The 281,334-nt window shown below is 49.7% G+C and overlaps 10 protein-coding genes across 17 annotated transcripts; 5 read left to right on the forward strand and 5 right to left on the reverse strand.

Annotated features, from left to right (window-relative positions):
* The first annotated feature begins 582 nt into the window (after window positions 1-582).
* On the forward strand, window positions 583-7,516 carry LOC143834406 (vesicle-trafficking protein SEC22b-like). The gene is made up of 5 exons (XM_077331233.1): window positions 583-858; window positions 2,093-2,202; window positions 4,050-4,210; window positions 5,155-5,301; window positions 6,499-7,516. The coding sequence occupies exons 1-5, from the start codon at window positions 784-786 to the stop codon at window positions 6,654-6,656; spliced, it is 651 nt and encodes a 216-aa protein (XP_077187348.1). The 5' UTR covers window positions 583-783; the 3' UTR covers window positions 6,657-7,516.
* Window positions 7,517-8,289: 773 nt separating this feature from the next.
* NOTCH4 (notch receptor 4) lies at window positions 8,290-44,196 on the reverse strand. Its single transcript, XM_077330798.1, has 26 exons — window positions 43,938-44,196; window positions 41,338-41,413; window positions 40,031-40,299; window positions 39,122-39,460; window positions 37,261-37,383; window positions 35,642-35,869; window positions 34,197-34,352; window positions 32,733-32,918; window positions 31,496-31,609; window positions 30,826-31,027; window positions 29,386-29,531; window positions 29,092-29,244; window positions 27,735-27,883; window positions 26,786-26,873; window positions 26,449-26,682; window positions 25,384-25,496; window positions 22,304-22,716; window positions 20,569-20,892; window positions 19,207-19,370; window positions 17,470-17,692; window positions 16,396-16,471; window positions 14,476-14,605; window positions 13,730-13,971; window positions 12,177-12,324; window positions 10,610-10,707; window positions 8,290-9,762 (listed from the first exon to the last, which is right to left on the reverse strand). Exons 1-26 carry the CDS (start codon window positions 44,005-44,007, stop codon window positions 9,385-9,387), a joined length of 4,842 nt encoding a protein of 1,613 aa, XP_077186913.1. The 5' UTR covers window positions 44,008-44,196; the 3' UTR covers window positions 8,290-9,384.
* A 7,999-nt stretch (window positions 44,197-52,195) lies between these two features.
* Window positions 52,196-64,495, reverse strand: LOC143834291 (uncharacterized). 4 transcript variants are annotated; one of them, XM_077330992.1, is made up of 10 exons: window positions 64,344-64,495; window positions 62,711-62,834; window positions 62,317-62,388; window positions 61,942-62,049; window positions 57,678-57,758; window positions 57,092-57,214; window positions 55,275-55,763; window positions 55,084-55,176; window positions 53,057-53,125; window positions 52,196-52,931 (listed from the first exon to the last, which is right to left on the reverse strand). In XM_077330992.1, exons 3-10 carry the CDS (start codon window positions 62,363-62,365, stop codon window positions 52,378-52,380), a joined length of 1,566 nt encoding a protein of 521 aa, XP_077187107.1. In that variant the 5' UTR covers window positions 62,366-62,388; window positions 62,711-62,834; window positions 64,344-64,495; the 3' UTR covers window positions 52,196-52,377. The 4 variants fall into 4 exon arrangements, with proteins under 4 accessions (XP_077187107.1, XP_077187106.1, XP_077187109.1 ...); XM_077330991.1 differs by lacking the exon at window positions 62,317-62,388; XM_077330994.1 differs by lacking the exon at window positions 57,678-57,758.
* A 2,580-nt stretch (window positions 64,496-67,075) lies between these two features.
* On the reverse strand, window positions 67,076-75,762 carry LOC143834268 (uncharacterized). Its single transcript, XM_077330935.1, has 3 exons — window positions 75,553-75,762; window positions 70,555-72,537; window positions 67,076-68,703 (listed from the first exon to the last, which is right to left on the reverse strand). Exon 2 carries the CDS (start codon window positions 72,485-72,487, stop codon window positions 70,556-70,558), a length of 1,932 nt encoding a protein of 643 aa, XP_077187050.1. The 5' UTR covers window positions 72,488-72,537; window positions 75,553-75,762; the 3' UTR covers window positions 67,076-68,703; window position 70,555.
* A 2,667-nt stretch (window positions 75,763-78,429) lies between these two features.
* LOC143834264 (uncharacterized) lies at window positions 78,430-88,937 on the reverse strand. The gene is made up of 3 exons (XM_077330932.1): window positions 88,760-88,937; window positions 81,262-83,255; window positions 78,430-79,605 (listed from the first exon to the last, which is right to left on the reverse strand). The coding sequence occupies exon 2, from the start codon at window positions 83,216-83,218 to the stop codon at window positions 81,269-81,271; it is 1,950 nt and encodes a 649-aa protein (XP_077187047.1). The 5' UTR covers window positions 83,219-83,255; window positions 88,760-88,937; the 3' UTR covers window positions 78,430-79,605; window positions 81,262-81,268.
* Window positions 88,938-89,145: 208 nt separating this feature from the next.
* LOC143834467 (uncharacterized) lies at window positions 89,146-90,292 on the forward strand. Its single transcript, XM_077331292.1, has 2 exons — window positions 89,146-90,073; window positions 90,281-90,292. Exons 1-2 carry the CDS (start codon window positions 89,351-89,353, stop codon window positions 90,290-90,292), a joined length of 735 nt encoding a protein of 244 aa, XP_077187407.1. The 5' UTR covers window positions 89,146-89,350.
* A 140-nt stretch (window positions 90,293-90,432) lies between these two features.
* Window positions 90,433-102,221, forward strand: LOC143834468 (uncharacterized). Its single transcript, XM_077331293.1, has 5 exons — window positions 90,433-90,543; window positions 91,395-92,492; window positions 97,514-98,259; window positions 99,182-99,284; window positions 100,280-102,221. The coding sequence occupies exons 1-5, from the start codon at window positions 90,450-90,452 to the stop codon at window positions 101,530-101,532; spliced, it is 3,294 nt and encodes a 1,097-aa protein (XP_077187408.1). The 5' UTR covers window positions 90,433-90,449; the 3' UTR covers window positions 101,533-102,221.
* Window positions 102,222-104,018: 1,797 nt separating this feature from the next.
* Window positions 104,019-115,125, forward strand: CENPA (centromere protein A). Its single transcript, XM_077331247.1, has 5 exons — window positions 104,019-104,172; window positions 107,668-107,824; window positions 109,297-109,400; window positions 113,167-113,244; window positions 114,177-115,125. The coding sequence occupies exons 2-5, from the start codon at window positions 107,677-107,679 to the stop codon at window positions 114,309-114,311; spliced, it is 465 nt and encodes a 154-aa protein (XP_077187362.1). The 5' UTR covers window positions 104,019-104,172; window positions 107,668-107,676; the 3' UTR covers window positions 114,312-115,125.
* A 1,682-nt stretch (window positions 115,126-116,807) lies between these two features.
* Window positions 116,808-123,942, forward strand: LOC143834309 (steroid 21-hydroxylase-like). The gene is made up of 10 exons (XM_077331026.1): window positions 116,808-117,033; window positions 118,854-118,943; window positions 119,654-119,808; window positions 120,695-120,790; window positions 121,289-121,390; window positions 121,833-121,919; window positions 122,262-122,465; window positions 122,570-122,739; window positions 123,404-123,507; window positions 123,677-123,942. Exons 1-10 carry the CDS (start codon window positions 116,808-116,810, stop codon window positions 123,937-123,939), a joined length of 1,497 nt encoding a protein of 498 aa, XP_077187141.1. The 3' UTR covers window positions 123,940-123,942.
* Window positions 123,943-126,428: 2,486 nt separating this feature from the next.
* Window positions 126,429-237,403, reverse strand: TNXB (tenascin XB). Of its 5 annotated transcripts, XM_077330787.1 has the most exons (45): window positions 237,203-237,403; window positions 222,142-222,240; window positions 209,852-210,310; window positions 207,542-208,216; window positions 202,656-202,768; window positions 200,962-201,115; window positions 199,126-199,407; window positions 196,570-197,265; window positions 192,206-192,532; window positions 191,044-191,334; window positions 189,421-189,720; window positions 187,419-187,712; window positions 186,007-186,318; window positions 183,608-183,907; window positions 181,642-181,950; window positions 179,866-180,165; window positions 178,150-178,437; window positions 175,378-175,665; window positions 172,157-172,444; window positions 170,970-171,257; window positions 168,799-169,086; window positions 167,664-167,951; window positions 166,822-167,109; window positions 166,128-166,415; window positions 164,485-164,772; window positions 163,606-163,935; window positions 161,621-161,965; window positions 158,508-158,834; window positions 155,358-155,681; window positions 154,696-154,989; window positions 153,116-153,403; window positions 151,285-151,578; window positions 149,765-150,049; window positions 145,149-145,466; window positions 140,669-140,791; window positions 140,265-140,408; window positions 139,783-139,902; window positions 139,515-139,658; window positions 139,185-139,315; window positions 135,245-135,377; window positions 131,734-131,885; window positions 131,093-131,189; window positions 130,289-130,450; window positions 129,729-129,892; window positions 126,429-128,845 (listed from the first exon to the last, which is right to left on the reverse strand). In XM_077330787.1, exons 3-45 carry the CDS (start codon window positions 210,297-210,299, stop codon window positions 128,747-128,749), a joined length of 11,667 nt encoding a protein of 3,888 aa, XP_077186902.1. In that variant the 5' UTR covers window positions 210,300-210,310; window positions 222,142-222,240; window positions 237,203-237,403; the 3' UTR covers window positions 126,429-128,746. The 5 variants fall into 5 exon arrangements, with proteins under 5 accessions (XP_077186902.1, XP_077186903.1, XP_077186906.1 ...); XM_077330788.1 differs by lacking the exon at window positions 187,419-187,712; XM_077330789.1 differs by lacking the exon at window positions 196,570-197,265 and having other exon boundaries at window positions 126,432-128,845.
* Between the last annotated feature and the right edge of the window lie 43,931 nt (window positions 237,404-281,334).

The raw sequence follows: 281,334 nt of genomic DNA on the forward strand, positions 1-281,334 counted from the left end.
AAGAGGACGGGGACTCTATAATATAATAAATAGGCTCGGTAATGCTGGAGAGTCCAGCTTCCAAAGCAGCCAGGGGAACTGATCTCTCTTGCCTGGAGATCACAGCGGGAGATCTCCCGCCACCCCCTGGAAGCCGACCCCTCTGACGTCAGCCAGGGAGCTTGAGGGCCCAGGCAGAATTTGAACCCAGCTCTGGGACCTGGGATTCCAGCTCATCTCCAGGCGCCAGAGATCAGCTCCCCGGGAGAAAAAGCCAGCTTGGGAAGGGTGTTCTCCATCGCCTTACACGCCACGCAGCCCCCCTTCCCACTCACCAAACCTCCAGCTACTTCCCAACCCAGAGTTGGCAACCCCGCAACCTTCCCCCCTCCCCTTTCGCGCTGACTCCTCGAGCAGCGGAGAAGAAGTTTGACGCCCCTTTGAAAGTCGCGGCGTCTGCAAGGGGGGGGGGGTGCATTGATCTGGCTCAGAGGCGGGGGGGGGACACAAAAGGGGCGGGGCTCCAAGCAGGGAGGAGGAGCCTTTTCCGCGAGGGGGCGGGGAGGAGAGGGGGCGCCCGCCCTGCTGCCCTCCTCTTGGGCAAAAGTGGCTCCGCGCAGTCCCGCCCCGCGGCCGGGCTTTCCCTCCCGCCGCCCCTCGGCCACGTCAGCCGGGGCCCAGATCCAGCGCAGCAGGGCTTGGAGTGGTGGTAGGGGGGGAGGGAAAGGGGCTGAGCCTCCCCCCGAGATCCAGATCCCCCCCGAGATCCAGATCCCCCCCCCCAGGATCCAGATCCCCCCCAGGATGGTGCTGCTCACCATGATCAGCCGCGTCCAAGACGGGCTCCTCTTAGCGGCGTCCATGCAAGAAACCGAGCAGGTAAGGGGACAGGGAGGCGTCCGGCACCGGCAGCTCCTCTCTTGTGCCGGGTGGGGCTTCCTTCTCCCCCCCCCCCTTTCCTTGTTCGGACCAGCCTCTCTCGTGCGTTCTTCCAAGCAGCTCACGCAATTCTCCCTGTGATGCTCCCAACGACAACCCCGCGAGGTAGGCTAGGGGCACAAAGTCATCGCGGAAGGTGGATTTCAAGCTCGGGTCTCCCAAGCCTAGGCCAAGGGCTTCCGCAGCACGGCCACCCCTGCCCTCAGCACCTGTTTTGGGCAGGTGCAATTTTTCAATGATGTTTATTGAGCATGGATTTACGGATCGTTTATTTATATTTTTTTTAGAAAGGGAGCAAGCTAAGTTAAATAGGGCTCACGGCCTGTTCGATAAGAGGGCTGCCAACCTCTGGGAGACAAAATGTCCTGTCCAGCTAATGCAGGTGTTACCGGCTCTCATTGATCGCTGCACCCGTTTCCTGTGAACAAGGGAAGGGTGGTTTTTCGCCAGTCCTCTTGACCAGGGGTAGTCAACCTGTGGTCCTCCAGTCCAGATGTCTATGGACTACAATTCCCATGAGCCCCTGCCAGCATTTGCTGGCAGGGGCTCATGGGAATTGTAGTCCATGGACATCTGGAGGACCACAGGTTGACTACCCCTGCTCTTGACAACCTGAGTTGGTTGCACCTGTTGTAGGTGGCTACATATAGATGGAAGCAGGTTTTCTTTCACAGGCACAAGGGAGCAGTGAGGATGGCACAGTGGCTAAGAGCAGGCCTCCAATTGGCAGACCCTGGTTCGATTCCCCAGTCCTCCTCCACATGCAGCCTGCTGGGCAACCTTGGGCCATTAACAGTTCTCTTAGAGCTGTTCTCTGTCAGCAGTTCTCTCAGAGCTCTCAGCCCCCACCTACCTCACGGGGTAGTGACCAGCTTTGGGACTCCTTCGGTTAGTGAAAAGCGAGATATAACGCCGCCCCCCAGCCAGCTCATCTGGCTTCATAGCAGGCCAAAGGGCTAAGAATGTGGGCCAGAAAGTCATGGTGGTCGCTCAATGGAACCTCCATGTTCAGAGGCAGCCTATCTTCGAGGCCCAGTTGCCAAGGGGAGGGGTAAATAGCACATGAAAGCTGTTGCCTTTACGGGCGGACGTCCCAGAAGTCTCCCGCGGAATTGTAATATAATAATAATAATTCTGATAATAAAGCGGCTTCAATCTCCTCTCTTCTCCGCAGTCAAACCGGAACTTCCAGGAATACCACAACCAAGCCAAGCAGCTTTTCCGGAAACTTGGGGAACATTCCCCAACACGATGCTCCCTAGAAGCCGGACCAATGACTTTCCAGTGAGTGTCTGGGGTGGGAAGGGGGGGGTGAGACCCCGATGCTAGATCTCATTCCGGCTGCTGTAGGCACAAAGTTTAAGGCACGTGAGTCTGAAAAGGCAGAACCCCCAAATGCCATGAATCATTACATTATTAATAGGATGTCATATGGCACCTAGAGCCTCTTGTGGCGCAGAGTGGTAAGGCAGCAGACATGCTGTCTGAAAGCTTTGCCCATGAGGCTGGGAGTTCGATCCCAGCAGCCGGCTCAAGGTCAACTCAGCCTTCCCTCCTTCCGAGGTCGGTAAAATGAGTACCCAGCTTGCTGGGGGGTAAACGATGATGACTGGGGAAGGCACTGGCAAACCACCCCGTATTGAGTCTGCCATGAAAACGCTGGAGGGCGTCACCCCAAGGGTCAGACATGACCCGGTGCTTGCACAGGGGATACCTTTACCTTTACCTTTTTAGAATGTCATAATTATACATTTTAAGCCTTTACAAAAGGTTCGCAAATCATCCGGGGGGGGGGGAAGTGTTACCGAGTCACAGCCCTGTAGGGCTTCCAAAGGCTGGAGAATAGCAGGGGTGGGAGGCTGTGGGCTTCCTTGGTGGGATTTATCACTGGGCCAGCCTCCCCCTCTGTCCTCGTACCTTTGAATACATTTGCCAAAGTGCTGGAAAGAGATCGCCTTCTCACTGAGCGCTTGGTCACAGGAGTCACCTGCTAAACTTAGCTCTTAAAAAATATATATATATCTGAAAATTTGGGCAGAAGAGAGTCGGGTTTGAATCCACTGGAAAGTGTGTGTGGATGAAATAATTTCCATGGAGAATCATAGAGTTTGGAAGGGCCTTTTGGGTCATCTAGTCCAACCCCCTGCACTATGCAGGACACTCACAAACCTATCGCTCATCCACTGTCACCTGCCACCCCCTTGAGCCTTCACAGAATCAGCTTCTCCGTCAGATATCTATCCAGTGCCTGTTTAATGGAGATGGAGAACCCACCACCTCCTGAGGAAGCCTGTTCCACTGAGGAACCGCTCTGACTCTCAGGAACTTCTTCCGGATATTTAAACTAAATTTCTTTTGCATTAATTTCATCCCATTGGTTCTGGTCTGTCCCTCTGGGGCAAGAGAGAACAACTCTGCTCCATCCTCTACTTGGCAGCCTTTTAAATACTTGAAGATGGTGATCAGATCCCCTCTCAGTCGTCTCCTCTCCAGGCTAAATAGACCAAACTCCTATCTTTTGAACTGTTGCTGTGTAGGACTGTCGGGTTTCCTCCATTTGTCTGGGTTTGGCAGAATCAAAGCTTTCCTGGGCTTTCAAAGGAAGAGATTACAGAGGGAATGGCTCCAGCGCAAAACAGGGAGCTGCCAGACCTGTCCAGTATTGACTGGGATCAGGGGCAGTAATTCTTGGGATAATGTTCCCTTCTCTGTGGTTTGAGACACCTCTTGAGAGCCAGCTTGGTGTCGCGGTCAAGAGCAGCGGCTTCTAATCCGGAGAGCCGGGTTTGATTCCTTGCTCCTCCACGTGCAGCCAGCTGGGTGACCTTGGGCTAGCCACAGCCCTGTTAGAGCTGTTCTCACAGAGCAGTTCTCTCAGAGCTCTCAGCCACAACTACCTCACTGGGTGTCTGTTGTGGGGAGAGGGAGAGAAGGCGATTGTAAGCCACTTTGAGACTCCTTCGGGGAGAGAAAAGCGGCATATAAGTACCAAGTCTTCTTCTTTCTCAGCCTCACCTCCCTTGCAGGGGGTCTGTTGTGGGGAGAGGAAAGGGAAGGCGATCGTAAGCCGCTTTGAGACTCCTTCGGACAGTGAAATGCGGGGTATGACTCCCAACTCTTCTTCCCCGCAGTTACTTGATCAGCCAAGGTGTGTGCTACCTGACGCTCTGCGAAGCTGGGCAGCCCAAGAAGCTGGCATTCTCCTACCTGGAGGAGCTGCAGGCGGAGTTCTGGGAGCTGTACGGAAAGAAGGTGCCCTTTGTATCGAGGCCTTACGCCTTCATTGAATTCGGTACGTCCCGAGAAAGACGTGTCCAGCTGAGGCCTTCCCACACCCTCTTGAGAGAGCCAGCGGGGTGTGGTGGTTAAGGGCGGCAGACTCCAGTCCGGAGAACTGGGCAGGGGGAGGGTGTTGATTCCCCCCTCCTCCTCTACGCAGGGGCCTGTGGGTGGCCCTGGGGCACTCCCTGGGCGTTGCCTCCTGGCTCTCGTGTGGAGAGGTTTACTGTTTCCAAACCTATACTTCCTGCAGTCCCTTATTTGCAGTCCCACTTTCTGGCTGGGACAGGCGTTCTCAGAGATCTCCGCTCTGCCTGGCATCCGATGTAGGGAGGGTTGATTCTCAAACGCTTCTCTCCCGAAAAACTCTACGATGCTACTGGACTCAAATTTATCTCCTTCACTTCTGCAGAGTGACCGCAGTACGCTGCCAAGACGCCCGGGGGGCTCTCAGGTGTGAGGCTGCTGGACCCAAAGGGGGAAAATCCAAGGGGGCTCCTTGAATGGGACAGGAAACCCCCGAGGGGGTTCTGGCAGCTCTGGATCGGTTCCACTGACCGGCAGTGATGAGCTGAGCAGCTGCCCTCAGCTGGGTCTCCGAAATGGACTTTCTCTCGGCTTGGGTCTCACTTCCTGCTAGGGATGCCAGCCTCCAGGTGGGGCCTGGGGATCCCCTGGAACGACGGCTCAATTCCAGGCTGCAGAGCTCAGTTCCCCTGGAGAAAACAGCTGCTTTGTCAGGCGGCCTTTCTGGCACTGGACCCTACTGAGGTCTTTCTCCAACCCCAGATCCCCAGAAATTTCCCAGCCTTAATTTAAGGGATGCACCTTAACGAGTATCGAGGCCCCTTAGTATGTGCTAGGAACGGCGACAGGCTTGGGAACTCTAGGCGAGCGTATCGATTTGGCTAGACTGCGGATCGTGACGGACGTTAACCGTGGAACCCCTTCTTGTAGACACTTACATCCAGAAGCTGAAGAAGTCGTACCTGGACACCTGGTCCAAGCGCCACCTGAGCAGCATCAACCTGGAGCTGCAGGACGTCCAGAAGATCATGGTGACCAACATCGAGGAGGTCCTCCAGAGGGGAGAGGCCTTGTCAGGTAGGGAGGGAGCCCTCGAGGGTGCAGAGAGAACGCGAATGGAGGGAGGGCTGGAAACGGGCCTGAGGCCCCCCCTCCCCCCGGACTGGGATTTTATTCCGTTCTCTGGCGACCATGAGGAGGCTGAAGCCCTGGAAGTCCAAGTTACTTCCCTACGAGCCTCAATGGACTGATTGGGACCTGGAATTCTCTTGGAGTTAAGACTTTTCCAGGTAGGGTTGCCAAGCTCTGGGTAGGGCAGATTTTGGGAGCCTGCAGATTTTGGGAGCGTATGGGATTTGGGGCCTCAGTGGAGTACAATCACACAGAGTCCAGCCTCCAAGCAGCCACTCTGCCCCCTGATCTCTGTCCCCTGGAGATGAGCTGTAGAACTGGAGGTGCCCCAAGATTCACCTGGGGACTAGCATCCCTCTTTTTGGACCATAGACATCCCCCAGCACGACATCCCCCAGCACGACAGCTTCAGAGGCTGTATCATAGAGCAGGGGTAGTCAAGCTGCGGCCCTCCATGGACTACAAATCCCATGAGTCCCTGCCAGCGTTTGCTGGCAGGGGCTCACGGGAATTGTAGTCCATGGACATCTGGAGGGCCGCGGTTTGACTACCCCTGCCATAGAGTCTAGGAAGATGGTAGTTATAGAGTGCCACCCTATCCCTGCCGAACTCTTTGCCCTCCTGAGGCCCTACCTCCAATCTCCAGGAAGTTCCCAAACCAAAGTTGGCAACCTGATCCCTCAACTCTTCTTCGTGCCTGATGCCAGGTCTCTACAGGACTATTAGAACGGACAGTTCTGTGGAAGATTTTCAGCATCTAGCGGTTGACAACTGGGAATGGTCAGGGAGGGAAATTTTGGGATGGGGCGGGGCTAGGGTGGCCAGGTCCCTCGTAGCTGTCAGTGGGGGATGGGGGGCGGGGAGGAGTGTCAAAACTTAACACTATGTGCTGACGTCACCTGGAAGCGATATCAGCACAGTAACATGTCTTTGGGTGACGCTCTGGCTTTTGGGCAAAAACTCTATGGGAGAATTAGCTTCTTGCCATAGAGTTTTGCCCAAAAACCAGAGTGTCACCTCCTCCCCTTGACATCACTGAGGTGCCTGCGTCGCTTCCGGGCAATGTCAGCAAGTTGCGTTTGCTTCCTGTTTGCTTCCTCTTGGAGGACAGAGTTAGGCCCTCCTTGTCTCTCTCCTTTCCAGCTCTGGATTCCAAGGCCAGCAGCCTGTCGACTCTCTCCAAGAAATACCGCCACGACGCCAAGCTTCTCAACAGCCGCTCGGCCTACGCCAAAGCCGCCGCCACCAGCCTGGTCTTCGTGGTGGTCATGCTCTACATCCGCTTCTGGTGGCTGGTTTGACGGCTCCTCCTCTCTCCTCCCCGCCTCTCCCAGACCTCTCTTCAGGCCTGCCTTCGAGGGAGGGAGGGGTGAAGAAAAAGGGGACTTTCTCCCTCCTGTCTGTTCCAAGACCAAACCAGGGCCTGTAGCCGGAGAAACCGAAACTTCCAGAGGATCCTGGGCTGTTCCTCTTGTTGCAAAGAGATTTTTTTTATAAAATTGACATGGCATTTTTCGCCCCTTGGTGGCCAAAACCGGAAGTTAGAAAATGCAGAATGCTATTTATAAATGTTAACAACATTTCTCATTTTGCTTTTAGTAAAAAAGTATCTTGCACTTTTCACTGCCAGCAGTAAAACAGAGGTGAGGTTGTATAAGAAGGAAGGGAACACATTTATTGATAAACAGCAAGGACGATCTTCCGGTTATCGGGATGTGTGCTTTTGGTTCTGATAACAGAAATTCAGCGGGTAACACTCCTGTTCTTTTAGCTCCGTGTCCAAACAAGTTGCACCTGTTGAATTTCTGCCTGCCTGCCAGGTGCCATAGACAGAGTCAAAAAGAATAAAGCAAAGTCCAGGTTTGCCCTGAGGTATCATCTGTTCTAACAGGTCTGAGGCAGCTGCTTAAGGCGGAACTATAAGGTCTTTTGATCAATCTGGTTTTTCTGCCCTCTGGGAGCAGCTAGAAACAAGGGGGTCTGCATCGGTTGAACATCTGCCTTCCGGGCAGGAGTTTGGCACATGCCTTTCAGACCTGTCTAAAGAAAGCCCGCAAGTATGGGACAGAGAGAAGCTCCGGCCTCACCAACACACTAAAACGGTGAGTTGATGTTTACAATAGAGGTGGATAGTTCAGCAATAAATTTGATTGTTCAGAAAGCTGCCCCCTTGTGGATGAATGGGTGTGGAAAACAAACCTTTCAAGATGTTTCATTTTAGGCAAGCGTTGGTGGCCAGGGGATAAGCAGAAGATTGTTTCTGCTTTATAGTTTCAAATGTGCAGGGCCCAGGGACTGGGAATCTTAATCCCAGGACATTAAAAAGGGGGAAACTTCTTTGAGCACATGCAAAGTGCCAGAGAAGTGACTTGTCTTTTTCTTCACTTCCTCTGGTGACGTCAGCAGCAGGCTGTCTAATTCTTGTGTCTTTATTCACTTGAGTTGTACCCTGCCTTCTCCCCAAGGGGGACCCAAAGAGCTTTCCATCGTTCCCCCTTCCTCCTTCCCCTCTTCACAAGAACGCCGTGGACTGGCCTGAGGTCCCCCTGAGAGATTCCGTGGCGGACTGGGGATTCGAACCCGGTTCCCCCAGATCCTTGCCTGGCGTTTTAACCCCACGCCCCATCTTCGAGCCACAATCTCAGCAGCTGGCAAAATCGTGGCCACTGGTGCAGAGCGCTTTCCCTTCGTCATTAAATAATATAATTTTTATTGAATCTCTTCTGTGGTCGGCCTGGGCCAAAGGTGCAGGAGAGGGCAGCCCAAGAGTCCTGAATTTTTGAGGAAAAGGTCCAGACCAGGGGTAGCCAAACTGCGGCCCTCCAGATGTCCGTGGACTACAATTCCCAGGAGCCCCTGCCAGCATTCGCTGGCAGGGGCTCCTGGGAATTGTAGTCCACGGACATCTGGAGGGCCGCAGTTTGACTACCCCTGGTCCAGACGGATGGGGAATGACTACAAGAGGTTGGGAGAGGGGATGATAAAGACGCTTGCAGTTTTAACATAACACGAGAAAGCAGAGAGACAGACTAGCAGGGCCGCCCATCCGGACCCCTCTCCGACCCAGGGCTGGCCGCCGGAAGCAGCCTCGTCTCTCCTGCTTCCAAAGAAAGTCCTCGCTTAGGTGTCCTGTCATTACCTTGTGGAATTTGACGCCTCGAGGTCTGGCAGTGGCCATGACGTTCTTCAAAGACAGCTTGGGTGAATTCTTGGGGGCCGGCTCTTGTGGCGTCTACAGGCGGGAGCGGTGCACCTCTGCAGACCAGTTTCTGGGGAAGGCCATGCCCGTGGGCTTCCCGTTGGCCGCCGCAGGAAACAAAATGCTGCATCCGGCCTGATCCAGCAGAGCTCTTCTTATCTGGAATAGTGGCCGGAGGATCTGGCCGAGTCCGTTTTATCCCTTGTGGGATCCCCCAGACCCACACTCCTCCGGTCTTTCTCCGTTGGAAGACTTTGCTTTTGAGGAGGGCTTCAGGTTTGGAGAGGCATCATGACTCATAGAGTCACAGAGTTGGAAGGGATCTCCTGGGTCATCCAGCCCAACCCCTTGCATTATGCAGGACACTCACATCCCTATTGCTCATCCACTGTCACCTGCCACCCCCTTGAGCCTTCACAGAATCAGCCTCTCCGTCAGATGGCTATCTAGCCTCTGTTTAAAAATTCCCAAAGATGGAGAACCCACCACCTCCTGAGGAAGCCTGTTCCACTGAGGAACTGCTCTAACTGTCAGGAACTTCTTCCGGATGTTTAGACGGAATTTAGACCAGAGTCTCTCCTGTTGTGCGACATCGTGTGGGACATCAGATTTCTCCTCTAGCATGCCATGCTCATTCTTCCACGTAGGGCACAGGCGCGCCTCCCCTCCATTCCAAGGAAGCTGCCATTTTGGGGGCTCTTCCTGCAATGGCTGCCCTCCTTCCCTGTGTGAGCTCACAGGGCAACGTCCGGTCCTAGCTTGGCCAGCAGCTGCTGTGCCCCACAGCACCAGCCCCCATCCAGCCCGCCCTACCCCTCGAGAGGGTGGAGTCACTCAGGGGACAGCCCCACGGCCTCTTCTGATGAGCTTGCAGGCAGCGTGGAAGGAGGAAGAACCTTCAGAGGGATTTCATTCTCTGGGACTGGGGGAAGCAGCGGCCTGCCGGCCTGCCAGGAAAACTTGCGTGGGATGGGAGCTGAGCGGTGGAGGTGTGGCCGGGGCCTGTGTGTTGGGAGCGGGCCAGCAGTGGGAGAGGGGCGGGGAGAGTCCAAGAGGGACAGGATGTCGTGGTGGAGGCGCTCCTGGGCCACGTCCCGCGCGAGGCGGCCCACGTGGTCCGGGATGTTCTGCTTGGCGCCGTGTTGAAGGAGGAGGCAGGCCACTTTGCAGCTCCCTTCTTGGGCGGCGAGGAAGAGCGGCGTCTGTGCCTTTGGGGGGCAAAAACAGAGAGCAAGATTCAAATCCAGCAGCACCCGAAAGGACAACACCCTATCTGGGCTGTAAGCTTGTGAGAGTCAAAACTCCCTTGGTTAGGTCCAAGCTACGGAGACAAAAGGAGCTTTGACTCTCAAAAGTTTAAAGGTGAAGGTAAAGGTGTTCCCTGTGCAAACACTGAGACATGTCTGACCCTTGGGGTGACGCCCTCTAGCATTTTCATGGCAGACTCAATACGGGGCGGTTTGCCAGTGCCTTCCCCAGTCATTACCGTTTACCCCCCAGCAGCAAGCTGGGTACTCATTTTACTGACCTCGGAAGGATGGAAGGCTAAGTCAACCTTGAGCCGGCTGCTGGGATCGAACTCCCAGCCTCATGAGCAGACAGCTTCAGACAGCATGTCTGCTGCCTTACCACTCTGCGCCACAAGAGGCTCTCTCGAAAGTTTAGGCTAGCCTTTATCAAGTTTTTTTACCACGGAGAACCCCCTGAAACATTCTTTAGGCTACGAGAAACCCCCGAAGTGGCACAATCATACAGAATATGATTGGGAAGCAGAGCTGTGTACAAGCCCACCCAGGATACCTCCCTTCCCAACCCCCTACAGGCCCTTCACTGGCCATTTTTGGGAGGGGGCGGTGGGTCGATGTGACCATAGAAAGTCATATCGCCTGATGAATGTTGTGCCAATTTTTAGAAACATGTAAAAAAGTTAATTAACTCCCACCCCTTCAGGAAACCCTTCCAGGCCCATCCAGAAACCCCAGGGTTTCACGAAATCTTGGTTGGGGAAGCCTGGGTTAGCTGCACTGCATCCTTTCTGAGAAGGGCTCAGCCTACCCGATTGTCCTGGGCGTCCTTATCGGCTCCGTTTCGGAGCAGGACGAAGGCGGCACCTTCGTTGTTGACCGCTGCGGCCCAGTGGAGGGCGGTCTTCCCTGCAGAATGTCAAAAACAAGATTGTTGCGGCAGGAGGGCCAGAGGCCTAGTCAGTTAACGACAACAAACAAGGGCCGAACAGCCTAGCGTTCCTCTCGGGGTTTGGTACGAACTTGTGACAGAAACACACCCACTCGCAGTCCCCCTTGCAAGTCACGACAGACACCTTTCCTGTTTTATTTCTGAACTGCTGTAAAGGCTGCATCCACCTGTTGCAGGTCATTGTGCCTTCCCTGCCCTACAGCAATCATTCGTGAAAGGAAATTCCGGTGCACGTGAGCCAAATCGGCTGCCAGTTGGCATCACGGCAACAGGACTGTGAGCCTGAAGTAATAGAATGAAATTTGGGTCCGGTGGCACCTTTAAGAGCAACAAAGTTTAATTCTGTGTAGAAGCTTCTACGTGCAGGCAGACAAAATGTACCTAGAAAAGAATAAGAATGTTTTATCACTACCCAAAGGGGTCTCAAAGTGGCTTACAACGGCCCTCCTTTCCTCTCCCCACAATAGACACCCTGTGAGGCAGGTAAAGCTGAGAGAGCCCTGATATTACTGAAGAAGAAGAAGAGTTGGTTCTTATATGAGGCTTTTCTCTACCCAAAGGAGTCTCAAAGCGGCTTCCAATTGCCTTCCCTTTCCTCTCCCCACAACAGACACCCTGTGAGGAAGGTGAACCTGGGAGAGTTCTGAGAGAAAGTGCTTTGAGAGAACAGCTCTAACAGAACTGTGACTAGCTCAGTCTCACCCAGCTGGCTACATGTGGAGGACAAGTGGTGAATCGAACTCAGGCCTCCAGATTAGAGGCTGCTGTTCTTCAGCATACGAAGCTGGTTCACAATGTGCATGTACATGAAATCTTCTACCCAGCATGGTCTTAAAGGTGCCACTGGACTCAGACTTGGTTCTAGACTTTAGTCTGGTAATCTGACCACTATATCACACTGTCTGGCAAAACACTAGTTGATAGTCCATAATATAGGGATTCCAGCTCCAGATTGGGAGATACCTGGAGATTTTTGGGGTGGAGCCTAAGTTGTGTGGGGTTTAGGAAGGGGAGGGGCTTCAGTTGAGACATAATGCCAGAAAATCCCCCCTCCCGAGGAACTAATCTTCTTGCCTGGAGATGAGCTATAATTCCAGGGGATCTCCAGGCCCCACTTTGAGGCTGGCATCCCCAGGTCTGCCTGGCAAGAAGAGAGAGCAACTGCAACAGGAAACACAGATCACAGAGTCCAAACTAGGCTTCGGCATTCAACACAGACCCCTTGTGTTTGCAGGATCCCTGGCTGGCTGCCCCCTGCATTCTAACCCCCTCTCCCCACACACACACACACACACAACAGCTGGCGGCGTCTTCAGGCAGAGCGATCTGCTTCCGACTCACGGAAGCCGACGCTGGAATAAATTGGGTCAGTCCTTCAGGTGCCTCCGAGCTCCTGTTTCAGCCACCGACTCTCCGAGGCTTTTACCTCTCTTGTCTGTGGCCCCGACGTCTACCCGATTGGCCACCAGCTCCTCCACCATGTTTTCGACCCCAAGACGCGTGGCCAGAATTAGTGGGGTGGAGCCGTCGTGGGCCGAGGCGTCCAGGTCTGTCTGCCGGTGCCGGAGAAGGATCTGTGGGGGAGGACCTGGTGGTCAGTACCTGGCTGGCTGGGTTCTTTTCTAAAGAAGTCATAGATTCCTAGAGTTGGAAGGGACCTCCAAGGTCATCTAGTCCAACCCACTGCACAATGCAGGGAACTCACAACTACCTGCCCACCCACAATGACCCCAATTTCATGCCCAAGTGATCCCTGCACCAAAAATCTCCAGAATCCAGCCTGGCCTGGAGGAAATTCACCTCCCATTCCAATTTAGAAGTGAGGGAAAATAAGTCTTGTGAGGGAATGACAACCAGGAACTGATGCCCTGACCAATCAGCGACAGACTGTTTTGTTATGTCAGCGTTGGAGGAGCGGAGGAGGGGGAAGGAGTTAATCTGCAAAACGCAGAGATCTACACTGAATACTGGGGCTTTGGGAGGAGTTTCTCAAATGTAGCGAGTTATATCCACTCCTGGATATCGTGGGGGAAAGTTAGTGTAACTGTGGAGCAAGCATAAACATTGCACAGGAAAAATTTAAAGTGCTAAATATCCAAATGGAAATAGAATAATTTTAATTTAATTCGGGGTTACCAAGGATTAAAATCCCAGTGCAGATTCAGCCCTGGTCTCTGAACCCACGGATCTAACACTGAAATGACTGCTGGATTCCGCTTGTCACCACTTTTCTTGTTTTGCTTTGCTTGTGCAGTTTCGTTTCTAATTTCCATTTGGGAGAATGGCCTCGTGGGAGGAGGGGAGCTTGGACATGATCAGGTGAGCCTGGCCTTGGTCGCCTTGGCACAAATGATGTCATATGCACCTGGGCACAAAGCTACTGTACACTTTCCATGAGAATGGAGGAGCCTGCCTTTTCCGTGAGAAAAAGGGGAGTCTTGCCTTCTTTGGTGGGGCGTGTTTAGGTGGGTCAGGGGTGGGGACTCGGGTTAGGGTTAGACTCAGGCAAGAGACCTTCGGAGTTGGCTTGCCATGGCCTGCCTCTATTTAGTGAACCTGTACTCCCTTGGAGGTCTCCCATCCAAATACGAACCAGAGCTCATCCTGCTTAGCTCCTGAGATCTGATGAGTAGAACAATGGGAAGGTTGGCCCCTAGCTGGACGAGGGGGTGAGACACTTAGATTTTCTTTTTTCTTTCACCTGCCACCAAGTAGATGCAATAATATTTATTAAGGGATGTTGTAGGATTTTATGGTGTTTTATCTTTTTATTATTGTAAACCACCGTGAGCCCACCAGAACAAAGAAAGAAAGAAAGAAAGAAAGAAAGAAAGAAAGAAAGAAAGAAAGAAAGAAAGAAAGAAAGAAAGAAAGAAAGAAAGAAAGAGATGGGCTAACCTGAGCCATCCAGGCCTGAGCATCCGTGACTTAGAACAGTGTAACAGAACTTCTGCCCTCCCTCTCCCCCTTGGTTGATACCTGGAATACTCCCAGTGCGTCTGCTGCTATAGCACTGTGCAAAGGGGTCCTCCCCCACTGATCACGGGCGTTGGCGTTGGCCCCAGATGCTAGGAGTCTTCGGGCGGCATCAGCGCGGGAGTATCGGGCCGCAAGGTGAAGGGGCGTCTCTCCAGAGCTTTCCTCTTGTCTGTCTGCCCACAACTCTTCCACTTTCGAGATAGGGGTGTGGGCCAAGGGCATCAGTGGTGTCAGGCCACAAACTGAAAGGGTAGAAGGCAGGGGAGTGAGAGGGATGATTGATTGATTGATTGATTGATTGATTGATTGATTGATTGATTGATTGATTGGTTGGTTGATTGATTGATTGATTGATTGATTGATTGATTGATTGATACCCCATTCCTCCCAGCGTGCTGGCCTGGGGCGGATTCCAATATAATCATGAAATATATACAATAAATTTGTTAAACATTTATTGGGTGAGTCCATCCTCCAAAATGGCCATTTTCTCCAGAGCGGCAGATGACCAGTTGCAATTCTAGGAGATCTCCAGGTGGGGATGCCAGCCTCCAGGTGAGAACTGGGGGAGTCCCCTGGAATTACAGCTCCTCTCCATGCAACAGAGATCAATTCCCCTGGAGAAAATGGCCGCTCAGAAGCTGGACTTTATACCCCCTTGAAGCCCCTCCCCTCCCCAAACCCCGCCCTCCGGAGGCTCCACCCCCAACGGTACATTTGCCAGGAAAGCAGACGTCTTAATTTACCTGAGCCTGGAGGTTTGACGGCTTTCAGCTTGGAATTCTTTTCCTGGTCTGGGGTCAGCATGTTGAACGGCACCTGCTTCTTGGCCCTAGACTGGCCTTCGTTTTGGTGCGAAATAGATTCAGGATCCTCCTTAAAAAAAGAAGAGGTTGTCAGACCTGCTCTGGCGCCCCCCATCGTGCACAGACAGAACTGCAGCCTGTCCTTTTGTCTATTCCAGGGGTAGTCAAACTGCGGCCCTCCAGATGTCCATGGACTACAATTCCCAGGAGCCCCTGCCAGCGAATGCTGGCAGGGGCTCCTGGGAATTGTAGTCCATGGACATCTGGAGGGCCGCAGTTTGACTACCCCTGGCTTGCTTCTTTTTGCATTGAAGCGATGCTGGGAAATATTAACCTTGTTGCTGGCAGGGCTGTGGTTGTGTTTTTTAGTTGTGCGGCTTGTGGCAGAAGCTGTGCACACCGAAGCTGACACCCTGAACGCAGCTTTTGTTGCTCTTCAAGCTGCCACTGAACTCAAATTTGGCCCTGCTGCTTCAGAACAATATGGCCACCCACCTGGGTCCACCTGACACCTTTCCCAATGGGTCGAGACTGAATCCGAAATACCTCGACAGGGCCAGTTCCAGGTTTTGCGGGGCCCTGGGTAGTAGTGGCGTATTCAGGGCAGGGCGGTCATACCCTGAATACACTACCACTGCATGCCCCTTTCTCCTTCCTTGTAAGTTTTTAAGCAGAGCAAATTTGGAAAACTCAACACCGGTCAGTCCTAGAGGAGATCAGCCCTGACTGCTCTTTAGAAGGCCAGATCCTGAAGATGAAACTCAAATACTTTGGCCACCTCTCTGAAGGAAGGACTCCCTGGAGAAGAGCCTAATACTGGGAGCGATCGAGGGCAAAAGAAGAAGGGGGCGACAGAGAACGAGGTGGATGGATGGAGTCACTGAAGCAGTAGGTGCAAACTTAAATGGACTCCGGGGAATGGTAGAGGACAGGAAGGCCTGGAGGATCATTGTCCACGGGGTCGCGATGGGTCGGACACGACTTCGCACATAACAACAACAAAGATAGCCCCTCACAGAGATGCCGATTCTGTGAACTTCAGCAGATGGTGAGTGGGTGGGCAGAAGGGATTGTGTCCGTGCTTGGCTCTTGTGGCTCTTTCTTGCATGCCCTGGGAAATGCCAAACACCACTTTGGGGTCAGGAAGCTAATTTCCTCCAAGCCAGACTGGCCAGGGAGTCTTGGTTTACTGGGGGTGGGGGGAGCGGAGAGTCATCTGGGCATAGATTTGGGGCCGCTGTGGGCAGGCAGGTAGTTGTGAATTTACTGCATTATGTGGGGGGTTGGAGTAGATGACCCTGATGGTCCTTTCCGACTCTATGATTCTGTTCTGGGCGCTGGTTCCAGGAGAGGGCAGGAGGACCTGAGCTTCTTCCTACCTACTCTGCTCGAGGGCACAGCAGAGGTGATACCCAGCAAGTCTGTTTTTCTCCCAGCAGGGATGGGGAAGTGAGTGACCATGGTCGAGGCAGTGCCAAGGGCTGCTGCTGGGGAGGCCTGCCTAAGTTTTCCCCAGCCACCCAGGTGAGATGCCCCAGCCCAACCCTCACTGCCCACACCCTCCCTGCGGCCCTGTTTGCCGCCAGCCACAACACTCGTGGGCCGCTTTCAGCCCCTTTCCTTCCACGGTGCCAGTGAGCATCAGCAGCCAGCCGCCCTAGGGGTGGTTGGGCCTGGGCACTGAAGTGGCAGAAAGGGTTGCTCCAGATTCATGGTCGTCCTCGGGAAGCCTGTGTGCCAAAGGGCAGGGCTGGCTGGCCGCATCCTGCCATCTCTGATGGGGAGGCCGAACCGGGCAACGGCCAGTCCAGGGCCTTGGCAACTGCCCCACCTAAGGGCATGCTGATGCCAGCCACAAACCTTGATATCCTTGAGGTTCAGTGGCCCATCGAAGTCCTCAGAATCCTCTACAAATTCGGTCCCCGACTTCCTTGGCCTGTGTTGAAACAGCAGGGGGATTAAAAGAGAAAAGAAAATAAACCCAAAAGATAGTCATATATGTACAATATGCAGGGGGCGTTGGAGGAAGTATGTTTTTAGCATAGCATAGCAACAGCCTGATGATTTTCAAATTATCTCCTCCAGTGCCCTGATTGGCTCAATGGGAGACTTCCTGCACCTTTGAGCAGACTTCCTCCCTGCTTGCCTCCAGAGCAGCAGCAGAGCAGAAGACTGACTGCAGACAGCAGTTAGAACAGTTATGTGGGCCTCTCATCTCCTCTTTCTATACATAGTTGTTGCTCTTCATCGATAAAAAACTGTTTTATTCTTTAAGCAGCCTTGTGCTCTGCTCCTTCGCATATTTAGTAACTCGGTAATTTAAAATTATTTATATCTTTTGTTGCTTTTAATACAATGTAACTTCCACAATGTTGTACACTGTCCTGAGATGACCGGCTCATGAGGGGTGGCTTATACATTCAATGAATGAATGAATGAATGAATGAATGAATGAATGAATGAAATGTTTAAATTCTGCCAACGCTACACAGGATGCTAGAATCTCGGGAGAGGTCATCTGCAGTGGACATATAAGATTAAGATTGGTAATTTCAAATTATTTATATCTTTTTTTGCTTTTAATACAATGTATCTTCCATAGTGTTGTACAATGCCCTGAAATGACAGGCTTGTGATGGGTGGCTTATACATTCAATGAATGAATGAATGAATGAATGAATGAATGAATGAATGAAATGTTTAAATTCTGCCAATGATACACAGGATGCTAGAATCTCTGGAGAGGTCATCTCCCTCTTTATTTACTGCACTCAGTATTACTCTTCTATGACGGGCCAAAACTCTGCAATATTAACCAAAAATCCCAAATTCCCAATAGGAAATTGGATGAGTCTTGACAGCATTTTCCATCATGACATCTGCCTATGGGCCTGCTGTAAGGAAGGCCACCCTCGTGTCTTTCCCCCCACTCACTTCAGTCCGATGGCATCTTCGCCCACGGGCTCCCTGCGGCACCGCCGTTTCTTGCCCTGCCGCGGAGCAAATCCAGGGGGGAGCCAGAGCAAGCCCTGCTCCCGACGTTGGGGCCGGCGGATCCTCCACACCCCCAAAAAGATGCCCAGCACGACTGCCACGACTCCGGCCACCGCACAGTAAACAAGAGGCCCGGGGAAATGGGAAACCACGGCCTGAGGATCTGCCATGGGAAGAAGAGACTGTGAAATGCAAGTCCCGGTCCGTGTCCGTGACGTAAATAACGGAAGCCGACATTAGGGTTGCCAGCTCTGGGTTAGGAAATACCTGGAGGGTTTGGGATTGGAGCCTAGGGAAGGGGAGGGGTTGGGGAGGGATCTCTGCATGATATAATGCTGTCATGTCCACCCTCCAACGAAGCCGTTTTCTCCAGGAGAACTGATGTTGGTTATAATACCGGAAGATCTCCAGATGCCAAATGGAGGTTGGAAACCCTAGTCTACACGTCCCAGGGTTCTCTAGGGCAGGGGTAGTCAACCTGTGGTCCTCCAGATGTTCATGGACCACAATTCCCATGAGCCCCTGCCAGCAAACGCTGGCAGGGGCTCGTGGGAATTGTAGTCCATGAACATCTGGAGGACCACAGGTTGACTACCCCTGCTCTAGGGTGTTAAGCTGGTTCAAGATTGTGATTGGGAGGCAGGAGGAGAATAATAAAAGAAGGCTCAGTGATTCTCGGGATGCCCTTGTAGAGCTGGGGGAAAGTTCGCAATATTTAAAATGCTTCTGATTTCTTTTCCAGATGTAAATACTACAACTGTCATTGCCATTCCTCCAATTTTTAAATCATGTCTCTAGAAAAACCTGAATGTTAGGGCTTGTGGAGGAATGTTAAGGCGCTAATGCTAAATGTTAAGCTACTTTCTAGAAAAACCTGAATGTTAGGGCCCCGAATATTAGGGCTTGCGGAGAAATGTTAAGGCACTAATGGTAAACATTAAGCTACTTTCCGCACGTCCCTTGTTTTTCTAACAGCTTCCAATTCAGCACAGATTTTATCAGCTCCCAAGGAAAAAAAAGCGTATCTATCCGTGGCTATTCCCTCGAGCTTTTAACAGAAGCTGCAGCTGCAGAATTCTTGATGCTTTTCACAGCCCGAAGATTGGCATGTTTCTGTCTGCAGCGAACTGAGTGGCTGCTAAAAGCATAACAGCAGAGGTTGACCAAAACAGCTCAACTGGAAAGAGTCGGCCAAATTTACCTCCTTAATTGGAGAAAAGACTACTGCTGTTATCTGTTGCTAACTGGAAACCTCTTATAGGATTTGTACGGGATATGAACAAAAATGAAATGATGGTCTACATCATGGGTAGTCAAACTGCGGCCCTCCAGATGTCCATGGACTACAATTCCCATGAGCCCCTGCCAGCATTCGCTGGCAGGGGCTCATGGGAATTGTAGTCCACGGACATCTGGAGGGCCGCAATTTGACTACCCCAGGTCTACGTCATGGGTGGCCAACCTGCGGCTCTCCAGGTGTCTATGCTGGCAAGGGCTCATGGGAGTTGTAGGCCACGGACATCCGGAAAGCCACAGTTTGGCCACCACGGAACTAGACAGCGGTCCAACCTTTTCCATCGGAGGCCCTACAAACAACCCCAAGACCTGTTTCTTGGGTCCCAGCCCTGCAGTCTTGGTTTTCTCTCAGATCACACCAGCGTTCCAGGCCCCACCTACCCTTTTTTGCAGACTCGACCCACGCAGCTACCACCGTGTATGGCACAAGGGATTCAAGGGTCCTTTTGGCGGCTAAGGCCCCCAGGAAATTCAGTGCAGATCTGGGGGATGTGGGGCACAGCCCTGAGCACCGGTTCCTATCCACGGCCAGGAAAATGGTATGCCTGTGAGAAATCAGACCAAGAGGGAAAACTGGCGTCAGAGGAAGAATCGCGAGCAACGTGGGTCAGGCGGAAATCAATGGGTGGAAGGCTCTAGAATATTCCGTTCCCACTTTTATTTTTGGGTCTGTGTTTCTGTGCTTCCTATAGCTGCACAACGGGCATATTCAAGAGGGCTTTCCTAACAAGGAGAATTTGGGGGGGGGGACTGTTAATTGGGGGAAATGCAGCATTCATAGAATCATAGAATCATGGAGTTGGAAGGGTCCTCCGGGTTCATCTAGTCTAAACCCCTGCACTGTGCAGGACACTCACAACCCTATCCTCATCCAGTGTCACCTGCCACTCACTTGAACCTTCACAGAATCAGCCTCTCCATCAGATGGCTCTCCAGCCTCTGCTTAAAAATCTCCAAAGATGGAGAACCCACCACCTCCCGAGGAAGCCTGTTCCACTGAGGAAGCGCTCTAACTGTCAGGAACTTCTCCCGGATGTTGAGACGGAATTTCCTTTGAATTAATTTCATCCCATTGGTTCTGGTCCGTCCCTCCGGGGCAAAAGAGAACTCCTCCATCCTCTATCTGTCCCTCTATATCTAAGACTCTGGAGAAAGATAAGACATATATTCATATTAGGGTTGTCCTGTGTGGAAACAGGCCAGGGATTGCCAACCAGAGTTTTGGGAAACCCGGGTTCACAGGAGAGCTCCCTAGGGATCACTGAGGCCCATATCCCCTGTTGCTCTACAGGCCTCGTCTCTTTCTCCGCAATGTCGACACAAAAAGATCGATCAATTAACTGGCTGACGGCCTCCTGCATCTTTCTTCCGCACCTACTTCTCTAAAGGGGCAGGTCCCTATTTCTGGGTTTCCTCGGAGCCTGAAAAATATTTCAAAGGTTCCACCATGGTCAAAAGGTTGAAAGAGGCTACTTAGGGCCAAGACTGTGTGCTCTAAGCCAGGGGTAGTCAACCAGTGGTCCTCCAGATGTCCATGGACTACAATTCCCATGAGCCCCTGCCAGCAAACGCTGGCAGGGGCTCATGGGAATTGTAGTCCATGGACATCTGGAGGACCACAGGTTGACTACCCCTGCTCTAAGCTACGAGCCAAGAGCCCTTTGGTCCACAGGTGCCTCTGGCAAAGGTTATGCAGGGCAGCCAACCTGAGCTGTCCGCGCAGAGGAAAGGCCTCTCTCTTACCCAATGGCCTCTGCGGCGGCCTTCTCCTCAGCCCCGGTCCAATTGCTGCTGCTCCCGAGCTCTTCCTTTCCCGTATAGGGGTAGATCCTCTCTCTGCCCCGAAGGTCCTGATGAAGCCGTAGGGCCCCGCGCAGAGCGGCAGCCAAGGAACGCAGGAACTGGGGCAGCCCTTCCTGGGGCAGCAGGATAACCAGGCCCAAGGCTGGGCCCTCCGTGGAGGCGGAACAGCAGTCCCCGCCATCCCAGCCGCAGAGGGCCGTGTCGCAGCCGCCATCGCAGTAGCCGTCGGAGAAGTGGTCCCGGCAGTATCGCTCGTAGAGGGGGCTGAGGGGAAGAGCAGGCGCAAAGAGGGATGAAGGGCAGGCCCCAGGGAGGGAACCCCTGTCAGCCCCTCAGGAAACGTTCTCCAGGCAGGTCGGGAGGGAATGTATAAGTGAGCCAGTTTGGTGTACTGGTTAGGAGTGTGGACTTCTAATCTGGCATGCCAGGTTCGATCCTGCGCTCCCCCACATGCAGCCAGCTGGGTGACCTTGGGCTCGCCACGGCACTGATAAAACTGTTCTGACCGGGCAGTGATATCAGGGCTCTCTCAGCCCCACCTCCCTCACAGGGTGTCTGTTGTGGGGAGAGGAAAGGGAAGGCGACTGTAAGCCGCTTTGAGCCTCCTTCAGGTAGAGAAAAGCGGCATATAAGAACCAACTCTTCTTCTTCTTCTGATGTGTACGTAAGCAGAGATTGATGTAGCCAAGGCCTGCAGGGCACGATGGCAGCTTGGATACCTAACCAGGAAAAGCTTTTCTGTATTTCTCTTTTCTCTGAGGAGTCTCAAGGCGTCTTACGATCGCCTTCCCTTTCCTCTCCCCACAACAGACACCCTGCGAGGCGGGTGAGGCTGAGAAAGCCCTGATATTACTGAAGAAGAAGAAGAGTTGGTTCTTATATGCCACTTTTTCCTACCAGGAGGAGGCACAAAGCGGCTTACATTCGCCTTCCCTTCCTCTCCCCTTGTGAAGTAGGAGGGGCTGAGGGAGTTGTCTCGCCACTGGAACGATAGAGGGCGGATGGGGGCACGCCTTTTGGGTGCCCATGGAATCAGACCCCACAGCTACGCTGCAAATTTGGTACCTCTACTTCAGATCCCCCCCCTCATACCACAGAAAAAAGAAAATTTGAGCCCCTTTGAACTGCCTGCTCTCCCCATGGTTGAATAGCACCTGAATTGTGGTTTGGCGATTCAGCCAAAGCTAATTTGGTCACTTAAGAAGAAGGGTGATTCAGACCGGATTTCTCCAACAAGTGTCGGAATCCACATTGACTGGGGTACTTTTGGACTATCTGAAGCGAATCCCACATGCCTAGTGGTTAAAAGTCACGCAAGGATCTCTGCTGGGGGGCAACCGTGGCGGGGCTTCTGGGGTTCTGGCCCTGCTGGTGGACTTCCTGATGCCACCTGGCCACGGTGTGACACAGAGTGCTGGACTGAACGAGCCATGGGCCTGATCCAACATGGCTTCTCTTAGGTTCGTACGGCCCTGCTGGTGGTCCTTCTGATGGCACCTGAGTTTGGGCCGCTGTGTGCCACAGAGTGTGGGATTGGATGGGCCACTGATCTGACCCAAGATGACCCAAGTTCTTATGTCTATGAAAAGCTTCGCCCACCCATATTAGGCCTCTCCTTAAGAGCCGGGACAGTTTCCTCTGGGCCTCTTGGGGAACCCCACGGGTGGCAACTCACTTGCACTGCATCGGCTGGGCGCAGTCGTAGCCGTCGAACAAGCAGTCCTCGTTATCGCAATGACGGTGGCACTGTCCGTCCCGGAAAGCCACCCCACACAGGTCCCGCCTGGGGCAGCTTTCCCAGGGGTCCAGCACCCCCAGGGAACAGTCCCCCCCATCCCAGTGGGTCTCCGGGGAACTGCAGGCTGAGTCGCAACGCCCGTCTCCTGCCACCTGCTGGCAATCGGCGGTAGTGTTGGGAGCCGGGCAGGATCCAGAAGAGCACCGAGGCAGACGGCAGTCCAGTCCGGAGAAACCTCCCGAGCAGAGGCATCGGGGTCCGGAGGGATGGGAAATGCAGACCCCTCCGTTATGGCAATAGAGGGCCCCACACGGAGGAGCGTGCAGGTCACAGGTGGCTCCGTCATAGCCCTAGGGAGGGAAAGAAGACAGGCCCTTTTTTGCCTCAATGGTTTACTTTTGAGTTGACAGCACAATCTAAAGTTCCACCTAGCTTTTCTCTGAATTAAAAAGCACATACATCCTAGCCCTGTTATTATCTCCCAGATAATAATCAGCAAAGAAGAATAAGAATCCAGGAGCACTTTAAAGGCTAAAAGTTATTGTGGCAGGCTATGAGCACTCATGACTCACATCTATTTGTCAGAAAAAACAAAGAAAAGGGGAGAGAAAACTTAACCCCCAAAGTGAATTAAGAAACAAAAGACTAAAGAGCTCCATCTAAAAGCCCAGTAATGCTATATCTGTATAAGAAACATGTTAAAATAATCTAGGAAAATACATGTAATTATTACAATAGAATTAAAAAAATAGTTTTTTTATAATAGCCTCAAATCAGAATAAAGGTAAAGGTATCCCCTGTGCAAGCACCGAGTCATGTCTGACCCTTGGGGTGACGCCCTCCAGCGTTTTCATGGCAGACTCAATACGGGGTGGTTTGCCAGTGCCTTCCCCAGTCGTTACCGTTTACCCCCCAGCAAGCTGGGTCCTCATTTTACCGACCTCGGAAGGATGGAAGGCTGAGTCAACCTTGAGCCGGCTGCTGGGATCGAACTCCCAGCCTCATGGGCAGAGCTTTCAGACAGCTGCTTTACCACTCTGCGCCACAAGAGGCTCTTCAAATCAGAATAAAATCATATAATTTGTGTCACATATAGACCTAACACAACCCTGATTGTACGTGTTTGGGCCAGACGGCCTTCTTAAGTGGTCGAGCGTAGGATTTACCCAGTGGCTCCAGACGTTGCGATAATACAATCATTTCTAAAATCGGACCAATTTAAAAATGCTGCAAAGGAAAAGGAAGGGGGGGAGATGTTTCATAAATTGGCATGTTGCTATGCATTTAAAAAAATCTGTTTTGTCCTTGATTCAGTCCTTTGCCTCTTCAGAGAGAAGGTATCAAGAGCTGGGACTGACCTTTCCCCGCCTGAGACTCGGGAAGGCCACCACCTGTCAGAGGAGGCAAGACTGAGTGAAGAGAATTGAAACTCTGTCAGAAGAAGATGAAGAGTTGGTTTCTGTACCCTACTTTTCTCTCCCCGAAGGAGTCTGAAAGTGGTTTATTCACCTTCCCTTTCCTCTCCCCACAACAGACACCCTGTGAGGGAGGGGAGGCTGAGAGAGCCCTGATATTCCTGCCTGGTCAGAACAGCTTTATCAGTGCTGTGTCAAGCCCAAGGTCACCCAGCTGGCTGCATGTGGGGGAGCCAGATTAGAAGCTGCTGCTCTTAACAATTACTCCACACATCAGTAGCCCCCGCCCCCGCATGGGGCATATAATACCCCCTGGTGCTGCTTCAGGTCAGGGGGGAAACAGTGCCTGCATGCCCATGCCATAGCCTGCAAGCTTGGAGAATTAGTCCCCTGAACATCTATCCCAGAGGGCTAGACCAGAACCAATGGGATGAAATTAGTTCAATAGAATTTTTGGATAAACATCCGGAAGAAGTTCCTGACAGGTAGAGCGGTTCCTCAGTGGAACAGGCTTCCTCGGGAGGTGGTGGGTTTTCCTTCCTTGGAAGTTTTTAAGCAGAGAGTAGGTAGCTGTTTGACAGAAATGCTGATTTTGTGAATTTAGGCAGAAGGTGAGTGGCTGGGAAGATGGGATTGTGTTTTTGCCTTGGCTCTTAGGGTCAGGAGGCGAATTTCCTCCAGGCCTGAGTGGCCAGAGATTCTCGTGTTTTTTTTGGGGGGGGGGCATCATCTAGGCATGGAATTGGGGTCACTGTGGGTGAGCAGGTAGTTGTGAATTTCCTGCATTCTGCACGGGGTTGGATCCGATGTCCCTGGAGACCTTGGTGTAAACGGCACGGAGCTTTTATTCCAATCCCAGGTCGATTCAGTCCCTGCCGTCTACACAGAATGCGATTTCCGTTTGGATTTGGGGCGATTTAAATTTTCCTTCTGCAGCAAGAAGGATTGATCCGGAGTGACCCTACCTTTATTGTGCGATACCTTAGAGTTCTTTTAACCCTCAATGTTTTTCAAATCCGGATTGGGAAAGCAAGCTCTGTGGTAGAGAACCTCTGATAGGCCACACCTGCTCATGTGATAAGCTTGCCTTAAAGGAGAAGCCCCTAATTTCTCTCAACTTCTGTCAGTCCTGGATTTTTTCTCCCTTCTCTGCCTTTTTCAATCCTCTTCCCCCCCCACCCTCCAAGAAAACAAAGAGGCTCCCTGCTTGGCTCCTCTCCCCCCCCCTTCAAGAAAAGAAAGAAAGAGGCTTGCCCCCCCCCCCTTTTGAACTACCCTAACCACCTGCAGAAGACTTTCCTGTTTCAATGGGGAGGAGGGGAAAAGGAAGACCCGAGTTCAAAGCGATCTGAATTCAACAGGATTGACAATGGAATAAACAAAGTAAGTGCAGACTCCCCCCTTCTTCCAACTCCATGATTCCATCTGTTATCTGCCTGTCTGAGTCAAATCAGGACACGGTAACCCAGCCGCTGCATCATTGGACCCGAATAAAATCGCTTGGAATGCCTGCCACCTATTTTAGAAATCCATTTCTTGTTCTTACTCCCACTGGGGCAGCTGCTTCCCCCTCCAGGTGTATTTGGCTATCTCCGTTCTCACCTGGGGGCAGTGGCAGGTGAATGCCAGAGGGCTGTCGGGCGCCGTGTGGCAGCTCCCGCCGTTGAGGCACGGGTTTGGCTGACAACTGTCCATCACCGACTCACACAGGATCCCTGGGGGCGAGGAAGGATGACAAAGTGAGAGGGACGGACGCTTTTTCTTAGGTGCTCACTTATCCCCTCCATACATTCCATCATAATATCTTCGGGACCGCCTCTTCCGTTATTCCCCCAAAAAGCGCTAAGACTAAAATCTGCTCATGGTCCCTGGCTCCAAAGAGGTCTCACCCGGGGCTTAGTGGAAGAGTCTGCCAAATGAGATCAGGGCCCTACAGGACCTTAATCAGTTTATTTCGTTTATTTATTTATTAAACTTATAGACTGCCACTCTCGGCCCGGCCTGCTCGTTGCGGTTTGCATAAAAAGCAGAAAAACATTAAAAAAAAACAGTATGTTCATATAATTGACACAACTAATCCCGTTGATGGCGGCAACAATTTATACCCTACTCAGCCCCCCAGCACCTCAACTCTTCTGTTCGCAGTTTTAATGTCTCTAGGCAATGTTGGCCAGGGGGACCCGATCTTATAACTACCTCTCATAGAATCACAGAATCCTAGAGTTGGAAGGGGCCATACAGGCCATCTAGTCCAACCCCCTGCTCAACGCAGGATCAGCCCTCAGCATCCTAAAGCATCCAAGAAAAGTGTGACTCCAACCTTTGCTTGAAGACTGCCAGTGAGGGGGAGCTCACCACCTCCTTAGGCAGCCTATTCCACTGCTGAACTGCTCTGACTGTGAAAATTTCCCCCCCTGATATCTAGCCTATATCGTTGTAGTTTAAACCCAAACTCTCTCTCTCTGTGTCAAGGAAGGGAGGGACCCGATCTTATAACCACCTCTCTCTCTCTATGTTAAGGAAGTTGTCCGAAAATGTGTGCCTGCTCACAAAAGCCAGTGCCCAGAATTAAACACTGCCCCTGGACTTGCTTTCTTGAGTCCTTCTTAAGTGACTTCCATAATAAAGCATGCACCTCTCCCCCACCCCCCGCCACCTGTGTCTTACCTGTATACCCCGGCAGGCATAAGCACTGGAAGCCGTGGGCATGAGATTGGCAGCTGTGGGCCCCGGATGGGTGGCACGGCTGGGAGAAGCAAGGGTCCACCACCCCTTCGCACTGGTCGCCAACGTACCCGGGAGGGCAGAGGCAAGAGACGCCTTCCGGACGAGCCACGCAGGTCCCCCCGTGATAGCAGTGGACGGCCGGGAGGGAACACAGGTCCACGTCACAGTTCGGACCTAGAAGTAGGATGGGATGAGCAGGGGCTCATGGGAATTGTAGTCCGTGGACATCTGGAGAGCCACAGATTGGCCACCCTGTAACACCCTTCCCCCTACGTACCTTTGGTTCCTGGGGGGCAGAGGCAGTGGGGTCCGTTCAGTGTCTCAGTACAAGCTCTTTCATTGGAGCACTTCTTCCCAGGCAGGCACTGAAAGGGAGAAAAATCAGGCTATCTGGACTCCATCTATTCCTGATGACGGATTGTTCCCCGCCTTTTTTTAAAAAGAAGGGACTCTTTGCTTCCAGAACCTTCTGCGCTGTGTCAGGACTCCAGTAAAAGGTATCTTGTTAGCTTCCTTGTCCTCTCTGTGCATTTTACTGCCACTGAGCTATACGCCTTGTTTCTGAAACCTTTTTTTTTAAATCCCTTCAATAAAGCTCTCTTTTGATTTATTGCCTGTTTTACACCGGGAGTTGCTGGAACTGGGAAACTCTTTTTCTGTGTCTGAGTGGAGTTCATTAGCAAGTCCATTACGAAGTGATTTTCGTGTGTCTAGATAGAGTTCATTAGCTAGTCCCCTATGAAGAATTTTTCCCATTTCTGGGTGTCTGCCCCTCCACATTTTGGCATGGAGAGATTTCCAACTTGCTGTGTCCTGCCTCTGAAGATGCCAGCCTCAGTTACAGGCAAAATGTCAGGGACTAAAGCTACCAGACCCTGACCACACAGCCTGGAAAACTCACAACAACCAAGGATAGGAAGACTGAGAAATTTTACAGTCTCTAGGTGTGCAGAGGGACTAGGGCTGAAAATGATTCAACTGGCTGGCGTAGCTGTACCCTTTTAACAAGAGCTTCTTGGACACAGGCTGAACTGGGGGATGTTGACTTCATCTTGCGTAAAGTGACACCTGCTGGTGATACTTCTCCTAGATCAAGCCATTGTTCCAGGTATAGAAGCAAACCTGAATGGTGTGTTGTTGTTGTTGTTTTGGCCAATCGGCAGCCCTAATCGCAAGAGGATGGGATCAAGGCAGAAAACCAAACCAGCTGCACCTCCCAAACGCACCTGACAATCGTTCCCTCCGGACGGATCTGGGCAAAGCTCTCCCTGCAGGGCGGCCTTCTGCTGGCAACGAGAGCCTCCCCAGCCAGGAGGGCAGAGACAAAAGGGGGCAGAAGCCTTCAGGATGCACTGGCCTCCGTTTTGACAGGGACCTGTAGCAACAGGTGGGAAGAAACGGACGGGGAGAACAGAACAAGAGCTCTCAGCAGCTTTCTTTTTCACTGAACGGCAGTGAGGAGGATTTCCATCTCAGAGTCTTTCCACTGATACGGAAATACCTTCACTCATTACTTTTCAGACTGTCAGGAAGGGGTTAAAGATAACAGAAGCCATGCTGCCCAAAAAGCTGCCCATCTCCCGTCCTTCATGTTGGAATAAAGATCCCGGTGGGGAGCCTTGTTGGTCCGAAGCAACAGAACCAGGGGAACCTTAAAGACCGACATAATTTAATTCTGGGTATGTGCATGCCCCCCGAAAGCTTATACCCAACCTTAAACTTTGTTGGTCTCAGAGGTTTCACTGGACTCAAACTTGGTTCTCTTGGAATAAAGCCGGCTTGACCAGGATGACCTTGAAAACCCTACCATGGGGGTCCCCAGATTTTTTGGGCCCCAGGGTAACCTTCAGATTACTGAGACAGGGTGGAGGGTGCCACAAAATGGCTGCCAAAAGAGGCGGAGTCATACACACACAAGGGGGAAGCTCAAATGAAGAGTGATTTTAAGAAGACAAGAAGAGTAATTTTAAAATATGTTCTGAGAGGGAAGAGCGGGAGAAAATAAAACCAAGACCACGGTGGCAACTGCTCCCAAAAATGTTACCTGTGTAGTAAATCAGATCTTCAGTGGCCAGTCAGAAACCCTGCTGAGCCTTACCCACTTCTTAAAATTATTTGCCAGGAAAAGAGTTGGTGGATATATGGTGCCCAGAGGCACCATGTTGGGGACATCAGCCTTACAAGGTTGCCGTAAGTCGCCGCCATCATGTTTAATGTGGCTTACTTCCCAAAAGCACATATGGGGCCGCCATCTTAAATCTTGACATTGTTGAAGAGGCATTAATCAAGGCATTGGATACTGCTTAATTGGGACTTAATCAGAACAGTGGTTTTCTTTCCTGCTACCATTAAAGTGACATAGATGGAGGGCCACACTGCAGCCAGCATGAGATAGTTTCCTGAAAATTTCAATCCAAGTGTAGATTCGGCAGGGGGAGGAAATTAGATTGAACTGAAAGTGCAATTACAGGGTCACTCTTTGCTTTTGCATATTCCAAAGTGTAATCTCATGTGTTTTCAGCAACTTGCCAAAATACCGAGGGAGTTCTCGAGGGTTTGCATGGGCTGCTCCTGTATACTCACTGGGAGAGCAAAGGTCAAGGGTCAGATGACATTTCGGGCCTGTGTATCCTTCGGGGCAGACACAGTGGAAGCTTCCCGGTCTATTGAGGCACGATCCGGAATTGAGGCAGGGACTCGAACCACATTCGTCCACGTCCTCTTCACACGTGGCGCCTGAAGGGTGGAGAAGGGAACTGTGTGGGAGGGTGGGAGGCAGGGCGCGACAGGGGTTGTGAGGCCTTGACAAAACATGGTAGAACGAAACCTGGAGAAGCGCACGGGAGGGCTGGCATTTGGCATTCAGGGGCGTGTTACCTACGTAGCCGCTGGGGCAGATGCAGTGGGAGGTGCCTCCGTGGCTCTGACAAGTGGCCCCCTGGTGGCAGGGGCTGGGATCACAGGGATCGACCTCCACGCCACAGTCCTGGCCAGTCCAACCCACCAGGCAAGTGCAGCTCGGCCTGTTGTGCAAGAGGAATAGGGGGGTTGGAGAGGAAGAAGACAAGGACAAAGATGATGAACTGTTTTTTGTGTCCCGATTTTCTGCACACCATAAATTTAGCATCATGCTTGTCTGGTGAAGCATCTTATATGCCGCTTTTCTCTACCCGAAGGAGTCTCAAAGCGGCTTACAGTCGCCTTCCCTTTCCTCTCCCCACAACAGACCCCCTGTGAGGGAGGTGAGGCTGAGAGAGAACTGATATAACCGAAGAAGAAGAGTTGGTTCTTATATGCCGCTTTTCTCTACCTGAAGGAGTCTCAAAGTGGCTTACAGTCGCCTTCCCTTTCCTCTCCCCACAACAGACACCCTGTGAGGGAGGTGAGGCTGAGAGAGCTCCAAGAGAACTGAGATTAGCCCAAGGTCACCCAGCTGGCTACATGTGGAGGAAGAGTGGGGGATCATTTGGGGGGGGAGGAAGACCCGGGGTCAAATCGATCTGAATTCAACAGAATCGACAACGGAAAAAAACAAAGTTAAGTGCAGAATCAGCCCTGGTCAGCATATTTCTGGTCTAGTTAATTTCACTCCAAAAAAAGGAAGTCTTTTTTCTTTTTTAGGGTCACATTTGCAGAAATCCCAGTGTCTGCATGAAAGCGAATCCTTCTGAGACCGGGGTGTAAACGGCACGGAGCTTTTATTCCAACCCCAGATCGATTCAATCCCTGCCCTCTACACAGAATGCGATTTCCGTTTGAATTTTGGGCGATTTAAATTTTCCTTCTGCAGCAAGAAGGATTGATCCGGAGTGACCCTACCTTTATTGTGCGATATCTCAGAGTGCTTTTAATCCTCAATGTCCATTTGGGAAAGAAAGCTCCGTGGTAGAGAACCTCTGATAGGCTACACCTGGTCATGTGACATGCTTGCCTTAAAGGAGAAGCCCCTAATTTCTCTCAATTTCTGTCGGTCCTGGATTTTGCCTCCCTCCTCTGCCTTTTTCGATCTTCTCCCCCCCCCCTCCAAGAAAAGAAAGAGGCTCCCTGCCTGGCTCCTCTCCCCCCACCCTTCAAGAAAAGAAAGAAAGAGGCTCGGCTCCCCCCTCCGCTTCTGAACTACCTTAACCACTTGCAGAAGACTTTCCTGTTTCAATGGGGTGGGGAGAAGAAGACCCGAGTTAAAAGCGATCTGAATTCAACAGATTCTTTATTCAATGGAATAAAGAAAGTAAGTGCAGACTCTGCCCTGGTTCGTACCGAGCCCTTGGAAGTGAGGCTAAGGAAATAGCCCCTTCCACCCCTGACACCCTCGCTTACCCAGATTCAGTCCCTTGACAACTGCCCCCGTTGAGGCACCGCCAGTGGAGGCAGGGGTCATCCATCTCCATGCAGTGGGGTCCCGTGTAGCCCGGGGAGCAAAGGCACGTAAAGGAGCCGGGCGTGTTGACGCAGCTTCCGTACCCACAGGGGGCGCTGTGGCATCGGTCTGTGTCTCTTTCGCACTGGGATCCCTCGAAACCTGCAGAAGGGGAAACCTTGACACTGTCATTAGCCTCCGGCAGGGACACCCTTGCGTGTCCTGCTGCTGTTTCATCCGTCCACAATCGCCAACCCACAATTCCAGAGGATGGGCAGGAAACAGGATGTCCAGTCCCTGGACATGGAATCCTTCACGGACAAGTCAACATTTTCCATTAGTGGGAAAAGAGAGAAGAAAGCGGGGTGAATTCAGGGGGTCCTCCTGAAGCACACAGATTGGTTTCTGTTTCCTCTGAGGCAGGGGTAGTCAACCTGTGGTCCTCCAGATGTCCATGGACTACAATTCCCATGAGCCCCTGCCAGCATTCGCTGGCAGGGGCTCATGGGAATTGTAGTCCATGGACATCTGGAGGACCACAGGTTGACTACCCTTGCTCTAAGGAACTCGTTGAGGGGTCCCCCCCCCAAATCCTGGTTCTGGACACACCCCTGCAACCCGACTGCTCACCTTGGGGGCAGAGGCAACGGAAGACCCCCGCAGAATTCTGACACCGGCCCCCGTTTCTGCAGGGAGAGCTTGTGCAGCCGTCCACCTCCAGCTGGCACTGAGGCCCCTCAAAACCTATCCGAGGAAGGAAAAACGTTCAAGGTCAACGAGCCCCGAATCTCCGGTGTGGGGGGAATCAGAAAACACGGCTGCGTCCCAGAGGCTAAACCAATTTATTGCTGGTTCCGCGGGGGGGCTTTCTCAGCCTCAGGAAACGGGCTAAGACGGGAGTGGGTTTATTTATTTAGTGCATTTTTCATCTAGCCATTCCTCCAAGGATCTCAGAGTGGCATGCAAGCCTCTCTTCTCTTCCGCTGTAGCTCCAGGGATGTGACATAAGCTCACAAAATCAGTCTTGAACTGAGTGGAGAGGGGAAAATCTGGCAGACTCCCCCCTTCAATAACATTAGAAGCTGAGATTGCTTTAGATCGGAGAAAACCAGACCCAAGTATATCCTCAGGGGGGCAGCCGAGTTGGTCTGCAGCAATTTCGTGCATTCCCACGAAAGCTGATGCCCAGAATTAAACTTTGTTGGTCTTAAAGGTACCGCTGGACTCAAAACTTTGTTCCAAGTTATGGCGACAAGAAATGCGTCCGATAGCACCTTTAAGACCAACCAGATCTATTCAAGGCCTTAAAGGTGCTATTGGACTCGATTTGTGTTGTGCTACTTCAGACCAACATGGGTAGCTACTGGAATCTTTGTCCCAAGTATGTAACTGTTAAGACTAAAATTTAGTAGAGGTGGGTTCAAGCCCCCACTCTGCCATCATGTTCTGAACTTATCTTATCTCAAAGGATTGGTGTCGGGGTAAGATAAGGAGAGCAATATATGCCAGTTTTTTTTTTTAAGCGGGGGGGGGGGGGGAAACACACACACACACAACATCATCCACTGTACCAGTATGCCACTTCTAGGTGACAACAGAGTTTCTGGGATTCCTAGAGCTACCGACTGCTGTGTTGTCCCCGGAAGTGACGTAGTAACAGCAGCAGTGTAGGATGTAGGATATTCCCACCCCTTAACCCTAAATATTCAACAGATAGATAATATAGCTCCAAGCGGGATCGAAGGCTTCCAGTTGTTCTTTTTTCAGGGGGATCTTCTCCATCATTGTACCTGCAGGATAAGATGCCTGGTGCGCTAAATCGCTGACCACCTCCCACAGGTGTTCCAAAGGGCACAGGGCTCCTTACCCAAGGGGCAGAGACACTGGAACTGGTCCAGCAGGTCCAGGCAGGAGGCTCCGTTCTGGCACGGCTGGCTGAGGCATTCGTTGAGGTCTGATTCGCAGCGGGAGCCCGTGTAGCCATTGAGGCAGTGACAGGCAAAGGAGCCGGGCGTGTTGTGGCAGCTCCCTCCGTGTTCACATGGGTTTGCTCCTGGAACAGCAGCAGGTATGCATGAGGGAGCACATCCTTACAAGAATGATGGATGGATGGATGGATGGATGGATGGATGAGTGAATGAATGCATGGATGGATGGATGGATGGATGGATGGATGGATGGATGGATGGATGGATAAATGAATGAATGAATGAATGAATGAATGGAATGATGGATGAATGGGTGGGTGAGTGAGTGAATTGATGGATGGATAAATGAATGAATGATGGATGAATTGATGGATGGATAGTGGATGTGTGAATTAATGGATGAATGAATGAATGAATAGATGGATGGATGGGTGGGTGAGTGAGTGAATTAATGGATGGATAAAGGAATGAACGGATGGATGAATTGATGGATGGATAAATGAATGAATGATGGATTAATTGATGGATGGATGGTGGATGTGTGAATTAATGGATGGATGGATGGATGGATGGATGGATGGATGGATGGATGGATGGATGGATGGATGGATGAATGAATAGATGGATGGATGGATGGATGGATGGATGGATGGATGGATGGATGGATGGGTGGGTGGGTGGGTGAGTGAGTGAGTGAGTGAGTGAGTGAGTGAGTGAATGAATGAATGAATGAATGAATGAATGAACCAACTACAGGCTCCTGCCAACCCAAAAGCCCCCATCTACAGAAAAGGATGCCTACAGCATCCCACCCAATCCCTTTTTCTGACCAACCTCTTTCTAATTGGGCTCAACGTATATGTTTACTTCATTTATACCCTGCTTTTCTCCCCAATGGAGACCTGAGGTGGCTTACAAGATTCTCTCCTTTTCCATTTTATCCTCACAACAACTCTGTGGGGTACATTAGTCTGAGAATATATGGTTGGCCACCGGTCCCCTAGCAAACTTCCACGGCAAAGCAAGGCTTCGAACCCGGGACTTCCAGATCTTCGTCCAACACTGTAACTATTCCACCATGCTTAGAAGCAGGAGAAGTTGCTGCATCTCTGGGAATTCATGTAGCCCAAGCCTCTGACCAGTTATTGACAGCTACATAGAACTCTGAGGGGGATGGGCAGAGGACAAGCCATAGGGGAGGGCTGTTTCCTTCATGGCCTCTCTGTGGGTTTATTCCAGGAAACATCTGGCTGTGCTTTTTGTGAATCAACCCTAAGAAATTTCTGCACGTAGATGGAGAAACTCTACGCACGTCTTATTCAGATGGGGTGTGCATGATTTGCTTGTGATTGGATATAACCATGCGGATGGTGGGCTGCCACCATTCTCTGCCACCATCTTACCCATCTGGCACTCATCGATGTCCTGATAGCATGCGGGTCCAGTATAACCTTGCTGGCATACGCAGGTGGCGTGGCCAGTCCGGAGGTCAGTGTCACAGTGGGCATCAGGGTGGCATGGGCTGCTGAGACAGGCATCGTGCAGGTGGCAAAGAAGGCCTATAGGAGAAGATGTGGGTGGTTAGCAGAACAGCCTTTAACCGCATGGGAAAGCATGGAATTCTCCCATATTCTATTGCCTGACGCTCTCTGACCCACCCACCCCCACCTCCTGCAGTTGGAATGTTTATAAACATTCTGCGATGGTGCTACAACTCTGCCAAGAAATGATATAAGCTGAGAAGACTCTTGCGAGTCCCTTGGACTGCAAGGCGAACAAACCGGTCAGTCCTAGAGGAGATCTGGGCCTAGTCTGCACACAAGAGATAATGCACTTTCAATGCACTTTAGAAGTAGATTTTCCTGTTCCGCACAGGAAAATCCAGCCGCGAAAGCACATTGAAAGTGCATTATCTATTGTATGCAGACTAGGCCCAGCCCTGACTGCTCCTTAGAAGGCCAGATCCTGAAGATGAAACTCAAATACTTTGGCCACCTCATGAGAAGGAAGGACTCCCTGGAGAAGAGCCTAATGCTGGGAGCGATCGAGGGCAAAAGAAGAAGGGGACGACAGAGAATGAGGTGGCTGGATGGAGTCACTGAAGCAGTCGGTGCAAACTTAAATGGACTCCGGGGAATGGTAGAGGACAGGAAGGCCTGGAGGATCGTTGTCCATGGGGTCGCGATGGGTCGGACATGACTTCGCACCTAACAACGACAACAACAACAGCATGACAGGCCTCTATACGGTAGCCCCAGCCCACTGCCTCTCATTCATTGGCAGATTCGCAGTGCTATTGATTGATTGATTGATTGATTGATTGATTGATTGATTGATTTTATATACGGCCCTACTTCGAAGGCTCAGGGCAGTTTACACGGAACAAGAAAACAATACAGGTGACATCATTTCTAGAACAAGATGAATAACAACAATATTAACATAATAACAATAACAACATTAAGGAATGGTGGAACTAAAAGGGACCTCAGCTCAACTCTTACTGAGACCCAGTATGTTGGATGGATTCGTAGCAGTCGTAGTGTGTGGGGAGGGGGCTAGGGGGCCAATTGGAAGTAATGGTCGACCTCAACCAAATGCCTGGCGGAGGAGCTCCCTTTTGCAGGCCCTGCGGAACTGTTCGGGTTCCGTCATGTTGCAGCATGTTCATAACAATTCCAATTGCTCAGGGTGAGGGACCGTATATGAAATATTGAAAATTGTCAAGACATAATTTACATAAAACCAACAGGTTTTTTAAAAAAAATCTAGGCATCTCAAGGGACTCTTTCACCCTGGGCAGTTTGCAAGCCTACAACCCACCCACGAAGACGGCTGCACCTCCTACCTGTGCGCCCGGGAGGGCATTTGCACAAGAAGGATCCCACGCGGTCGACGCAGGTGGACCCAGGATAGCAGGTGGCCAAGAGGCAGTCGTCCACGTTGTCGCTGCAGGTCTCACCAGCCCAGCCATTGCTGCAAATACAGTGGAAGCCCCCCGGTGTGTTGTGGCAGGTCCCCCCATTCTGACACGACTGCAAGTGGCACTCGTCAACGTCACTGGAGCAATCCCAGCCTGGAGGGGAAAAGAAGAAAGGTTGGCTCTTATGCTTGGAGAGCCAGAGCTGCAAAGAAACGGGCGGTATAGAAATCTAAATAAGTAAATAAAATACAGGTAAAGAAAATACAAGAAAGAAATTACAAGTAAATAAAATACAGCAACGGTGTCTAATCTGGCGAGCTGAGTTTGATTCCACCACATGCAGCCAGCTGGGTGATCTTGGGCTAGTCACAGTCTTGTTCTCACAGAGCAGTTTCTCTCAGAGCTCTCTCAGCCTAACCTATGTCACAGGGTATCTATTGTGGGGAAAGGGGACTGTAAGCCTCTTTGAGACTCCTTTGGTTGGTGAAAAGCGGAGAACAGCGAGGTATAAAAACTTCTTCTGCTGCTTCTTTTCTGTGCCTTAAGGAGACTCAAAGCGTCTCACTGTTTCCTCCTTCTTCCCACAACAGGCACCTTGTGAAAGTAGGTGGGGCTGCGAAAGAGAACTAAGACTGGCCCAAGGCTTTATGTGGAGGAGGAGCGGGGAATCAAACCTAGCTCTCCAGGTTAGGGTCTGCTGCTCTTAACCCCAACATTACACTGGAAGGGGGAAAGGAGGGGTCAAAACTCTACAGTCCTTTAGTGCAGGGGTAGTCAACCTGTGGTCCTCCAGAGGTTCATGGACTACAATTCCCAGGAGCCCCTGCCAGCAAACACTGGCAGGGGCTCATGGGAATTGTAGTCCATTAACCTCTGGAGGGCCACAGGTTGACTACCCCTGCTTTAGTGGGCCTTGGCCTTTGTGTCCTATTGTTGGCCTTCCAGAGGCATTGTTTGGCCAGCGTGTGAGGCAGGATGCTGGACTAGATGGACCACTGGCCTGATCCAGCACGGTTCTTCTCATGTTCTTATAAAAGGGGATTAGATAGATTCATGGAGGATAAATCTATCCGTAGCTACTAGCCACAGTGACTAAGGGGAACCTCCGCATTCAGAGGCACTAAGCCTTTGAAACCCAGAGGAGGGAGGCGACACCAGGGAAAGGACTTGGCCTTCGTGTCCTGTTGTTGGCCCTCCAGAGGAACAGGTTGGCAGGATGCTGGACTAGATGGACCAGTGGGCTCATCAGGGCTTTTCTTAAATTTTTATCTGATGAGCCAGTAAAGGAGTGATTTTTATCAAGGGGCTTTTGCTATGAAGTCACAGCTGCTATAAGTAAGGTGTATTCAAGAAAACCAGAGGTAGTTGTTTATCATCATCATCATCATCATCATCATCATTATCATTATTATTATTATTTACTATTAGTGGCCTCTTCAGAGTCTTCCTTGGTTGTCTCCCTTCCAAGAACCAACCCTGCTTAACTTCTAAGATCTGATGAGATCAAGAAAGTATATATATATATGAACAAACTAGTTCTTTACCTGTCCACCCTGGAGGGCAGTGGCAGGAATAGGATCCCACGCCATCCTCACAGGTCCCCCCATTGTGGCACTGATGTTGGATGCAGTCATCTGGGTTCACCTCGCAGTACTGCCCTGTGTAACCTGTAGGGGGAGACAATGAGGCAAGGTCAGATCCAGTCTCTCTGCTTGGCAGCCATCTTAGTTGGTCATGATGGCCACCCCCGGCGTTGAGTTTTCACTTTATGGAAATAGCTATCTTGAATCTTTACTTTTAAGCTCAGCCACCATCACTCCCACCCTCACCACTGCCCGTTCCCCAGTGCTAGGCTCCGGTCAGCTTTAAAATACCTTTTGCAGGTTTTTGTTCTAATAAACGTCGGATATATTTTTATAAAGTCTGTTCCTCGTGTATGCCAAACCTGGAGATCCGCAGACTTTAGATCCGGACTCCTTGACATGCAAGGAGGGATTTTAATCATTCAATCTCCACAGCAATTTAGCCCCCTTATTGCAGGGTAGTCCTAAGTACACTCTTCTAAGCCAAGCTTAGATGAGTTGGGTGTAACTTTAGCTAAGGATCACCCTGTTTGTATTGGGAGTAAAAGAGAGGCATTTGTTTCCTTCCGAGGCTAATAATAGCACAAGGGACAGAGTAGTCAAGTAGTGAAATCATTAGGGACAGAAAAAGCCACATGAACCATCCTGATCCAAAGTGGGGCTTTGTACAGAGGTCATTTCTATGGAAAACCGGCTGCAGAGAGTCCATCGGGCATGTTCTGTATAGTTTCCTGTTGTTCAGGGTAGGGATGCCAGCCTCCAGGTGAGACGAGAAACACCAACTTCACTACCTAATACATTCAGGAGGTGCATGAGATGGCGCATTCCTGTAGTCGTGAAATAGCAGTCCTCAGCTCAAGCATTCTCTACCATTCTGTCTGTTCACAAACAGGCATTAAACAATGCACACCGAGCTGTTTTGCACAGAACACAGGATCAGCGCATTCTCTAAGGCTTCCTCGGAAGGGAATTTTTAAACAGAGGCTGGATAGACATCTGACGGAGAGGCTGATTCTGTGAAGGCTCAAGGGGGTGGCAGGTGACAGTGGATGAGCGAGAGGGTTGGGAGTGTCCTGCATAGTGCAGGGGGTTGGACTAGATGACCCAGGAGGTCCCTTCCAACTCTATGATTCTATGACTCAAACAACCGAGGTAAACGAAGCACTGTCAGAATGGCTGAGGCCAACAGCCCGAGAGAAAGTATAGCTCATACCCACCTTTGCCCCTGAGCATCGCATAGCAATCTGACTTCCTTGGTGCTCTCTCGTCTAAATATTAACCAGAGACCACCTTTTGTAGCTTCCAAGATCTGACGAGTTTAGGCTAGCCTGGGCCATCTAGTCCAGGGGTAGTCAAACTGCGGCCCTCCAGATGCCCATGGACTACAATTCCCAGGAGCCCCCTGCCAGCGAATGCTGGCAGGGGGCTCCTGGGAATTGTAGTCCATGGGCATCTGGAGGGCCGCAGTTTGACTACCCCTGATCTAGTCAGTGAGAAGAAGAGGAGGAGGAGGAAGAGTTTGTTTTTATACCCTGCCTTTCACTATCTGAAGGAGTCTCAAAGCGACTTGCAAGCACCTTTCCCTTCCTCTCCCTTCAACAGACACCCTGTGAGGTAGGTGGCACTGAGAGAGCCCCGGAAGAACTGCTCTATGAGAATAGCTCTAATAGAACTGTGACTAGCCCAAGGTCACCCATCTGGAGAAAAAGTTAACTGCTCTTAACCACACTACACCACACTGGCTTTCACAAATCCTAGTCCAGCACTCTAACTACGACACCACGAACCCAGTTCTTGGGCCATATCGTATCCAGCTGCTTACCTGGGGGACACAGGCAGCCGTGGTATCCTCCCCCAACCTCTTGGCAGGTGCCCTCATGGAGGCAGACCTCAGGGCCACAGGGCCCCAGATGGTACTGGCAGAGGGGTCCAGTGGAGCTGGCCGGGCACAGGCAGCGGAAGGAGCCGATGTTGTTGAGACAACGGCCTCCGTTCAGGCAGGGACTCGGATTCCGGAAGCATTCGTTGATGTCGAGCTGGCAGGTGTGGCCCTCGAACCCCGGCCGGCACTGGCAGATGATGTACGGGTAGGTGTTGAGGCAGGTGCCCCCGTTGGCACAGGGGTAAGCTTGGCAGAAGTCTCTGAGCTGGCAGTTCTTTCCTGGAAAGAAACCGAACCTGGAGACCGTGGAGTGGATCCTAGCAGAGGTAGTCAACCTGTGGTCCTCCAGATGTCCATGGACTACAATTCCCATGAGCCCCTGCCAGCAAACGCTGGCAGGGGCTCATGGGAATTGCAGTCCATGGACATCTGGAGGGCCACAGGTTGACTATTCCTGCCCTACACAGCCTTTTCACAAATGGCCAAGAGGGCTCATGGGAATTGTAGTCCATGGACATCTGGAGGGCCACAGGTTGACTACCCCTGCCCTACACGGCCCTTTCACAAATGGCCAAGAGGGCTCATGGGAATTGTAGTCCATGGACATCTGGAGGACCTCAGGTTGACTACCCCTGCCCTACACAACCCTTTCACAATGACATGCGCTTGGCCCACAGAAGATCCCAGGTTCAATCCCCGGCATCTCCAGTTAAATGGGCCAGGTAGTAGGGGATGTCAAAGACCCCGGAGAGCCTCTGGCAGCCTTGTTGGGCTGAAGGCCTGATTCAGGATAAGGCGGCTTCAATGTGTTCATATTAGCCAGGGATTTGTTCTTCTCTCCTGGCCTACCTGTCCATCCAGCCGGGCACCTGCAGTGGTACTGGTTTCCAGAGAGTGGCTGGCAACTCCCTCCGTGTTGGCAGGGTGGAGGGAAGCACGGGTCTCCTACCACCCCCTGGCACTCCTCCCCGGTGAACCCAGGAGGGCACAAGCAAGTGTGGGCCGGGGGGCTGGAGGCTTGCAGGCTCTTGAGGGAGCAGGTGCCCTTGTTCTGGCAGCGCCCAGGGGTGCAGGGGTCCACAAACTGGCACAGGTCTCCCACGTAGCCAGGAAGGCACCTGGCAAGGCAAAAACCAAAAATCAATGACAACAACAACAACAGGAACAGGAAAGGGTGAGAAACATGGCTGGACGCAACAAGAACTGAGCCCTGAAAAGAGAAACGTCAGACGGACACGGCAGGGCCGCCACTGAGGTAATAGTCTGTCTTCACCTCATTGTTTAAAACAATGCCGTTTCCTGGAAGTCTCGGGGTCCCTGGTGCGAATGCCTGGCTCACTTCTCATGGCTATGTGGGATCCACTCAGCAGGGTGATGGGCAGACGTTCAACAGGTGCAGCCAGAAGATGCCGCAATGGAGGAGCTGTACCAGTGGAATCCCTGGAACGGTCTCCCACCCCAATTGAACAATTGAGTGCAAATTCAGGAGGTGCCCTCCTTAACGACCTGGGACTCATGTATTTGAAGGGCCATTCTCTTCCGTGTGACACTGTATGCCCCCTCCCACCATGGATGTCCATCTCCCATTGACCAGGGTCTCGTTTTTTCCCATCATGGCTCCAGTTCTGTGGCTCTGAAGAGGTGAAGTAGAATCTCCTTTTTGGAGATCTTCCAGAGGGTCAGGAAGGGCTGCCCATTTGCCAGGGCTTTCAAGGGGGTGGCATCTCCTAAGGGGGGGGGGCAGGGAGAGATATTGGGGTCTGCTGTTTCAAAGCTGTTTGGCTTCGACCGAAAATATTTTAAACTATTATTATAAGCCACCGTGAGCAGCGAGGATAGGCAAGGTAGAAATGTTTTCATCCATCAATAATCAAGCAGCTTTACTCAGCACCGTGTGTGTGTGTGTGTGTGTGTGTGTGTGTGTGTGTGTGTGTGTGCAATTTTAAATGAAAATCTTTTTACGATGGAATCTACATCTGGAACTGTTTGAAATTTCTGCTTTACACTTTGCAATTTCATGCCAATAAAGGTATTCCGGTTCAAGGAAGGAGGGGGAAAAACTGCCCCTGTTGGTTATCTGCCTGTTCTAGCAGGCCTGTCCCAAACTGAAAGAGTCGTAAGGCTAAGGAAGGATTGGGACCCTGTCGCAGGCTTACAGGCAGGAGAAGTTCCCGCTGGGGTGGCTCAAACAGCTTCCTCCGTTCTTGCAGGGATCTCGTGAGCAAGAAAGTCCTGGAAGAGAGAGAGAGAAAAGTTGGAAGCTTCCACACCCACTGAATAATGCACTTTCAGTCCATTTGGCAACTGGGCTTTGCTGTGAAGTCGATTGGAACAGGAATATTTAGCACGTGTCAGAGTAGCTCAGTCTGTAATGCCTGGCTCTGGCAAAACATCCGTACCAAGCAAGGAGGAGTCCCCACCAGGGATGCCAGCCTTCAAATGAGACCTGGGAATCCCCCTGGAATTACAGCTGATCTCCAGACTAGAAAGACAGATCAGTTACCCTGGAGAAAATGACTGCCCTGGGGCACAGTATCCCATAGCAGTCCCTGAAGAAGAAGAAGAGTTGGTTCTTATATGCTGCTTTTCATTGCCCAAAGGAGTCTCTAAGCAGCGTACAATAGCCTTCCCTTTCCTCTCCCCACAACAGACCCCCTGTGAGGTTGTTGAGGCTGGGAGAGCTCTGACAGGACTGCTCTGTGAGAACAGCTCTAATAGGACTGTGATTAGCACAAAACCATCTGGTTGTATGTGGAGGAGTAGGGAATAAAACCCAGTTCTGATTTGTCGCTGTACTGATTGACAAGAGCCTCTTGTGGCGCAGAGTGGTAAGGCAGCAGAAATGCAGTCTGAAAGCTCTGCCCATGAGGCTGGGAGTTCAATCCCAGCAGCCGGCTCAAGGTTGACTCAGCCTTCCATCCTTCCGAGGTTGGTAAAATGAGTACCCAGCTTGCTGGGGGGTAAACGGTAATGACTGGGGAAGGCACTGGCAAAGCACCCCGTATTGAGTCTGCCATGAAAACGCTGGAGGGCGTCACCCCAAGGGTCAGCCATGACTCGGTGCTTGCACAGGGGATACCTTTACCTTTACCTTCTTACTGATTGACAACATTTGCAACCCGCCTTCCAAGGGCCGCCCGCCGGCTAACCATTTAAAACGCACATGATAAAATCAAACACTAGAACCTTTAAAACCAGCCCCCCAAAACACACACACACACACATCATTAAAACAATCTCACCAGATTATTTCTCATTGTCTCATGGTCTATATCTCATTGTCAATATGCAGGGATATTTGAGTGAATAGGAACGCTCATTTGGTCTTGTGGCCTCCTGGGCTTCCACATTATATAGCCCAGAAACTGACCACCATCCTTGCTGTCTTGTCTGGGAAGCCAAAAATATATCAACACATGATCTTCTTAGCTTTTTAAAAAGGGCAAGAGTAGCCCGGAAGGGCCCTGATTCGGCTCAGACCTGTTGTACATGGCAGAGTGAGGATTGAACATCCCGGCAAAGTTTTGATGATCAAAAGCTACCTTCCTGGGTTGTTGTTGTTCTAAGGGAAAAGGGGAGGAAGGCAGGTGCCCTCTCTTTGACCCACCCCCACCCCACCCAGTGCTGATAACCAACCAGGAAGTCTGCAGTTTCCCATTTCAAAGGACCAAGGAGGTCCATTCACAGATCTCCTGATGTTTGTTTTGGCCCTGGCTGAGCAGTGTAAGGGACTCAGCTCAGGAGCAGAGAACATCTGCTTTGCGTATCAAAGGTCCCAGGCTAAATCTCATGCGTCCACCGCTCAAAGAACAGCATAAACAAACGAACCTCCCTTACACAGAATTGATCCACCAAGGTCAGTCCTGAGAGCCAGCATAGTGTAGCGGTTAAGAGCGGCAGCTTCTGATCTAAGAAAGCCGGGTTTGATTCCACATGCAGCCCGCTGGATGACCTTGGGCCAGTCACAGTCCTGATAGAGCTGTTCTCACAGAGTCTTTCTCTCTGAGCTCTCTCAGCCCCACAGGGTGTCTGTTGTGGGGAGAGGAAGGGAGAGGTATTTGTAAGCCGCTTTGAGTAGTAAAAAAGTAGCGTATAAAACCCATCTCTTCTTCCTCTCCTCAGACTGGCAGAGGTCTTCCCCATCACCTTCTGCTTGGTCCTTTTGACTGGAGAAGCCGGAGATTGCACCTGGGACATCGGCACGCTATGCAGTTGCTCCTCCACTGACCCACGGCCCCTCCTGATAACCTCCGGCAGTGGGGCAAGGAAGAAGCTGGAAGATGTGGTTCCATTCACATGCAAACCAACACCTGCCTTCTTTCTCACGTCTGACCCCTCTCAGCATCCATGCAGTATTAAACATAATTAATCCATTGTATTGTTCCACTGCTGCCCATTCCTGATTTTGTTAGTTCCTCCGCCACCCCTTCCCAAGTGCACATAGTTACGCCGAACCCTCTGGCAAACACCCGTGGCTTTTCGGCAAGTCCGGACAGCCACTGCAACAGGTGCATTCCCCCAAAGACGCCAAGGAAGGCTGCCAGTTTCCCAGCTGGCAGCTTGATGCAAACCAAGCTGAAGGTGGCAACATTCTCTGGCACTTGGGGGCTATGCCAGGTTTTTCCTTGGGTGATTCCCGCAGCTCGCCCCTCTGTGACAAGACACGGCTGTAGAAGCCGGCTCCAAAAGTTGGCCTGGTTCACCTGCAGCCACAAAGGATCCACACCGTCTCACCTGTCGTCCCACCTATACTTACCTCGAGCGAACGGAACCAAAACCAGCATCAGCAGATGTTTCATCCTGGTTTGGAAACCTTCCTGGTCCATCCCCCTCCCTTCTTCCAGTGCCGGGGGGGGGGGGGGTCCCTCCTGTCTGTAGCAGGCTGCAGATCCCAAGGTCGGCGGTCAGGAAGAGCCGGCTGAAGGAACGGCCCCTGGGTGCCCCCCACCCACGGAACCCCCCATATCGGTGCCACAGACGAGGCTGAAGTCCTGAAGGAATTCTTCTCCTTCGCGGCACCCACCCCCCGCTTCAAGAACAAGGCACATCCTGCTGACTCCATTGTGGCAGGTTTCCTGCCCCACACAATACATGGGAGGAGAAAGATTTCCTGTTACCCAGGGCCCTGTTGTCGACATGCAAAAAAGAAAAAAAAAAGATGGAGAATCCAAGGGAGGAGGTCCCAGAAATCCAGGGAGGCAGAGAGACCTAAAAAAGAGAGCCAGTTTGGTGTAGGGGTTAAGAGTGGCAGCCTCTAATCTGGAGTGCCGGGTTTGATTCCCCGCTCCTCTACAGACAGGCAGCTGGGTGACCTTGGGCTAGTCACAGTCCTTCCAGAGCTGTTCTCACAGAGCGTTTCTGTCAGAGCTCTCTCTGCACCACCCCCCTCCCAGGGTGTTTGTTGTGGGGAGGGGAAGGGAAGGCGACTGTAAGCTGCTTTGAAAAGCAGGATATGAAACCCAACTCTTCTTCTTCTTCTTCTTCTTCTTCTTCTGCTGCTGCTGCCGCTGCTGCTGCTGCTGCTGCTGCTCCTATTTCTATTTCTACTTCATCATAAAAGAAAACAGGAATAGCCCAGAGAACAACTGAAGCCACAAAAGAGCAGCAATTTGCAGAGTCTCTGTGTATACAGAGAGGATCAGCACCAGGCTGCACCAAGGGAAATGATCACTGTTGAGAGCCAGCTTGGTGTAGTGGTTAGGAGTGCAGACTTCTAATCTGGTGATCTGGGTTTGATTCCTCGCTCCTCCTCCACATGCAGCCATCTGGGTGACCTTGGGCTCGCCACAGCACTGAGAAAGCTGTTCTGACCGAGCAGTGATATCAGGGCTCTCTCAGCCTCACCCACCCCACAGGGGGTCTATTGTGTGGAGAGGAAGGGCAAATCCCCCCCCCCATTGCATGGGCGCAATTTTCGGCCGAAAATAAAGGGAACTTGCAAACGGGGCTGTGTTGTGCTTGGTGACTTGAGGCGAGCTTTAAAGCAGCTCTGTGGAGGGACTGCAGCCAGAGAAGCCTCGCTGGGTGAATGAAGGCTCACCGGTTCGTTGCTCTCCGCTCACTCCGAGAAAAAAAAATGGCGATCGCTTCGCCGGAAGTTCAGAGGAGAGAACCAGGGGGAGGGACTTTGCTGAAACCACAACAATATTAACGCACAGGTCTTTTTTGCTAGTGTTGCAGATTGCTTGCAAGAGGGTAGCGCTTTTCGGAGTGTGAATCCACTTTTTGGGATTTCCCTAGAAGTGCTTCAACGAATCGCTTTTAGCGGGACTGTTTCAGGAGTGTGGCAGGTTGTGTACGACGTCGTGCATAACTGCATATTAGTAGCGATTACAATTTGCCACACTCCTGCAATATTGAACTTGTGCGGAATGGACCATGGTGTCTGCAGAAGGTAAGCATTACACTATATTTATCGGGTGCGGAATGGCCCTGAATGTTGATTCCTTCACCTCCAGTATCTTGCCAAGACCTGAGTTTCCCGTGAGCATTTACTATATTGCCGTGATCTGCATCCTAACAACACTTTATGCTCACATACCATGCTCAGGTTCCTCCCCTCTCCAACCCCTGTCATCTCAAGAATCCGCCCCCAAATTTGCAGGGATTTCTCAACCCATAGCTGGTAACCCTTACTGGCTTGTTTCACTGTCCTTGGATACATTTCCATCCAAATTTCCCCCTTGAGATTTCAGTAACGAAAACACAGGCTGACATCTGCACTTGCCAACCTGGCTCGCTGCTTTTGCTCTGTTAACCTTCTCTGCCCCTGGGCAGATCCAGGTCTTTTGCAAACAACGTTTATCTAGTAACGCTGCCAGTCACTTCCCAAGCACTTCCTGTTGATCTATTAGAGCCACTGAACTGGGAGAAGCCCAATTTGCTCTGGTTCCAAACTCTGAAACAGGATATCCACTAGCGATACAATCTCTGACTCTTGTCAGCCCCACCTTCCCCAGCATTTCGATGCGCGTTGATCCATAGCCAAGCCAGTGCTGCAAAGAGGAACCGCATGACCTTAGACAGTTGCTAGAGGGATTTCCCTGTCTGCATAGAGCTCCCTCTTCAAAGAGTGACGCTAGTAGCGTTATCCACAAATTGCACCTAAAATTAAATTTAGATTTGCTACTAAGGAAGTAAGTATATTCGGAAAGTGCATTCAAAGTCCGTGTTGCTTTTTTGAGATCTGCCCAACGTTAATCCACGTCCCACCTGATCCCTTTTGTACCTAATAAAAGTGGGAGAGAGATTCATTATCTTGGCCTTTTGATTTCGTTTTTGGATTAACCTAGAGACTTCATGGCTGGCTTTGGCTCTCAAAACCAGGGACCAATTAGCAGGGGGGCAGAGAAACTAGGCCTAGTCCAGTGACACAGCGAGGGCCCCCTTTGAACAGCCTATGCAATGCATTTTTAGTAGCAGGTTGCTAATGGGTTTTCTGTGTCATTTCAGACACACCCGTGTTAGCAACTGGGTGCTAATGGATTTTACTTATCTGTTCATTCAAAGCCTCTTGCGTCCAGCAAGCAGTGTGTTTGAGCGGTTTTTTGAGGGGGGGAATCGTTTTCTTCCATTTTTGCCTCTTCGTGGAGCTTCTGAATCACTGGGCTCTTTAAAAGGTCCGTAGTGCTTCCAATGATGCTGCTTTTTCCTCTTAACCCTTTTCGTAGTGTGGCCTTCCTCATACCCCACCCCCAAAAATGTTCTAACTTGAGCACTGTAGCATTACTTCAGTATTACAGTAGCAGATGCCTTTTCAAGATAAATAGAGATAATCACCAGCCAATCGTGTTTGGGCAGTCATGCGCTGTATGGAGAGGCAAACATCATGACATTTGTTAAAGACACCCTAGGTCAGAGCACCAGTTTGGTGTAGCGGTTAGGAGTACGGACTTTTAATATGGCGACCTGGGTTCAATTCTGGACTCCCCCATATGCAGCCAGCTGAGGGACCTTGGGCTCCCCACAGCACGGACCGAGCAGGAATCTCAGGGCTCTCTCAGCCTCACCCACCTCACAGGGGGTCTGTTGTGGGGAGAGGGAAGGGAAGGTGATTGGAAACCCATGCAGACTACAAGCTGGTGTTACCAGTATGGAGGTGCAAAAGCATCTCTGTGGTACCACAGTAGCCCTGAAACATGGGTTTAGCACTATAGCGCTCAACTCAGAACGTTGAAAAACGGTGGTGGTTGGGGAAGCAAACTGTGTGTGAACGAGACCTTGGGGTACTTGTGGATTGTAAACTAAATATGAGCAGGCAGTGTGATGCAGCGGTAAAAAAGGCAAATGCCATTTTGGGCTGTATCAACAGAGGCATCACATCAAAATCACAAGATGTCATAGTCCCATTGTATACGGCACTGGTCAGACCACACCTGGAATACTGTGTGCAGTTCTGGAGGCCTCACTTCAAGAAGGACGTAGATAAAATTGAAAGGGTACAGAGGAGAGCAACGAAGATGATCTGGGGCCAAGGGACCAAGCCCTATGAAGATAGGTTGAGGGACTTGGGAATGTTCAGACTGGAGAAAAGGAGGCTGAGAGGGGACATGATAGCCCTCTTTAAGTATTTGAAAGGTTGTCATGTGAAGGAGGGCAGGATGCTGTTCCCATTGGCTGCAGAGGAAAGGACACGCAGTAATGGGTTTAAACTTCAAGTACAACGATTTAGGCTAGATATCAGGAAAAAGTTTTTCACAGTCAGAGTAGTTCAGCAGTGGAATAGGCTGCCTAAGGAGGTGGTGAGCTCCCCCTCACTGGCAGTCTTCAAGCAAAGGTTGGATACACACTTTTCTTGGATGCTTTAGGATGCTTAGGGCTGATCCTGCGTTGAGCAGGGGGTTGGACTAGATGGCCTGTATGGCCCCTTCCAACTCTATGATTCTATGATTCTATGATTCTATGATTCTATAAGAAGGGCTCCAGACATTTTAAACAGCACACCACAGCGATTCAGAAGCACAACAAAGAAGCGACAATGGAAGAAAGCCGTTTCCCTCAAAAACGGCTCAACCACGCCTTGCTTGCCGGGCCGCAAATGGCCTTGTGCAAAAAGGTAAATAAAATCCTTTGGCAGCCAGTTGCTAAAACAGGTCGGTCTGAAACAACAATGAAAAAAAACCCATTAGCAACCAGCTACTAAAACTGAATACAAAGGCGCCATAGTTCTGAAATGTTTTCAGAAATTTTCATATGCTGTCAAAATTACCAAAGGTTGGACAAGATGAGTTCTGGGCCATTTGCAGCCCTGGAGCTGTGACATTCAGCTATGGCCCTGGCGCCCGAAATGGGAATTCTTTTCTCTTGTCGTTGGCCGCATGCAGACTTACAGTGGAATAGTTGGTAGATGGTACATAGACCCTGCCACTTGAGGCTGGGAACAGAGACGGTGTCCCTGAATGTTCTTCTGCACCACCAGCAGCAACCCCTCCCCCTCCCTGGACAGTGACAAGTCTAGGGGATTTTCTGCACACCATAAATTTAGCATCATGCTTGCCTTGTGAAGCATCTTATATGCCGCTTTTCTCAACCCGAAGGAGTCTCAAAGCGGCTGACATTCATCTTCTCCCCATAACAGACACCCTGTGAGGGAGGTGAGGCTGAGAGAGCCCTGATATTGCTGAAGAAGAAGAGTTGGTTCTTATATGCCGCTTTTCTCAACCCGAAGGAGTCTCAAAGCGGCTTACAGTTGCCTTCCCCTTCCTTTCCCCACAACACTCTGTTGTGAGGGAGATGGGGCTGAGGGATCCCTGACAGGACTGCTCTGTGAAAACAGCACTATCAGGGCTGTGAGGAGCCCAAGGTCACACAGCTGGCTGCATATCCGCTTTCCTGTGCACACACACAGATACCAGAGAACAGAGTGAGGGAAAGGAACACTGCAGAAAGCTGCTCTTGGCCCAGAGGCTGCCCCAAAGGCTCTTTTGGGAGAATTATGTGGTCAAAGAATGCACCTACGGTACCAAAACACTTTAACTGCAGAATATTCATTCATTCATTCATTCATTCATTCATTCATTCATTCATTCATTCATTCATTCATTCATTCATTCATTCATTCATTCATATTAATTGAACAAGGTACAAAAAGAGCCTCGCCTCTCTTCAGCTGGAGATTTCTCAGCAGCAATAGGTTCCAGGGAAGCCCCACCCCAACTGCAGTTTCCTCTCCGTGTTTGTAGAGCCTGCTTAGGTACAGCTTTCCTACACAAGCATCACCTGGCAGGCATGCCAAGGCAGGTTCCAGTACCTGCACCCAGCCCCCACCGGGATAGGAGAGCCAAGGCAAGCCTGATCCCATCCAATCTCAGCCGCTAAGCAGGTCAGGCCTAGAAGGTGACCTCCAAGGTATATCAAGGTCGTTATGCAAGGACAGGCCACCTCCGAACACCTCTTGCCCGGCAACCAGGCAATCTGCGGACCTCCTGGCTCCCTCACACACACGCCAGACGATACATAAGCAAGTGTCTGCCCCTGACGTTCCCTTATGACAGCGGGAATTGACTCTGCAGTGACTGGAAGCCCGGATCAGGTTCCCTGAGGACACCATTTCCGACCCCTCCTTGAGGGTTTCTCCCACACTGGCGCTGCAGCCTGAAGAACTTGTTTGTCAGAAGCAAACGGTGAGAAACGGGCACGTCTCGAGCAACACTTCCTCTTTTAACGGGTGTTCAGCCCTCTGATGTTTAGGGCAGGATGCAACAATCACGGTTAGTTCGTGGAGCTGTGAAGTCACAGAGGAGTGTAACAGTTCTGGGCTTGCCTCAGCAGATGCTGCCTCCCTCCCCTTCGGCCTCGTTCCCCGGGGCTTGGGAACAAGCCGGGATTTCGGCATTCCTGCGTGGAGGCAAACTTTGGGCGATGAGCCTACTTCAAGCCATGATTTGAGATTCTAGGTTGTCAGACACAAGTTCATCCCACTTAATGGAGTGGCTCACGTGTCAGCCATTGCAGTAGCAATAATGATGCTGATTACACATCCGGCCAAGCGTGGAAGGCTAGGCGCTTTTCCACACGTGCAAAAATAGCTGGACAGCCTCCAAATGTTGGCGGCATAGTCAGGCCAAAACCAAAAAGAGGAACACAACCCAACCTTAACAGGTAGGGACTCAGAAGTTGAGCTGTACAATAAAATAATGTAAAAATGTGGATTATTTATTGTAGTGCACAATTAAAAACAGAATAAAACTTGATAAAAACTATACAGCAGGGATAGTCAATCTGTGGTCCTCCAGATGTCCATGGACTACAATTCCCATGAGCCCCTGCCAGCGTTTGCTGGCAGGGGCTCATGGGAATTGTAGTCCATGGACATCTGGAGGGCCACAGGTTGACTACCCCTGCTATACAGAACTAACAGCACATATGACCAAATGCGTTTCGACCCTACTGGGTCTTCCTCAGTGGTCAGAACTGTGATAACGCACCCTATATAAAATATTTATATTACACTCATTATAAAGTGTAGGTGAGCTTTTTTCCTGATGCACATGAGATACGCTCTCAGCACAAAATTATATAATAGCGAAGGATCCCATTCAACCACTCAGCTTCTCTTTATAATGAGTGTAATACAAATATTTTATATAGGGCATAGTCAGGCCCCTCCACGTGATGTCGCCAACGCCCCGAGGCTGCCCAGTAGCCAGCTTGCGATTTCATCATTTTAATCTCACGATTTCAGTAATCGAGAAAAGTAGATTTACCCACCTAAAATGCATGAGCCACCGATGAGCAACCAGTGAAAAGAATGCACAATAGTCTGGGCATCTTTGTCCCACCCTCACACCCGCCTCTCTCTCCACTGCATCCCTCAATTGCATCCCTTTTCCACAGGAAGGGAAATCCGAATGTGTGAAATGGTCTCAGAGTGCGACAGGGTTGGCAGGTCTCTCGTTAGGATGGTTCTAACCATAGAGATTCGGGCCGTTCCTAGAGTGACATGACATCACTTCTGGTTTTATGCAGAAGAGACGTCAGGTCGCTTGCAACTCCAGTGTCCCTGCATTTCCCCCCCGGGTGCCACACCCCACCCATGGCCATTTCTCCAACAACGGTAGGCGTGCAGGCGTATGTCACCCATGACAAGGGGAGACTACAAACCCAGTCAAATGCTGTGGGCAGTAGGGACTTACAGACTCTAAGCCCACCCACCCCCCCCACCCCCGTGCCATAAGCAGGTTGCAGTAATTATTTCTGCTCCACCTTTCTTTTGTAGCTCAAGGAAGTTTACAGTTCTAAGATTAAAGGTCATACAATAAGACCACATTAACCCACCCCCTTCAGAAAAATGCCTTTAGCTTAAACACTATCAAAAGCCCCTCTCTTGCTTTTGTTCCCCACATCCTCTCTTTCCCCATTAGGGAAATAGTTGTTGAGGGGACACAGTTCTCAGCCCTCCCTTTGGGGCTTCGGGAGGGCAGTGGCTGAGTGGAAAAGCCTCTGCTTGGCCTTCAGAAGGTCCCAGGATCAATCCCCAGCATCACCCATTAAAAGGATCAAGTCACAGGTGATGTGAGAGACCTCTGCCTGAAACCCAGCCAGCCAATACGAGCCAGCTGGGTGACCTTGGGCTCACCACAGCACTGATAAAGCTGTTCTGACCGAGCAGGAATATCAGGGCTCTCTCAGCCTCACCTGCCTCACAGGGTGTCTGTTGTGGGGAGAGGAAAGGGAAGGCGAATATAAGTTGCTTTGAGCCTCCTTTGGGTAGAGAAAAATGGCATATAAGAACCAACTCTTCTTCTTCTTCTTCAGTAATCTCAGGGCTCTCTCAGCCTCACCCTCCTCACAGGGTGTCTGTTGTGGGGAAAGGAAAGGGAAGGCGATTGTAAGCCGCTTTGAGACCCCTTCGGGTAGAGAAAAGCAGCATATAAGAAACAGCTCTTCTTCAGTAAAAGCAAAAGACGCTGACCTCAATTTCTTCCCAAGCAGTTTCACAGCATCAAGTTTGTCTGAAACTTCCAAATTTCCGTAAGGCTACATGTTACACGAAAACAGCTTTGCCTGAAAAAATTATAAAGAAAGAGACCTGAGCTTTTATTTATAGAAGCCATCAACGTAGGAATCCAGATATGGACTGGGCTGCGGGGGAGGGGGGACAACCACCGGCAAAAGTGAGATTTTAAGTTTGGGGGTGAGATTTTTAACACTGGGGTGGGCTTTACCGTTAAAAGTGCTCCAGCGGTGGGGGCACGCTATATATCAGGGGAGTACTTGGCCCTGGGGCGCACCACCCTGGGGGGCCGCAAGAGGAGTGTGTGGGAGGGCTGGCTTCCGCCCTGCGATGAGTGGGCAGTAGGGGGGTCCATCGCCATCTGCTGCGCGGGAGGAGCGTGGGAGTTTAAGGGCCCGGGGCACGAAGGCGGAGCGTGGCTCTGTTGCTGCTGCATAATCAGCTCCCCCAGTCTGTCCAAACTCTTCATGGCGGCCTCCATGATGCGGAAGTTGCGCTGCAGGGCTTCCTCCACGAGCCTCCGGTCCTCTCTCGCCTCTTCCCTGTCCGCCCGCATCTCCGCCATCATTTCCTCGTGCTGCCTGCGGCGCTCCGCCATGTCTTCCGCGTACCGCTTCTTCTCCGCGGCGTGCTCCCGGCGGCGCTCCTCCATCTCCTGGCTGTGCTCCCTGCTGGACTGCTCCATCATGCGCTCCGCCACGTTGTAGAGACCAGGGACACGGCGCTTCTTGGCCCGCGCGTTGGCCAGGCGTGTGGCAGGGGAGAGCTCTGCCGGATGGGGCTCCGCGTCCACGCCTGTGGGTGAGGAAGGAGAGCAGGGAGGAGCACTGTCAAGGGTGGAAAGTCTCCGGAATGAATAGAGGCATATGACCTACGGGCCCCCTGACCCAGAACCACGATGCATAGGCAAAGCCACGTACCTCCCCTAGCACTCCCTGTTGGACTTTCAGGGGTCCTGGCGCATTGCTCCTCATCCCCAGATGTGTGCGCTGGAAAGAGAAAGGGCGGTTTGTGAGGAGACAAAAGCAGCCTGCATTCAATGGGATTTGAGGTACTGGTGACAGAAGGGAAGAGAAGGGGGGATTGAGGGTTCCGCCATGTTTACTGCTGTGATTGTCTATTTTAATTGGGGTTGTAATGGGTTTTTAGTTGGACTCTTGCAAACCACCACGAGCCTCTTGGGAGTGGCGGTTAATACATTTAATAATAAATAATAAATAATAAATAATACATAATAAATAATACATAACAATAAACAATAAACAATAAACAATAAACAACAATAAGCAATAATAAATAATAAATAATAAATAATAATAATATTGTTTCATGTCGCCATGATTTCATGCACTGCCAGGTGTCTACCCCAGCTTTATCCCTGTGTAGTTCCCAATCATATGGTCATTCTTTACAGTGTTATTAGATCTGCCAAGAACAAGGACTCTGTGGGGCATCTACCTGCTCAGACTTTGCAATAAGTCACATGGCAAACACGACCACAGCTGAGACTTGGGAACTTTATTTCTCTAGACTGTATAGTGAACATCAATTACATACAGTGTTCGGAATATATCCCAGGGAAAACATAATCCTTTCACAGGGAGTGCATGATTACTTTCCCACTACTGTCTCCCACATCCAGCTCACTTGCGCAGTGGCTACCTCAAGGAAGCAGAATAATTAGGAGAAGCCATGTAATCGGCATTATTCTTGGCGCAGGTTTTTAGAACCCCCCACAGATACAGAGTTAGAACCACAGAATCCTAGAGTTGGAAAGGGCCATACAGCCCATCTAATCCAACCCCCTGCTCAATGCAGGATCAGCCTCAAGCATCCAGGATAAGGATCTGTCCAGCTGCTGCTTGAAGACCACCAGTGAGGGGGGGAGCTCACCACCTCCTTAGGCAGCCCATTCCACTGCTGAACTACTCTATAATTTTTTTCCTGGTATCTAGCCAATATTATACTTTAAACCACAAACTTTAAACCTATATTGTTCTCCACGTAGTTTAAACCTATGACTGCAGGGCCTCTGCTGCCAACAGGAAGCTTTCTCTGCCCTCCTCTAAGTGACACCCTCTCAAATACTTAAAAGACAGCCATCCTGTCCCCTCTCAAGCTCAGTGTAGAATCATAGAACCATAGAGTTGGAAGGGGCCATACAGGCCATCTAGTCATAGAATCATAGAACCATAGAGTTGGAAGGGGCCATACAGGCCATCTAGTCATAGAATCATAGAATCATAGAGTTGGAAGGGGCCATACAGGCCATCTAGTCATAGAATCATAGAACCATAGAGTTGGAAGGGGCCATACAGGCCATCTAGTCATAGAATTATAGAACCATAGAGTTGGAAGGGGCCATACAGGCCATCTAGTCATAGAATCATAGAACCATAGAGTTGGAAGGGGCCATACAGGCCATCTAGTCATAGAATCATAGAATCATAGAGTTGGAAGGGGCCATACAGGCCATCTAGTCCAACCCCCTGCTCAACGCAGGATCAGTGTACAGTGACTCTGTTCCAGCCATTTTAAAGCTCCTCCCGTCCATTACTTTCAAAGCAATCCTGGAGAGTAAGGGGAAACTGGGAAGTCAGAGGTGAACCATATGGATGTGTGTACGAGAGAGAGAGAGAGAGAGAGAGAGAGAGAGAGAGAGAGAGAGAGAGAGAGAGCCTGCTGGCTGGCTGGTCACCATGTCCAGGCCCAAAGAACCTGGAGCGGGGGAAGAAGTTGGAGGAGGCATGGCATAAAAACAGGAAAAATGCATTAATGCAAACGATACATTGTTAAAACGCAAGATTTATACATTGTTACAATGCTCTATTGTAGCAGACTCACACCCAGAGCCCAAACCGAAGAAGGGCAAGGTAAAAATGGTGCCGGGGAGGGAGAACAAGCAGTGGGGCCCTCCTGGATCCCAAGGCCTACGCGCATGGCATACCTGGCGTGGCTGCCTCCTCTATCGGCATCTCGTCCGTCTCCTCCTTGGGGTGGGGGGTGGGTCGGCTGCCTGCAGGATCCATCATGGCGGTTCCTGGAAAGGGATGACGCTGATGAATAGGAAGGAGCGGGAGGAGCAGGCGAATAAGGAGGCAACGGGGCCCTGAGCGCTCTCGTGGTGGCTCATCTCACCTGACGTTGCAGGGGTGGAGCAGCGCATGTCCTCTATGCAATTCTCCACCTTGACCGTCGGCAGACCATAGGCGAGGAACTGCTCCGGCCCTTCCTGCAGCACGGGGCGGGGCCTCTGCGGCTCGGCCGGCTTGCGAAGGGCGTTCAGGCTGCGCGGCACCCGTTTCGGCTTCACGCTGGCGTCCCCTCGCAGGATGCGGTGGAGCTCTTCGAAATACGGGCAGGTGGCCCGGTTGCTGCCCGTCTGGCTGTTGAGGGTGACCACCCGCTTGTACTCCAGGCGCAGGGCTTTCGCCTTGGTCCGGCACTCCACCGCCGTGCGGCTGTGGCCCCGCTTGGCCATCTCCTTGGAGATCATCTCGAAGGAGTCAATGTTGCGGTGGCAGCTGCGGAGGGCCTCCTGCACGTTTTGCTCCCCCCAGAGGGCAAGCAGGTCCAGGGTCTCGTCGCGCCTCCATGACACCCCGCGGACACCGGACGGTTTGCTGGCTGCGGGCGTGAGATTTGAAAAGGGGAGAAATGAGGGAAGATTGGCGGGGAGGGGAGAAGAAACGGCAGGGGAAAGCATACAGTAGGGTCTCCTTGAGCCTGCGGGTGCTGCGGTGGAAGGTTCTGGCAGAACAGCTATTAAAAACATCTGGGTAGCCAATCGGATCTCCACTGGCCAATCAGAAGCCAATTAAAAGGGCACATGATGGGTGCCGGGAAATGTATCAGTAGGCACCATTGCACACCTAGGGCCCTAATCTGGGCTTTACAAGAGTCACCTTAAAAAATGGATTTAAAATGCCCTAAAAATGAGTTGGGCAGAGGGTACAGGACCAAACAGGGGGATGAGTTTGCATGAGGACTGTTGCTTCACTTCTCAGCTCCCCTCCCATTTTGGGTTGATTGCTGTTTGGGCTATGGAACCTTTTGTGCATGTCATTCATTCATTCATTCATTCATTCATTCATTCATTCATTCATTCATTCATTCATTCATTCATTCATTCATTCCCTGCCACTCCTGGAACCAGCACGTGGCAGTTTGTCCATATAAAATTTGTCCATTTAAATATGTCCAAATAAAACCCCTATAAAACCCTATTAAAACACTCCAGACATAATCATACAATAAATCAAAAACCTAAGACACACGGTGGTATTCAACCCCCTAACCCCCCCCCCCCAAGAAAAACCATCTACACACCGGAGTGGGAAGAGGGAGCAGAGATGACAAATGCTACATAGCTTACACCTCAGTACCGGGGGGCCCAACAGATCTTTCTTGCTGTGAGAGCCTCAACCATAGACCTGCTGGAAGAGCTCCATTTTGCAGGCCCTGTAGAATGTCAGAAACTCCTGCAGGGCCTGCAGCTCCTCCGGGAGCTCATTCCACCAGGTGGGGGCCAGAACCGAAAAGGCCCTGGCCCTAGTTGAGGCCAGGCGTCCCTCCCTGGGGCTGGGGACAACCAGAAAGTTGGTACCCGCAGAACATAAAACTCTGCGAGGGGCATAGGGCGAGAGGCGGTCCCTCAGATATGTGGGTCCCAGACCACGAAGGTCATAAACAGAACCTTGAACTGGATCTGGGCAGCAACTAGCAGCCAATGACATTTAATGACATAATAACACCATATAATTTCAGAAGGAAACATCCCTGATAGAACACTATAGCGTTATTGCATTATAGCATGATAGCAGATATATATATATATTTAAGCCCTGGAAAAATCCTCCCAGGGGGGAAATGATGGGGGGAAATAATGGGGAGGGGGAAATGATGGGGGGGAAACCAAGGTGGGCGGGTCCTTTGCACAGCAGAAATGTCTTTACCTGGTTTCTTCACCAGGGATCTGTGAAACAGCCTCCTCGTCACATTCATTGGCTCCGAGAGTCTTATCTCCTCCGTCCCTGGCCAAAGCCCCTTGTCGTTCGTGCTTGCTTGACCATGGGCTCCTAGAACAAAGATTTCTTCAGGATTGAGAAACTCCTAGACCGAACCTGGGTGGGGCCGGAAAGCTCTCAGAAGGCCACGGAGTTAATCACTTGTTAATTTTGGGGGGGCACGTCTGAAGTTTTGCAACCTTGCGGCCCAGTATGTACGGTCGTTTTTAAATTTTCATTGAAGGCCTCCAAAGGTGGAAATGGCCCAGGCCTTTCCAGAACGCAGAGAAGACCAACTTCTCCTCACCACTTCTGTGAGGCACATCCCACAGGTAAGAAAACCTGCAGAAGAACTGAGCCAGCAGGGGTGCTGTCTTGGGGGCTGCTATCCTCTGACAAAAGCAGGCTGTCTTTTAAGGATCTGGCTGGGGAAGCACTGGGGGTTCTCACACTTCTTCTGTGAGGGTCAGATTATTAGAGGTTCCACAATCCTATTTTTTCCCCTGTGACTCTGTGATTTCAGCCAGTCCCTCACCTTTGTGGGAATCTGGGAGTCTCCTGTACTCCTCGGAAGGGTTTTCCTCTTCCTCCACTTTTATTATCACATCAGGGACCCCTAATCAGGAAAGAGATCCCAAAAATATCAAGAAAACCAAACCATGGTTCATGTTCAAACGGTAAATCCGTTGACAGGACTCGGTAATGTTCGATATAATTTGCTGTAAGTCATGCTAAACTGCTGACATCGTAACTAGAAAGCTTTGATACCTTAAAGTTACTTAATGCCGGTTGATACCTCGACTCTTGAGATGTGTACATTCGGTCGTTTCCCGGGCTAACAAATGCCCTGAATATTCTATTCATAATTTATTTGTTTGGGACATTTACATCCTGCTTCTACAAGAAATCTTGCCTAAGGAGGTTGTTCTGGTACTCCCGAGCCATTTAAAGGTGACCATCTGCACTTTGAATTGGACCCGAAGTGAACAAAAATGGGCAAACTGCATTTTTCAGCACAAGGTTGACGTGGTCCCTCTATCCATCCTCCTGAAGCAATCTGGCAGCCCAGCCCAATTTAGTACTCTGAAAGCACCTCGTAGAATCATAGAATCATAGAATTGGAAGGGGCCATACAGGCCATGTAGTCCAACCCCCTGCTCAACGCAGGATCAGCCCAAAGCATCCTAAAGCATCCAAGAAAAGTGTGTATCCAGCCTTTGCTTGAAGACTGCCAGTGAGGGGGAGTTCACCACCTCCTTAGGCAGCCTATTCCACTGCTGATCTACTCTGACTGTGAAAAAGTTTTTCCTGATATCTAGCCTATATCGTTGTACTTGAAGTTTAAACCCATTACTGCGTGTCCTCTTCTCCGCAGCCAACAGAAGCAGCATCCTGCCCTCCTCCAAATGACAACCTTTCAAATACTTAAAGAGGGCTATCATGTCCCCACTCAACCTCCTTTTCTCCAGGCTGAACATTCCCAAGTCCCTCAACCTATCATCATAGGGCTTGGTCCCTTGGCCCCAGATCATCTTCGTCGCTCTCCTCTGTACCCTTTCGATTTTATCTACGTCCTTCTTGAAGTGAGGCCTCCAGAACTGCACACAGTACTCCAGGTGTGGTCTGACCAGTGCCGTATACAATGGGACTATGACGTCTTGTGATTTTGATGTGATGCCCCTGTTGATACAGCCCAAAATGGCATTCGCCTTTTTTACTGCTGCATCACCTCTCCATCACCTTTACCCTGCTTCCTCTACAAGCAAGAAAAGCTGGGGGGGGGGCTTAGTGTTCATACAGCTCATCATCCCTGTGAGTCTCTCGCCCAACTGATGGGGAAAGTCTAAAGCAAATTGTTTCCTTTTAGCTGGTAACAGCTGCTAAGGAAGCTTCCATCCCTTAGCTTGAAAGTTTATGGGAGAAGCTTGCCTTCCTTGAATGTCCTTTTCATTCAGCTTTCAGTGTCAGAGTCCACGGTGGGTTTCAGATTCCACGGAGCTGTAGATTTTACTCCAGATTAATTCAGGAACCAGCTTAAATTCCTCTCATACCATTACAAAACATATTATCTGAAGAGGGCTGTCTTACTACTACACACAGTACAATGCATATTGTGACACAGTATATATTGCAATGTTCATGTAACATTTGAACTTGTGTGTAATTTACATATTTCTTAGTTCAATATCTATCTAAACCAGATCTTTGTATAGCGATCTGATTGTAAACTGCCTCAAGCCCATTATGGGAGAGAGGCAGTATAAAAATCCAATTGCTACATTACTACAGGTATGTTTCAGCATCTCAGTTTTTTAGCCAGCACAATGTTGTGGTTAAGAGCAGTGGACAGTATTCTGGAGAACCAGGTTTGATCCCTCACTCCTCCTTCACATGCAGCCAACTGGGTGACCTTGGGCCAGTCACAGTTCTTTCAGAGTTCTCTCAGCCCCACCTACCTCACAGGATCTCTATTGTGAGGAAAGGGAGGGAAGACGATTGTAAGATGCTTTGAGGCTCGGCTAGGGAGTAAAAAGCGGGGTACAAAACCCCTGGTGCTCCTCCTCCCCCTCCTTTCTCCTCCATAGGCTGTCCTAACAATGGGGTGTCTGTGGTGGGGAGAGGAAGGTGTTTGTAAACCGCTCTGGGACTCCTTCAGATCGTGAAAAGCAGGGTATAAAAAAAACAGCTCTTCTTCTTTAATATCCCAGTTGATGGCCTGGCCTGTTGACCTTTTGGAAGTTACTCTCTGATCTCATCAGTTGCCCATGGCAAAAATATCGCCCCTGCAGCGGTGAAGGCTTTCTCCTTCTGAGGTGGAGGGCATCTAGCTTGGTTTTTCCCCACTATTCTCTCAGGGAGGCAGGTCAAACTTTCAACTTCCTCTGTCCTTGAGGGGAAGAACCCTCCTACTTGCCAGTTCTCTTCTGCTCTCGCATGGGAGCGCACCTATATAATCACAGAATCATAGAGTTGGAAGGGGCCCTACAGGCCATCTAGTCCAACCCCCTGCTCAACGCAGGATCAGCCCTAAGCATCCTAAAGCACCCAAGAAAAGTGTGTATCCAACCTTTGCTTGAAGACTGCCAGTGAGGGGGAGCTCACCACCTCCTTAGGCAGCCTATTCCACTGCTGAACTACTCTGACTGTGAAAAATTTGTTCCTGATATCTAGCCTATATCGTTGTACTTGAAGTTTAAACCCATTACTGCATGTCCTCTCCTCTGCAGCCAGCAGAAACAGCATCCTGCCCTCCTCCAAGTGACAACCTTTCAAATACTTAAAGAGGGCTATCATGTCCCCTCTCAACCTCCTTTTCTCCAGGCTGAACATTTCCAAGTCCCTCAACCTATCTTCATAGGTCTTGGTCCTTGGCCCCAGATCATCCTCGTCGCTCTCCTCTGTACCCTTGCTCTTAAACGTTTGTCTGTCTTCTGTTATTCATCCTTTCCTGTTTTATCCTTATAACTTAAAAAAAAGAAAAGAAAAAAAACCCTTTCCCTTCTTCTATCCTATCTAATTAGTTTTAGTGTGAGTTAGTCACGACTGTGACAGAATTGTCGGTTGGCCTTCAGCAAACTGCCATTTTGGTGCCTTCTTCAAGCGCGCTTTTTAGCCGCTCCCCCCCCCCCCCCCAACATACTTCTCTGGAATGGCAAATCCGCGGACGATTTCCTCTCTGACAAAGCTTGAAACGACTCAGTGAACCCTTTTCCTTGCCTGAGTGGGTGCTTGGTTAGGTCTCAGATCCCTCCTATGCTCTTGCAGTTCTAATGTATTATTCAGAAAGCCTGACCTGGTTTAAAAAGTATCATTCCTAGAAGGCATAACTACCTATCTGTGAGATACTGAGGCATGAATTCATGAGAAGAGTCCATTTTTAGCAAGCCTGTAGCTCAAAATGGCACGTTGCTACATCTACTTATACCTGCTTCTAAAGTTAGGTGAACGGATTCATTGCTCCTTGAAATAGCAGACAGGGAGATCATAGAACCATAGAGTTGGAAGGGGCCACACAGGCCATCTAGTCCAACCCCCTGCTCAACGCAGGATCAGCCTCAAGCATCCATGAGAAGAATCATAGAACCATAGAGTTGGAAGGGGCCACACAAGCCATTTAGCCCAACCCCTGCTCAGTGCAGGATCAGCCTCAAGCATCCTGAGAAGAATCATAGAACCATAGAGTTGGAAGGGGCCACACAGGCCATTTAGCCCAACCCCCTGCTCAGTGCAGGATCAGCCTCAAGCATCCCTGAGAAGAATCATAGAACCATAGAGTTGGAAGGGGCCACACAGGCCATTTAGCCCAACCCCCTGCTCAGTGCAGGATCAGCCTCAAGCATCCATGAGAAGAATCATAGAACCATAGAGTTGGAAGGGGCCACACAGGCCATTTAGCCCAACCCCCTGCTCAGTGCAGGATCAGCCTCAAGCATCCATGAGAAGAATTATAGAACCATAGAGTTGGTAGGGTACACACAGGCCATCTAGTCCTACCCCCTGCTCAGTGCAGGATTGGCCTCAAGCATTTGAAGAAACAGTTTGGAAGATCTTGTTCTCCTAAGAGTCCTGAGGATCTGGAAGCCATGAATTTGCCCTGGGAAAGCTTATCGACCATATCAGAGATCTCTGTGGTACATCGAACACGTCCCAAGCAGTGAGGGTAAACTGGGACAGAGTGGATCTCAACAGATTTGTCTTCTTAATTATTTCCTTACCTAGAAGATTTCTAGGCTGCCTTTCCATTCAAGATATACCACAATCTGAGACCAACTGATCGCCTCTGATTTCCAATCCCTTACCTAAGTTAGCATCTGACGGCGTCTTCTTTTCCTCCAGGCTCTGAAGGCCAGGCCCAAGTGGATCTCCCCTCTGTCCCGGCTGAAACGTCAGCAAAGGAACTGGAAGACCTGTCCAGAGAGAGATGAACGGTGGCTGGCATTAAATGGTTAAGGTAAGTGAAAGGGGGGGGGGGTATGAATGTCAAGGGAGGAGGCCCACAATCCCATGTTTTCTCCATTAACCATGGCTGAAGGTTCCCTTAACCATGGCTGAAGGTTCAAGAGGATTAATGATGCTCTGTCATAATTCATCCTCAAGCCACCACTGTTGACAATCAGACCTTGCAGGTATCTCCCATGTGGCTACCTCCGTCTTTGGTCAGTTAGGGAAGTTACCTATATAGCTGTGATTTGCTGATGGGATGCAGCTTCCTCCTTCTCCCATATGTGGTGGTCATATAGATAAGCCTGGGTAAAAACAGATGTGTTGGCTTGAAGCCTAAAGGAAAGTAAGTAAGGTAGGCGCCAGGCAAGCCTCAGGGGGGAGGAGTTCCACAGGTGAGGTGCCGCCACTGAGAAAGCCCTGTTGCCTCTGATGTACACCTGCCTCGTTCGTGTCAGCAGGGCACACAGAACAGGGCCTGATCAACTCAGACATGCGCAAAGGTTGCAGAGATGTTCTCCATGTCACCTGTGAAAATGCCTTAGATAGTTTCTACCTAATCGTTCCCCAACCCCTTCACGGATCATTAGAAATTAACCTCTCCAAGCCGATGAAGGAAACGCTTACCTGGAGAGCCGACCGTCCTGCAATCCTCCTGCATGATCACCAGGTGCGAAATCCTTAGAACGAGATCAAAGGAAGACCCTCTTCCCATGGAACTTTACATTCACATCTCCAAGCTCAGGGGTGCCTGGAAGAGAGAAAAAGGGACTCCCAACTGGAATGCTAAAGATTTAATGACTTCTACCCCAAAGAAATGAGCCTCTTGTGGCGCAGGGTGGTAAGGCAGCAGAAATGTTGTCTGAAGCTCTGCCCATGAGGCTGGGAGGCACTGGCAAACCACCCCGTATTGAGTCTGCCATGAAAACGCTGGAGGGCGTCACCCCAAGGGTCAGACATGATTCAGTGCTTGCACAGGGGATACCTTTACCTTTTATCTTACCTCCAAAGAAAGGGGTTTAAGGGGTTTTACGGGTATCCTATTTCATTGTTTTATTGCAAGCTGCCCCAAGACGATGGTAAGCGGCAGTATATACATTCAAATATAAAATAACTAAATAAACAAAGCACAGACCAGATAGCCCCAACTGTGTAAGAAGTGTAAGGACAGCACGCTGCCGGCAGAAAGGCAAAGTTCTGCCAATTAAGCGTACACAGTGGCTCACTTTTCACAATTGAAAAGGCACAGTGGGAGATACCGTGGTGGGCCGGCCTTCCTCCAGCGACATATCTGGTCCCCAGGCTGCAAGCATACCTCCCGCGGTCTTAAGGGCTAGAAACTTGGCAGAGGCTGTTTCTAAGGGGTTGCTGATCCCAGGGACAGAGCCCAGCCCCTCTGGCATGTTCCCCCAAGGGAACCTCTTTTGCCTCCGGTCACCTGGGCCCAGTCCCCTCCAGACAAGGGCTGCTGCCTGCAGCCTCCGTCCCCCATCCTCCCCATTGCTCTGGCAGCGCTGGGCTCTTCTGCCGCCCAGCCCATCCTTCTTCATTTCAGGCGCTTTCCATCCGGAGCTGTCACTCCCCACCCCTCCCCGTCCCCCAACAGCCGCGGCTTTTATTCCGGATTTTTTGGGAGAGTGTGCAGCATCGGGGCGCTTTCGCGGACTTTCCGGGTATTTCCCCGGGCAGCGGCCGCACCTCGTCGGAGATTGCAAATGGCAAACCCTTTTCCCAGCCGCGGCCAAGCCAACCAGAGCGCCTTCGCGAACCACGCGCGGGGGCAAGAAGGGGGCTTCCCCAAACTTGCTTGCCGGCCGCCTTCCGACGGACAATCGGAGCCAAAGCGGATCCCCGCGTCTCTCCTCTCCTCCCCGACATCCGGCAGACCCCCCACCCGCCCTGGGCTTTTTATGCCCCTTTCTCCTCCGGCGGGGTCGTTCGGAGGGCTATTGCGATGCTCCGTCGTGCCTTTGCTACAGATCTAACCCGCCAGCCGGAGGAGGAGGAAGAGGCGGCGGCGGGGATGGCGGCGGGGAGGAAAAGCAGGCAGGAAGCCTCCATGCGGAGGCGCCGCTGCGAACGAGAGCGACCGGGAACTCGCCCCCGTGCGGAATCAACCCAAGTTCTGGCTCCGGCGCCGCTCCGCTTCGGCAATCGGGCGGCTGGCAGGAAGAGCCGCTCCTCGGTGGGAACGACCAAGCGGCGGGGGGGATTTCCCTTGCAAGCCCAGCCAGCCAGCCACCCACCCGGGCGATCGTACCTTTCGCGGCTCTTCGCCTGCTTCCCTGCACCAGCAGTTTTGGGGAGGTGCCTTCCCATCGCCCTTTCGCGGTTACCAAAAACTAGGGCCACCCATAGTGGGCGTGCCGGAGCGGGGAAATCGGTTCCCAAGCCGATGGGTGTGTGTGTGTGCAGAGAGAGACTCAAGCCTTCATGGGAGTTGTAGTCCATCCTCCAGCCTCTCCGCGCACAGACGAGGTTTGCGGTGGCTTCTGGGAGTTGTCACATTTTTTTTTTTTCGCTTTCCTCGGCCGCCCTCTGGAAGCCAAGCTCCCGCCCTGGAGCGCGGAATTACCGCCGCCGATGAGCGGGGACAGCCCTGCCGCTGCAGGCTGATCACGGACTTGCGAAGGCAAACCCTTCACCTAATGACGACATTAGATGCGGCGCTCAGACGGGGGTTTACTGTCCCTTCCGCCCCATGATAATTAGAGGGATAGATTTAGGGATGCCAACCTCCAGCGGGACCGGGGGATGCTTTGGCTGATGTCCCCGACTACAGAGATCAGTTCTTCTGGAGACGATGGGGGCTTTGGAGGGAGGGCTCCGTGGCACTGAGGTTCTCCCCAGGCTCCATCCCGAAGCGACATATAAGAAACAACTCACAAGGTGTCTGTTGTGGGGAGAGGAATGGAAGGCGACTGTAAGCCACTCTGAGACTCCTTTGGGTAGAGAAAAGCGGCATATAAGTACCAACTCTTCTTCTTCAGTAATATCAGGGCTCTCTCAGCCTCACCTCCCTCACAGGGTGTCTGTTGTGGGGAGAGGAATGGGAAGGCGACTGTAAGCCACTCTGAGACTCCTTTGGGTAGAGAAAAGCGGCATATAAGTACCAACTCTTCTTCTTCAGTAATATCAGGGCTCTCTCAGCCTCACCTCCCTCACAGGGTGTCTGTTGTGGGGGGAGGAAAGGGAAGCGACTGTAAGCCGCTTTGAGACTCCTTCGGGTAGAGAAAAGCAGCATATAAAAGAGCCAACTCTACTTCTTTAGTAATATCAGGGTTCTCTCAGCCTCACCCACATCATAGGGTATCTGCTGTGAGGAGAGGAATATAAGAACTAACACTTCTAAATTGGTTCCAGAAATTTCTGCAGTTAACACCAAAATTCCTTTTCATTCAGGAACAATCTATAAAAATTAAACAGTGTGTTGAAAAGAGTTTTATATTGTAAATAAAACTTATGAGAGTAGTCCTTGGTGTAATTCCTTGGCGTCAATACCACTAGAGTCGTGGATAACCACCCCCGGAATGTTAAATGACAACTTACAAGAGAGAGCCCACAAGCTCAAAAATAGATGACCAATAGTTTGTTACCTTGCCAAAATGATGTATTTATTTACAAAACCTTAGGATTGTGCATTTGGCAGGCGGCTCCAAACTATGTCCTCAACAAACAGGACAAGGATTTGCATAAACTCCGTATTTTGGACCTCTGTATGGACAACTTGGACTTTTACTTCTCCACACATCAATATAAGAGAAGTGTCCTGTCTGCTCAAAATGTTTTTTCACTCCAGGGGTACCTCTGATGTAGTTATAAAACACTTCAGCCAAAGGAAAGGGCACCTTTTATTACCTCTGGTATAAAAGTTCAAATATGCAGATGATACCACTCTAATGGCAGAAAGCGAAGTGGAACTAAAGAGCCTCTTGATGCGGGTGAAGGAGGAGAGTGCAAAAGTTGGCTTGAAACTCAACATCAAAAAAACAAGAATCATGGCATCCGACCCTCTCAATTCCTGGCAAATAGAGGGGGAAGAGATGGAGGTAGTGACAGATTTTATTTTCCTGGGCTCTAAGATCACTGCTCCTGGCAAATAGATGGGGAAGGAATTGAGGTAGTGACAGATTTTATTTTCCGGGGCTCCAAGATCACTGCAGATGGGGACTGCAGCAAAGAAATTAAAAGACGCTTGCTCCTGGGGAGGAAAGCTATGGGAAATCTAGACAGCATCCTAAAAAGCAGAGACATCACCCTGCCAACAAAAGTGTGTCTAGTCAAGGCTATGGTATTCCCAGTTGCAATGTATGGCTGTGAAAGTTGGACCATAAGGAAGGCTGAGAATCAAAGAATTGAGGCTTTTGAACTCTGGTGCTGGAAAAAGACTCTAGTGAGTCCCTTGGACTGCAAGGCGAACAAACCGGTCTGTCCTAGAGGAGATCAGCCCTGCCTGCTCCTTAGAAGGCCAGATCCTGAATACTTTGGCCACCTCATGAGAAGGAAGGACTCCCTGGAGAAGAGCCTAATGCTGGGAGCGATCGAGGGCAAAAGAAGAAGGGGATGACAGAGAATGAGGTGGCTGGATGGAGTCACTGAAGCAGTAGGTGCAAACTTAAATGGACTCCGGGGAATGGTAGAGGACAGGAAGGCCTGGAAGATCATTGTCCATGGGGTTGCGATGGGTTGGACACGACTTCGCAACGAACAACAACAACAATAAAAGTTCAACATTTTAAAACCCAGATTAAATATCCAAAAGAGAGCAGAGTATACCATTCCTTTATAAGCTCAAGTGATACTAGTTGGATGTGTTGAAGAGAAATACCTTCAAATTCAGAATACTTTATAAGTTTGCTATTAGTTGCTAAAATGCAAACAGTATTTTTTTTCCTGCACTCTTTTTCAAATGTAGATTGAAGCAAAAGCAAAGCCAAATTATACCTTACAAAGTATACCCAGAATTTTAAAATGACGCAAGCAACACCAGCGTTCTCTGTTTACGTACGTAAACTTTATTACCAACAGTTGTGCCATAATGATTCTCAGGGGGTTTCTATTATGATAACCAAGATGCATCTATGCACAGAATTTATTGTATTTACATCATCGTGTTGCTAAAAGTGACGTCAACTAACTTCTTGCGACAAATGTGGCTCATTTGTCCATGTAACCGGTGATTAACCTGCTAAAAAAAAAGTTTTAAAAATTAAAAAGGCATACTATGTATATATAATACATACAATGAAACAAAACTGGATTATAAAATTAGACGGTACACCAGTATGCCATACGCAATGAACAAATCAATGAAAACCTCTCGTTTCACAGACATTAAAACCCTTCTAACATGCGCGCACGGGGTGAGGGGGAACGGGGGGACGGACGGGACCACCTTACACATACCGTATCATGGGGGCATATTTCACCCCAAGCAAAGTATCAATTTGATGTGTTTTTGTTACCACAAGAACCTTCTGTAGTAAGGCAAACACGCTCCATGTCATCAATAGGGCATGTATCTCTACAAAAAAATATAAAAAGAGCAGCTTTTTCCTTGGGGGGGGGGAAACCTCATGGAGCATTTTTTTAAACCCTAAATGCATGCTTTCCCACTGTCTCAAATCGCCACGCCAGTCTAGATGTTTTCTTTCTGGCAAAAGGTTGTAAGGACTTATTTAGCCCTTCTCCCCACTTGGATAACTTTAAATCACACGGCTACGTCTCCACACACACCAGTACTGGGGGGGAATGGCTTGGACCACCCAGTAAATCTCAGCCATCGACATAGCAGGACCGCCATCATCTCCCCAACCCAAAACGATCCCTCAGATGCTGCTCCTGGGGTACTCGTCCACAAGAACCATCGGAGGAGGGAGATGGAAGTCAGAAATGATCCAAGCTGCCCTCCCTCCCTCCCTCCCTTCCATCAGTGGAAAGCTTTCCACGGGATTGAAGCCAGTCTGACGTTCCTTGATTTGTCAAAAGCCTCCCCCCATCCTGAGTCCTTTTTAAGAAAGCCAGATAAGCAGATGCACCTCCAGTCATCAGAGAGAATACTCACAATGATGTTTTAAAATGGCATCGAACAACAGTATAATAATAATAATAATAATATTAAAAAATAATAAAATAAAATCTCGGTACTTCTCTCCATTCGTGGAAATCAGTGGCCTGAAACAGGCCCGCATAAAGGATGGTAAGTGAAAGCAGTTTGCCCTCAGTTCCCTTCTTTAGTCCTGGCGATTGATGGCACGGGGGCCAGCAGCAAGGGAAGGCAGAAGGAAGGAGGCAGCCAACGGCTCCTCTCTGTCCTGTGGGCAGCAGGGCTCCTGACAGTCGGCCGCGAGGAAGGCCGCTTGGGCCGGCTAGTGTTGCAGTGCTAACATCGGAACTCCACGCACAAAGACGACCTCTGTGCTTCCAATGGATGTCCCCAACGGTAGCTGTCCACACTGAATTGGCCCGTTTCACAGTAGTCGGAACAGGAGAGGGCAAGAGAGGCTGCGTCCATACAGCGGCTGAGCTCCCCAACAATGCCTTCCAAAGCAGTTCGGAGTTGTCCACACAACGCTGTTTTCCAGCTGTTCCCTTTCCTTGGTTAGTTTGCCACGCTCTTTCTGGAAAGAAGAAGAAGAGTTAGTACTTATACGCCGCTTTTCTCTACCTGAAGGAGTCTCAAAGTGGCTTACCGTCGCCTTCCCTTCCCCTCCTCCCCACAACAGACACCCTGTGAGGGAGGTGACACTAAGAGAGCCCTGAGATTACTGAAGAAGAGTTAGTACTTATATGCCGCTTTTCTCTACTCGAAGGAGTCTCAGAGTGGCTTACAGTCGCCTTCCCATTCCTCTCCCCACAAGAGACACCTTGTGAGGTAGGTGAGGCTGAGAGAGCCCTGATATCATTGCCCGGTCACCCAGCTGGCTGCATGTGGAGGAGGAGCATGGAATCGAACCTGGCTCGCCAGATTAAAAATCAGCGCTCCTAACCACCACACCAAGCTGGCTCAGTTGAAGGGTCAGCACACCTGGTTAGCTGCTAATTTTCAGGCCTCTCCCCCCCCCCCCCAGGTACCAGTGACTACCATTGTCCCCTCACAGCTCCGGTTTACCACTCCATGACATTTTGCCAAATTTACAATAAAACAACCACCCCAAATTTCTATGGGGAACAAATTCCTATTGATATTTTTTCAGAAAGCCCTGCAGTGGCACGGTGGGTGGAGGGAAGCAGGGGCAAGGGGGTGACGGAGGGAAATGCCTACATCATCCCTGTGTCTGAAGCACATTTGCAGCTCCTTTGCTGCTTTCCAACGCCTCTGTGTTCAACGCGGTGATCAGAGAACAATCAGCATATGGTACAGCCAAAGATTACACCAGGGACGTCTGATTATGGCTGCTGTCCCTCTTTCCACCCCCTTTGCCTTCATCTCAGAATGCCAAGGGAGAAATCTGACTCCAGTTCAGTCTGCCACCCATCATGTGACCAATATGCTGGCTTCATACTGAATCGGACCGTGGGTCCACCAAGGTTAGTATTATTAACTCAGGCTGCCGGCAGTTCTCCAGGGTCCCAGGCTGAGTCCTTTACACTTTCAACTGGAGATGCCGTGGATCGAACCTGCAGCCTTTGGACACAGGCGGAAGGAAGCATAGCAGCTTCCCAGAGATAAAATTCACCCTGCTTGTATTGAAACAATGAAATAAATCTGCATCCCTATCAACTTTGCTAAAAACATTGTATTCCCACCGTGAGCATCAAGGGAAGAACCAGATTTTTCTGCCACCTACACCGTCTCCCAGCCTGGCATTTGACACTCATGGGTGTTCCTGACCTATAGTTTTCATCCCTTTTGATTGTTTGGCTTTTTCCTTTGTGTTCCGAGATCGCTAGTGAAGCTGTAGCACCTTCCTGAGCCCACTTGAAAGTGTCCCTCCCATCCCCCTCCCTTATCACCTCTTGCAAGGATGGCCTTGCTGGGAGCGCAGACTAAATACCAGATGGCTGGATGGGCTGTTTTGGCACCTTGTAGATCAGAAGAAACTGTATTGCCCTTCCTGTGTGAATTGGTGTTCCCCCTAAAAGCAGCCCCTGTGCCCCCCCTTTCCCCCTCCAAGGTATATAAGCTATGTAACCCCCTTCCTTAACGTCTCCGTCAAGAATTCTGTCTGTGAAGTGCTGGTCTATGTCCTGATTCCCCAAATAAAGACTTCTACTTAAAGTTTCAGCCTGAACCCTGAGAGTGATGACTGTTGTGTCAATCTGCTGGGTCTCAACCGCTTGGTTCTTGACAATGGGCGAACAGAGGAAAGAAGGCTTGGCACCTGGTGCCAGGAGCAAAGCCGGAGATCAGCAGGCAGGCAGGCAGTCTCTGGGGAGGGGCTTGGCAGACAGAGCCTGTATGCATTGCAGGCCTATTCCCGCATTAATCCATTAACCACTGAAAGAATTCAATATTATTCTGTTTTTACCTTAAAACTGGATTGCCAAGGGAAAGGCCGCGCCCTCCGGTTCTTCTTTCTTAAACCTGTATTTCTGCTGGCCCCTCGCCGCTCGGAGTAACTCCGGGTTCCTGTACAGGAACTCGTGGAAGTCGGCACAGGAAATATTGAAGTTCAGCTGCACCTGCAGCTCTGCCTTCACCACGCTGTCGCTCAGTCTGTTTCTGTCCTTGCTCCACAGCTGCGCCATGAGGCTGTAGATCTTCTCGCAGAAGGTGTTGGACACGGGGATGGACAGCACGAAAGAGACCAACTTGAGCAGCTGGCTGTCCGCACGCTCGGGGATCTGCCGGAAAACTTTCACCCACCGCTGGTCTATTTTCGTCTCCTTGGAGACAATCTCTTCCCTGAACTTCTGCAGAACACAATACTCGTTGTACAGCTGGTCGATGTCTATCTCGATGCGGAGGGCGGCCACCAGCGCCACCAAATCAGACCACTTGACTTCGTTGTTCAGGGAGAGCACGGACATGGGTTCAAAAACCGCCCCTTTGAAACTGTAGCAGTCCTCCAAGTACGCAATGCACCGTGTCAACATGTTCTCCACTTCCTCGGTGAATTTCTGGTTGTCGAAGACAGAGAGATTGCCCAAAATGACTTGGGCGGACCTCCCGTAGAACTTGTCCTCTCGCCTCCTCTTGAGCTTGCAGTGGAGGCCTTCCAGGACGCCGTGCAGTTCCGTGCTGGCGACGTGGTCGGACTCCAGTTTCTTCACCGCGTCGGAAAATATCCGCATCAGGTTGTGCACGAAGTGAACGTAGCAAAGCGGGAGAGACACGTGCTCCTCCACGCTGAACGCTTCCCACACGATCTTCACGCATTCTTCTTCCCCCTCCGACAAGAAGTAGGCCCTCAAGACGGACCAGTTTTCGAGGACCCGGTCGATGGCCGGCAGGAGAGCCAGCCAGCCCGTCGACACGTGCTGGAGCACGTCTTTGTACTCCGTTTCCACAAACTCAAAAAACGACGTGAGGGACTCCGTCTTCTTGGGCGAGGACGAAAACTCGCCGTAGATCTTGAAGATGAGCGTCTCCACGTCGAAACTCAGCACCCTCATCCCCTTTTTGAGGCAGTTGTGGATGATGCGGCCCATGCATCCCACTTGTATCAGTCCGTCGTTGAGCTGCTTGAGGTCCTGGAACACGGCCCAGTGTTTGGCGAAATCCACGGAGGCGTTGTCAATCATGTAAGAGGACACGCGGCTCACGTTGAGGCCGTTGTCCTGCAGGATGATGGCGATGCGCGTCGCGATGGAGTCGCTCGTCAACTCGTTGTAAAAATCCAGCAGGCCGTGCTTAATTCCCTCCGCCACGGAAAAGTAGCGCACGGTGACGGGGAAGAATTTCTTATTCCGCTTGTTGCACGCGTCGGATCCGATGGAGAAAAACGGCGCCACCTCCAGGTCCTTGAGCAAAAGCTCCCGAGACTTGGGGGCCAAGACGCTCTCCGCGATGCTGGTGGCTTTTGTCCGCCCGCAAGACATTTTCCTCGCGACTACCGAGTCCGGCAAAATCCGCGAGAGCGTTTTGTACGCGCAGGCTTGGCTCGCGTAGCTCAGATGGTGCACGATGCTGTGATAAACCTGTCCGACTTCCGCCGCCGTCACCATGTCTTCTTGGGAGAAGTTGGCTTTGTTGACAAAGCTCACGACTTCTGGCATTTCTTTGTGCTGTTTCTCCAGCTCTTTGTGCTTGGAGCTCTCCGAGTGGCCGGTCACTGCGCCTCGTCCTTCGTATTTTATGGAGAATCCTTGATGGCACAGGATGCACTCAGCGGTCATCATGTCCACTTTGCGAAGCCAGTCTTTGAAAGCGTCCTCCCGGCACCATTCGTCCTTAAAATAGCAATAATACTTTCTCTTCTTCACTGAGCTAGTGGTAGAATTCCCCTCGCTGGCATCCATGTTGCCCAAATCTTAATGTCCGATCTGTATTCTTGAACCAAGTCTGTCTCCTGCAAACAACAAAAGGTAAAAGGTAAAGGTATCCCCTGTGCAAGCACTGAGTCATGTCTGACCCTTGGGGTGACGCCCTCCAGCGTTTTCATGGCAGACTCAATACAGGGTGGTTTGCCAGTGCCTTCCCCAGTCTTTACCGTTTACCCCCCAGCAAGCTGAGTGCTCATTTTACCGACCTCGGAAGGATGGAAGGCTGAGTCAACCTTGAGCCGGCTGCTGGGATTGAACTCCCAACCTCGTGGGCAAAGCTTTCAGACGGCTGCCTTACCACTCTGCGCCACAAGAGGCTCATAAACAACAAAAACAACAACACAAATTGCCTCTCATTCCACAAGGGTCAGAGCCCACAAACACACCAATCGCCCCTGCCCCCAATCATACAACACCACAGCTGAAGGGTGTTGGAGGGTTTTAAGTTCCACACCATTCCTCTTTGGAGAAAATTAGACTTAAGAGCATGGGCAGATTCTATCACTTTTTTAAATGCTGGATTTCACAAATTTAAAGCATAACAATTACCCTACTATCTTATTAATGCAAAGGCTTGCAAAGGGATGGCAGGTGACAGTGGGTGAGCGATAGGGTTGTGAGTGTCCTGCATAGTGCAGGGGGTTGGACTAGATGACCCAGGAGGTCCTTTCCAACTCTATGATTCTTTGAAAGGCAACAGTTTGTAAATGTCTTGGAGTCAATGGATACAAACTGAAACAATGCAATCCCAAACAGAGTTACATTTTTTAAAGTCCACTGAGGCCTGTGGGTTTGGAATGGTATAACTTTCCTTAGGATTGCACTCTTAAAAGACACAGGGCAGTAAAAATCTCTGCCTCCCCATACTGGTACACCTGCTCCTGGAGTGACACATCCTAAGGGGGGAGCCCATTAGATCTTCCTGCACTGGCCTCAACCATAAAGGCGGGTCTTACAGGCCCTATGGAAACCTGACAATTCCCGCAGGGCCCACAGCTCTTCTGGGAGCTCAATCCACCAGGTAGGGGCCAGGACTGAAAAGGCCCTGGCCCTGGTCGAGGCCAGGCGACTCTTAATATGAGACAGAACATCCTCTAGTATCTCCTAGCTGCCTTTAACACAGCTAAGTACCAGCTCTCTCTGTTACGGGGTGAAAGGTCATAAAGCAGACAGCATTTCATATCACAAAGAACAAGAGAGCTCATTCTCCTGTACCAAAACTAAAGCCAATTTCCAGTAACTGAATGATCATTAGAAATTTGTTATCAACTCCTTCATTACCACCCCATCTGAATATGACTTTTGACTTTTCTGATCTTACTTTTTGGTGGGATGTTTTGCCTCCAGGATCACCACCCAATACAAGCTTATTAAGAAGGAACTCCGTAGCACATCACAAACCCCTTCTCCAAGAGTTGGGTCTCAAGATGGCAAACACATTTTTGTCGCTGTTCCACTCTCTAATTTCTCACTATCCCTGGCTGCAAGCAGAGACTCCAGAAAACACACCACTTCTACAGAATGAAGGCTGTCACTGCACAGAGCTATTCCATCTCTTGCTTAAACGCACTATGGCTGAACTACCACCTGACAAATTCACTACCCCTTGACACCTTTTCTTAGACTCTAGGATCTATCCGTTTTCATGGGCCACCTAACTACGGCAGTTTCTCAGTGGAACAGGATTCCTCGGGAGGTGGTGGGTGCTCCGTCTTTGGAGATTTTTAAACAGGGGCTGGAAAGCCATCTGATGTGGAGAGGCTGATTCTCTGAAGGGGGTTGGAGGTTACAGTGGAAGAGCAATTGGGATGTGAGTGTCCTGCATTGTGCAGGGGGTTGGGCTAGATGACCCAGGAGGTCCCTTCCAACTCTAGGGTTCTATGAAATAGGAAGAGAATATCAGTCACGTCTATGCTGGAAAAGAGCAGGTATAATTGTTCAGAGCATGGCAGAAACTTCACAAACCTTCTCGCTCTTACCACAAGGCATAAAGTACAGCTTGCACCATCAAGGATCATTCAATTAATTAAGAACTCCTTCTTGCTGCACTTGGGAAAGTAGCCTTACAGGAAAGTAGCCTTGCTTCGCTTTCATAGGCCACGTCCATAATTTGGTCCCTTACGTTGGTAGACCCCTCTGGGGCTGCGGGGCCCTACCCTGAACCGTTTGACTGGGTCTGCCACAGAGGGAACCATGCAGGCCATCTAATCCATGCAATGCAGGCTCAGCCTCCAACCCCCTAAAGCAGGGGTAGTCAAACCTGTGGTCCTCCAGATGTCCATGGACTACAATTCCCATGAGCCCCTGCCAGCAAGCGCTGGCAGGGGCTCATGGGAATTGTAGTCCATGGACATCTGGAGGACCACAGGTTGACTTCGCCTGAAAGCACGTGACGGTGCGCCCTGGTTTGAAAGCAGCCCTGGCAGAGCCCTGGGGAGCTAGATGTCAGGTGACAAGGAACAGCCGCCTTCCCACCTGGAACGTCAAAATGCACTTTCCGGCCCGGATCCGACCTCCAACTTCCACTGTCCTATGGGGGGTCTACCCAGGTGGGAGCATGCCGCCGCCTCCCCCAGCTGCAGCTCAACCCACGGCGCTGCTGGGGGAACTGGAGGGAGGCCGTGGAGGGGGGGGGGGGCGGATAAGAGGGAGCAAAGCTCGCCCGCCCCTTCCAGCCCGAGCGCACCCCGGTGCCTGCAGTGAGCGCAGCTTGCTGGAAAAGCAGGGATCCCTTAGCCCAGGGATCCTCAACCTGCGGTCCTCCAGATGTTCATGGACTACAATTCCCATGAGCCCCTGCCAGCATTCGCTGGCAGGGGCTCATGGGAATTGTAGTCCACGAACATCTGGAGGACCGCAGGTTGAGGATCCCTGCAGCCCTCGGGCGTGCACGGCTTGCAAGGGCCGGGGGTCGGCTCGGGGCCCCCCTAGGCGGGGGCTTTCTTCGGGTCCCGGCGGGCTCCACCCCCGCCCGCCTGCAGGATCCCGCCTCGCCGCCTCCGACCGGGCTGGGCAAGCCACGTGCTTCGAGCGCCGCTCACCTTCCCCTGCTCGGCCCTCGCGCGCCCGGCTCCCGGCGGCCCTTTTGGCGCGGGAAAAGGCCGGCCCGCTCCGAGCCCCCCGTGGCCAGCGAGAGAGGAGAAAGAGGCTCCCTCCCGGCCGCTCTAGGAATCCGCCGACATCCCCGCCCTCGCATCCCGGGCCGCGTTTCCTACCGGAGAGACGAGGCGGCCGCAGGGATTCCTAGAGGGGCGCCCCCCACTTCCGGTCGGACGCCTTCTTCCGGAAGTTGGCGACCGGTCTCGTGTTGCTCCTGGGAATTCGCCTTCCGCCGCGTGGAGCCTCTTCCCGGCGGCCTGCTGGAGACTCGTCCTAGCACCGCGGACGGGAGTTGGTCGCCAGCGCGGAGCGGACGCTATTCCTCAGCCGCGGCTCTCCCTTGCAACACGCGAGTCGGTTCCCAGCCTCCAGGTGGGGCTGGAGATCTCCCGGGATGGCAGCCGAGCGGCAGGCTGGAGAAAATGGCTGCTTCGAAGGGTGGCCGCGTGTTGCATTATGCCCCACTCAGGTCCTCCACCCCGAAATCTCCAGGAATGTCTCCCGCCCTCCACCCTCAAATCTCCAGGAATGTCTCCCGCCCGCCACCCTCAAATCTCCAGAAATGTCTCCCGCCCTCCCATCCTCAAATCTCCAGGAATGTCTCCCGCCCGCCACCCTCAAATCTCCAGGAATGTCTCCCGCCCTCCCACCCTCAAATCTCCAGGAAAGTCTCAAATCTCCAGGAATGTCTCCTGCCCTCCCATCCTCAAATCTCCAGGAATGTCTCCCATCCGCAAAAGGAATGTCTCCTTCCCTCCACCCTTAAATCTCCAGGAAAGTCTCCCGCCCTCCCTTCCTCAAATCTCTAGGAATGTCTCCATCCCTCCACCCTTAAATCTCCAGGAATGTCAACCCCCCCCCCCCCCGCAGTTAACCAGCCTAGCCCACCTCCTGAGTTAGCCTGTGCCTCACCCTGCTTGAAGAAGCTGTCAATTTCAGAAACAAAAGCCGTCTAACTTAAGAGCGGCCAGCAGAGCTGAAGAAAAATGACCTGCCCCTTTAGTAGAAGGATTGGTGTCTTGATGCCCCAAAGCGGCTTACAAACACACTTCCCTTCCTCTCCCCACAACAGACACCCTGTTATTGTTAGGACAGCCTATGGAGGAGCCTTTCTCGGCTGCTCCTTCCCACTGCAGCCCAAAAGTATTCCTGAAATGCTGCTCGTGGGAGACTGAGGCCCACCTGCCTGGAACAGCATAGCAAGCTGGAGAGGGGCAGGGTGAGAAGATAATCTTCAAAAATATCCCCCCTCCCTTGTTAGCTGAAATGTTCCTGGGGATCCAAGCCAACCTAGTTTTGGCCAAAGGTTCCTTATCAATCACTTCAAATAAAGCCACAGTAATATTGACCTATATGTTGGCCCAGGAATGTTGTTTTCTTCTTTTCTTGGAAGCCTTGAAGGCTTGGGTTCAGAGTGCCACTTTCCCTTGCACCAGCCGAGCCTTGGACTCATTCTTCTGCCATATAACTTACCTCGCAGGGCGAGGCCACTGTGCATCCCCACGACTGTCGTCCTGCAACCACCAACTCCATTCCATCCAAGGCAAGTGGATCCTAGCCCTCTATAGCAGATTTGCACACGTTTTCTGTGGCCTCAGGAGCCCCCAAATTAAGGAAGCCAGGCTCATCCAGACCAAATACAATTTTTGTGTTTCCTATAAAGGATCTTGGATGTTGCCTTTTAGTTTTAAATTGGGTTGCCAACTGGCCTGAAGCAAGATGCCCTGTCCTTGTAACAGGGTATTAATGAGACATTATCCAGTAGTGTTACTTACTTCCCTGTCACAAAAATGCTTTTAACAGTCCATTTCCACATGTTAAGGCAGGGGTAGTCAAACTGTGGCCCTCCAGAGGTCCATGGACCACAATTCCCATGAGCATTTGCTGGCAGGGGCTCATGGGAATTGTAGTCCATGGACATCTGGAGGGCCGCACTTTGACTACCCCCGTGTTAAGGCTTCTAGTAAAGGGACAGGGACAGTTTCTTCTCCACCAGCGGGTCAACCCTAAATTGAGCAGGCCAGAGAACATCTCTTAGCTGCGAAGAGCAGGGCCGTTACCGCCACTGGCCCAAGGCTCTGGAATGCCTTTCTGAGTAAGGTGCAGAATTGCTTCTTCCTAGTCTTTCCGATGGCGTGCCAAATCTTTTGTGTATGTGAGGATGTTTTCCTGAAGAGGCACAGCCCAGGAAAAAGGTGAAAACTTTCACACAACCTCTTTGTTCCCTTCCCCTACCCGGACTAAGCCCATGTGTGCATCAATGGGATGAAGACAAGATTCTTCCCCATCTCCTTATCACCTTCCTCATCTCAACTTTGTGATTGTAAGCTCCGTAGGGCACAGGCTTTCCTTGTCTCATCATGCACACTTGACTGTTCTGCCTAATAAAAACCGCTGTTTGATTCAGCTGAATGTAAATAAACTGGGCCTAAAGTCATCGGTTCCTGCAGTTTGTGCCGACACAAATAAGGACCCTGGAGTGATATCTGAGTGACCTTCTCCCCTGCCCCTTCCCCAATGATTCCTGCAGAGGCCCTTGGACCCAAATCTCTACATCTGCCGCTCCTTGGAGACAAGGGTGGGATGACAGTGGGACAGGAACATTTAGATTATGGCCAAAGCTTCAGTTTCTAGAAGGCATCAATCCAGTGAAGGGGGAAACCATGTTAAGCGGAAGTCCCATAAAGGCGAATCTCAAACTCTGTTGTTGTAGATCAGGAAGGTAAAACTATTGCCCTCTGCTTGGACTGTCCATTTGTCTAGTCAGGGGAAAAAAATAAGGTTTATTCGACTATCGGTCAAGTGATTTTTTTTAAAACTCCCTCCTAAACGTAAGTTTTATTAGAACAGCAACAAAAGGGAAGTCGGCCAATAGGCTTGATACTCTTCTTAATTAACAAATGGTCAACTGTTCCTGCAAAACATTTTTTTTTAAAAACCCCTATAATGAATCACTCTTAACTTTTAAACAATGTCAGGCAAGGTCCTAAAGATGAGAACTCACCGTCCCTTTGGCTTTCTTAGGGGGAAAAAAAAACCAAGGTCAGCCTGCAATTGCAATTTAAAAAAATTAAGACAGAAATAAAGCTAAGTAACAGCATCTTCCAAAAAACAAGAAAAGAGACAAAACAAACAAAAGTTAATTCATAGAGCCTGATTTTCTCCACTTAGCATTCTCTGCAGTTACAGCAGGTGGCCGATAGGAGGTGCTCTTGCTTTGCTGCTGGGCCCACCCATAACCGCTGCAGAGGAGGGGGACAAGCACTCCCCTCCCTTCTTGGCTATCCAAGGGCAGAACGAGCGTTAAAAAGGGTCAGCTGGCATCTGCACTCTGGCAGGGCTGGCTTGATGGCTCACAGTCACCTGCGAGGACAGGCCCGCTGAGCAACTGACCCATCTAGGCACTGCCAGTTGACTTTGATTGGAACGGCCCACGTTTTGATGGGTCAGCTGATGAGCGGTCGGTCAGTCCTAAAAATGCCTGGAGTCGATCGGGGGAGACTGCCAAGTACCTTGCGGTCCACATCAAAGAGTGTAGTTAAAGGTCATTAGAAACTATTCCTGACTAATTGTGTTTCAGATGGTGACCTGCTTTTTGAGGAAACAAATAAAGCTTGTAACAGTACGGCAATCGCATCCAACTTCATCTGTTCCCTCAAACTACTTGCCTTGCCCCTCCCAACCAATGAGAACAATTTGAGCATTCCGTGAGATCGCAGCAGCTCAGCCAATGGTGAAGGAGAAGAGGACGCGGCCCACGAATCTTGATGTCACCACTATAAGTGTACGCTTTCTCATATCCCATCGGCTACCGACTTAGCTGATTATTTCGAAGAAGGTATCCACAGTTCGCAAGGGCTTCAAGATGTTTGTGTTGTTTTTTTCCTCCCGCAGAGTTTTTGGTCCTCCAGCAAAGTTTCTTGAAGGTTATTATTCGCAACTATGATGTGCTGGTTTGTATGTATGAATTTCCTCACTAAAGGCAGGATGGACCCCTAAAATGAGAAAACAACATTCTTTTTTGTCCATTTCCTTCATGTCAAGTTTTCAAAATCTATTTTAGACACCACTGTTATTATTAAAAGAAGGCCTTGCCCCTACGAGTTTGCAATGGAAATGTAGATATATAGAAGCCAGAAGGCCATGTAGGGAGGAGGGGATGACAAAAAATAAACCGCACCGGGAAGAAGATAAGTCTGCACTGACTTCCAAACATGAGTGATCCCTCCCCCCAGCATCCATATGATACCATCTTCTATTGCAGTGGTTCTCATCAACCTTCCTAATGCCGCGACCCTTTAATACCCTCATGTTGTGGTAACCCCCAATATAAAATTATGCAAGGGTTCTTTCACAGAAATTAAACTAAAACTTACCAGTGGCGTGAAGATCCATGGTTCATGATTGGATATAAATTGGTTTTTTCCCATCCTGCTCCCACCCTGACTTTTTCCTAGAATGCCGAAGGGGTAGAACTTGGGCCAAGAGGATCCGACACCCATCCGTGGGACCCTGTCTGGCCTTCTACGCAGGGCTGGTGTGAACAAGGGGCCTCAAGACCACAGCCTAAAATCTGAATAATTACACTGTATTTGTTTATGCATAAGTGTATATTATAGATTTCTATGTCCACTTTCACACACACACACAGGTATGTGTATGTATATTATAGTACTGTAATAATTTTTATTATTTATATCCCGTCCTTCTCTGGTCAGCTCAGGCCAGGTAAACGCAGGTTTAAAACAATAAATACAAAAAGAAATTACATCTATAACACATTAATAAATGTATAAGTATAAACATTGATTAAAAAGCTGTCACCTCTCCAGAGAGAGAGGGAGAGAGGGAGGGAGGGGTAGGGGGTGGAGTGGGGCTTTTACTTATATAATGTAAAAATCAAAACACTGGGCCTGAAAGAGAGTTCTGGAGAACTTGAAAGCTCACATGTTTTGTCTCCTTTGGGCTGGTTGTACCGAAAGCATTTACATTTGGCCTTTGGAATTAAGGAGGACAGGAACCAGAGGTCACTGGCTTTTTAAGAGGTGCAGAGTGGACAAGGTCCTGATCCGGGACACAGGAGGAAGGTCACTCAGCAACATCACATTTCTTATTTATCACATTTCTTATTTCTTAAAAAAAAAAGCCAGCCATTAAGTACTCCTTTTAACGAATTAAATCTTTGCTGACCCAAACGGTTTCATCAAAGCGGCCAGGTTCCCTGCTTCTTTAAAATCTTGGAGAAGGGTCTACTCTTCTCCTGGTTGTAATTTTCAGGTCGGCGTTTCCAGCCTGAGGACTGCCGGGTGAAGCTGGCAAAGGGGGACTGGCAGCCAATTTGCTTTGGCCATTCTGGAGATTTGGGGACAGTGCCCTCCAGGGTGGCAGCGTTCAAAGAAAGTGGGGCCTTTGTGTGCTGCCAAACTGTTCCCATGTTGACTCAAAAAGTACTGTATATACTCGAATATAAGCAGACTTCTTCAGCACATTTTTAATGCTGAAAAAGCCCCCCCTTAGGCTTATACTAGAATGCGGGTCCCCACTTACCTGTTATTGTTGATATTGTGGTAAAACTAGGTGCCTTGGCTAGGATTCGGGTCAGCTTATGCTCGAGTATATACGAGGGTATTTAAATAATATTCTGCTCTTACCTTAAAGTCAGGGCGCCTGTGGAATGTCCTCATCTTCTGGTTCTTCCTTTTTGCACTTGTAGTTGGGCTCACCCCTCGCCGCTCGGAGTAGCTCCGGGTTCTTGTACAGGAACTCGTGGAAGTCGGCACAGGAAATATTGAAGTTCAGCTGCACCTGCAGCTCTGCCTTCACCACGCTGTCGCTGAGGGCGTTTCTGTCCTTGCTCCACAGCTGCGCCATGAGGCTGTAGATCTTCTCGCAGAAGGCGTTGGACACGGGGATGGAAAGCACAAAAGAGACCAACTTCAGCAGTTGGCTGTCCGCGTGCTCGGGGATCTGCCGGAAAACTTTCACCCACCGCTGGTCTACCTTCTGCTCCTTGGAGACGATCTCCTCTCTGAGTTTCTGCAAGACACAGTACTCGTTGTACAGCTGGTCGATGTCGATATCAATGCAGAGGGCCGTCACCAGGGTCACCAGATCGAACCATTTCACCTCACTGTTCAAGGAGAGCACTGCCATCTGCTCGAAAATCGACGTTTCAAAGTAGTACCACTGCTCCAGGTACGCGATGCACCGGGACAACGTCTTCTCCGCTTCCTCGGTGAACTTCCGGTTCTCAAACGGGCAGATGTTGCTCAAGATGACCTGGGATGATTTCCCGTAGAATTTGTCCTCTTTCCTTCGCTTGAGCTTGGCGTGGAGGTTTTCCAAGACGCTGTGCAATTCCGTGCAGGTGACGTGGTCGCATTCCAGTTTTTTCACCGCCTCGGAGAAAATCCTCATCAGGTTGTGGACAAAGTGAACGTAGCAAAGCGGGAGGGAGGCGTGCTCGTCCGCACTGAACGCCTCCCACAGGATCTTGAGGCACTCGTCCTCCCCGAGAGATAAGAAGTACGCCCTCAACACGGACCAGCTTTCGAGAACACGGTCAACCGCCGGGAGGAGGGACAACCACCTCGTGGTTACGTGCTGGAGCACGTCTTTGTATTCCGTTTCCACAAACTCGTAAAAGGACATAAGAGAGTCTATCTTTTTGGTGGAGGATGAAAATTCGCTGTACACCTTGAGGACAAACGTTTCCACGTCAAAACTCAGTGCTCTCATGGCCTTCCTGAGGCAGTTGTGGATCACGTGGCCCATACACCCCACTTGTATCAGTCCGCCATTTAGCTGCTTGAGGTCCTGGAAGACGGACCAGTGCTTCCCGAAATCCACAGAGGCACTGTCAATCATGTACGAGGCCATCCGGGTCACGCTCAGGCCGTTCTCCTGCAGGATGGTGGCGATCCGCGAGGCCACCGAATCGCTCGACAACTCGTTGTAGAAATCAAGCAAGCCGTGCTTGATCCCCTCCGTGGCCGAAAAGTAGCGGATGGTGATGGGGAAATACTGCCTGCTTCCCTTGTTGTAGGCGTCGGAGCCGACCGAGAAAAACGGCACTTCCTCCAGCTCCTTCAACAACAGCTCTTGAGATTTGGGGGCCAAGATAGTCTCCACGAGGGCGGTGGCTTTGGTCAGTCCACAGCACATTTTGGTCGCCACGACAGAATCGGGCAGGATCCTCGAGAGGGTTTTGTACGCGCAAGCTTGGCTCGCGTAACTCAGCTGGTGCACGATGTTGTGATAAATCTGTCCCAGTTCGGCCGCAGTCACCAGGTCTTCCTGGTAGACGTCCGGCTCGGGGATGAGCATGGGGATCTGTGGCAGGTCTTTCTGCTGCTTCTCGGATTCCCTGTGCTTTGAGCTGTCTGCGTGGCTGGTCACTGCTCTCCTCCCCTCGTATTTTATGGAGAACCCTTGGCGGCACAGAATGCATTCGGCCGTCATCCCGTCGATCTTCCGGAGCCAGTTTTTGAAGGCAGCCTCTTTGCACCAGTCGTCCTTAAAGCAGCAATAATACTTCCTCTTCTTCACCGAGCTGGCGATCGAATTCACCTCGGAGCCGGTGACCGAGTTCCCCTCACCGGCATCCATGCTTGCCTGATGACCTGTCGGTATTTTTCAGCCAAGCCTGTGAAGAAATAACAACAACACCAATGGGCCTCTCACGCCATATAGGGCAGAGAACCCCCTCAAATGTGCCCACTCGCCTAGAGGGGATCGATTTGATCATGCAAGAATGTTTGTGCGTATTCTGAAACAACCAAAAACGGAAGGATGGCTGCAGGGTGCCGTGTTTCACAGCAGTCCTCGTCGCAGAAAACAAATCTTTGAAGCATGCACTGTAATTACCTTCAACGGCCCTCTGTCAGGGCCCAGTGGACCTGAGGAACCGCCTCTCTAATTAATTATGCCCCCCAAAGAGCCCTATGCTCCGCCACCGCTAACCGGTTAACGACCCCTGGCCCTCAAGAAGCCTGCTTGGCTTCAACTAGGGGCAGAGCCTTCTGTCAGGAACTAGGCAGAAGACATCCTGCAGGAAACCTGTCAAGCCAAACCTCGAGACCACCGGCTGGTGAAATGCAACAGGAAGCTTTCTTCAAGATTTTACTGCAAAGGCACTACAGGCAGAGTTCATTGAAGCAAACATCTTGGCAGAGACAAGGGACAATAAATCCCAAAGGGTCTTTATACCCCAGAGCAGATGGCATAGGGGGATGATTGGGTACCTAGGCAGGAAGGTGCCAAGACGGGAAGGGCTGTTGGTTCCCAGGGGGTTCAGCTTTGAAGTAAGGAGTATAGAAGGGCTGGCACACTGCAGACACTACAAGGCCATTTGAGGCCGGATAAGAACAAGAAAAGATAATACACTCTATCAGCCAGACACTTTGGTATGCAAAAGGGGAGGAAAGAACCAGGAAGGATTTATAGTTTTACTTGGCCCCCACCTGGTGGAAAGAGCTCCCAGAGGAGGTCAGGGCCTTGATGGAACTAAAACAGTTCCGCAGGGCCTGCAAAAGGGAATTCTTCCGCCAGGCATTTGGTTGAGACCAACCGGAATCTGCAACACTGCTGGGCCCCTAAAACAAAAAATGGCCAGCTTGCGTTGCTACAGGACTGCAAAGCGACATGCCCTCAGTACAAATAAAATGTTCTCTTTGTTGTGCACAGTAATAGAAGGAGAGTTGGTTCTTATATGCTGCTTTTCTCTACCCAAAGGAGTCTCAAAGTGTCTTACAGTCGCCTCCCCTTTCCTCTCCCCACAACAGACACCCTGTGGGGTGGGTGAGGCTGAGAGAGCCCTGAGATCACTGCTCAGTCAGAACAGCTTTCTCAGTGCTGTGGCTAGCCCAAGGTCACCCAGCTGGCTGCTTGTGGGGGAGGAGCTTCTAATCAAACCTGATTAGAAGTCCGCGCTCCTAACTGCTACGTACATGGCCCTAGGGAAGCATGCTTGGCCTCGACCAGGGCCTTTTCAGTCCTGGCCCCTACCTGGAGGAATGAGCTCCCAGAAGAGCTACAGGCCCTGGTTGAGGCTGGCATGCTAAGGTAGTTCTGACCCCCCCTTGCTAAGCGGCTTCCAACCATTCCCATGTCCACCCCCCAGTTGGGGAAAATTAGGGATTTTTATGATTTTTGCATTGCATTACATATTGAATTGTGGTTAAGGGGATTTTACCTTAGTTTTTGAGGGGTATTTTATTAGGGGTTTTTAAGTTGTATTGTATATTGTATACTGTGTTGTTACCGCCTCAAGCCTCCGGGGAGGGGTGGGATATAAATCAAATAAATAAATACACCAAACTGGCTCTCTTGGAATTGGGCAGCTAAAACATAGACTCATAGAGTTGGAAGGGGCCATACAGGCCATCTAGTCCAACCCCCTGCTCAATGCAGGATCAGCCCTAAGCATCCTAAAGCACCCAAGAAAAGTGTGTATCCAACCTTTGCTTGAAGACTGCCAGTGAGGGGGAGCTCACCACCTCCTTAGGCAGCCTATTCCACTGCTGAACTACTCTGACTGTGAAAATATTTTTCCTGATATCTAGCCTATATCGTTGTACTTGTAGTTTAAACCCATTTCTGTTTGTGTTTTTCGGCGGTGGGGTATGAATGGGGAAAGAAGGGGTGCTTGTAATGAAGCATCTGTCTCCATTTTAGTTTGCTGTCTGTGATCTGTGTTTTAAATCTTTAGCATGAACACAGCAATCATTGGGGTCCAGTTACCATGGCCAGCCTATCACAAATTTACCCGAACATAAAGAGAGACTGTTATACAAAGTATCCTGAAAAGGGATCTAAGGAAATGTTTTACTGCGGCTGTGTGATCCTGTAGCAACGTGGTTGGGGTTTATTTTAAATGTTTTACTGTTGTGGTGTTTTCCCATATCAATGGGAAAATGTATTTTTTAAAAATTAATTTGGGGAGAGGGGGGAGGACAGAAATTTGAGTCCCCGAAACAACCGCTGTGAAGGGATTGGTAGCTTGCGTTGATTGACAACCCGAAGAGCGAAGGGGAGAAATGTGGGTTATCCACACTTTAGGCTTCTCCGCTGCCTCGTTGGGAAGGGAAAAGCCACAATGAGGTGGTGGGATAATGAGGAAGGGGTCTCCCATCAAGACAGTGTTTCTCAACCTGGGGGTCGGGACCCCTTTGGGGGTCGAATGACCCTTTCACAGCGGTCATGGCAGCACAAGCAACTTGGCCCGGGCGGGGGGGGGGCATCCACACAACAGCCTTGTGGGGTAGATCGAGATACAGCGTCTGTCTGGAGCAGCAGAAAAGAGCAAGATCGGCATGGTAGGACAAGAGGCAGAACTGAGAAACCCTGGAAAAAAACCAATTTATGTACAATCATGAACTGTGGATCTTCATGCCATTGGTCAATTTCGGCTTAATGTCTGTGAAAGAACACCTTGCATAATTTTAAGGCTGGGGGTCACCACAACATGAGGAACTGTATTGAAAGGTCGTGGCATTAGGAAAGTTGATAACCACTGCATCGGGAATTGTACAAGCACACGGTTTCCTATCATGCGTTTGCAAGCAGTAGACGGCGCATGATTTACACCTCCATGCGGAAATGGTCTTGGGACTACCTCCCCCTGCTTGAAGGAATTCTTTCCTTTTACAGCTTCCATTAATCATGCATGTCTTTTTGATACCTATTTGCACCTTTCCTAAACTCTGGTATCAATTTTATCTGAGCTTCCACAGCATGGCCGTTTTAAATGGTTTGCGAGCTTCCAGAAGGGCTTCGGCTCTCCTTAACTTTCTTTTTGGCCTCTCTTTCAAAAAGTCCCTTTCTTTGAGAGAGGCTGCCCCTTATAAAGCTAAATGTGGTTGTGGTGGTCTTCTGGAGCAACTCCCTATTTACGTAAATGCTAAACTTCAGAATGTTACGGAGTCATTTGGGGTCGTCCTCTTAGTCTGAAGTAATAGAACAAAATTGGATGCCCGTGATACCTTTAAGATCAACAGGTTTAAATCTGGGCATAAGCTTTCATGTGCACACAAAAGCATACGACCAGAATGAAACTTGTTGGTCTTAAAGGGGCCATTGCACTCTAACTGTGACACGTTTACATCCCACACCAGGTTTGAGCATTACTCTGGATCAAGTTCAGGCCTCCCCCCCAGACCATCTGCCCCATAGCACAGACATTGAGCATAGAATCATAGAGTTGGAAGGGGCCATACAGGCCATCTAGTCCAACCCCCTGCTCAATGCAGGATCAGCCCAAAGCATCCTAAAGCATGTCTAGAAACCCAATTGCTTACTCCTGTCTTGAACACATTTTGAACCGATCAATATTTGAGTAGTTAAAAACCCATTATGATCCAGTTATTTCATCTAGCTGCTTTCCTTAATTCCTTTGCCGTTTTTAATCATCGTCTAGCCTTTGATCTGGTGGGCAATAACAAACTCCCGGAGTTAAGCTGCCTTTTGGGCCCACCGTTTTCACCCATAGTGTTTTTGTAAGTGAATCTTTCTCTTAGTCTCTTCAATTTCTCTGGAGTTACATAGAGCCAACCACAAAATATTGAAGCTGTATCTCCCACAGCAGCCATGTTGTCATTCCGCCCACCACTCTGTGTCGGAATTCCAAACCCACAGGCTGAAAAAGGCCAGGGCCCCTGTTTCCAGTTACCTGTTTTATTAAGAAATCTTCAGGTTCATTAGTGAGTGAACCTGAGTGAAATTTGGCTAGCACATTCCAATTAGCAAATATTAGAACAAATTAAAAAAAAATACACCTATCATATTTCTTCCGGAGCAAAGTGGTTTTATAATTTCTAAAAGCATGCTGGCACATCTGTACAATTTTCATAGATCTTTGTGCTTTTCCTTCTAGGAACAAATCATAATTTGCATTGACAAATATCACCCGTGTAATTAAGAATTCCTGTTGCAAATGGGAAAAGCATGTCCCTCCCTCCTTTTCCATGCACATGTCTTTCATACGCCAAGTCTCTAATTTTGTCATTACACGGGCAAATCTCAGCTGCAGGTAGATTAGTGCTGTGGAGCCTGACTGAGCTCCAGCACACTCCTGCAAGTTACCCTTTGGAATGGGCCCTCACAAGATTCTGGGGCAGATCTCAGTTGGCCACAAAAACGTCTTCTGAGCGGAAAGATCACAAATCTGCCCGAAACGCACTTTGTACTTCTGCTTCTGTCTAACGCTTTCATCGATGGCCGGGAAGATTTCTATTCACGAGGCCACCTCCTCCCCCTTCTCCTGCTTTGTGTAACGGCTAAAAGCGGCAGCTTCTAACCTGGAGAACTAGATTTGATTCCCCACTCCTCCACCTGCAGCCAGTTGGGTGACCTTGGGCCAGCAACAGTTCTCTGAGAGCTGTCCTCACCCAGCAATCCTCATCGAACCGTTTCAGCCTCACCTCCCTCAGAGTAACCACTGCCAGGAGAGGAAACGAAAGCTGTTTGTAAGCCGCTGGGCGATCCCTTTGGGTAGTAAAAAGCGCAGTACAAAAAAACCCCGCAGCTCTTCTAATTCTCTCCCTAAAATGCAATCAAAGCTACCCTTCCCCCTTCAAATAATTAGGGGGGGGAATCAGAGGTCAGTTACAAGACGGGGGGGGGGGGGGGAAGAACAGCAAACACAACCCCCTCCCCCTTCCCGCCCTTGCAAGCGTTAACGCAGAGGTAGTCAAACTGCGGCCCTCCAGATGTCCATGGACTACAATTCCCATGAGCCCCTGCCAGCGAATGCTGGCAGGGGCTCATGGGAATTGTAGTCCACGGACATCTGGAGGGCCGCAGTTTGACTACCTCTGCGTTAACCTCTCCGGCATAGTTTAATTCTACAGGTGCCACTTTTTGGTTGGTTTTGTTTTGCGCTTCAACCAGAATTCCTGAGGCACTCCCAGGGCCGCTGCTTGCTCGACGGGACCAGCAATGGGGCTCGGATCAGGGCCCCAATGGCTTAATAAAAGGAGCCCCCCCGGGGTCTCAAACCCACCCCTGTCCCTGTTTTTTGAGCGCCGCCCTCTCCTCGGGGCAGCGAAGCGGGCTGGAGCTGGGAGGGAAGGCGGGAGGGTGGGTGGGATGGGGGTCGTCGTCCCCCCCCCCAACTAACTTTGGGGACGGGCTGCCGGACCGGGCGCTCACCTTTTCCTTCGCCGAGCTCGCTCCCCCTCCCGTCTCTTGGCGCGGGAAAATGCCGACCCTCCTCGACGGGCTCCGACGGCCAGGAAGAGGAGAGGAGGGGGAAGAAAGGGGGACAGAGAGCGCGAGGGGGGCCGCTCCGGGCCGCTCTAGGAACCTCACCTTCGCTTCCGGGGTCACGTCCGACCAAAGAGGCCCGAGCGGCTAAGGAGGCCTAGAGCGGCCCGAGCTACTTCCGGTTGGAATCCTCCGCGGCTGCGGAGGCGGGATTAGTGGGCGGGCGTTTTCCAGGCGAATGGATGGAAGGCTCAGGGTGACGCTTTCTTAGGGGCGGGGCTTGGGCGCCGGGAAATCTCCCGCAACCCTTTAGGCTCCACCCCCTCCTCAGCTACTGGATTTATATGATCTAGGCAGAGGGGGGAAATACATGGGTCATGTTGTCATGAGGTTTAAAAGGGGGGAAAGGAGAACAAGCCACACAATCCTGAGCTTCTCGGGTGAAGGGTAAAAGCATGCTAGATCGGAGAAGTATCAATATTGTCTGGCCCTTATTAAAATGAAATTTCTTTTCTGGTCCTTGAACTATAGCCAAGAATGAAAATGGAGGAGCCAACTTTGGCAGGATCCCCAATGAGCGAATGCCTGGATTTGGCGGGAAAGTTCCCTCACATTCTCCAAGTAGAAACCACGAGGGAGGTTCTGGCAGGGACAGCTCCGCAGCCCATCAAGAAAGAACTGGCCGAAGGGCTACAACAGCACAGGGAAGTCCAGCGACAGGAATTCCAAAAGACGGCACAGTCCCTGCATTGGGGATGGGGCAATCCGCAGCTGCCTCAACCCTGCTCAGAAGAGAACTCCAAGGAGCTGCAGGTCTCCTTCCTGGCAGCAGCTGGTGTGGCACAGTGGCCTGGAGGGGAACGCATGGCCCCGATTCCACCGGACCTTAGTGAAGAGACCCAAGAGGGCTCTGAGCCCTCCGCTGCTTCTGTCCGAGTGAAGGAAGAGGTGCCAGAGGAGGTCCTGGTTGGCTTGGAGACCTTCCGCCTGCCTTTCAGGCAGTTCTGCTATCAGGAGGCCGAGGGACCCCAAGAGGCTTTCCGCCAGCTACGGGATCTCTGCCATCAATGGCTGGAGCCGGAGAGACGCACCAAGGAGCAGATCCTGGAGCTGGTGATCCTGGAGCAGTTCTTGTTCATTCTGCCTCAGGAAATGCAGAGCTGGGTCAGGGAATATAGGCCCAAGTCCGGCAGCCAGGCTGTGGCCTTGGCAGAAGATTTCCTCCTCAGTCAAGCAGGGGCAGAAGGCGTTGTGCAAAAGGTGAGAGAACTCCACCCTATTCATCCATTTAAAAGCTTTGGCCCGGGAAGTGCTTTGCAATAAAACAGCTACTTTGAAGTCCCTCCTGAGTGGCCTGGGAGGCTGATACGTTCTCCTCCTACAGGTTCCTCAGTCTTGTGATCTTTGATGACAAATTTATGTCCATTTACCCTCGGGCTGAGGGTTTGGCCCCTTTGCTCTCTGTAGAGAACAGGATAGCATTGAATGGCATACACACTGTCCACAGACAACCGAGTGAATGAATCCGAGGTCACCCATTCACTCGCTCTTCTTCAACCATTTCCTCCTTCCCAAATCTCTGATTGTGAACCGCTGTTTGTATTTTCCGTTTCAGAGGCAGGGGCCCTCAGTGTACATGGCCCTTCATTCCCCCAAGTCCGAATATGAACAATCCAACTCTGTGAATCTGCAGTTCTCTGTGGAGGCAAAACACGAGGCCGGATTGCTGGGTAAGAATCAGGAGAACTCTGCTGCCTCTCTCTCCTTTGAAGGACTGTATATTATGTGGATGCATGAAACCGTTTTCTGTCAAGGCAGGCCATTGGTCCAATGAGGTCAGCATTGGACTCTCCAGGGGCTCAGAGGTCATTCCCATCAGTTTCTATTCGAACTTTTAAACTACAGAGGCCAAGGATTGGACCAGGGAGCTTCTTGGCGCAGCCAGCTTGGTGTAGAGCAGTAGCTTCTAATCTGGCGAGCTGGGTTTTATTCCCCCCTTCTCGACTTCCACTTGCAGCCTGCAGAGTGACATTGGGCTAGTCACAGTCCTGTCAGTGTTCTCATAGAGCATTTCTGGCAGAGCTCTCTCATCCCCACCTACTGCTCAGGGTGCCTGTTGTTGGGAGAGGAAGGGAAGGTGATTGTAAGCTGCTGAGACTCAGAGAAAACCAATTCCTCCTCCACGCCAAAGTAGATGGGTCCATGGCTGATCAACAGCCGCTCCCTGAGACGCATGCAAATTTTAATTTCTGGGAAGGAAGACTTTTAGTGTTGGTGTTTAAATTCTCTGCGAGAACAGCCCTAAGAGAACTGTGACTAGCCCAAGGTCACCCAGCCGGCTGCATGTGGAGGAGGAGGGGGCATCAAGCTCAGTTCTCCGGGTTAGAGTCTGCTGCTCTTTAGCCATCACACCACGCAGGCGCCATGATTTACCACCATGGCTTTATGATGGTTACGGTACTGTTGTTAGCTCCATTCTGGGGGAGGGGGCTGAATAAAAATCTAATAAAATAAATAAGTCCTCTGCCATGCTGTCCTGTAAGGTTTCACTCATATGGCGATTCCTTTCCCACCCCAATAGGCAAAGAGCAAATCCAGCCGAACGAGGAAACGATAACACGACCGGAGCAAGCGGGTGCCAGTGCAGCTTCGTTGGGGGAAGCAGAAGGGGTATTTTCTCAGGATCGTGACGGAAAAGAGGAACCCACAAGCCAGGGGGGGGCAGAAAGTCAACAGGAGAACGATCCAGGGAAGGCCGCAGACGTTGGTGAGGAACCAAGCACATCCTATAGATGTGCCTTCCAAGATGGAATCTGCAGGCTGGAGGGGGGGAAATCAGCTCCCTCTGCTAGTCAAAACTCCCCCCAGAACTCCGACCTCATTGGGAACCAGGAAACGCAGCCGGCAGAGAAACCGCATCGGTCCACGTACCGTGAGAGAATCTCCCGCAGGAGAGCACACCTGTTAAGCACCCCTGCGACAGTCTCCGCGTCATACGAATGCTCCGAGTGCGGGAAGAGGTTCAGCTGGAAGTCGCATCTCTTTAGGCACAAGCGGAGCCACACGGGAGAGAAGGCACACGAGTGCTCTGCGTGTGGGAAAGGCTTCGTCTTCAAAACCGACCTTTTCAGGCACAAGAGGATCCACACGGGAGAGAAGCCCTACGGATGCGCGGCGTGCGGGAAGCGCTTCAGCCGCAAGTCGAACCTCGTGATGCACGAGAGAACCCACACGGGGGAGAAGCCCCACCAGTGCGCCGAGTGTGGCAAATGCTTCAGCCGTAAGCCGACCCTCCTTACTCACAAGAGGACCCACACGAGGGAGAAGCCCTACGGGTGCCTGGAGTGCGGGAAAGGCTTCCTCTTCAAAATAGACCTTTTCCGGCACAAAAGGACCCACACGGGAGAGAAGCCTTACGCCTGCTCCGAGTGCGGGAAGTGCTTCAGCCGGAAGGCCAATCTCGTCACCCACCAAAGGACCCACACGGGCGAGAAGCCCTACGAATGCTCAGAGTGCGGGAAGAAGTTCAGCCGCAAGGGAAACCTCAGGACCCACACGCGGACCCACACGGGAGAGAAACCCTACGAATGCTCGGATTGTCGGAAAAGCTTCACCCAGCGGATACATTTTCTGAGACACGAATCGATCCACGCACGAGAGACAAACCCGGAAGCTGCGGGTGACACCTGATGCTTCCCGAATGCCGTGAAATTCACGGACGCGCAAGAGAAGCCCGAGAAAGCATGAAGGAAAACCTGGCTGACTCCACTTGGCTTGGTGGACATTTTGGAGCGTGAAGGGAAGGAACCTTTGGACTGTAGGCAGCCTCCTGCCCGCAGATGGGACAGAGTGTCGGGAAAAGCAGCATATAAATCTTATGATATGTTCTCTGTACAAAAAATATTGCACAGATAACTGCATGATGCTTTCTCACACACAGAAGAGAGACTGTTTTAGTGGTATTAGTGGAAAAGACACAGCATAAACAGTCTTCAGGTCCCTCCTCTAAAACCCACCCTTTAGTAAACCCTGGTGCTGTTACACATGATTGCCATGAGGTTGTTCCTCCATTTCTCTGGCTGAGCAGAGCTGGCCAGTGTGTGAGGTGCTGATGCTTATGACCAACTAGGGGCCAAGCCCCTTGCATTCAGGAATACAACCAGTGCTAGATTAAGGGGGGGGGGTGGAGTGGAAGAACTCTGCAGATGGCCTCCCCCTCCCTGCAGGACCTGGAAAGGCTACAGGCAGCTGTCAGGAAACTCACAGACAGGGGCAGCTTTCCTTTGTCAAAAAATAAATTTGTCAAAAAAATAAATAAAAGACAACTGTTCTTCTTCTATAGTTTAGGGGCTTTAATTACGTTTGTTATATTGTAAATGCTTTAACTTTTAAATTGAGTATGTTTCGCCGCTGTTACCCGCCTTGAGCAATGCGGCAGGGTGAGATACAAATACAAACGGATTATATTATTATAATAATTATAAATGTGCCAACTAGATGCAGTTGGGGTATGTGATTTACTGACTGGAATGGGGGGAAGGGTGTTATTCTGCCATCTGCTGGATTGTTAGATTGCAGTATTGTTACGTTATTGGGAATTAATTGAAAGGTTTTCTTTAATGGAAGCTGTATTGTTATATCTTACTGTTTTTATCTTCTTGTGAGCCGCCCTGGGCCGACTGTGTCGGGAGAGGCGGGGTATAAATTAACTTATAAATAAATAAATCTGTCCTTGAGTAATTTGAATTTGGGAAACCTCCCTGAAGAGACATTGAGAAGATGGACATGTGTTACCATTTCCACAGCACAGACTCTGGTCATGATACTTGTAGTGACAGGGACAGAGATGGGCAGGCCCCACAGTATGACGGGGATTCCTTCCCTGCATTGGGGTTGCCAGCTCCAGGCTGAGAAACTCCTGGAGAATTGAGACAGGGACCTGGGCGGGGTCCAACGCCCACCTCCAAAGCATCCCTTTCAACCAAGGAGGACCGATCTCTGTCGTCTGGAGCAGAGCTGCAATCCCAGGGGATCTCCAGGCCCCACCTGGAGAGTGGCATCCCTCTCCCATGCAGCCTGCAACACACAAAAAGGTAGGGATGCCAGCCTCCAGGTGGGACCCTCCTGGGATTGCATCTCACCTCCGGGCAACAGAGACCACCGGAGGAGATGGCTGCTTGGGACCCCCACAGCTTTCTACTCCACCCTGAGGCCCCTCCCTGCCCCAAATCCCGCCCGCTCCCAAAGCCTCCAGGTATCTCCCAAGCCAGAGCTGGCAACTCTGAAAGGAGGAGCCGTCCGGGCTTTCCCATTCTCGCCCTTCATCGGCCTCTCCGGTTTCCGCACCGGGCATAAGCCGGGTCTTCTTCGGGAGGGGAGGGGCTGCTCTCCCTTCGCCGCCGCCCCTCCCCGTGGCTTTTGGGTTGCTTCGTGGACGCGAGCAGCGCAATGGGTTAAGCGCACGGAGATCTCGCGCCTAGAGAGGAGAGCCCGCAAGGGCCGGGAAGAGCAGGAGGCCGTGCCCAAAAAACAAGGGAGGAGGCGGAGGAGGAAGAAGGGGGGGGGGGAGAAAGTGAGGTCACCTTCCTGCCCCACCCTCTCCCCTTCCCGGGGCGAAACTTCCTAGTGGGATCCTCCTGCATCCACCCCCCGCAGCCCGGGGCGCATCCTGCAGCAGCAGCAGCAGCAGCCGGGCTGGCGGGATCCTCGCGCGGGGCCAGGTGAGCTACGAGCAGGTGGGAGGGAGGAGGAGGAGGAGGAAGAAGAAGAAGGCGTGCCAGGGCTGGATCGGGGCCGTGCGGAGGAGGAGGGAAAGGGAGGGGGGGCTGCCGCGCGGACCCCGGGCCTGATCGACGCGGTTCTCTGGCGGGAGAGGCAGCTTCAGCCTCGGTTTGTGCGGTTGCTTTTTGCTGCTGATGGCGCTGGAGGAGCTGTCGACATTGCGGGGGTTTCTGGGTCCCCCCCCTCCATGTGACCTTTTGCTTGGGGGGATCCCCGCAGGCCCCCCACTTGGTCCCCGAAGTCTGCCGCGGGTGTTGCTAAAGGCGCGTTGCGGGTCATGGGCCCAGCCGGTGTGCAGGTGCAGAACAATGAGGCTGTCCATGTGCGCCCTGCGGCACACTCCCGACCAGGGGCTTGGAGGCATCGCCCTGCCACTGCCAAGGAGGGGGGGGGGGGTTGGCCGTGTGCCGCAGCGCCCCAAAAAAGAAAATCCAGGCATCTGAGGCGCAAGCGCTTCCTAGGACAGGGGAAGTGGGAGGGGGGTGGGTGGGCGCGTCTGATTGTCAAAAATCGGTCTGGCCAGGAAGCATTGCCTTGATGTGGGGTCAGGGATGCAGTGGGGTGGGGACATTCATGAGGGTCCCCCCCCCCCTACACACACACAAGTATTTGATAGAAGGCGTTTCTGTGGCTTGTGGCCATTCTGGCCAGGGATCCGAGTTTTTTGGGGGGAGGCAAGGAGCCTCTTAAGGCAGCCATCTGAAAGCTCTGCCCATGAGGCTGGGAGTTCAATCCCAGCAGCCGGCTCAAGGTTGACTCAGCCTTCCATCCTTCCGAGGTTGGTAAAATGAGTACCCAGCTTGCTGGGGGGTAAACGGTAATGACTGGGGAAGGCACTGGCAAACCACCCTGTATTGAGTCTGCCATGAAAACGCTGGAGGGCGTCACCCCAAAGGTCAGACATGACCCGGTGCTTGCACAGGGGATACCTTTACCTTTAATCATCTGGGTATATGATTGGGGTCACTTGGGTAGGCACATAGTTGTACGTTTTCTGCACTGAGCAGGGGGCTGGACTAGATGACCCTGGAGGTCCCTTCCAACTCTGGTTCTAATTTTTTCTTTTTTTGCGTAAGTGTTGAAATGGTATTGTTTTGAGGACCAGAGCGGCCTTTGCCGGCCACTGGCAAGCTCATGCCATCCCCTGGATAGCACAGGCCAGCCTGGTCTCATTAGATCATGGGAAGCTAAGCAGGGTTGGTGCTTGGATGGGAGGACCACTGAAGAGGTTGTGGGTTGCCCCACTGAGGTGGGCGATGGCCAAACTACCTCCATCGTTCTCTTGCCTTGAAACCTTGGCTGAAACCTGGCTTGGCAAATTGGCTGCGACTGGTCAGCAACGGTGGCGGACAGGCCTCCCACAGGAGCACTTCCATGCCCTGCTGAGGCACGTATCCACTGTCTGTGGAAGTTTTATTTCTCCCATGTTTGTGTGAATAACAACTGAATTTCAAGGGGATTGATTGTCTGTTTTGGCAAAGAATTCTCATGGGCTGTGCTTGGATGTGTGACACAGTTTACTAATGTCACAGAATTAATTTTTGCTATGTATTCCCACGGTCATGTAAGGAGTTCTTAGTCTGACGAAGAGTGCTTGCACTCGAAAGCTCACGCCCTGAATAAATCTTTGTTGGTCTGAAAGGTGCTCCTGGACTCTGATTCTATTGTGCTACTTCAGACCGACACGGCTGCCCGTTTGTATTGCTGCTGTCTCTCAAGGTTTGCTCCTGACTGGGTTGTTTCCAGCCCTTTTAATATATCGGGTGCTTTCACCCATGCTAAATCTACCTCGGTGATTGTTTGCAGGTAAAGACCAAGAAGCAGCAAGTTGTTTTGTGCCCTGCTTTTTACATTTTATGTCTGTTTTTATTATTATTTTATTATCGCTTTTATTGGCTGCAGAGGAGAGGGCATGCAGTAATGGGTTTAAACTTCAAGTACAACGATATAGGCTAGATATCAGGAAAAATGTTTCACAGTCAGAGTAGTTCAGCAGTGGAATAGGCTACCTAAGGAGGTGGTGAGCTCCCCCTCACTGGCAGTCTTCAAGCAAAGGTTGGATATACACTTTTTTTGGATGTTTTAGGATGGTTAGGGCTGATCCTGCGTTGAGCAGGGGGTTGGACTAGATGGCCTGTATGGCCCCTTCCAACTCTATGATTCTATGATGCTATGATTATATGATTATATCTTGCAAGGTCCACACATAGGCTTTCTGAGGTGTTAGGCCTTTGTCATTATAGTTCAAATACAGTATATTTTATCCCTGTCCTTTGGACATCTTTTCCCGTGCTGCTAGGCGACCCAAGTTAGCCTGCCTTCGGGCCTGTGCTGTCTCAGAACTCGCTGCTAATGGTTCTCCCTTCCAGCCCCACTGGGTTTCATTCCAGGTTTGATGCCTATGGCTGTCTTTTAGACTCTGAGTGCTTCCCACATCATTGGCTGAGTTGCTGTGATGTCACAGAGGCCTACCCAAAAGAGTCTCAAAAAGGGCTTACAATCACCTTCCCTTCCTCTCCTCACAACAGAAACCTGCAAGGCTGGTGGGGCTGGGGGATCCCTGAGAACTGGGACTGATTGGTGTTGGCTACATCCTGTTGCCCTTTTAGTTGATTATTTAAACAAACTGCCGATTTTACGTGGAGGCCGTGTCACAGGCCTTCAGCCGCGAGGCACTGGGTCGCTCTGTTAATTGGGGACCTTCCTCTGTCACTGTTAGGAGTTTGATTTGGTTGCCCGGCCTTTTAATTGGATGTATTTTACTGCTTGAATGTAATTTTATGTCGTATTAAATTACATTGTTAGCCGCCCCGAGACGTTGGGGAGGGACGGGATGCGAATCTAATAAATCATTATCGTCATAATGAATTGAACTAACCTCGTTAGCTTATTGGATTCTCCCTGCCTTTTTCATTCAAGAGCTGTCGCCGGCGAACAAAATGGAGGATCAGAATGCCGCAGGACCCAAAGCTGGGGAGAGACTGGCAGCAGCCGGCAGAGATCTTCATATTGTCCAAGTCGGGATGATGGGGGAGTTCCTGAGTGGGATGACGGCCCCCCAGATTAAACAGGAACCGGATGAGGGTCCACAGCCAAACTGGGGAGTCCAGAAACAGGAGTTCCTAAAGGCGTCCGGAGAGACCCCGTATCCCGGATGGTCAGGCCCTGCCTTCCCTCAGCCCCTGTCAGAGAGCCGGACGACAGACTTTTGGGGCTCTTCCAAGGGAGGCGGTGATGCCAACCGGTGGCCAAGAGGAGAAAGCCCAACTCAGCCCAGGCCTGGCCTGAGCGGTCGAGAAGGCCCTGAGGCCTACAAAACCCTGGACGCTTCCGCTGACGTGAAGGAAGAGATCCTGAAGAAAGTGGACTCCGGCAACCTGGAGCTCCGGTGTCAGCGCTTCAGGCAGTTCAGCTACCAGGAGTCGGAGGGCCCCCGGAAGATATTCTGCCAACTCTGGGAGCTTTGCCACCAGTGGCTGAAGCCGGAGAGGCACACCAAGGAGCAGATCCTGGAGCTCGTGATCCTCGAGCAGTTCCTGATGATCCTCCCTCTGGACATGCAGTGCTGGGTCCGGGAACGGGCGCCCGAGACCTGCGCCCAGGCGGTGACCCTGGCGGAGGATTTCCTGTGGCGGGCGCCAGAGGCCGACGGAACCGAGCAGAAGGTGAGAAGAGCCTTCCCCTATCCCCCTGATGGTCGCTAGGGTACCCCGAGGCAGGTTTGTTTTTCTCTGGTCAGGCCAAGCAGAGTTGGCGACTCTGCTGGAAAAGGAAATTATTTTTTGTGCTAGATGATGTTATGAGGGTATCGTTGTGCTCCAGGCAAGGGTAGGGGTGTATGGGATCCTCCCCCACACAGGTAAGGAACGCATGGTGGTCGCTGAAGCCACCTGATGTTTCTGGGGAGGAGATCCGTAGCTTTCATCGGATTTTCAAAGGGGTCCGTGACCCAGAAAAGGTTAAGAATCATTGCTACAGAAGTACCCCGCACACAATTGGCTGTGTTCTTTTCCTGTGCTATCGAAAGATGGGCCGAAATATTATCCTGCGTTTCTTTGTTAACCCGTAACCCCATTTTTTTTGGTCTGCTGTCCTAGGATAAGAGTTGGTTTTTACGCCCTGCTTTTCACTAGCAGAAGGAGTCTCAAAGCGGCTTACAATTACCTTCCCTTCCTCTGTGGTGTGGGGAAGAAATTCTACCTGAAGCAAAAACCAAAATTTTTGCAGATGTTGAATTAGATTATGCCTTAGAAGTTAAAATTTTGCAAGGACAGAAAGGGGGGGGGTTTCTGCTGATCCCCACCTCTTGTAACCTACCTCTGATTCCCACCCCCATGGGGGCTTCTTCAATTGAATTTTAGGAAGGAGAAAAAGAAGAGCTGGTGTTTTTGGCACCCCAAAACGGCTTACAAACACCTTTCCTTTCTTCCCAAAACAGACAACCCCTTGAGGGAGGTGAGGCTGAGAGAGCTCTGACTAATATTTGATGTATTGTTAATGGAGTGGATTGCAGAATCCCCCAAACTCTGATTTTTTTTTTTTGCACTGCTCCCAAACAGATTAACAGGATCTTGATTTCCATTTCAGATCCCGGAAGACGCGGACGAATTGGTAGCCGACTCTCCCAAATCGGAGCTGGACCCATCGGACATTGTCAAGATTGAGCTCTCGATGGAGAACTTGCAAGATGGTGAGGGGGTGGAGGAGGAAGAGGCATCAGGCTGGCCTGAACGGCTTTAGTCACTGGGACTGTCTGGGACGGTTGCAACGGAGATCCCTTTCTGCAGACTGGAACAGAGCAGAAAGCTGCTTTAAACTGAGTCAGATTAGTGGCCCAGCCAGTTCTGCTTGGACTGGCAGCATCTTTCCCAAAACCTTCCCCCTGACCACCACCCACGAGATCCTTTTAATTGGAAAGACCAGGAACGGAACCTGGGATTTTCTGTACGCAAATGGAATTCCGGAGGCAGGACTGACCTCTGAACCCTTGAATATGAAGCTCCTTTCCAAGGAGTTGGGCCTTGGATCTACTCTGCCCTGGCCAGCTTTGTCTGCCTTTGAATAGGAAATGGCAAGAAATGGGCTTGGGAAACAGCTGGTGGCTCAGTGGTAGAGCATCTGCTTGGCTTGCAGAAGGTCCCAGGTTCAATCCCTGGTTCTTTCAAAGGATCAGATGGGAAAGACCCTGGAAAACTTAAAAATTTGAGCTGCTTTCTGATCTGTGACCGTATAAATAAACTTGACTTGTCCCTGGAGAACAGCTGTAGGTCAGACTCGATCAGCCTTTTTTTGACCTTTTGACCATGTGGGAGTCCCTGAAATGATTTTTCTAGCTTTGAGGAGCTCCGGAAGTGATGCCAAGTGGCCACACCTCCTTTCCATGCCCACGGAAGTGATGTCACCAGAAGTGACATCACCACCCATGTTAACAAGCAGACCTGAGGAAGACTTTGGGGGAGGGGGGAGGATAGAGAAAGAAGAGATTAATTACCGTTACCCCTCTCAGTAACTTCCCTCTAGGCACTGGCTTCGGAGCGTTCCCAATTATTTGCATTGAGTCGGATTTATGTGCATTAAAGATCCATTTCTTTCAGTGAACTTTGAGAATCCTGAACCACAAAGGGCTCCTTGTTCACGCAGCCAGAATCTAGCAAATTGCTAACAGGTCGTTTTTGTTTGTTCCAGGAGGGGAGCAACAATATTTTCTTGGCGGTGTGGGTGAATTGCAGGAGGGAGCTTGCGGCCCCGCGAGAAAGAAGGCTTCTTATGATGGCAGGAAAGCCCTCCGTCCCGCTTCGGACCACCTCTCCAGGAACCAGAAGACGCCACTGAAAGAGAAACCGTATAAATGCTCGTACTGTGGGAAAATCTCCGACTGCAGGGCGCACCTGATCATCCACGAGAGAACCCACACGGGGGAGAAGCCACACAAATGCTCGGTCTGCGGTAAGAGTTTCACTCGCAAAGAGTCCCTCATTATCCACGAGAGGTTTCACACGGGGGAGAAGCCCTACAAATGCTCCATGTGCGGCAAAACCTTCAGTGACAAGATCGGCCGCCTCATCCACGAGAGGACCCACACGGGAGAAAAGCCCTATAAATGCACAGAGTGCGGGAAAAGCTTTGGCACGCGCTGTAACCTCCTAAGGCATCGGAGGGTGCACACGGGAGAGAAACCGTACCGATGCTCGGATTGTGGGCAGAGCTTCAGGTACAGAGCGCAACTGGTGATCCACGAAGGGACCCACCGGGGCGAGAAGCCGTATAAGTGCCCGGACTGCGGGGAGAGCTTCAACCAGAGTCGGCACCTCGTCATTCACAAGTGGACTCACACCGGGGAGAGGCCCCATAAATGCTCCGTCTGTGGCAAAAGCTTCAATCAGAAATCGGACCTCATTACCCACACGAGGACCCACACGGGAGAGAAACCGTACGTGTGCTCAGAGTGTGGGAAGAGCTTCATTTCGAGCTGCCAGCTCCGGAAGCACGAGAGGATCCACACGGGCGAGAAACCGTACCAGTGTTCGGAGTGCGGGAAATGCTTCACCTACAGCTCTCACCTGACCACCCACAAAAGGACACACACGGGAGAGAAACCTTACCAGTGCCCGGACTGCGGCAAATGTTTCATTTCCAGCTCTCACTTCACCGCGCACAGAAGGACGCATACAGGGGAGAAGCCCTACCAGTGCTCGTACTGCGGAAACAGCTTCATCCAGAGATCGCAGCTCGCCAAACACGAGCGATCGCACACGGGCGAGAAACCGTACATATGTTCCGAGTGCGGGCAAAGCTTCCGGTGGAGTCAAGGGCTGAAGAAGCACATGAGGACTCACACGGGAGAGAAGCCGTATAAATGCTCCCAGTGTGAGAAAATGTTCACTAGTTCTTCTAATCTTTCTCGGCATCATAAGATCCATGCTAGGGAGAAACTGTAAGGACCCTTGTCAAAGGAACTGCGAACTCCTGCCAGGGGTGGCCAAGCTGGGGCTTGTGGGAATTGTAGTCCATGGACATCCGGAGAGCCACAGTTTTGGCTACCCCTGAGATGGTGTATTGAACAGGCATCAGAAAACCACACCAAAGGGAAATCTTTCCATTGCACCAAAACATTCAAGGATATGGCCACACTTCACAGCCAATTCTCACTGTAAATAGAGTTTTGGGAAACCTTATCTGGGTGATTACTTCCTTTCCTGGCTCTCAGGACCCTAGTCCTCAGAGAAGCTGGTGCCATCACCAAGTGTCGATTCTGAAGAGCTGGCCACCCTAAATTGGGCACTGGCTATTAAAAAATGGACTTTAACTCTTGTGCAGTGGCACAATAAATCGAAATCGCATAAATCTTAAACGGTTGCTGCCATTTTCATTCGTATTATCCCACCTCCCTTGCTGAGGGTGTGCAGCCACAGAATCACCTCATTCCATTATCATGGGATAATTTCAGAATTTGGTGTTTGTATGTACCTGTTTTGCTTTCCACCACAGTTCCCTGCCCAGAGCTGACGGGATTCACATTGGCCGAGACTGTAAATTGTACAAGTGCAAGTTTTGGGGATGTGCCATTGACTGTAGGTTTTACGTTTAGAATGATTTCTCGTCCTCATTAAATTTAACGATGCCTTGTCGTGTGCAGTGTTTGTTCTTAGAATGGAATGGGAGTCCTTGTTGTTCCCTAATCTGCATTGGTTGTTATCATTAATTGTATTTATACCCTGCCCAGTGGGGAACCAAAGCAGTTCACATTGTTCTCCTCGCCTCCATTCTATCTTAATAACAACCCTGGGAAGGAGGCTAGGCTGTGTGACTGGCCTATAGTAACCTGTGAAAGAAGTGGGGATTGGCACCTGGGTCTCTGACAGTCTGAGCACTATACCAGCTGGATCGCTTTTATCCCATGATATGTTTTGTTTGTCTTTCAAGGTGCCAGCATTCTGTTTTTCTGCAATAAACAGACATTTACCACTCCGGAATTGCCCCAAAACTGCTTCTGTTCCTGGGGAGTGTTTATATGCAAAGACCCTTTTGCTTACCTGCAAGGGAGGGAAGCCTGCTCTTTAATTTGGTGAGGGTGTGGGCAGAATAAATAGTGCTTGTCCTCCAATATTTCCATAACTCCAAATGGTGTCCATTAAAAGCTACTTGCCAACGGTCAGTATATGGCAAGAATTAGCAAAATGGTAGAGAAAAAAGTTTCTTGAGTGTCCTGCATAGTGCAGGGGGTTGGGCTAGATGACCCAGGAGGTCCCTTCCAATTCTATGATTCTACGAATCCAATGGTACCTTTAAGGCCAACAAAGTTTTATTCTAGACATAAGCTTTCGTGTGGACACGGATGGCTTCAAATACATTGAAATAGGCATTTACTAGTTCACACATAGAGGATGAGCTGCAAATTAACATACTGTATAATGAAGGTGTTTAACAGGTTCAAAGTCCAAACAGGTAAGTTTAGTTTTTATGGGTACAATTTGATTGGGTTTCCGGAGTGGGTGAGACACATGGCGTAGTGAAGGAAAGTAATGCCAAAATTGGGAGATTGATGGGCAGCTGTAACCTTAATTGTGGGATTTATTTTCTACACTGCTTCTCCCTAAAAGGGGCTCGAGGTGGTTCACAACAATAAAAGCACATGCACAATAATAAAAATGCAACAATAAAACTCTCAAAACCCCAATCCTCACCCTCTTTACTCCCTTGGCTGCCTACCTGAACTGGAGATGGTATAGAATCCGAGAGTTGGAAGGGGCCATCCAGGCCACCTAGTCCAAACCCCTGCTCAATACAAGATTGGCACAAAGCATCCAGGGTATCTATCCCTCCACTGCTTGAAGACCGCCGCTACAAACAAACAGAGTAATTAACTGGGACCCTGTCATTAAGCTCCATCCCTCTCTCCTTAAGCAGGGAGAGACCTTACAGGATGGGCCGCTGGCTCTGTAGATAGATTCTGGTGGGGTGGTCGTTGTTGGTCTGAAGTAGCCAAACAACATGTGAGTCCAAAGGCACTTTTAAGACCAACAAAGTTTCATGCCAAGTGTGAGCCTTTGTGTGCACGCATACGAAAGCTCACACTTGACATGAAACTTGGTTTGTGCAGGTCTATCTTCCCCTGACCCCAGGCCAGAGGAAATTATTAATGAATGCATTGAACTGCAATCAGCTTTTCCTTGCAATGTGGAATGGTAGATCGGAACGAATAAAAGTAGCCGGCAGCGTTCCATTGCCGCGTTGTGATTGGCTCTCGCTTCCTCAAGAGGCATTCAAGCCAGCCAATCTACTCTTCCGTTTGAACGGAAGCCGTTGGGAGAGCAGCCTGGGGGTGGCGCTCCCCCTCCGCCTATCCCTGCCCGCGACACAGCTGACCAATCCCCAGCAGGACTGGCTGTAAATCACGTTTTCATTGGTCGCCAAGTCCTACACGCGCTTCCTGCGTTCCCGCCCCCGCGAATGTTTTTGAGTGAGCTGGAGCGGGATAGGTCGAGGGCCTAGCATGGAGGCGGGCTCTCCCGTGTGGCGCGTAATACGAATTTAGTCGGAGGCGGAGAGGCCGAGCTCTGTCGGAAGCGGGGCAGAAGGTGAGGACCGCCGAGCATTGTTACGTCACAGCCGCGTCAGGCGTGCGGGGGGTGTGTGTTGAAGGGGGGGGGCTTCTCTAGCCCTAACGTCGTTCTCACGTTCTGAGAGAGAGCGCGCGAGCGAAGAGGGAATGACGCCATTGGCTGCTGCGGTTCCTCTCGCGGCAGTGACGTCACCGGGCGGTTTGCCTGGTCGGAACGCGATTGCGTCATTCTTGACGCAGAAGGAGGAGGGGCCTTTCCCGTTCCTTGCCAAAACACGTGGTCCGAATTGAGACAATGATTTAGGTTAGGGGTGGCCAAGCTGTGGCTCTCCAGAGGTCCACGGACTACAATTCCCATGAGCCCCTGCCAGCATGGTGCTTGCAGGGGCTCATGGGAATTGTAGTCCGTGGACCTCTGGAGAGTCACAGCGTGGCCACCCCTGATGGTCTTAAAAACATAGACCGGGGGTAGTCAAACTGCGGCCCTCCAGATGTCCATGGACTACAATTCCCATGAGCCCCTGCCATAATGCAGTGTGCTTAGATCTTTAAAATGCCAATTTAAAACTGCATGGAATTTTTTTTTTTTTGCTTTTGTAAACAGGATGTGTGTGTATGGATGAATAATATTTTGTAGATGTTACTGGAATATATCTATATTTCATGTGTATGATACTCCATCTCTGTTGACTTAAGGCAGATAACATTTTAAAGCCATACATGGTAAGCAATAAAACACAGCAGCAAAGCCTTTATAAAAACCTAGTATTTGTCTCCCTGTGCAGGGGCTGACTGTAACTTTCCAGATGACCATGGACTACAATTCCCATGAGCCCCTCTCAGCATGGGCGGGAATTGTAGTCCTTGGATATCTGGAGAGCCACAGTCTAGCTACCCCTGCACTGCAGCCACCATAAGTTGAATGTGACTTGTGGTCACTTTCCTCCACCACCTGCACTGCCTGGCTGGCAGGGGAGGAGTGTAATGGGGAGCAGAGGTTGACTAGGACAGCGGTCCCCAACCTTCTTGTAGTTGCAGACCGCCTCCGAGGGTGAGAGAGAGCCGGCGGCCCGGCCGCTGCAGCTGCACGTAAACGTGCACGCGCATTTGCCGCGCATGCACGTTTTTGCCACTAGGTAGCGCTAATGCACGTGCGCGGCAGCTCCGCGCATGCGCGTTTGCATCGCTGGCATGCCGGCGGCTGTGCCTGCCTCTTCCCCCCCTCGCTGCGGCCCGGCACCATGGCCTTTGCGGCCCAGTGCCGGGCCGCGGACCGGGGGTTGAGGACCCCTGGACTAGGAGGCTAAGCACATTGCCCTGTTTTCTTCAGGATTCCTGGACTTGCTTCTGTACTATTAACCTTCTTTCCTCTATCCCCCCCCCCCCCCGGCTCCTTGCAATGGACTAAAAACTAGTGTTTGACAAGTTATGGGTGCTTGGGGCAGTTACAGCCTTCTTCTTTTCGCCCATTACTTAGATCCATCCAAAGCACAAACATTTGAACCTGTGAAGCCGTCTTGCACTGAGTCAAGCGTACCATTGATTTGCCTGACTTAGTGCTGTCTGCCCTAACTGGCAGTGACTCTGCCAAAGTCTGATGCCGAAAGCTCTTTCCAGAAACTGCAATCTGAGGCCTTGTAACTGGCCAAGTTTGGGATTTCACTTGGGGCCAGAGTGGTGTAGTGGTTAGGAGTGGTGGCCTGTAATGTGGCAAACTGGCTTTGAGTCTCGGCTCCTCCACATGCAGCCAGCTGGGTGACGTTGGGATAGCCGCAGCCCTGTTAGAGCTGTTCTCACAGAGCAGTCCTGTCAGAGCTCTCTCGCCCCCACCTAACTCACAGGGTGTCTGTTGCGGAGAGACGAAGGAAAGGCGATTGTAAGCTGCTTTGAGACTCCTTCGGGCAGTGAAAAGCAGGGTACATAAACCAACTCTTCTTCTTCTTCCTACCAGGCAAGGTGTTCTGTGCACTGAACGACAGACCTTTCCCAAATGCATTCTTTCATCTGCATCGCAGTCAGATGACTGGCCCCTCAGTCCTAATATTGCCCTGTGTGGCTCCTGCTTCTCCAGGGTCTGAGGTGGAGGGCACCGTCTCCTAACCTCTGCCACGGAGACCTTTCTCCTGGTTGTGAACCTGCATTCAAGGTTTCCACTCTGTCGGCAAGCTGATGCCAGGGTTGTCAGCTCTAGGTTGTGAAATACCTGGAGATTTTGGGGGTGAAGCCTAAGGGGTATTTGGGGAGGGGAGGGGAGGGACCTCCATTGGGTTGTAGTGGCAAAGAGCCACTACATCTTCCAAAGCGGCCATTTTTTTTCAAGGGAATTAATCCCTATAGGCTGAAGATCATTGGCACCTTAGTGGCCAACAAGATTTTCGAGGTAGGAGTTTTCCTGAATGGAGCTTTGATTCTCTTTGAATCTCTTTGATTCGCATTATTTTCTGTTGAGGTCCCTCCCTAGGCCCTGCCCTCTGAAGGCTCTACTCCCTCAAATCTCCAAGAATTTCACAACCTTGAGTTGACAACACTAAATGTGACTGTCCACTCTTGGACAGAGGATGCTGGACGAGATCGGTCAGATCCCGCAGGATCCTTGAATGTTCGCCTGCCTGCAGGTGGCTTGATCTTCAGTCTTTCATTTTCCCTGCTACGACTGATCCTGTTATTCACCCACATTGATTTCTGTTACTGGGTTTGCAAACATGCATCCCTAAGATGGCTCTGTTTTAATTGCATGCTTCCAAACATTAAGTCATCGTATTCCGTTCAAACTTTGTTTAAAAGTTGGTCTGGGAGCAGGGTGGGGAAGATGGGGAACAGAGCTTTTGGTAGGCGAGGAATCCTGTAACAGGAAACCGCAATAATTATTCATTGCATTTACATCTTTCAGCCCTGCCCCCTCTTGTATATATTTACAGTTGAAAAATGATATGAATTATGCGCTGTTATTATATCGACTTATTGCTACAGTGATATAATCAACATCTGCCGGACCATTCTCCCTCCCTTCCCCCCCATTCCTCCATTTTTAATATCTAAAATATTAAAATATTAAAATTTAAGATCTGTTATTAATTACTGTATGTTTTTAACGAAGACTGTTTCATGTATTGTTGATTAGTTTAATGTAAACCGCCCTGAGCCTTCGGGGAGGGCGGTATATAAATCTAAAAAATATATAAATCTAAAAAATAAAAATAAAATAAATAAAATAAAATAAAGAGGAGCACGGACCCATTTTGATGGGTTTTAAGCAGCAACATTGAGAAGAAACAATAAATGGGCTCAAAATATGAATATTTGGCAAGAAGTGTCTAAAGCACCATACTAGGAGAGGCCTGTGTTTGTATCTCCACTTGGCCCTGAGGCTTCTGGGGAACCGCCTAAGCGTGTCCTACCTCACAAGATTGTTGTCACAGAACCACATATTCCGTCTGAGCTTCTTTGAAAGAAGGGCAGGATGGAAATGGGAGAGAAATAAAGGGACACTCTCTCCCCTTTGTTCTCCTAGCCAGACACCATGCGGCGTCACCCACGAGCGGGGCCGAGCCCCAGGAGAGGCCACCCCACCTCACCTCGACGCCGCGGAACAGCATCTCCACGCCGAGGACAGCCCCGGACATCTCCGCGTGGCCACCCTCGGGAGGCACCAGCTCAAGAACGACCAGGTAAATGCTACCGAATGCCAGCTTTGGAAGCCAAAGCGAGTTGACAAGAAAGGAACCGGCAGTTCTTCATTGACTCGCCTGCCTCTTTGTACACACCGCTTTGTCTGTTGGCAGAGTCTAAATATGCATAGAAGCTGAGCACACGCTGATTAAGACCAAAATAGATTTGACGAGGAGAACAAACTGTACAGTGAGGAGGAGAGACAGAAGTTTGTTTGCTCTAACTGGAGAGAGAGAGAGAAAGAGAGAGAGAGAGAACTAACTAAGTGTTCTCAGAAGAACAGGGGGAAACCTGAACGAGCCAATCAGAAGCCAGAAGGGGATCTATTTAAATTGGGGGAGGTCCCTAAGTGTGCTTTTTCTAGATAGCCATCTGCCTTTGCTGCTCCTGCAGAATTTACCAGTAACTTCTTTGCATATATGCGTGGTAGATCTTCCATGTTCCAATGTTATCCTCACAACAGCCCTTAGAGGTAGTTCCAGGGGGGGGGGTGTTACTGGCCACCCAGCAAGCTATGAGGCTAAGGAGGGGATCTGAACACAAGCCTCCCTGGCCAAAATCTCGTTTTGAAGGAAGTCTCCCGGAGCAGCAGTTGGGGCCAAAGCTGATCCAACCCAGCAATAATTAGTTTATGTTGGACTAATGGTTGGGGAATACGTAACCAGTACATGGATAAAATTGTTAGGGCTGACCCTAAAAAATACCTCCGGGTGGTGCTCAGGGAATCTGAAGAACATGCCTCTGACTTTGATTAAAGGTCATCATCGGTCATCACAGAGGTTTCTCTGTCAGCATTTCGACCTTGATCTGTCACGAACCAAGAGCACAAACGGTGGTCTTCCTGCCAGCACTCTGATTCGGCTTTGGAGCACGCAGGCCTTGGCTGGGGGCCTAACAGAGCCAAAGGGGGGAACGCAGCCTGCGGCTAATTAGCAGCCTCGTTGTTTTCGTCGGGGCTCCGATAAACAGTCTTCAAAAAGCTCAGCTGGGAAACTGCCAGGGTTTGCAGAGAGCAGACTTTTCCCCTGCTCGTGAGGCATTTGTTGCCTTCGATCGAAGCCTCGGTCTCTGTATCCCAGCAGGGCCTCTTCAACCTACGATGGGCTTCACCGCTGTTACGATTGAAGGTCTGCACTCTCGCTCTTCCTCCAAAGAGTGTTGTACAAACTTCTAGGATTTCCCTCACAACAACCCTGTGAGGTGTTTTTAGAAAGGGGGGGGCGCTTTTGCCCAGCCAAGCCTCCAATTGGCTGTTGGCAGATGTCATTGGCCATGCAGCCAGCGAGGTGACCATGGGCCAGTCACAGCTCTCTCAGAGCTCTCCCAGCCCTACCTACCTCACAGGAAGGAAAGGCTTTTGTAAGCTGCTTCGAGACCCCTTTGGGGAGTAAAAATCAGGGTACCAAACCCCAGTTCTGTTTCCCGTCTTAGAACTCATGTTGCATGTTCTGGCAATCCTCTTTCTTCACAGTGCGGCGGCGAAGATACCGGCCTGGCCAGCGGGCCATGCTAGAAATCCGGAGGTACCAGAAGAGCACCAACCTGCTGATCCAGAAGCTTCCTTTTGCCCGCGTGGTGAGTCTACAACAAGAGTCTCCACCCTTTTTGAGCCCGCACTCCCCTTTGGAATTCTTACCCAGGGTGGTGGGCGCAACTACAAAATGGCGGCCGTGGGAGGCGGAGCCAGTCACTCACACAGAGGAAGCTCAAGTGCAGCAGAGGGTAATTTTACTGGGATAGAGGAAGACTGAGTGAGTATCATTAAACCAACATTGTGGTGGCAGTTGCCACTGATTTTTTTTTATATGCACAGCCGATCAGATCTCCAGTGGCCAGTGAGATGCCCCACTTTTTAGACAAGCCTGGTGGGCAGCAGGAAAGGTGTTGGTGTGTGCCATGGTGCCCAGGGGCTCTCTGTTGGAGACCCCTGGTCTACAAGTTGGCTCTGTGCTATCTCCTTTTGCAGTTTCAACATAAGGCAAAATCCTCTTGCAAACCATCACTAACGTGCACTAAAACCATCACTAAAGTGCACTAAAACCATCACTAATGTGCACTAAAACCATCACTAAAGTGCACTAAAACCATCACTAAAGTACCTAAACCATCACTAAAGTGCACTAAAACCATCACTAAAGTGCACTAAAACCATCACTAAAGTGCACTAAAACCATCACTAAAGTGCACCAAAACCATCACTAAAGTGCATCCAAAGTAGCTTGAACTTGCATTATTCAGCATGTGTGAAACTGCCAAGCAGCTTGAGCCAGTAGTCCACCTTTCTCGCCGAAAATAAATGAGATAACTCGGGCCAAGGGCTTCAGTGGAAAGGTGAGTAGAGAGGAAGACAGAAAGGAGGCAGCATGCCGATATTCTGGGACCCGGTTAGAGTGGGAAATCCCGGGGATAAAGGGTATCAAGGGAGGAAGGGTGAAGTGCTTTGTGGAAGCCAGAAAGAGACCTTCAGAGGGGAAAAGCCTGGGTAAGGATTTGTCAAACAAGGACTGAGAGAAATAGAGAGTCACAAGACCATAGAATACTTTGTCCTGGGTCCAGCTGACCAGAATTGAATGTAGGGTTTTTAAGGAGGGGCATCCCACAGCTGGGAAAATGAAAGGAGTGGATGATTTGGGCAGTGGACTGCTGGAGAAGAGGGAAAGCACCAAAGCACGATAAGTGGAAACCGGAGAAGAGAATATTGTGGGCCATTTCGCACGGGGATCTTTGTTGCAAATTGGTCACTGAATGAAAAATCGCCATTTAAAATAGTGGAATTCGTCGTTTTGCATACCTGGCTTTGTAGTGGAATCAGTTGCGTTTTTTAGCGTTTCCCACAGGCTTCCGGTCTCGGCAGAAATCGCTAGAAAGGAAGCGCTATTGCCAAGCTCGTCCCGCCCCTGGCCGTCAAGCAGCCAATGGGCAGCCGTTAGCATGCTCCCAAACAGCCCCTTTCCCTTTAAGAAAGGTTTTTTTAAAAAAAAAACACACCCATTGTAACGAATCTGAGTAGATTCGTTGCAATGGAGAGACCCATCCAGCTGCCTGGGGTGTTTTAGCTGTCGTTTGATTGTTTGATCGTTAACACGCTGGCTCCGAGTGAAAAAAAAAAAATCCCCCCCCCTCTCACGGCCCGATTTTCGGCTGAATGGAATGTGTGAAACTGAAGGTCACTTAGTGACTGAAGGGGAGGGACTGAAGCCGGGGAAGCCTCTGTTTGAGCTGTCATTTGATCGTGGCCATGCTGCCTCCGAGTGGAAAAAAAAAATCCCCCCTCCCCCCCCCTCACGGGCGCGATTTTCAGCCGAAACAGTGTGAAAAATAAAGGGAAAATACATCAGCAAACGGGCTTCTGCGGGCTTCTTGTGCTTAGTGACTAAACTGCTCTGAGGAGGGACTGCAGCCTGGGAAGCCTCACTGGCTAAACGGAGGCTCGCCGGTGCGTTGATCTCCACTCGCTCGGGGAAAAAAAAATGGCGATCGCTTCGCCGGAAGTTTGGAGGACAGGCTCAGGAGGAGGGACTTTGAAGAACCCGCAACAATGGTAACGCACAGGTCTTTATCGCTATTGTTGCAGATTGGTTGCAGGAGTGTATCGCTTTCCGGAGGGTGAATCCACTTTTTGGGATTCCCCTGAAAGTGCTAAAACGAAGCGCTTTTTGCTGATCGGTTTCAGGAGTGTTGCAGATTGTCTACGACGTCGTGGGTTATGCCAAATTAGTAGCGTTTTCAATTAGCAACCATTGTGCTATTTTTAAGCCGTGCGAAATGGCCCTGTGTTTGTCCAGATGATGGACAACCAAGAGCTCTGTGGGTCAAAGTGAAAGGGACACAGTTTGGGACACAGTCTAGAGCCCCTTTGCATAGGGGGGGTTTTATTGCATGTAGCTTGTTCACGCAGTCTTGATTTGTGCTTGCTGTACAAATGTGATCTATTGGGCCCTACCTCTCTCCAGGCATGTCCACAAGGTGGGGCTCTTAGTCTGGTTGGAACTAGGCAGCAAGCTCTCCTTTCCACTTGAGAGAAGGACCTTTTTAAAGGAACACAATCTCTTTGAAAAGCAGTTCAGCAATCGAGTTAAATGTTTCAGCCTAAATCTATCCCACTCTAGGACAGGGGTGGGCAAACTGTGGCCCTCCAGTTGTCCCTGGACTACAGTTCCCATGAGCCCCTGGGACCTCTGGATCAGCAGAAATGTATATTTCTGCCATAGAAGCCTCAATAGCCCAGGCGATTAGTACTTAAGAGGGCAGAGTCTGGGAATATTTATAATATAGTTGCTGACTTCGCCAGGCTGTTATGGTTGAGGCCAGGAAAGATGATCAACAGATGCTGGCCTCCCTCCCTACCTGAAAGCTCTCCCTGGCAACCCATCCGCCAAAAAAAGGAAAATCTCTTCAGCAAGGGGACACCCTCGGGATATACATTTTAACTGTAGATAAGCAGCTTTTAAAGTTTTGAACTGAGTGCCAGCTTGGTATGGTGGTTAAGATGGCTTCTCATCTGGCAAGCTGGGTTTGATTCCCTGCTCTCCCACATGCAGCCAGCTGGGTGACCTTGGGCTAGCCACAGACTTGACAGAACAGTCCAGTGAGAGTTCTCTCAGCCCCACCTCCCTCACAGGGTGTCTGTTGGGAGAGGAAGGAAAGGCGATTGTAAGCTGCTTCGAAACACCTTCCGGTAGTGAAAAGTGGGGTATAAAACCAACTTCTCCTCCTCCTCCTCTTCCTCCTCCTCCTTCTATTTCAACTTGAACTGATTGTTTTAACCTGTAGTCTACTGCAGTGGTCCGCAACCTTTTTTTAGGCTGCGGACCGGTGGGGGGGAGGGCAATCCGGCCGCCGCACATGCGCGGCACCCCATGCGCAAACGCATGCCCGTTTGCGCTGGTGGCCGTGCTTCCCTCTCCCTCCCACTCCCGCAAAAATAAGCTTGCTGGGTCACAAGCTAATCGGCCGCTTTGGTGTCCGATTTGCGTGCGGCCTGGGAAGTTCCTCACTGCGGGGGGGGGGGTGGCGGGGAGAGGGGGCCGCGGCCCGGTGATTGGGGACCCCTGGTCTACTGGATTGTTTTAAGACTTGTTACCCGCCCTGGGTTGCACAGGGAAGAACACGGTTTTCTTCTTTCAATCTACTTCAGCACAAAGCACACTGAAATTGCATTATTTCGTGTGTGTCCAAGTGGAAGCACTCCCTGAAAGTCTCTTTAAGTGTCATCTTGTGGCGTGGGTGTCCATCTGTCGTCGTCATTTCCGGGGGTGGAGACGAGGCTGTCCCAAGCGTGGCCCTGGGCGTGGACCTTCTGGGGCTGTGGGTCTGACCTTTGCCTCTTCCCACTCTGCAGGTGCGCGAGATCTGTCTGGAATACACTCGGGGGGTTGACATGAGCTGGCAGGCGATGGCTTTGCTTGCTTTGCAGGAGGTAAGTGTGGGCATGGGAAGGGAACTGGGTCTGGTTCTGTATGTCCTCGGGCCCAGCGTGGCCCATTGGACACCTTGCATATGGCAGGGTTTGAAGATGCAGAGAATGCAGGGCTCCAGGCTGCTTAAAAGAATCAAGTAGATTTATTACGAAGGAAAAAAGCTTAGTATAGAGAGGAGAGAGAGACGCACCTCACTGTTCCATCTGTTCAGTTGTTCTGTCTCTTGGATCCAGAGGCAATCAGGGAGAAACAGGAAGTCTCCGGTTGAGTGAATCAGGACCCTGGAGGAGATGATTTGAAAACTACCAAGAAGGTCCTGTTTTAACTATGCTGAAGTACACATCTCCTCCAACGCTCCCTGCAGGACACTCTTTATATTCTGCTGCATCATGCACACTGCAGATCTTGCATATTCCAACAGGGGGAGGGGAGCACTGCCAAGGGAACCTGGAGGCGGAGGTTATAGCCCTGCTATGGAGAAATACAAAATTAAAATAGAAAGATAAATGCTCTTCTCAAGCAGGGGAGGGGTTTGCAGCTCAAGAGGACTTCCTCCAAGGCCTTACCAGAAATATATTATGTGGAACAGATGAGCTTTCGTGTTCATACACGCTTCCTCAGATACAAAATTGGGCTCACGTAAGGACGGGAAATAGATGCAGGACAGGCAAAAATGAAGTATTTCTTTAATTAGCCACTCGTCTCTTTTGTATAAAACATTTATTGGCTTGATTCTCTGGCTGAGGGAATATCCTGATGTACTTCCTTTCCCCTCCCCTCTCACTACGGGGCTATGTCAGAGACTTTAATTGTCCTCAGTTTTTCCACATGCCCTGTCAGGTCGGTGAAGTGGCAGCTTTCCCCCACGTCGTGGTGCTTGGATTTTCCACCTTGATCGACCCTTTGTCTCCATTTCCCCCTCCTTCCACAGGCTGCTGAAGCGTTTCTCGTGCACCTGATGGAGGACGCCTACCTCTGTGCCATTCACGCCAAACGGGTCACCCTCTTCCCCAAGGACATCCAGCTGGCCCGACGGATACGCGGCTTCCACGAAGGCTTGGGCTAGGGACCCTTCTCCTTCCCCTGAGCTGGAGGATCTCTCTCCCAAGACCGAAAGCTGAGGATTCACCCCGGTGGGTGAGAGGAAGCTGTTCCGGAGGGGAAATCCCTAATTTGGGCTTAAGGCTTTCTTCGGACAGAGGACTAAATTGTCCCACTTGGGAATCAAGGTCATTTTGGAGGACCTGATCCAGCCAAGAATTCTGCCTCAATATTTTAAGTGGAAGTGTTTTTTTTAATCTTTCCCACTTTTTTGGTAAAAAAAAGAAAAAAGGAAAAGGAAGACACAAGACTTAGCTGGGTTATTCTCATCATGTTTTTAATTTTCTTTTAAACCTGTTGTAATAAGAGATTTTTATACTGGCCTCTGATAGATTCCCGTATTCTGCGCTGTCTCCTTTCTGTGGACACACGTTTAAAAATTGCCCCTTTGTTCGTTTCTGACCCTTTTTACAGGGTCCTCCATTCCCGCCTTCGTATTTTTTTTACCTCGGCAATGAGACAGAAACAGGTGAGGACACGCTCCTACCAGGTTGGAGAGGGTGAGGGAGGGGGTGAAATCTCTATCAAAGCTTGATCCTTGCCTGGAGATACAGGGGTACAGACCCAGCCGGAAACATAGCCGGCGAAAGGCTGTGTGGAGATGAGGGGACCTAAAAAATCTCCTCCCACAAGCTCCTTCCCCAATGCCACGTTCATGCCTGGGAGAGAGGACTCTTGGGTGGAATAAGATGTACGTGGAACGGGACGACGATAAAGGAGCCGTTCCGGTCTAATTTTATTATACAGAATGTTGAATAAAGTGGGTTTCATTATCGTGATGTCTCGTCTGTCCTTGGTTGGCCTCCTGTGCTTGATTTGCTGACTTTGTGAGTGTCCACAGGGCCATCGGAATCTCTGCCTTTGCCCCAGCATGCCAAAAATGGTCATCAGGTAGGCCATGTGTCAGCTATCTCACTGCTTAGGGATGCCTCTCTGGCATGGACCGGAAGCTGGGCCTTTTCCATCACGGCTTCAGTTCTTTGGGATGGGCTCCCTGAAGAAGAAGAGTTGGGTTTTATACCCCGCTTTTCACTACCCAAGAGAGCCTCAAAACAGTTTACGGTTGCCTTCCCTTCTGCTCCTCCACCACAGACATCCTGTGAGGGAGGTGGAGCTGAGAGAACCCTGACAGAATTCCTCTGTGAGAACAGCACGATCAGGACTGTGACTGGCCCAAAATCACCCAGCTGGCTGCACGTGGAGGAGGAGAAGTGGGGAATCAAACCCGGCTCACCAGATTAGAGGTTGCCACTCTTAACCACTGCAGTCAGCTGGCTCTCTAGATGAGGGGACCTCCTCCCTGGAGAGCCTTCCTTGGCCCTGGCTATTTTGCCTACGCCTTTGATGGGGTTTCAATGGCAGATCTTGTTAACCAGGGGAGAGATTTGGACTAGTTTGCTATTTTATTTTTGGTTTTAACTAGACTTTTTTTTTTTTGCTATTATGCTGCCTTGAACCATAAGGAAAGGTGGAGTATAAATATTTTAATTCATTCATTGAGCAACAAAATAACATCTGTTGATCTCGAGCACAGCACTGGAAGCAGCAGTGTATAGAGACACCGTCTTTAGGGTTCTTTCCTTCGTGATGGCCGCAGGGACTTTCATTCTGCTCTTTTCTGTCGATGGCACTCCCAGCGCATGTCTTCCACCACTTGCGCATTGTATGCCAAAATATCAATTAAAGATGTGTACTTTTAACGGGGAATTAGAGGTGAGGAAATAAGAAAGCACCAGAATGAAGATTCTGGGGTTCTCTTTGCGCCCAGGAGAAACAAAACAAGCGTTTTTTCATTGCCACCCCTCAAGTTAAAGTAGCAGAGATGGAAAAACTCCCCCAGTGTGTGAGCAAATTCTGGGGCACGTCCTATTATAAATGCCTGATGCTCACATGCCAAATATTAAGCTTCAGGTTACCCCTGCTTCCCTTGTTTGCGTGTCCTAGAATATCTTCTGTGCCTGCACACTGCAGAAGAAGAAACCTGTCTCCCATTACTGACCTCATGAGGGACCCTATGTTTCCTGTACTTGAAACCCAGCAGGTAGAGGGAGAATTAGATTTTGACACACACGTATTTTGATCCTGCACTGAGCCTAGATGGCCTGTCTGGCCCCTTCCAACTCTTATTCTAAGCCAGGCTTTGAGTTCTTTATTTCTTTAAAGCAAGAGCCTGAAAAAGGAAGGGAAAAAAAAAAACCTTGGCATGATTTATGGCACCTTCAGATGACATTCTACAACCCACCCACCCATTTCCAGGGCAGCCAGAGACTGGCGTCAAGGAGAGGGGGCCATATTTCAAAAGGATAAACTTGTCACCGGGCCAAGGCTGGCTTATATTTTTAATTACGGGAGGAAGGAGGCTTGTTTATGGAGGGCAACTCAGATGATGTGAAGGTTACCCCCACCCCCAGTGGATTTATATCCCTGCAGAGCCCCCGCCCCACCTTGTGCCTGCTTAGCGATGTTCAGTGTGGCTCTTTTCTTCCTGGTGTTTCTGGCTGTGGCCCTGTTCAGCCGGTGGCTCACCCGGCTTCTACGGCCCAAGGCGTGCGGGCCCCTGCCTGGCCCTCGGGCCCTGCCCCTCATTGGAAACCTCTCCCACCTGTTCCGCCCCAACCTGCCCGTCCACCTCCTCCAGTTGAGCGAGCAGTATGGACCCATCTACCGCCTTCGCTTCGGCAATAAAGGTGAGTTCAGATGCAGGAGGGGGGATCCTCGTTACGGAGGGATCTGTTTTGCCCTCAGGTGCCAAAGAGCTTCCTTTTGTCCTTACAAAAGCCCTGTGAGGCGGGCTACACGGCAAGAGTGTGGGAAGATCAGCCATTGAGGCTTGTAGCTAGAGTTCTAATCTAGCCCTTCAAGGAAAAGAAGAGGAGCTGGGGGGTTTTGTACCCTGCTTTTTAGAAGAAGAAGAGCTGGTTTTTATAGCCTGCTTTTCCCCTCCCGAAGGAGTCTCATGCAAATCACCTTCCCAGCTCGGTTAGGAGTGCGGACTTCTAATCTGGCGAGCCGGGTTCGAATCTGTACTCCAACACATGCAGCCAGCTGGGTGACCTTGGGCTAGTCACAGCACTGAGAAAATTGCTCTGACCGAGCAGTGATAGCAGGGCTCCCTCAGCCTCATCCACCTCACAGGGGGTCTGTTGTGGGGAGAGGAAAGGGAAGGTGAATATAAGCAGCTTTGAGCCTCCTTCAGGTAGAGAAAAGCGGCATATAGGAACCAACTCTTCTTCTTCAGTAATCTCAGGGCTCTCTCAGCCTCACCTCCCTCACAGGGTGTCTGTTGTGGGGAGAGGAAGGGGAAGGTGAATATAAGCTGCTTTGAGACTCCTTCAGGTAGAGAAAAGCTGCATATAAGAACCAACTCTTCTTCTTCAGTAATCTCAGGGCTCTCTCAGCCTCTCCCACCTCACAGGGTGTCTGTTGTGGGGAGAGGAAGGGGAAGGTGAATATAAGCTGCTTTGAGACTCCTTCAGGTAGAGAAAAGCGGCATAGAAGAACCAGCTTTACTGCCACTGAGGTATCCACTCCACCCTCATGATCTTTGAACCATCCCAGGGCCCACTATCATACAATTTAAAGCAAAGGATTTTTCACTCTAGTCTGAATCATTTGTCACTCATGTTCAACTTGGCTTTTGTCTTGCTTTTAGTCATCCTGTTTGGGACGAACCACTTTTGACCACGGACCGGGGTTAGAATCACAGAATCATAGAGTTGGAAGGGACCTCCAGTGTTGACCTCCAAGTTGTCACAGGCCAGAATGCTCTTCCACACAAAAACTTATAATTAAAAGATATATGACCTCCTTAGGCCACCCCACAGGGCATTCCACTCTGTGGGTATGAGTTTGCGTACGGTCCTGGGAGGCATGCCTGGCCTCAACCAGGGCCTGGGCTTTTTCGGTCCTGGCCCCAACCTGGTGGAATGAGCTCCCAGGTGAGCTGCAGGCCCTGACGGAACGTTCTGCAGGGCTCCAAAATGGAGCTCTTCCGCCAGGAGTTTGGTTGAGGCTGGATGGAGGCCCTGGGATATAAGATTGGGTCTCCCCACCCCAGTTCCTGGGCCCGGTATTAGACCAGGCCTGGATGATGGACATCTGTTCCCTATATTCCTCCCCTACATCTAACTGTATGGTGCTTGTATCCCCTCTGATTTCTTAGCTATGAATATATAGGGGAGTTGTTTATGACCACCATCTTAATTGCTTCATTGTTAATTGTTGTTGTTTGTGGAGATTATTGCAAGGGTATGAATATTATGGGGATTTTATTGTATGTTGGGTATGTCATAAGATGTTTTAGAAGGTTTTTTAAAATGATTTTTATATTATGTGAACAGCCGCAAGCCAGCTTGCTGGGAGTGGCAGTATACAAGCCAAATAAACAAACAAACAAATAAATCCAGCCATGGGTACAACTGATATGTCTGAGCATTGTTTGGGGTCGTGTGACTTTAAAAATGCACAACTCATTTCTTCTCACCGTTTTCTCTTTCTTCCTGGCTAGACGTGGTCGTGCTGAACAGTTCAGACCTCATCCGGGAGGCGCTGACGAGGAAATGGACCGACTTTGCAGGACGTCCTTACAGCTTTGTCGGTAATCTTGATCCCTTCTCTTTCCCCATGTCTGAAGTTGATCAGGAGCTGAAATCCCTAATAGCAGGAGAGCTCATGGCTGAGGACATGATCAATAGGCTCTCTAGGGTCTCCTCTTTTTCTGAATCCAACCTAAACATCTGTCATTTCTCATGCCCTATATGCGAACAGCCTTTGTGGTCAGGCTTTGATTATCACTTAACTTGTGTGATGATCTCATACTTGCTGTGATCTTTGGCACGGATGGCCTTCCGCCAACAGAAAAAAACTGAGTGTCATGGCCATACTGATGACACCATAGCCCGAAATTCCAGATTTTCCATATTTATTGGCAAATTCTTGTTAAGATTTGGATGGACTCTGTTTCTGGGGCTTGGAATAGTGCTAAGATAAGCTCAACTGTGGTTAAAGCTGGAGGAGAATAAAGGCGTGAGATTTCGAGTGCAAGAAGAGTGCTTGCACTCGAAAGCTCACGCCTTGAATAAATCTTTGTTGGTCTTAAAGGTGACACTGGACTCTGATTTTATTGTGCTACTTCAGACCAACACGGCTACCCATTTGAATCTATCCTTGTCAAAGCTGGAGGAGGCAAGGAAGCCTCCTCTTGCACCATTAACCATGGTTAAGAGTTCCCCAGTGTTACTTCTGTGCAGGGACTCTCTGGTATTTGGGTGAAAGGGGCTTTTCTTGATCTCTCTCCTTTCTTTGCAGCAAATCTTATTTCCTTTGGAGGCAGGGACCTGTCCTTGGGCGACTATTCCCCAGCCTGGCGGCTGCAAAGGAAACTCACTCACACGGCCTTCCAGCGCTGCCTGAGGGGAGACATGGAGCAGATTGTTAGTGGCCAAGCTCAGCTTCTCTGCCAGGTGAGCCTTCGGAAGGGACCGCTTGTTGTGCCCCTGTGAAATGTCTTCTCTTTCTTCCCACCGGTCCCCGCCAACATCTTGCATAAACCAAGCATCTGCTCTAGAATCTTACCCAGAATCCTTTGCAACAAAGACCAATTCTACATCATATGCCTGCCATTTTGTTGACTGTCAGGTTTGATCCCTAAAGATAGAAACGTTCAGAAACCATGGGTCCAAATGAAAGACTATTATTTTGTTACTGTGCATGCTCGCCAGACGGGAGGCTGGGAGTAGGACCCCCAGAAGCCCAGGTTCAAATCCTCACTTCTACCATGGAAGCTTGCAGCGTCACCTTGAACCCGTTACAGACTCCCAGCCTGGCCTGCCTCATTTCTGAAATATTCATGATTTATATACTGAGTACGCTGGATTCCAGGATTATCTGGCACCCTATTTATAATTTCAGCATGTTCTCCGGGGGAACTGATCTCTCTCGGTGTAGTGGTTAAAAGCGTCAGCTTCTAATCTGGTGAGCTGGGTTCGATTCCCCACTCCTCCACTTGCAGCCAGCTGGGTGACCTTGGGCTAGTCACAGCTCTGACAACGCTGTTCTCACAGAGCACGCCTGTCAGAGTTCTCTTGGCCCTGCCTACCTCACAGGGTGTCTGTTGTGGGGAGAGGAAGGGAAGGCAATTGTAAGCCACTTTGAGATGTCTTTGGGAGACCAGTTGTAATCCCAGGAGATCTCCACATTACATCACAGGATCCTCACACTAAGGTCTCTAGGGACTAGAAATTTGCTTTAGAAACCAAAGATTTCTCCTGGAGCATTCAGCAGGCAGCCTACACACTGGACTCCAGCGGTGTCCTCCCACCTGACTGGCCGGCGTTTTCTTCTCCCCAGGTTTTCCGTGGTTATGGGGGGCAACCGGTAGATGTGGCCCATGATTTTTCCTTGCATGCCTGCCGGGTCATCTCTACCATGATGTTTGGGCCTTTGGTGAGTCCTGGGTGAAATCTGGCCAAGAGCCATGCATAATTTCTCTCTCTCTTTCCTCTTTCTCTATCCAAAGCACCTCCCAACCAGTGTGGTGTAGTGGTTAAGAGCGACGGTTTCTAATCTGGCTCTTCCACGTGCAGCCAGCTGGGCGACCTTGGGCTAGTCACAGTCCTGATAGTGCTGTTCTGACAGAGCCTGTTGTGGGGAGAGGAGGAGAAGGTGATTGAAAGCCATTTTGAGACTCCTTGAGATAGCGAACCAACTCTTCTTCTTCTTCTTCTTCTTCTTCTTCTTCTTCTTCTTCTTCTTCTTCTCCTTCTCCTTCTCCTTCTCCTTCTCCTTCTCCTCCTCCTCCTCCTCCTCCTCCTCCTCCTCCTTCTCCTCCTCCTCCTCCTCCTCCTCCTCCTCCTCCTCCTCCACAATTCTCTGGGATGCCCCCCCTGAAAACTGAGGCTGCCTCTTCCCCAGCTGGACTCTTTCTTTTTTCTTCTGCTGCAGGACGAATCTGCCGTTAAAGAAATTCATGGCTACACCATCGAGCTGGTTGAAAAATGGAGCGCTGTTTCCATCCAGGTTCTGGATTTCCTGCCCATCCTTCGGGTAAGGAGTGGTGCCGGTTTGATACCTCGATTGACTTTGCTGTGGGGTCAGTTTAATTCTCTCTGGGTTTTTTTTTTCATTTTAAAACTCCTTAACTCAGCGTTAGTGACTACCTGGCTGCCCAAGAGCCAAGCTCCCTTGCTCGAAGCATGATGCTTTGACTGGTGTGCAACTCAACCGACTAACCTTGCATAGCTCTCTGCTGCTCAGCCTGTGTCACGGCCCGGAATTTCGGCCCCTCATTCAAGGCTGAAATTTCTCCACTTTTTTTTACCATTGAGAAGCCCCTGAAACATTCCTCACGCTTTGAGAAACCCCAGAAGCAGTGTGATCGTGCAGAATATGGCTGGGAAACATAGCAGAATACACGCCCACCTGGGATGGGGAAACTCACTGGATATTTCGTTTGCAATGAGTTACATTCTGAGCATTGCCCCTGTAGGTCTTCCCCAACACCGCTTTACGGGAATTGCTTGCCTGTGTTGCAAAGCGTGACGCCTTCGTCCGGGACCTCCTGAAGCAGCACGAGGTGAGAAGGGAATGGGAGAGGAGAGGACAGGGAGGGGACATCTCTGTCCAGGGTGCCAGCGGCCTCCACACGGGAGTTCTGCAAAGCAGGATTCCTGGATTCTGAAGGCGACGGTCAATCATTTCGACCAGGGCTGCTCAAGACTCTTGTTGAATACCAAACCGAGTCAAGGGGCTCTGTTCGAGAGACTCTAATCTGGAGAGGAGCTGTCATTCCAGGGGGTCCCCAAGTCCCACCTGGAGTCTGGCACCCCTAACTGAGAAGCAGGCTTTGGGGTGGGTTCTCAGGACCACCAGTTGACATCTGCTCTTCCTGTCGGGCCGCCCGCCTTTTCCTTCCCAGGAGTCCTGGCGTCCCACGGAAAGACGGCACATGGTGGATCACATGCTGCAGTTCCTGCACGAGCATGCCGCTGACCGCCGGGAAGATCCGGCCCTCGTGCCCGAGCACATCCACATGGCCGTCGTCGACCTGTTTATCGGGGGGACGGAGACCACCGCTGCTTTGCTCACCTGGGCCGTGGCCTTCCTGCTACACCGCCCAGAGGTAGGCCCTCGGGACAGGGCCTCGTGGCCTTTCAGCAGAAGCAGATTCCTCGTGAAATATGGTTGCCAACTCTGGCCCTGTTCTGCCCTTTTCTCTCCCTACAGATTCAGGAGCAAATCCACCAGGAGGTCATGACTGTCATAGGTCTCGATCGTGACCCTACTTACAGTGACCGGGAACATTTGCCCTACCTGAGTGCCACCATCACAGAGTCCTTGCGGCTGCGTCCTTCGGCTCCTCTCGCGTTGCCCCATGCAGCCACTCGGAATACCAGGTACCCGGTTCTCCTCCTTTCCGCATTCCGGCTGAAAGTCTGCTCTTTCGGAACTGCTTAGGGTTAGGGTTAGGGTTAGCACCTGACGGGAAGATTTGTAATCAGAGTGCCCATCCGCCTCCATGATAATTGCAGTCCTCAGTCCCGTAAAATCAAAATTTCAAGGGGCATTTCCAACTGCTTCTGGGAGAGGGAGTCGGAGGAGCTGTGCTCCCGTGTGCAGAATTTAGATGGGCTCCCAAACCGCAATACAACCCCCTGGCCTCTGGGTTGAAGACTGCTGCTTGAAGCGTCAGGAAGATTAGAATGATCTGGATCCGGTCCGCCCTGAGCCAAGAGGCAATGCTATAGTATCAATCTGATTTGGCAGGGGCGCCATCCCACCAGTGATATAAACGCTTCTTCTCCCACAAAGATCTTCCTATTCTAAAAACAAGATTTTTTTCCCCCAAATGGAATTTGCTATGCCACAGGTTGTTTTTTTTTAAGTTCTGTTTTTAAAACCTTCTTAGGTGCAGCAAATCATGGCTGTTATACCTTCTGGCCCCTCCCTCGTTAGGACCTTGAGCCTGGGGGAGAAAGCTGCAGGCCGCCAATCCCAAGCCTCCAAGATGGGAAGCCGTTCATTCATTCTCTCTTTTCTCTTTCCCGTCTCCTCCCCAAGCCTTGCTGGTTTCCACATCCCAAAGGGCACAACCCTCATCCCCAACCTCTATGGGGCCCACCACGACGAAAGCCAATGGGATCGCCCCCTGGAGTTCAGACCAGGTATTGCCACCACGCGGGTGAGTTTGTGTCCATCAGAGCCGAAATTGGCTGCAGATGGAAAAATGGACTGTTTTGCAAGGCTCAAAACATTGAACCTGCTGGGGGGGTTCAGATCAAGTATCGGCCTCATGGCCTCTTTCTCTCTCTCTCTTTTGATTTTTTTGCTTAGAGCGATTCCTGGAGAGCGGTGCCTTTTCTCACGAGGCCCAGCGGCATCTGGTCCCCTTCAGCTGCGGGGCGCGGGGCTGCCTGGGGGAACCCTTGGCTCGCATGGAGTCGTTCCTCTTCCTCGCGCACATCTTGCGGGATTTCCGGATGTTGCCCCCAAGGAGCGGATGCCTCCCCAACCTCAGGGGGCAGTTTGGAACTGTTGTGCACTGCGAGCCGTTTATGGTTCGGCTGGTACCCAGAGGAGCTGACCCCGCACTGTGAGGGCCTCGGGGCGGGGAGGGGGGGGAGGCCCAAGGGCTCCTTTTTGGACCCTTGTTTTCATTTGCAGTATCCAAAGGGCAAATTGTGCACTGCTCGACTCAGCATCTACCTCTCTGCTAGGGCTGCCCATCTCCAGGGTGGGGTCGGGAGAACTCCCAGAATGACAACTGAAGAAGAGCTGGGGTTTTATACCCTGCTTTTCACTACCCAAAAGAATCCCAAAGCCGCTTACAAACCCCCTTTCCCTTCCTTTCTCTGTAACCCTGGGAGGTAGGTGGGGCTGAGAGAACTCTGAGAGAACTGCTCTGCGAGAACAGCCCTAAGAAAACTGTGACAAGCCCAAGGTCACCCAACTGGCTGCATGTGGAGGAGGAAATGGGGAATCCAACACGTTTCTCCAAATTAGCTTCTGTTGCTCTTTAACCACCATGCCAGATGGCAGAAATCACGCCAGACTGCAACCACTAGCTCTCCAGACAACATAAATCAGTTCCCCAGGAAGAAATCGGTCATTTCAGAGGGCAGAATATAATATTACACCCCAAACTTGTCTTTCCTAGCCTCCCCAACCCCCTCAAAATCCGCAAGAATTCTATAATCAGGAGTTAAATTCAAGTGGGCAGCCGTGTTGGTCTGAAGTAGCACAACAGAATTTGTGTCCAATGGCACCTTTAAGACCAGCAAAGATTTATTCAAGGCGTGAGCTTTTGAGTGCAGGCAGGGATGAGGAAGAGTGCTTGCACTCGAAAGCTCGCGCCTTGCATAAATCTTTGCTGGTCTTAACCCTACCCTTGACCTCCTCGGAATGCCTTAATGCAGGCTTCAAGAGCCTTCAAAAGGAAGATACCAAAATATTTTAATGGCATTTAGTTCTGTACTATTTGTTATGTTGTTGTTAGGTGCGAAGTCGTGTCCGACCCACTGCGACCCCATGGACAATGATCCTCCGGGCCTTCCTGTCCTCTACCATTCCCCGGAGTCCATTTAAGTTTGCACCTACTGCTTCAGTGACTCCATCCAGCCACCTCATTCTCTGTCGTCCCCTTCTTCTTTTGCCCTCGATCTGTACTATTAAAGAGATAAAATGGGGACTTCGTTTTCACCTGTTGGGAATGGCTTTTAAGAAATAAAGTGGTGTTTGGGCACAGAATGCTGGTGCTGCTGCCATTTTATGCAGCAAAACATCACTAGAGGGAGATCTTTCCTCATTTTTGCCACTTCATATCAACAGAATGCTCCACGTGGGAGAGCAAATACGGGGGAAATCATTAATAGTAAGTTAAAGTGAAATTTGTACATTCAAATCTAAAGTGGGAATAAATTTTCTGAAATAAAATTCGTAACGAAGTTGCTTGGAGAATCTTGTTATTTATTGGGAAAAGGAAAGAGCTACTAATCAAGAGGAGTAATCCCTGTCGAGTGAAAAGAGAAATAGCTCTAAAAAAAGAAGTGCATGCAGTCTGTGTATACAGAAGATTTGGGGATCTAGAAGGCAGGAACGTGCAACCAAGTTCCCTCTAAGTGTCAGTGAACTGCAGAAACCTCTGCTTGAATGTTTAAACAGAAACTGAAAAGATTCTTTCTTCAAAGGTTTCAAAGATCTTATTAAATAGCAGATAAACCTGTAGGGAACACTGTATTTGGAGTTAAGGGAATTAAAAAGTTACCTTATTTTATTATTGATTCACTTCATACATCCTTCCCCTGATTCCACCTGACCATTTCTCCTGTAAGTTACATTTTATTGTGTATTTTCAAAAGGCTTTCATGTGTCATTTCAGAAATAGGCTATAAGAAGGTGATTTTGTCTCTTCCCATAAGTCCCTGTGCTGGGCCAGGATCAATCAAAATTAATAATAAAGGCACAGGGTGGGGCAGTCGTAGACAAACAGATGAGAACAGATATAGGATCTGCTCAGCAAGGAAGATGGGAGATGAGTCAATCCCTCTCACATGAACACCTTATGCAGAAGAAGAAGAAGAGTTGGTTCTCCTATGCCACTTTTCTCTACCCGAAGGAGGCTCAAAGTGGCTTACAGTCGCCTTCCCTTCCTCTCCCCACAACAGACACCTTGTAAGGGAGGTGAGGCTGAAAGAGCCCTGAGATTACTGTTCAGTTAGAACAGCTTTATCAGGGCTGCAGCGAGCCCAAGGCCACCCAGATGGCTGCATGTGGAGGAACAGGGCATCAAACCCAGCTCACCAGATTAGAAGTCAGCAGTCCTAACCACTATACCAAGCTGGCTTTCAGAGCTTGATGTAGCTCTGATATATGTCTACTCAAGAGTGGTTTATGGATTTACAGAGCCCTAGAAGAGTACAATTGCAGTGGGAGCAGCTGGACTGGGAGCGGAGGGGTCCCCCACAGTGGATGGGGGATGTCACTCCAAGTATCCTTAAAGAGGGAAAAGGGAGAGGCTACGGGACTGATGCATGAGGGGAAGGCACTGCATGGGGCTCCAGGAAGTGCGAGGCCTGTAGCACGGATAAACTGACCCTGTGTCTATTTGCAGTGGCTGGCCCGGTTCTGAGGCAGAGGTCTTCCCCATCACCTGCTACCCGATCCTTTTCCCTGGAGATGCCAAGGCTTGAATCCAGGACCTCCTGCAGGCCAAGGTGATGCTCTCTCAACGATCCATGGCCTCTCATGTCTCGTCTTTGCCTTAACTCTCAGGCCTTGAACTTTCCCCAGCTTTATTGTCTTTTCCCGTGACTCTTCTCCGCTCAGGGCGCGACGGAGGAAACACGACCAAGTCCTCGTTTCCCACTCCGTTTTTCAAACTTTAGTTTTTATTTTTACACGGTTTCTCACAACGATCTAAAAAAAAAAACAAAAAAACAACCATCCCTCCCCCGAGAACTTCTTACATAAGAAACTTTAAACCCCACATCTAAAAAGGAACACTGTACAGCCTGCCCCTCCCCTCCGCCCGTGCAAAAATCCCGCCCTGCCTCAGAACTGCCCCCTCCGCCCCAAAACACCACCCCCAGCACCCCCGAGAAGAGAGACCCTCTCCAATAAACCCCGTGCTCCCCTCCCCCCGCACTGCTGCTGCCAGTATCAGGGGTCTGGGGCTGCTTCTTCGGAGGCTTGAGAAAAACAAAGGGGCTGTTGAAAAAGGGACATTTTTGTTCCTTGAAAGCCGAAGCGACTTGGGGTGGGGGGTCAGACAGGGACTAGGTAAGCAGCGAAAAAGGGTATTTCTCTGTTTGTGCTTTGATTGAAAGGACGGGACCAAGGAAGTAAAAAAACTAAGGACACTGGCAAGATCATCTTGACTTCCATCCATTTGTTTCCCGTGTGTGTGCGTAGGGAGCTGACCAGCTTTGGTCTTCTCCCATAACGGGGCTGGGGATGGACGGACAGGGAGACTGATTCATTTGTGTCCTGATTGGCCTCAGAAGAAGTAATCTACATCTACTAGCTTCGGGGAAAGAGAGTCACGGTTGCATACACATTCACGATTTTGCTCTTCTTGTTAATTTGTTGAAGGATCCCCATCCCAAAGGAGAGAAACTGGCCTCGTCCAAGAGAGACGAGGATCCTGTGGGACCCTAACCATTTCCACAGGGCCTGCAAGTCAGAGCTGCTCCGCCAGGGCTAGAGCTGGGCCCTGATGGACCACCAAGACATGCTGGCCTCCCTGCCGCAAACTGAGAACTTGCCCTCTAAAGAGCTGACCCCACCACACGCACACCTACCAAAACCGGAAGGTGAATGTTTTTATGATATCGATACATGATTTTAGAGTTTTAACGAGTGTTTAATCTGCGTTGTTTCCCGCCACGAGTGTTTAGGAAGGGCGGGTTACGAAAATAAAGATTTCTCTATTATTTATTTATTTACACCAAGCTGGCTCTCGAAACAAAGCCGATTTTCATGAAGAAGGAAATGGAGAAATCTTACATCTCTCTCTTGCACTCCGCATGTAAACTCACGGAAAGTGTGCGCTAGAGAGGACAGCCCAAATGGTGAATGGGAGCAGTCTAGGCTGTTTTCTGCACCGTCGATTTGTGGCTGGACTTTACCACTTCAGATGGATGGGCGGGGGGAGGGGGGGAGTAATGTGTGTGTGTGTGTGTGTGCGTGGAGGCAAAAAACATGCAAAGGGACCCAAAAAAAAGTGCTTTTCGGTCAATCTGCTCTCAGCCCCTGTCTTTCTTTACGAATCGTCTTCAGGGAAGATGAAAAGGAGGGCTGGGAAAGACAGGTGGCGACGTGGAACTACGGGACCGGGAACCCGTACATAAGGGGACAGGGGTTCAGCAACTAGAGGCCGGAAGTCCGACCTGGCCCTGTGAAGCCTATAAGCTGACCCAGGAAGTACATTGTGGGGGAATCGGCACAGGTGGACACAGGCCTCACTGCTGGTAAAGGTTTGGGGAGTGAGCATTGGGGAGGAGAGCGGCCCCTCTCCACTGTACCCCTCCTCCAGTAGCCCCTGCCAGGAGAATGACTTGCTAACCAGCAGGACGGCACCGCTATCTCGCAACCAAGATCCCCACCCATGCCCTTAACTCTGCCCCTTCAGCTCTCCTCTGTTCCTTCGGGTTCTTTGTGCCCCTGATGCTCACGGCTGGCCAGCGGCAGGAAAAAAAATAAATCTTAATACAAGGTGCTTTTGCGACGGTTCGCCGTTTCCATTCGTTGCTGTCTTCCGTCCGTTCGGGGTGGGGGGAGGTTAAGGCAAGACGTGAGGTATCTCAGCAAGGAGGGGGGGCGGTCGCTCGGGTTCCCCGCTTGCCTCTTCTGTGTCGTGTCGTTCCCCCCTCTCCCCAGGGTCCGTCACCGTTTCGGCCAGCTCGCTTATGCCCACCTCGGGGGTCGGAAGCCGCGGGGTCGGAGTTTCATCTCGGTGAAGGGGATGGAGTACTCAAAGCCTTTCCAGTTATACCAGTTGATGCCCTGGGACGGGATCGAGGGGGAGACAAAGACAGGGGGGTGGTAAGAGGGTGGTGCGCCAGTCGGAAGCGGCCTTGTATTCAGCCACCCGGCTCAGGATTCTCTGTTCGGATGGACGGCTGCCCTCTGAGGCTTACACTGGCAGTGGGCAAAGAGGAGATCTCTTGACATAGTGGGAGCCTCGGCTAGGACAGCCGACATCCACAAAAAGACAATACCCAGTGATCTGCAGGCCTATTTGCCACCATTTCCCTCTCTTCCCAATGGGTTCTTCTGCACTTTTAGGTTGCTCCTGCTTCTCTAAACAGATCTTGACTTTGCCCCTTGAAACACTGCAGGGCCAGTAGGAATGGGGGAATCTGTGCGTTCCCCATCATGCTGGGGATAGCATCGCCTGTTGGATTCCTGCCCGTCATTGCACTGAAAAGCACTCCAAGGTCTATCCAGTTAGGGTTGTGTCAGAGCTTGGCTCTTGTGGCCCTTTCTTGCATGTCCAGAGAAATGCCAATTAGCCACTTTGGGGTTAGGAGGCGAATTTCCACCAAACCAGACTGGCCTGGAAGTCTACGTTTTTTCGGGGGGGCGGGGGGAGCATCCAGGCATGAAATTGGGGTCACAGTGGGTGGGCAGGTAGTTGTGAGTTTCCTAAATTCTGCAGGGGGTTGGTCTAGATCAGGGGTAGTCAACCTGTGGTCCTCCAGATGTTCATGGACTACAATTCCCACGAGCCTCTGCCAGCAAATGCTGGCAGGGGCTCATGGGAATTGTAGTCCATGAACATCTGGAGGACCACAGGTCGACTACCCCTGATCCTGGAATTCCCTTCCAACTCTATGATTCTATGACTGGCAGGCCTTTCCTGCCCACTCCCTCGGTTGGCACGTACCTGGTGGTCCCGGTTGTTTGCATAGAGCCCGTTGAGGTTGGCGTAATGGCAGTTGTGGTACCACCACGCTCCACGGTAGGACACGGCGCAGGGAATGATGACCCGGTTGGGGTCCCGGTCGCGGGTGGAGAAGACACTGCCAGAGTGGTAGCTGAAAGCATCACCTGCAAAAGCAAAATCCGGGGCGTGAAAGCTGGAACGACTCTCCACTGTTCTTTCAAAGGCTGCAGCCCTTCCCCAAAGGGTTCTCTTGACCTCACCCTCAAATCCTGCACAGGAATTGCGCGCATGAAGAAGAACAGCTTTTTTTAATACTCCCCAAAGAAGTTCCAAAGTGGCTTGCAAGCAACTTTCCCTTCCTGTCCGCACAACGGACACCCTGTGAGGTAGGTGGGGTCAAGGGAGCTCTGAGAGAACTGCTCTGTGAGAACTGTGACTGGCCCAAATCACCCCGCTGGCTACGTGTGGAGGAGTGGGGAATCAAACCCAGTTCTAAAGATCAGAGGTCGCCTCTCTTCACCCCTGTGCCACGCTGGCTCTCCCAGAGGAGCAAGTCTTACCAGCTGTGCCGCTGTAGCCGCCCAGGTGCAGGCGGTAATAATCTGTTGGGGAGTCCACGCGGAAGCTGTCGTAGAGGGCGTAGACGGACTCGTTCACGGAGCGGAGGTCCACACGCACCTCGTAGTCTCCTGACGTGGTCAGCTGGTGCAGAGCGTCGTTCCCTGGGAGCAAGCAAAACTCGGGATGAGTCCTGTTTTTTTTGTCCCCTTCCTCCTCCTTGCAAAGGACGAAGCCCTGATTGGGCTTCAGTATGGCTGGGAGGGGAAGGGACAGGGCCTGGCGGTGATTTGTCAGGATCTCGGGCACCAAAGGGCCTTTCCCAACACTTTTGACTTGAGATCCTTACACTGGAGGTGCTAGGGCTTGAATCTGGGACCAGCTGCCATCACAGCAGATGTCTTCCCACAGGTTCCCCATGATCCCTCTCATCATCTGTTAAACGTGGCAACATAATCCGGCCCTTTATTCTGAGCATCATACCTGACTTGGGATGTCAGGCGTCTCTCTGCACCCAGCTCCTCCCTCGCCCTCCCTCCCCTTCTATAACTTTCCCGATAAATATGAGGAAAAAGGTTTTCTCTCCATTGTTTCTAAAGAAGCAAGCTGGGTCACAAAGCTCCAAAACAGCCGGAGAAGAGAGCAAGAGTCCAGTAGCATGCAGTTATTAAAGGTGCCACTGGAATTCAGTTTCCTTTTGTTCTGCCTGTGAACCGCAGTCATGCCTCAGTTGTGCTTCCCGATCTGTAGAATGGGTATAATGGCGAAGGTGTTTTAAGGCTGAAGGATGCCACCGAGGCCTGTACCTAGCCAAAATTCCTGGGAGCGGTTGCCGAAGCCAGTGGCGTAATCCTGCCAGTCACGCCAAAAGTCTGTTTTGCCGTTCATCCGGCGTTGAAAGACCTGGGGAGGACAAGACAAGGCCATGTATGAGTGAGCTGAAACGCGCTTGAGCCTTGGGAAGGTCATCTTGTCTGTTTCAAGGTGACTCAGAAGTCAGAGCCAAGTCTGGCTGGATTTGCAGGCCTCGAAATACCTGCATGCGTTTGTTTCACATCACTTATTCTGTTTCTTTTAGAGCAGGGGTAGTCAACCTGTGGTCCTCCAGATGTCCATGGACTACAATTCCCATGAGCCCCTGCCAGCAAACGCAGCACTCATTCAGCAGTGGAATAGGCTGGCAGTCTTCAAGCAAAGGTTGGATACACACTTTTCTTGGATGCTTTAGGATGCTTTGGGCTGATCCTGCATTGAACAGGGGGTTGGACTAGATGGCCTCTATGGCCCCTTCTAACTCTATCATTCTGTGATTCTGTGTGTTGGAATGGTTATCTGCCCAACAGAGGGCTCGGAAATGTTATTTGGTTCAGCAACAAAACCTGTAAAGCCACAGGCTGAATAAGGTAAAATGAGGCACACCTGTTCCATCCCTCCCCTTGGCTCTTACCAGCCAGCCTCCACCGTCGGTCTCCATGTCACAGTAGGCCTGAATGGGGCGGTTCCGGTCACCTCCCAGATAAATGGTCGTCTCTCGAGATGGCCTCGGTCCGTTCCAACTCTCCTCGCCGCAATCCCGAGGGAAAGGATATGTCAGGTGCCCTGCCGAGGAGAATTAGAGATGAGAACAGAACCGCTGCAATCAGGGCCAACATACCTTTGAATCCTGGGCCTATTCTGCACACAATAGATTATGCACTTTCAATGCACTTTAGAAGTAGATTTTCCTGTTCTGCACATTTGTGCATTATTCTGTGCTAGAGGAATGGCCCCTAGATGCTGGCTATAGGTAGAATTACCCACACTTTACTTAAAAAACCCATTAAAACACAACAATTCACAAAATATTTGTGAACAACACGACGGCAAACTAACCCCCCACCTACCTTTGCTGGGATCTAGGGGGAAACTACTGGTGGAATACTTTCCCTCCTTTGCTCCTCCTTTTGGGGGGCCCACAGATCTTCTCTTTGTCCTGGCCTCAACCATAGACCTAGAGTATGGAAGGGGCCATACAGGCCACCTAGTCCAACCACCTAGTCCAACCATGGCTATTGGGGGAGGTGGCCTCACTTGCCCACCTTTCTAAAAACACTTGATGTCAACACAGGATCTGCCTAAAGCATCCATGCTAAGTAGATGTCCAGCTGCTAGTTAAAGACTGCTCACCATCTCTTTAGGGCTACCAGTTTGCTTTCTACGTGATACAGATATTCATTTGACTTCCCCCTTGGGTGCAAAAGGATCAAGTGCAGATTTTTCCAGCCATAGAAGAAGAAGAAGAAGAAGAAGAAGAAGAAGAAGAAGAAGAAGAAGAAGAAGAAGAAGAAGAAGAGTTGGTTCTCATATGCCGCTTTTCTCTACCCCAAGGAGTCTCAAAGCAGCTTCCGATCTCCTTCCCTTTCCTTTCCCCACAACAGGCACCCTGTGAGGGAGGGGAGGCTGAGAGAGCCCTGATATTTCTGCTCGGTCAGAACAGCTGACCGAACCCAGCTGGTTGCATGTGGAGGAGGAGCAGGGAATCAAACCCGGCTCACCAGATTAGAAGTCCACACTCCTAACCACTGCACCAATCTAGGTCTCATAATGTCACAGGATCTGATGGAGATCTAGGCCAGTTCTTTGCACCTTGAAGGGCCGACTGAGTAGAAGGCAGCCTCATGTGTTCAACAGATGCACATTCAGCCTCCAGAACGAAAGCCTCTCTCCTGGCGGGGCAGGAAGCTGACTCCCCCCACCCCTTCCAGCATCTGGCTGATTTATTTACTTAAACATTTGTTTGGGGCATTGTTTCCCAATCTTTAAAACATGGTGGGTTTTCCCCCTGCCGTTTCTTTAAACTTTTAAAAGACTAACGTATTTATCAGAGCAGATGCCTCCCCGGCCTGAAGCCCCCGCCCTCAGATGCAAGAGGTGAGGCCTCAGGGGGTGGACGTCAATCTACAAGGGAATCCAGCAAAACCAAAACAGAAACGTCCAGCCTGGGCCAAAGGGCCTTGTCAGACACTCCATGCCTCTTGCATTTCATGGTCTTTTTGTGGCCCGCCCCCCTCGTCTCAGCTGATGTTGCCCGTATCCATTTGCATGTTTATGTATCTCAGCCAACTGAGGATAACAATCTGATGGAATGGGATAAACTCCATGGACACTTCTGCCTCGATACATCTCCTTGCTTATGAGGAGGGGGTGAAAGAGCTGGGTCTGTGTAGCTTGGCGAAGAGGGGGGCACGGAGAGATAGGATAGCTGTACTTAACTACATAAAAGGAACATATGTTGGAGAGGGGCCAGCGGATTTACTGTAGCTTTAGAGACAAAGTCTAGGGGCAGTGGGTTCAAATTACAGGAAAAGAGGCTTGGTGCCAGCTTGGTGTAGTGGTTAGGAGCATCGGCTTCCAATCTGGCGAGCCGAGTTTGATTCCTTGCCCCCCCATGTGCAGCCAGCTGGGTGACCTTGGGCGCGCCGCAGCACTGTAATCTCAGGGCTCTCTCAGCCTCACCTCCCTCACAGGGGGTCTGTTGTGGGGAGAGGAAATGGAAGGCGATTGTAAGCCGCTTTGAGACTTCTCTGGGTAGAGAAAAATGGCATATAAGAACCGACTCTTCTTCTCCTTCAGGGGTCTCTCAGCCGCACCTGCCTCACAGGGTGTCTGTTGTGGGAAGAGGAAAGGGAGGGCAAATGGAAGCCACTTTGAGCCTCCTTCAGGTAGAGAAAAGCGGCATATAAGAACCAACTCTTCTTCTTCTTCAGTAATCTCAGGGCTCTCTCAGCCTCACCCACCCCACAGGGTGTCTGTTGTGGGGAGAGGAAAGGGAAGGCGACTGTAAGCTGCTTTGAGCCTCCTTCGGGTAGAGAAAAGCGGCGTATAAGAACCAACTCTTCTTTTTCTTCAGTAATCTCAGGGCTCTCGCAGTCTCCCCTCCCTCACAGGGTGTCTGTTGAGGGGAGAGGAAGGGAAGGTAAATGTAAGCCACTTTGAGCCTCCTTTGGGTAGGGAAAAGCAGCATATAAGAACCTTCTTCTTCTTCTTCAGTAATCTCAGGGCTCTCTCAGCCTCACCCACTCCACAGGGTGTCTGTTGTGGGGAGAGGAAAGGGACTGTAAGCATCTTTGAGCCTCCTTTGGGTAGAGAAAAGTGGCATATAAGAACCAACTCTTCTTCTTCCGTAATATCAGGGCTCGCTTCTGAATGCAAACCAGAAAACGCCTCTTCCAGCCGGGGGCTTAAACTCCAAAAGACCTGACCGGAAACCATTTCACAGCCACGGACCCTTTCCAGAAAACTTGGAGCTCCTCATAACTTGTGTGTCCCACTGTGAGCAAGAGGGAGTTTAAGCTCTGTGATCATTTGGTTCCAGGTGGGGATCCAATCCGTTGGGTTGCAGGAGCACCGAGTAACTTAAGCACACGGCTCTCTCGTCTTCCAGAAAACCCAGCCGTGCGTCCCCTGCTTTAAATAACATTGTTCTCACAGATGTGGCTGAACCCCTCTTGGGCAGTTTAATACATAGTAGCGCAAGAGTGTCAATACGGGACTGAAAATGAGGAATTTGTTGCACAAGTGAGCATTCTGAGCCAGCACCAGCCAGTTTGGTGTAGTGGTTAGGAGTGCGGACTTCTAATCTGGCATGCTGGGTTCGATTCTGTGCTCCCCCACATGCAGCCAGCTGGGTGACCTTGGACTCGCCACGGCACTGATAAAACTGTTCTGACTCAGCAGGAATCTCAGGGCTCTCTCAGCCTCACCCGCCTCACAGGGTGTCTGTTGTGGGGAGAGGAAAGGGAAGGTGACTGTAAGCCGCTTTGAGACTCCTTCGGGTAGGGAAAAGCGGCATATAAGAACCAACTCTTCTTCTTCTTCTTCTTCTTACAAGCAGACGGAATCCTTGCGTATGAAAATGCCCTCAGACCTCACAGCTTGCTTGGGAACCGGAAAACCCAGGAAGCCAGTGAGTTTCTTACTGGTGGTGAAAGACGTGGAGGTGGGGGCTGTCGGCGTGCCTCTTCTCAGTGCCTGGACTTGAACCTGGTACCGGCTGGAGGGAAAGAGGTCCTGGAGTTCGTAGGAGGTGACGGAAGCATGCACGGTAATCTCCTGCAAAGAGGCAAACGAGAGAGGATGCAAATCAAGCCAACAACGATCTGGAGAAACATACTTATATATGCAAGTATGTAGGGCTGATCCTGCGTTGAGCAGGGGGTTGGACTAGATGGCCTGTATGGCCCCTTCCAACTCTATGATTCTATGATTCTATGATTCTAAGTGTCGTCCAGTAGCAGCAGACGTATGGTGGCTCAAGAAAGGGGCTTTAAAGGCCAGTAAGCGGAGGGGGTTTACCATTATCCTCCTCTTCTGAGTCGTCCCTGGTGGTCTCCAATCTAAGCACTGACCTGCTTCGCTTCTGAGATCCGACAAGATTTAGCTGTACCATGTTACCTTCTCTCCCCCAAGACATTCTTAGTTCTATTACGCATAGATAGTTTATTGCAGAGGAACTGAACAATCAGGCCTTTACGCTTGACTTTGGGTTTCTGGGCCTGCTGTATGCATCGCTCTTTTTTCTCCACTAACTTCCTCCTGTTATAAAAAGATCCAAAACTTGATAGGATGGGGAAAGTAAGCACCAACAAAGGGGGCAGGATGGTAGAAGGTGCAGTGTGTGTGTGTGTGTGTGTGTGTGTGTGTGTGTGTGTGTGGAGGGGACTCGAAGGGAAATCTGTATGCTTTTGAATTAATTGTGGCTTGGAAGTGAAGCAAGGGGGAAAACTGCCACAAAATCACTCTCAGAAAACATGGTGACGCAGAAGCCGGAAAGCAAACTCAGCACTAAAGAGAGGGTGTACAGAATGAAAAAGAAAACCCAACAGACACAAATGGTGAAAATGGGGGGATATGCAGCACAAAAAACAAAAACTCAATGGACATCTCCCCACAACAAGACACCCTGTGAGATGGGTGAGGCTGAGAGAGCCCTGATATTCCTGCTCAGTCAGAATAGCTTTCTCAGTGCTGTGGGGAGTCCAAGGTCACCCAGCTGGCTGCGTGTGGGGGAGCGCAGAATCAAACCCGGCTCACCAGACTCCTAACCATGACACCAAGCAGTAGGTGGTGGAAGAGTGGCCTCTGATGGGTGGGTAAGGGAGCAGGGGAGAATCCAAAGTAATCTGTATGCTTTTGAATTATTTTCAGCTTGGAAATGAAGCAAGGGGGTGGGGGGGAAATGCCAAAAAACCACACTCAGAAAATATGGGAAACAGCAGCCAGAAAGCAAACCGAGCACTGAAGAGAGAAAACTGAATGCAGAACTTAAAAAGAAAACTCAGCAGACATGCATGTTGAAAGCAGAGGGGAGATTCCGCACAAAAAGGAAAATTCAACAGACATACATGATGAAAGTGAGGGAAAACACACATCCACACCCTTCTTTCTACATGACAGATTTAAAAAATGCTAGGAACAGCAGGAGAGGGTTCTCTCACCAGATGAGGGATACGCCTAGAATATAATAATCATCCGTATTTTGATACTCCTATCCTATAAATTATCTTGCTGTAACCCTTGAAGGGCCACGGTCAGCCTGATTGCCATAGGTAAGCTGCCCTTGGCTAGTATATGGAGGGAAACCTCCAAAAAATACCAAGGCTGTAATGTGGAAACAGGCAATGTATAGCCACCTCTGCTCATATCTTGCTTTGAAAATCTTAGGAGTAAACTCAGGCTTTCTCAACAGGGCTTTTGTGAAACCCTGGGGTTTCTTAACAGCACCAGATTGGGTGGGAGTTAATTTAAAATATATTTTTAATTCTTTTTTAGAAATTCAGGTAATATGACCAAATCTGGTTATGTCAACCCACCCACCCCTTCCCAAAATAGCCAATGACGGGCCTGGAGGGGGTGGAAAGAGGAGGGGCCCCGGCCATAAAAATCCTTGCTGGCTGACGCTCATCACACAAAGTAGTGACTGGAGTTCAGAGGGGTGAATACTCTCGTTTTAACTGTGAGCGTTCCGTCAGGGCCCTCAGCTCTTCCGGGAGCTCGTTCCACCAGGTCGGGGCCAGGACTGAAAAGGCCCTGCCCCTGGTTGAGGCCAAGCATGCCTCCCCGGGCCCAGGGACCACCTGTCATGAACCCCGATTCATGACTTTTTCGTTTCCTGGGCTCTGGCAAGGCCAGCCGTCATAAACCTGTAAATCTGTCCTTTGGCTCCACGATTCTCCCTGCTTCCTTTCGCTTTATCAAATTCTTCCTGCGTCCTTGTGTAGACAACAAAGACTCAACAGAAGTGTATTATTATTATTATTATTATTATTAATATTATTATTCGATTTATTTCCCGCCACTCCCTACAGGCTCGTGGCGGGTAACAGTAGTCTTAAAATCCCCCATTAAAACCCCCACTAAAAGACTCTAAAAGTACCCAACATGGATGGGAAAAGTATAACTGTAGAGATTAGATTCTGGCCATCTGGCAGCCTGTGAACTCAGGCACCTTTGTTGCCCTCTACTCTCCCGCCGAAATGCCTATTCTCCCTCATCAAGAATAACCTATATCTGTTCTGAAGTGTCTATTGTTCTCCGTTACTGTCAAGCCCCTGGCTTAGGAGGTCTTGGCTTGCTCTAGCATTTCTGTAGCGTCTGTTCAATAAAGTTCTTTCTTGGCTTTTCAACAACCTGTTGGATCCCGGATGTGTTTTTATCACGGACTCTACTGGCTGGGCTCAGCCTGAATCCTGACACCACCAACAGATTCAAACCCGCAGAGCGAAGAGCTCTACGGGGGGCATAACCTGAGTCTCTGTAGCCCCACTTTTACCACAACACCCCACTAGAGTCTTTAGAGCTTATGCATTGGACCCCAACACTACATCAGCACAAAACCAGGAGGCCTGTAAACCTTCAATAGTCTATTCCACCTTTTCTACTGGTTCCAGAATATAAGGCTCTAGAGCAGGGTCCACCGCACTGAATTTGGTAATGAAATCACAGAAGATTTGGATAGGCCTCGCTCTGCATCTCTGTTTATTGTTAAGCCGCTTTAATAAAGCCAGACTTTGCCTCAGATACTTCTCTGCCTTTTCTTGAATTTCTGACAAAGGTTACAAAAAAAACCCCTCCTGTTTTATGAGACTTGGCTTTTCCCGCCCAAATTCCACCAAATCCTAAAAATTGCTGTATCTTCTGAAGTAGAGCCCAGAATGGCTTCTCACGCAAGGCCTCTTACGCCTGGCACAGGCCGAGTCGGTGGTCAGTCTTTCCATTCACTCCCAACGTGCCTCAGATAAAAATAGGCCCGTGCGTGAGCCTGCGATTCCTAACCCCCCCCCGTTCTCATGCCAAGGGTGAATAAGTGTCATATTGAGAGGGACTGCCCAGCTGCTCGACATCTAAGGCAACCAAACACTGTTATGGAGATTGGAAGATGATCCTTTCTTTGATGGATGGCCTACTGGTAGCGAAGAAGAAGAAGAAGAAGAAGAAGAAGAAGAAGAAGAAGAAGAAGAAGAAGAAGAAGAAGAAGAAGAAGAAGAGTTGTTCTTTATACCCCACTTTGCTCCACCAGAAGGAATCTCAAAGCGGATTCCAATTGCCTTCCCTTCCCGTTTTCCCGTTGAAAAGTGATGTTTTTCTGGGTTGGGGCGAGTTGTGGGGGGAAGTTATTTTGGGACAAGGTGTGTTCAGAAAGTGGAGGACCCCTGCCTAGACCACAGACCTGTCAATTCTGTCCCTGCTCAGAAGTGACGGTGCATCATTCCTGACGGAGGGAGCTCTGACTCTCAAAAGCTCACTTCCTGATATTCTTTTCGGTCTCTAAGTTGCTACTGGATTCAAATCTAGCTGTTTGACTGCAAACCAACAGGGCTACCTTCCAAACCAGCGCATTGTAATACCCTCATGAAATACCTTTGTTTCTCCATCTGGGGTTTCATAGCTCAGTAAGTACCCGCCCGGTGTGGCACGGGGTGGTAACCAGGTAAGACGAGCACTGCGGGCTGAGATCTCACTAGCCTGGAGGTTCCGTGGCCCATCAGCACCTGGAGAAAGAGAAGAATGAAAGAATTCAGCAAAGGAAGGACAACATTTGATTTAAGAGAGGATCACAACGCGGCATGCTTTCCCCTCCTTGAACACTGTAAACACATCAGGCGACTGTTCTTGAGTTCTGCTTCCCTTCACCTCCTTGCCAAGGGAGGACCTGGATGCCCCCCCACCTCTTCAGTCTCACCCACTTACCAGTGGTGAAAGTGGCACTGACTGGCGAGCTACGGTTTCCTTCCTTCTCCCCGTAGACGCTGGCCCGATATTCTGTGTCCAGCTGCAGCCCTGACAGCCGCAGCTCGGCCCGGTTCCCTGGTACGGATTCAGAGACCCTGGAGCCTGCAAGAGAAATGTACTGTGTAGAAATGTACTGTGTAGAAGTTTCCATTGCAGTGTCTGAACATGAGACAAGCCTCACTGGAACAGACCAAAGGTCCATCCAGTGCAGTATCCCCGCTCTTACCTCCCGCAGGCCCATAGGTGACAATGTAGTTGCTCATCTCGGCCACGCCAGGCTGCCAGACCAGCACAGCAGAGGAATCGGTCACGTTGACAGCTCGCAGGTCAGAAGGGCCGTCAGGAACTGTGTCGTGAGAAAAGCGTAGTCAACAGGGGGCCTTTCCCCTTCATCCTGGATCGTTTCCCCAGAGAACTTTGGGCCGTGGGGTGGGCTGGAGACCCGAGACTGGAGTAAGTGGGGTTGTGGCGACAAGAGCTAATTGCCCCATGGCTGTGACAGCCAAGGCATGGTCCTATCTGAGATAATGATACTGGGCAGGTTGTTGGTTCATCCAGCCCAAGGGCCACTTTTATGAACCTGAACCTGAACCTTAGGTTGGATGAACAAACAGCTTCATCTGAGATATGACACGTGGGTTCAAATGAGAGTCCTAGGCTAATTACATTTCCTGCTGAGTAAAGTGAAAGTGTTTTGTTCAGGATTACCTGTGGTGACATAGCCCAGCAAGGGCTCGCTCTCCTCGAAGCCCCGGATCGACATCACGCTGACCTCATAGCTGGTCCCGGGGGTCAGGCCTTTGATGATGGTTCTTAGCGTGGATCCATCCACAGAGATGCTTCTGGGCTCCCCTGCAACAAAAGATCTGAGCTCCAATCTTTTCTGGGACTCCCCACAGCTTTATATTATATCTCCTGAACTCCTTTTCTGTTTCCTCCAGTGTTTCCTCAGTCCCATCATCTCACATTTCCTTCCTTCCTTCCTTCCTTCCTTCCTTCCTTCCTTCCTTCCTTCCTTCCTTCCTTCCTTCCTTCCTTCCTTCCTTCCTTCCTTCTTCCCTTCCTCCTTCCCTTCCTTCCTTCCACCGGGGTAACAGGATCCAGAAACCTACCCCCATCCAATGGCTGGAAGGAAATTTTGTAGCCGTCAGCACGAGATGACGGCGCCCGCCAGTTCGTCATGACGGATGTCTCACGGATGTCACTAAACCACAAGTCCCGGGGACTGTCCAGCACTGGAAAAAAAGAAGACATGGGCTTGGATCAGGACCTTTGAGGCTCACTTGCTCACTGCATGTGGGGGAGTAACTGCCTTTACTCATCCGAACGGTTCCCTTGCCTTATCAGCTGCATTACAGGAGGACATGCAACAGTCAAAACATCCCCCATCTTGCACCGATGAGAAGAAATTTCACCTGGTGAATTAAAGGCACACAGTTGGCCTACTGGGAGAGAGAAAGGACAGCTGTAGACCTGAAGGTATGCAAGGCAAGTAGTTTTCATTTAATGGGAAAAGATGAAGCTACCCTGGCCTCATGTCAGTCAACCTTCTCTCCTTTCCTTGATTCTGTTCCTTTCGCATCATTCACTCTGGATCAGCTGTGAATTCTTAGAATAAAGTATTGCAAATTAGCCACCTCCCTCTCTCTCTCTTTCTCTCTCTCTCTCCGGCAGCCTTTTTACTGTTTTTTTACTGTTTTACTGTTTTTACTGTTGAGAAACTTCTGAATCATTCTTCAGACTTTGAGAAACCCTGGAAATGATGTCAGCAGGCCACACCTCCCTGACACCCCCCGGAAATCACATATCACCAGAAGTGACATCACCCTGACACTCCCACCGGATGTGACATCACACTCTGTTGCCCCTCCCCCCCATGCCCGAAATGGCCCAGCAGCCTACTTTGCTGGGCTGGGAACAGGTACTCTGTTGTCTCCTGCCACCCCCCAACCCAGTTAAGAAGAAGAAGAAGGAAGAAGGAAGAAGGAAGAAGGAAGAAGGAGGAAGAAGGAAGAAGGAAGAAGGAAGAAGGAGGAAGGAAGAAGGAGGAAGAAGAAGAGTTGGTTCTTATATGCTGCTTTTCTCTACCCAAAGGAGGCTCAAACCGGCTTACAGTCGCCTTCCCTTTCCTCTCCCCACAACAGGCAACTTGTGGGGTAAGTTAAAATGAGAGTACTTACCTTTCTGGACTCCACATGTGACAACCCTTGGCCAGCAAGGATTTTGATCCCTGGAGCCCCTCCCCTTTCCACCCCCTCCCGGCCCATCATTGTCCATTTTGGGAGGGAGAGGTGGATCGACATAAACCATATATGGTCATATCATCCAATAATTCTTAATTAAAAATATATTAGAAGTTAATTAGTCCCCACCCAATCAGGGATCTCCTGGCTATATTACACACATGCTATATGATGAATAAGAATAAATTAATAATACATTCAAAACAACAGTGGGAGGGCCCCTGGAGTCCTGGCCCTGCAAGTGGACCTCCTGAGGGCACCTGGGTTTTAACCACTGTCTGGCACAGTGTCTGACTGGAAGGGACCCTGGCCTGATCCAGCACGGCTTCTCAAACATGGGCCACAAAGCGGTCCTAAACCAGCGGCACATTATCTCCTCCTAAAGATGACATGTAGCATTCCAGGCTTCTGGAAGCTTCCACATGAGTCCCAACCAGAAACTCTTGCTGGGCCCATGCTGGCACCACCCATGTCCAGACTAGCATTGCATGAAAACGGGTAACATGATCTGCTGGGCTCCATGGGTCCAAGGGGGGCCAGGCCCCACAGACTTCCCCAAGATTTCTGCTCTTGATGGCCCTGCTGACTTCTCAAGCAGAGGAGGGGGGAACAGTGATGCTGGTCGCTTGACATCCTCCTCCCTTTCTCTAGGGAACGAATGTGGCCAGATTGGCCGACCACAAAGGAAACAGAGGAATGCCAGAGACTAATTCCTTGGGTCTCACAAAGGAAACCACAGCTGGAAGCAGGCCCAGCCCTGCAGGCCCAGCCAGCAGCACAGCTGTCCGATCGCTGCTTCCCCGAAGATCAGCCCAGATCCCTGAGGCGCATTGGCTTCTCGGTTCATCCCCGGATGGCCCCCTTAGTACAGGTTAACTGGTACAGTTGCACTGGATGGCCACAGCTGTCTGGGTGGTGTCTATGGGGGGATGGGTCCCAGGTGCTGCAAATTCTGAATGCATTTCGCCCAAAAAACAAATGAATTGCGTTCATTAGCATGGGGTTGGGATAGCTTTGCTTTTGCTATATGGATTTTTGCAGAGCAAATGTATTTTTAAACTTGGAAACCTGCGGCAGGGGCTCATGGGAATTGTAGTCCACGAACATCTGGAGGACCACAGGTTGACTACCCCTGACTTAATGTATACACAGAAATGATGACTAGACCTAGAAAAGCCAGAATTAGTGAATTTAAGAGTTGTATCAGATTAAAGACAATTCAGTGGTCAACCACTATCTCACTTTTGGCTGTACTGTATACGTAATGCATTTGTAACCACTGAGGAAGGCTGTAGAAGCCAAAACACATCTGGTATTATGTGGTTTGTAGGACATATTCATCTACCAGGAATGTGTGTAAATTGCATGATCTGCTAGTGTTTTTTTTATTTTATGTGCGCACTGTATATAATAAATGTTTTATTTTTTGTTATAGCCTGACGCTTTTAACACAAATTAAAAACAACAACAAATCTTTAACCTGCCACAAGACCACAGTGGCTTAGCTGGAACTGCGGTTGCCACCCTCCAGGTGGGCCCTGGAGATCTCCCAACATTACAACTACAAACTATCGGTTCCCTTGGAGTTCTCCAGACTAATTAAATCATTCCGTGAAGAAAATGGCAGCTGGGGAGGGGGGGGTTTGCTCCATGGTATTATACTCTGTAGCGGTCCCTCGTCTCCTCAAACCCGTCCTTTCCTAAGCTCCGCCCCCAAATATCCTGTTTTTTCCCCATCCTAGAGTGGGCAACCCCTGCTAGGAGTTGCTTTCTCCCACCAAAGCCTTGCTGAAACTCAGGCATATGCTGCACACAATAGATAATGTACTTTCAATGCACTTTGAATGCACAGGAATGCAGAGGAAAATCCAGCTGCCAAACCACATTGAAAGTGCATTATCCTCTGTGTGCGGAATGGGCTCAGTTTGGAGGGATCTTCTTTTCTCCAGCAACCGCAGGCTGATTCATACATTATACAGTAGTTTAGGACAGTCAGCCTGAATGGCTTCAATCCCCATCCATGTAATGCCCACTTCATGGTGTACATGGAGCAGGGGCTCCAGCCTTACTGCTTCCCCCACCTGAACTGGTCCCAGAGAGGCACTATTTGGCTCTTTGGCAAAACCTTCATGTCTCCCAGACAGTGCTGGCCCCAGGATTTGGTGGGTCCTGAGCAAAGAATTGCAAGGCAAACGAACCGGTCAGTCCTAGAGGAGATCAGCCCTGAGTGCTCCTTAGAAGGCCAGATCCTGTAGATGAAACTCAAATACTTTGGCCACCTCATGAGAAGGAAGGACTCCCTGGAGAAGAGCCTAATGCTGGGAGCGATCGAGGGCAAAAGAAGAAGGGGACGACAGAGAATGAGGTGGCTGGATGGAGTCACTGAAGCAGTCGGTGCAAACTTAAATGGACTCCGGGGAATGGTCGAGGACAGGAAGGCCTGGAGGATCATTGTCTGTGAGGTTGCGATGGGTCGGACACAACTTCGCACCTAACAACAACAAGAGCAAAGAATTCTCCTCCCCTGCCTACTACCAGTCACTCCTGCCCTCTCTCCCACCTACCCACATACATGCCTCTTTCCTGCTTTTGTGTCCCTCCCTTGCCTGCCTTGTCACAAGGACTCCCACTGCCTATGCTCTCAGCTGCCTCTGCAGCCCTTTCTCTAGAGGCACTGGTAGGGATGTGAGGCTCCAAGTGGGACCTGGGCATCCCCTGGATCCAGAAATGAGAGTGGCAGGCAATAAGCTCAAAAATCAAAAAATCAAAAAATCAAAAAATCAAAAAATCAAAAAATCAAAAAATCAAAAAATCAAAAAATCAAAAAATCAAAAAATCAAAAAATCAAAAAATCAAAAAATCAAAACATCAAAACATCAAAACATCAAAAAAATCAATAAACCTTAGGCACTGAGGCAATGCATGTAAGAGAGAGCATGGGGGCACAGAATGCCAGCAAGTGGTGCTGGCAGCAGGGGGCCCAGCCAGAAAGCCTGGTTCCTGGCAGCTGCATCCAACTTAGCTCACGCTGATGCCAGCCTTGGAACAGGTGGGTTCCCCCAACAGGCCAAACCTGGGCTGCTCCCAGTCAGGAAAATGGCCCTCTGGTCCATCCTGGATTCTCAACAATGGGTGAATTGGCCAGCAGAATCTCCTTGGACCTCTACTCCTCTTCTCCCAACAACCCACAACCTTCCCCGCCCCCAATTCCTGTGGGTCTTCTGCTTCTTTTGTGTGGAAGAATTTAATTTAGGCGACACACCGGCATCATGATAGTGTTTGGGCAGAGAGCACTATCCTCCTGCTTCAGAAAAACAAACAAATTGGCACTGAAGCGCAGGTGAATTACCTAGCCCGCTTGTCCGAGCTGCGGTGTTGATATTGGCCACCTCCAGTCCATTCTTGATGCCGTAGAGTGTGAGGCTGTACTCCTTGTTGGGAGCAAGGTCCCTGACCACGGCCGAGCGCTCGGTCCCTGGCACGTCAACCTCCTTCGGCGGTCGGGGGCTCTTCCCGCTGCCGACGAGGGAATCTTTGTACCGGATCCGAAAAGAATCACATTGACCCTCGGGGGCTTCCCACTTGAGCTGCAGCGAGGTGGGGGTCACGTCAAACACAACCAGGTTCCTGAGCAGATTGATTGGCTTGCTGATGGCTTCTGGGAAAGCTGCATGAGAGAGAGAATGGAAATGAGTGTGGTGAAAAAGGCAGGGGGAAAGGGAAGGGAAAGACGGCAAAGGAGAACTGTTAAATGAGGTGGTTCCGAAAAAGAAGAAGAGCTGGTTTTGATGCCCGCTTTTCACTACCCAAAGGAGTCTTACAAGCTCTCCCCACAACTGACACCCTGTGAGGTAGGTGAAGCTGAGAGAGCTCTGACAGAAGTGCTCTGTGAGAACAGCTCTAACCGGACTGCGACTAGCCCAACCAGGTCATCCAGCTGCCTGCATGTGAAGGAGAATCAAACCCAGCTTTCCAGATTAGAAGCCGCCACTGCTGTTAACCAAGCCAGCTCTCAGAAGGGCACAGGGTATAGTAAGGAGAAATTACACTTCTTTCTGCCTCGTAATATTGGGGAAATCTTAAGATTTCTGTCCTCTGGCAACAAAAAGTTCTCTATCAGCCCTGGTTCTAGGAGGCATTTGATTAGTCACTGTTGGAATCAGGATGCTAGACTAAGGCCTTTCACATGTGGCTTATTTGCCTCAGGCTCATTACTGCTGGGAGGTGGATTTTCCCCAGCTCTTCTCCGGTCTCCTCCAAGCTTTGCCTCAAAGTTTCACAAAATGCCACAGCAAAGCTTGGTTGGCTATTACATGAAAAGAAGAAAAGGGCCTCACCAACATCAACTAGAAAATAAATGTGTGTGTGGGGGGGGGGGGGGAGAGATCCGATTGGTGCTTGTCAGGAAAGAATCTCTAATATTTGAAGAAGAGTTGTTTTTTATACCCCGCTTTTCACTAAAGGTACAATCGCCTTCTTTCCTCTCCCTACAACAGACACCCTGTGAGGTGGGTGAGGCTGAGAGAGCTCTGAGAGAACAGCTCTTACAGGGCTGGGGCTAACCAAGGTCACCCAGCTGGCTGCATGTGGAGGAGTGGGGAATCAAACCGAGCTGGCCAGATTAGAAACCGCCACTCTTAACCGCTACACCAACCCCTCTTTTGCGAGGTTTCACAAAAACAGACTTCTGTCTGGTGCTTCTTTCCTGACAAGCACCAATTCCCACCCACCCCTCTTTTGTCCATTCTACTATGTGGGAAAGGAAAGGCCGGATTTTCCCAGGCCCCTCCTCCCCACACTGATCCAGCACTTATAACGAACGGCACATAATGAGCTCTACCATTTTACTGGAAACAGCCTTCTCCCATCCCGGTCCCCTTATTTTATGGTACATCCAGCCAAATTAAGAAGAACTCCAAAAACCCTGTGCTCATTATTCTCTAATATTTTTTCCATTCTTAATAATTTTAAAAGGGGTCTTGTTTCCAATAGCAGCAATAACTCAGCTGACAGAAAACCGTTTGCAGGCTGAAGTGAGGTAATCCGTGGATGAGGGGAGACAGTTCAATTTTCCTCACACTCTACACCAGGGGTAGTCAAAGTGCGGCCCTCCAGATGTCCATGGACTACAATTCCCAGGAGCCCCTGGCAGGGGCTTCTGGGAATTGTAGTCCATGGACATCTGGAGGGCCGCACTTTGACTACCCCTGCTCTACACTCACTTTGCACTGTACAAAAAAACTCTTTTGACATGCAATTGGGATTTCTCTGCATCCCGCTCAGACTGGCTGCCCTCCCCTCTTCTTTCGGCCCCTTCGGTCCTGCCTGAAACGTCGAAACGTCAAGCCGCGGCTGGTTCTCCAGCTGCACCTCACACCCCTTTGCTGTCTGCCTCTCACCGGCCTTGACACAGAGCAATGGATGCATGCAATGAGTCTTCCCCCACCCCCTCCATGCGGCTTTAGCAACTGCACGGGCCAGCACATTTTTCTCCACAAGCTGTTTACCAAACACAACCTTTCGCTGCTTGTCAGGTCATTAGTAAGTGGCCTGACTCCGGCCATTAATCTCACCACGCATTATCTACACTCGGAGGGGCCCTGATCCTTTTGACGAACGCGGGCTGCTGCTCCGAGCCAGCTCCTTCATGCCGAGCCAAGGCAGCCGAGGCTGGATCCAAAATCGGGCCTCATTGCTGAGTGAAATGAACAATTGTCAAGTGGGGATGATTCAACAGAGCCAGGCCTGCATTCAGTCCCCAGACGACAAGCCCATTTTGTCTGCCTGGGTTAGGGGTAGCAATTAGTCCAGATATTCGGTATCTGCCACCTTTTCAGGCTCCGACCAATAGAGGTAGATAGGGTTGCCGGCCTCCAGGTAAGATTGCCAGGTCCACTGGTCCAGGTGGAGTTCCCCCCCACACACACTTTCTGGACACATTTCTCCCCCATGGACTTCCCCCAAACTCCCTTGAAACCAGAAGAGCACTGCACATTAACATGGCATGCTGATATCAGGGTCCATGCTAAGGTGACCAGATTGTCCCACTTTTGGAGGGACATCTGTAGGTACCTGGCAAATTATACTTATGTTGAAATTAAAAAAAATATATATTACAATACTATTTTTGCGTTCTATACGTTCTACGAAATTTTTTGTTCCTCCATATAGACCAAAATTTTAATCAAGAACCCCCCCTGGTCAATGGTGTCCCGCTTTACCAACGTTAAAATCTGGTCACCTTAGTCCATGCCCATCAGAGTCATGGGGGGAGGAAGAGACACTCTGGTTTTGGGGCAAATTTCTATGGTTTGAAGCAAATTTTACCACAGAGTTTTGCCCCAAAGCCAGAGTGTCCCCCCGGATGACATCAGCACTTGTCCTTCCTCAAGACCATTCCCATTCCCTGCCAGCAGTGATGAAGAACCTGGAAACCCTACCTCCATGTTTGTCTTGGGGATCTCTTGGAATAACAAAGGATCTCCAGATTACAGAGATCAGCTCCTCTGCCCACAGTGGCAGCTTTGGAGGGTGGATTCTGTGGCATTGTACCCCACTGAGGTTTCTCGGCAGGCTCCAACCACCCAAATTCCCAGGAATTTCCCAACCCCCAGGATTTCCGTGGATGAGGCCTAGCTTAAAGAAGGAAGATCCAGGCATGGGTTTTTATTTTTTTTGGCTCTCCCCCATTCATTTAACGACCTTGTGATGATCTTGGGCTGTCTTACCAGGGAACAACCTTGCTTCATTCAAGTTCAAGGATGCCAGGAAACCACCAGGGACAGGATGATAAGGGATGGGGGTGGCTAGGTGTCAAAATGGAATTCCCTACAGTGGACATTAAGTGTGAGAGGAAAACAGGGCCTCAGAAAGGTTTCACTTCTCTTCAGTTTAAAACCTTGAACAGGATGGGGCCCACAACTGGCTAGGACAGGGGTGGCCAAACTGTGGCTCTCCAGATGTCCATGGTCCACAATTCCCATGAGCTCCTGCCATAGGGGTTCATGGGAATTGTAGTTCATGAACATCTGGAGGACCACAGGTTGACTATCCCTGCTCTGGAAGGTCAACAACAGGGCATAGAGGCTGAGGCCTTCCCCTGAAGTCGAAGCTGACTCCTGGCTCTGAGATTCACAAGTCTGCTCTCTCTTCTCAAAGACGGCAGCTAGCTGTAGTCAAAAAAATGGGAGTCCACGATGATAGGCAGTCAACAGAGACAAACCGTGTAGGCAAAGAAGACTGAATAGAAATCAGCCAAAGCAGTGTCTGTTTGCTCTTATTTTATTAAGCCGCAATCACTGAGCATACAGCTGTTTTGAAGTTTCTTTGTCAGTATTTATCTGGACAAATGAGGTTATACAGAATCAATTCTTCATGCCCCATGCCTCTGGGGGACATAACCACGTGAATTGTTACTTGTGTTCCCATTACAGATAAATACAGATGAAGAAACTTCAAAACAGCTGTATGCTCAGTGATTGTGATTTAACGAAGTAAGAACAAACAGAAAGACCGTACACTGCTTGGACCAATTTCTATTCAGTCTTCTTTGCCTACACAGTTTCTTTTGGCAGCTAGCAGCAGGCTGTGCCCCTACAACTTATTCAGCTCTGGTCACTTTTGTCCCAGGTAGATTTTTCAAGATCACCAAGACCAGGGCCTATTCTGCACACAATAGATAATGCACTTTCAATGCACTTTAGAAGTAGATTTTCCTGTTCCGCACAAGAAAATCCAGCTGCCAAAGCACATTGAAAGCATGCAGAATGGGCCCTGGTCACATATATGGTCTCTAAACATTTGACCCCCCTCCCATTAGACACTATTTGAATGAAAGAGTTCTTAATGAGTAAAGAGAAAACACATGCCAAGTAGAGTGAGGAGAAAAGTGAGGAATGGTCACTTCTGTAGAAATGGCAAAGGTGAAGCCCAAACAGGATTGTGGTGCTACTCCCATCTGCTCACCTGTGACAGCATCGGTTGAGATGGGTCCAATCTGCTTCCTCCCTGAGATGCCGTAGAGGTTGAACTTGTATTTCTGGGAAGGCAGAAGGCCAGACACGACGAATGTGCGGGAATCAGCCCCCACGGGCAACGACTGTGGCCTGCCCTCAGCGTCCTTGTACTGGATGAGGAAGGAGTCAAATTTCCCAAAGGCGATGGTCCATGAGAGGCGGACGGAGTCCTTGGTCACCTCGGAGATTGAGAGATCCCCCAGTTTGGGAGTCTTTTCTGGCTCCTCCATTCGAGCTAGGACAGAGAGGAAATGCAGAGATGCCCGTGAATCAAGCTGTCCTATGTAAGAAGAGCCCAACCCTTGACCTGGGAACTGTCCTGGTCATGAAAGGGGAAATGGGCAGCTGGTTTCTTCTCTGATCTCTTAAATTGCAACTCATGCTCACCAGCGGAGGGGGAGGAAGAAGGCAAAACTGCTTTGGTCAATCTTGAGGTTGGGAGGCAATACAAAAGGAGAGTGGAATAGTGTCAGTTTATGGATTTGGGCTGGCAAGAAACAGATTTGGGTTCTGGAGGCCACGGGAGGACAAGTCTAGCCGCAGTGACTAAAGGCAACAAAAGGAAAACTCCAGAGCCAGGAGGCAACATTAACGGAGGACCTCAACCTCCATGCTCTGTTGTTGGCCGTCAAGAGGAACAGGTTGGCCACTTGGTGAGCCAGGATGCTAGTCTAGATGGACCTCTGGTCTGATCTCCAGCAGGGCTCTTCTTCTGTTCTTATGGTGAATGAGGGAAACTTCCACATTCAGAATAGTTAAATTTAATTTCCTCACTTGTAATAGTCTGAATCTCAGGCAAGGAAAGAAGATGCTCATTGAGGCCTTGAAAGACATGGGCTAGAGAGGAAAGATGTTATGATGAGCTCTTTCACTGAGACAATCTGAGCAGAGGTTTCATTCATGCAGGAAAGGAAAGACTTTCTCCCCCTCTATCTTGGACTCACAACTTAGGCCTGAGTGCGTGAGTGACCCAAGGTCGCATGCTGTGTTTTGTGGTGGTGGTGGGGAATTGAACTGTGGTCACCTCAATCTTAGAAGAGGAAGAAGAGTTGGTTCTTATATGCTGCTTTTCTCTACCCAGAGGAGTCTCAAAGCAGCTTACAATCGCCTTCCCTTTCCTCTCCCCACAACAGACACCCTGTGAGGGAGGTGAGGCTGAGAGAGCCCTGATATTACAGAAGAAGAAGAATTAGTTCTTATATGCTTCTTTTCTCTACTCGAAGGAATCTCAAAGTGGCTTACATTCGCCTTCCCTTTCCTCTCCCCACAACAGACACCCTGTGAGGGAGGTAGGGCTGAGAGAGCTCAGAGAGAACTGTGACTGGCCCAAGATCACCCAACTGGCTGCATGCGGAGGAGGGAGCAGGGAATCAAACCCAGTTCTCCATAGAGTCTGCCGCTCTTAATCACTATACCAAACTGGCTCTTAGGAATGAAGGTTGGGCTTTGCACCTTCCCTGGGAAACTGACCTGTGATAGCTTCAGTGGCGATGGGGCCGGTGCGCTTCCGTCCAGCGAGGCCGTAAAGATTGAACTTGTATCTGCGGGAAGGCGCCAAGTTGGACACTGTGACATTGCGGGAGTTTCCGTCCACACGCAACGCCTGGGCTTTGCCCTCTGCGTCTCGGTACTGGAGAGTAAAGGAGTCGAAATTCCCTGATGCGACAGTCCAAGACAGGCGGACAGACGTCCCGGTGACATCCGAGGCGGAGATCTCGCCAAGACTGGGGTGTGGAGGGGAGACCAGGTCAGCAGCAGCAGGAGCTGGGGAAGAAAGAGGCAGGGGCTCAATCCACATTTAGGCAAAGCTTGGCGGACTGGGTGGGTCATGGAAAACAATGGCCAGCCTAAAGGAAATGTGTGTGCTGCAACATCTGATTATTCTGATGCACAACCCGTGCTCTGCACAAGAGTCCACTATTAAGATAAGACCTGGAGAGACAGAACGGTTTCCAATTGGCAAAGCTGTCAGACAAGGATTTGTTTTATCTCCCTGTCTCCTCCGTCTGCATGCAGAAGTTATCAGAAGGAAACCTGGATTAGATTTAGACCGAGGTGGGGTGAAAACTGGTGGAAGGAGCATTAACCATTTGAGAAATGCAGGTGACATGCACATGACTGGCAAAGACTTGAAGCAATTCCTGCTGAAGGTTAAACCAGAAAGCTTCAGCTTGTCAGGGGAATGTTCTTGACTGAGGCTTCAGGGAGGCTGCTTGGGGGAGTGGTTAAAAGCAGCAGCTTCTAATTTGGCCAGCTGGGTTTGATTCCCTCCTCCTCCTCCACATGGAGCCAGCTGGGTGACCGTGAGCCAGTCACAGTCCTGTTAGAACTGTTCTCACAGAGCAGTCCTGTCAGAAGCTTTCTCAGCCTCACCTACTTCACAGGGTGCCTGTTGTAGGGAGAGGAAGGGGAAGGCGAATGGAAGCCGCTTTGAGACTCCTTTGGGTGAAGAGAAGTGGGGTATAAAAACCAATTCTTCTGAGAAGAGTTGGTTTTTATGAGAACAGATATAGGATGAGAACAGATATAGGATCTGCTCAGCAAGGAAGATGGGAGATGAGTCAACCCCTCTCACATGAACACCTTATGCAGAAGAAGAAGAAGAAGAAGAAGAAGAAGAAGGAGTTGGATCTTATATGCCACTTTTCCCTACCCAAAGGAGGCTCAAAGCGGCTTACATTCACCTTCCTTTCCTCTCCCCACAACAGACACCCTGTGGGGTGGGTGAGGCTGAGAGAGCCCTGATATCACTGCTCGGTCAGAACAGTTTTATCAGTGCCGTGGGGAGCCCAAGGTCACCCAGCTGGTTCCATGTGGGGAGCACAGAATCGAACCTGGCATGCCAGATTAGAAGTCCGCACTCCTAACCATTACCCCAAACTGTAAGGAGTGACCTCAGTGAGATACAATCCCATATAGCCCCTCCCTCCCAACCAGCCCTTTTCTCCAGGGGAGCTGATCTCTGTAGTCTGGAGATCAGCCGTCATTCCGGGAATTCTCCAGGCCCCGCCTGGCAGTTGGGAACCATATCTGGAGGAGAAAATGTAACAGTGCAAGACTGAGGAACAGAGAGGGATGGGCCCATTCCTATGATGAGGGGAATGACGCCATGGTGCCTGAGCCCACTATCCCGTTGTGTGTTTTGACAGTCGCAACCTGAAACCAAAACAGAGAATAGCAACAGAGCGGCCCGGTCTCCCATTCTGGAGAGAGAGAAAGAAAAGGACAATCTCCTGGTCCAGGAAGAAAATCATTAATGGGAACGCGAAACGGGTCGTCCGACCACTGGGCCGCGGCTGACCTGTGACGGCCTCTGTCGAGATGGGGCCGAAGCGCCTGGGGCCGGAGACTCCGTAGAGGTTGAACCTGTATCTGCGAGAGGGGGTCATGTCATGAAGCCGCAGCGAGCGTAGTCCCCCGTCCACCGGCAAGGCGTGGGGCTTGCCCTCTGCATCGTAGTACTGGATGATAAAGGAATCAAAATTGCCGTCCTGGACGGTCCAGGAGAGGAGGACGGAGTCAGGAGTGACGTCGCTGGCTGACAGTTCTCCGAGCTGCTGGACGGCTTCTTCCGACTGGGTGTCTGAGTCTGGAACAGAGATGGGTGCTGTGTTAAAAGCATTACTGGGAAGGTGGAGAGGAGTTACGACAGCCAACACAGGATGGGATACTTCTCCCTTGCTGGCGCATAATGCTTTGCTCCTGACACCCCTTCTTGACCTCATGGGATAACCTAGGAAGGAATCACAGTGGCCCTGATTGGGTAATACAAACAGGGGGAAAAAAAGATTCAGGAGAGGGAAATATTTTCTTTGTCACACATTGCATGGCTAGTCTGCCCACCCTATTTTATTTGACAAGGTTCTTGTTGGCGTGAGTGACTTAATGTTCCTGGACACTGGGGGGCGCTACATCGCTCTAAGGTTGTATAGGTGTTATCTCCTTGAATGGGAACGCCTCTCTTTGTCATAACCGGGGCGCTGCCCTCTGAGGCTTCCTCTCTTTCTCACTTTGTCCTCTCACTCATACCACATGGCCTTCCACGGAGACACATGTCTCTGCAGGACTCTGCTGAAGATGCAACGCCCGCATACTCCTGCACATACGAGGCTGGACAAGCCAGCCATTTGCAATAGGGAAAAGTACTCTTTCGACTTCTTTCTTTTCTTCCGTCTACCTGAATGTGAACTGGATCTACTCGAATAAATGTAAGTTTACCTTTTTGGTAAGGCTGTGTGCTTCAGCTCGGTTCGGCCACCTAGGGCAGGGGTCATCAACCCCCGGTCCGCGGCCCAGTGGCGGGCCGCAAAGGCACGGCGGCGACGCAAATGCGCATGTGCGCAGTTGCCGTGCATGCGCATTATCACCCCCTAGTGGCGAAAACATGCACGCGCAGTTGTCGCACATGCGCGTTACCGCCACCTGGTGGCAAAAACACGCATGCGCGGCGACTGCGTGTGCGTGTTTTTGCAGCACCCGGGCCGTCGGCTCTCCCCTCACTCCGGAGGCGGTCCCTGACCTGAGAAAGGTCGGGGACCGCTAACCTAGGGGATCACTGCAGCCTGAGATGGCCAGTGGCATGGAGAGAAGGGACGGCGGCAGTGTGCCATCCGGCGGCCGCACACAGGTTCAGAGCTGTGTCTCTGCGTGTGGCTGCCAGCTGGTACGCTGCCGCCACCCCTCCTCGCTGGCTGCCTCGGGCAGCGGTGATCCTCGCTGGCTGCCTCAGGCAGCGGTGATCGCCGAGGCAGCCGAACCGAGCCGAAGCAGACACCCCGACTTTTCGGCAATATACTCCTTAGGAGATTTATTTACGGCGCTCAGTATCGTGTTTCTGGCCAATGCTCTGCTATAGTACCCAAATACCCCAACGGTTCTGACCTGTGACTGCATCGATGGAGAAGGGGCCAAGGCGCTTGTGGCCATAAATGCCGTAAAGGTTGAACTTGTACCGGCGAGAAGGAACCAGGTCGGGGACCGTCACGTTACGGGAATCGCCGTTTAAGGGCAGCCCCTGGGCCTTGCCCCTTGCATCTCTATACTGGACCAAGATAGAGTCCAGCTTCCCTGCAGGGACAGTCCAGGAGAGGCTGACGGAATCGCTAGTGACACCGGAGACAGACAGGTCTTCTAGGTGGGGCTGGACATCAGCCTCGCCTTGGGATTTCGATGGAGCTAGAAGGAAAAAGAAAACGGAACTGAAAAAAAAAAGAGAAGCAGGGTCTTGTCCTGAGCTGGAAACCTGAAACATGTACTTCTTTCTTTTTTAAAAAATTAAAAACTTCTCAACTGGACGTGGAGAGGAACTCCTGAAGAACCTGCTGGATAGAACGGAGAGTGAAGGACACAGGAACCGAGTTTAACGTATTGTCTCTTACGTTCCATGTGAACCACCCTAGGCCTCAGGGGAGGGAGGTCTACAAATGTAAATAATAAATAGTAAATAAATAAAAATAACGTGGCACATAATCAAACTAAACAAACTGCTCTCCGGCACCCTAAGAGAAGGAAGTTGCAGAAGTCCTTGGAAAACCACTGCTAACCTGTGACTGCATCAACTGAGACAGGCCCGAGACGCTCATCGACCGAGATCCCATAGATGCTGAATTCGTATCTCTGTGAAGGCGTGAGGTTGTAGAGGTGGAGAGAGCGCATGGCTCCGCCCACAGGCAGCACCTGGAGCTTTCTGGCGGCATCCTTATACTGGATGAGGAAAGAGTCAAATTGGCCTTCCTGGACGTTCCAGGAGAGGAGAAGGGAGTCGGGAGTGACCTCGGAGACAGTAACATCTCCGAGGCTGGGCCGAGCCCTCTGGCCTGCCACTTGCGCCGGCTCCTCGCCCACTTCCTGTTTGGGTGTTGCTGCAGCTGTAAAAATTAAGGAAAAGGACCCTGAGAGACAAATCAATAGGACACGGCTTTGGGGAGCAGGTTGTTCTCCCCCCTTCCCCAGCAGAGACATCCTGGAGATGCTGATTCAATTCCTCTCTGACAGAAGACCAAGAAAGGAAAGAATGTCTAGAAAACAGACATGCAAAGATCATGCACGTTTTAGCCGGGGCAGGCAAGCTCCGTCGGCAGGGCTGTGTGTTCCTGGCATGAAAAGGCAGCCTCTGTCCAGGACCTAGAGGTTTCATGCCAAAGAAAAGCTGGATTCTGCTACCTATATAAATCTTGCACAGGGATCAAAGGGGTACTGTTTTCTCTTCATCCGTCTGATTTATACTGTGCTTATCCCCCTACTTGTTCCTTCTGGCTCCTCTGGCCAATAGCTGGAGAGGTGTCGGAAACAGATTCATGATGCGATCCTAAGCAGAGTTACACCACTTGAAGTCATAGAATCATAGAGCCATAGAATCATAGAGTTGGAAGGGGCCATACAGGCCATCTAGTCATTGAATCATAGAATCATAGAGTTGGAAGGGGCCACACAGGCCATCTAGTCATAGAATCATAGAACCATAGAGTTGGAAGGGGCCATACAGGCCATCTAGTCATAGAATCATAGAACCATAGAGTTGGAAGGGGCCATACAGGCCATCTAGTCACAGAATCATAGAACCATAGAGTTGGAAGGGGCCACACAGGCCATCTAGTCACAGAATCATAGAATCATAGAGTTGGAAGGGGCCACACAGGCCATCTAGTCCAACCCCCTGCTCAACGCAGGATCAGCCCTGAGCATCCTAAAGCATCCAAGAAAAGTGTGTATCCAACCTTTCCTTGAAGACTGCCAGTCCATCGACTTCAATGGCACCAACTCTACTTAGGATTGTACCGTAAGCGGACAGGGGCAGCCTTTCCATTTAAAGTCTGGAAGGAGACTGAGAACCTTGCCTTCAACCCCTGGAAATGTATTTTTTGCCCAACTTCGGGTAGAAGCAGCTATTGTCGATGCACCTTTATTCAAAGCCTTCAGGTAGGCTTTCTCAACCAGGGTTTCATGAAACCCTGGGGTTTCCTGAAGGGCCTGGAAGGGTTTCCCAAATGGGTGGGAGTTAAGCAATTTTTATATATTTTTAAACTCTGTTAAACATTTATCAGTCGTGTTGACCTGCCTCCCCTCCATCCAAAATGACTCATGATAGGCCTGAAGGGGGGGGGGAGAGGGGGAGAGGCCCCATATCCTAACACTTCTGGGGGGTTCTCGAAGGCAGAACATTCCAGGAGTTTCTCAATGGCGAAAAAGTTGAGAAACGCTGCTTTAAGGGCTACTGCTTCCCTTTCTAATAAAACCCCCACCCACCCGCTGATTATCTTATTAAAACATCTCTCTGGTTTTTGGAGATTCAAGATGGTATTGAACATTTGACGCTGTCTTGTATGGAGTCAGACCCTCGGGCTATCAAGCCAGCCTGGAGAGAAATCACATGGGCTGATGCACCAATCAAAAAAAGGAAACAGTGTGGCTCAGCCATTACACAGATTCCAACAAAGTTGACTTCAACGGCACAAGAAGCAGTGCATCTCCACGGTCTAAAGCAGAATATGCAGTTGAAGTCAACTTTGTGATTGCGGTTTCCTTTGCTATTGTTACTCAAAGTTGCTTGCAAAGGCTTGCAGAGGCATTTAAAGGGTGCGGGGCACCAAACAGCTGATTATGATAGGCATGCCACGCCCCTTAAATGCCTCCCCAAGCCTTCGCACCAAACAGCTGATCACAACCGATCAGCTGTTTGGTGGACACTCTCTGCTGCCTGGGAAGCGGGGGGAGCATGTGCACAGATGAAAAAAGATACTTTTCAGATTTGGCTGAATCAATTCGGCCAAATCTGAAAAAGAGAAGGGTCATTTGTGTGATTTGGATTCACCTCAGGCCGAATCAGAAATGGTCTGAATTTTTGGGCCTGTGTGCGCAGGCCTGTCATTCAGGCTGGCAGCAGCTCTCCAAGGTTTCAGGTGGAAAGTCCTTAATGTCACCTGGTACTTTCAACTGGAGATTGCAGGGATTGAACCTGGGACCTTCTGTATGGCAAGCAGAAGTTCTACCACTGAGCCATGACCCAGCTGACTGCAAAGCACTCTTCCTATGCTTAAGAATGTCTCTTACTATGAATATTCCAGGGGAGATCCTGACTGAATCTTAGCCCCAAGTATAGTTAGGTCTGCCATATATTATTTCAAAATGTTCATCCCAGAACCTCATAGGAGCACTTCCTCCAGCGATAAAGTTCATCGGTCATAGCTGCCTTCCCTTCTGAAAACAAAAACTGACGTTTGTTGATTCCGAGCCAGAGTCCACTGCTCTCTTGGAGCTCCACTTCAGGATTTTGTTGAACGCAAGAGAGTTCTTCAATAAAAAGGCACTCACTTCCGCCACAACGTCAAACATAGCATTAAGGTATATGAAGCCCCAGTTACTGCAATTCAAATGTATTTTTGGAATCCTAAGGACTAGAAACTTGGATACGTTTAGACGAAAGCTGGAAATTTGAGGAAGAAGAACGCAGTTCCTCCCAAGTGAGGCTCTTTTTCTGCATTCCCACAGACCCGTATTATACACACAGCCCTGCCTTACAGGAGAAGGACAGCGGTAGGTCATGATGGAAACAGAGAACACAAATAGCGATTCTTCAAGCCAGTTTCAGAGACTAGAGGTTCACCTGAAAACTGTAAAAAGTGGAAAAGTTGTTAATGACAGACCAGGAAACAGAGATGAATTATGGTTTCCCTCTCGGAGCAGTCCGTGCTGACCTGTTACAGTGCTGACTGAAATGGGTCCCAGTCGTTGACGTCCGGAGATACCATAGAGATTGAATCTGTATTTACGAGAGGGAACCAAGCCGGGGACAATGGCCTCGCGGGATCCCCCTGCCACAGGAATAGCCTGGGGTCGTCCCTCGGCATCTTTGTATTGGATTGCGAAGGAATCAAAACTTCCTGAAGGGACGCTCCACGAGAGACGGGCCGTGCTATCGGTGACCTCAGAGACAGAGAGGTTGCCCAGTCGGGGCTCCGTTCCAGGGGTGCCCTCTTCTGTTCCCCCCTGTTGGTTAACTTCTGCCTCCTCCTGAGACCTTGCTGTTGGAATGAGAGTTAAATTAGAGAAGCTGAGTAAGTGACTCATTTTGGAAAACGGCATTGATATCAACAGATGATTGGAAGATGCCAACGGATCAGAGAGAGACACCGGGGATGCTGAGCTATAACGCGGGAGATGATGTGCGTTATAGCACGTTGAGCAGCCAGTTGTTTACGGACAGACCCGGCCAGGCCCCGTAGCCTGGGAAACGTGTGGAGGCTGTTGGCCTGCCCTATGCATTGTGGGAGGAGGTGGAGCCCAGAGGTGATTCTGAGAGGGACGGAACAGATTGTATGGCTTTTGGACTGCAGGTGGCAGATACCCTTTTTGAACATCTGCTCAGGGGAGAGAAGCCCTGCTATTAAGGATCAAGGACACTGGAGGAGTAATATTTTTAAATGAACAATTCAGTGGTGCAACCTGTTTGGGTACCCACCAGGGCAATAAGGACCTATGGGAGCAGGGGTCTCCAGCTTAAAGGGGCCAAGTTAACACTGTCATTCCCACCTCGTTTTGCTACATCTCAGGACCAGGCTGTTATCTAATCCAATCCTAAAAAACAAGAGCTTCCGAGGAAGAAGAAGAGTTGGTTTTTATACCCCCAAAGTGTCTGACAAATAACTTCCCCTTCCTCTCCCTGCAACAATCACCCTGTGAGAAAGCTGAGGCTGAGAGAGCTCTTAGAGAACTGCTCTGCAAGAACTCCAAGAGAACTGTGACCAGCCCCAGGTCACCCAGCTGGCTACATGGGGAAGAGTGGGGAATCAAACCCGGTTCTCCAGATTAGAGGCCACTGCACTTAACCACTACACCAGCGAATGCTGGCAGGGGCTCCTGGGAATTGTAGTCCATGGACATCTGGAGGGCCGCAGTTTGACTACCCCTGCACTACACCATGCTGGCTCTTGAAGAGGAGGGGCTCTTTGTGCAGTAAGCATCACTGATGCAGCCAGGACAACTCATCACGGAGGGGGGAAGCCAATTCGACCTCCCCCTCCTCTTGTGCGACTTCTGAAGATCATCAGGCCAGCTGTCTATGGAAGAAGTATGTGGCAGGTGTACCCCTGGCCCTATTCCCCGGTGGTTGCTGCCCAGATGTTGCTGTCCAGATGTTGCAAGCTGCCTAGAGGGTGGGAAGACAGGACAGAAACCTTTGAAGTGAGCAAATGGTGAAACCGTAAGCCAAATATCTTTAAATCAGCCTGTTTTGGCCAAAGAAACACGAGATTAGGGCGGACCTCTGACACTTTGCTCGTGCATGAGTACATCTGCACCAGCTGCTCTCTCTAGGATTCATCCCAGGATTGACCAGAAACAGCTGGCAGACTTGGCAACTTCTCAGGATGGTACCCCGAATGAAGTATCCGCTCGTAAATTTTGCCAAAGGGAAAGCTGAGATCTCAATCAAGAGGGATTAATGTGGCCACAATGCATGGATTTCACTAACTCTGAAACCACAACTGCTTTCAAAACACTCAGGTTTCTGAGAGTTCAATAAGTCTTTTTTTAAAGTATTCCTAAATTGCTATAAGGATTCAAATTACGCTAAAAATACATGGGTTTTCTATTTTCTCTGGTCAAATGGTTAAATTGCCTTTTCCCTTTTCCCCCCTTGATATCATATCAAACAGGTTGGCACAGCATCACATATGCTAAGAGGGACCCTTAAAACTTTGATCCAGCCCAATTAGCTGGCGTCACACAGTCAAAACTGCATTATCCTTTTCAAACAAAACAAGAGACAGTTCAGGGCTTGCTGTAAAAACGCTTGGGGCGAACATTCGGCAAATCCCCACAAATGACACACTGCCCTGGGCTGAATCTGCACAGAGCTTTTATTCCAATCCCAGGTCGATTCAATCCCTGCCATCTACACTGAATGAGATTTCCATTTTGATTTTGGGCAATTTAAATTTTGCTTCTGTAACAAGCATGACTGATCCGGAGTGACCCTACCTTTATCCTGCAATATCCTGGAGTGGTTTTAACCACCAATATTTGAAGAATCAGCATGAGTAAGCGTGCAGCTGTCTGCTTTCCCCAAAATAAATTGTTGCTGCCTCGTGGCTCCAACAAGGCACTCTGTCCCTGATTTTCTGGGTGCCATTTCAAAGAATTCCTAGTTCCTGGTTGCAAGATTTATTTTTTTTTAAGTTCAAGGTGACTGTGCTCCAGAATCCACACTTCTTGCAGCAGAGATTTGCCTCATTCTGTGAGAGGGTACTACTGTCTCAGCTCCACTTGTCTCAGCTCCCCCCCCCCGCTCGTTCACCTGCCCACCTGCTTGCAGATTTAGCCCCTGTGAGGTAGGAGAGGCTGAGAGCATGGGACAGCATGGAAGGCAGTTCTCTTAATTCTGGAGGATGAAATCAGGGGTCCTCGTCTTTACTCGTCTCAGCTCCCCCCCCCGCTCGTTCGCCCACTCACAGCCCCGTGTAAATGGGTTTGTGTTTCAAGTTGGGGGGGGGGAGCACAAAGACTTGGGTGCAAATCGATCTGAATTCAGCAGGATCAAAAGCGGGAGGAAAAAAGCTCCGTGCAGATTCAGCCCTGGATGAATCTAAGGACCCCTGGAGGATGCAAAGATCAGTCCAATCCCTGCAAAGCAATGCTGTCTGGATCCATCCTTGCACAGACCTGGCCCTAAAGAAAAGATTGGTCAAGGGGGTAAGAAAGACAGAACAGGAGAGAACCGCGGCCTGCGACCTAGGAGAGAAGTTCAGATTATAGAAAGAACTGCCCCACTCGTTCTTCTGAGCCCCCCAAATCGGGGTCATCCGCTGACCTGTGCTGACGGTGGCTGAGATGGGGCCGAAGCGCCTGTGCCCAGAGATGCCGTACAGGTTGAACGTGTATCTGTAGAAAGGCACCAGGTAGTATATCACAACAGAACTCTGCTCCTTGCCCACCGGCAGCGACTGGGGCTTGTCCTCAGCATCCTTGTACTGCACCAAGAAGGAGTCAAAGAGCGCAAACGGGATGTTCCAAGACAGGCGGATGGAGTTACTGGTGATGTCGGACACAGAGAGATCTCCCAGCTCAGGCTGTGGCTGAGGCTGAGGCTGTGGCTGTGGCTGAGGCTGAGGCGTGGCCGTCCTGTCCCCCATCTCTTGCTTTGATGCCAAGGGAGCTGTCGGAAAAGACCAATGGCAAGAGAAGTTGACGGGCTGGCTGACCGCTGAGTCCGTGATCAATGGGTTTCCTGGCTATGGGACATAGGGTGGGGAGGAAGGGAAAGGGAAAGGCAGCCTTGCCTGATCCCAGCAATGGTCTGTCTGTTCTAGGATCCTTTGCTAAACAGGACTTTGGCTCAACAGGTGCCCCTGCCATCAGGGGCATGGAGACCAAAGACGTCCTCCAGTGCTCCTCCCACCACCACCACCCGTATTCTGAGGGGTTCTGCTCTTGAGCATGGATGTTCCGTTAGTTACGGTGGCTCACAGCCAATGGTGGGCCTCTCCTCCATGAATTGTCCTCATCCTCTTTTAAAGCCAACTCATGTCCAGGAGGAACAGTGGTTTAAATGGTTAAGTTTAGACGGTGGCCTTTATGAACTTGTGTCCCCTTCCTTTAGATCAAAGGGACCGTTTCTCCCAATATGTCCCTGGAGAACACTTTGTTCTTCAAGTGCCAATCTGTCAGTAATACCTGGCCCCAGCCTCGTGGAATGAGTTGCCGTCTGAAATCAGGGCCCTGACGGAGCTACCACAGTTCCGCAGGGCCTGCAAGATGGCTCTCTTCCGCCAGGCCTAGCCTCCGGTTGAGGCTAGGTTGCTTGGACACCACAGGGGCCTCCTTCCTCTTCCCTCTGTTTCTCTCCTCTCCTTCCTCTGCTGGCACATGCTACTGACCCGGCAGGCCAGGTGAAAAATGGCTGGGGGAGGGGGGGGGGGGCTTTGTTGCAGATCATTAACTGTTAATTGTAGTATTTTTAATTGTTTAGTTGCTTTATCCTATTGTTGTGAACTACCCCTAGCCCGTTGGTGGAGAGGGGTGATATACAAACTGAATTTTAAATAAATAAGAAAGTAAGTAAGTAAAAACATAAAAATAAAATAAAATAATAATAATAAAATAGAATCATAGAATCATAGAATCATAGAGTTGGAAGGGGCCATACAGGCCATCTAGTCCAACCCCCTGCTCAACGCAGGATCAGCCCTAAGCATCCTAAAGCATCCAAGAAAAGTGCGTATCCAACCTTTGCTTGAAGACTGCCAGTGAGGGGGAGCTCACCACCTCCTTAGGCAGCCTATTCCACTGCTGAACTACTCTGACTGTGAAAATATTTTTCCTGATATCTAGCCTATATCGTTGTACTTGAAGTTTAAACCCATTACTGCGTGTCCTCTCCTCTGCAGCCAACAGAAACAGCATCCTGCCCTCCTCCAAATGACAACCTTTCAAATACTTAAAGAGGGCTATCATGTCCCCTCTCAACCTCCTTTTCTCCAGGCTGAACATTCCCAAGTCCCTCAACCTATCTTCATAGGGCTTGGTAACAATAATAATAATGATAATAATAAGATGATGGTGGTTATGGTGATGGTGATGATGATGATTATATATTGAATGGATTATAGATGGATTTGGGTTATTTTAGCCTCTGGCCTCAATGGACCTCTGCCCCTTCCTTTCTTTAGATGGCTGACGTATACATCCAGTGTGATTCGCATTATGTGGAGTGCAGAACGAGCCCTTCAGCAAGCTTCTCCCACCTCATCCCATGTGCGGCCCTCTCAACACATCAGACGCAGAAGCACTGCTGACCTGTGGAGGCGTCAACCGTTCTGGGGCCAAGCCGTTCCTGACCAAAAATGCCATAGAGCTCAAATCGGTATCTGTGGTGAGGAGTCAGGTTAGGGACTGTGGCCTTGAGAGAATCTCCCTCCACTGGCAGGTCCTGCAGGTTGTTCTCTGCATCTCTGTACTGAACCAAGAAGGAGTCGAAATTTCCGGTTGGGACGCTCCAGGAAAGGTGGACGGAATCGCTGGTGGCCTCCGAGACTGACAGTTCTCCCAAACTAGGCTGAGGTCTCTCTTCCTCCTCCTCTACCTCCTCCTCCTCCTCCTTCTCGTCTTCCTCCTGATTTATTGCAGCTAGAATGAAAAGGGGAGGAAATAAAAGGGAAAGAGATCTTGCATCCGTGAGCAACGGTCCACAGAGTTTGCTTTTGCTGTAAGGAGAGGGGAAGAAGGCACCAAAAGGCAAACATATCCCAGACTGAAGGGACAGGCAGTGGTGCTGCTCCAAATGTCAGCTGATTCTAAAATATAACACTTGGGGCACTGAAAGAAAAAAACGCACCCATGCAAAGCAGGAACCAAGTTTTTCTGCAAGCTTGAAACAGGAGCTTCATAAAGAGGCAGGTGGTTTCTTAAAAACAAACAGGCTGGGCAAAAAGAAAATGGTATAAACTGGAAAAAATGATAGGTTTCCTTCCCATCCATTCCCTCCCTTCCTCTTTTCCTACTCTTTGTCTCTCGTTCCTTTCTTTCCATAGTCTCCCTCCCTCCCTCCTTTCTTTCTTTTCTTCCTTTGTCCAACCCCTTCCTTTCTCTCTTCTTCTCTAAAAAGGTTAGGGATCGAGGTGTGCTGGAAGAGAAAAGGATGCTATTGGAGAGAATCCCTCACTGGCTTCCGCTGACCTGTAGTGGCTTCAGCAGAAATGGGGCCGAGACGCTTGCGGCCCAAGACTCCATAAAGGTTGAATTTGTATCTGCGGGAAGGAGACAGATTTGTGATGGTGACCTCGCGGGAACCGCCCTCCACGGGTAACGCCTGGGGTTTGCCATTGGCATCCTTGTACTGGATCTGGAAAGAGTCAAAGCTCCCAGTGGGGACGGTCCAGGTAAGATGAGACGAATCACTGGTGACGTCTGAGACCGAGAGTTCTCCCAGACTGGGCTTTACCACGTCTTCCCTCTCCAGTGCGGCTAAGAAGGAAACGGGGGGAAGAGAAAGTCAGACATGCGCCTGCAAAGAAGGAAGCTGTTTAGAGACTAGCAAATCAGACTTGAATTTCAGGATGCGGAATTCAAACTCAGTTTGTATACCGCCCTCCTCCGAGGCTCAGGGCGGTTCACATCGAACATAAAACTCGGTTTGGTGTCAAGTGAAATACAACAATAGTAATGTACCTTGAAAGAGAAAAGATGTAACGGGAGAATGAAAACAGTACCAAAAAATAAAGATGAATAGATAGGATTCCCTCAAAGGAGAAGCAAAATTGAAATGGATTTTTTTTTTATTGTTGTTGTTGAAACAACGGGGATGAGCAATCTGGAGGCATGCGCTGGGTGGGAAGAGAAACGGTGCAGAACTAGAGGGGAGGAGAAGAAGAAGAAGAAGAAGAAGAAGAAGAAGAAGAAGAGTTGGTTCTTATATGCCGCTTTTCCCTACCCGAAGGAGGCTCAAAGCGGCTTACAGTCGCCTTCCCATTCCTCTCCCCACAACAGACACCCTGTGGGGTGGGTGAGGCTGAGAGAGCGCTGATATCACTGCTCGGTCAGAACAGTTTTATTAGTGCCGTGGCGAACCCAAGATCACCCAGCTGTCTGCATGTGGAGGACCGCAGAATCGAACCTGGCATGCCAGATTAGAAGTCCGCACTCCTAACCACGACACCAAACTGGCTCTCATGTGCAACATGTGTTCTTGCAAGGTTCATCAACATTATGGCCTTCAGTAACCGTTGTCTAACAACAACGCAAGTTAAATGAGGAAGGAAGGATAGAAAATTAAATTGCATCAACATCAGCTTCATTCTGTATGACAGAAACCCTAAAGCTTTATTAGGGCTCAAGAGTGCCGCCTAGAGCAGCTGGAATCTTAGACCCCTTTTAGGGTTCACATAACCCATTCAATCCCATTCCACATGGGGCCATCCTGCCGAACGTCATGCTTTCTTGCACAAAGGACAAACCAGTTTTTGGGCCAGGCCACCTGTTTGTCAGGGAAGTCCAGGGCTATTACCAGATGCTGTGGGGCGGGGGTGGAGGTAGGGGAAGGAAGCAATAACTTTAATAATTCTCTGATTGGTAACAGTGGCCTCTGATGAAAGTGTTGGGGCTTAACTTGATACTGGCGAAACCCAGCTGGTGAATTTGACAGAGGGGCTGGGCCTCAGAGAGATTCCATTAACCGTAAATACATGGGGACCTGATTGTTATTGCCATTTGGAGCACCATGAAATTTATTTATTTTTAAAAACCCAAAATGGTGGGCAGGAGTTACAGAAGGGATTCCCAACCAGGGCTTCCTGGAGTCCCAACCAAAACATGAAACTGACCTGTGACGGCATCAGTGGAAATGGGGCCGAGCCTCTTGCGTCCGACCAGCCCGTATAGGTTGAACTTGTATCTGCGGGAAGGCGTGAGGTTCGGCACGGTGACATCCCGGGCAGCTCCCCCTGCTGGCAGGGCCTGAGGTTTGCCCTCTGCGTCCTTGTACTGGAGGACGAAGGAGTCAAAGCCCCCCGTGAGGACAGACCACGAGAGGCGTAGAGAGTTGCTGGTGATCTCCGAAGCGGACAGCTGCCCTAGCCTGGGGGGAACTGGAGGTTCTTGCGGAGGTGAGGCTAGAACAGAGGCAAGCAGAGACCGTTCAGCCAAGGGAACCAAGATCCCATTCTTAGAAGAAGAAGAAGAAGAGTTGGTTCTTATATGCCGCTTTCCCCTACCTGAAGGATGCTCAAAGTGGCTTACAGTCGCCTTCCCATTCCTCTCCCCACAACAGACACCCTGTGAGGTGGGTGAGGCTGAGAGAGCCCTGATATCACTGCCCGGTCAGAACAGTTTTATCAGTGCCGTGGTGAGCCCAAGGCCACCCAGCTGGCTGCACGTGGGGGGAGTGCAGAATCGAACCTGGCATGCCAGATTAGAAGTCCGCACTCCTAACCACTACACCAAACTGGCTCTCTTAGAAATGCATTTGGCCCTTGCCACTATTGTGGAGTCAGAAATCTCCCCCACCCCATTGCTGACCTGTGACGGCATCTGCAGAAACAGGACCGAGACGTTTCTGTCCGGAGACGCCGTAGAGGTTGAACTTGTATCTGCGGGAAGGCAGCAAGTTTGGGACAGTGGTCTCACGGGAACCTCCCTCTATGGGCATGGCTTGGGTTTTGCCATCTGCGTCCTTGTACTGGACCAGAAAAGAGTCAAAGGTTCCCGTGGGGACAGTCCAGGAGAGACGGGCAGAATTGGTGGTGACCTCAGTGACCGAGAGCTCTCCCAGACTGGGCTGGGGAGGCGGTGTTGTTGGTGGGGGGCCTGAAAAAGAGATAAGGAAGAAATTAATTATACTGACATTGATGAAGTGATGACTCACTGTGAAGAAGAAGAAAAAGAAGAAGAAGAAGAGTTGGTTCTTATATGCCACTTTTCTCTACCCGAAGGAGTCTCAAAGCGGCTTAGAGTCGCCTTCCCTTTCCTCTCCCTTTCCTCTGTGGTAATCGGGTTATTCCACCTTTTCCTTGATGAACAATAATCAAATGCCTAGTTCTACCTTTTGTGCCAAGTGGATCAGATTTAACTAAGTCTTAAGACTTCTGAGAAATGTTAGCCTATTAGTTATAAAGAGTGATCTTTTTATAAAGGTCACTTGTTAAGGCCTTTAAAAAGACCTGATAACCTCACTTTGCTCACCTTTTTATGAGGATCACTTATTAAGGCCTTCAAAAAGAGCTAAGAACCTCTCTTTGCTCACCTTTTGATGAGGGTCATTAAGGCCTTCAAAAAGACCTAAGCACCTCCCTTTGCTCACTTTTTTATGAGGGTCACTTGTCAAGGCCTTCAAAAAGACCTAAGAACCTTCCTTTGCTCACCTGTCATGGCATCAGCAGAAATGGGGCCAACTCGCTTGTGGCCAGAGACTCCATAGAGGTTGAACTTGTATCTGTGGGAAGGGGTCAGGTTGGGGACGGTGACCTCGCGGGATCCTCCATCAATGGGAAACGCCTGGGGCTGGCTGGCTGCATCCTTGTACTGGATCAAGAAGGAGTCAAAACTTCCTGTAGGGACAGTCCAGGAGAGACGGGCAGAGTCGCTGGTCACATCGGAGACTTTGAACTCCTCTAGGCTGGGCTGAGCTGGAGGTGCTGTTGGCAACGGGGCTGAAGAACCAACAAGGAACAAACCAAACCAAAGAGAGAGAGACATTACTGGATGGAAGAACCACAAAAAGAAGGAGAAAAGGCAGAATGAAAGAGCAGCAGTAACATGAGAAGAGTGATGAAAACAGTTCCGCACGGCCTGCAAAAGGGATCTCCTCCACCAGGAATTTGGTTGAGGTCGACCAGAACTGAACAACATCTACTGGGCCCGTGAACCTCCCTCCCTTGAACCTATGAGACAGATATGACCAACTATGGGCCTATGAGATTGTTCAATACGTTAGAATGTTATTTCTCTGTTTATTGTTACTGTTACTATTACCTTTCATTCATTTTAATCATTGTGTTTGATGTATTGTTCTGTTTAGTTCTGTGTGAACCACCCTGAGCCTTAGGGTAGCCAATTTAATAAATTGAATGAATGAATGAATAAATGAATGAATGAGTAAATAAACAAATAAATATTTTAATCCTGGTTTTCTCTAGGTAAATTGGACCTGAAGGTCTAATTCTGACCTTTTATTATTTATTTAATTTATTGGTTACATTCTACCCTTTCTCCTCCATTTTGTCCTCACAACAACCCTGTGAGGTAGGCTAGGCTGAGAACATGTGAAAGGTCACCCTTCATGCTTCTATGGCAGAATAAGGATTCGACCCTGGCTTTCCACAGATCCTAGTTGGACGCTTCAACCCCTACACCGCACTGTCTCATGGTGGCTAGCAGAAAACAAACTTAATGATCTGAGTCTTAAAACTACGAGGAATATTGACTCATTAATTCTAAAACTTGAGTTCCTCAAGAAGGCCCTGATAGAAAAGTTCCTCAGAGCCTCCCCTTGCTGACCTGTGACGGTGTCAGCAGAAATGGGGCCGAGCCGTTTGCGTCCCGACAGCCCGTAGAGGTTGAACTTGTATCTGCGGGAAGGAGCCAGGTTGGAGACGGTGACCTCACGAAAGACCCCTTCCACGGGCAAGGCCTGGGGCCGCCCGTCAGCGTCCTTGTACTGGATCGTGAAGGAGTCGAAGCTTCCCGTGGGGACGGTCCAGGAGAGGAGGGCAGAGTCACTGGTGACATCAGAGACGGACAGCTCCCCTAGGCTGGGCTGGGCTGGGGCGGCTGTTGGTGCAGGGGCTGGAAAACAGACAAGGAACAGATCAGAGACACATGCTGGTCTATGACCATAATAAAACTAACTGAACTGAACACAGAAAGGATTAGATAGAGGGATGAAAGAAGATGAGAGAAAAAGGAAGAAAATGGAGGAAAGTGGAAGTGGTCCCATATGGCCTCCAAGCCATCCTTAAGAACTCCCCAGGGGCTACGGGACCCTAAGATGCCCACAGTTGTTTCCCCCCAAAATCCAGTCTTTCATTTTAAAAAATCCCCCATGCAAAATTGTCATAAACAGGCAGGTTTTTTTTTTTTGCTCAGTGCCACAAACACATCTGTGAATGGCTCAAATTATGGACATAAATTTGCATAGATTTTTCTAGCTGACAAAGCGTCCTTCTGTGCCTCCATTCTGGCTGATGGGAAAGGAATGGTACAGAAAACCAAAGCCCCTATTTCGGATTGCCAGAGACGGGTGGATTGATTGATTTAGGCAAATGGATATGCTGCTTCTCCAGAGACCTGCTGGGCACATTCTGCACACACTGGATAACGCATTTTCAATATGCTTTGGCAGCTGGATTTTCCTGTGCGGAACAGGAAAATCTACTTCTAAAGTGCATTGAAAGTGCATTATCTACTGTGTGCAGAATTAGATGGCTTGTAACAGACACCCAACCTCTAATCTCTTTTTCCCCTCATTAGGCATTCCCTAATGGAATGAGCCTCTTGTGGCGCAGAGTGGTAAGGCAGCGATATGCTGTCTGAAGCTGTCTGTCCATGAGGTTGGGAGTTCGATCCCAGCAGCAGGCTCAAGGTTGACTCAGCCTTCCATCCTTCCGAGGTCGGTAAAAGTACCCAGCTTGCTGGGGGGTAAACGGTAATGACTGGGGAAGGCACTGGCAAACCACCCCGTATTGAGTCTGCCATGAAAACGCTAGAGGGCGTCACCCCAAGGGTCAGACATGACTCGGTGCTTGCACAGGGGATACCTTTACCTTTACCTTTAGGCATTTCCACTTGCAAGCCGTAATCAGGAAGGCCAGAGGCAATGTATGGCTGTGAAAGCTGGACCATAAGGAAGGTCGAGCGTCAAAGAATTGAGGCTTTTGAACTCTGGTGCTGGAGAAGACTCTTGCGAGTCCCTTGGACTGCAAGGCGAACAAACCGGTCAGTCCTAGAGGAGATCAGCCCTGACTGCTCTTTAGAAGGCCAGATCCTGAAGATGAAACTCAAATACTTTGGCCACCTCATGAGAAGGTGCTGGGAGCGATTGAGGGCAAAAGAAGAAGGGGACGACAGAGAATGAGATGGCTGGATGGAGTCACTGAAGCAGTCGGTGCAAATTTAAATGGACTCTGGGGAATGGTAGAGGACAGGAAGGCCTGGAAGATCATTGTCCATGGGGTTGCGATGGGTCGGACACGACTTCGCACCTAACAACAACAGTTTCTGGTGTAGTGCTTGGAATCCTTTTAATACAGGAGTTTAAGAAATGAATAACGCAAAGGGGAGGAGAGAAAAGCCAGAAATTGTAAAAAGACTTCATTGCCGCAACGGCTGAGGAAGGAGGCGGGGGGGGGGGAGACAATGGTGGCTCCCCTGCCCTTCTCAGTGGCGGCCAAAAATGTGATTGTGGGGGTGGACGCAATGAAGAAACATGATGACACGGCTTAAGCATGCCTGAATGCAATGAGGCAAGGGGGAGAACTTGACGAAGGGGAAGCCGTTTCCAAGATAAACACAGCGTTCAGTGCTGACCTCAGCGGCAGCCCTGACAAGTTCAACTTTTGATGCTTAAAATCTGCAGGGATATGGACTACACAGTCCCCGAATACATGTGTGCGTGTGGAAAGTCACATCGTAAGGCCAACCAAAGATTTACGGAGCCACCCCTTGCTGACCTGTAACTGCGTCAGTGGAAATAGGGCCGAGACGTTTACGGCCGGAGACTCCGTAAAGGTTGAATTTGTATCTGCGGGAAGCAGCCAAGTTGGGGACCGTGGCTTCACGGAAGACCCCCTCCACTGGCAAGGCCTGGGGTCTCCCGTCAGCGTCCTTGTACTGGATTGTGAAGGAGTCGAAGGTGCCTGTGGGGACGGTCCAGGAGAGGCGGAGAGAATCGCTGGTGACATCAGAGACGGACAGCTCCCCGAGGCTGGGCTGGGCTGGGGGTGCTGTTGGTAAAGGGGCTGAAAAACAGACAAGGAACAAATCAATGGGCTTGCCGACTCTGGATTCGTGGGAGGACTTTATTGCTTGGGGGGGGGCCACAGCAGGAGGGCTTCTGGAGTCCAGGCCCTGCTGGGCGACCTCTTGAGGCTTTTGGTCACCGTGTGACACAGAGTGTTGGACTGGATGGGCCATTGGCCTGACCCAACATGGCTTCTCTTATGTTCTTATGAAAGACCTCTGCTTGAGACCCTGAAGAGCTGCTGCCAGCCTGAGAGCACAAAACTGAGCTTGTTAGACCAAGAGTTTGGTTCAGTATAAGGCAGATTCTTCAGAGAGATTCAGTCTCTGAATCCCAGAGCCAGGAAGGCTGAATCCCAGAACCTACAGAGATACTGTTGGCCTTACAGAGACACTGGTTGACCACTGTGTGAGGGGATGGTGGACTGGATGGACCTCTGGAGGCAACCTCAGAGCAAGGCCTCGGTGCCCTTTTCCTGGCCCTCCAGAGAAACCGGTTGCTCACACTGTGAGACACGTTGCTGGACTAAAACTGGTCTGACTCAGCAGGGCTCTTGTTATGTTCCTGTAAGGGGATTAGATAGCAGAGGAGAAGTCCTTCATTGGAGAACTCTTCCATTAGGACTAAGCTTGAGGGGGAAGTCTCTGTGCCCTGTTGTTGGCAGTCCAGATGGAGTGGTTGGCCCCTGGGTGAGATAGGATGCTGGCCTGATCCAGAAGGACTCTTCTTATGTTCTTATTGTTTGTACAGTTGACATTTGCAACGTCATGCCCAGTATGTCAAACTAAGCAGAAAGGAGGGGTTGTTCTGACTGAACACTGTCAGTGAGCTGTGCTCATATGCATTTTTCTTCTAATGTTTAAGGGCCGTGATATGTCACAGCTTCCCCTCACTCACCTGTGACGGCATCAGCAGAAAGAGGGCCCACACGCTTGCGGCCGGAGAGTCCGTACAGGTTGAACTTGTATCTGCGGGAAGGAGCCAGGTTGGGAACGGTGACCTCACGAGATCCTCCATCCACGGGCAATGCCTGGGCTTGTCCCTCTGCATCTCTGTACTGGATTGTAAAGGAGTCGAAGGTTCCCGTGGGGACGGTCCAAGAGAGATGAATAGACTCGCTGGTGACATCAGAGACAGACAGCTCCCCTAGGCTGGGTTGGGCTGGAGCTTCTGTAGGCAAAGGGGCTGAAAAGCAGACAAGGAACAAACCAAAGATACAGCTATTAGTGGATGATAGAATCACACAAGAATGAGAAAAGGCAGAATGGAGGAGAGAGAGTTGCAGAAGGTCACGGACTGCCATCAACCCATCCTGAAGATCTCTCCAGTAACTTTGGAGGATCCTAGAGTTGGAAGGGGCCATACAGGCCATCAAGTCCAACTCCCTACTCAGTGCAGGGTCAGCCTAAAGTATCCACGATCTTGCTGGCCCTAAGAAGCATTTCGCATGAACACATATTGAGCTGGATTATACTTAATCGGCCCATGGGTCGATCAAGGTCAGTATTGGGGGTCTCAGTCGGAGGTCCTTCGCATCACCTATTGACAGATTCTTAACTCGAGATGATGGGGTTCGAACTTGGGATGTTCAAGTGGAGATGCCAGGATTTGAACTCAGAACTGTGGACTGGAGACGCTGGGGTACAAATCTGGAACAACTGGAGATGCCAAGGTTTGAGCTTGGAACCGTCAACTGGAGACACCGGGGTTCAAATCTGGAACCTTCAACTGGAGATTCCAAGGTTTGAGCTTGGAACCATCAACTGGAGATGCCAGGGCTCAAATCTGGAACCTTCAACTGGAGATGCCAGTGTTTGAACTTGGAACCTTCAACTGGAGATGCCAGTGTTCAAATCTGGAACCTTCAACTGGAGATGCCAGTGTTTGAACTTGGAACCTTCAACTGGAGATGCCAGTGTTCAAATCTGGAACCTTCAACTGGAGATGCCAGTGTTTGAACTTGGAACCTTCAACTGGAGATGCCAGTGTTCAAATCTGGAACCTTCAACTGGAGATGCCAGTGTTTGAACATGGAACCATCAACTGGAGATGCCAGTGTTCAAATCTGGAACCTTCAACTGGAGATGCCAGTGTTTGAACTTGGAACCTTCAACTGGAGATGCCAGTGTTCAAATCTGGAACCTTCAACTGGAGATGCCAGTGTTTGAACATGGAACCATCAACTGGAGATGCCAGTGTTCAAATCTGGAACCTTCAACTGGAGATGCCAGTATTCAAATCTAGAACCTTCAACTGAACAGTTGCTGCTGATCCAAACCCCAAGTCCTAACGAAAACAACCTCCATACAACATCTGTCCAGTAATTACAGACTGTTTTATGTATTGTTCTTTGTTATGATGTAAACCGTCCTGAGCCTCCGGGGAGGGAGGTATACAAGTATGATAAATAAAATAAATAAATAATGCCAAGCGCCAAGAAGAGCTCGGCAATCTACGTCAATTATTTATTTGGATTAATTTTGCCTACATTGTTTAATTTGGCAGAGTGTCTCCTCCCTTCCTCTCTGGCTCAGGGATGAGCAAGAAACGACCAAGGACACTAGAATCCCGTCCCCTTTTTGCATCATGAGAGTAGCACCAGACTAAGTGCATAAGAGAACTATTGCGTGATTGCGTCCAGAACCCGTCTATCTGTTGGCCGAGTCTGAATATGCAAAGTGGCACAGCACCAGGCTGCTTGACAAATAAAATCGCTTTCATCATGAAGAGAAACAGCCGTGTATAGAATGAAGAGAGAAGAGAGCCCTAACTGTCGAGCTGCCGAACGGCTCTCTGCAGTCATTCTACTGTTCAGGAGGCAAGCAGGGAGGAAGCATGCTGAAAGGAACAGGAAGTCTCCCACTGAGCTAATCAGGATACTAGAGGAATCTGAAAAATATCAGGAAGCTCTTGAGCCAAATATGCTAAATACATACCTCCTCTGATGCCCCCTGCAGGACACTCTTTACATCCTGCTCTATCATGCACAGTGCAGATCTTATATATTCCAACATTTTCATCCCCCGTGGAAATCAAAGTGGTGTGCAGAAACGTCTGGCCCAGATGGTAATTTGGCCACTCACCAGCCAGGCCCAGCATAACAACCCTACAGCCCAGCATAACAACCCTACAGCCAGAGCCCAGAATCAAGAGCTTCCCAAAAACACAGGCTGGTACAGTCCAATAACCCAGTCCTTCATCTCATCTTAGCTCACTCCTAAATCCTTGAGATGAGGAAGCAGCACTTGTGCCTGCCTCTCTGAGAGGGACTGTGGCTCAGTGGTTGGCATGCAGAAAGTCCGAGATTCAATCCCCGGCATCTCCTGTTAGAGGACCAGGCAGGAGGTGACGTGAAAGACCTCTGACGGAGACATTTGTAGAACCTCTCCTGTCTACCACAAGATGTCCAGATCATAGCTTGGCCTGGGAGGAAAGGGGAGAGGTTCTACAAATGTGCTGACGATCCCCAGATTTTAAATTGAATGTTTTTAATTTGTTTTAATTCAATTTTAGATTTTAAATCTTAGCCTGATTGCTTATTTATGTATGTTCATGCATGTTACTGTACTCTGCCTGAGCTGGCTCACTGGGAAGGTGGTGTAGAAATTAAACAAACAAACGAAAGATTTATGTTATTTTACCATAGAGGCTACATTTAAACAATCCAGTCGGAAAAGCTTTGAATTTAGCTAGCACATCACAACTCACTATTATTAACTTTGGAATTTTAGAAGAGAAGAAAGTTTAAGACGACTCTTTGCTGTAACCTAGAGCTGGGCGATAAATGTGTAAAATTGACACTGACTGGAATAAAACTCAGGTGTTCCTTTATCTTCCATTTTGATGTCCACGATGTACATCTGTTCTTGTAAGGGAAAATGTGAGCCATTCTTTTACAATCCGGTGTTGACAACTGCATCTCACTACCAGACCCATTACGAAGCTCTGAGTCCTGATTCGGTAACATGCGAACATTTGATTCGTCCCACATTGCCTTGGTTGATGGCCAAGTTGGTATGAAATTACAGATCGGCCCTTGTGCATGCAAATCATGAGCTATTGACATTTTTGAAAAGATCTCAAGGCTATCAGAGGTTTTTACACTGCCCCTTGCTGACCTGTAACGACTTCAGCGGAAATGGGACCGACACGTTTGCGGCCAGAGAGACCGTAGAGGTTGAACTTGTATCTGCGGGAGGGAACCAGACTGGAGATTGACACCTCGTGGATTCCACCATCCACGGGCAGGACCTGGGCTCTCCCGTCAGCGTCCTTGTACTGGATCGTGAAGGAGTCGAAGCTTCCCGTGGGGACGGTCCAGGAGAGGCGGGCAGAGTCGCTGGTGATGTCAGAGACGGACAGCTCCCCTAGGCTGGGCTGGGCTGGGGCGGCTGTTGGTGCGGGGGCTGGAAAACAGACCAGGGACAAATAGGAAAGAAATTAGGACGTTATTGGATGGCGGCAGTGAACAAGAAGGCAGAGGAATGAGAAATGAAGGAGAAATGTTGGAAGGGTTCGCTTTTGGTCATCCTTCTGCAGTACCTGGCTGGTCACGGAGCAGAGTTCATTAAACGGCTCCTTCTGCTCCAAATTTGAGGTGTTAGCAAAAAAAAAAAAAAAAAGAGTTCAACATCGGTCAAAAACAGCTAGGGTTTTCCAGGCTCCAAAAAAAAAAAGCTTTGCAAACAATGTAAAATTATTTTTAATATATACATTTACCATTTCTGTAGCTTTAGGGTTTGGGGAAGAAGCTCCCCCTGCATTTGGCTGGCAAAGTAGCCCACCTCCGAGGTTTCAGGGGGGATTTCCCACTGCCAAGCCTCCGCTCCTAACCATAAGGGCTGCAAACGACTCAGACGCAAGTCTCATTTAATACGAATCCTGCATTTCCTTGAAATTTTCTCCCCCCCACTTCCTATGCTTTTTTTTCCATCCCCATAAACCTCTTCCTGCTGTCTTAAATGGTTCTTTGTGGTGTGGCACAGCGGTTAAGAGGGGAAGACTTTAATTCAGAGAGCCGGGTTTGATTCCCCCATCTTCCACCTCCAGATGAAGCCTGCTGGGTGACCTTGGGCTAGTCACAGTCTTTATCATAATCATCATCACCATCATCTTTACAATCTGCCCTTCCCGGTTGGCTCAGGGCAGGTTGCTACATATTATACAAATAATGTCATTACATAATTTAAAAATATATATAAATCAATCACTTAAAAAATGCCACTTAAAATTTCGCTGAAGGTGATTAGGTTATGATGACAGGTCAGTGCTTTATAAGAGGGGGATTCTTCGGCAGGGAGGCTAACGTTCCTCAACGTTAACATTCCATGAGAACAGCTCCATCTTTCAGGCCCTCTGGATGGCTGAAGGTCCTGCAGGGCCCTGATCTCCCCAGGGAGAGCGTTCCACCACAGCAGCACCAGAACTCTCTCAGCCCCACCCCTCTCTGTTGTGTGGAGAGGAAGGGAAGGGAATTGTAAGCCACTCTGAGACTCCTTAAGGGTTAGAATCAAAGAATAGAATCCTAGAATCATAGAGTTGAAAGGGACCTCCTGGGTCATCTAGTCCAACCCCCTGCACTAGGCAGGACACTCACAACCCTATCGCTCATCCACTGTCACCTGCCACCCCCTTGAGCCTTCACAGAATCAACTTCTCCGTCAGATGGCTCTCCAGCCTCTGTTTAAAAATCTCCAAAGATGGAGAACCCACCACCTCCCGAGGAAGCCTGTTCCACTGAGAAACTGCTCAGAGATAAGCAGGGTATAAAAACCTCTTCTTCTTTCCTACTGGTATTCATGAATCAATGGCTCGTGAGTTCTCATTTCCACAAGGGGAGTCATAATTAAATATTGGTTATCACTTTGTGTCCCACTAATGATACTGCTCATTAGTAGTCCAACATTTTTAAAAATGAGGCGTGACTTTTGACTGGATGCAGAGTGAAGCATCAGACAGCTATGGGGAGGGGGGATTTCACAGTCAGAGTCGTTCAGCAGTAGAATTGGCTGCCTAAGGAGGTGGGGAGCTTCCCCCCCCTGGTGGTCTTTAAGCAGCAGTTGGACCGATCCGTATCCTGGATGCTTCAGACTGATCCTGCGTTGAGCAGGGGGTGGGACTAGATGGCCTATCTGGTCCCTTCCAACTCTATGGATCTATAATAAGCACTTAAACCCCTTTAGCACCTATGGGGATGAGATCTGATAATGTAGCATTGGTGTATGAATATTGTGAAATGAATATTGTGGCTGTGAGAAACAGGCAATAATTAAGTTAGAAGGAGAAAGTTAAACAGTACTTCTAAGGGGACAGGTTCCCTGAGAAATCTTGTCTCCACCATCCACTAAAAAAGCTGAAGTTGCAACAGTATTTTAAAAAATCACTAAAATAACACAGAAGACACTGGAATACAATGGACTGCCGACAGCAGAATAAGAAGAAGCGTTGGCTTTTTGTACGCTGCTTTACAATACCCAAAGGAGACTCAAAGCAGCTTCCAATCGCCTTCCCTTTCCTCTCTCCACAACAGACACTCTGTGAAGTAGGTGAGGCTGAGAGAGCTCTGAGGGAACTGTGACTGGCCCAAGGTCCCTCTGGATTCTTTGCGTGGAAAACTTGATGGAAGTTCTAAAGTAACCAGCAAGCCCTGAAACATCCCGGCTTTTCTTAGTGAACAGGGATACCCTGGGGAAGGAAGAATCCTGATGCAAACTGTAAACATTTTCCACACTAGAGCTCTGAAAAAGCAAAACGGTGAAGGAAAGACCAAGCTGAAGAAAGGAGAGATGCCCATGTGGTGGAAGCTGGTTATCTGGCTCCCGAACCCTAGACAGGAAAGATAATACAATAGAGAGGTCCCCCCGCCTTCAGCTAGAGCGGCCGTGGCTGACCTGTGACGGCTTCAACGGAGACAGGGCCCAGGCGCTTCCGACCTGAAATGCCGTAGAGGTTGAATTTGTATCTGTGAGAAGGAGCCAAGTCGTGGACGTGAAAAGACCTTAGGACACCGTCGATGGGGAGCACTTGGGGTTGGTCCTCAGCATCTCGGTACTGGATGATAAAAGAATCAAAGTTTCCCTCCTCAACTTTCCAGGACAGGTCAAGGGAGCTGGGAGTGATGTTGTCTGCCAGCAGCTCCCCTAGTCGGAGGGGTGGCGTAGGTTTCGGCATCTGTGGAGCTGGAACAGATACAACCAGGGAAAGAATGAGAGAAAGCCACTTTCCGCAGAAGAGAGACAGAGGAGAAAGCACGGAGAATGCAAGCTGGTGCAGGGTGGGACATGAGCTACGGATCAGGACACCCACTTCGAAAGCCAGTTATCAGGGCTGAATCTGCACGGAGCTTTTATTCCGATCCCAGGTCGATTCAGTCCCTTCCATCTACACTGAATGCGATTTCTATTTTGATTTTGGGCGATTTAAATTTTCCCTCTGTAACAAGCATGATTGATCTGGAGTAACTCTACATTTCCCCCGCAATATCCTGGAGTGGATATAACCCTCAATATTTGAAATATCGGCATGAGAAAGTGTGCGGTTGTCTGCTTGTCCCGAACTAAGTTGCTGCTGAGCCTCCAACGCTGTAGAATAACCCTGATTGGCCAGGGTGTCATTTCAAAGGCTTCCTTGTTCCCAGGTTCCAAGCTTCCCTTAAAGGGGAAGCCCTAACTTCTCTCATCAGAAGCTCCAGAAGCCTAACTTCTCTTGGCAGAGATTTGACTCTGGGATTTATTTCCCCTCCTCTGCTGTCTCCAATCCTCTCCCCCCCCCCCTTCAAGAAAAGAAAGAGGCTCCTGCTGTGCTTGGCTCCTCCGCCCCCTGTTCTGAATTTCCCCAATCAAGTGCAGAATACTTTCTGTTTCAATGGGGAGGGGGGGCATAGAGGAAGACCCGAGTTCAAATTGATTCAAATCCAGCAGGATCTGCAATAGAATAAACAAAGTAAGTCAGCTCAGGATTCCCCAGGAATGACTATTAAACTGATATATAGTTAGTTTCATAACTAACTGAGGAAATGGTTCTCCCGTGTGTAACAAGATGGTCTGATCCACAGGCCTGATCCAACAGGGCTCTTCTGAGGTTCTTATCAGGGGAAGGCCTTGGCCTCTATGCCCTGTTATGGGCCCTCCAAAGGAACTAGTTCTACCATGTGAGACACAGACCTGGACCACAGGGATGATCCAGCAGGGCTCTTCTTTTATGCTCTTTGGTTCTTACTGAGTCAGATTACTGGTCCACCTAGCTCAGTAGTGTCTACTTCAAATCGCAGCTGTCCACAAGACCTCGGGGGCAATTTAATTAATTTATTTTAGAATGCTGCCAAACCGCTCCAGGGAGGAGGCTTCCTGATAGGCCGCTGAGTCAGCCAATCAACGCTGCACACAGCTGGCCTCTAATGCAAAACTCTCCCCCCCCCACCCAACCTCTGCTCCGGAAAGGATGAGATACCTTTCACAAGAATGTGGTGATGGATGTACTCAGCGTTGTAATTGTTTAGACAACGTGTATTCTCTTTCCCCCCCGAGACTTGCGCGAGCCCAGCCAGAAAGGGAGAGAAGAATTTTCAGAAGGGAAAAAAGTAATTGCTAATGTGGACCGCAGCTAACCTGTGACGACATCAATGGAAACGGGACCGACTCTCTTGTGACCGGAGACACCGTAAAGACTGAATTTGTATCTGTGGGACGGGGTGAGGTTGGTGAGGACGGCCTCGCGGGAACCTCCGTCCACAGGAAAAGACTGCGGTCTCCCTTCCACATCTTTGTACAGAATCAAGAAGGAGTCAAAGCTCCCGGTGGAGACACCCCAGGAGAGGCGGAGTGAATCAGCGGTAACGTCAAAGGCCGAGAGCTCTCCCAGGCCGGGCTGCGGAGTCAGAGCTTCTTCTGGGGGTGCCGGCCGAGGGGCTGTGAGAAAGAGAAAGGGGGGGTGAAGGGTATTGCATCCGCAGGGGTTGTGCTCCTCTAATAGTTTAGCCATGATTAGAAAAGCACCACCAGGGCAAGAAAGGACTATGCCGGAGTGGCCAAACTGCAGCTCTCCAGATGTCCGTGGACTACAATTACCATGAGCCCCTGCTTGTGTATTGCAGTCCGTGGACATCTGGAGAACCACATCAAAAAGGATGTGGACAAAATTGAGAGGGTACAAAGGAGAGCGACAATGATGATCCAGGGCTTGGGGATCAAGCTCTACGAAGGAAGGCTGAAGGACCTAGACATGTTCAGCCTGGAGAAGAGGAGGTTGCGAGGGGACAGGATTGCAATCATTAAGGGCATTTCCGCATGTAGGAAATGTAGAGGGGACAGGATTGCAATCATTAAGGGCATTTCCGCATGTAGGAAATGTAGCATGCCAGCTGCCGAAGGTAGGCGGCATATCCTGCTCCCTCCAGATGATGTCACCAACTGCTAGTGGCTGGCTCCTGATATTTGCCATTTTAAGCTTTTTGGGGAATCCCAGAAAGTGGAGTCACCACCCGGAGAAGCATGAGCCCTCAGCAACCCACCCACCCACCCACCCACAAACAGCGGAAAGAAGGTTTGGAAGGGAAAAAACAATATGTCCCGGCCCCTCCCACCCTCCTCCCTCTATTCCCTGCCCAGCGAAAGCAGTAGACTGCCCCCCCTTCAGCATTGCAAACAGCATAAGTCTCTTGTTAAAGGTAAAGGTATCCCCTGTGCAAGCACGGAGTCATGTTTGACCCTTGGGGTGATGCCCTCCAGCGTTTTCTGGGTGGTTTGCCAGTGCCTTCCCCAGTCATTACCGTTTTACCCCCCAGCAAGCTGGGTACTCATTTTACCGTCCTCGGAAGGATGGAAGGCTGAGTCAACCCTGAGCCAGCTGCTGGGATTGAACTCCCAGCCTCATGGGCAGAGCTTCAGACAGCATTTCTGCTGCTTACCACTCTGCACCACAAGAGGCTCTATAAGTCTCTTGTTAGGTGTTCCTAACTACATGCATCCTTCCCATTCTCTTCAATCTGCAGACTTCTGTCCCATCCGCTGCTCTGTTTCCCCCCAACCCCGCTGCTCCGCCAGTCCATGCCAGTCCAGCTGGCCCAGACATCTTCTCACCCTCCCCAGCATGCGTACGCCGGGTGCTACACAGGGGGTGTGGAGGCAGCGGCCAGCATACGATTATTTGCATTATAAAGACAAATAATCAGACATATCCCAAGCGAAGACACAGCTCTCCACCAAAAGGGGAGATAAGGTGGGATCAAAAGAGAGGCCTGGAAGATATTGGGAAAAAACAGACAATGACATATCACATTATCAAATGCCGCGGTGGCACCCTGAGAAGAAGAGCTGTGAACGGGGACAAAAAGAGCGCTCAGAAAGAGTTAACAGCTGCAATCGGTCAATTCCGTGACTGCTGACCTGTGACCGCATCCATGGAGAGAGGGCCAAGACGCTTGTTGCCAGAAATGCCGTAAAGGTAGAACTTATATCTTCTGGAGGGCTCCAAGTTTAGGACGGTGAGTGTGCGGGAAGGCCCCTCCGCGGGCAACGACTGAGATTTCCCTTCTGCATCTTTGTACTGGACCAAGAAGGAATCAAAGTTCCCCGTGGGGACAACCCAGGAGAGACGGAGGGAGTCGCTGGTGATGTCGGATGCTGCCAGTTGCTCCAAACTGGGCTGAACGGGAACCCTCTCGGTGGTCACCTCCGGCGATGTTGCTGTGGCAGCTAAAAGAGAGAATGGTTGGAATCCAGTTTGGACGGGGGGAAGAAGCAGAGGGCGTGGATTACGGACCTGCCCCTTATCTTCCGATTCAGCGAGGATGCCTGTCCGTGGTAGGAAAACCCCATCCTCAGCCCCAATTCTCACCATCAAGGAGGGGGAAAACGGCGCCCATTGTGACTCTCTAGGGATTTTCATGTGTCTCTATGGAAAGGATTAGGGAAATGGGGGAAATGGAATTTGGGAAGGATGTGAAGTCACTTCCGGTTGACACTCTAGGCCAGGGGTGGCCAAACTGTGACTCTCCAGATGTTCACGGACTACAATTCCCATGAGCCCCTGACAGTGCATGCTGGCCGGGGATCATGGGAATTGTAGTTCATGGGAATTTGGAGAGCCACAGTTTGGCCACCCCTGGCCTAGAGTGTCAACCAGAAGGGACTTCACATACTTTCCGAATTCCACCTTTCAAAACCTTAATACCTACATCCACAGCTGAAGCTGATAACTCAGCATACATGGACAATCCATCAGCTGTTCTATGCTGCCTTAACTCCTTGCGAGGTTGTTTTTAGTTTAGTTTAGACAAAGCAGGGAGTATGTGATTGAGCTTTACAACATTATGCACAATGTCAGTGGTTGGAAATTTTGCATCCACTGGCATGTTTCTAGCATTCAATCGAGGCTGTAGTGTTATGCCCTTTTTATGGATTTCCTGTAAAAATCTGTTCGGTTACTGTGAGAAACAGGATGCTAGGCCAGAAGGAATAGGTCAGTGATACCCAACCTGGTGCCCAACCTGGTGCCATCATCCAGCAATGTGTTTTCCAGCATCCCCTTGTTTTTTTTCATCATGGAATTTTTTTTTGCAAACAGCCAGCCCTGGCTTTGCCCTTGCTTACATGAACAGGAAGTGCTTCAGAAGAGCCCATCACCTTTTTGGCTACAAGAAAGACACACAGAGAAAATGCTGCTTGTGTCACAGGGGAATGTTTGGCTTGGAATGTTCAGACCTTTTGCTGAACCTTCAAGAAATCTATGATTGGCTTCTGTGACTGGCATGGCTTCTGTGGCAGCCATTTTGTGACTGCTCCTATCCATGGCAGCCATTTTGTTGTGGCAACCACTACCTGTTCCAATGTTTAAAAAACACAGGTTCAACAACGTTAGGGATCCCCTTGACTATTAAGCTATTAATGGACATCCCAAACCACCTCCTATGGGGCCAAAATATTGGCTCATTTTGTCTTTTCCTGTCTACTCTGACTACCAGTAGGTTTCCAGGATCTCAGGTTGAACCTTTCCCCAGAATCTATAACCCGAAATCCTTTAACTGGAGCTGCCTCAGGCTAATCTCAGGATTTTCTGTATATAGAAATGGTGCCGTACCCCTGTGCTAAGATGAGCTGCAAAACCTTGAAGGTCAGGCTACAGCCGCCATCGGAATGCCTGGCCCAAGGAATATTGTGGGATAAATGAAAGCTCAAACATGAAACAAGGATCACCCCTGAGGATGAAATGCAAACTGCTGCTCCTTGGGAAAGTAGTCAGTGCCCAAATAACAATTTCTGTTCTATCTATTCCTTTGGAGGACACCAAGTTTTTCAAAAGGGGATTGTCACGTTTCTGCCCAAGACAACTCCTGCGTCGGCTGCTGCTGACCTGTGGTGGCGTCCGTGGAAATTGGACCTGACCGTTTGCGGCCAGAGAAACCGTAGAGGTTGAACTTGTATCTGCGGGAGGGAGCCAGGTTGGGGACGGTGGCCTTACGGAAGACCCCCTCCACCGGCAGTGCTTGTGGCTTGCCTTCCACATCCTTGAACTGAATGAGGAAAGAATCAAAACTTCCGGTAGGAATGGTCCACGAGAGCAGGACAGAGTCACTGGTGATATCAGAGGCTGAGAGCTCTCCCAGGCTCGGCTGAACGGGGGCTCTTTCCTCCAGCGAAACCGTGACAGGGGCTAAAACAGATAGAGAGGAAGTGAATCAATGGAGCCAGGAGAGACGATCCAGTTTCTGCAGTTTCTAAATGATGCTAGATGGGGAGGGAAAAAAGGAATAAGACAGGAAAGACTTTTCAACGTGGCAGCAATTCTAAGAGCTTGGAAGAGATAATGAGGTAAAAAAAGGAATATTGAGGTCAAATGCAGAGCTATTGAGGCAAAGGATATTGAGGGGAAAGAGATGACTTTTGGTTTCACTCACATTGGGACAATTTGAGCTACTGATTATCCAAATGCCCTAGGCTTTTAGAGAGCACATATTGGATTTAGTGTTATGACTTCATAATTATATGAGGAAGCACAAACATCATAGATGACAAGAGCACAAAAAGCCATGCAATTCAGCCTGCTGCTGGGAAGTAGACTTGACCACCCAAAAGACAAATGGGCATTAAAAAAAAAATAAGCAGACTGAAAAGGATTTTTAGGAGCATTGCTAACTAGGGGATGATTTCAAATTTGTCACCTGTGCAATTCCAATGTGAAAACCACCATTTTGGTTTTAGAATCATAGACAGGACACTCACAACCCTATTGCTCTTTCACTGTCACCTGCTACCCCCTTGAGCCTTCCCAGAATCAGCCTCTCCGTCAGATGGCTCTCCAGCCTCTGTTTAAAAATCTCCAACGATGGAGAACCCACCACCTCCCAAGGAAGCCAGTTCCACTGAGAAACCGCTGTCAGGAACTTCTCCCGGCTGTTTAGACGGAATTTCTTTTGCATTAATTTCATCCCATTGTATGCATTTGATTCCAGATTGTTTTTGTTTTAGTGCCATGGTTTCTTTCCTTGAGCTGAATTCCTCCTGTTAAGGTTTATTGTGTGTCTCATTGTCAAGCAATATGCTTCCCAGTAGGAGCACTGGAAATATACAACAAGTTCCTAACATGCTGTATATCCATGAATGATCTCAGGTAGATGCTGTGCAAAACATGAGCAGCAGCAGTAATTCCAATTGGCTGAAAAGGCCCTTTGACAGCCCACTCACAATGGGCACTTTCACACATGCTAAATAATGCAGTTTCATTCCATACATGTTGGATAATGCACTTTCAATGAGCATCTGCACTGGGATTTTCCTGTGCGAAACGAGTGACCTCAAAGTGCATTATTCAACGTATGCAGAATTTTGCTCATTCACACAGTAAAATCCAGGGCTGAATCTGCACAGAGCTTTTATTCCAATCCCAAGTCAATTCAGTCCCTGCCATCTCCACTGAATGCGATTTCCATTTTGATTTTGTCTGATTTAAATTTTCCCTCTGCAACAAACATGACTTATCCAGAGTGACCCTACCTTTATCCTGCAATATCCTAGAGTGGATATAACCCTCAATATTTGAAGAATCGGACTGAGAAAGCATGAAGATCTCTAGCTGCTTCAAATTTGATGCAGATTCCGTGGTAGAGAAGCCCCGATTGGCCAAGGCTATAAGCTTTTCTTAAAGCCCTAATTTTCTCTCAGCAGAAGCTGCAGAAGCCCTGACTTTTGTCTCCAATCCTCTCCCTCCCCTTGTTCAAGGAAAGGAAAGGAAAGGAAAAGGGAGAAAGGGAAGGGAAGGAAAGGGAGAAAGAAAGAAAGAAAGAAAGAAAGAAAGAAAGAAAGAAAGAAAGAAAGAAAGAAAGAAAGAAAGAAAGAAAGAAAGAAAGAAAGAAAGAAAGAAAGAAAGATCCAAACGGAATAAACAAAGTCAGTGCAGATTCAGCCCTAGTTGCAAAATGCATTGAATGCAGATTAAAAGTGCATTATTTAGTGTGTGTGAAAGTTCCCAAGGAGCGTGACCAACCACCACTAGAGTTTTCATCCAAGCAGATCCCAAACTGAACACAGGCAAAAAAGGAACACCAAAAGAGAGATAAGAGAGGAAAAGAAACAGAAGAACGATGGAAGAAGGTTTGTTCTGTAGTAACTGCTGTAAGAACACGACATCCAAGCACCAAAGGAAGCCACTTCTGACACCAGAGCCACTGACCGTTGGAAACCAAGAAGTGAAATAAGAAGTGCAACAGATAAACAAAAAACCTCCAGCTGAGCTGACGCTAAGCCGCTGCTGACCTGTCAAAGCCTCGGTGGAGATGGGGCCATAGCGTTTGCGTCCGAACACCCCATAGAGGTTGAACTTGTATCTGTGGGAAGGAGAGAGGTTGGGGACGGTGACCTCATGGGAGACGCCTTCCACGGGCAAAGCCTGAGGCTTGCCTTTGGCATCCTTGAACTGGACCTGAAACGAGTCAAATTTCCCACTATGGACGGTCCAGGAGAGATGTACGGAATTGCTGGTAGGATTGGAGGCCGAGAGCTCCCCCAAGCTAGGCTGGACTGCTCTTGGCTCATCTGGCCTCTCTTCTTTTGTTTCTTGAGACGGTGCTGTGAAAATCGGGAAACAGGAAAGATTCAAGTGAGCGATGCACGTTTCGGATGGCCCACCTCTCACAGTTTCCTAAATCCCCACTAGGAAGCAATAACAAAGATGAGAACTGGATCAAGGTGGGTAAAAAGGAGAAAGACTGGTTTAGTTGCTGTGGACTCCTTAAGTGACATTAATAATGAGATGGGATATTTTGGTGGAGGAGCTGAGATTCTTTCCCAAATATCTCCAGCCCTCTCAAAGATCCTTTATACCAGTGGTCCCCAACCTTTTTATGACTGGGGACCACTCAACGCCGGGGACCACTCACCGGGGACCACTCAAGGCCTTTTATTGAGGCCCAGTGTGTGTGGGGGGGGTAGTTTACTCCTCTACTATCAACCACTGCCCTAACGCTCTCTGATCACTATTGTAATGTTTAAACATCCCTTCAAAATAAGATACAGACACGCCACAACAATGAAGTGTGTTGTAAAGGGCTGGGGGGGATGAAGTAAAGGGCTGGGGGGGGGAGAAGGCATCCTTCAGGGTCCACCTCCAATTAGTGGAAGGACCACATGTGGTCCGCAGCCCACAGGTTGGGGATCACTACTTTATACTGCTGTGTTCTCCCCAGAGGAAGAGACATCTAATAAATAAATGTACTACCAAGAACACAACAGCAAGCTGGGCAAGGGACCTCTATTTTATTTTATTTCACTTCGGTTTGATGTGCATTGTAAGCCAACGTAAACGCGAATTGGTTATTATGCTGTTTTTCAACTGTGATACGTTTGCCCAGGTCTTTTTTCAGGGGGGTGTAGCTTTGCTAGCCAATACTAAAGAAACGCATCAGTTCTAATTTTGTAAATCCAGTTTGGAGCTTTGCAGTGTGCAGATGCACGCTGAGAAATACAAAAATACTTTTTGCTCTGGGCACAACAGAGGCACACAAGAATTTTTAGATCGATGATCCCTTTTTCCTAATTGTTCCATCACTTCCTAAACAGAGAGAGATGGAAAGAGAGAGGGGGAGATAAAGAGAGGAGGCATGGAGAAGAAAAAGGCTTTGCCATTCCAGAGGAGGTTGGCCGTGTGAAAAGAAGCAACAGCTGCTGACCTGTGGTGGCATCTGCAGAGATGGGTCCAAGGCGCTGTGGCCCAGAGATGCCATAGAGGTGGAACCTGTATCTTTGGGAAGGAACTAAGTTGGGTACAGTGACCTCAAGAGAATCACGGCCCACAGGCAGGGCTTGGCTGCTGCCCTCTGGGTCCTGGTACTGGATCATGAAGGAGTCAAAACTGCCCGCTGGGACACTCCACGAGAGACGGACGGAGTTGCTGGTGGCATCTGAGACCAAGAGGTCACCAAGGACGGGGTCAGGGACGGGCAGGGGCTCTTCCTCCAATGATGCTGTTGCGGGAGGGGGGAATAAAACAAAGGTGACCCAGTGCAATCAACGAGTCCACATTAACACCTATTAGGGAGAAAGACCGCCCCCCAAAAATATTATGATCATGAGCACCGTACAAGAACCTCCCTTGACTGTTGTACCAAAATGCTGTCCGTATTTCACAAGCATCACATGGCATGTGATATCAGTTTGTCTTTCTCAGAGTATTAAACTAAACCTGTGAAAGCTGGAGGGGGAGGTATGCTGGGGTGGGGAAGGCATTTAAATAGACCCAGGCCCAATTAAGTGCCTCGACCTGCAGCACAGAACCCAGTTTCTTGGGCTGTTCAGTGTGGGGGGGAGTCATTAAATGGATCTCCCCCTAGCATGTCTCCCCCCAGTATGACCCCAACAAATGGCTGATCCTCAGTTTTGGTGGGCTCTGCAGGGCGGGGGAGGGGGGCATCCTCAGCTGTTGTTGCATGCAGGTCAAGGCATGCAAATGCCCTAGCTGATCCGCAGAGAGATCCTCAGACCAACAGATAAGCTGCCGTTCAGGCAGCGATTCGAGACCCCGAATCAAAAGCTCTTTGCGATTCGGTTCCCAGATTGCACTAGGGGTAAACGGCTCAGCCTAATAACTCAGAAGGGGGAAAAATCAGCATTGATTTGGAGTTTTTCCGGGGTTTGACAAGGGGAATGCACACCCCTAAGCCATGTGTTGTGATTGTGTTGTGTTCTTTGAAATTTGTGCCATGTTATAGACTGTCATAAAGTTCTATGTAATTTGTGTAACGTAGGGAAGAGCGGTATAAAAATCCAAATAGATAAATAGGCAACCGATTCCATGGTTGAACAGCTCTTACTGTAAAAATAAATTTCGTAATACCCAAGGGGAAAGGACAGACATACAGCTACAGATGCCAGTAATGGTGTTAAGCCCACCCGAGATGCAAGTGAGGGGTGGGATATAATTTTAATACAGAATTATTAACAATAATAACTATTGTTATTATTAGAGGGTTTTAAAATAAAGAATTGTTAACAATAATAATTATTGTTATTATTATAACAGGGGTTTTCTTTCCTGGAGGGATCTAGATCTTTTCGGGCATTATAGCTCAGATATATCTATTTTGCACACTGGGAGAGTGACCTTACGTAATACATGACAGCCATTTTGCATGGAATGGACAGTCAGCCTGGTACGCACTAGACAAAACTCCGATTTTCAAAAGCCTGTGTTTGTGCTTCCCACAGCAGCAAAATACATGCACTGCTGTTTTCACCCAGAATGGCTATTGCATATACTGAGAGGAATGTGTGTAGCATCTTATCCTGATACGTGAGAAAGAAGCGCCAGAAACTTAAAAGCCTGAAAGGGCCGCCCATTTCCTTTAAACAGCCGCCGGCTGGACAGAAATTTGACAGCTGAAATGTTCCTCCGCACTGAATCGCACTGAGAATGCTTCACCTGCTGATTTCCTGCCTGTCACAAAATTGCTAGGTGATTAGAACAGGAAAAAAAATATCTCTGCAGAAAATTCCGGAACCGTTTCCTCCAGAGTCCCCTGGCCCGTTGCAAGCGGAAGGAAGTAGAAATTCAGGAGGTGAAGATTGCCTTCCCAAAATCCCACGTGCTATCCCTTTAATAAGTAAAGACATTACAGACAGGAGAGAAAACAGCTTCCTGTGGAGAAACCGAGTCACGTTAGCTTTTCCGCTGACCTGTAGTGACATCTTTCGTGACGGGGCCCAGACGTTTGCGATTGGTGATGCCATAGAGGTTGAACCTGTATCTGCGGGAAGGAGCCAGGCCCGGGACGGTGACTGTGTGGAAGCCCCCGTTGACTGGCAAAGCTTGGACTCTGCCCTCAGCGTCCTTGAACTGGACCACAAAGGAATCAAAGCTCCCCGAAGGAACGCTCCAAGACAAACGGACAGAATCCTTGGTGATGTCTGAGGCAATAAGTTCTCCCAGGCTGGGTGACGCCGTCAATTCCGTCTTTGGTTCTGACACCACAGGGGCTAGGACAGAAGGGGGGAATGGTAATGCTGGAACTAGAAATGAGCTGAAAACTGTTTGTTTATTTACTTAAAGCTCTATGCGGCTTAGAAATGGGGTGTCCGGATGAGGATCTTCTCCGATCTGTTCCTACCCAGCAATCAAGATCACAAGGAAAGGCCCTTGTGACTGTCCTGCCTGTCAGGGAAGTCCGTTTGGTGAGCACACGAGAAAGGGCCTTTTTGGTGGCAGCCCCATTATTATAGAACAAGCTCCACAGGGAGATGTTCTGGGGCCCCTCGCTTCCAACTTTTAGGAGGTAGCCGAAGACGGTTTTATTTAGGACCGCATTTGAGCAACGCAGCCCTAAATTATGATTTTTACACAATTTGGTTTTATGAAGAAGGGTTGGTTCTTATATGCCGCTTTACTCTACCCGAAGGCGTCTCAAAGCGGCTTACAGTCGCCTTCCCTTTCCTCTCCCCACAACAGACACCCTGTGAGGGAGGTGAGGCTGAGAGAGCCCTAATATTACTGAAGAAGAAGAAGAGTTGGTTCTTGTACGCCGCTTTTCTCAATCCGAAGGAGTCTCAAAGCAGCTTACAGTTGCCTTCCCCTTCCTTTCCCCACAACAGACCCCCTGTGAGGGAGATGGGGCTGAGGGATCCCTGACAGAACTGCTCTGTGAAAACAGCACTATCAGGGCTGTGAGGAGCCCAAGGAATGAGGAAAACAGCAGCAGTGGGCAAGAGTTATCCCTGTTCCCCAGGACTGTTAGCTCACGGAATTATTAAGGGAATACGGATAAAATGCCTGCCAAAATCACTTGAGTCTAGCACAGGGGCCCCCAACCATTTTGAGCCAGTGGGCGTATTTGGAATTCTGACACAGGGCAGTGGGCAGAACAACAAAATGGCTGCCACCGGAGACTGGAGCCCACCACAAAATGTTAGAAAGTGAAGTTATGTATAGTTTTAAGGCAGAAGCTCTTTTCAACAGGATGACTTTTAACCCTCTCAGCCAACCAGAGACTGTGCTGAGCACAAGGTCCATCTGACTGTGCCCAATACTTGGCAGGTGCCAGGAAGGGGATTGGCAGAGAACTCATGGCCACCACGTTGGGGAACCCTGCCCTAGACTTTTCCTTTTGGTCCTTGTGACTTTTGTTTAGGCCTGTTTTGTGAACAGAAAGAAAGCTGCTGTTCAAGAGAGGATTCGCACCCAGCCTCCCCTCCCGTCACAGCTTTCAATTACACCTGGGAAGAGGGGGCCCAGTCACAGGCCCTTCATGGCATGTCTAGTTTGGCCCTCAGGCATTCGCCAACAGTCTGAGATCCAGCGCTCACCTGTGACTGTTTCTGTGGAGACAGGACCAAGTCTCTTGCGGCCTACGAGTCCATAGAGATTAAACTTATATTTTCGGGAGGGGACCAAGTCGGTGACAAGGGCCTCCCGGGAGCTCGCGTCCACAGGCAGAGCCTTTGGTTTGCCCTCAGCATCTTTATATTGGATCAAAAAGGAGTCGAAGGTCCCGGTGGGAGTGTCCCACGAGAGGCGCGCAGAGCTGCCTGTGACTTCTGAAACAGAGAGTGTCCCTAGGCTGGGCTTTGCGCTGTCCGGCGTCACTGCTGCGGGGGCTAAAACAAAAGACAGAGAGTGGTGGCTGCCAAGGAGAGAAGTAAATTGATAAAGAAAACATAGAAATTAGTTCTGAGAGGGTTTTTTTGTTTGTTTTCCACCGAGCGGGCCATATGGTGGGGCTAACCCCAATGTATTTTAAGGGATCAAAACCTTTCCAGCTACAAAAGTTACGGCATATACACTGTCAGTACCTTCTGCGTTGCTGGCTTAAAATGGTGTTGTTTTCTGACCTGAAGGGACTGTTTGTATTTCATACACATCTTGGAATAATAGAGTTGGAAGGGACCTCCTGGGTCATCTAGCCCAACCCCCTGCACTAGGCAGGACACTCACAACCCTCTGGCTCATCCACTGTCACCTGCCACCCCCTTGAGCCTTCACAGAATCAGCCTCTCCGTCAGATGGTTCTCCAGCCTCTGTTTAAAAATCTCCAAAGATGGAGAACCCACCACCTCCCGAGGAAGCCTGTTCCACCGAGGAACCATTCTAACTGTCAGGAACTTCTTCCGGATGTTTAGATGGAATTTCTTTTGCATTAATTTCATCCCATTGGTTCTGGTCCGTCCCTCCGGGGCAAGAGAGCACAATCTGATGCTCCTCTCCTCCCTGCTAGCGTTTTGCCTGACCCCCATGCAGCCACATTGGGCCTGTTTTTCCCCCCCAGACTGGGGCTTAAGGCAGTCGTGGTGGCGTGATTTTGATCAAGGAAACTTTACTGGGAAGGAGAGAGTTCTGTATCTCCTTCCCCCATTGCTTGAGCCCCAGTCTGTACCGAGGTCCGGCTTCAGTTGCTCTTTGCCTGCTCATTAAGTGTCTCGGGATGGATCTGAGGACAGAACCCCAATGTCACAGAGCCTATTGAGGTACCTGTAGAAACCTTTGTTGTTATTGGAGCACTGTGGACCCCATCAGGTGTCTCCCCGTGTAACTCCAGGTCATATTCAGTGCCGGGGTTCAAACCCATCACGTTGACACTCCGTTCACTCCCAGGTACTCTGATTTCTCCTGGGGCTGCACTGGATTTAGGGTCCCTATACTGGAGGGAAAACGTGCGGAAGGTACTGGGTGGGGCAGACCAAATCACTCGGAGACTGTTTGGAGAGATGTCCGTCACATTTAGGCTGCCCAGGGGCCCCTCAAGAGTTGTGATGGGACGCAGGGTGCTTTGGATCTTGGTTGCCGATGGACCTGGAGCTGAAGGAAGACAGATGTGGAATGAGGGTTCAAGATCACTGTTTCTGGGAGCGGGCCCCTATTCCCTCCCAGCTGTAAGCCAGTCAGCATTCCTCTCAGTCCCATGGACTTTACAATAAGAAAGCAAAAGGCCTCTTGACTGCAGTTTTGGGGCCTACACAGAGCTGCCCTTGAGGTCTATCTGAATTTTTCAGAGAGCAATATTGGCTGCCAAACTTGGTACCCAGTGTTCCTTTCACTGTGCAATGAAATTTAGCAGAAATTCGTGATCGGAGGGAAAAAAATCTGACAACTTCCATTTTCAGAACGTGTTAAGTTTACTTTAGAATATCAGATTCTTCCCCCTTAAACTCTGCTTAAATTTTCAGGACTGATCAGTGAGTTACTTATTTGCTTACTGATTTAATTCAACTGGGTTGTGCACAATACTTTCTGCAAAATATGCTCAGGATTATCATAAAATATCTCCTTGGCTTTCTGGGCTCATAGATCACCTTAGATTGATTTGTGTTGCAAACTCTGTAAGGCATACGAAAAACACCCTCTAATAAAGTTCTTCTAAGGCTGGAACAAAGCAAGTAACGCTGCATTTCAAAGTGCAAAAGACAATCGCTTAAAACTTTGTGTTTTCTAAAAGCTTTCCTTAAATCCGATCTGATTGCACCCATGATTGAGAATGAAATATAAATTAAAGGCTGCATTTAACATTTGTGCACAAACATTTTCATGGTCAACGTAAGGTTTTACAGGGAGCACAAATCTCACCCACCCCCTTAAAAGAAACTTCCCCTAGCTTGTTTTCTATGCTGCCTGTGCATGCCCTCATTGGCCATGGCTTCAGTGTAACTTCTTTTCCCTTAAGTTAGGATTTCCTTTCTTGGGAGTTGTGACATCATCACACGGCCAATCAGATTTGACTATGTGATCATGATATCACCAAGGGTAAATATAGTCAATTCAGAGCAAGGGCAACTCTTCCTCGATTGATTGTCCTGGTGTGCAGACATTCATGCCCTATCCAGCCTGTCCTTAAAAGAGGCTGTTTTTCAAAGAGAGAGAAGTTATTGTGAAAGGTAAAACCACCTTTCCACGTGTCAGCTCTGTCTTCACAGAAGCACTTTTCTTTCTTTGCAAGAAAGAGTTAGAATTAATTGCTAAAGAATTCACTCTTCATACTTTAAAGCAGGGGTAGTCAAACTGCGGTCCTCCAGATGTCCATGGACTACAATTCCCAGGAGCGAATGCTGGCAGGGGCTCCTGGGAATTGTAGTCCATGGACATCTGGAGGACCGCAGTTTGACTACCCCTGCTTTAAAGGAACATTCCTTTAAAAAAAAAAACAGGCAGTAAGAGGCGACTTAGGAAACGGAGTTCAAATCAGGGACAACTGAGAGGTATGCTACACTCAAACCCATATTGAAGCTGAGCTCTCTGAAGGTCAAAAGATCATGCATTGGTTGGTTAGCCCCTCCAGCAAAGAAATTGCTTCCTTGAGGAAAGCCCCGCTCCAATACACCTCAGTAGGGTTGCCAACCTCCAGATCGTGGCTGGAGTTCTACTGAGATTACAACTAACCTCCATGCAACAGAAATCAGTTGATCTTGAGAAAATGGCTGACTCAGTAGGTGGACCTCACAGCATTATACACCGCTGAGGTCTCCAATCCCCAAAATCTTGACTTTTTCAATCTCCACCCCCAAAATCTCCAGGTATTTCCCAACCCAGAGCTGGCAACCCTAGTCTCAGCTCAATCCAAGGCGTGTATTTAAAGACTGAATTAAAGAATGTAGCAGGAGGTGGGTGAGCCGGCTTGAGGGGCGCGTGGTGGAAGCCAACACTGCTGAAAACAGAAACAGTGAACAAAACGAAACCACTCAGAAGCAGCACGAAGGCAACAAATAGAAGGGCCCCTCTTGACCTAGGGGGGCAAATGAAGCAGGTAAACACAGAGCCATCCTGGGCACGCACGACCAAGGACACAACATGACAGTGGCTAAATGTTTGGAGGCAATGGGTCAGATCACACACAACAATTAGCAGCAATTCGCAGAAACTCGAAATCTAGCGAAATTTCCAAATTCAAATGTTGAAACTTTGAAAGTTCACTTTGGAGGGATCCCTCCCCAAATCCCTACCTTCTATACTCTTGTTCTGCCCTAGATACACCCTACTTTATCACATGCCAGCAACCCCAGTGGACAAGCACATAGAAAAAAACTGTAAACAAGGGGAGCAAAACTTTCAGTCTGCAACAGGTATTCGAAACATGTTTTCTCATGGCAGAAGCGACTTCTGACTGCTAAAGAGGGGGGTGTTTTTCATTATTTCCCCCCCAGTAAAGACCTAGGCTATATCCCTCCCACTTTCCCCAGGGATCCACTGAGCTTCCATTTCCACAAAATGGACTAAATAGCACCTTCCCCAGACTGTGTCTATTCAGGGGAACAGGCAGGTGGGTGGGCTACAACTCCTTTGAGAAAGTCCCAACTGGAGCAGGAACGGTACCCATGATAGATGGAGGAGACTGTACAAATCACATCTCTCTGTGACAAAATTCAAAGGCTGAGTCGGAGGTCTGCAGAATCTCAAGCTCTGCAAACACCATTTCCGAGAAATGGACTCTGAGCCCTGGGAGTACAGTTTCAAGAGTGACTGGAGGCCACAGTGGGAGGGTTTAGGAGGGAAATTAGGTCCCCTGCATCTAATGCAGTTCGACTGATGTTAGATGGGTTCCACCCTTGGGACTTCAGTGCACAAAGCTAATAAATAAGGTAACAAAAATGATCATGTCCAAAAGCAGTTCTGGCAATAGCATGATCAGACAGCTATTGTAACTGTCCACTAAGCAGTGCTTAACTTTTCTACAATCACTTTTTGCATGGAAATAGCACATTTCACAGCCTTTAGGCCCCCACAATGTTTTTGGTCTGTACGCATGTGTGGACGTCACTGCCGACTGAGAATAACACATCATGAATCTCACACAAGGCTTCTGCCACAATAAATCTTACACAAGACACTGGCTGGTAGGGATTTTGAGTGACTTCCCCTCCCCCGTTGAGACAGGCCAACTTGGCTACCCTTCCAGAATTTCCAACAACACAGAAACAGACGGAACATGAATACGTTTGCGGCAGGAAGCGTTGTGTAGCAAAAAAAGACAAATTTTGGAACTGCGAGTGACGGCACCGTTTGGCTAGAGGAAAGAAGAGAGACGATTAGCGGGAATATGCTATGCCAATCATGGAACGGACGATACAGGTAACAAGAACAACCAAGATTCTGGCTAGGAAACAAGAGAGACAATTAGCAGGAAGACGCTGTAACAATCACGGAATGGACGATACAGGTAACAAGAACAATGAGGATTCCAGCTAGGAAATAAGAGAGACGATTAGTGGGAAGACGCTGTAACAATCTCGGAATGGACGATACAGGTAACAAGAACAACGAGGATTCTGGCTAGGAAACAAGAGAGACAATTAGCAGGAAGACGCTGTAACAATCACGGAATGGACGATACAGGTAACAAGAACTACGAGGATTCCAGCTAGGAAATAAGAGAGACGATTAGTGGGAAGACGCTGTAACAATCTCGGAATGGACGATACAGGTAACAAGAACAACGAGGATTCTGGCTAGGAAACAAGAGAGACAATTAGCAGGAAGACGCTGTAACAATCTCGGAATGGACGATACAGGTAACAAGAACAATGAGGATTCTGGCTAGGAAACAAGAGAGACAATTAGCAGGAAGACGCTATAACAATCACGGATGATACCAGTAACAAGAACAACGAAGATTCTGGCTACAGTGTAAAAAAAAAAGAGAGAGACAAAAGTAGTTAGCAAGCTGTGGTCTAAAAACTCCCTGGTGAACACGACAGCCATGTATGATTTAAGCTCCCCAGCCACATGTAGGCACAACATGAGCTTGTTGAGGCATGGTGACTGCAAGGCATGTGATGGGATAGCTGCAGGCGAAAAGAAGAGAGCCGGGAACCATGGGAAACGGGCCATCCTACCAACCCTGGTACCTGTGCTGGTTACAAAGGAGTACGACTTAGAAGAACGTCCTTTCACCACCCCGTGAATCTCCACATAGTAGGTTGTGCCGGGGGCCAATCCCGTGATGATCGCGGTCGGCGTGCCCCCGGGCACCACTAACTCCTCACGCTCTCGACTCCCGGTCCGGTGGTAGTGGATGACCACTTCGTCAGAGAGCTTCGTCACCCCGTCCAAGGACACTTCGAGGCTGTCTGGGGAGCTGACTACCACCGCTGGCTTGGTGTGCTCCGTGCGGGTATACCCGTTCGAGAAGACACTTTGACCCTGGAGGCCATTGGACGGAGTGGGAGAGTCGGTCCCTTCGCCAAGGCGCTCGTAGATCATCTCTTGGAATACCACTGGCTTTCGGCGGATTATGTAGATGTAGATGGCCCTGGCTACGCTCTTGACCGTCTGATTGCCCCGGAGGGGGTAGTTAGTGGCACGGACGTAGCTCTCCAGGCGTTCCAGAAGAGTCCCGTTGAACGAGGAGAGCGTGGCTGAGATGTTTTGCACCATCATGGTCAGGGAGAACTCATTGGACAACGAGGTGGTGCTGGGCAAGGGGCGGCTCGGGGGGGGCTGGTGGCCTGGCTTCCCGGCCTCGGGACCAGAGGAGACAGTGCCGGACTTCGGCGGGGAAGGCGGGGATGGCGTTGCATACAGGTGGATCGCTCTGCTTGGCGCTGGTGGGATTAAAAATGGAGGTGGTTACGGCAAGGAACTGAGCGGAAAGGAAGCAAGGATGGCGATTGAGGTGGCGTGCCTGGGAAGCGGCAACTTCTGGAAATATGAAGTCCTGCGTGATGCGACTCCCCAGTTCCCCCAACCTCTGCAAACCCGTTTGTGCTGGAGTTGACACCCCACTGAAGGGACGACCCTCCGCATCCCGTTCTTTGGTGACTCCTGAAAGCATTCACGTCAACTGCAATAAAAGAAACCGAGTTAATCGGTGCTTCCCACCCCATTCCTTCATGTAATCGTCCATCCGCCTTCTGTATCTGGTCTTCAGACACCTGCAACATGATCAGAGAAGGGATAAATGAAAATGAAAAGGGAAAAGTCTGCCATCTTAAGGCTCCGAGCCAATGTTGCTGGGGGAAAAAAAAGAATGAGATAATCTGTGGGAGGAAATGGCTGGGGGGATATACTAAGAAGGACTCCAGGACATAAGGATCTGGGCACTCTCAACCTCTTCTTTCAGAAATCTTTCCATGCTTAATTCACTCCCACACAGCTCACTAGCACACGGTTTCAACTTCCTGACAAAAGCCCCGTCTTGTCTAGTAACAAAAAAATAATAATAACAACGATGATGTAAACTTTGAAACCAAATGGTCATGGCATCCCTCCCAAAGGATTCTGGGAGCTGTAGTTTTATGAGGAGGTTACAAATGCCTTTAATTCCTTACAGTCTCAAATAACAATTTTGCTACGGGAAGGTCGGTTTGAGAATTATTTTATTTGTGGCAGGGAAAGTATTCTTTTGATTAGGCTTCTTTCTCTTCTTTTACAACCTGAATGTGAACCGGATCTACTTTAATAAATGTCAGTTTGTCTTTTTTGCCATAGACTTCTTGGGAGATTGATTTATTGCACTCAGGATCATGCGTCTCAGACTGGGCGAACTGTGCTACATCAACCAAACATACCAATAGTTTGTGTCACTGCTTGTTTATATGTTAACTTCGTATGTCTCCATGGTGGTGGATGAATTCATTTCTTAATTCATTTCCTTCTACCCTGCCTCTAATATCCAAGTAAGGGGGAGCTTTTAACACATTAATGAAATCACTAGAAACTAGGAAGGAGGTAGGCAACGAGCTCCCTTTGAGGACGACCAAAGTTAACACGATCCTTATTTATATACTACAACACTTCCGCTCCAATAAAATTGTGAGAAACTTCGAAGACCTTGAGACTGGGTTTCATTCTACCAACATTTGAAAATTTGGTAGTTAAAATATGGAACCCGGAAAGCAGACAGTTCTCTGGCTACTAAGTATTTTGGAGCCGGAAAAACTCTTCCGCCAGGCGTATGGTTGAGACCAGGGTGGAGTCCTGGTATTCCACCTACGGACCCCCCCCCCAAGGTACAATCAGATACGGCACCTCACTCCCAATGGGAGAAAACTTGGCCTCCGGCTGAAGGGGAAGGGAAGGGATCGGGAGAATTAGAAGGGCTTAATATGTGATCGCCTGCCACCTACTTGTTGTAAGGGAAGATTTTATGGGTTTTATTGTACTTTAATGTTTTTACTGTTGTGAACTGCTGCAACTCCATTGGAAAACCAGTGGTATATAAATAAATAAATAAATAAATAAATAAATAAATAAATAAATAAATAAATAAATAAATAAATAAATAAATAAATAAATAAATAAATAAATAAATAAAATTAAAGCCTGCCTGATACACCGTGTTGTTCACAACTGGGAATTGGCTGTGCCTGTCTTGGGAATCAGGATCCTCTCCTTTGTCATTTGCTGGATTTGACAAAGATCATTACATCAATTTCCAATCGCCACCCCCCTCTATGCCCTACCGGTAGTGCTGCCGGTGACGCTGGTGGGCCGGCTGCTCTCGCCGGCTTGGCGGGCGATCAGAGTGATGCGATATCGGGTGCGGCTCTCCAGGTTCTCCAAGGTGACGCTCTCAGGCTCCGCTGGCAGCTCTAGGCGTCTGGGAGGCTGGGAGGGCCGGCCAGCAGCCACGGGCACGTAGCTTAAGATATAGCCCTCAGGGCATGTTGTGGGAGGATCCCAATGCAAGGTCAAAGTGTCTTCAGTGGCCCCGGATGGACGCAGACCTCGAGGAGGTGCCACCCCTGGAAGAAAGGGAGAGACTTTTAGAGAAGGAAGCATGGAAATGGCTTTTTCTCCCTCACTCCCTCTCTCCCTCCCTTTATTTTCCCCCTTCCTTCCTTCCTTCCTTCCTTCCTTCCTCCCTCCCTCCCTCCCTCCCTTCCCTTCCCTTTCCTTCCTTCCTTCCTCCCCTTTCCTTCCTTCCTTCTTTCCTTCCTTCCTTCCTCCCTCCCTCCCTTCCTCCCTTCCTCCCCTTTCCTTCCTTCCTTCCTTCCTTCCTTCCTTCCTTCCTTCCTTCCTCTTCCTCTTCCTCTTCCTCTTCCTCTTCCTCTTCCTCTTCCTTTGTGCAGCCAGGTCTGTGAAGGGTGAGGCAGTGCTTTTTCCCAAGGCCAAGGTCAGTACCGTCTACATTGATTGGCAGCAGCTCTCCAGGGTGTTATGCAGAGGGGTTTCCCATCATCTCCTGCCTGGTCCTTTCAGTTAGAGGTTGAACCTGGGACTTTCTGCACACCAAGCAGATGTTCTGCCCATGAGCCGCAGACCTGCCCGAGTGGAGAGCCAAGGGAACGGTTCTAGTGGCCCTTGAGAGCTCGGCCGTAAGATCTTATCGGGAGCATTGGGAGGTCAGGATTTTGGTTCAAGTGAAAACTGTGACACTCCAAGCAGCCCCTGCTGCACCTTCCCTGCCACACAGAAAAGACAGCCCAGTTTTACATCATTGGGACCCTGGTATTGGAACTGGTTAGGATTACCTAAGTTGGATTGGAGAGTATATTGTTGGGTTCCACCGCCATCTTTATAACTATATTTGTTGATAACTGGGAGAATGTTTTCTTAATATTTCAATGGGATTTTATGGGTTTTATGGTTTTTATTCTGTAAGCCGCCTCGAGGCGACATTTGTCAGAAAAAGGCGGGATACAAATTTTAATGAATTAAATAAATTAAATAAAAAAAATAAATTTTGGAAAATTTTAAACAGAGGCTGGATAACCATCTGATGGAGAGGCTGATTCTATGAAGGGGGTGGCAGGTGACAGTGGATGAGCGATAGGGTTGTGAGTGTCCTGCATAGTGCAGGCGGTTGGATTAGATCAGGGGTAGTCAACCTGTGGTCCTCCAGATGTTCATGGACTACAATTCCCATGAGCCCCTGCCAGCGTTTGCTGGCAGGGGCTCATGGGAATTGTAGTCCATGAGCATCTGGAGGACCACAGGTTGACTATCCCTGGATTAGATGACCCAGGAGGTCCCTTCCAACTCTATTATTCTATGAGTCTATGAATTGAATGAATGAGTGAATGAGTGAATGAATAAATGAATGAATGAATGAATGAATGAATGAATGAATGAATGAATGAATGAATGAATGAATGAATGAGTGAATGAATGACTTCACTCTGGAGTCTGACCACCCACCAAGAGGTTGTGGGGGCGAATCAAGCTATACCTCCACCCCTCAGGATCCTTTTGTATGTAGACACCTGCAAGCAGCCCTTCTGGTGATGCAAAAGAAAACGAGAAAGACAAGAGTGGAAACCACAGACTCAGACGCATGCGGCATCCTGGCTACGTACGTGTACGCACGGTCTGGTTGACGGGGGCCCCGTAGCGCTGCCCTTTCTCAGCCCGGATGGTGACGGTGTACTCCTTCCCTGGTTCCAAGCCCTTGCGTTCAAAGGTGGTCTCAGTGCTGGACAGGCGTGTAGATTCCCCAGCCTGGTGATTGTGCTGTGGGTACAGCGGAGGAAAAAGGACCGTGTTAATTCACTGAACGGACAGGAAGCACTCACCCCCCACACAAGAAGGGTCTGGCCAGATTGTGGTTCTCCATGTCTAGTAATGAAAAACATATTTCTTCTGAACATGGGGAGTCCATGACTTCAAAGCAAAATGGATGTTCAGAGGACGGTAGAAAAAGATAGTTAGGGGAGTCTCAACAATGAGGAGTGGTAGAAGCAAGTGGTTGTTTTTGTTGGTTGAGTTTAAATATGCAAAGGAGCATACCGCCAGCATCTTAAAGAATAAATAGCTTTATCGAAAAGAGAAACACCTGTGTAAAGAAAGCGAATAGAAGAGAGAGAGACAGTACAGTAAGAGATAGAAAGAGAGAGACAGTACAGTAAGAGATAGTATAGAGATAGTAAAGAAAGAGAAGAGAGAGAGATAGTACTAACAGTCTAGCTGAATAACTGCTGTTCTTTCTTTCTGGAGGCAATCACGATGAAGTGTACTCAAAGACTCCAATTGAGCCAAATCCGGGCACAGGAAGAGACACGGAATTCATGTAGGCACATCAGGGATGTTGGGTAGTGACACTCCGGCATTTGGGCAAAAACTCTATGGCAGAATTAGCTTCTACCCATAGAGTTTTACCCCCAAACCAAAGCATCATCCCCCAACATCCTCAACGGTCATACATGTGGGCAGATCACATTCATTTCCAGTATTCTTACATTTGGGGGGGGGGGGAGTTAATTGGGAGGGAGGTGCAGCCTGAAAGCAGGGAATCTCTGCCTGGACCAAGGAGTCTGTCAACCCTACTCTCATGAGGAGTTGGAAAGAGGGTTACTATCTGCTAGGTGAGGCCTGGAGATCTCCTGGAATTTTATGTGATTCCCAGGCTACATAAATCAATACCAAGAAAGTGGCCACTTTGACGGAGGGACTTTGTGGCATTATGCCTCATTGAGGTCCCTCAAAGCCTGCCCTCCCCAGGCTCCACCCCAAAACCTCCAGGCATTTCCCAGCCCCTTGAATGGAGAACAGAACAACAATTATCTCTGGCATCATTCAACCCTTCCGCATGTTGTGATAGATGGGAAGAAGGGGAGACATAATAGAGGAGAATTAGAGAGTGATGCAGTTTTCCACTGAAGAGTATGTTGCCTAATCCCACACCTGGGCCCATTCTGCACACGTTGGATAATGCACTTTCAATGCACTTTAGAAGTAGATTATCCTGTTCTGCACTGGAAAATCCAGCTGCAAAAGCACACTGAAAGTGCATTATCCTGTGGGTGCAGAATGGGCCAACTGATGTCAGCCTTGAGAAAACTGAACATTGAACTGCAGAATTCGGTCCTCTCACAGATTTAAGCAACTGTTCTCCTATACCTGGTTTCTTATTGCCATACAGCGATATGTTCTTTGACACTCTTTGGCACAGGCATAGTCCTAGACAACCGGATCCAAAGCACCTCCATGCTCATGCAAATGGGCGCACACTACTGCCATCAGAAGCATATTGTACCAAACAATTGACCATTACCGTGGGTGCGACGTGAATCTCATATCCATCCACAGATATTTCTGGGCGGCTCCACTCTAGGCGGAAAGAGGTTTCATCTCGACTGGACACACGGACAGCAATGGATGGGATTTCTGTGTAGGCCGGGAACAGGCAGGTCAAAGTCAGAAATGAAAACTTCCTGAAGACTCTCTGGTATCTCTTTATTCAGGAGTATTGACATAGTTCACAGGACAATGAGCCCACCCTGAGATTTAAGTTGACACAAAGTTGTCTTCTGCCAAATTGGTGTCATCCCCCCCCCCTGCCCATTTTAGTTTGGAGTAATGGCAAAGGGGGTGGAAAGGCTGAACCTCCTCAAACCACCACAAGTCCAATCTGGGGTAGAAAGAATATATGTGGTAGTCTAGGGTTGACAAATTTCAGGCCTGGAGATATTACAATTTACAGGTGCCTTCCTGGAGAAAGTGGCTGCTTAGGATTGTGGACTTTATGATATTATATCCTCTTGTGGCTCTTCTATCTCAAACCCCACCCTCCCCAATCTCCACCCCCAAATATCCAGGAATTTCCCAAATCGGAGTTGGTAAAATGGGGTTGCCCTTAACTGTAACCATTGTCCATCAAGAGGTCTTCTGTGCAAGCACACATGGGGACTGCACAATCGCAGGCCAGCCAAAGGAGAACTAACAAGCTTTACAAGGATTTTTCTATGAGTGCTCTTCCTTTCCACCATATCCAGTGTCTGCACCATATCTGCACAAAAGGTCACTTGATGGGGGCAGGGTAAAACTCTTCCTTCAATTTTACTTCGCCTCCCTGAGGACTATAATTGAATTAAAATGATAATCAATCCACAGCAAGGAAAGGAGGGAGGGATGTGTGCCTGCACAGAAGACTACTCGATGAACAATGATTACAAGAAAGGGAAAAACCATTTTCATCTTAGTGCTTTTTGTACAGTTCCATATGGGAGATTAGCAAGTAGATTAGTGGAAAGTCAATTGAAGAACCACTTTTCCAACTGATCCCTCCTTATGAGTGTCCTCAACCACAAAGTAATGTTGAATAAGGGACTCAGCACCAAGGTGACACAGAGAGAGGACTATTCAGAGTCAATAATCAGCTCTGTGGCTTGACCTTTATTCAGAGAAGTGACCCATGCTTTTTTCCACTTTGCACCTGTTTTTCCACCTGGGATTCCTAGGCGCAAAGCCATAGGGCAGATTTTAATCTGGTTGCTTTACCCTCTCTCAGTTTAGGGGTGAGGTGATGGCAAGCAGAACATGAAGCTGTACTGTGTCCCTCGCCTAAACAAAGTTGGCAAGATTTGTGGTCATCGTTCTGGGCCATTTTGGCCCCCAACATTCTCATTTCTTGAATGATACCATAAGACTGGTAATGCCCACAACAACAAGAAGAAATGGCTGAGAATGACAAGGATCAGAAAGACAAGTAGCAGAAGGAGAACTGAAGGAAGAGCTATCACCCCACCCTCATCGCATGACCCTTGGACACGAAAGGGATATACTGATGACGGTGGTGGGGAGAAACACTCATGGGCTCTAGAAAGATCTTTGTAGAGCTTGTTTGCTCTTCCGCAACTACTCAGTCCCGATGTGGGAGAGGACAGAGGCCACGATGATGAACTCTAGGAATCACAGAGAACACGCAAGTCACGTATTACTATGTTATTGTTCACAGGGTGGGTCCATGGAAATCACATTTTTATTTCACACTCCCACCTCCAGGGAGATGACGGGAGCAAACACAGTCGTCCCTCTATTTTTTTTCTCACAACATATAATGCCACATTGCCCCATCTGGACCAGGCTGATGGTCCACCTAGTTCAGCAGCCAGTTTCTAGCAGATGCTGCAGGGAAACCTACAGGCCGACCAAAGCCCTTCTCTGCTGACCCTTCCCCCACAATCTGACAATTTGCCCCTGAACGTGGAGACCCCAACTGATATAAACAATACTTATAAATTCCGTAAATATGTCCACCGCCCTCTTTAACCTAAGACAGTGTCCATATAAACAACTTGGAATAACAGAGTTGGAAGGGACCTCCTGGGTCATCTAGTCCAGCCCCCTGCACTATGCAGAACACTCACAACCCTATCACTCATCCACTGTAACCTGCCACCCCTTGAACCTTCACAGAATCAGCTTCTCTGTCAGATGGCTCTCCAGCCTCTGTTTAAAAATCTCTAAAGATGAAGAACCCACCACCTCCCAAGGAAGCCTGTTCCACTGAGAAACCGCTCTAACTGTCAGGAACTTCTTCCGGATGTTTAGACGGAATTTCTTTTGAATTAATTTCATCCCATTGGATCTGGTCCGTCCCTCTGTGGCAAAAGAGAACAACTCTACTCCAGACTTTTAAATACTTGAAGATGGCTATCGGATCCCCTTTCAGTCGTCTCCTCTCCAGGCTAAACAGGCCAAGCTCCCCCATCCTTTCCTCATGCATCTTGGTCACTTGTGGAAGTGGGTAACTAAGTTAGTCTGAAGTAGCCAAACAAAATGTGAGTCCAGCTGGGAAAGCGTCTGCCACTAGCCTTAACATTTTTATTCCCCGTATGTCTTTGTGAACCGGGAACTGAACCCAAAAGGTTGATGATTTGTCATCCTGGCAAGACATCTGATGGTGCTAAACATCTCCATTACACTGCATATTCATTGGATATCTTCATGATGCCCTTTACTAATTTACTGCTAATTTAGTCTCTCCTTATGTATGTATTCTGATGATTTCTACTTCGTTGTGTCTGAAAAAAGTATGCATGCCCATGAAAGCTCATGCCTTGAATACAACTTTGTTGGTCTTAAAGGCGCCATTGGACTCAAACCACAACACATCATAGCCTCCCATCATTACTTCCCCACCATCCTCTTGGAAACTCCCTGAAAGTTCAGCCCTTCACAGGGCACAGGGAGGGGAAAGGCCCGACCGACAGCATGGCTTTCCCTCTCCCCCTTTTCTTGAACTGAACAAAAGCCAGCAGATCCCAGAAGGAAATCCTTGTTGCTTTTATTGCCGAAAGAAATGCTAGAAATCCACCAGGGTGTGATCATTCTCACTCCCTTCTCCTTCCATTTCCATATCAAAATGAGATTTCCGTTGATTTCAGGTCTCCACATCTCATAAGGATCTGTGCTGAATGTTTATTGGTTTTGGGTGGGTGGAGGGGTCTTCTTTTCCAAAGCAAGGAGGGAATTTAGGCTCAGGCTGAGAAGTCACAAAGCCAGCAGAATATAATTTAGGGAGACTTATGGCTTCAAGTCCATGATCTCCTACATAAGAGTGAACTGAAATTCCAATCTGAAGCTGTCACTTGTACAGAAGTTCTCTGCAGAGGTGGCCAAACTGTGGCTCTCTAGATGAAGGTGACCGCATTGTCCCACTTTTGGAGGGACATCTGGGGGCAACTGGCAAATTGTACTTATGTTGCAAGTAAAAAATATATATTACAATGCTATTTTTGCGTTCTATGCATTCTATGAAAATTTTTGTTGCCCATTTCGACCAAATTTTTAATCAAGAACCCCCCCGGTCAATGGTGTCCTGCTTTACCAATGTTAAAATCTGGTCACCTTACTCTAGATGCCCATGAATGACAATTCCCATGAGCCCCTGCCAGGAAGTGCTGAAGCGGTTAACTCCTGGAACCCAAGAAAACTGTTTCTAGTCTTCTTTTTACACGTTTTTTCACTCTTGCCACAGAGCTCCTAAGGCCCATGGTGAAAACTCAGATAAAAATATTTTAAGAGTCTTTTTTGACGCACAACTGAAAGGCAAACAGATTCCCCTGATAAAGCCTCTTGGCAAAAAACGAAGGGAATTTTTGGAGACTTAAATTGAGTCATAAAATATTTTTATCCGATTTTGAAACAACGGCCTTGGCCTTGTTTTTTAATATCCCGTGATTGGCATGGCTCTTTATTTTCTTCTTACTATGGCACAACAAAATTTACCTCACAGCAGCAACCCCTAGGTTTGCCAACCATCAGGAAGTAGCCGATTTCTTGGGGTTATAACTGATTTCCAGGTGAGGGAGATCAGTTCACCTGCAGAAAATGCCCTCAGGCAGGCTTTTAGTGAACCCATATCACATAGAGGGTAATAGAGAACTGTGATTCAGAACCGAAGCTAAACAATTAGGGCAGGGGGTCCCCATCCTGTTTGAAGCAGCAGGCTCCTTGGGAATTCTGACACAGAGTGGTGGGTGCAACCACAAAATGGCCACCGCAGGAGATGGAGCCAACCAGACGGAACAGGCTTCCTTGGGAGGTGGCGGGTTCTCCTTCTTTGGAAGTTTTTAAGCAGAGGCTAGATAGCCATCCGACAGAGAGGCTGATTCTGTGAACTTAGGCAGATTGTAAGTGGGTGGGCAGGAAGGGATGTGTCTGAGCTTAACTCGTATGGTCCTTTCTTGCATGCCCAGGGAAATGCCGATCGCCACTTTGGGGTCAGGAGGCAAATTTCCTCCAAACTGGCCAGGAATTCTGGTTTTGGAGGGGGCATTGGGTGTCGCTGTGGTGGGCAGTTAGTTCTGAATTTCTGGCACTCTGCAGGGGATTGGACTAGATGACCCTGGAGGTCCTTTCGAACTCTACGATTCTAACCACAAAATGGCCGCCACAGGAGGTGGAGGCCAACCACAAAATGGCCGCCACAAGCAGTGGAGCCGACCACACAATATCAAGGAGTAAGGTCATGTATGAACTCTAACAGCAATTCTTCCAACATTTCAGGAAGAAGCCCTGTTTAGCTGGATCCTTCTTAATTTGCACAGCCAATCACAAGCCCTACTGGGCAACGGCGCCTTGTGGCCTGGCCCAACTTCTAAAAGCAGTTGGGCACAACCATTTCAGAAGATTTAGTAAAATGTTTCTGCTTACCTATGGAGCAGTCGTCTCCTGAATAACCATCATGGCACCGGCAAAACCCTTGCTGGCACTCACCGTGCCCGCTGCAGTCCTCCGGGCATGCCAACTGCCCACAGTCTGAGCCGGTGTATCCTTTGTGGCAGGAACACACCCCGCCCTTCAGGCAGCGCCCTCTCTGGTTACAGTCATTGGGGCAAGATTTGGTGCCACAGGCCGGGCCCGTGAAGCCTGGTTCGCACACGCAGCGTCCGTCGCGACACTCTCCCCGGCGGTTGCAATTGCTGGGGCAGGTGCGGGTCCCGCAGTCCGACCCGGAGTAGCCAGGGTCGCACACGCACTGTCCTGACACACACTGGCCACGCCCCTGGCAGTCTTGGGGGCAGGCCGGATCAGAACAAGAAGGGCCAGTGTAGCCCGGAAAGCAGGAGCAACGTCCACCCACACAACGGCCTTGGTCGTTACAGTCGTCCGGGCAGGAAGGGGGCTCTTCGCATCGGACTCCGGAGAAGCCAGGGCGGCACTGGCAACGCCCATCCACACACTTGCCCCGTTGTGGGCCCCCGCACCCACCCGGGCAAGCGGGCTGGGCACAAGTGGGGCCGCCCCAGCCTGGTTCACATTCACAGAGGCAGCGAGAGAGGTCAAAGGAGCCATGGTGCGAGCATAAGGTGCGCGTGTCCGTCTGACCTGGGCGATGGGAAAGAAGAGATGGGAAAGAAGCGGGTCAGCGTTCTCTTCTTAACCATGGATTAGTCAGCAGTCGATCACGTATCAGATTTAAGGACAATTGGGGAAAGAGTTAGGAGATTGGGATGCAATGCCATTGAATTGCAACCATAGGCTGCAGGTAACAAGAGTTCAGCGAAAGCATTTTGTTGGCTATATGGAGTAATTATATCTGAATGTCAAACTAAATTCAGCACCACCGCCAGTCATGGGCTGTCTGTTCCCAGGATTACTGCAAATGGTTGATGCTGTGGCGCTCTGGAAGTTGGGCAAAAACTCTATGGTCGAAGCCATATTTACCATAGAGTTTTTGCCCAAATACCAGAGCGTTACGAGTTCTGGGACGCCAGGGTATCACCACATCCAGGTTACATAGGCAGTGACATAGACATGTCACTATATTTGGATAGCCTTCTGCTGATCCTGTTAAGTCCTCTCCCCACCTCCCACCCGTCGTCAGGAAGGACCTACCGACCATATCTGGGGCTGTATGTTTATGAGTTTTTATTGGCTAGAACCAGGGCAGTTATATCGGCCTCCCTCCACCTCCTTTTTCTTGGCTCCCCCTACTTTGATGTCATCTCCAGTCGGGGGGGGGGGTAGCTGGCAGAGGGCCAAGATGGGGTTTTAACTGGCATTTTATTTTTTATTTTTCTGTAATTTTATCATTGTAACTGGTTTTATTGTCGTGAATTGCCCTGAGCCCATATGGGGAGGGGTGGTATAGAAATGAAATATGATTATTATCAATGTATTATATCGGGAAAATCCATACGACATTATTATCTTTTTAAAAGTTATTTTCCATTGTTCGAATGTTTTCCTGTTTTTTGCGCTTATCACTTTGGGGGCCCTGATCAAGTGGTAAAGGTAAAGGTAAAGGTATCCCCTGTGCAAGCACAGAGTCATGTCTGACCCTTGGGGTGACGCCCTCCAGCGTTTTCATGGCAGACTCAATACGGGGTGGTTTGCCAGTGCCTTCCCCAGTCATTACCGTTTACCCCCCAGCAAGCTGGGTACTCATTTTACCGACCTCGGAAGGAAGGAAGGCTGAGTCAACCTTGAGCCGGCTGTTGGGATTGAACTCCCAGCCTCATGGGCAAAGCTTTCAGACGGCTGCCTTACCACTCTGCGCCACAAGAGGCTCTTTGATCAAGTGGAAAGGCAGCCTAAAAATGTTTTCAAGAAATCAATGTCCGCAGCGTTCCCAGAAATCCTGGGAACAGATGACCCACCCATCCATCTGCCCACCCACACATCCCCCCAATGAATGGAGGGGGTACAGGTTTTACTCTGGCACTCAGATCTGGATCTAAAGCTTTTTCTTGGTTAGCAGAAAGCAGCCAGAAGGGAAGCCAGTGGCTTTCAAGCATTGCCTGTCTTGCCAATAACACCCATGCAGAAATGGCTGACTGCAGAGTCATATAATCACCTGCCGATATAGCAACCATCAAAGTATTGTAAGTGTGGGTGACCATTCTGGTCAAAAACAATGAAATGGACTTTTCGTACTTGGCTAGAATCCTGGAAGGGAAAATTCTACGGTGCTCCACAGGGACACACGTCCTTTCTTCCCCCACGACCCTGAGATCTTACCTGTGCTGGCTTGGATGCTTGCCGGCGTTGAACAGCAGCTGCCCCCAGCGTGGCAGGTTTCCCGAAGCTCCCGCACTTCGTTCTCCAGCGATTCCAGCCGTCTCAGGAGTTGTTGGGTGTCTTCCGTGCCCGGCGGGCACCCGCAAGCAGGCGGGGGAAGGTTGATGCGGTGGGTGAAAACCACGTGCTCCTGATCCGGCCCTTCTAGGGTGTGCTCGTAGAGGCCCCCTCCGCGCGAGGAGCCAGGGGGTCCCCGGGCCTCCTGCAGGGCACGGGAGGCGTCTTCCTCCTCACCCTCTGTGCTGTCCCCCGCCAGCTTTATGGTGTAGATGTGAGAGAAAACGGTGGAGTTGGGGGGGAGGGCCGGAGGGGGCACGCAACTTCTCTGAGAGACCATGAGGCTGAGGATGAGCAACTGGAAGAGAACTGCTTTGGGTGGGCTCCCCATGGTACCTGGACCTGTAGAGCAGAAGACAAGAACACGGGTGGAAAGGTCAGTGATGCAGACAAGAGTGACACGAAATATAGACAGAAAAGGGCAATTGAGACAATCAAGGGTCTGGGACGTCTTTCTTAAGAGGGAAGGCTAGCAATTTAGAGGCTTGTTAGTGTTTCATTCATTCATTCATTCATTCATTCATTCATTCATTCATTTGGATTTTTATACTGTTCTTCCGAACTCAAATACTTTGGCCACCTCATGAGAAGGAAGGACTCCTTGGAGAAGAGCCTAATGCTGGGAGCGATCGAGGGCAAAAGAAGAAGGGGACGACAGAGAATGAGGTGGCTGGATGGAGTCACTGAAGCAGTTGGTGCAAACTTAAATGGACTCTGGGGAATGGTAGAGGACAGGAAGGCCTGGAGGATCATTGTGCATGGGGTCGCGATGGGTCGGACACAACTTCGCAACTAACAACAACCGCCCTTCCATATGGCTCTGGGCAGTTTACACGGAACGTTGTAAAAATAGTTACACAGAACATTATAAATAGCTGTCAGATAACAATTCACAACATAACATAGCATGTCAACCCAAACAGTGTTTCAGCAAAACAACAGCACTGACATAGCCCTGGGGAGGTCAGATTGTCCAGTCATGGAAGGGGCACCTGAGACCAGCAGATATTTGAGTCTGTAGGCCTCAAGAAAATGACTGGTGGAGGAGCTCCCTTTTGCAGGCCCTGCGGAATCGTGGAAGTTCAGGCAGGGCTCTGATCTCCTCAGGGAGCTCATTCCACCAGGTAAGTCTTTGTCACAAATCTCTGCTTGACTATATTGAGTGGGTGAGTGGGGACTTCGAAAGGGGTCCGGAGCACAAGGACGGCAGGCCCCATACGGAAAAGTCCACTACCTTGATATAGTCTGTTTTCAGAAATGACAGCTGTTTTTCTTTTATGGCAGGGGTGGCCAAACTGTGGCTCTCCAGATGTCCATGGACTACAATTCCCATGAGCCCCATGGGGCTCATGGGAATTGTAGTCCATGGACATCTGGAGAGCCACAGTTCGGCCACCCCTGTTTTATGGCTTTCTACCTATACATTTTATTATCCTCCCCTCCTCCCCCAAAGATTGGAGGGCAGCAAACATTTTGTCCTCGCAACAACCCTGTGAGGTTGGTCACAACAGGCCCAAAGCCACACTGTGAGCAGGCTTGAACCCAGATTGGCCAAGTGCTCCTTGTCCCGCGTGCTAACCACTAGGCCGCCTCTCCACCCATGAGCTCATATCGGAATTGCAAAGGAAGGACTCTCTCCTGCCAGACCACGCTGCGCTCAAAGCAACAGGGCCAGGATCCTTCCTTCCGTTCAGGCAGACCCAAATCCGTGCCTGTTAATACGTCCCTTCCTTCCGATTTCAGGCATCTGCATGGAGGTGTCCTTAATTCATTGTGGCTGGACGGGCACCGGATCAACGGGTTGGCTTTCAAGTCGGCTCTTGCAACACATCGCCACAGGATAAAGGATAATCGAGCACAATGCGAAGATTTCCTCTTGCCTTGATGTGGGCAGTAGGAATGTAAACAGAGGCCTGACAGGGATCCCGCAGCACTCCCTGCAGCAACGCGGCTAGGAAACAGCAACAGCAGCAGAAAAGAAAGCCGCAGGGCCCTCCGTAGCCCTGGCTGAACGTAAGAGGCTGAGGAGGAAGCTGGCACAGAAGGGAAGCCGGATTAGATAAGAGCAGGCCAAAGGAAGCACAAACGTATTCTTGGAATGTCCAGCAGAGGATAGACACTCAAACCATGGATTGGTTTCCCCCTGGGGGTTTTTGGACCTCCTTCCTGAAAAATCCCCTAGCAGGGGTGGGCAAATTGTGGCCCTCTAGCTCATGGGCATTGTAGTCCATGGACAGCTGGAGGACCACAATTTGCTCACCCCTAGGGCATTCTCCTGCGTGGAAGAGAGAGAGTCGCACTTCCTCCCTTCTGTGATGATTTTCTACAATGCAGGAAGCACTTCACATAAGGAAGCTCTCCAAAATGATGCCGCCACCCCCCACTACAATTTGGGGAGATGCCACTCAAACCACCTCATCTCCCAAGCTTGGTGTCGTGGTTAAGAGTGGCGGCCTCTAATTTGGAGAACTAGGTTTGATTTCCCCACTCTTCCTCCACAGGCAGACCGCGGGGTGACCTTGGGTCAGTCACAGTTCTCTCAGAGCTCTCTCAGCCTGCCCACCTCACAGGGTGTCTAATGTAGGGACAGGAAAGGATGGCGACAAGCCACTTTGAGTCTCCTTTGGGTACTGAAAAGCAGGGTACAAAAACCAGCTCTTCTTCTGCATGTGTGAACCAGGCCTGAGCATCACGCGGATTCATAAGGCTGTCAGTCCCCTGGGCTGCCAACTCCAGGAGACGCAAGAGGGCAGAGCCCGGATTATGATCACCTCCGTGCCTGGAAGTGATGTCACTTGATCTCAGGGACGTTCTAGGCCTCACCTGAAACTCGATTCCGCCCCCCAATTTTGCTCTCACCAAGTGGCAGAGGGAATGGCGGAGTCTATGAAGGAAGGCGCCTTAGTGTAATGAGAAACGTGGCTGCCCTGGCTCAGTGTGGCGCCTGGGCCCCTTCCGCACACATAGGATAATGCACTTTCAATGTGCTTTGGCTGCTGGATTTTCCTGTGCAGAACTTTCAATGCACATTAGAAGCAGATTTTCCTGTGCAGAGCAGGAAAATCTACTTCTAAAGTGCATTGAAAGTGCATCATCTGTTGTGTGCAGAATAGGCCCTGGTTTGCTGAAGGAGCAGAACGTCGGGTCAGTTTCCTAGACGCCAGCCCTCCTTTGACCTGCTACCAGCTTTCCTTCCAGGGCTCCTTTATAACTTGAGCAGCTCCTCAAAAAGGACTGGCAGGGAAGAAGACGCTGGCGTTTTCTCTGTGCTATGAATCTCTGGCTATTGTCTGGCCGTTGAAGGAATAGGAGTCCCAAGAAGGGGGGAAAAACCCAAAATGTAGCCTGAATTAACCTCGCAGTATCCTTGGGGGAACCAATTCCTCCACACACACACACACAGATAGAAAATTCAGGTCAGTGCACTGTTGGAATCTCAGAGATTTAAACATCTGAGACACCGGAGAAAGCCTGCATAAATGCATTATTATTATTGCAGCTGCCGGGCTGAAGTGCTCCAATTTTCCCCCCCAATAAACTTTCTGGACTTCCCTTCATTTCCTCCAGAGGCTGCTTGGTTACTTACTGGGAGTAAATAAAATGCCTGTTATTCTCGTGCTATATGAATAGAGCTCTTGGAGAACTGAGAACGATCTCTCTCACTCCGCCTCTCTCCTGCCCGTCCACGACCCACCGGGCCCACCGTGACTTCTAAAGAGGCCTCAGCAGACAGGCCTCCCGTTTTCCCAGCCCTCCGAAAGCTGCTTTGTGTTGAACAGTTGCCTTTTCTAAAACCCGCCAATTGTGATTGATAGGCCCACAGGCAAATATTCCCTCCTAATCGCTCAAAAACACACGTTCTTCCTCTCCCCCACCTTCCTCCCACGGGGGAACAGGAGTGCCGTGGCTGATTCATCAGCCCAGCATCCCTATCACGAGCCAATTCTGTCGCCTCCCCACACACCCAGCCCGAGAGGGGATTAAGTGTGGCGTTTCGATCTGGGACACAACAACCGGGAAGGCTCTGGTGCCAAGGGACTCTTCCAGGGGTTGTGGTTTCCCAGCAGGCCGGCGGAATGTACTCTGCACGTGCCCTGAGGCATCTGCTTCCGGTTCGAGGACTCGGTGGCCACATTCTCCAGAAACGTTTGCGTCACCTCGCAAACAGCAATTCTCAGAGTTTAAAAAAAAATCATCCGATGACGTCGAAAGACGAATGAAATGGTAAACAGCAAAGATAAAAATAGCAAGATTTTTTAAAATGTAATATACAACCAGCAAAATAATCTGGGGAAACGATTCCGCATAATTCAGTACAGGGAAGGGTTGTCGGAGTACTAAAACAAAGTCACGGTGTAATGCAGGGGTAGTCAAACTGCGGCCCTCCAGATGTCCATGGACTACAATTCCCAGAAGCCCCTGCCAGCATTCGCTGGCAGGGGCTCCTGGGAATTGTAGTCCATGGACATCTGGAGGGCCGCAGTTTGACTACCCCTGGTGTAATGGAACCGCTGAAAGAACATCTGAGCAAAAAGCTTTAACAGTGAGGCTCCAGGGAAAGGGCTGCAGAGAGGATATTCCACAGCTGAGGGGCCACCACAGAAAAGGCCATTTTTTAAAAGGCAGGGGGAAAACCAGTTAGGCGCTTCTAGTTTTGATCCCAGATAGCTGAAAGATTACTTTCTGCAGAATCAGAAGCATCTTTTTATCGCATTTGCTTTTGCAGAACTGTGTTTTGAAGGAAGTTCCACTTCCCAAGCCCATTTTCAGTTAACGCAAGACGTTTGGAAACAGAGGCTAAACTATGGGAATGAGATGAAGACTTGAAGACCTGTATTCAAATCTTGCCTCTGCCATAAACTCAGCGTCTGGGCTTGGCTCCCTCCCTTCTGCAGAAACATGAGTTTTCTAATACTGCTGTATCTTCGAAGAGAAGAAGAGCTGGTTTCTTTATACCCTACGTGTCACTACCCCAAAGGTGTCCCAAAGCAGCTGACAATCACCTTCCCTTCTCACAACAGACACCTTGTGAGGTTGCTGGGGCTGAGAGAGCTCTAAGAGAGCTGGTCTCTGAGAAGAGCTCCAAGAGAACTGCGACTGGCCCATGTGAAGGAATGGGGAATCAAACCCGGCTCTCCAGATTAGAAGATGCTGCTCTTGAACCCCTACGCCTCTCCGGCTTACACTGTGAAGTGCTTTGAATACTGAACTTTTGAACTCGCAATGATATATAAATATGACTTCGAACAGAGGGCCTTGAATATAAGGGGAAACAGCTTCACTACTGCTGTGTGAAGCTGTTTTATACCTATCCAGACTTCTACTGCTAACAAAGAGGAGGGGCTGTAGCCTAGCGGTCAAGCATTTGCTTGATGTGCAGAAAGTCCCTGGTTCAATCCCCAGAACCTCCAGTTAAAAGGGTCAGGTGATGGGAAGTGACATCACTACCTGCGCCCTTCAACCTTCCTTTTGCTCCCTGCCCTGCCTTTACTACTACTATGGCAGCTCCACCTCATGTAGGTGAGAAAGAAGGACCAAGCCCTATGAAGATAGGTTGAGGGACTTGGGAAAGTTCAGCCTGGAGAAAAGGAGGTTGAGAGGGGACATGATAGCCCTCTTTAAGTATTTGAAAGGTTGTCACTTGGAGGAGGGCAGGATGCTGTTTCTGTTGGCTGCAGAGGAGAGGACACGCAGTAATGGGTTTAAACTTCAAGTACAACGATATAGGCTAGATATCGGGGGGGGGGGATTTCACAATCAGAGTAGTTCAGCAGTGGAATAGGCTGCCTAAGGAGGTGGTGAGCTCCCCCTCACTGGCAGTCTTCAAGCAAAGGTTGGATACACACTTTTCTTGGATGCTTTAGGATGCTTAGGGCTGATCCTGCGTTGAGCAGGGGGTTGGACTAGATGGCCTGTATGGCCCCTTCCAACTCTTTGATTCTATGATTCTATTATTCTAAGGGCAGGAGCTGAGAAGACAGCCCAGACCCCCCCAGGCCATGCCACAACTGACTCCCCCCTTTGATTTTTACACCCACAGAATAGCCACCAAGCCCTCTGGCCAGAGCTGGCTAGTTTCCTAGCTTGTGGCCAATTCCATTGAGGCAGGAGGCGAAAGGCTGTGGACCCCCTCTGGACCTCTCGTGGACCCCCGAGGATCTGCAGACTCCTGGATGGGGATCCCTGCTTTAGGTGTTAGCAGCAACTCCTTCCCAAAAGACGCTTCAAAAAACGGCAGCTCATAAGTGTCCTTGACCTACGTTTGGGTTCCCTCCCATGAGCTGAAGACCATTTTTTCTAATCCTCCCTGGGCTCAGGAATTAATTGGTGATGGCTAAACTGAGGACCTTCTGAATCAAGCAAACGCACGTAAAGAAATTCATACGCCACATGGATTCCATATGTGTCCACACTGGCTGCCAGCTGCTGAATTCTTGTACCCTGCCTGGAAGTTGTACAGTCAGACTGAGAAGCCCTTCTGTAATCACAGATGTGAGGAGGTTGAGCTGTCAAAATTCTGGGATGAGGAAGGGGGATGAACTCTGGATCAGTTCACTGGGACATTTTAAGGGAAATCTGTGATTAGAATCAGCCATGGGGTGGGGCTAATTGAGTCAGAAAACAAGAAACAGTTGAGGTGTATAATGCACTTTTTAAAAAAGAAACCTTTATTTTTGTACCTCGCTTTTCTTGGGTAATTCAGGGCAGGTAACAACGTGGTTTAAAACATCAAGTTCATAATAAAACAGGTTACCATTAAAACGTTAAAACCTTTCTTATATCACACACTAGCCCACTGCCTCATTTGGGCTGGGCGAGGGTTCAAAGAGGGCAGATCTTTTATCTGTTTCAGCAGTGAAGCCAGAGCTTCCTGATGTAATAGATTACTGTAAACCCAAAACATTATAAACCAATGAAATATAGAATCATAGAATCATAGAGAATCATATATATACATAACATAAATAAAATGGGAAAGGGGTGGTGGGAGGAGTTGGGACTCACTGCATACCTGATTGGCCCTTCATCCAACAAACAGCCAATCAGGTAGGCTGTCCTGCCCCAGCCGCATCTCTTTCCAGTGCCAGCCTGCTCTACTCAACTGACTGCGAGCGGTAAGGCAGAAGGGAGCACAAGTTGGCAGGGAGGGAGGAGGGCCTGGGGCCACAGTCGGTGGCCACCAGAAGGTTGCCCAGCTGGCAACCGTGGCCTGGGAAAGAAAGGAGGCAAGCACTGGGTTCAATGGCACATGGGGGGGGCAGGAAAGCTGCGACCCCCACCAGCGCTCCCCCTGAAAAGTCCCACTGCGGCCCCTCCAGGCCTCAGCAGGCTTGACCAAGTTGAGGGGGGCGGAAGGAGGTAATCCCCACCAGCTGTCGCCCCTGCCCCAAAATGCCCACCGCAGCCTCTCTAGTTCTCAGCAGGCCTGCCCAGGTGAGGGGGAGAGGGAAATCTAGCACCTGTTGTATTTTTTTTTACAAACAGGCTTTTCTGCAAGTATAAAAGGAAAAAGAAAAAAAATATTTTTTAAGGATCTGCGGTGGTTTTCACCTTATATGGGCAGGTTGGCCCACCCCATCCAAAAATGGCCAATGATGGCCCTGGAGGGGGCGAAAAGGGGAGGGGCCCTGGCCATACAAACCTTTGCCAGCCAGGAGCAGTTGTTGTTGTCATTGTTTTTTAACTCTGGGTTGGTGGGTTGGAGCAAGAGGGGGTGGTATGTCACTTCTGGGGGCGTGGCAGGGAGGCGTGGCCAGCTGACATCACTTCCGGGTTATCTCAAAGCCTGCAAAACTTTTCAGGGGGTTATTCCACAGTTAAAAGGTCGTAAAAGGCTGGAGACAAACACATGTTGGGGGTATAATCTTTCTAACGTCGAAAGGAAAGCTCATACCCCCCGCCAACACACACAAATTTTGTTCATCTCTAAGGTAGAAGAAGAAGAAGAAGAAGAGTTGGTTCTTATATGCCGCTTTTCCCTACCTGAAGGAGGGTCAAAATGGCTTACAGTCGCCTTCCCTTTCCCCTCCTCACAACAGACACCCAGTGAGGTAGGTGAGGCTGAGAGAGCCCAGATATCACTGCTTGCTCAGAACAGCTTTATCAGTGCCGTGGCGAGCCCAAGGTCACCCAGCTGGTTGCATGTGGGGGAGCGCAGAATCGAACCTGGCATGCCAGATTAGAAGTCTGCACTCCTAACCACTACACCAAACTGGCTCTCTGGACTTAAATCGAGCTCAGCCTTTCTCAAAATTTTTGCCATTGATAAACCCCTGAAACATTCTTCAGGCTTCGACAAACCCCAGAAGTGGTGAAGAATATGGTTCGGAAGCATAGCCGTGCATACCCCTGTGGCCCCTCCCCTTCCCAACCCCTCCAGGCTCGTCATTGACCATTTTGGGAGGGGGGCCCAGGTGGGTCATATTACCTGATAAATGTTTAACAATATATTAAAAATTAATTAACTCCCACCCATTCAGGAAACCCTTCCAGGGCCCACAAGAAACCCCAGGGTTTCACAAAACCCTGGTTGAGAAACCCTGATCTAATTGCTCTATGGCAGACCATCATGCCTACCCTGTGAAACAATCCCCAAAGCAAGTTATTTCCTCTGAGTTTGGGGAATGGTTGCAGACTTCCCCCTCCCTACCTCTGTTTTTTAAAAATTAATTACTGGGTCCACAGAACTGCTGTAAAGACCAGGAACCTGGAGAGAAAGGGAGCTTAACCCTTCCCTCTCCATCTGTTTCCCCAATAGAAATCCTCCACCCTCTCGGCTGCATTATCTCTGCAGGGAGACGAAAGACAGGAGTTCCAGGATAGAGGGAGGGCGCTGTGCATGTCCCTCCCAACCACGGATTTCCTTTCTGGATGAACTCCAGGCAGGATTCGCACGCAGCCCAACCCAAGGACAATTCGTCGCACATGGTTCTGGGACGACAGGGGCTTTCCAATCTGATGGTACAATTTCCAGGCAGGCTATAAGAACCAGGCAACTGTGTGTGTGTCACATCTGGAACTGGTACTTTTGCATTTCTTAATTAAATGAGTCCACAATCTTGGCCACTGGAAGGCAGCTATTACAGTAGAAGGTGGCTTGTCGCCTTCTGAAGAATTCTGAAGAATTCAGGACCAGGCTGAATTTCCTCGAATGTGTTTCCCCATCCACCCCTCCAACATATTTGGGAGGGAGAGAACCATTAGCAGAAAGGGTGAAGGAACAGGGTTAACCCTTTTTCTTTACCCATAGCTTTGATCCAAATCCCAACTAAGGGCAGGTGCTTTGTAACGTTACAGAAATAGATGGAGAGAGTGATTCTCAGATGTTTAGCAACCTGTGGGACTCCCTGTTTTGATCCAATTTTCCTGTGTCTTGATCCAGGAATCCTCAAGCCTTCCACTCTTCCCTTAGTCAGCACAGGTCATGGGCCCAAAGCCCTTTTTCAAAGTGCATAAGAACGTGAGAGAAGCCATATTGAATCAGGCCAATGGCCCATCAGGTCCAACCCTTTGTGTCTCACAGTGACCAAAACCCAGGTGCCACCAATCTCAGCTCTTGATTGGAAGGGGGAAACGCAGAGGGTTGACCCCCTGCACTCCTTCAACTGTTATATTCTGCACAGGGCTTTTTACCCAATCCCATTTCAAATGTATCCTGCAGTCTACACTGAATTCGATTTCCACTTTGATTTGGGGCACTTTAAATTTACCCAGTCCCAGTTCAAATGTATCCTGCAGTCTACACTGAATTCGATTTCCACTTTGATCTGGGGCACTTTAAATTTTCCCTCTGCAACATGCATGATTGATTCGTGGTAACCCTACCTTTCCCCCTAACCCTACCTATGGGCCAATCAATGCCTTATTTTTTAAAACATATTATAACCAGGTTCCCCTGTCCTGACGACCCGCACGGCACAGCAGCTGCAAGGAACCGATGCCCAAACTCTCACAAGCAGCCCGATTTGGCTTTCATTACTGTGGGGAGAGAGAAGGGGGCTTCTCCTTCCGGTCAGGAAGAAAGCTGGCCGGAAATAACTTCTTTAAAAAAACATACGCTGTCGTTTGGCCCAACGTAATTCACCGTTCTGAGGTTCATTCCGGGGTCTTCCTAAGAGTCATGCTTTCAGAATTTTCGGCTCAGAGAATAAATTGTCAGATTTACGAGGTCCCTGTTTAGATTAACACGTTGAGGGGATGGTGTAGGGTTGCCAAACTCCAGGTGGAGCCTGGAAATCTAGAAGTACAACTGACCTCTGGGAAAAAGAGATCCATTCGCCTCTAGAAAAGGGCTACTTCGGAGGGTTGACTGCTTGATGGCACTATACCCCACTGACGTCCCTCTCCTCGCCAAACCCCCCTCCTACAGGTGCCACTTCCAAATATCTAGGAATTTCACAACATGAAGTTGTCCACAGAAGGAGGTCTCTGCACTTCTTGGAATTAAGTTCCAAGCATAGAATTCCATGTCTGTCTATAAGAGCTAGGAATGAGTCTATACAAACACACACATATCCTTCTCTGTCCCCCAGGGAGCATCCAGAAAATTATCCTGCTTCTGAAACGGAAAAGAAACCCTACCTCTTCAATCTCTGAACAACCCCTTTGTCAGATACGGCAGTCATGAAATGCACATTTTCCACCCGCCACCATCTGTGCCCCATCTTGATTTAGGGGGTCTCCATCCCCCTCCCCCCCCCACTTCCTCATCTCCACTTTGTGCTCTGATGTTTGCGCAAACATGCTTGACCTTTGAGCAAAAAAAAATTAAGGGGGAATCCCGGATCCAAATTAAACAAGCACAGTCTTAAGTCTCCTGTAAGCAGTTCTTTGGCTCGGAAACAGAGCCCTCTTAATGAACAGCTCGTAAACAGCCCGTGCTAATGATATCCTTCACAGCCACGCAAATACAGCTTTAGGAGTCAACCACAGCACCCCCATCCTCTTCCCCTCCCCGCTTTGCACCCCCTCCACCCCCATCTAAATGTAGAACTTCTGGGCCTAGAACCTGTACCCTTCCCAGCCCTTCTGTTAAGGATTCCAGGGTATATTCTGCACAGGGCTTTTTACCCAGTCCCAGTTCAAATGAATCCTGCAGTCTACACTGAATTCGATTTCCACTTTGATTTGGGGCACTTTAAATTTTCCCTCTGCAACATGCATGATTGATTTGTGGTAATCCTACCTTTCCCCCACGATATCCAGGAGTGGATATAAGCCTCGATATTTGAAAAATCGGCATAAGTAAATGTGTAGATGGCTCCTTTATGCGAATTAACTTACTGCTCCATGCCTGGGAGCAAAGGAGTCTTCCCCAATTGGCCAGGCTATGAGGCACAGAGAAGGAAGTTAATTTGCAAAAAGAAGAAATCTTCACACTTACCGATGGCAATTTTTCAAATATCAAGGGTTATATCCACTTCTGGATACCGCAGGGAAAAGGTGGGGTCACTCCGAATCAAATATGCATGTTGCAGAGGGAAAATTTAAAGTGCCCAAAATCAAAGTGGAAATTGAATTCAGTGTAGACGGCAAGGATTTATTTGGACTGGGATTGGGTAAAAAGCCCCGTGCAGACTACACCCAGGTGTTCTTGTTTTGCACAGGAAAATCCAGCTGCAAAATCACATTGAAAGTGCATTATCCGATCATGGGTACGGAATGGAAAATGACCACTTTGGAAGGTGGATTCTGTGGCATTGAAACTCTTCCCCTCCTGCAACTTCTGGAATTTCGGAAACCGCACAAGGCAGGCATAGCAAGAGGCTTGTAGGAACAGGGACCAAGAGGTGGTTGCAGCTGGGAAAATCACATTGGGGGACATGATAAAGCAAGTCCTGGCAGTTCTCTTTGGGATCTGCCAGTCTGGATACACTGCCTCGGAACATGGAAGTTCCATTCTTGGTGAGCCATGGTGGGATTTTCCAGCAGACAAGAGGGGGAACATTTACAAATTTGTCTGTTCTTCACAGGCTATCTCTTCTAGCAGGCTTGTCACGGAGATTTCTTCTGGTTATTATTTTTCATCTCACGGTGCAACTGCTGGTGTTAACAGCAGCAGAAGAAAGAAGCCCTGGAAAATCTGAGTCACCCTGTCCTGCCAGGCCTAACTTGCCCACCACATGTTTCCTTGGCAGGGTGAGCACTGCCTGGAACCCGAAACGCGCACTTGCCTCTCTGTGCAGTTCAGCACGTGTGTCCAGAGCTGTCCGTGTCAGTCGGGCCTTCACCACGATCTTCCGAGAGATTCCTCTGGCGCAATCAAAACTCACCTAAAAGTTCAACAAAATGAATTATATCGACATTTCACAGTCAGGGGAGTTGATAGAAATGTTTTCCTAATTGTCTCACCGGACTAGATGTAATCCCATGAAATTGATTGAGAGGAGGCGAAAGAAAGCATTCTTTCCAAAAGGTTATGGGATTCATTGCCAAGGGGTGTAGCGAATGCCATGCTAAAGTGACTAATTGCACAGAGTAGTACCAGAAAGGCTTGGCTTCCTGTGCTACCCAGACAGGCCTGCGCTGCTTCTGATTCCCAAATCTGAATCCTGCCCGCTGGTCACGCAAGGGCAGTTTGGGGCCAGAACTGAAGGAGGTGTGGCACTCTGTCTTTGGAAAGGGCTACAGAGAGACGGAGAAGAGCCTCTTAAGGGAGGGGCTATTCTGCATTATACTGGGGGGGGCCTGAATGCTTCTGAACTTGGGCCATCGTTTGGATGGCTTCTCTTTGGCACCCAGAATGATTCAGCTTCACCCCTTTCTGAGCTCTATCTACTTGCAAGAACTTCTTTTGCAAAAAGACAAAGTCCCCATCCAAAGCCCTGGCACTCCATGGTTCTTGTATGCCGGTTTCTCTACCCGAAGGAGTCTCAAAGCGGCTTAAGTTCGCCTTCCCTTTGCTGTCCCCACAACAGACACCCTGTGAGGGAGGGGAGGCTGCGAGAGCCCTGAGATTACTGCTCAATCAGAACAGCTCTAACTGGACTGCGACTAGCCCGAGGTCACCCAGCTGCATGTGGAGGCACGGGGAATCAAGAAGTAGAAGAAGAAGAAGAAAGAAGAAAGAAGAAAAAAAGAAGAAAAAAGAAGAAGAAGAGTTGGTTCTTATATGCCGCTTTTCCCTACCCGAAGGAGGGTCAAAGCGGCTTACAGTCGCCTTCCCTTTCCTCTCCCCACAACAGACACCCTGTGGGGTGGGTGAGGCTGAGAGAGCCCTGATATCACTGCTCGGTCAGAACAGTTTTATCAGTACTGTGAGGAGCCCAAGGTCACCGAGCTGGTTGCATGTGGGGGAGCGCAGGATCAAACCCGGCATGCCAGATTAGAAGTCCGCACTCCTAACCACTACACTAAACCGGCTCTCAAACCCAGCTTGCCAGATTAGAAGCTGCCTGGGTCTTATCCACCAGAACAACTCCTATTATGCAGAAGCACCCTTCTGTCTCTGCTCCGATGTGCAGCTCTTTCATTGCCTCACTTCTTGGGAGGCGGGGTCCGAAACCAGTCACAGAAAACAACGTGTGGCCTTCATTCACTTGAAAGCCCACAAAGGTGCCTCACCTCCCCTTCTAATAGTGAGGGGAAGGTATCCTCTTCCACCCCTCCGAGACTCCCCTGTAATTGCACCCCATCTTCAAAGCGGTCTCTCTGGCCAGCCGGGGATGAGATCCAAACACAGCAATCCCTGCAGAGAAAGGCTCTTTCAGGCCCGGTTTCCAAGGGAAGCGAAGGGGTCGGACCGACGCCCTGAACCGAAAGCACACACAAGAGGCTTCTTATGTCCGTCCCACCGACCTTCACCTCCCCTCTGCTCCCTCCCCTCTGTCCTGGCTGCGACTCAAAACCGAGATCCCTCCTGTCCTTGTTTCCCCAGATTGGTCCCTGCCTGGACCCCAAATGACTCCGAGGAGCCAAGGAAATAATTTCCTGTTTATAATCATTATTCTGGTTCTATACAGGTCAGAGATGTCATTGTTTATTATAGGTGGTTAACAAGAAGAAGAAGAAGAAGGAGGAGGAGGAGGAGGAGGAGGAGGAGGAGGAGGAGGAGGAGGAGGAGGAGGTTTGGTTCTTATATGCCGCTTTTCTCTACCCAAAGGAGTCTCAAAGCGGCTTACATTCGCCTTCCCTTTCCTCTCCCCACAACAGACAGACACCCTGTGAGGGAGGTGAGGCTGAGAGAGCCCTGAGATTCCTGCTCGGTCAGAACAGCTTTCTCAGTGCTGTGGCAAGCCCAAGGTCACCCAGCTGTGGGAGGAGCGGGGAATCAAACCCAGCTCACCAGATTAGAAGTCTGCACTCCTAGCCCCTTCACCAAGCTTTTAATTTGTTCCTGTCTCTTAACTTCTGGTTCTGTATGCTTTTTCATTTAAGATTCACTGTTTAGCATCAGAGTCTAATGTAAAACTTGGCCTTATTTTCAGGAAGTAGAACACACAAATATGATTGTTTTGTATGAGTTTACTTAACAATTTCTAGTTGGTAATTCTAGATTTTTACATTGCAGCTAAGCCACAGAGGAAAGCCCTGAAAATGTGTCTTTTCACAATTTGGCTTTTTGTATCGATCTGAATACAAAGACCATCCTTCTTCTTTATACATCGTGGCCAGTCTTCACGGATTTGCTCTACGACAGGTCGCTTTTTTTTCATAACCTCCAGGAGGCAGCTGGAAATCTCGTGGGGTTACACCTGAGCTCCCGGTGACAAAGAACAGTTCGCCTGGAGAAAAAGGCCAGTTTGGAAGGTTGACCCAGGGGTGGCCAAACTGTAGCTCTCCAGAGGTCCATGGACTACAATTCCCATGAGCCCCTGCCAGCCGGCAGGGGCTCATGGGAATTGTAGTCCATGGACGTCTGGAGAGCCACAGTTTGGCCACCCCTGCATTATGCCCCACAGAAGTCCCTCCCCACCCCGCCTCCCCTGACATTATACCCTGCTGGCTGTCCCCTGCCTAAACCCTTCCGTCTCCTGACTCCATCCTCAAATCGCCAGGGAACGTCTAACACAGAGCTGGCAACAGGACCAGACAATTCTGTCCGGTCACTTTCCTCAGCTCCAGCTTCTCTCACAGGGAGGGAAGCCACGTAGGAGGAGGAATCAAGGAGGAATGAAAATAGAAATAGCCTGGGCTGTAAGACATTGGCAGCAATGAATTGGGACAGTTAGACTGGGGGGGTGGGGGGTGGTATAGGGTTGCCAGCTCTGAGTTGGGAAATAACTGGAGGTTTTGGGGTGGAGCCAGGAATTGGGACAGGGAAGGACCTCAGGGCTGTATAATGCAATGGAGTCCACCCTCCCAAGCAGCCATTTTCTCCAGGAGAACTGATTCTGTCACATAGAGTTGGAAGGGGCCACACAGGCCATCTAGTCCAACCCCCTGCTCAATGCAGGATCAGCCTCAAGCATCCATGAGAAGATTCATAGAACCATAGAGTTGGAAGGAGCCATACAGACCATCTAGTCCAACCCCCTGCTCAACGCAGGATCAGCCTCAAGCATCCACGAGAAGAATCATAGAACCATAGAGTTGGAAGGGGCCACACAGGCCATCTAGTCCAACCCCCTGCTCAACGCAGGATCAGCCCTAAGCATCCTAAAGCATCTAAGAAAAGTCTGTATTCAACCTTTGCTTGAAGACTGCCAGTGACTGTCACGTGGAGATGAGCCGTAAAACCAGGGGGGACTGGGGGTCTGGCACCTGGAGGCTGGCACTCCTAATTGCCCACCCTACCCAGTGGGTAATGGAGCACAGTGAATTTCACATAATGTATCTGAACTAGCCTGCTAATTCTAGACTTAAAAAAACAACAACCCTGCAGGGTAGATTAAACTGCATGATAGTCCCTTGCCTAGAATCATCCTGGCTGAATAGGGAATACAGGAAACCAACTCAGACGGCTGGTCAGTTGAGGAAAGGGCTTTCGTCTCCCATTGGCAGTGGCTCTCAAAGGCAAGATCTTTCACATCGCCCACCCCCTGATGCTTTCTGCAGAAATGCTGGGAACAGATCTTGGGACAGTCGACACTCCAAACAGACGCTCCAGCACTGGACCCTTGGCCTTCCACCACGCAGTGGATTTAATGCTTCTTTCTCCACTGCTAGGGGATTAGGGTTGCATATATAGAGTTACCAGGACCAATTTGACTTGGCCAAGCCTCTCGGATCCTGGCAACGTGGCAACGTCCTGATTCCTTCCAAGCGGCCGCACTAAGCGAGCACGTCTCCCCCCAAAATGCGTTCTTTCTTAACAACGGCTCTGCAATCCAGGCCGTAGATTTCCCCAAAGAATCCTGGGAACTGTAGTTTGGCCAGGACGCTGAGACTTCCTTTCTCTCCTTCCCTCTCTGCCTGCTCCCCCCCCCCCCACCAGCTAGGGAGTTCCTAAGGAGGGGGGAATGACTGGAGCCAGTTTCACAGGGTGATGTGCATTTGCCAAGAAGCCGAATGCCCTATGCTTGGCACGGCCTCGATATGCCCTTAGGGTTCAAGTGGGCGGCTGGAAAAGCATTCGACCCTCATTTACTGGCGGCTTCTGCAGTAGTCTGTGGGGACCATCCCCAAATTGCAAATGGAAGTCAGATGGCTTGGGGTCCAGCCATATTGACGCGTTACGGGATGAGGAACCATGGACTTGTAACTGTGAGAGGCGCGCCTGAGGCGCACTAGGACTGCAGTTTGCAGCAGGGGCCGTGGCTCTGCGGCAGGATGCTGGCAAGTCCTGCGGAGGGATGCCAGCCTCCGGGTGGGACCTGGGGATCCCCCGGAATTACAGCTCATCTCCAGACTACAGAGCTCAGTTCCCCTGGAGAAAGTGGGAGGGTGGAGTCCATGGCCTTGTACCTAGGGATGCTAAACCAAAAAGGGAACAAAACCCAACCTTAACAGGTAGGAACTCAAAAGTTGAGCTGAACAATAAAAATAATGTAAAACTTGTTAATTATTTATTATAAAAGGTATCCCCTGTGAAAGCACCAGGTCATGTCTGAGCCTTGGAGTGACGCCCTCCAGCGTTTTCATGGCAGACTCAATACGGGGTGGTTTGCCAGTGCCTTCCCCAGTCATTACCGTTTACCCCCCAGCAGCAAGCTGGGTGCTCATTTTACCGACCTTGGAAGGATGGAAGGCGGAGTCAACCTTGAGCCGGCTGCTGGGATCGAACTCCCAGCCTCATGGGCAGACAGCTTCAGATACCATTTCTGCTGCCTTACCACTCTGCGCCACAAGAGGCTAATTCATTATTATAGTGCACAGTTAAAAACAGAATAAAAACATCTTAAAAACTACACCGAACTAACAACACATAGGACCAAAATGTACACATAGGATCACATTGTACCTAGGGATGCCATCCTCCAGGTGGGCCCTGAAGATCCCCGGAATTACAGCTCATGTGGGGGAATGCAGAATAGAACCCGGCAAGCCAGATTAGAAGTTCACACTCCTAACTGGCTCTCTTAGTGAAGTCAGCAGCAACACGAACTTCCATGAAAGGATGCAGAATATCTGGGAAACCCTCTGGGAACCCAAGGATGACTGGGAACGCTGGTTTTGAGGGTAGAGCCAGTGTGGTTTAGTATTTAAGAGTGGCGCCTCACAAACTGGCGGTAGAGAGCGTCACCCCCCGCCATAGATGAGGATGCGGAGAGCAAATGAGTAGATTACACCATCGCTGTTACAATTACTGTAAATTATTGGTTTTTATTGTCATTTGACTTTATTGTGGTTGACTCAGCCTTCCATCCTTCCGAGGTCGGTAAAATGAGTACCCAGCTTGCTGGGGGGGTAAACGGTCATGACTGGGGAAGGCACTGGCAAACCACCCCGTATTGAGTCTGCCATGAAAACGCTAGAGGGCGTCACCCCAAGGGTCAGACATGACCCAGTGCTTGCACAGGGGATACCTTTACCTTTACCTTTATTGTCATTTTATGGTTTTAGGGGACGGGGTTATGTAAGCCGCCTCGAGCTTTCGGGGGGAGGCGGGGTATAAATATAAATATAATAATAATAATAATAATAATAATAATAATAATAATAATAATAATAATAATAATAAAGTGTCAGCTTCTCATCTGGTGAGCCGGGTTTGATTCCCTGCTCCTCCACCTGCAGCCAGCTGGGTGACCTTGGGCTCTCCACTGATCAAGCTGTTCTGACCAAGCAGAAATATCAGGGCTCTCTCAGCTTCACCTCCCACACAGGGGGTCTGTTGTGGGGAGAGGAAGGGAAGGTAATTGTAAGGAGCAGGAGGTCTTCAATTGAGCCATTCAGGACACACAGGAGATAAAATACCTTAACTGCACATCTCCTCCGATGCCCCCTGTGAGATATTCCTCATATTCTGTTCAGTCATAGACACTGCAGCTCTTGCATATGCCAACGAAAACAAGATTCGGCAGCCTAAAATCATACCCATAAAACAGACTAGAAGCTGGCCATAAAAAGATGGAAACCCGCAGTTACAGCCCTTGGGGAGAAGAAATGTTTTGGCCCGGATCCCAAGTTACAGAAGCCGGGTTTTGGATGGTGCCTGGAAACCATCAGGCAGGCGCTGCTGGGTCTCAGGACCTCTAAGGACAGAACAGAGTAGTACAGATAGTCCAGTGACCCCGCAAGAGTGATTTCTCAAACATTATATAATGCAGCCACTGAGGTTTCAGTTATAGGAGGAGGGAAGCAGCTTTTCACCCTCTTTTTGAGTGGGGTGAAAATCACCCCCAACCCCCAGCTGCTTTAATCTCCTAAAAAAAAAATCAGAGTCCAGTAGCACCTTTAAGACCAACAAAGATTTATTCAAGGCGTGAGCTTTCAAGTGCAAGCACTCTTCCTCAGACTCCTTGCACTCGAAAGCTCACACCTTGAATAAACCTTTGTTGGTCTTAAAGGTGCCACTGGACTCTCATTTTGTTATGCTACTTCAGACCAACACGGCTGCCCACTTGAATCTCTTCTTAAAAAAAAACTAACTTATTTCAAGATGGGTTGCCCTGTTAGGCTTTCTGTAGCTGCAGAAAAGGAGCAAGGGTAGGGTAGCTTCTTGAATGTACGTCACTTCTGCATTTCATCCCCTTGACAAGAGCTTCCTCCATACCCTGGACAGCAAAGTTCTGGAATGTCACCCAGATGACAGGGGGAGTCGGTTGCAGCTCTTCTCCTTGTTGGAGTCCTTCTCAGGCAAGAGGACAGCACCCTTCAAAGATGGGCAGGGAACCCCAGGGAATAGCCCTCCCTCGCTTCTTGGGCTAGGCTGGCCCTATCACCTTGTGGAGCATGAACAATTCTTCATAAGCTCCTGGCCAGTCTTTCCCCAGGACTAGACATCGGCGATTCAGTTTGGATAAGCCAAGAAGTACCCCAGTCAATGCTGATTCAGGTACTTTTCGACAGTAAGGTAAAGGTAAAGGTATCCCCTGTGCAAGCACCGAGTCATGTCTGACCCTTGGGGTGACGCCCTCTAGCATTTTCATGGCAGACTCAATCCGGGGTGGTTTGCCAGTGCCTTCCCCAGTCATTACCGTTTACCCCCCCAGCAAGCTGGGTACTCATTTTACCGACCTCGGAAGGATGGAAGGCTGAGTCCACCTTGAGCCGGCTGCTGGGATTGAACTCCCAGCCTCATGGGCAGACAGCTTCAGACAGCATGTCTGCTGCCTTAACACTCTGCACCACAAGAGGCTCTTTTCGACAGTATCCAAGCCAAATAGCCTTTTCTTGCACTTTAAGGGGTCCAAAGCAGCTGTGCGCATATTGCGATTTGGCGATTCGGAGAGCAATTCATCTCTCCGATTGTAAGCTGCTTTGAGAAAAGTGGCATATAAAACCAACTCTTCTTCCTGCTCCTCTGAGGTGTAAAAAGGAGGTCCCTGGAGGGAACACACTCATACAAAATGTCTGGGATGCCATATTGCATATTTTGGCCCTGAGTTCTACCTCCTTCCTTAGTTGGACTGAGAGGAGAACATTGGATGGACTCAGGTTCAAATCTCCACTCATCCACAGAAGCCCACTCAGTGAATTTTGGCCAGTCACAGACTCTCTGCCTCGCCCGCCTCACAGAGTTGCTTTGATAATAAAACGGAGGAGACAGGGAAAAGAGGCAAGCCCCTTTGAGTTCCACTTTGGGGAGGAGGAAGGCAGGGTATAAACCGAGTCACTGAAGTGCAGCAACGAAAACAAAACCCATTAGAAAGCACTGCCTTATAGCCTTAAGTTACTCTATCCTTGTTTCAACCGGACAGCAAAACTTGGCCAGAGCGTCCTTTCCTTTTGCCAATCTCAACAGACTTTTCCCGCTTCCAAAGCCGAGCCCTAAAACAGGATCTCTTGTACCAGAAGTGACCCTCCCCCTTCAGCGAATGGCTCTCCGGCATGCCCTTGAAAAGCCTCCATTGATCTGCGGTTCGTGATGAGTCACACCTACGCACCTACAACATATTCCACCTTCCCTCCATGGAGTTCACAGAACGCAAGAGGAGACCCGCAGGATCGGGCTAGCCTCCTGCTGGTTTCCACAGTGGCCTGCCAGACGCCTCACGGAAGCGCACAGGGAGGGCATGGACAGCTCCCTCCTTGCTGTGGCCCTCCCACCACAGTACCTGACAAGTTGTCACTTGGAGGAAGGCAGAGAGTGGTTCCTGTTAGCAGCAGAGGACGGGACCTACAGGAATAAGTTTAATCAGCATGGAGAATAACACTGCCTGATTATCGAGGGAAATAAAATCACAGTCCAGTAGCACCTTTAAGACCAACAAAGATTTATTCAAGGCATGAGCTTTCGAGTGCTGACAAAGAGTGCTTGCACTCGAAAGCTCACGCCTTGAATAAATCTTTGTTGGGTCTTAAAGGTGCTACTGACTCTGATTTTATTGTGCTACTTCGGACCAACACGGCTACTCATTTGAATCTATTGAGTCAAATAGTTCAGCAGTGGAATCTGCTGCCTCAGGAAGTGGGGTGCTCCCCCTCGCTGGCCGTCTTCAAGCAGCATATACTTCTCCTGGATGCTTGAGGCTGATCCTGCAATGAGCAGGGGGTTGGACTAGATGGCCTCTATGGCCCCTTCCCACTCTAGGTTTCTATGTATCCAGGGAATAAGCTGCCTTTGGGCAGGGGCGTCCTGTTTAGGTATCATAGGTAATGATTGTGAATTACAGTATCTTCCACTAGAGCTCTCATCTATTGAGGCAAGTAGGTTAGGCTGAGCAACAGGCTCCAGCCACCCGGGAGACATCAGACCCAGCCGGTATAGTCCAGGCAAGCTTGATTCTGTCAGATCTCAGAAGCTAAGTAGGGTCAGCCCTGGCTAACACTAGGAAGGGCGACCTCCAAGGCATACCAGGGTCATGACAGGGGGGCAGGCAACCGCAAACATCACTTCCTGGCAGTCAGGCAATCTTAGGATCTCCTGGCTACACAGCACACGTGCCGATCAATAAATAATAATTTAAAAAACAGCACCTTGAAGGAAGATTCCCAACAATGAAAATCCTGCACCCTAGCAGCTGATGGAAGAATTGCATCAATATCCTGGCCCCAAATGAAGCTGCTCTAGTGCTTTTCCCCCAATAGTCTCCAGGAACAGGCATTTAAAGGTACACTGCTTTTAAACAGGGAGGCTCTACTTTGTTTTCATAGTGAACAGCTGTCATTTAACAATGCAACCTCTCCTCCATAAGATCTGCATTAACTAGTAGACAGAGGTGTTTAGAGTGCTGGATTAGGGCAAAGGGGAAATCTGGGTTAGAAAAAAAAAACAACCTTTTGTCCTGAAGGTGTCAGTGCCCCTTTTAAACTGTACTACTCCACAGGGCTGTTGTGAAAACAAAATGAAGGAAAGGAGAAACATATAGACAGAATGCATGAAGCTGCCTTATACGGAATCAGTCCAAGAGCCTTCCAAGGTGGGGTCTTTCATGTCACCCACCCTTTTAGCAGGACATGCCAGGGACTGAACCTGGGACCTTCTAAATCCCAAGAAGATGTTCTAGAACTGAGTCACAACCCCTCCCCCTCAGAGCTCTGAGCGCTTCAATGGAGGGGGGGGAATGGGACACCTCAAAGGTTCATCTACCCATCACACTGATTCTGACAGCAGACAATCGGATACCTGTAGGATTGTCCATAAGCCGGGCACAAAGGCCACAAAGGCCCTGCTGTTTGTTGGTATTGCAAGGTACACTGCCTCCAAGCCTGGAGGCTCTACTTTGTTAACACAGCCACTGATATATTCCCCTTCCAAGACAAGAGTAATCCTGGATCAGATCACAGCCCTACTTCAAAACAGCCAACCAGATACCAAACTTCATGTTGTGGGTAAGAGTGGCAGCTTCTAATCTGGAGAGCCGGGTTTGATTCCCCACATGCAGCCAGCTGGGTGACCTTGGGCTAGTCAGTTTTCTTAGAGCTGTTCTCACACAGCAGTCCTGTCAGAGCTCTCTCAGCCCCACCTCCCTCACAGGGTGTCTGTTGAGGGGAGAGGAAGGGAAGGCGGTTGTAAGCCGCTTTGAGGCTCTTTTGAGTAGTGAAAAGCGGGGTATAAAATCCAACTCTTCCTTTTCATCAAAGTGGCCTCTTCCTACCCTCACCCTGACCCCCGATTCTGAAAGACCCCCTGCGATAACACTGCCTCTCCCAAAGCAATCTACCTGGCCCAGCACAACAACTCTCACATTTATTTCAAAACAGTTTGCTGGCTCCCGGTTTTATATGCTGCAGCTTGAAACGATTAAGAAGATTCCTTGCCTGGCTTTGACCACTATGTGGGGTGTGATCCATCTCACTGTCCTTCTCCAAACCTTCTCTTTGCGACTCTCGAAACCCCTCCTGTGTTCCTCCTGAACAGGGAGATCCCAAATTCATCTAAACACCTTATTGGAGTGGGTAAGGAACAGCAGAGCCCCCTGTGAAAAAATTTTTCCTGATATATAGGCTAGATATCAGGAAAAAATTTTTCACAGTCAGAGTAGTTCAGCAGTGGAATAGGCTACCTCAGGAGGTGGTGAGTTCCCCCTCACTGGCAGTCTTCAAGCAAAGGTTGGATACACACTTTTCTTGGATGCTTTAGGATGCTTTGGGCTGATCCTGCGTTGAGCAGGGGGTTGGACTAGATGGCCTGTATGGCCCCTTCCAACTCTATGATTCTATGATTCTATGATCCATGGCAGATTTGGAGAATGACAGATTCTTTGGGAGACATGTGGTTCAGTGAATTGAGTCAAGCTCACTGGTTCCTCCCCTCCATGTATAGGAGCTAGGAGAAGCTACTGGGCTGGACAAATTCTAACCTTCCCTGTTCTCAGTACCTGCTAGAAGAGGAAGAGTTGGTTTTTATATCCCACTTTTCACTACCCAAAGGAGTCTCAAAGCGGCTTACATTCACCTTTCCTTCCTCTCCCCACAACAGACACCCTGTGAGGGAGGTGGGGCTGAGAGAGCCCTGATATTACTGAAGAATAAGAAGAGCTGGTTCTCATATGCTGCTTTTCTCTACCAGACGTTGTCTCAAAGCGGCTTACATTCGCCTTCCTGTCCTCTCCCCACAACAGACACCCAGCAGCATGTGGAGGAGGAGCAGGGAATCAAACCCAGCTCTCCAGATTAGATGAGAGCCAGTTTGGTGTAGTGGTTAGGAGTGCGGACTTCTAATCTGGCGAGCCGGGTTCAATTCTGCGCTCCCCCACATGCATCCAGCTGGGTGACCTTGGGCTCGCCACGGCACTGATAAAATTGTTCTGACCGAGCAGTGATATCAGGGCTCTCTCAGCCTCACCCACCCCACAGGGTGTCTGTTGTGGGGAGAGGAATGTGAAGGCGACTGTAAGCCGCTTTGAGCCTCCTTCAGGTAGGGAAAAGCGGCATATAAGAACCAACTCTTCTTCTTCTTCTTCTAGATGCCACCTCTTTTAACCACTACCCTGTACTGGCTCTCATATTTTCTGGCTATGGGCCAGAAAAGATTTATGGGGGGGGGCACATGAGTATATTGGTGATCAATATTTATTTTCTCTGCTTTTCTTCAGCATAGAATCCGAGAATGGGAAGGGGCCATACAGGCCATCTAGTCCAACCCCCTGCTCAATGCAGGATCAAACTCAAGCATCCAGGATAAGGATCTGTCCAGGCGCTGCTTGAAGGCGGCCAGTGAGGGAGAGCCTACCACCTCCTGAGGCAGACCCTTCCACTGCTGAACTACTCTGGGGGGGGGAAATCCCCCAATATCTAGCTGATATCATTCTACATGTAGTTTAAACCCATTACGGCAGGTCCTTTCCTCTGCTGCCAACAGGAACCTTTCCCTGCTTTCCTTTCTAAGTGACCACCTTTCAAATACTGAAAGAGAGCTATTCTGTTCCCTCTCAACCTCTTCTTCTCCAAGCTGAACTTTCCCAAGTTCCTTAGCCTCCCCACCCAGGGCTTGGTCCCCAGGGTCCAGATCATCCGCATCGCTCTCCTTAGAACCCTTTCAATTATTTTCACACAGAGAGAGACAGACAAGCACAGACAGAGACACCCTTGCAGGGTTGTTGTTTTTTAAGCAGGGACTCTTCAGCCCTGCCCTCTGCTAATTCTGTTCTAGTCTACAGAAAGTTCACTTCTGGAAGGTTTATGGCAGAATTCACACCTTTTAAACCTCGGCTCCTTCCTTTTTCCCTGTCACACAGTGACGGATTTCACACCAACCTCCCCCCCCCCTTTGGGTGCCATTGGGGCTATGGTCCTGATACCCACTGCTGTTTTTCACAGCTGGGCACTGTGAGGTGAACCCTCTCGGAAACCTGGGTCAGAACTCTTGTTCTATAACAAAACCAGTCTGAGATGCTCCAAGTCGCAGCAGTTAGAGACACCGAGGAGAAAAACAGAGCTCTCTTCAGCACCCCTGTCTGTCTCCATAGAATCATAGAATCATAGAGTTGGAAGGGACCTCCTGGGTCATCTAGTCCAACCCCCTGCACTAGGCAGGACACTCACAACCCTATCGCTCATCCACTGTCACCTGCCACCCCCTTGAGCCTTCACAGAATCAGCCTGTCCGTAAGGTGGCTCTCTAGCCTCTGTCTAAAAATCTCCAAAGATGGAGAACCCACCACCTCCCGAGGAAGCCTGTTCCACACATATGATGTGGTTTAGAGAAACTTTGGAGAGAAGCACTTTAATCCAGGGAGGGTCAGGGCAGAGCAGTCCCTGTCAAACTAAGACCGGAGTGGTGGTGAACTGGGCTCCAAAATCCTCCCCTGCCTTTTCCTCATTCCTTGAGTGGGTCACCCTGCCCGACCTCGCAGGGCTGGGGTAGTAGCTGGCCCAGTGGTCAGAGCAGTGGTCCTGGGACCGGGGAGACGCAAATTCAACCCCCTGACCCATCACAAAATACATCCCGCTGACTTTGGGTCAGCCATTCTGAACCTACCTCGCAGGATTGTTGTGAGAAGGAGAGGCTGAAGGGGAGAGAACCTCCTCGGCAGAGGAAAGGGGCAGGATTTTATTTAAAGGAGCCAAATAAATAAATAGTGAGCATCTTTTAAAAGGAAGAGGTAAGACCCTGAGCTCCGCAAAGGAAAGCAGGAGGGACAGAGTGCTCCAAATGACTACCCTGCAGATTTTGACCACAAGCCTCCCTGCTCCCTTTCATCTGCATCCTCAGAGATCCGGTCATCCCTTTCCACACATCCATCCTCCTTATCTAACGACCTGTCATTTTCCTTGCTGACAGATCCTTCCCCACCCACCTCCAGGCATTCATTCCCTTCCCCTGGAATCTGCCTTCTTTGCCGCATCTAGTTTGGTGTCATGGTTAGGAGTGTGGACTTCTAATCTGGCATGCCAGGTTCGATTCTGCGCTCCCCCACATGCAGCCAGCTGGGTGACCTTGGGCTCGCCACGGCACTGATAAAACTGTTCTGACCAGGCAGGAATCTCAGGGCTCTCTCAGCCTCACCTCCCTCACAGGGTGTCTGTTGTGGGGAGAGGAAAGGGAAGGAGACTGTAAGCCGCTTTGAGGCTCCTTCGGGTAGGGAAAAGCGGCATATAAGAACCAACTCTTCTTCTTCTTCTATTTCCCTCTCCCCGGGGGACCTGTGTCTCCCTCCTCTCCATCTATCCCCCCTTTCTTCCCAAGCCCCCCTTTCTGATTGCTCTTTCCTTGTCTATTCACCTTCCTTCTTTTCCTTTCCCACCCATCCCAAATTATTCTGCTTTTGAGACAGCCAGGCAGGATCGGTCCCCAGAACCTGTCCAGTCCTTCCTCCTGTTTCCAACCGCAGCCGGCCAGATGCCTCTAACATGGTCCCCAATAAGACCCCTCAATGGCTCGTCCCCGCAGGCACCGGCATCCTGAGATAGACTGCTCCTGCCCATGGAAGTTTCAGTGGGCACTCGCAGCTAGCAGCCCTGCAGGGGCTCTTTCTCTGTGGCCGCCCATTCTCCTTCCACTTTTTCTAGCCAGCTGAGCGAGCGGCCACCACTAAACCCTTGTGGCAGCGAATTCCGCCCCCCCCCCCAGAGATCCTACACCCAAATCGCTTGGAAAAAAAGGAGTGGGGTGGGAGACACATCCTTTTTCATCTTCCTCTCCTCTCCCGGGTTTTCTCTCCTCTTTCCTCCTCCCCAGAGAAGCGCATTCTCCATCTCATTCTGTCAAGCAGCACCTGCAGGGGTTGTCAACCTGTGGTCCTGCAGATGTTCATGGACTACAATTCCCATGAGCCCCTGCCAGCGGTCGCTGGCAGGGGCTCATGGTAATTGTAGTCCACGAACATCTGGAGGACCACAGGTTGACTACCCCTGCTCGACAGGACTTAAATATGGCAGGGGCTCATGGTAATTGCAGTCTATGAGCATCTGGAGGACCACAGGCTGACTACCCCTGCTCGACAGGACTTAAATCTGGCAGGGGCTCATGGGAATTGTAGTCCATGAACATCTGCAGGACCACAGGTTGACTACCCCTGCTCGACAGGACTTAAATCTGGCAGGGGCTCATGGTAATTGTAGTCCACGAACATCTGGAGGACCACAGGTTGACTACCCCCTGCTCGACAGGACTTAAATCTGGCAGGGGCTCATGGGAATTGTAGTCCATGAACATCTGGAGGACCACAGGTTGACTACTCCTGCTCGACAGGACTTAAATCTCCTTCTGCCCCCCCATCCAATTTCTCTCAATCCCCCCCCCAAAAAAAAGTCCGCGATGCCCCATAGCCCACCTCCGCCCCGCCTCGGGACCCCTCTCCTTACTTGTAAGGAAAAATGACAGTGAAGTCGAATGGTGCCCGGGCTGGAAGGGTCGGGGAAGGCGCGGAGGCGCGGAGTCACCGAGCGCCTGCCTTCCACCGGCGGGCTCCCTGGCCGTGTGAGCGCGTCTGCTGCTCGGCGGCTGCCCGGGAGAGAGGATTGGCCGGCGGGCTGAGCGAGCCGAGGCGCATCTCCCTCCTTCCCTCCCTCCTTCACACGCACGCACTCCCAGCAATGTGCTCCTTGGCCCCCCGCTTTGGCTTGCATGCACAAACGCCGTGAGATCATGATGGGAAGCGCTGATAACCAGCTGGGGACTGGCCACCCCCACCCACGCCCACCCACGCACCCCCAGCACACGCTTTGCCCTGCCCTCCCGCCCATCCCTTGCGCTGGCCCTTTCTCTCCCCCGGGACACTGAATGGAGGACTGTCCGCCAGCCCCTTCGCAGGGAGAGGAGACTCGAACTTGCGTCCTCCTGCCTAGGAAACCAGGGCCACGGTGGTTAGAGGGTGGCAGTCTCTGAGCTGGAGAGCTGGGTTTGATTCCCCCACTCTCTCCTCCACCCGCAGTCAGTTTGGGGTGGGGGGATCTTGGGCCGTTTGCAGTTCTCTTAGAGCAGTTCTCTCAGAGCTCTCTCAGGCTCACCTGGTTGTCTGTTGTGGGGAGAGGAAGGGAAGGTGATTGGAAGCCGCTTTGGGACTCCTTCAAGTAGTGAAAAGCAGGGTATTAAAAAAAACAGCTCTTCTTTTTATGTGGTCAGGGAAGCACTGCCCATTTGTTTTAGGAGAAGGGTTCCCTCTGAATCTCTCTCCTAGCAAGTCAGACTCCTGGTCCCCCTTTCTCCCTCTGGGCGGGGATCTCTCCAGTCATTGAAACACCTGTTTCTTTGGGAGCTCGTACACCGGGCTGGTGGGGATTGAACCGGGGACCTTCCACATGGAAGGCAGATGCTGTGCCACTGGGAAACAGCCCCCTTTACAGCACTAGTCGTTCGGGAAAGGGATGGGGCTACAGGCAAATTTCACACCCCTTGGATAATGCAGGGCATTGGTTGGTGAGTAGATTTTCCTGTTTTGCACAGGAAGAGCCAGCTGCAAAGGATTGCTAAAGCACCTTGCAAGTGCATTATCCGACAGGTGTGAAATCTGGCTGCTGGGAGCTCTTCTGGCTGCTGGGAGCTCTCCAGGGTCTCAGGCAGACAAAGCATCTTTTCCCTTCACTTGCTGCCAGAGACTCTTTGAACTAGAGGTCCGTGAGATCGAACCTGGGACCTTCTGCAGGCAAAGCAGGGATCCCTCACATTAACCTGCTCGCTGGGTCTTTCAAGGCCCGGAAGAGGCTCCTCTGACTGGCAGCTGCTCTCTGGGCTCACAGGCTGAGGAAGTTTCGTCCTGGCAAATGCTCCCTGAGATAATTTCACCCAAAAGAAAGGTTGGTTTTTATACCCCACTCGTTCACTCCCTGAAGGTGTCTCAAAGCAGCTCACAATCACCTTCCCTTCCTCTCCCACCCTGTGGTAGGTGGGGCTGAGAGAGCTCTGACAGAACTGCTCTGTGAGGACAGCTCTAACAGGACTGTGATTAGCCCAAAGTCACCCAGAGATGCCAAGGGCTGGATCCTGGATCCTTTGTGTCACAGCTCTTTTTAAGAATGGGGTCCTTGTAGCCATTTGCAGACACAACCAGATCCCTGGAGCAAAATACAGATTATTCATTACAATGAATCCCACCCCCCTCTTTCCCCAAGACCTATTTGTTCTGGGCAGCTGCAAACAGTTGTGGGAGGGGTAAAGATTTTACTAAGAACAGCTAGGGATAAAACTGAAGGCTGGGGGCGAATCTACCAACTCACAATAAAATATGTCACAATGTACAACCTATAGGACTTTCAATGTTTCACACAGCAGACCTTAAAACTACCTCTGTAAGGTAGAATAGGATTGTTATAGTGAAAATTGGAGTGAAAGAAAAATATGGCATACCAATAAATGAGATTCGAACTTGTGACCACATGGCGCAGTCCGCAGAAGGGAAGGTCATACTCCCAAATAGAGGGAAACAGCTGTGTTGTTTTTTAACCAAATGCCAGATTGAATAAAAACCTCTTTGCCTTCAGCTGGCTGTGTCTCCCGGGGAAGAATGTTCCAGAGACTTGGTGCCACAACCAAGAAGTCCCTGTTTCTGGTTGTGACCAGGGCAGGCTAATAGGTGAAGAGGCAGTCCTTTCAGCTACCCTGACATTATAGATGTCTCTATATATTTCCAGTACTGATGCTTACCTTCCTGTTCTGAGGTAAAGGGGTGCTAGATTCTTCTCTCCCCATTCTGCCTTCAACAAGTCTGTGAGTCATAGAATCATAGAGCTGGAAGGGACCTCCTGGGTCATCTAGTCCAACCCCCTGCACCATGCAGGACACCCACAACCCTCTCACTCATCTGCTGTAACCTGCCACCCCCTTGACCCTTCCCAGAATCAGCTAGACAGGAGAAGTGTGGGGTCTCCGATGTAGCGCTCATGGGCCGGCTAACACCTTTTTGTGTGTGTCCGCTAAGACCTTTTCTTGTGCTTGTGAAGGGTTTTCAGAAAGTGGGCGGGACAAAGTGGGACTGTAGCTCAGCAGGGTTTCTGATTGGCCGCTGGAGATCTGATTCGCTGTCCAGACGTTGCTTTGGGAACTGCTGCCTCCATCATTTGAGAATCTGCTGGACTGAAGGTCAGCTGCATGGATGGCAAGAAAATATTTTAAGACCACGTGTCCGTTTGACAAGACCTCCTCTTTAACGGAGCTTCTGCTGGAAATGCTGGAGAGTCACTGTTAAGGTAGGCCAGAGCAACAGCCTCATGGTCACCCAGGGAGTGTCATAGCCCAGATGGGCACCAATCCCTGGTCATTTTCACCCAAGTCGACCACTCTAACCACTTCCCCACAATGCTTTTCAGCACCTGTGATCTGATGCTGTGCTTTGCACACGTCCTAGAGAGGTTGCCTTGGGGCGTGAGGCCACCTGTGAAGCTGCCGTCCCAAAAGGCAGTATGCGTAGACTCCTCCAAGATGGTGTCAGGACTCACACAAGACACCACTAGTGGGTGTGTCCTAGATGAGCCTTTCTCGACTTTTTTACCGTTGAGAAACCCCTGAAACATTCTTCAGGCTTTGAGAATTCCCAGAAGTGGCATGATTGTGCAGAATATGGTTGGGAAGCAGAGTTGTGGACATGCCCACCCAGGGCCGCTCCCCTCCCCCTCCAGGCCCATAATTGGCCCTTTTGGAAGGGGGAGGGCCGGACGACATGACCATATATCGTCATACCACCCAATATATGTTTAAGAAGTTAAAAAACAAATAAACCATTTATCACCTCCCACCCATCCAGGACTGTCAAGGATCTCCCGTATTTCATGAAACCCCAGTTGAAAAAATCTGTCCTGGATACATACAAGTTGCTCCAGCTTTAAGGGTTGTGCAAAGCCTTCACTTCCTCGGCCACTGGCTGGACATGCTGGCGGACGGTGAGTGTGCGTGCCACCTTGGAGGGCTGAAGTCACCTGGCAGCAGACTCAGACATGCAGAGTTCCTTGTGTGAAACCTGAGCGTGGAGCGAACCAGAAACGATGTGAATCATCCTGAGTCACGGAATGACACACTGGAGACTGTGACTGTTCTGGCCTTGTTGTCCTTGAGCCTTATACTGACTCAGGCCCTGGGTGTATCCGGGTCCCTGTTGTATGTTCTGTCTGGTAGCAGCTCTCCGGGTTATCATGGAATCCTAGAGTTGGAAGGGCCTGTAGAGGCCATCTAGTCCAACCCCCTGCTCAATGCAGGATCAGCCTCAAGCACCCAGGATAGGTATCTATCCAGCCGCTGCTTGAAGACCACCAGTGAGAGGGAGCTCACCACCTCCTTAGGTAGCCCATTTCACCTCTGAATTAATCTGATGGTGAAATATTTCCCCTGATATCTAGCCAGTACTGTGATACACATTGTTTAAATCCATTACTGCAGGTCCTTTCCTCTGCTGCCAACAGGAACTGTTTCTTGCCCTCTTCCAAGTGACAACCTTTCAAATACTTCAAGAGAGCAATGATGTTCCTTTTCAAGCAAGGGGTCTTTTTGCATCATTTTATTACCCAATCCTTTTAGCTGGAGATGCCAGGGATTCAGAAGAAGAGCCAGGTTTTTTTTTTTTAATTACACTTTTAACTATCCAAAGGAGCAGCTTACAATCGCCTTCCCTTCCTCTCGTCACAACACACACCTGTGAGGTAGCCCAATAAAACCAGAGTCCAGGGGCACCTTTAAGACCAACAAGCACTCTTCCTCCGACCAACGTGGCTACTCATTTGAATCTAACCTGTGAGGTAGGTGAGGCTGAGAGAGCTCTGAGAGAACTGTGACTGGCCCAAGGTCACCCAGCTGGCTGCATGTGAAAGAGGAGTGTGGAAGAAATCTGGAGATACTAGGGGGTTCAGCTGGAGATGCCTGGGACCTTCCCAATGAAGGTTAAAGAGGTTACGGTTCTTTAGTTTGGAGAAACCGTGGTTGAGGGGTGACAGGATAGAGGATTACAGGATTCTGCATAGAATAGAGAAAGTAGAGAAAGAAGTGCTTTTCTCATTTTCTCACAATACGAGAACTCCTGGGCACTCAATGAATAGGTGAGGAGCCTCTTGTGGCGCAGGGTGGTAAGGCAGCCAACATGCTGTCTGAAGCTCTGATCGTGAAGCTGGGAGTTCGATCCCAGCAGCCGGCTCAAGGTTGACTCAGCCTTCCATCCTTGTAAGGTCGGTAAATGAGTATCCAGCTTGCTGGGGGGTAAACGGTAATGACTGGGGAAGGAAATGGCAAAAACATCCTGTATTGAGTCTGCCATGAAAACGCTAGAGGGCATCACTCCAAGGTTCAGACTTGCACGCGGGAAACCTTTACCTTTTAAGCTTAGAATAAATAGAAGGAAGCACTTGTTCAGCCAAAGAGCCATTAACACGTGGAATTCACTGCCGCAGGAAGTGGTGTTGGATTCAAGAAGGGATTGCAGAAACATACGGAGCAGAGGCCCTCGAGTGGCTCTTAGCCACAAGGTAGAGATGGAGCACAACGGCTGGGGCAGGGATGCTATGTAATCTTGGTGCTTTGTGGGCTGGGGGTGGCAGAGTGGGAGGTCTTTTGGAGTTCTGGCTCCACTCCTGGTGGATCTCCTAATTGGATGGTCCGTTGGCTTGACCCAACATGGCTTCTCTTATGTTCTTATGACATCATGAGAGGAAAGGGGAGGTGAATGTAAGCCACTTTGAGACTCCTTCGGGTAGAGAAGAGCAGCAAATAAGAACCAACTCTTCTTCTTCTTCAGTAATCTCAGGGCTCTCTCAGCCTCACCCACCTCACAGGGTGTCTGTTGTGGGGAGAGGAAAGGGAAGGCGATTGTAAACCGCTTTGAGATTCCTCCTGGTAGAGAAAAGCGCCATATAAGTACCAACTCTTCTTCTTCTTCTTCTTCTTCTTCTTCTTCTTCTTCTTCTTCTTCTTCTTCTTCTTCTTCTTCTTCTTCTTCTGCAGGCCAAGCAAATGCTCTGCCACTGAGCCATGACACCACCTTTACTGGGCTTTGTTCCTGTTGGAACTCCAGTATGATGCATTCTGGAACACCAAGAGAAGAAGAATAGAGGCCAGCCAAGTTGTCTGGGCCGACCCATTGACAGAGCACACTCCTGTACCGACCCCCACCCCCACTGAAATGACAATTCCTCACTCCCCCAAGTTTCTATTATCACCCTCTAACGCGTATTTACCTTACCCTTCCTCCAAGGACCTGAGAACACTCTTCCCCACCAGTTTTATCCTCACAACAACCCTGCGGGGTACGCTGAGTGACTGGCCCAAGTTCACCCGGTGAGTCCCACTGCGGAGTGGGGATTCAAAGTTGGGCCTCCCATATCTGACCCACTCAGTCTTCCCTAGGCTTTCCTCTTGTCTCCCAAAAAAACTCTTTGGACATCATTCCTGCCTAACTCTTCAACTTGTTTCAGACACTGCCTGTCCCTCCCCCTGAAAAAGCCTTCCCTTGACTCAACCTTGGCCCCTTCCCCACAGACGGCCCCACCCTGCCGCCCCCAATGGTGTGTGTTGTGTGTGTGTGTGTGTGCGCGCGCGTGTGTTTTTTTTTCCCCTTCCTGGAGAAAAAGATGAGGTCACATATTGGAAAGCGAGAGACAACAGGGAGGGGAAGGCAGGTTTGGACCGAGAGAAAAGACATCGCTCAGTGGCAGGGTGGAGGAGAGCCAGTGTCTTCTCTCATGCAACCCCTTCCCTGTTCATTCCATTGCTTATTACTACAAGGCCCGTTACATTCTTTTACAAGAAAGGAACAAGTTTTCATTCTGGGATGAAGTTCAGAGCCAGAGATTTCCTCGAGGAGAGAAAGGCTGCGGAGCTATTTCCCGGATACTCCTCTGAGCCAGCGGGCTACGTAATAGGTTAAAAACGGGGTATGCTCGCAAGGACCTTGTCAGACACCCCGTGGACGTCACTCCTAGCCGTGGCGCGACCGTATGGAACATTCACAAACATTTTAATGGAAGACACGATTATGTATTGTTGAAAAATCAGTCCCACTGCTGTGAGGGAGATCCATATCTGGTTTGACCTCAAGGGTAGGGGGGGGGGGGAAGTCCATCGGTCAAGACTTTTTTCTTATTTATTTACTTGCTTACTTCATTTGAGCCTGCCTTTCTTGCTGACAGATTATAAAATGTAAAAACAACGTGATCACTTGGAAGTCTGAGGGGAGAATATGGGGCTTCTCATTTAAAAGTCTGAGGGGAGAATATGGAGCTTCTCATTTGGAAGAATATGGGGCTTCCCGAAGGTCTGAGGGGAGAATGTGGAGCTTCTCACTTGGAAGTCTGAGGGGAGAATATGGAGTTTCTAATCTGGAAGAATATGGGGTTTCCCGAAGGTCTGAGGGGAAAATATGGAGCTTCCCACTTGGAAGTCTGAGGGAAGAATATGGAGCTTCTAATTTGGAAGAATATGGGACTTCCCGAAGGTCTGAGGGGAGAATGTGGAGCTTCTCATTTGAACGTCTGAGGGGAGAATATGGAGCTTCTAATTTGGAAGAATATGGGGCTTCCCGAAGGTCTGAGGGGAGAATGTGGAGCTTCTCACTTGAATGTCTGAGGGGAGAATATGGAGCTTCTAATTTGGAAGAATATGGGGCTTCCCGAAGGTCTGAGGGGAGAATGTGGAGCTTCTCACTTGAACGTCTGAGGGGAGAATATGGAGCTTCTAATTTGGAAGAATATGGGGCTTCCCGAAGGTCTGAGGGGAGAATGTGGAGCTTCTCACTTGAACGTCTGAGGGGAGAATATGGAGCTTCTAATTTGGAAGAATATGGGGCTTCCCGAAGGTCTGAGGGGAGAATGTGGAGCTTCTCACTTGAATGTCTGAGGGGAGAATATGGAGCTTCTAATTTGGAAGAATATGGGGCTTCCCGAAGGTCTGAGGGGAGAATGTGGAGCTTCTCACTTGAATGTCTGAGGGGAGAATATGGAGCTTCTAATTTGGAAGAATATGGGGCTTCCCGAAGGTCTGAGGGGAGAATGTGGAGCTTCTCACTTGAACGTCTGAGGGGAGAATATGGAGCTTCTAATTTGGAAGAATATGGGGCTTCCCGAAGGTCTGAGGGGAGAATGTGGAGCTTCTCACTTGAACGTCTGAGGGGAGAATATGGAGCTTCTAATTTGGAAGAATATGGGGCTTCCCGAAGGTCTGAGGGGAGAATGTGGAGCTTCTCACTTGAACGTCTGAGGGGAGAATATGGAGCTTCTAATTTGGAAGAATATGGGGCTTCCCGAAGGTCTGAGGGGAGAATGTGGAGCTTCTCACTTGAATGTCTGAGGGGAGAATATGGAGCTTCTAATTTGGAAGAATATGGGGCTTCCCGAAGGTCTGAGGGGAGAATGTGGAGCTTCTCACTTGAACGTCTGAGGGGAGAATATGGAGCTTCTAATTTGGAAGAATATGGGGCTTCCCGAATGTCTGAGGGGAGAATGGGGAGCTTCTCACTTGAACGTCTGAGGGGAGAATATGGAGCTTCTAATTTGGAAGAATATGGGGCTTCCCGAAGGTCTGAGGGGAGAATGTGGAGCTTCTCACTTGAACGTCTGAGGGGAGAATATGGAGCTTCTAATTTGGAAGAATATGGGGCTTCCCGAATGTCTGAGGGGAGAATGGGGAGCTTCTCACTTGGAAACCTGAGGGGAGAATATGGAGCTTTCCAGTTAGAGGTCTAGTTCAGGGAGGGAGATAACATGTGTGAAGCCTTTTATTTTTTGTTTGATTTGAAGGAACGTTTGGCGAGAATGGTTTACTAGTTTTGGATGCTAAACTGATTTCTCTTGGGATATATGTCTTCAGGCTTTTTGTTGTTTTGGCAGTGTAATTATGTTGGATGGGAATTAAACAACAGAGATCGGGGGGAGGGGCGGCCCACAATGCAACCTGGCAATGTAATGCATCCAGTGACCCATACCATAGTACTAGGATTATGAAATTAGAAACCGGTGAAGACCAACTCCTTCCCCCCCCCACACACACACACACCTCGAAAGATCCAGCCTAAGACATGCGATACCATAAACAATGCAGAGAATGGAATTACAACCGTGGAAGCAAGGAAACAAAACCAAAAGAACACATGCACTAAATAGTGGGATCCTCATCCCTTTATAAAAGCCGCAACCAGCGAATTGCATCAATGTCAACATGAACCCTTCTGTTTTGCAGACTCTGTGCAATGACAGGAATGGGGAAGCCTTCCTGACCATCACTGTGGATGCTGTAGCAGTCAGGCAACACTCTGGAGCCCCCCCCCCGGTGATGTCACTTCCGGTGGCACAGGAAGTGACATCAGTGTGTTGAGATGCCAGTGTTGCCCTTCCATTTTGGCCTTTATTTTCTCCTGACACCCTGCTGAACCTCAGGAAGGCTCCACTGGGAATGGGAAATTTAGTTCTCTAAGACTGAAAACCTAGTTGGCTGACATATATCAGTTGAGATATGGAGAAAAACTGTGACAAGCAGCAGGGTCAAGAGGCCATGAAATGAAGCAATTGCAAGAAGAAGAAGAAGAAGAAGAAGAAGAAGAAGAAGAAGAAGAAGAAGAAGAAGAAGAAGAAGAAGAAGAAGAAGAAGAAGAAGAAGAAGAAGAAGAAGAAGAAGAAGAATTGGTTCTTATATTCCACTTTTTTATAACCGGAAGTCTCAAAGCAGCTTGAAATCGCCTTCACTTTCCTCTCTCCACAAGAAACACCATATGAGGGAGGTGAAGCTGAAAGAGTCCTGATGTTACCGAAGAAGAGTTGGTTCTTAGATGCTGCTTTTCTCTACCCGAAGGAGTCTCAAAGTGGCTTATAGCCGCCTTCCCTTTCCTCTCCCCCCAACAGACACCCTGTGAGGTAGGCGAGGCTGAGAGCCCAGATATTACTGCTCAGTCAGAACAGCTTTATTAGGGCTGGTTGCAGTCCACGGTCCCCCAGTTGGCTCCTAACCACTACACTAAACTGGCTCTCATGTAAAATTTCAGAAAAGTACAGAGGCCGTTGCCATAGCAATCATTGTTAACAACACAATGTCTGTCCTTTTTCCTAAACAGGCTGCGGAATGCCTAGTCTTTGTTTGACCTTCAATAAAGGCAATCAAATTTCCCAAGGAACTCTAACCCAGCAGTTTCATATTGGAGTCTTCATGCAGAGGTTTTTCTAAAGGCTGGTGACTTTTTAGGTCATCAGCCATGTGTCCTGGGAGATCTAGTGAATGGTAGAATAAAAACTGGCCAGTTTTTAAGATGCCTCCTCTTTTCTCAGGGGTAGTGGCCTCCTGCTGGTAGGATGGAGAAAGAAAAGAGCTTGGATAACAGGGAATTTCACCGGTCTGAAAGAGCCAGCTGCATTTTTTGGCTATTTCCAGAGCACATAACTAAATGTCCTAACACTCCTGTAAGCCAGGTTTACCTCAGCTGTACAGATGTACATCCAAATTACTTGAGACGCTCACCTGCCAAGGATTATTCAAGAGATTCCCCAGCTTAGAGGAGATTTGAACTCTGAACCACATGTACTGCTTTAGCTACTGAACCAACCAGGCTTCTAAAGGCCGTTCCACACAGCCTAGGCAGGATTTAAGTACTTGGATCTTTGCTTTACAATGCTTTGGGCTGATCCTGCGTTGAGCAGGGGGTTGGACTAGATGGCCTGTATGGCCCCTTCCAACTCTATGATTCTATGATTCTATAACTCTATGATCTCAAGCCAGCTCCATGTGGTAAATTCAGGAGGGTATCCTGAAGAAGCAGAACAAGTTTGAGTCCAGTGGCACCTGTAAGATACTTGAAGTTTTATAGAGTTTCCTCGACTGCATATACAGAGGGAGAGATCAGGGGGACAGGATTAATTGCCAGGAAGTTTTAGCTAGATTTCAGATGCATAATTAACTGGACAATTAGAGCTGAGGTAGGATTGATTAACTAAATCGTGTGTCAATAAAGCAAGAAAGTTTCAATAAAGCAATAAAGTTTATTTTTTGTCTTAGAACTTGTTTTCTGTTTATTTCATAAGATCAGAAGCTGGAACGGGGTCTGGATTTGTCACCGGCTCTCAAGACGACACCTTTCACCAATGGCTATGTCAAAATACAATAAATGCTGTTCAAAACCATGTATACCAGTCAAAAACCATGTTATAAAACAAACCCAGGAATTCCACTTGCATATGCTTTCCATTAAATTTTCATACATCAATCCACCTTATTCTATATACTAAATATATACTAAATAGTAAAACCAGTAAAACTTCCAGAGTTTCTACACTGGTTTTACATACTGCTTTTAAGTGGGCTTTTAATTACTTTTTAATTGTTCTCCACCTTGTGGGCCTTGGAATTTAGGTTAGCAGCAAACCACAGTGTCACATTTCATTCCCACAACAACCCTGCCAGGCAGCAGAACAAAGTTCAAATCCAGTGATAGAAGAAGAGTTGGTTTTTATACCCTTCTTTTCACTGCCCGAAGGAGTCACAAAGCTGCTTACAATCGCCTCCCTTTCCTCTCCCCACAACAGATGCCCTGAGATAGGTGAGACTGAGTGAGCTTCTGATAGGACTGCTTGCTCAGAACAGCACTATCAGGGCTGTGAGGAGCCCAAGATCACCAGCTGGCTGTATACGGAGGAGCAGGGAATCAAACCTGGCTCACCAGATTAGAAGCTGCCGCTTTTAAGAGAGCCAGTTTGGTGTAGTGGTTAGGAGTACGGACTTCTAATCTGGCACGCCGGGTTCGATTCTGCACTCCCCACATGCAGCCAGCTGGGTGACCTTGGGCTTGCCACAGCCCTGATAAAGCTGTTCGGACCGAGCAGGAATATCAGGGCTCTCTCAGCCTCACCTCACTCACAGGGTGTCTGTTGTGGGGAGAGGAATGGGAAGGCGACTGTAAGTCGCATTGAGCCTCTTTCGGGTAGAGAAAAGTGGCATATAAGAACTCTTCTTCTTCTTCTTCTTCTTCTTCTTCTTCTTCTTCTTCTTCTTCTTCTTCTTCTTCTTCTTCACCGCTACACCTTGCTGGCTCTCCATCTGAATCTACCTGTGCGGTAGGTTAGACTGAGAGAGGGTCGTGGAGTTTGTCGGATCAGAGTTAGACAAATTTCCATGACTTCCTCCCTTCCCCCTTCCCTCTACTTTACCCCTAACCTTCTTGTTCATAGGTTGGGAGTCTGAAGGCTCCGTATCCAAGTCCCCTGCTTCCATGGCCTTCCTCTTTACCAGTAGGTCTACATTAAAGATGCTTCAACTTCCCTGGGCACACACTGGCAGAGAAGATGCTAATTTTGGCAAGGTTCCTCTGCCAGAGAGCCAGGCCACAAACCATCCCAGTGGCCAAAATCAGCCAATCCTTTTAATGCAAGAACCTTTGGCTGCATGACTTCATTCATAGGCACAGACGCCATCTTTGGCCATAATAACAGCTTCCCTTTGACACATGTGGCTTGAAGAATCCAAACCCGGGATGACATGTGTAGGCAGTAATTTTGGTATGTTCTGTCCTGCCCTGGTCTTCATATCCTATTGAAGGCGTTCCACAAGAAAACAGAGCCATATATTGAAACCTGCTTCTCCTGCCACCAAGAATGTGTGCATTTCTATTTCTACTTTCTATTTATATCACCCAGTTTTATCCTCCAAGAAATTTAGGACAGCACATCTTGTTTTCCTCTTCATCCTCTCAACAATCCAGTGAGGGAGGTTAGACCAAAAGGATGTGAGTGAGCTGCAATTAACAAGCAAGGATCATGGAGGAGAAATGATTAGAACCCGGGTCTGACCAAACCTCATCAACTTCTATCAAGGTAGAGAGAAGAAGAGTTGGGGGTGTGATATTCCCCCAAAGGAGTCTCAAAGCAACTTACAAACACCTTTCCCTTCCTCTCCCCACATCCAACACCCTGTGAAGTAGGTGGGGCTGAGAGAGCTCAAAGAGAACTGCGACTGGCCTAAGGTTACCCAGTTGGCTGCATGTGGCGGAGTGGGGAATCAAACCTAGTTCTCTGCCATTCTTTAACTCAGCCTTTCTCAACTATTTTACCACTGAGAAACCCCTCAAACATTCTTCAGGCTTTGAGAAACCCCAGAAGTGGCACAATCAAGCAGAATATGGTTGGGAAGCACAGCTGTGGACATGCCCACCTGGGCCTCTATCACCCGATAAATGTTTAACAAATTTTAAAAAACATATAAAAAATTAATTAACTCGCTCCCATGTGGGAAACCCTTCCAGAGCGATCAAGGAACCCTGGGGTTTCACGAAACCCTGGTTGAGAAAGCCTCTTTTTAACACTACACCACTCTGGCCCTCTCAAGCTGAACAAGGGTGCTTTGCCCACGAAAGAGACGTCTCCAACGTATTTGAAGGAAACCTTTGAGTCGGGCAAGTTCCAGCATTTCAGATTTCAGTAGAAATCTGAAGATTTGCATAGATTAGGCTATCAATTAACCCCAGGGCTATTTTAACATTTTGTGGCAATTACTTTGTATTTCTCAGGAAATATATAGTGATGTCAACAATGCAGGTGAAACAGTTAAGTCTCCCCCCCCCTCCCGCCCACCGCCCCCGTGGTGATTTTCACCCCCCCCTCCCCCCAGCTAGTAGAGTTTCAGCATTTTCAGCGCACGTTCTTAATCTGTGGGCCTTCTGATGTGTTTATAACGATTGTCCCTCAGGGCTGTGCCAGATGTGGAGAGGACAGCCATGACTTCTATGCATGTGTCTGCGCCATGCACGTAGAAAACAGGCCGATGAGAGGAACTGACCCCAACGCCATTTCCCCGCCTTCCGATCCATCATTACAGTTATGTTTCTGTCAGCACGGTTGTAGAGGAGGATGCTTGCAGTAACAAAGCCCAGGCAGCTAGGCTAGAGCTGGGGGAAGGAAACTTTTAGGCCTTTTGGGGTATATGTGTAAGACAGACAGACAGACAGACAAGAGAATACCACTGATGACACAGCTGGTATGTGTGTGTAGAGGGGACAAACTTCACAAAATTGAACAAAGTTTGCGTCCAGTGGCACCTTTAAAACCACCAAAGTTTTGCTCTGGGCATAAGTTTTCAGGTGGAAGAAGAAGAAGTGAAAAAAGCTGTTTTTTTATACCCCACTTCTCACTCTCCAAAGGAGTCACAGAGCAGCTTACAAACACCTTTCCCTTCCTCTCCCCACTGTGAGGTAGGTGGGGCTGAGAGAGCTCTCAGAGAACAGTCCTGAGAGAACTGTGACAAGCCCAAGGTCACCCAGCTGGCTGCAAATGGGGGAGGAGTGTGGAGTCAAATCCCATTCTCTAGATTAGAGGCTGCCTCTCACTCCCAACAGAAGAAAACTTGACCCTCCGGTTGAACGGGGAATGACCTGAAGACAAGAAAGACTGTGGTGAAATAGTTCGACATCTGAATCAAGAAGCAGAAGGGAAACCATCAGGAAACATCAACGACTATCTTGGAATACAAGCAGAACAAGAAGAAGATGGAAACTATCTTCTCAATCAGAAGCACAAAATCCCAGAACATCTGGACTATGTGAATCATAGAATCATAGAGTTGGAAGGGACCTCATGGGTCATCTAATCCAACCCCCTGCTGCTCTATGCAGGGCACTCACAAGAAGAAGGAGAAGGAGAAGGAGGAGGAGGAGGAGGAGGAGGAGGAGGAGGAGGAGGAGGAGGAGGAGGAGGAGGAGGAGGAGGAGGAGAAGGAGAAGAAGAAGAAGAAGAAGAAGAAGAGTTGGTTCTCATATGCCCTGCACATCTGGAATGAAACTTAGCAACAAGTGACAATCCTAGAGTAGTGGGATACATGGATGCAGACTGGGCAGGAGATACTACAGACAGAAATTCAGCCAATTCTTCTATGGTGGCGGAACTGTCAGCTGGAGCAGCAGGAAGCAAGAAACTGTAGCAGCCACGTCCTCAACTGCAGCTGAACGTACATCTGCACCAGAAGCAGGCAGACACCTGAAATGGTTACTGCAACTAATGGGATAGAGGAATCCGAGCCAGTAAAACACTCGGAAGTCAACCAAGGGTGCCTAAAACCTGCACAGATTGAGAAGATCAACTCAAGAGCTAAGCACGTTGGATGTGACACATCACCTAGTAAGAAACAAGCAAGAAGGGCGTGTTGTTGAGCCTGGAACACTGTCCTGCAGATGAAATGACTGCAGCTGTACTCAACAAGCCATTTTCTCGAGAAAAGTTTGAAAGTCAATGTAAAAAGATGCATCTTGCGGACTTTGTACATGAGCCCTTGAGAGGGGGTGTTGGAAAAGACAATGCGCAGTCTACGAAGAAGATGAGGAGGAGACCCTGCAGAGAGTAGCAAGGAGACAATTCGATAGGAGAGTGAGGTCAGCACCTTCTCTCCTGTTAAGTGTCCTTCCTTGTCTGTCTCCAGATGGCTAATCTTAGGGCAATTTCCCCCTTCAAAAAGCCACACTCACTCTCTCTCCGCTATACAGAAACGGGAAACCAAAGGGACTTAAAAGATTAACACATTATGCTCTAGCGCTCTTCTTGTGAATGTCTTGCATTCTGCAGGGGGTTGAACTAGATGACCCTGAAGGTTACTTCCAATTCTAGGATTCTAGGATTCTTACACCCAGAATTAAACACTTTCACACCAATGATCATTTGTAAATAGATTTTGCCATTCTACACAGCGAAACCCCATTGCAAAGAGCATTGAAAGTGAATCAAAAGAGCACTATTTAGTGTGTATGAAAGCCTTAAAGTTACCACTGGTCGCAAGCTTAGTTCTCATGTCTGTTTGCCAGTTCGACATGCTAATTTCCTGCTCTTCACAGGTCTTACCAGTGGCTTTAATCCAATCTGAGCTATACCTATCGCTCAGTTACTTATGCATTTCGACTCTAATCTGAGGCAGCCTGGTGTAGTGGTTCAAAGTGGCGGCTTCTAATCTGGTGAGCTGGGTGACTTTGGGCCAGTCACAGTTCTGTTAGAGCTGTTCTCACAGGGCAGTTCTGCCAGGGCTCTCAGCCCTGCCTGCCTCACAGGGTGTCTGTTTTGGGGAGAGGAAGGGAAAGGTGATTGTAAGCTTCTTTGAGACTCCTTCAGGCAGTGAAAAGCGGGGTATAAAAACTAACTCTTTTTCTTAGCCCTTCCAGGGAACTATCCCCCCCATACGTAAAAGATATAGAAAGTGTTTCTGAAGAAGTGTGCATGCACACAAAAGCTTATATCCCCAGAATTAAACTTTGTGAGTCTGGATTCACATATTACTTAATATATTCCAGCCTCAGCTTTCAGGAGTCAAAACTCAGTTCCTCAGATGAAGAAGTGCTCCACCGGGGTTAGAATTGCTACTCGTTGACTTACCAACATGCTCTCCCCAAGGGCCGAGTGCTTCTGAGCATGTGCCGAGCGCTCCCTCCGCCCTTCTGAGAATATAACTGTGAAAAGCCAGGCCTTTGGCTGTACACTTTTTCCAAGCGCAAACTGGGTCACACACCTGGCATTTTTGAGAGGCCAAATCCGTACGGTCAGCTCCGGGTGTTGTGGGCCAGGCTGGGTCCTCCCTGCCGCTCCTCTCTGTGGGGCCACTGTGAGGCGATGAAAGGCTCGCGTGATGGTGGAGAAAGGGTCTCTCTGTCCCCGGCAGAGGTAGAAACCCCATCGCCGAAGCCAAACCTTCCAGGAATTGCCTTCAAAGAGCACGGCAGCGTTTGTTTTGGCTCAGAAACAGGGTCAATGTAGACATTTGAGGGGCCGGTAACGCCAACCCCCTCAGGGGTCTGCGGAGCAGTCTACGGGGATGGGGACAGGAAAGGTGTCTCAGACATAATTATGGGTGGGAAAAGGACAAGGGAACTAATTTGAGCAGGGAAAGGCCTGAAGACGACTGAATGAAGCTCTTTGATCCCGCGTCCCTTCGGCAAACTGCACGTTGGACGGAGACCTCGGCCTAACTAATCCAGAAGTCCTGGTATCCAGTTCCCCATTTCTCCCCTCTAAACCCTCCAGACCCTCGACTTGCTTCCAAGGAAACCGCTCCTGCTGAGCGTGAGTCCACACGCTGTTCTAATGCTTCAGCCCGTCCTTCCATTTCCCCCCCCCTTCCCCCGGCCCCGTTTTTCATTCTCTCCCTTCGGCTGCGGCCGCGGATCCAGCTGGACCCGCGACAACTGGACCTAGGATGCTTTCTCCTGCTGCAGATCCCGAGAATATACAACGGGAGCTGAGCTCATGGATAAAAATACGTCCGACGGTCTCCGGGGAAAGGGAGAGCAAGAAAACAAGAGTGTGAGAAAAGGGGAAAGTTCACATGCAGGCTTGGCCCTCGAAAAACGCAGGACGGGCGATGAGGAAGGAGCTTGGGGAAGCAAGCGATGTGGGGCAGAGAAGGGAGGGGCAGGCTGATCCCCACTTGTGAAAGGAGAGGCGGCAGGACTTTGAAAGCAATTCCGCTCCCTAGGAAATCTCTCCGTCTGTCTGGGGGTGTGTTGCGTCTGGTTGTGGCCGTTCCCTGCCCTGTGCACCAATTTATTATTATTTATGTATTTGTGTGATTTATATCCCGCCACTCCCATACAATGGCTTGTGGCGGGTCACAAAGTCCTCGTTAAAAATCCAATTAAAGCTCCCATTGAAAGGACATACTGATACAATATAAAAAATACACATCGAACAGGCGAAATAACCACAAGCCGCACGCCCAAGACTAATATCCACTACTGGGGAGCAGATGGGACCTAGCTGCCAATACCCAGGTGCTAACACCAGCCCTGGGAGGCGGGCATGATCTACCAGTGATCTTCCTCACTGCCCTGGCTTCAACCGAAGACCTGGCGGAAGAGCTCCATTTTGCAGGCCCTGCAGAATGTGGAAAGCTCCCGCAGGGCTCACAGCTCACCTGGGAGCTCATTCCACCAGGTCACGGTCAGGACCGAATAGGCCCTGGCCCTGGTTGAGGCCAGGCATGCCTTTCTCAGGCCGGGAATCACCAACAAATCAGTGCCCGCAGAGCGTGAAGCCCTGCGGGGGGGGGGGGGCAGTGTACTCTGCACATGCTCTTGTGTGCCATTCTTAATTCAACAGATGTTTGGTTTGTGTTTGCCTTGTCCGTGAGGCCAGGACAAAACTGCAACGTGGGTCCTTCCTTCCCGGTTTATTGATTTAGTTAGCCAAAATCCCATTTTCTCCCAATAGGAACTCAAAGTGTGTGCTCCCCTCCTCCATTTTATCCTCCCAACAACCTTGCGAGGTAGGTTAAGCTGAGAAAGAGCGACTGGCCCAAGATCAGCCAGGAAGCTTGGATCGGAATCTGAGTCTCTCCCAAAACAGAAAAGGGAAGGGAAAAGGGAAGAAACATTCCCAACCTGTAAAACAGGCTAGGAACTGAAGAGGCTGAGAAGCTGAACAATTATTCTCCTCAGAATTTATTTATTTGTTTGTTTGTTTGTTTGTTTGTTTGTTTGTTTGTTTGTTTATACCGCCCTTCCCTACGGATCTGGGCAGTTTACATAAAACATTTTGGAACATTTACATAGAATATATTAAGTACACATTTGATTGCACAGCGGTGAAGGTCAATTAAAAACTATACATTAAAATCATAGTAGAAAATATACAAGAATGCTATGAGTAGCACAAAATATACCCAGATAACAAAATGATCTATAACAAGACGACCTGGCGTGTTTTGATCCAAATGGATCTTCTTCACCGGTCAATTACAGACCCACACATATGTAAATAACCATAGTACAGACTTTTATTCAGCTTGCCTGGTTGTAAAAAGTTTGTTGTTGTTGTTGTTGTTGTTTTTGTCCTTTCCTGACTCATAAGGTGGTAAGAGTAAATGAAAAGTGTGGGGGGAGTGTGGTGTATGGTTAGAGCATTGGACCAGGATGGGAGAAACTCAAACTAGGAATCAAAGAGGCTGAGAAGTCTAAAATTATCATTAAAATGCACATTTAATATATTTTGATGATAATTTTTAGACTTCTCAGCCTCTTTGATTGCTAGAGAGAGCCAGTTGGTGTAGGAGTACGGACTTCTAATCTGGCATGCCGGGTTTGATTCTGTGCTCCCCCACATGCAATCAGCTGGGTGACCTTGGGCTTGCCACGGCATTGATAAAACTATTCTGACCGAGCAGGAATATCAGGGCTCTCTCAGCCTCACCTCCCTCACAGGATGTCTGTTGCAGGGAGATGAAAGGGAAGGTATATGCCGCTTTGAGCCTCCTTCGGGCCTCCTTTGAGCCTCCTCCTCCTTCTTCTTCTTCTTCTATTACTATTATTCAATTATAGCCTGCCTCCCTAGATCAGCTTTCGGCGGGTAACGTGTTCAATAAAAACTCCAATAAAAAGCCATTAAAACCAACAATAAAACACAACAAAAAACAGTAACAACATGGCAAAATCACCTCCTCCACCTCCCCCCACCCCCCATCCCTACCTCAAGGGGGAAGAAAGAGGGTCAAGATGACACTGACTGCTGCGGGGGGGGGGCACACTTGCAGTCCATAAATACCCCAAGTTGATGTTCACACATACTGCTACCCAGAATGCATGCTTCTTATTTCTGTGACCCGGATGTAGAACTCCGCCTTTCCCACTGAATTGCATCTCGGTCACATTTGCCCACTTTTCCAGCGTGTTCAGATCTCATTTTGGGGTGTTCGCTCCCCCCTCCCCAAAGGTTAAGCTAAGTTCTAGTGCCAGGATGCCTTAGAGCAGGGGTAGTCAAACTTCGGCCCTCCAGATGTCCATGGACTACAATTCCCATGAGCCCCTGCCAGCATTCGCTGGCAGGGGCTCCTGGGAATTGTAGTCCATGGACATCCAGAGGGCCGCAGTTTGACTACTTAGAGGCTCGTAGTCCGAGCAAGCTGGACGGACGTCTGTTTTTGTGTGGGACCCCATCATGAAATGTCACCAAGCAAGGCCCACAGATTTCCCAGCTGGTTTCTGTGGCAACCAAAAGGCCACGAGATGGCGTGAAAGGCAGGCCCGTCTTGTGTTTGTGCAGACGGCTTTTGCTGGGTGACCTTTTTTCTTCTCATCGTCAGCCTTTTGGAAGCTCAGCTATGTCCCTGTGGGAGGCTTGTCTCTGGGTCTCGTACCAAAATGGGGGGAAGGATCTTTTTTCTTGAGCTTGCCCTGCCCCGGGTACACGATCCGGGGTCTCTTCCCTACCAGGGGTGACCCCCCCCCCATAACAGGCTGACAAGGTTCAAGCCAGCATTCTGACTTTTTTTTGCGCTTGGGAGCTGTCAAAAGATGAGCCTAACCAGGACAGTCAATAACTGGTGGAGCCAAGGAGATAATAAACCCACGACTGGAGACCATGAGAGTCACTCGTCGGCTCTGGCAGGATCCCAACGGGAGGGGGAAAACGGGCCTGCAAACTGTGAGGCGATCAGATGAGAGAGGCTCCCTCTACGGGTCGGCTTCACAAGCAAGCTTTTCGGGAAGAGAACTCTTTAAAGGGAATTATTTCCATTCCATATATGTTCATTGGGTGAGGAACAACCCCTGAATAGCTCCTTCAGAATCAAATCCCTCATAGAAGAAGAAGAAGAAGAAGAAGAAGAAGAAGAAGAAGAAGAAGAAGAAGAAGAAGAGTTGGTTCTTATATGCCGCTTTTCCCTACCCGAAGGAGGCTCAAAGCGGCTCACAGTCGCCTTCCCTTTCCTCTCCCCACAACAGACACCCTGTGGGGTGGGTGAGGCTGAGAGAGCGCTGATATCACTGCTCGGTCAGAACTGCTTTATCAGTGCCGTGGCGAGCCCAAGGTCACCCAGCTGGCTGCATGTGGGGGAGCGGGAAATCAAACCCGGCATGCCAGATTAGAAGTCCGCACTCCTAACCACTACACCAAACTGGCTCTCATACTGGACAGCCCTGATATTCACTGGAATTATCTTAGCAGTTCCACTCATTAATGAAAAGGGACACTCCCCAAAACACAGCTGTTTCCAACACGGTCCCTCTTCCCTGCAAAACGCAGTTTTGAGAGAATCAAGAGCTTTGTGGGACAGGGACAGGCATATGGGTTTTACCGCTGGGTTTTGGGGGGTTGCTGGAGTGTAGAAGCAATGGGTGGTCTCCTTTCCGGATGCACCCTTCCCAATTCCTCTCCGCTGTGGCACTAGCAGGGTACTTTGGTCTGCCAGTCTCCCGATAGGAACCCAAGATGCAAAACGGGGTACACAAGGTTACTATGGCTGTGCAAAAGAGGAGAAGCCACTTCTGGATAAGAACTGACACAATATAGAGACCATTTAAACAATGCAGGAAAAAAGTTTTTGGCTGGGGACCCCTGAGGAAGCAATCGTAAGCGAAACGCAGGCTTTACTGGTTCCTCGTTTGGATTTTGGGTTTCCAGGGGCATCCTTACAGTTGTACAACACTTTTGCACAATTGCATTGCTATGTTTATTCTTTTAAAGCACTGGATAAACTTTCCCTATATGGTGTAAATTCTTATCAGACAACAGAGATCAGCTCCCCTTGAGAAATCAGGTGCTTTGAAAAGTGGACTCTCGGCACTCTTGGGGAAGGGGTCTCTTCCCCCCGCCCCACAAATACCTCAGGCTCCATCCCCAAATATCCAGGAATTTCCCAGCCTAGAATCAACACCTCTAGAATCATGAGATACATTAGCTGTTGGCACCAAACTTGAATAAAAATAAAAGGCTTTTAATCTAACTGATTCGATTAATTAAAAATGAAAGTCACAAAGCACCTATCGGCAGAGGAGGCTGCCTATTGCATCTCTGCAGGATTCCCTGCTCAGGGCCTGCCTTCTTCCTATACATGTTCACTGGTAACAGCTAGCCAGCCACTTCTCTGTACTGAGTAAACCTATATCACACAGCTGCTCCTTTCATTGACACACAGGTGCAGCCACATCAACCTGCCTTAGAGGAGGTGCCCACTGTGTCCCTGCAAGAGTCATAGCAAGGAAGCCTGAGCCATGATTCATGCAAAAAGATCAACAGGAGTGTTTTTTTTTTTCTTCAGCTGATGGATGACCCTATCTTTTTCACACTTTGGGACTGTGAAATATGTGTGTTTTTCCAATCTGGAAAAAGGATATGCAAGACTCATTGCACCAGAGCCAGTTTTAGGATTTGCAGGACCCTAAAAGAGCCTCTTGTGGCGCAGAGTGGTAAGGCAGCTGTCTGAAAGCTTTGCCCATGAGGCTGGGAGTTCGATCCCAGCAGCCGGCTCAAGGTCAACTCAGCCTTCCATCCTTCCGAGGTCGGTAAAATGAGTACCCAGCTTGCTGCTGGGGGGTAAACGATAATGACTGGGGAAGGCACTGGCAAACCACCCTGTACTGAGTCTGCCATGAAAACGCTGGAGGGCGTCACCCCAAGGGTCAGACATGACCCGGTGCTTGCACAGGGGATACCTTTACCTTTACCTAGCAGAGTACAATTGCAGTGGGAGCAGCCACACTGGGGACAGTGGACAGGGGTGTAACTCCAAGTGTCCTTAAAGAGGGAAAAGGGGGAAAGAAGAGTCATTATGGCCCTGATCCCAGGGGGAAAGGCACCACAAGGGACCCCTGGAAGCATGGGACCCCATAGCATGTGTTACATAGATAAACCAGCCCTGTTTCCAGTGTTTAAAAACCTGCTCTTCCAGATGGGGGAGACAGATAACTTCACTGTGCAACTAAAAAGTAAGCTGCAGCAGCCATTTTGGGACTGGCTCCGCCTCCTGGGGAAGGCACTGGCAAACCACCCCGTATTGAGTCTGCCATGAAAACGCTGGAGAGCGTCACCCCAAGGGTCAGACATGACTCCGTGCTTGCACAGGGGATACCTTTACCTTTACCTTTTACCGGCAGCCATTTTGCCCCCACTGTCTTGTGCCAGAATTCCAAAGGTGCTTACAGACTCAGAAATGGTTGTGGATTAGGGTTGCTAGGTTCCTCGGACCAGCCGGTGGGAGATGAGCTGTGAATTTACCAGGAATGCTGAAAATAAATGCAACATACCTACGTGACTTGTAAGTGACACAGGTCCGTTGGGGACATTGTGTGGTAACAGTCTAGGACTGGGGCTAAACTCTATGGCAGAATTAGCTTGTAGCATAGAGTTTTGTCCCCAAACCTGAGTGTTGCCTCCAAAATGCCTGCATCACTACGTCACGTAGGTATGTCACGTTTAGTTTTGGCCTTCTTCACTGTTTCTTTTTTTTTTTTTTGGAAAGGGGGGGGCAATTCTCCCTGACATTGTCCAGCTGGCTGGTGGTGTGGAGGTGGGTCCCGTAATCAGGGGAACCCCATCATCACCAGAGTGGTGTGTGGCTGGCATCCCTATCAGGAATCCCTGTTTTAGATAAGGATCATACTATGTGAGAAAAGCTTAAACTCCCGTTGCTCGTAACTACTTTCCCATAAAAAAAAAATAAAAGCTGAAAATCAAAATTGTTATGTTCGTTTTTTGTTTTTTTTTTAACATCTGAAGGTCTTATTGCCGACCTTCAGCATTGCATGTGAGTTAAGTCAACAACGGCCCCAAGCATGAATCTCTTCTGACAGAGGGAGGGGAGACAGGCTATCAGAGCCTGGTTCAAATCAAGACATAATGTGATTCCCCATTTCCAAAGAAGGATGGAACGAGAAAAATGCTGGAAGTTAGGGGAAGAAGCTTGCATCTTTTTCTAATCATTATGATTGCCTCAATCAAGCCAACCTTTTAAACTTGAGCAGCATGAAGTTAACATGAAAGAATGAGATGTTTTTATGTTCGGATGCCTGTGTCTTGGGAGCTTATGTGGCGTGAGTATATTGACTTCATGTGGAACAATGTACAATTTACTTTGATCCTCACAACGAGGCTTTCCTCTGGCCGCAGGGCTTCCCCGTGGTGGGTCTCCCTGTATTTCCCTTACTCCGTCCCCCTGAGCCAGTTTGGTGTGGTGGTTAGGAGCACGGACTTCTAATCTGGCGAGGTGGGTTTGAATCCGCGCTCCCCCACGTGCAGCCATCTGGGTGACCTTGGGCTCACCACAGCACTGAGAAAGCTGTTCTGACTGAGCAGGAATCTCAGGGCTCTCTCAGCCTCACCCACCCCACAGGGTGTCTGTTGTGGGGAGAGGAAAGGGAAGGCGACTGTAAGCCACTTTGAGCCTCCTTCGGGTAGAGAAAAGTGGCATATAAGAACCAACTCTTCTTCTTCAGTAATATCAGGGCTCTCTCAGACTCACCTACCTCACAGGGTGTCTGTTGTGGGGAGAGGAAAGGGAAGGCGAATGTAAGCCACTTTGAGACTCCTTCGGGTAGAGAAAAGTGGCATATAAGAACCAACTCTTCTTCTTCAGTAATATCAGGGCTCTCTCAGACTCACCTCCCTCACAGGGTGTCTGTTGTGGGGAGAGGAAAGGGAAGGCGAATGTAAGCCACTTTGAGACTCCTTCGGGTAGAGAAAAGTGGCATATAAGAACCAACTCTTCTTCTTCTTTTGGCATCTGGACATGGACCATGGACATCTGGAGAGCCACAGTTTGGCCACCCCTGTGGGTTGGGTTAACAAAAAAAACATAATAGGCATCAAAGTAGAATTGATTGAAATAAGAATGTCCCGGTCACTGCATGAAGTGGAATTCAACTGAGAAGTAAAATTCGCCCAGAGGGAAGGAGGAAAATTGGAAAGGAAAGTCACCCTGAGAAACCTTGATACCCCTTTGATTATCCATACTGGACACTCTGGCACCACTTCTGCATTTGAAGTTGTTGTTGTTTTTTTTTAAATTGCCATAAATCAGCTCTAAGGAAAAGATGGGAAAACAAGACGAAAAACACTGGAATGCAACAGCCTGGCAGCCATTTTGTCTGGAAAACTCACAGAGTTATGGCAATTCCAGACAGAACAGCTGATGGACATTAACCTCAGGGATTAAAAAAAAATCAACCGAAGAATATCATTTGAGTAAACAGCTTTCAGAACTTGATAACTTGCAACCCATCGGTTACAGGAATGTCCATAATGCACACACCTTTCCCCTGTACTCTTGCTCAGGTTAAGGACCGGGTCCTAGCAGAGCCCAGGAGACATCGGTGAATCCGTGAATGTTGCTGATTTAACAGAACAGCGCATGGCGTGTCAGGTGGCTGGAAACATGGCATGCAAAACAATGCACCAGTTTCTCATTGAGAAAACAGCCCTGCCTTCCCCTGGGAGAGGCTGCCTGTTTTTCTAATCAGAAAGCCAACTGCAAAGAAATCATTAAGTGGGGCTACTGAAATTGAGGACATTTGTAGAAGAGGCCAAAGCCAGGAGGCTGGGCTGGGGGGGAGAGAAGGAACTGGAAAAGGACAAGTCCAAGAAGAAAAGGAGGCAGTGTGACCTTCCCTATAAGGGCAGCCCTTCCGGATCAGACCAAATGCCCACTTTATTGGTTTTAGAGGTCTCTCAAGTTTGAAATCAGAGTCATTGGTGGATCTCTTCTCTATAAATTTGTCTAATTCGACAAAGAAGGAGGAGAAGGAGCTGGTTTTATACCCCACTTTTCACTACCCAAAGGAGTCCCAAAGTGACTTCCTGTCCCCAGAAGTGACACCCTGTGAGGTAGGTGGGGATGAGAGAGCTCTGAGAGAACTGCTCTGTGAGAACAGCTCTCAGAGAACTATGACTAGCCCAAGTTCATCCAGCTGGTTGCATGTGGGGGGGGGGGATGCAGACACCCCTCCCCTTCCCACCTTCCATTTTGGGAGGGGGGGAGTCAACATGACCATATATGGCCATATCACCCGATAAATGTTTAACAAATTTAAAAAGTATGTACAATTAAGTCCCATCCACTTTTCCCTGCTTTAACCACTACATTCTGGCTCTCTCAAGCTGAAGCTTGCCTTGAATAAAAGTTTGTTGGTCTTAAAGGTCAAGAAACCCTAGAGTTTCAGGAAACCCTGGTTGAGAAAGCCTGACAGACTCATAGGGGCCATGCAAGCCCCCTAGTCCAACCCCCTGCTCAATGCAGGATCAGCCTAAAGCATCCATGATAAGTATAAACAGAAGCCACAGCTGTTTCGGCCCAGTTTTGAATCAGGGACATTTTGCACGTTAGGTTAACATGATAACCACTACGGAAACCCCTATAAGTTATTCCAACAAGAACTTGTGCCCTTTTTGCAAATTCCAGTGGGGAGGGAGTGTTGGCAGAATACCCAGGTTTGACACCATCCATAAATGATGCAAGGCATACCATTAAGAACAAAGATTCCCTTTTTTAAAAAAAAAATGTTTGCATAATTTATTCTGACTACAACATTTGGCCTTAAGTAGATTATAAAGGGAAATGAAGGAAAGAAATGTTCAGGGTTGTAGGCAGAAAGGCACAGAGTAATAAGGCTTTTACTGTACAACGGAGATTATTTATCGTATGGCATGTGTATAGCATGGCCAGCAGACACTAAGGTTGTCTGGCTGCCAGGGAAGAGATGTTTAGAGGTGGTAGCCAGAATGCGTGTGAGAGTAAGTTCGTGTTTGGTCACTTCTGTTACTTCTTGGCTCTTGATCACTCCCGCTCTAAATTTAGATTGTAATTGATAGGGTTGCCAGCTTGAACATCTCCCAGAATCACAAGTGGTCTCTAGACTACAGGGGTTAGTTCCCCTGGATAAAATGGCTGCTTTATACCGTACCAAGGCCCTGCCCATCCTAGTCCCTGCCTTTTTCAGGCTCCACTCCAGAAATTGTCCACCCTAGAGTAGGCAGCCCTATAACCATCATCATCATCATCTGTTCCACATAATATATTTCTAGTAAGGCCTTGGAGGAGGTGCATGTCTCATGGCTTAAGTGCCACTCAGCACTTAACACCCACTCATGGCACCTGTCCCGCCCCTGAGTGCCTCCTCCTCCAACTGGCTTGTCTTGTCTGGCCAGCGGCTAGCCAATCGCCTTCCGTCCCCCATCCCTGACCACCCCCTCCTCCTTCCACTTCCCTCTGAGGTTTGGAGGCTGCAGATCCCTGCTGCGTGAGAGCTGCCCCTGCCGTCTGCAGCCTTTCTAGGTCCTTGGAAAAAGAGGAAAAGGCCGTCCCATAGAGTTCTTACACACACACACACACACACACACACACTCAATCTAGCACCTGTTGTATTCCTGAATGCAACAGGCTTAGCCACTACTACTACTACTAGTAGTAGTAGTAGTAGTAGTAGTAGTAGTAGTAGTAGTAGTAGTAGTAGTTTTTGTACCCTGCTTCTTACTACCTGAAGGAGTCTCAAAGAAGCTTCCAAACACTAATCTCTCCCTTTCCCCACAACAGACACCCTATGAGGGAGGTGGGGTTAGGACAGCTCTGAGAGAACTGTGACCGCCCCATGGTCACCCAGCTGTCTGCGCGTGGAAGAAGAGTGAGGAATCAAACCCAGCTCTCCAGATTAGAGGCTGCCAGCCTTTGCCACTGCACCATGCTGTCTCTTATTAATTTAACAACCTGCCTAGCTCAGTAGCATCTCCTATGACATTTCTTCTGTGACCTGGGAACCTTCCTTAAGCAAAGCAGATGCTCTTGCCGCGGAGGCATGCAGACCCGTGCTACAGTCGAGGGAGTCACGTGCCTCTGGTGCTTCTGTTTTCCAATTTCAACTTGTGGAGAGGCCGCAGAATCACTCGGGCAGCCATCGGCTTGCTTACCAGATTTGATTCAGCTGTTCCCTTCCCCAACCAAACTTTTATGCTTGACTTCATCTGCTACCTTTGTGCCCTCGGGGTATCGCCAGCGCCCACCCACCATTCATCCTTGGTCAAAACTGTTTCCAAGTTGTGCTGAGCACAAACAGATGCTCCTCCTGCTACCAGGAAGGCTTAAAGGAGGCACGTCTGAAAGACGGGACAGATTTGTTATTATATTCAGCCAGACCCTCCCCGTGTCAGACTCCGTAGTGCAGGGGTAGTCAAACTGCGGCCCTCCAGATGTCCATGGACCACAATTCCCAGGAGCCCCTGCCACAATTCCCAGGAGCCCCTGCCAGCATTCGCTGGCAGGGGCTTCTGGGAATTGTGGTCCATGGACATCTGGAGGGCCGCAGTTTGACTACCCCTGCCGTAGTGGATATGAAGTATATGAAGAATATCCTACAGGAGACGTTTGAGGAGATGTGTAGTTTGCATATTTAGATCAGGAACTTCCTGGCATTTTTCAGATAATCTCCTCCTGATTGGCTCAATACGAGACTTCTCCTTTGAGCGTACTTCCTTCCTCATTCCCTCCAAAAGTTGGTCAGTTAGGACTAACTCTCTCACCTCTCGTAAAAGTTCGTTTCTCTCCTTGATCAAGTTATTTATTCTTTAAGCGGCTGGTGCTTGGCCCCTTTGCATATTTAAGCGCTGCCAATAATTATTAATCCATCCACTTACAGTAATCATTAAAATAATTTTTTGAAAGAAGCTTTGACGCACCGTGGGAGGCGTAGGCCAGAAAGAGAATCCCCACCATCCTTTTCTCTCGACTCTCTTGGCCATCGACGATAGATTCAGGAAGCCGACACAAATTTCGGACAATTTGTATCATTTCTTCCAAGCTGCAGCTCTTTACCGGTCTAGAATTTGGCATGGAGAGCTGAGGACGAGGGACAAGCTGGATGAGGCCACCCAGGATGGTCGAAACTTTAGGCCAGGACATGAAGTCCTCAGACTTTCCTGGCCCCGACAGGACCGGCGACTAAACCTTTTGGAAGAGAAAAGGTCTCTTGCCACCTCCGCCCAGGGGAGCACTGGCAACAAGGAACGGAATGAGATCACAGGGAAAATATCCTCTGTTGGCCTTTCCTGAGGCCACGTGGAGAGAGACCTGCACCTACCGTGTGGAAAGAACAGAGCTTCTCCAAGCAGCTGGAATTCACAAAACCTTTGCAGGAGGTGTTACCAGCTCTGGGGTGGGAAATTGCTGGAGATATTGGAGATGGGGACGGTGTGAGTCTGGGAGAAGAGGGAACTCAGTGGGGTACAATGCCAGCGAATCCACCCTCCAAAACAGACGCTTTCTTCAGGGGGGTTGATCTCTGTAGTCTGGAGATAAATGTCCTCCTCAGGAGGTCTACAGCAATACTGTTTCCTCAGAAGCAGAAAGCCCATTAAGGTGAGGCTGTCCGCCATTGGGGTGTCTGACCTTGCCCCCGTAGGATATTCCTAATACACTCTTGAATCCTGCACACTACAGATCTTGTGCTTTGGGATGCTTGGGGCTGATCCTGCGTTGAGCAGGGGGTTGGACTAGATGGCCTGTGTGGGCCCTTCCAACTCTATGATTCTGTGATTGTGTATTCCAGCAAACTCTATGATTCTGTGATTGTGTATTCCAGCAAACTCTGATTCTGTGATTGTGTATTCCAGCTTCACAGGTGGGCAGAGGAATATAGCCTCCCAACTTGTTTACACGGCCTCTTTCAAGAATGGAAACAGCAGCACAAGCCTCTGGTGCTAATTTAAAAACAAGCTGTATCTGGTCAAGTGTGAACCCCACAGAGACGCCAGCAAAGCAAGCCGGTAGGAAACTGCCAAGCACTGCTCCTTCCCGATAGCGGTTCTGAAACTTCCTAAATCCGAGACCCTTTAATCCAGTTCCTCATGTTGTGGTGACCCCAAACCATAAAACTATGCAAGGGTTCTTTCACAGAAACCGAAACTGACCCATGGCGTGAAGATCCATTGTTCACAGTTGTATATAAATCGGGTTTTTTTTCTGGGGTTTGTCAGTTCAGTTCTGCCTCTTGTCCCAACGTGCCGTTCTCGCTCTTTTCCGCTGCTCCAGACAGACGAACGCTCTATCTCGATCTACCCCGCAAGGCTGTTGTGTGGATGACGCCCCTCCCAGCCAAGCTGCTTGCCCTGCCACAACCCCTGTGAAAGGGTCGTTCGACCCCCCAGAGGGACCCGACCCCCCCCCGGGAAACCCCTGGAGACAGGGGCTCATGGGAATTGTAGTCCACAGACATCTGGAGAGCCCCAGTTTGGCCACCCCTGGTCTAAAGAAACAGGTGTCAGCTGTAAGGAGGCCTGGGTTTGAATTGACTTCAGATTTAGGAACTGGCTTTTTACGAAGGTTCCTTCACACAGTTGCCAACCTCTAGGTGGGACCTGGAGATATCCTGGAGGTTCAAATGAGCTCTGGAGAAATGGAAGGTGGATTCTGTGGCATTGTACCCCCCCCCCCGAGGCCCCTTCCCTTCCCAGGCTCTACACCCAAAATCTCCAGGAATTTCCCAAACCAGAGGAACACTCAGAGCCGCAGAACAACCATGGGCCTAGGGTTACCAACCTCCAGGCCGAACCTGGATTCCTGAAATTACAGCTGCTTCCCAGATGACAGAGAGGGTATTTCAATTAACTTCCAGGCCACCAATATAAGTTCTCTTGGAGAAAAGGTCTGCTTTGAAGGGAGGGCTTTACGGCATTGCACCCTGCTAAGGTCCCTCCCCTCTGCAAACACCGCCCTCCCCAAACTCCACCCCCCAACTCTCCAGGAATATCACAACCCAAAGTTAGCAGCTAAAAAATGGGCAAGGGAACCATGTTTTTAAGGATTACAAAAATAGATACTTTCCCTATAAGCAGAACAAGTTAAAATGTGGGAGGGGCTGGTCTTGAATGCTAAGTGAACTATTTACCGGGGGAAATAGGGGGTAGGGTGTTCAACATTTCTTTTTAAAGAACACAGGTAGGCAATGAGAGGAGGGGGGGATACAGGACGGAACATTTAAATATATACCCATCATTCTACAGAGTTGTCGATCGCCCAGAGCTGTAGGGGAGGGCGGGATGAAAATCTAAATAAATAAAAATAAATTTGAAAAACCCAATTCAGGTAGGTCAAAAACAGCATTTCTGCCATCTGCAGCTCGAAAGGGCTTCATGGGGGCATGTCAAACTTCCTCACTCAAGTAGCTGCTTGCGAGAAAAGGGCGTGAAAAACTCAGAAGCTGCGGGTCACCCAACTCCCCCCTCCGTTTCGAACCACGAGGCTCGAGATCCTTGGCCCGTGGAGCCAGCCGGCCTGGCTTGTACCTCGCCTAGCTCGCCCCCGTTCCTCCCAGTCCTCTGGAGGCCTCTTCGCCTCCTCTGGAAGCCAGGAGCCTTGCCGGGAAACAAGGCCGTGAAGTTTGTTTTGCTACGAAAGGGAAGGAAAGATGATAGGAAGGAAGGAAAAGTCTCCCCACGTTTTGTTTACCGACCCGTACGTCGGTTGCCGGGCCAACCAAACATCTGCATCATGCCTCCAGATGTTGCAGCATCCAGATGCCATTGCAAAGCGGTGAGGCAATTGCGCAAAAAAGACTCCCTGAGTTAACAGTGGTTTAATGAGTTGTGCACGAAAGGGGAGGGGGGGTCAGAGAGCAGAGAAAGTGACCCGTTATACCCTCAGATTCTTTTCTGCCCTTTCTAACCCAAAGGTGAGATTTTCCACCGGGCCTGAGGATCTTCCTGAACTCTGTGGGCTGGGTGTGCCTAGAGTGGCCCTTAGGAGAATGCCTGTCAGGAGAGGCAAAGGATGGACAAAAAAAATAAAGTGTGCCAGGACACAAACTGGGGGCCATTTCGCACGGCTTCAAAGTAGCAGAATGGTTGCTATTTGGAAACGCTACTAATTTGCCATAACCCACGACGTCGTAGACAATCTGCAACAATCCTGAAACCAATCAGCAAAAAGCGCTTCGTTGTGGCGCTTTCAGGGGAATCCAGAAAAGTGGATTCACCCTCCGGATAGCGATACACTCCTGCAACCAATCTGCAACAGTAGCGCTAAAGACCTGTGCGTTACCATTGTTGCTGGTTCTTCAAAGTCCCTCCCCCTGGCTCTCTCCCCCAAACTTCCGGCGAAGCGATCGCCATTTTTTTTTTCTCCGAGCGAGCGGGGATAAACGCACCGGCGAGCCTCTTTCTGTTTAGAGGCTTCCCTGGCTTCAGTCCTTCACCTTTAGTCACTAAGCACAAACCACTTAAAAGCCCGTTTGCTGAAATAAAGTCCCTTTATTTTTTACAAATAAATTCAGCCGAAAATCGGGCCCGTGAGGGGGGGGGGGATTTTTTTTTTATCACTCGAGGCAGCGTGCAAACGATCATACAATCAAACGACAGCTCACATTAGGCAGCTGGATGGGTCTCTCCGTAGCAACGAATCTACCTAGATTCGTTGCTATGGGTCGTTTTTTTTTTTAAACCTTTCTTAAAGGGAAAGGGGCTGTTTGGGAGCATGCTAACGGCTGCCCATTGGCTGCTTGACGGCCAGGGGCGGGACGAGCTTGGCAATAGCGCTTCCTTTCTAGCGATTTCTGCCGAGACCGGAAGCCTGTGGGAAACGCTAAAAAACGCAACTGATTCCACTACAAAGGCAGGTATGCATAATGACGAATTCCACTATTTTAAATGGCGATTTTTCATTCCGCAAACAATTTGCAACAAAGATCCCTGTGCGAAAAGGCCCTGGTTATTAATCGTTTTCAAATGCATTTTCTTCAGTGGCAAGTCAACTAATCTTAACTCCGTAGTTCAAGAGAAAATTCTTCAAAAATTATTTTTATATACAATATAGTTTGGGGGACAAGCAAGTGTGGCAACAGCCTAGTAAAACTACGGTGTTAAGATGATTATTCCTGCCACTCCTGTTTGAAAAAAGAACAATTTCTTTGTAATATTTGCTGCTGGTTTGCCACTGATGAAAATACGCTTGCAAATGATTAATTACTGGTCTGTGTTCTGGCAGCCTTTATTTTTGGAATAAAAGAGGACTTCGCTTATTGACTCTACTGGGGTAGCCCGTTTGCCAGCTTCCTTGTTTGCTTCCTGCAAGTCTGACAAGTCACCTTCTCCGTTTCCAACTGGAGGTTGGCAACCTTAGGGCTACTCCCTTGCAACCCTCAGCTTATAGATAGAGATTTTTCTCTATCTCCAGACTTAGAAATCTCTTCCTGTGGTTGTGCTGGGGTTTGGGTTGCCAGCTCTGGGTTAGGAAATACTTGGAGACTTTGGGGGTGGAGCCAGGAGTAGGCAGGATTTGGGGCGGGGAAAGACCTCAGTGGAGAGCCAGTTTGGTGTAGTGGTTAGGAGTGCGGACTTCTAATCTGGCATGCCAGGTTCGATTCTGCGCTCCCCCACATGCAACCAGCTGGGTGACCTTGGGCTCGCCACAGCACTGATAAAACTGTTCTGACCGAGCAGTGATATCAGGGCTCTCTCAGCCTCACCCACCCCACAGGGTGTCTGTTGTGGGGAGAGGAATGGGAAGGTGACTGTAAGCCACTTTGAGCCTCTTTCGGGTAGGGAAAAGTGGGATATAAGAACCAACTCGTCTTCTTCTTCTTCTTCTGGAGTGGAATGCGATGGAGATCACCCTCCCAAGCAGCCATTTTCTCCAGAGGGACTGATCTCTGTTGCCAAGAGATGATCTATAATTTCAGGTGATCTCCAGGTCCAACCTGGAGACTGGCACCCAGCGCTGGGGTGGGGGGACAAACCCTATCAGCATTCCTTTCTCAGCCTCAAAAGCTATTCCTGGCTTCCCACCACCTCTTGAAGAAGAAGAAGAAGAAGAAGAAGAAGAAGAAGAAGAAGAAGAAGAAGAAGAAGAAGAAGAAGAAGAAGAAGAAGAAGAAGAAGAAGAAGAAGGAGTTGGTTCTTATATGCCACTTTTCTCCACTCGAAGGAGTCTCAAAGTGGCTTACAGTTGCTTTCCCTTTTCTCTCCCCACAACAGACACCCTGTGAGGTGGGTGAGGCTGAGAGAGCCCTGATATCACTGCCCGGTCAGAACAGCTTTATCAGTGCTGTGGAGAGCCCAAGGTCACCCAGCTGGTTGCATGTGGGGGAGTGCAGAACCAAACCCAGCTTGCCAGATTAGAAGTCCGCACTCCTAACCACTCCTTCACCAAGCTTTGGGAGGCTGCTTCAGAAAGACCTAGAGGGCACTGGCATTGAGATTCCTGGGTCTGGTTACCAACAGACCTGGAGAAAAAGGACCTGCCATTTTTTTTATAGAGGCTAGAATGTGTGGAAATGGGCAGGTGGGGCAGCAACACCCCCGGCAAATAACATTCCAGAAAGCCTCTGTTAAATGGAGAGGACTTGTTTTCCTCCAGGCTCTCTATAACCCTTCCAGTAGAACAAGCCCATTTGGAAGCAGCTCCCTTCCTGGGGGATACTTGGCTCTTGGTATCTCACAATTTTGTAGAAATTCCCAACATTTTGTGGGTTTTCCCCTGCCCTTTGGGCGGCCTTTCTGAAATTGGTCCTGGTGGCCAATATACAAGGCACATATACCATGTTGCCTTCTTTATTCATTTTGGCTAGTAGCCTCTGATGCACTGCTCCTCTGTGAACCTGACTAATCTTCCCTCCTCCCATCTTCACTTCTCCCACTGACAGTGAATTCCACAAATGTCTGTACTCAGTGAGTAATTAAACTTCCTTTTGGCTGCCCAAAATCTGCCTCCCACTATCATCGTTGGGAACCCCCTAAGTTCCAGAATTATCAGGGGGAGAGAGCTCCTTCTATCCATTTTCTCTACCTTGTGTGCAATTTTATAATCTTCTTTATCAAGACTTCGTCTGGAGAAGAGGAGAGGGAGAGGGAACATGATTAAGGAGGAGGGCAAAGAGCAGTTCCTGCTGGCAGCAAAGGATAGCTCTCACAGTAATGGTTTTAAACTACGTTTAGAACATATCTGCTAGATATTAGGGGGGAATTTCACAGTTGGAGTAGTTCAGCAGTGGAATGGGCTGCCTCAGGAGGTGGGGAGCTCCCCCTCACTGACAGTCTTCATGCAGCAGCTAGACAAATACTTATCCTGGATACTTCAGGCTGATCCTGCATTGAGTAGGGGGTTGGACTAGATGGCTTGTCTGGCTTTTTCCAAGTCCAGGATTCTATTCTATTCTATTCTATTCTATTCTATTCTATTCTATTCTATTCTATTCTATTCTATTCTATTGAATCATAGAATCATAGAGTTGGAAGGGAACTCCTGGGTCATCTAGTCCAACCCCCTGCTCAACGCAGGACAAACACATGCATTATCCAGCATGTGCAGAAAGACTCCAGTTGTCATTCCAAGAGATCCCCAGACCTCCCCGGGAGGTTGGCCACCTCAACACAGGCAGCAAGCTGTCTTTTGTGTCTCCATGCCGGGCCTCTCCCTAGATTCAGGACCAGCTACGTACAACAGCCTGGAGGGTCTGGTTTCTCTGCCGTTAGGCAAGTTCTGTTCAGTCTCTTCCCGGGCCCAGGTGAATCTGGGTCAGGGCTGGTGAGTCAGAACAGAAGAGGGAATCGGAAACAAAAACAGAGCAATAAAATCTTGGCCTCACCCTTCTGCTTGTGGCCCGCAGGCCTTGAAAATCTCTCTCTGGCAAGAGCAGCTGCCCCATGGCAAGACAAGAGGGGGGGCACGGGGAGAGATGAGGCAGAGATTTTTCCATTGTCTTGTCCAAGGAGTTGTGTTTTTCGGGGTGCGTTTGGGGGGAATTTCTGGTCTCATGCATAAGGTCCCGGGTGGGGGTGGGGGGGTGAGTTAGTCACTGCAGGGAAATGAGGTGAGATCAGCATGTGGAGGGGGGGGAGAAAAGCTGGGGAAGCCAGGAGAAAAATCCATGCACCTCAGCCACTGGAAAAGGCGACTTGCAGAGCCGGGAATTCAGTAAACACTGCAGCTGCCTGGCTGGATCAGGTCAAAGGGCTGGCCTTTCCCTGCCTGTCAGAGGCCTCCGGGAAACTCACTGGCAGGGCAGGAGGGAATGGCCTTCCCGCCACCCCTGCAAATTGTGAGGATCAGAGGCATACGCAGGAAACAAGAGTGGACGGATTGGGTGAGGAGAAGACACCTAGTCCAAGCTATGGTTGCCAACATTCTTATTTATTTTATTCATTTATAATTTCGCTAATCCTCTTGGGCTATTCCTGGAGACTTGGGCGAGGGAATCATGGAGAGAGAGCAGCATTCAGGGAGGGGAGGGACTAGGGATGCCATCTTCCAGATGGGACCTGGGGATCCTCGAGAATTACAGCTTATTGCTTGACTTGCGAAGTCGGTTCCCCTGGAGAAGACGGCTGCTTTGGAAGGTCCCTGAGGTCCCTGTCCTCTCCAGGCTCCATTCCCAAATCTCCAGATGTTTCCCGAACTGGGCCTGATCTGCACACAACAGATAATACACTTTCAATGCACTTTAACTGGCAATGTACTTTAGCTGGCAAAGCACAATGAAAGTGCATTATCCTATGTGTGCGGAATGGGCCCAGTTGTCATCCCAGGAGCTCACCTGCCGCCACCTGGAGGTTGGCAACCCTGGCTGGAGAGCTGTAGTTATAGTGGGATATCGTCAGGCCCGTCTTGGAGATCCATCTAGCTCTGCCCACTCTGGGTTTGGAAATCCTGGAGATTTGAGGGCATGCAGTCCACCCTCCGAAGCAGCCATCTTCTCCAGAAGCGGAATAAAGGATTTAAATAGGTAATAAGAGATTTATTTTGTTGTCTGGAGATCAGCTGTAATCCCCAAGCCAGAGGTTGGCAGTTCTCAAACCAACTACTTATTGCAACGTCCCTCTTTTGGGTTGTGCGTCCCGAGGGAATTTCTGGGAGAACTCCGGAAGACACCTGATAAAAAAATAGGTCTGGGCACGGACAGGTGCGGATACCCTTTCCTTCCCATCCCGTTCCCCCTTCCCATAAGGTCCTGTCTAAAACAGTCAATGCTAATACCAAAAGCCCTGCAGTGGCAGCTATTTTATAATAATAAGAACCAGATCCTTGGAGAGATCAAACAGCCTAGTAAACGTTATTTGGGTTTAGCGTTTTCTTTCAAGGAAAACGAATAGGGTCAGTTTGCTTTAGAATGCGGTTGCGGAATTAACGAGGCCGGGAACCGCAGGCAGAGGAGAGCTCTCAAAAGAATGTACCACCAGCCCGAGAGGGATCCTTTGCGTGCGAGAGAGGTGTCAGAGGCGCATCCCAGTGTCCCTGTTTCCAGCTGCGCAATGAAGCAGGGCATGCAAAACGAAGAACCAGTAGAGGTCAGCCCTCATTGGTCCCAGAGAAGATGAGAAAGATTATGGGCACGAACCAGATGTGGCGGGAAATATCCAACAGGGGGCTCTTCTGGAAAGCCAGCTTTGTATAGTGGTTAGGAGTGCGGACTTCTAATCTGGTGAGCCAGGTTTGATTCCCCGCTGGTTTGATCACCAGCTGGCTGTATATGGAGGAGCGGGGAATCAAACCTGGCTCACCAGATTAAAAGCTGCCGATTTTAAGAGAGCCAGTTTGGTGTAGTGGTTAGGAGTGCGGACTTCTAATCTGGCATGCCGGGTTCGATTCTGCGCTCCCCCACATGCAGCCAGCTGGGTGACCTTGGGCTCGCCACAGCCCTGATAAAGCTGTTCTGACCAAGCAGGAATATCAGGGCTCTTTCAGCCTCACCCACCCCACAGGGTATCTGTTGTGGGGAGAGGAATGGGAAGGCGACTGTAAGCTGCTTCAAGACTTCTTCAGGTAGAGAAAAGCAGCATATAAGAACCAACTCTTCTTCTTCTTCAGCAATATCAGGGCTCTCTCAGACTCACCCACCTCACAGGGTGTCTGTTGTGTGGAGAGCAAAGGGAAGGCGATTGAAAGCCGCTTTGAGACCCCCTTGGGTAGATAAAAGCAGCATATAAGAACCAGCTCTTCTTCTTCTTCTGTGAAAAACTCCTGAGCAGCCTCTGGTAGTGGATCAAAGGAGCAGGAAACCTCCAATTGAGCCAATCAGAAGGAAATTATTTGGAAAATATCAGGAAGTTCCTAATCCACATACATTAACTACACATCCCCTCAATGCCCCCTGTCGGATGGCCTTCAAGCGCTGTTGAATCAAACACATCTCAGATCTTGCATAGTCCAACTGGTACTTGAGAGGGAGTCTCTCCAGAGGAAGGCCATGGCAAAGCAACCCTGCTTCTCATTTGCCCTGAAACCCCAAACTGCGGCCCTCCAGATGTCCATGGACTACAATTCCCAGAAGCTCCTGCCAGCATTTGCTGGCAGGAGCTTCTGGGAATTGTAGTCCATGGACATCTGTAGTCCATGGACATCTGGAGGGCCGCAGTTGGACTACCCCTGGCCTAAGTAGTCTGTGACTCAACTGCACTTTACACACCCAGAGCTGATCACCCCTTGAACGAGAATTGTCCTGGATCCCCATGTTTTGCCAGCTGGGTCTTAAAGATTATTAAAAATTATGACTCCAGGCTTCTGTTTGGGACCCAGCTGCCCCAGGGAGAGGTGCAAAGGTTGTGGTCTAGGGGGTGGGGGTGGAATAAGGCTTGGAAGAACGGGCTGTTCTGTTGTCTGACTCTTCCTGCTGTGACCCTCAGAGGAGGTGATCAGACAGAGAGGCAGAGGTGGAGCAGAGGGACTCCGTGAGTCAGTCTTTGGCTGAGGCCTCAGGCTGGTCTCGCTTGTTTGTTGTTTCTCTAACAACAGAGACAAATTCCATGTGCTTCGACGTTCTGCCGCAACCAGAAATTAAAATGAAAAATTCCAGCGTCGGATTCCGGAGTTCTTCTGTAATCGGGGAACGGGATGGGGTGGGTCAGGAGTGAAAGCCCCAGGGGGGTCGTGGGTGGTTTGTGTGTGTGTGTGTGTGTGTGTGTGTTTTGTGGGCATAAAATGTGGCAACTTACTTTTCTGCCCCTGGGCTTTGAGCGGAGGCAAAGCAGGAGAAATTCAACCAATTAAGCGTTTCCTACCCGCGTGCCAAGAAAATGCCAGGAAATGTTTTCCTGGTTAAGGGTTGAATTGTGATGCAGCTCTTCCGGACACACAAGCCCAGGCTGGTCTGTGTGTGTGTCGGGGGGGGGGGGAAGTTGGCAACTCTGTGCAGGCAGGAGGGAGTAAATGGATACCAGGATGCTTTCCATGGGGACAGCAGGAGGTGTTGGACCCTTAGGGGGCCGGAATGTGCTGATTGCCCCATTACCAAGAGTCTAGTTTGTGTGCAACTAGCAAACCTGGGGGGTTGTTTCATTCCTATCCCGCTCTTCTTCCAAATGTTTGAGTCGAGTGGGACCTTTCAGGCCAATCAAGTTTTTATTCTGACAGAACCTAAACAGTTCCGCAGGGCCTGCAAAAGGGAGCTCCTCCGCCAGGCATTTGGTTGAGGTTGACCCAAACCTCCGCTTCCAATTGGCCCCCAAGCCCTCCCCCCCACCCACTACGACCGACACTAATCGGCCTTGCCCTCTGGGTCCCTGTAAGAGCTGAGCTGAGGCTCTTGCAATTTCTATTTTCTAATGTTATTGGTGAAGGTGAAGGTGAAGGTGAAGGTGAAGGTCTCCCCTGTGCAAGCACCGAGTCATGTCTGACCCTTGGGGTGACGCCCTCCAGCGTTTTCATGGCAGACTCAATACGGGGTGGTTTGCCAGTGCCTTCCCCAGTCATTACCGTTTACCCCCCAGCAAGCTGGGTCCTCATTTTACCGACCTCGGAAGGATGGAAGGCTGAGTCAACCTTGAGCCGGCTGCTGGGATTGAACTCCCAGCCTTATGGGCAGAGCTTCAGACAGCATTTCTGCTGCCTTACCACCCTGCGCCACAAGAGGCTCTTCTCTTGTAACATTGTTATAACAAGAGGCTCTTCTCTTGTAACAATGTTATTGTTATGATCATGTTATTACTGTTATCACCTGTTACTATATGTTATCTGTAACTTTTCCTGTTTCCTGTAAACCGCCCTGAGCTCTCGGGGAAGGCGGTATATAAATATAATAATTAATTAATTAATTAATAATAAATAAATAAATAACGCTTTCGTGCGCATGCCACATTCCACCTAGCCCACTCCAAAGTGTTCTCAACACCTGTCTCTTTCTCTTTTGGGTATTTGCCACCTCCAATTGACCTTAGTATGGCATTGCCCACAGAGGGGGGGTCGGGATTTCTCGCTCCCAGGTTCTGGGGCATCGCCTCTCCTGCCGCCTAGCGTAGGTCTTCTTTCACATTCAAGTCATACATTCACCCGAATTGGGGTCCGAAATGTAATAGACAAACTGCATCACCTAGGCAAAAGGCTACGAACGATGTGACATCATCACAACCTGCCTGGAAACCCTTACCTGGCCATTGGCTGAGAGGGCGTCATGGAACATTCACAAACATTCTAGTCACTTGTGACTAAGTGACACGACCGCTGGCCTCGGGGGAGGAATATTTTGAACAGGGAAGCCAGCATGCCAGGCGGAAATGAGATTTACGGCGGCAACACGGCTACATAAACAAATGGACTCTGGCCGCCGGTTCATAAATTTTAGCGTGTGTGATCAGGCAAATGTTCCCCAATCATCTGAGGAATTAAAATTTGGCTTCAAGGCACTGCCGTACAGCTGCTGCAGCCACGGACCTAATTATCTCTCTATAGAAGCCAGTTCCTCAGCGTTCCTTCCCATGCTTCCAAGATCCCGTCACACTTTGATGTGACCAAGACAAAGAACCCCAAATGGAGGCTTTCGCAAATAGGAGCTGATTCTTAACACCTGGGGCAAAGAGTGTGGAGGAACAGGTTGTCTTTTCTCCGAACAGGACGTGATAGATGTCGTAATAGTGGAATTTTGGGCTGGGTTCGTGATTTCAACCGATATCCGTGCTGAATATGAGAAATAAATCAACGTGATAACCTTTAGACTTCACAGAATCCCAGGCAGAGGAAGCAGGGAAGTTTTGGTTTGAGACAATGTTGCTGCATTTGCTAAGCACCGCTTGTTTTTCACTTGGGCAGTTATTTTTGGCTAGAAGATCCATGGTTTGAATTGTGCTCTGACAGGGCAATAGAACTCTCCAAACCATTATCATGAGAATGGGAATTGCCCTTGGACAGCCATGTCCTTTGCTTCCAGTTGGTAACAATTACAATATAAAGGAACAGTGATTAGCCTTCCTAGAAACTAAGGGCATTTATGCACATTAGCTAAAATAGCCTCACACCCGCGGAATGGCAAAGCACAACATTATATCGTGCCTCCCAAGCCCTCCTCACCTTTTATCTTGTCTCTCCTTCGTCTGCCGTCTTTTCACGCGTCTCACCCTCATCATCCGCTGCTGGAACAGGCGGAAGACAGCAAGCGCCTCATACGCGTCGTGCTTCTGCCTGTCAATCAATCCAGGCAACCAATCCCCTTCCTCCGTTTTTTGAAGCCGTTTAAAGGTTCCGCAATGCCTGCTAATTCGACCAGCATGATGCTACGTGTAATGTGTGTGGATATCCCCTTTGGATTGCTGCTACCAGATTCCATGGTATGCGCAGCGTACATACTGTCTCTGCTTGTTCACAATGGTACCTTCTGACCTTCCGGGTGAACTTTGGTCACTTTGGTCAGCTGAACAGCTATACAAAGCAATGACAATTAGCATTCTTACTAACGATGGATCAAATAGGAGATAATCTCACAATTTCGACAAGGCAAGCCTTTCTCGAGTGTCTTCTGTCAGGCAGATTCAAATGGGCAGCCATGTTGGTCTGAAGAAGAAGAAGAAGAAGAGTTGGTTCTTATATGCCGCTTTTCTCTACCCAAAGGAGGCTCAAAGCGGCTTACAGTCCTTTTCTCTCCCCACAACAGACACCCTGTGAGGGAGGTGAGGCTGAGAGAGCCCCAATATGTCTGCTCGGACAGAACAGGTTTATCATTGCTATGGCAAGCCCAAGGTCACCCAGCTGGCTGCATGTGGGGGAGTGCAGAATCAAACCCAACACGCCAGATTAGAAGTCTGCACTCCTAACCATTACACCAAACTGGCTCAATAAAATCAGAGTCCAGTAGGACCTATAAGACTAACAAAGATTTATTCAAAGCATGAGTTTTTGAGTGCAAGCACTCTTCTCTCAGGCACTTATACTTTTTCTTGAAATCTTCGTTTTGCTTTTTTGAGCAACTGTTTAATGTGTTTGCTTTCTTATTTTAACAAACTGTGAAAAACGCTTCTTGGGTAGCTGATAGGCTTTTTGCTTTTCTTCCCAGAAATTGTGATAACGAACATAGGTTCCATCACACACGTCCTGTCTGAGGTAAACTTTGTTCATCACACACTTCTTTTTGTAACAGTAACTTTTTGAGACACCGACTCTGCCTCAGATCCACAAGCACAGAGAAGCCGAGGCACAGACTGACAGTTAACCGACTTTAACTGACAAAACGTCACAGAACGGTTAGAATTCTCCCAGCATGCACTGCTCCTCCTTGTATGCAAGGATATAAAAACCCAACAAGACAGGGTTGGTATTAGATGTTCTATCGGTGGTATATCACACCAAAGATCATAAGAAAATTCTCCCAAAAAAATTCTCCCCCAAAGATGCCAAAACAGCTAAAATAAATGGTTTTTTACACAACGTGGCTAGGTTACTAGTGGCACAGAAATGGAGGCTGCCATGGCTACCAGAAACAGTTTAGAGATGCAAGCTGAAGGACCTAGTCTCAATGGCAAAGTTGACAAGCCTTCTGCATAGAGAATCCTCGGGGGGAAAATTTAGAGCATTGGAAATGTTTTTGGGAATACAAGGGAATATAACATATACCTATTGAAAAGCTCTGTAAGAGCAAGGAAGCTTCACAGACCTCAAGCCAATCCTAGGGTGGAGGGTATAGGATTAAATTGTAGACAATTACTGTTCTCCCTCCTCATGCTTTGCCTTTTCCCCCTCCAATGGCTTTGTATCCAAACCCCACTGCCCCCCAAAAAACCAACAGTTAGGAACCTTTAAGGCCAACCAAATTTTATTCAAGGTATAAATAAGCCTTTGTGTGCATGCATACTTCCTCAGATACAATGAAATGGGAATGACGGGGCATATATATAGATAGAGGGTGAGCAGTAATTTATAATCTAGAGAACCAGGTTTGATTCCCCACTCCTCCACATGCAGCCCGCTGGAATTTCCTGAGCCACAAAGCAGCCATTTTCTCCAGGGGAACTGATCCCTGTCGCCTGGAGATGAGCTGTAAAACTGGAGGATCTCCAGGACTCACTTGAGAACTGGCATCCCTGTTTGAGAACCAGTGTGGTGGTTTAGAACGGTGGTCTCTAATCTGGAGGAAGGGATTATAATAACCAACTCTTCTATTTTCTGCTGTTTGCTCACGTTTCGACATGGTTGCCTTGCAGTAAAGGAGAGAAATGGGCAGATCCAACTGTCTCTTTCACACATCACATCTGGCTTGGCCCTGAGGCTGACTTCTAATACTTTAATCCTGGGGGCGGGGGAGATGGTGTTCCCTCAGCATTGAGGTGCTCTGGCTTGATATGGCTGGTTTGAGGGCCAAAAAGCTTCCCTTGAACTATTGGAATTCCTGTGTTTCCCTCTCAGTAGAACTACAAGTTGTGCCAATGGAAAAAGCTGCGTATAACGGGCAGAATGCCACAGATACCATCATGCTTATCTGGCCATATTTCCTTTGTGGGGGTATTTGGAGCCAGAGACTAAATGTTAAGCACCAGCCTTTGTGTTAAGAGATAATGAGGGCTGGGGCTGTAAGCAGCTGCTCTGAACCACGCTGAAGGCCAAACTGGGATTCCTCAGATGACTGGAAAACCTTTGCCTGATCGGCTAACTTGAATAATTTCTACCACCTGTTATATGGCTGGATTCACAATGTGGGTGTAGAACCCTTAGGATGCTTGGAAAACTTTGGCCTATGTTGAAAGCTTGGTTCAGACATCATGTGACACCAACTTGTCATTAACTATCCCTACTGTGGTTGTCTGAGCATTCATTGATTCTGGTGACTTCAAACCAGGATCTTAAGGCTATCGGGTGCTAGCTGAGGTCTGGAGTTCTCCTGGAAATACAGCTAATCTCCAGACTATAAAGGTGAAGGTAAAGTTATCCCCTGTGCAAGCACCGAGTCATGCCTGACCCTTGGGGTGACGCCCTCCAGCGTTTTCATGGCAGACTCAATACGGGGTGGTTTGCCAGTGCCTTCCCCAGTCATCACCGTTTACCCCCCAGCAAGCTGGGTCCTCATTTTACCGACCTCGGAAGGATGGAAGGCTGAGTCGACCTTGAGCCGGCTGCTGGGATTGAACTCCCAGCCTCATGGGCAGACAGCTTTAAACAGCATTTCTGCTGCCTTACCACCCTGCACCACAAGAGGCTCTAGACTATAGAGGCTCCAGACTATAGAGACCAGTTTATCTGAAGTTTATCTGGCAGCTTTTGGAGGGCAGACTCTACGGTAGATTATAGAGTCTGAGAGAAACAGAAGTCCTAGATTCGCATCACACCCCTTTGTTCCCTCCCCAGACTCTGCTCCCAAATCTCCAGAAATTTCCCCCGCCAGAGTTGGTAATCTGAAACCATGTCATGAAGTTGGTCTATTAACCTCAGGCTGCTCCTTCGTGAAGGCTTTTCTCTGAGGTCCAAACTGGAGAACATTGTGTGTTTTTTTGGGGGGGGGGATATCTACAGGACCAGAGTTGTGAGGGCTTGCCTGACAGCCAGTGGGGGACTAGGGTGGATATGGACAGGAAAATCATGAGAGGGCTGGCTGTTGGCCAGTGGAGTGAAGTCACTTAGGGGGTGACATCATGCCTTTCTAGGA

The sequence above is a fragment of the Paroedura picta genome, chromosome 3 (assembly GCF_049243985.1).
Source record: "Paroedura picta isolate Pp20150507F chromosome 3, Ppicta_v3.0, whole genome shotgun sequence".
Taxonomy (NCBI): domain Eukaryota; kingdom Metazoa; phylum Chordata; class Lepidosauria; order Squamata; family Gekkonidae; genus Paroedura; species Paroedura picta.

What these genes read in the sequence shown, in the direction of transcription:
- LOC143834406 (XM_077331233.1), top strand. Translation starts at nt 784, where the DNA reads ATGGTGCTGCTCACCATGATCAGCCGCGTCCAAGACGGGCTCCTCTTA. An exon ending in CCATGCAAGAAACCGAGCAG is followed by an intron (nt 859 to 2,092) that starts GTAAGGGGACAG and finishes TCTTCTCCGCAG; the next exon opens with TCAAACCGGAACTTCCAGGA. An exon ending in GAGGGGAGAGGCCTTGTCAG is followed by an intron (nt 5,302 to 6,498) that starts GTAGGGAGGGAG and finishes TCTCCTTTCCAG; the next exon opens with CTCTGGATTCCAAGGCCAGC.
- NOTCH4 (XM_077330798.1), bottom strand. Translation starts at nt 44,007, where the DNA reads ATGGACCAGGAAGGTTTCCAAACCAGGATGAAACATCTGCTGATGCTG. An exon ending in GTGCCCGGCTGGATGGACAG is followed by an intron (nt 39,461 to 40,030) that starts GTAGGCCAGGAG and finishes GTTTCTTTCCAG; the next exon opens with GAAAGAACTGCCAGCTCAGA. An exon ending in GAAGATGCCATCGGACTGAA is followed by an intron (nt 16,472 to 17,469) that starts GTGAGTGGGGGG and finishes GTTTCAACACAG; the next exon opens with GCCAAGGAAGTCGGGGACCG.
- LOC143834291 (XM_077330991.1), bottom strand. Translation starts at nt 62,798, where the DNA reads ATGGGAAGAGGGTCTTCCTTTGATCTCGTTCTAAGGATTTCGCACCTG. An exon ending in ACTCCCAGATTCCCACAAAG is followed by an intron (nt 57,215 to 57,677) that starts GTGAGGGACTGG and finishes TCTTTGTTCTAG; the next exon opens with GAGCCCATGGTCAAGCAAGC. An exon ending in AACAGGGAGTGCTAGGGGAG is followed by an intron (nt 52,932 to 53,056) that starts GTACGTGGCTTT and finishes CCTCACCCACAG; the next exon opens with GCGTGGACGCGGAGCCCCAT.
- LOC143834268 (XM_077330935.1), bottom strand. Translation starts at nt 72,487, where the DNA reads ATGGATGCCAGCGAGGGGAATTCTACCACTAGCTCAGTGAAGAAGAGA.
- LOC143834264 (XM_077330932.1), bottom strand. Translation starts at nt 83,218, where the DNA reads ATGGATGCCGGTGAGGGGAACTCGGTCACCGGCTCCGAGGTGAATTCG.
- LOC143834467 (XM_077331292.1), top strand. Translation starts at nt 89,351, where the DNA reads ATGAAAATGGAGGAGCCAACTTTGGCAGGATCCCCAATGAGCGAATGC.
- LOC143834468 (XM_077331293.1), top strand. Translation starts at nt 90,450, where the DNA reads ATGGCCCTTCATTCCCCCAAGTCCGAATATGAACAATCCAACTCTGTG. An exon ending in GACAAACCCGGAAGCTGCGG is followed by an intron (nt 92,493 to 97,513) that starts GTGACACCTGAT and finishes TTTTCATTCAAG; the next exon opens with AGCTGTCGCCGGCGAACAAA. An exon ending in GATGGAGAACTTGCAAGATG is followed by an intron (nt 99,285 to 100,279) that starts GTGAGGGGGTGG and finishes TGTTTGTTCCAG; the next exon opens with GAGGGGAGCAACAATATTTT.
- CENPA (XM_077331247.1), top strand. Translation starts at nt 107,677, where the DNA reads ATGCGGCGTCACCCACGAGCGGGGCCGAGCCCCAGGAGAGGCCACCCC. An exon ending in ACCAGCTCAAGAACGACCAG is followed by an intron (nt 107,825 to 109,296) that starts GTAAATGCTACC and finishes CTTTCTTCACAG; the next exon opens with TGCGGCGGCGAAGATACCGG. An exon ending in AGCTTCCTTTTGCCCGCGTG is followed by an intron (nt 109,401 to 113,166) that starts GTGAGTCTACAA and finishes CCCACTCTGCAG; the next exon opens with GTGCGCGAGATCTGTCTGGA.
- LOC143834309 (XM_077331026.1), top strand. Translation starts at nt 116,808, where the DNA reads ATGTTCAGTGTGGCTCTTTTCTTCCTGGTGTTTCTGGCTGTGGCCCTG. An exon ending in TCCTGCTACACCGCCCAGAG is followed by an intron (nt 122,466 to 122,569) that starts GTAGGCCCTCGG and finishes CTCTCCCTACAG; the next exon opens with ATTCAGGAGCAAATCCACCA. An exon ending in CCCCCTGGAGTTCAGACCAG is followed by an intron (nt 123,508 to 123,676) that starts GTATTGCCACCA and finishes TTTTTTGCTTAG; the next exon opens with AGCGATTCCTGGAGAGCGGT.
- TNXB (XM_077330787.1), bottom strand. Translation starts at nt 210,299, where the DNA reads ATGGGGAGCCCACCCAAAGCAGTTCTCTTCCAGTTGCTCATCCTCAGC. An exon ending in TTCAGTCAGCACTGTAACAG is followed by an intron (nt 155,682 to 158,507) that starts GTCAGCACGGAC and finishes TAATTTTTACAG; the next exon opens with CTGCAGCAACACCCAAACAG. An exon ending in AGCTCGGACAAGCGGGCTAG is followed by an intron (nt 140,792 to 145,148) that starts GTAATTCACCTG and finishes CTTTTTTTCCAG; the next exon opens with TGCTGGACAGTCCCCGGGAC.